The sequence below is a fragment of the Phocoena sinus genome, chromosome 15 (assembly GCF_008692025.1).
Source record: "Phocoena sinus isolate mPhoSin1 chromosome 15, mPhoSin1.pri, whole genome shotgun sequence".
Lineage (NCBI taxonomy): Eukaryota > Metazoa > Chordata > Mammalia > Artiodactyla > Phocoenidae > Phocoena > Phocoena sinus.
In genome coordinates, this window is record NC_045777.1 from 14,766,201 (window position 1) to 14,988,953 (window position 222,753).

General features: G+C 51.6%; 14 protein-coding genes across 25 annotated transcripts; 7 read left to right on the forward strand and 7 right to left on the reverse strand.

Annotated features, from left to right (window-relative positions):
* The first annotated feature begins 852 nt into the window (after positions 1 to 852).
* Positions 853 to 32,445, forward strand: NCOA5 (nuclear receptor coactivator 5). Of its 4 annotated transcripts, none has more exons than XM_032605553.1 (8): positions 853 to 1,007; positions 13,099 to 13,165; positions 21,750 to 22,076; positions 24,506 to 24,642; positions 26,172 to 26,298; positions 28,167 to 28,366; positions 29,718 to 30,038; positions 30,485 to 32,445. In XM_032605553.1, the coding sequence occupies exons 2-8, from the start codon at positions 13,128 to 13,130 to the stop codon at positions 31,072 to 31,074; spliced, it is 1,740 nt and encodes a 579-aa protein (XP_032461444.1). In that variant the 5' UTR covers positions 853 to 1,007; positions 13,099 to 13,127; the 3' UTR covers positions 31,075 to 32,445. The 4 variants fall into 4 exon arrangements, with proteins under 4 accessions (XP_032461444.1, XP_032461447.1, XP_032461448.1 ...); XM_032605556.1 differs by having other exon boundaries at positions 854 to 1,007; positions 29,718 to 30,061; XM_032605557.1 differs by lacking the exon at positions 13,099 to 13,165 and having other exon boundaries at positions 858 to 1,007; positions 29,718 to 30,061.
* A 1,281-nt stretch (positions 32,446 to 33,726) lies between these two features.
* SLC12A5 (solute carrier family 12 member 5) lies at positions 33,727 to 64,053 on the reverse strand. Its single transcript, XM_032606676.1, is given in 28 exon segments — positions 33,727 to 35,824; positions 36,035 to 36,168; positions 36,438 to 36,452; positions 36,796 to 36,995; positions 37,088 to 37,210; positions 38,130 to 38,237; positions 39,141 to 39,272; positions 39,893 to 40,062; positions 40,889 to 41,084; positions 43,488 to 43,656; positions 45,202 to 45,306; positions 45,656 to 45,775; positions 46,694 to 46,792; positions 47,112 to 47,230; positions 47,811 to 47,985; positions 49,863 to 49,920; positions 50,067 to 50,165; positions 50,475 to 50,645; positions 52,270 to 52,481; positions 53,287 to 53,528; positions 55,718 to 55,740; positions 55,743 to 55,806; positions 55,808 to 55,848; positions 56,350 to 56,404; positions 57,214 to 57,360; positions 57,736 to 57,867; positions 58,217 to 58,311; positions 63,987 to 64,053. Coding segments are annotated over 28 exon segments (3,348 nt in total). The 5' UTR covers positions 64,039 to 64,053; the 3' UTR covers positions 33,727 to 35,732.
* Positions 64,054 to 75,872: 11,819 nt separating this feature from the next.
* MMP9 (matrix metallopeptidase 9) lies at positions 75,873 to 83,533 on the reverse strand. The gene is made up of 13 exons (XM_032606457.1): positions 83,325 to 83,533; positions 82,586 to 82,818; positions 82,070 to 82,218; positions 81,645 to 81,773; positions 81,383 to 81,556; positions 81,005 to 81,178; positions 80,080 to 80,256; positions 79,803 to 79,958; positions 78,465 to 78,750; positions 78,205 to 78,344; positions 77,709 to 77,859; positions 77,514 to 77,617; positions 75,873 to 76,188 (listed from the first exon to the last, which is right to left on the reverse strand). Exons 1-13 carry the CDS (start codon positions 83,460 to 83,462, stop codon positions 76,070 to 76,072), a joined length of 2,130 nt encoding a protein of 709 aa, XP_032462348.1. The 5' UTR covers positions 83,463 to 83,533; the 3' UTR covers positions 75,873 to 76,069.
* A 24,723-nt stretch (positions 83,534 to 108,256) lies between these two features.
* Positions 108,257 to 127,992, forward strand: ZNF335 (zinc finger protein 335). 4 transcript variants are annotated; one of them, XM_032604364.1, is made up of 28 exons: positions 108,258 to 108,501; positions 109,172 to 109,422; positions 110,769 to 111,009; positions 111,936 to 112,013; positions 112,262 to 112,567; positions 112,655 to 112,786; positions 113,666 to 113,812; positions 115,111 to 115,363; positions 115,456 to 115,633; positions 116,285 to 116,397; positions 117,299 to 117,317; positions 117,449 to 117,565; positions 117,637 to 117,713; positions 117,796 to 117,956; positions 118,682 to 118,914; positions 119,821 to 119,914; positions 120,039 to 120,133; positions 122,762 to 123,021; positions 123,953 to 124,064; positions 124,163 to 124,537; positions 125,287 to 125,429; positions 125,510 to 125,673; positions 125,823 to 125,926; positions 126,020 to 126,097; positions 126,315 to 126,398; positions 126,487 to 126,552; positions 126,636 to 126,717; positions 126,810 to 127,992. In XM_032604364.1, the coding sequence occupies exons 2-28, from the start codon at positions 109,222 to 109,224 to the stop codon at positions 126,935 to 126,937; spliced, it is 4,041 nt and encodes a 1,346-aa protein (XP_032460255.1). In that variant the 5' UTR covers positions 108,258 to 108,501; positions 109,172 to 109,221; the 3' UTR covers positions 126,938 to 127,992. The 4 variants fall into 4 exon arrangements, with proteins under 4 accessions (XP_032460252.1, XP_032460255.1, XP_032460256.1 ...); XM_032604365.1 differs by having other exon boundaries at positions 112,658 to 112,786; XM_032604361.1 differs by having other exon boundaries at positions 108,257 to 108,501; positions 112,262 to 112,786.
* On the reverse strand, positions 127,986 to 140,900 carry PCIF1 (PDX1 C-terminal inhibiting factor 1). 4 transcript variants are annotated; one of them, XM_032604366.1, is made up of 17 exons: positions 140,017 to 140,898; positions 137,904 to 138,170; positions 136,503 to 136,645; positions 136,288 to 136,412; positions 134,183 to 134,320; positions 133,875 to 134,005; positions 133,606 to 133,760; positions 132,781 to 132,928; positions 132,603 to 132,686; positions 132,243 to 132,342; positions 131,023 to 131,185; positions 130,141 to 130,313; positions 129,911 to 129,997; positions 129,633 to 129,817; positions 128,874 to 128,967; positions 128,606 to 128,781; positions 127,986 to 128,527 (listed from the first exon to the last, which is right to left on the reverse strand). In XM_032604366.1, exons 3-17 carry the CDS (start codon positions 136,624 to 136,626, stop codon positions 128,296 to 128,298), a joined length of 2,115 nt encoding a protein of 704 aa, XP_032460257.1. In that variant the 5' UTR covers positions 136,627 to 136,645; positions 137,904 to 138,170; positions 140,017 to 140,898; the 3' UTR covers positions 127,986 to 128,295. The 4 variants fall into 4 exon arrangements, with proteins under 4 accessions (XP_032460257.1, XP_032460258.1, XP_032460259.1 ...); XM_032604367.1 differs by having other exon boundaries at positions 127,987 to 128,527; positions 138,003 to 138,170; positions 140,017 to 140,897; XM_032604368.1 differs by lacking the exon at positions 140,017 to 140,898 and adding an exon at positions 138,265 to 138,516 and having other exon boundaries at positions 127,987 to 128,527; positions 138,003 to 138,170.
* A 13,355-nt stretch (positions 140,901 to 154,255) lies between these two features.
* PLTP (phospholipid transfer protein) lies at positions 154,256 to 165,398 on the forward strand. 2 transcript variants are annotated; one of them, XM_032604371.1, is made up of 16 exons: positions 154,256 to 155,312; positions 155,953 to 156,063; positions 156,150 to 156,249; positions 156,924 to 157,052; positions 157,625 to 157,780; positions 158,845 to 158,908; positions 159,009 to 159,072; positions 159,958 to 160,049; positions 161,181 to 161,357; positions 161,439 to 161,498; positions 162,791 to 162,955; positions 163,052 to 163,119; positions 164,251 to 164,293; positions 164,408 to 164,471; positions 164,557 to 164,633; positions 165,067 to 165,398. In XM_032604371.1, the coding sequence occupies exons 2-16, from the start codon at positions 155,964 to 155,966 to the stop codon at positions 165,196 to 165,198; spliced, it is 1,491 nt and encodes a 496-aa protein (XP_032460262.1). In that variant the 5' UTR covers positions 154,256 to 155,312; positions 155,953 to 155,963; the 3' UTR covers positions 165,199 to 165,398. The 2 variants fall into 2 exon arrangements, with proteins under 2 accessions (XP_032460262.1, XP_032460264.1); XM_032604373.1 differs by lacking the exon at positions 154,256 to 155,312 and having other exon boundaries at positions 155,340 to 156,063.
* CTSA (cathepsin A) lies at positions 165,315 to 172,230 on the reverse strand. Its single transcript, XM_032604374.1, is given in 19 exon segments — positions 165,315 to 165,771; positions 166,027 to 166,131; positions 166,306 to 166,395; positions 167,098 to 167,173; positions 168,241 to 168,380; positions 168,468 to 168,497; positions 168,499 to 168,547; positions 168,629 to 168,644; positions 168,647 to 168,719; positions 169,293 to 169,377; positions 169,752 to 169,843; positions 170,186 to 170,203; positions 170,205 to 170,343; positions 170,575 to 170,660; positions 170,750 to 170,760; positions 170,763 to 170,799; positions 171,062 to 171,173; positions 171,713 to 171,894; positions 172,102 to 172,230. Coding segments are annotated over 19 exon segments (1,479 nt in total). The 5' UTR covers positions 172,156 to 172,230; the 3' UTR covers positions 165,315 to 165,687.
* Positions 172,231 to 172,506: 276 nt separating this feature from the next.
* NEURL2 (neuralized E3 ubiquitin protein ligase 2) lies at positions 172,507 to 174,324 on the forward strand. The gene is given in 3 exon segments (XM_032604378.1): positions 172,507 to 172,714; positions 172,717 to 173,277; positions 174,085 to 174,324. Coding segments are annotated over 3 exon segments (855 nt in total). The 5' UTR covers positions 172,507 to 172,536; the 3' UTR covers positions 174,201 to 174,324.
* A 107-nt stretch (positions 174,325 to 174,431) lies between these two features.
* Positions 174,432 to 176,782, forward strand: SPATA25 (spermatogenesis associated 25). Its single transcript, XM_032604379.1, has 2 exons — positions 174,432 to 175,326; positions 175,717 to 176,782. The coding sequence occupies exons 1-2, from the start codon at positions 175,272 to 175,274 to the stop codon at positions 176,226 to 176,228; spliced, it is 567 nt and encodes a 188-aa protein (XP_032460270.1). The 5' UTR covers positions 174,432 to 175,271; the 3' UTR covers positions 176,229 to 176,782.
* A 139-nt stretch (positions 176,783 to 176,921) lies between these two features.
* ZSWIM1 (zinc finger SWIM-type containing 1) lies at positions 176,922 to 195,255 on the reverse strand. Its single transcript, XM_032604375.1, has 2 exons — positions 194,904 to 195,255; positions 176,922 to 179,010 (listed from the first exon to the last, which is right to left on the reverse strand). Exon 2 carries the CDS (start codon positions 178,860 to 178,862, stop codon positions 177,492 to 177,494), a length of 1,371 nt encoding a protein of 456 aa, XP_032460266.1. The 5' UTR covers positions 178,863 to 179,010; positions 194,904 to 195,255; the 3' UTR covers positions 176,922 to 177,491.
* On the reverse strand, positions 178,873 to 195,077 carry ZSWIM3 (zinc finger SWIM-type containing 3). Its single transcript, XM_032604370.1, is given in 4 exon segments — positions 178,873 to 179,010; positions 179,938 to 181,785; positions 181,788 to 183,448; positions 194,904 to 195,077. Coding segments are annotated over 3 exon segments (2,076 nt in total). The 5' UTR covers positions 195,059 to 195,077; the 3' UTR covers positions 178,873 to 179,010; positions 179,938 to 181,525.
* A 172-nt stretch (positions 195,256 to 195,427) lies between the features above and the next one.
* ACOT8 (acyl-CoA thioesterase 8) lies at positions 195,428 to 208,956 on the forward strand. The gene is made up of 6 exons (XM_032604377.1): positions 195,428 to 195,680; positions 196,954 to 197,090; positions 202,614 to 202,839; positions 206,034 to 206,191; positions 206,721 to 206,915; positions 208,717 to 208,956. The coding sequence occupies exons 1-6, from the start codon at positions 195,562 to 195,564 to the stop codon at positions 208,827 to 208,829; spliced, it is 948 nt and encodes a 315-aa protein (XP_032460268.1). The 5' UTR covers positions 195,428 to 195,561; the 3' UTR covers positions 208,830 to 208,956.
* SNX21 (sorting nexin family member 21) lies at positions 208,953 to 214,576 on the reverse strand. The gene is made up of 3 exons (XM_032604376.1): positions 213,650 to 214,576; positions 213,031 to 213,209; positions 208,953 to 210,034 (listed from the first exon to the last, which is right to left on the reverse strand). Exons 1-3 carry the CDS (start codon positions 213,909 to 213,911, stop codon positions 209,360 to 209,362), a joined length of 1,116 nt encoding a protein of 371 aa, XP_032460267.1. The 5' UTR covers positions 213,912 to 214,576; the 3' UTR covers positions 208,953 to 209,359.
* A 3,220-nt stretch (positions 214,577 to 217,796) lies between these two features.
* On the forward strand, positions 217,797 to 220,809 carry TNNC2 (troponin C2, fast skeletal type). Of its 2 annotated transcripts, XM_032606808.1 has the most exons (6): positions 217,797 to 217,892; positions 219,521 to 219,572; positions 219,713 to 219,856; positions 219,949 to 220,063; positions 220,226 to 220,362; positions 220,634 to 220,809. In XM_032606808.1, the coding sequence occupies exons 1-6, from the start codon at positions 217,890 to 217,892 to the stop codon at positions 220,663 to 220,665; spliced, it is 483 nt and encodes a 160-aa protein (XP_032462699.1). In that variant the 5' UTR covers positions 217,797 to 217,889; the 3' UTR covers positions 220,666 to 220,809. The 2 variants fall into 2 exon arrangements, with proteins under 2 accessions (XP_032462699.1, XP_032462698.1); XM_032606807.1 differs by lacking the exon at positions 217,797 to 217,892 and having other exon boundaries at positions 219,448 to 219,572.
* Positions 220,810 to 222,753: the final 1,944 nt, after the last annotated feature.

The following is a 222,753-nucleotide window of genomic DNA, read 5'->3' on the forward strand; positions in this document are numbered from 1 at the left end:
TAAATCAGTGAAGGAGGGAGCATATGAGTTGGTGTCAAAGAAATCTGATTTCCCATAGTGTTCAAATTTCACAGCCACCGTTTTTATTTTGCATGAACTATTCACAAGGAGAAAAGCTAGACCCCATGGGGTCTGGGGCATTTCCTAATTAATAAAAAAGCCCTACCTGATTCACATAGCCATCGTGTGATTAATAGAGTGTATTTACAATTGTGTGAGCAAATTCTATTCCTTGTGACAAATATATTCTACAGATTAAATGAACAATACAACATTTTACATGCTTCATGGTCAACAACTACATTCTGGGAAATTTCTTTTTGACACTGAATGAATATTCCAGAAAGAAATAAATAATTCAAAAAGAACCTGTGACTATATCACCAGAATCCTTTTGCCTCTTGTTAGTGAAACTAATAGGACACACAGCCTCTTTAAATGTAAATTTAAATAAAACATTTTCTCTACCTCTCTGCTCTCTTTGTTCCTTGTGATCCGCAGATTACGGGAATATATATACTAGTCTCCAATACACACATCTATAGGTGTTGAGTTTTATGCAAGACGAAATCAAGGTATTCTAGGATTTAAATGATCTATTTCCACAGTTAGAGAGGAAAGAAAGTACTCTGAACATCAGAAGAAAGGCGAAGCCCTTTAGGGGGAGGGGACCAGGACTGGGACCCATCCTCAGCCGGGGACGCCGTTACTAGGCAACCCCTCGCGTTCTCAACCACCGCCCGAGCCACTTCCACGCCCTCATTGCTAAGGAGATCGACGCTCCAACTCAGCCCTGCCGCAAACCTGCGCGCTCTTGCGACATTGCCGCGCCTGCCGCTGCGTGCGCGCCCTCTGCCCCCACTCTCCGCCCCGGCCGCCATTGCCTCGTGCCCGCGCTGGTCGGTTGGTGGCGCCTTTGTCCTACGGCGGGCAGGTGGGCTGAGGCGGAGGCGGCAGCGGCGGGCCTAAGGCGAAGAAGCGGCCGGGAGCCCGCCGCGCTGGTAGCGGTGAGTGCCGGGAAGCGGTGGCCGTCCGCCGAGGCGTGGGGCTGACGGGCAGGCGGTTGAGGGGGGCCGGGGCCGGATGGGTAGGCTGAAGCGGGAGGGCCCGCTCGACGCGCGGCCGCGGCCTCGGCTCCTCTCCGGGTGCGCGCGGGGCTGCGCATGCCCGGTGCGGGGCGCGGCCTTCTTTGGCTCCCGTCGGGCACAGGCCCGGCCAGTCGGAGCGGCTGGAGGTGGGCTCCGGGCGGGCGGCGCCGCATTGCCGCCTCCAGTCTGTGCTCGACCCGCCGATAACAGCCCTCCGGGCTCTTCTGTAGGCTAAGGCTGCACACCCCGCTCCCCCTTCTCGAAACGTGAAGTCGCTCGCCTGCGGGTCCTCAGCGAGTCGGTGGCGCAGTCGGGATTCGAACCTGGGACGAGGTGGCCGGCCTTACCGGGCGTTCCGCTGGGCGCGTGGCGCCGGGCGGCGAACCGAATGCTCTGTCCCCCATCGCCGCCGCCCGCCTCGCGGCCCCTTGATAGCATCCTCGAGGCGACTCGTTGTTATGTGACACCCTCCCCCCACACACACGTTTTATAACGCGGACCCGGGTCCAGAAAACGGGGAAAGCAACCGGGCCCGCGGTTACCCTGGCAACTAGCGACCGAGCCAGCGTCCCAACCGGCTGGCTCTCTTTCTCTGGACCCCGGACACTTTCCGCACCCGGACGACCCGCCGGGGGCTTTTTTTAGAACGGCGTTTCCCCTGTTTCAGTCTCTCGCGTTGCACTTTAATGTCCGTGTACCCATTGTACTGCTGTTTATTTACCAAATGTTACTTTTTTCTTCTTTAAACTGACTCTTTTCTCCTTATTAAATATATTTGTTTAAGGTGGAAACGTAAATCACGAAGCGTATGATGGAAAGCCAGTTATTTTTCTAATGCTCATAAAGAAATAAATACTTATGTATTAAAATAAACAGTGCGTCCTGATTCCTCCTGAAATTATTCTGCGTTCCACGCTCTGGGAAACGCTGCGCTAGGAGTATGGGGTTAATTGTGCTCCTTCTGCGTTTACCTCTGTGCACAAAATTGTTCCCTGAGGCATAGCAGATTCCATGAAATGCCCGAGGGTCTTCGGGGATAATAATGTTGTAAGCTTTCTCGTTGTAAACTGTTCTCGTTATTGACTTAACGCGGGATAGTCCCAGAGAACTTCAGGGACTGCGCTCAAGGGCATCCGGTGTGCCTCCTCAGTTTTCTTGTAGCATCGTGGTGTGGTAGCTACCGGACAGTTCAAAAAAGATGTTTCTGCCAGCGCCGATGGATTTGGCTTTTGACAACTCTAGGTTTAATGTTTTCTGTATGAGTCAGTCTGGGTGTGAAAACTAACTTTGGTGTTGACTTTTCCAAAACAGTAAAGCCCAAGCTTTGCGCTGTGAATATTTGGAGATCACTTGGCTATATTCGACATCAGTTTTCTTCCTTCATTCTGATTTCTTTGCCTTCTTTTAGCTCATCTGTCACTCTCCAGATATTCTTTGAAACCTCTGACAGTCTTTTACCTAAAACATAGAAACAGTGATTTTCCTTGTAGGCTGTGCTGGAGAAGGCCCGGTGGAAGGAATTTTTCTAGGCGCAGGTTGTTCAATGGCACACGCCTCTGAACACCACACTTTGAAGGAGGCATTGGTGAATTAACTTATTCATTAGTTAACCGTCTGTTCCTATTTGCAGTATGTCCATAAGCTCTGTTTTTGTGTGTGAGAGAGTAGATTGACTCTAACTCACTGAGAGAAAAGTCAGCATAGGCCATTCAAGGGTTTTTTTCCCTCAAAGGCTGTGTGAAAAATCCATATTCCTTGGGATTACTTTGTATGAGCACAGTGTAGAATTTACGGAAGGCTAAGGTAATTTTCTTCACATTTCTAAGCAGCAGTCCTGTGTGGAGAAGAAATGAGAATGTTATTTTACTCCAGTCAGTTTCAGAACTTCAGCAAATGGAGCCTCATCTACCAGTGCTCCAAGGCTAAGAATAAACATTTTTTGGAAAGGCTTTAGAAGTGTGATGAGAAGGAGCACCTGATGGTTTGAAACTTCATTTTAAATAACCATTGCAAGCATTCATTCTCTATGGCCTGCAGATGGCAGTGCCTTTGTACAGCTTATTATTTTTGTTGCAATTGGTGGAGTTCAGTTGTGCTTTTAAGAGTGGAAAACCTTTGGAGGAAGTATATGTAATATTTTATTCTGTTCTGTTTACATTGTTTTCTTTGTGTTTTTTTTTTGTTGTTGTTGTTGTTTATTGCGGTACGCGGGCCCCTCACTGCTGCGGCCCCTCCCGTTTGCAGAGCACAGGCTCTGGACGCGCAGGTTCAGCGGCCATGGCTCACGGGCCCAGCCGCTCCGTGGCATGTGGGATCTTCCCAGCCCGGGGCACGAACCCGTGTCCCCTGCATCAGCAGGCAGACTCTCAACCACTGCGCCACCAGGGAAGCCCTGTTTCTTTGTTTTTTGACTCTCCGCACTAGGAATGAAACATATTCCTACACTCACTATTACTCTTGGTGGTAATGATAACATACAACTAGCAGTGCTTACGGTTCACAAAGCAGGTTACAAATACCAACTCATTTTCTCCTGCCAATCCTCTTGTGAGACAGGTAGACCTGTCTTATTGGTTATATCTTTTTTGCATATGAGGAAACAGTGGCTCAGAGAGGTTATATTTCTTGCCAAATAACATATTAGTAGAACATATTCAAGAAATTATTGAAGGTAAAAGATTTTGTGGTCAAGCAAAATTGGGAATTGTTGAGGTAAAGCATTGGTTCTTACTCCAGAACTTCTCAGAGGCTTTAATATACTAAACATGTACAATGTAAGATGGTCAAGAGAGGAAGGTATTGTGATGCCTTTCTCTTGCTCTCCTCCTACGAACATCCTATGGTAGTAGTGTTCCCCCAAACTGACCACTCTTTCTTCTATTCTCGGTTTGCTGTCTGTACCTTGCCGTTAACTAATGATTACCATATGTCTTTAAGACAAATACTTTTAAAGCTCTATCAGCCTTTTTGTGCCAAAAGATTTGTCCTATGAACAGCGTACACATTGTCCAGACTATTCAGTTACTTGAAGTAAACTATCAAGAAGTTAAAAGAGCAGTGACCAACAGAAAATTACCCTCTGTGTAATTCTCATTAATGAGAGGCATTAAGGAAAGGATCAGGGTAAGGCCACTGGCTGAAGCAGCAGCACATTAGGGAAATATGAACTGTACTGACAGCTAAATTATATAATACCAGCATGCCTGCTGCTTTTTTAAATGGTGGTTTTATTACCACCAGATACGAGTATTTATAGGGATGGTCATTTTCATTCTTTATCTTATCACTAAAAAATGAAGATAATAGGTCAACTGGACCAATTACTTTTATGTTAAGAAAATAATTCCCCTCAAAGAATCAGAACTTTTCCAGACCATAAGACTCGTTTCCCTTTATTTCGTGTTCAAAACATTATTGTTGACCTATGCAAAGACCAACAACTTTAGGCAAAGAGCAGGGGAACTTAAGTTGCATTAGTGAACAGTTATAAAGCAGAGTGTCTTATAACTTCAGTTCTAAAAAATATCTTGAGTGGTCCCCTGGTTTGGATCTGGAATGATTGAATTACTGAAGGTTAGGTTGATTCTGCAATTAGTGGGCAAGCTTTAAAGAACTTTGAATTGTAAGTACTTTGGCTTGAAGTTGCATACTTAATCATGCAGTTGGAGATTGAGATAGTAGTAACAAGTATTTAGGGTCAGAGATGATACAAGAAATTTATTTTTAATCTCTATTCAGAAATTACTTTTGATATCCAAAAGAAAAAATAGGAAAAACATGACTTTCGCTCAATTTTACAACTTAGAGTTATAAATATATAATTGAACTTTTTTGCAGCCTTTGGTAAACTTACAGTAGGACAGCATCAGAGTCACTAGAACAGCTTTTTGGAAATACAGATTCTTGGATGCAGCTCCCCACCCCAACTCCTAACTGACCTATCTTTGGAAGAGAAAGCTAGAGAATCTGCCTTTCAGAAGCCACTCGTGCAGTTTTTATGTACGTTAAACTTTTGAGAACCCCCGATTTAGGACTTTAGAAAATGAGCTTTCACTGAAAATGGAAGGTTGAAGCAGGTTCTAGTACTAATCTACTTGTATAAGATTACTAATGGGAATTGACAGCTCTGGTTTATGGTTGAGTTTCCGTTAATGCGTTTGTTTTAAGAGAGACATTAATTTTAACTATAAATGTTTTTTGGCTTCATAGTTTGAACTAGAGGTAAGAAGAATAGTTACAATGTCTGGAGTTTTCAATATTTTAATCCCTTCCATTCACATCAGTCAGATGCTTTCATCTTATGGAGAAGAAAGCAGACCTACCAAGATTGCATGGTCTGCTTAATAACTTTAGATTTGCTTCACTTTGCTTCTAATAGTGTGAATGTGAAATTATATGTATGTGTCCATTTTTCTCTTTGTTGCATTTAGGTATGAAAGCAAAATGTCTCAGAAGTTCTAGCCCCTGCCAGCAAAACTATACTGGCAGCTCTAGTTTGCAGAATTTAGAGAGAACTTTAATGGGTAGTTTGACCTTTTTTAGCCAAAGAAGTGGATAACATGCTGTTAAAAAGTGGCAAGCTTGGTGGTTAATATTTTTCCTCCCAGTTTATAACTACAGGATTGGAAAAAGAAGCTTAAATTTTCAGGATACTTTTTAAATGATCAGATGAAATTGAAGGGAAGTGATGGACTGTACACTCCTTGTGGGGGGAGGGGGCACTGACCTTATAATTGGATATTATTATTACCTTTAGCACTAGGGAAACTTGGGTTGATCCCATTTCCTTTGGAGGTTGCTATGTGATTATGCTTTCTATACTGTTTTCAGGGATTGTATTTTTACAGATTTTAGCCATTGTGACATGTTCTTTGTAACATGTTTATGAGCTATTTCCCCTTGAACACAGGAGTTTAGAAGGGTTTTTAAATGGAGAACCTAATTATATGTTATGCATAAACTACAGGGATAAATAGATAATAGAGTAGTACTGTAGTTCCCAAATACCTGCCAAGAATCACCTGAGAAACTTGTTAAAATGCAGATTCCTAGGCTTCATCCTCAGATTCTAAAAGTTTGAGAAGGGTATAGGAATCTGATTTTTAAACATCTTCTCAGATGGCGCTGATGTATCTTCATTAAAGAAACGTGATGTGGAGAGTGAAAAGAATATATATATAAACGAAGGGAGAGGGCGAGGAGTTGTTTAATGGGTATAAGAGTTAGTTTTGCAAGGTGAAAAAATTCTGGAGACCTGTTGCACAACTGTGTGAACATGCGTAACACTACTGAACCATACACTAAAAATGGTTAAGGTGATAAGTGTATATGATGTGTTTTTTATCACAATTAGATTTTTTTTTACGATATTAGAAAAAAATGAGGAAGAGCGGTTTGTTGGTTGTTTCTTCGTAATCAGTGGATTGTTGCTATTAAATACTGATTCCTCTGGCCATCAGTTCATTTTATATCCCTTTATTGAAGGTAAAATCATAATGTTTTAAATATTTTTCTCCCACATGGTCCCTTCAGTGTCAAACCAATGATCCTTGAAGGACATTATTATAATGGGCAGTATTTTGAATGTCTGAGGTTTAAATACATTCTTTTTTTGAATATACATAACAGTAAACCTTCCTTAATTTGGCTTCACCGAAACTCTGTTTATGGTAGTTCAGCGCATAGACTCCTAACAGGCCCTCTTGCCACCAATTTCTTCCTTTGCCATGGCAGAGTTTTTTGTTATCTAGTTTACTCTGGCTTGCATCTGTAATTTCTCTCTTTTCCTGCTCCTATCCTCCCATCCCCTACATTAAACTCCTACGGTATTTCTAACTTATGTCCTTCACACCACTCCTTTCCCTTTGCATGTGCTGTAGTGACTTCTCTCTTTCTGGTAAACTTCTGCTCATTCTTCAGGACTCATTTTAAATGTTACTTTTAGGCCTTCCCACCTCCTCCACCTCTCCCTTGCCCCCTATTCCTCCCAGTCTTCTCTCTGCCCTGCCACACACATACACATAGTTAGGCCTTCATTATCTCTGCCACAATTCCACTTTAAATTATATTGTGATTATATACATGTGCCTCTCTCCTTTATTAAGCAGTGAACTCCTTTAAGGCAGAGACTTTAGCCTTGTTGTTTCCCTATATCTTAAGACCTAGTATAGAGTGTGACATGTGGTATGTATAGAAGCATTTGATGTACTGTACTTTTTTTTTTTTTTTTTTTTTTTTTAATTTATTTATTCATTTATTTATTTTTGGCTGTGTTGGGTCTTCGTTTCTGTGCGAGGGCTTTCTCTAGTTGTGGCAAGCGGGGGCCACTCTTCATCGCGGTGCGCGGGCCTCTCACTGTCGCAGCCTCTCTTGCTGCAGAGCACAGGCTCCATACGCGCAGAGCTCAGTATTTGTAGCTCACGGGCCCAGCTGCTCCGTGGCACGTGGGATCTTCCCAGACCAGGGCTTGAACCCATGTCCCCTGCATTGGCAGGCAGACTCTCAACCACTGCGCCACCAGGGAAGCCCTGTACTGTACTTTTTAAGTTCATTAATTTAGTTCTCTAAGGATCTCTACTTGTACAGTTTACTGAAATTTTACCTGTTTTAAATACACCTGTATTTTGAATTTTTTGTAGGTACAACTTTTTTAGTAGTTTAGATTAGCTCAACCTTTGTCAATCCAAATTAGTGAGCTTTTTCTCTTAGCTGATAATCTTGAATCAATATAACTAATACAGGTAGAATATCCACTTTATCAGGTTCAGAGAAATTAAGTGACTTGACTAAATCCGCCCCCACCCCGCCAAAGTAGGACTAGAACTCAGATTTGCTGATCCGAGCCAAGTGTTCTTTTCTCAAAAGAAGTCAGAAGGGCCAAAAATTAAATGTTGACAGAGAATTTTTGTCTGAGAGGTTGAAGTGAACAGAATGTCAGTAGCAAAAGCCAGAAACATTGTGGTTTGAGGTGATAGAAATCGAAGTTGTAATTGAATAAGCAGGTCCTATCCTATTGAGTGTCTGGGGCACTTACACATTGCAGTGACCAGCATAGACTGTGCCTTTTCCAGATACCATCAGCATTTGATCAGGGAGTCCTCGCCAGTATTTAGAATGGAAATCAGGTCTTTCTACTCCCTGTTGGAGTCAGCATAACATGTTTAAGCACTTTAGTGTCAGACACACCTGGTTTTGAGTTCTAGCTCTGCCTTTTGATCATCTTGTGACCTCAGCTAAGTCACTTAATTTCTCTAAACTTCAAATTTCCTCATTCACAAAATAGAGATCATAGTAGTACTTAACTCCATGAGTTGTAGAAAGGATTGCATGAGATAATGCACATAATGTTCTTACGCAGGCTCTTTCCCCCATTCCTGTTCCCTGGAATAATATTCTAATACCATTAAGGGCATAATAATTATTTTAATTAGAAATTGAAGGAGATAATCAAATATGAGGGAACGTGTAGTTTTCAAAGTGAGCTTAAAGGATTTAGAAACAGCAAGCAGGGCATTCTCTTATCCCTGACTCTTTACAGTATAACTCATTATGATATCCCTGATGTTACAATATATCATCAAAGTCATCTTCATAAGTATAGTTTCAATGAGAAGTCCTGTCCTTTCCCTTCCCAGTTTTAGGAGTTACTGTGTGATATCCACTGTCTCATCAGTATGGTTTTCCAAGTACATCACCTTTGTCATCATGTATCTCCAATTTAATAATTCCTGATTGTTGGTTGGTTTTCAACTAGACCTTTTGGCAAGCTTTATTTCATTTGTAATCACTTATTGAAATTGTAGTGAATTCCCTGGCGGTCCAGTGCTATTAGGACTCTGTGCTTCCACTGCAGGGGGCCTGGGTTCAATCCCTAGTCAGGGAACTAAGATCCTGCAAGCCCTGTGGCGCAGCCAAAAAAAAAAAAAAAAGAAAAGAAATTGTATAGGCTTCTGGGTTATTTCAACCAGTCGTGGTACTGTCAAATGTTGTGGTTCAAAATGCACTTGTTTAAAGTAGTTCTCACTGTTTTCCATTGTGATAGTCTTTGAAGTATAAAAATTGGTTTTAAGGTGAAAAGAATTATTTTACAGTGATACAGTTAAAAAATAGAGCATGGGGCTTCCCTGTTGGCACAGTGGTTAAGAATCCGCCTGCCAGTGCATGGGACATGGGTTTGAGCCCTGGGCCGGGAAGATCCCACATGCAGCGGAGCAACTAAGCCCGTGCGCCACAACTACTGAGCCTGTTGTGCTCTAGAGCCCGCATGCCACAACTGCTGAGCCCACGTGCCACAACTACCAAAGCCCGTGCACCTAGAGCCCGTGCTCCGCAACAAGAGAAGCCACTGTAATGAGATGCCCGTGCGCCGCAACAACGCAGCCAAAAGTAAATAAATTAAAAAAAAAAATAGAGCCAAAGCAGTTTCTGATACTATGATTGAACCATGCATTTTTATTTATAACATATCTAAGAACCATTGTGTGAACCCTGTCTGGCATATTAGTCTAAAACAAAGTTGTAGATTAGGCATTGTGTCTTCCTTTGGGAGTTCTTTACCCCATTCTTTTGTGATTTAAAATAGCTCTGCCACTTCCTGTATAACATTATGTTTTCCAGATTTTTTTCCCATTTTTGCCTTTTATGTAAATCCCTTCAATTGATGCTGTTTTTCTTGTCTAAAAATTCTTACCTGAGTAGTACTTTTAACTGTTTTCACCCATTGGAAATTATAGATATTCAGGTGAAAGTTAAGCACCTTGTGGTGATGGTGATTTTGAATGGCATTCACATTGCTAATAAATTGACAAAGTATAGAACTACCAGCCAAACTGAGGTGGAAGAGACACTAAGAGACTGAGTTGGCCCGGATAAAGTAAAGCAGGAGGGAAAAGAAGTGCCATTTCTTCCCTTTTCTATGCAGAGGAGGCATTCCACCTCTCCTTGGAGGCTCTTAAGTTACCACTGCCCTCTTGTTAATTATATTCTCTCCAATTTTGTTTCCCACCTAATGTCCAGAAAGATTCCCAAATTGTCTTTCCATCTGTTCTCCCTTCTCCTTTACATTAATATTTCTGTTTCCTTGGTGTAGATTATGTATCTCAGTAAGGATTAAGAAATAAAATAATCTAATTCAACTAATTAATACAAAAGCCTCCTTTACCAGTCCTAGTATTTTCATTTTCAGAGAGAAACTTGTTCAAATGAACCTCCAATTGATGAGTTTTCAAATTGTTTGACAGAAAATTGGGATGGAGCAAGGTTTTTTTTTCTGATTCTTTAAATCTTTGCTGTACCATGATAAGCCCCCTGAAGTTACTTCCACTTTTGGTAGCTTCTGTAGTCTACCTGTATTTCTGAACTCCTAGGTTTTCCAAAAGTTCTATGTGCATATATGTTAGGATTTTTTCTGTATGGGAATTGGTGGTGATAATAGTTTTTCATAACTCTCACTGAAAACCCCTCCACCTCTACCCTAACCTGAGCAGTGAGTCCGCTTAGATGGCAATGAGACTATCAAAATTTTCCAGGTCTCATTTTCTCCATATCTTACTCAAGATGGAGGTTAAAGGAACTCTTAATAGGAATGAATAAACAAACACTTGACATACCACACTAAAAGTTTGCTAACTCCTAAAATTAAGAAAATAGTCTAAGAATTCTCTTTTTTGCAAAAGAAACGTAAGCCACACCATCCAAATATAATTCCTTTGTACTACTCCATGAAAATAGATACTAGGAGGCAAATTACAATCAGAATCATTTAAAGATATAATCTTGAATTTTTAAATCTTTCAAATGATTGCAAAAAAATTTCACCAACTTCAAAGGAAAATATTTACCTCCTTCATTCTAACTGGAACCAGTTTTGCTCCAAAGGTGTATGGTACACGACTACTTTGGTCTCCCCAGTCCTGTATATAATGGCCCTCACAGAATTGGATATAATTATACAATGTAGTAGTCCTTTTCATATGATGAGGGCAAAATTATATAGTATTTATAGACACCGATTAGAGTAGTACCATATGTTCCATACTGTCACCTAAACATTTGCCAGGTCAAGTCAATGTTTAGATGAGTTTTCTTCATTCACAAGGCCATTTAATAATACATGGAATCCTGCTGGGAAATATGGTACCTATTTATTTATTTTTAAATAGCTATTTATTTGGTTGCTCCGGGTCTTAGTTGTGGCAAGTGGGCTCCTTAGTTGCGGCAGGCGGGCTCCTTAGTTGCAGCTTGTGGGCTCCTTAGTTGTGGCATGTGAACTTTTAGTTGTGGCATGCATGTGGGATCTAGTTCCCTGACTAGAGATTGAACCCAGGCCTCTTGCTTCGGGAGTGCGGAGTCTTATCCACTGCGCCACTAGGGAAGTCCCTATGGTACCTGTTTAAAAGAATCTGCACACCACCAACACCACTCCCCATGTATTCCAGTGATACTTTGAAAACTACTTAAATAAAGACATTACATTTGTCTCTGAATCATAGTCACCGTGTATTAGAAAGCACTACAAAGTAAGTGAGCAGACTAGGTCAGTAGGCCCTTCTAAACCTGAAATGATACTCTTCACAATTATATATAAAAGGAACTAGATACTCCCTGTAAGACCTGTCATCATACAGCATGTAATTCAGGCCTCAGTGAACTTTAAGGGTTGTAACTTGTGACATGCAGTACCAAACCCATGGTCAGGTATTACTGGCCAAGTCCTTCAGAGAACATACTTTGTTACCTTCAGTTTAGTCAAAAGCCATTCTACTAAAGATAATGGACTTTGACTTAAAATGGAATTGAAGATCATTCTCATTTGAACAGGAACTCAAAAGTTGACAACATAGCAGGGTAAAGGCTATACAAGACCTCTTAAGTTTTGTTATTACTGTGGTCTTTCACATGATAAGATTCTGGTTAGAATTTTTCAAACACATAATTACTATTTTAAAGCACTCTATGTGAGTGCTTAATACCATTTAATGTCACTAGATACACTGTTAACTGCTTAATATGGAACAAGGAATAAAATTACACTGCAGCAGAAAGCAGTTTTATTTCTCCATTTACTGAAGTATGAAATCTTTAATGTACTTATTTATCTTTAAGGCATATAAAAATTGTCAGGTGTTATCTTTGGGCATGGATTGGTACTTTAGATACTTCATCAGTTCTTACTTACATAATGGTGTTTTTGTTATTCAGTTTTTGCAGAGCAGGTTTGTTTTGTTTTTAGCAGGGAGGCTTTAACTGCACAAATTGGCTTTCTGTAAGTTTGTATGTTTCCACTGTTCTTTATCTGGTTGTGTATGCTAGGCTTCTGTAACGAAAACTTACGATGAGTGTTTTATTACCTAACCTTACTATACCAAATGCCAGTTTTTATTCTTAGGTACTTGCCTATGAGGGTTATAGATGTTAACATGTCATATACTTTGTTTAGAAAGTAATAAATTTCTTTCCTACATCTCATCCTGGAAGATTCTATCCAGTGGAATGCAACACAAGGCAAACTAAAAGGAGGCCCTGCTTCATGGAATATTCGAAGTTTTAAGACAGTGGATTCCAGCCATTACTTCTTTATAGCATAAAATGGAACTATTTGCCTTTACTCTTTCTTTTTTTTTTTTTTTTTTAATTCTCTTTCTTCCTTTCTCCTCCCTCAAAAAAGAATCTTACAGCTGGTTCTCCAAGAGTTTAGAAGACATCCTTTTCCCCTTTCAGAGGGGGCAGTTGTTAGGTTTAGGCTTGGCATAGTGTTAAAGCATTGACATAATCAGTTTTACACAAATTATGTGTTAGCTAGAAAACTAAGGGACATTCCCTACAAAGCCATGACAATGTACTGCCGTAACTTAATAAAAATTGCCCAAGTGACTGTGCGTCTGCTGAATGGATTTTCTTACACCATCTGGTTGTCATTGTAGTTTTTTTGTTGTTGCTTTCATTTGAAATGTGCTGATGATCTTGTTTTTATTCCGTAGCATTGAACAGATGGGTTGATTATTCTTTTCAGATATTAATAAGGCAGCGGAAAGAAGAAATATGAATACGGCTCCATCAAGACCCAGCCCCACACGAAGGTAAAGTACCCTGAAGCAGTGAGTTACCTTGGGAGAGTTGGGCTCTGGGGAGTTAAGCCCAACTTCGTACATCAAGGGTCTTTTCTTCCCCCCAACAAATCAGAAACGCTCAAGCAAACAATAAGAACATGAACCTTGTGTGAAGGGCCTTGCTGCTTTTTTAAAACTTACATCAGGAGATGCAGAGGAAGCTTTGTGTTTTCCGTGACAAACCCAGCAAGTTCAGCTTGCAACATAAGTTGCAGGCGATTGGAAGAGGATAAACCTCTGTCTGTCCCCAGCTCACGTGTCAATGGGAGCCTCCACAGCAGGAGGAGTGCCCAAGGGGCGTTGGTGTGTGCTGCGCTGCACTGCAGCAGGCAGCAGAGATTGGACTCTTCGTTCCAAATGGCTGCTGGTCCAGATGTTAACCCAGGTTTACAGAAAGTGCTGCTTGAGAGATTGCTACTGTGCCTGTGCTGCAGATCCCCTGTGTGCTCGCATGCTTGGGTTACTATCAAGGGGAAATAAAAAGGGCAAAACACCCCACCTCTCAGAAGTCTCCCTTTTTCTTAGCTTTCCTGGAAATAAAAGGCATTTCCCCAGATGTTCTTCCACTATTTACAAAAGGGGTAGTCCTGATGTGTATCCTCAAGATGTGCATTAAATTGGTCCCTTCTCTTAAAGAAGAGCCTTATTAACGTTACCATTTATACCAAAGATGAGAATATTGTATTCAAACTGTCTGACTCCGTAAACAGCACACAAGTGGATGTAGTGTGTGCGGTTTTGTGTGGAATGTGGACATATATATCTCATATCTGGTGTCTCTTCATGGCCCAAGTGGATATTCAGTATGGGTTTTGACTTTTCCCCTAAGTAAAACACCAGTTTTCTACCTAAACTATATACCACGGTAAACTACATTTCATATGATAAACTGAACACTGCTGAGTACAATGAATCCTAGTCTGTACTGGTAGCTCCACAGGTCACCTAGGGATATACCCAACTAGCTGGGCATTTACACATAACATACAGTTGTCCTGCTTTGGAACAAAAGCACCTATAGTTTGTTACCTACTTATAGGAAGGAATGGCTGCTGTGTGTTTGGTGTATATGCCCCCACTTGGATGTGAGGATATTTTCTAAGCTACCAGGATTAAATTACGCGTGTCTGTTCTGCAGAGCTCAAACAGACCCTAGAGGCAAAGTAATGCTGCTGATTTCAGTTAGATTCTTTGAGCACTCTGCCTGCACAGAGGAGTTGAGTCTGACACCACAACTATAGCTACACCAGCTGTTAGGTGGATACCCTGGTCATCCATTGGTTTCACTGCAGAAATGAGCATGTACATTGGTATTCTGTTTGTTCTCTCTAACACCATAACGAACACCTGCAGCTTGCAGGTAAATACTGTATTGATTCATTTTGTGTGTATGTGTGAGTATGCTAAAGAACATAAACGAATCCTGTAGAACTTCAGCAAATCCATATAATGTCTGCTTCCGTTGTGCTGCATCTAACCATGCTGCAGATGTTGGGCAGTCCCTTCTGTGTTGCTCCTTGCCCCAGTAAACATGGAATACAGGTGGCTAAGAGTTTGCATCTGTTGGTCAGAAATATGGGGCTCCACTGGAAGTTGTGGTTGCTAAATGACTTGAAAGGAGATACGGTGTATATCTAATTTCTAAGGGGCTCTAATGTGTGTGTTTCTGAAGTAGGTAGCTTACCAGGAGTGTGGAATTGGTCACTAAAACACTCCATTGGTAAAATCCTCCTCCTTTCTGTTGTCCCCATGATGCTTATGATATCTAGATAATGTTGGTGTGTTTCCGCAGGCAAAAAAGGGGGAGTGCACATCGCAGAATACAGAGTAGTTCCCATTTGTGCTATGGGTTGAGAAGAATATTTTATGTCATTCCATTAACAGTATACCTAACCAGATGCTTTTAACATTTCCAGGTGATTGTAGGCATTCAACCTGCATTGGCAATGTAGGGGAAATAACCAACTCACCTGGTTGGAATCCAATATAGCCATTGCCAGGGCAATTTATATTTTAAATTGCATTAAATTTAAAAGATTAATTTCATCCCAACCTAAAATGCCACTCCATAATTTCATCTGTGATAGAAGAAATATTTTATGCTGTTTTTCTTCTTTTAATACCCCCCCCAAGGAAAAACATGCAAACAACATTGGAGGGGGCCTTTTAAAATGTTCTCCTTAACCAGATTTACAAATATAAATACACGTTACTTTTATGTACCTTTTAATATGTCATCTTCCTCAGAAATAAATTCTAAAATGAGGTTGTTTGGGATGTGGATAGGGCTGTGGCTTCCCACTTTATTTACAATCAATAGAAGGGACAGCTAGGCTAATTCAAATTCCATTAAGAATCAGTCTTCCTTGGTGATAGTCCCTACCTGGATTCCTCATCGTGTTGTTTGCCATGATTAAGTTTCATATAGTCATGCTTAGTAAGTTCGGGGAAGAGGGATGTTCACATTTAGTAAAATCTTTTCTGGGCCCCATCTAAAAATCTAAGCAGAGTTTTTTTACATTTAATAAAAATAAAAATTTTCAAACCTTAAAGCCAGATAAATTGAACATTGTGTTCAGAATAGAACGCTAACATTTTGATCATTGCCCTGATCACGAATTATCTCAAGATATACCAATAGGGTAGAAATAAAATACAGTAAGTAGGCAAAGTATGTGGTTAGTCTGGAAGGGGCTTATCATTTCTCTGAGGGTGAACAATGGATAGCACTGTCTTTTTGGGTGCATGCTTCCAATCAGAGCCTTGAGATAATTCCAAGCGAACCAGTATGTTGACAACAATCCAACTGCCTTCATTTGGCAACCCTAATCATTTTATGTGCCCCCAGGCATAGAGAAATGCATTATTCACAGGAAAAAACCCCACTACCTATAGCACACATTTCCCTTAAGTTGTAACTCTGTGTCTTCAGTGTTGCTACTTTTAATAAGAGAATTGTTTTTAAGCATGTTGGCAGGACCTTTGTAACATCTTGTTTTGCTGGACTTTAACCTTGAGTGTCAAAACACCTCAGTATCTTTGGGAGTTTTCACAGGATTATCACCTCTTCAAATGTCTCTGTAAGCCACGGTTCTGCTGGCTTTGCTCTCCGTTCAGTAATATGCCTCCCTAATGACTCCAGCTGTCAGAATGTGGTTCTGACAATATTGGCCCAGCCAAGCACAGAATTCTGCATCAGGGATCCCTGCTCTGGATCAGATTTCAGCCTGAATTCTCATCATTTAATCCTTGGACCACTTCATTGGACTCCATTGTATGCATTGAGTACATTGCATAGTTACCATGCAGCTTGTCTAGCATTGGTGCTAGGCATCAGCCCTTACCTTCCTCAGAGACTGGACCATGATTCTAGTCGTACCTCAGTTCTCAGTTTTCATCTTCAGCTCAACACTTCGGCAGTCCAGGTCTGGAATATATCCTTATGCAGACGTGGCCTCCAAGTGAGACTCTGCATTTCCTAAACCTTCCTACATGACCTGAAAAAAGGCAAATAGAATTAACTTGTCTACATCAAGAACTCTGCAGAGAATTTCCCTATGTATTTGTGAAGGATGTTAGGCCTGGTGCCTCTTTGGTGAAAATCATCAAGGATTGGTTCATCAAAAATAACCTAATCATCATCAACTATATTTCAGTTCTTTAAAGAAGAAAAGAAATAACCTAACTGTAGACAAGTTTCTTATGTAGCCCGAGGTGATTTCTGTGTATCCACAGTGTTAATTCCTTTGATAACTGCTTGCTCCTTGGGTATGAGACAGCCCTAGCTCTAGGTGGGCTTCACAATTAAAGATTGCAGGCTGTGATTACCTCTGCACTAACACTTAAAGAAGAGCCGTCAGTTCTCAGCAAGTGCCGCCTCTCTCTACCAACAGAAGAGTCGTATTTGTGTTTGAGAAAATCATCAGTGTGCTTCCTAGGGAGAAGCATGGGCACTTATAAAATTGGGATTTGTAATGTGTGATATCTCATTGCACCCCATTATCCTACCTGCACCTAATGGCAAAATTCTGTACAAGTCTGTTGTCTCTGTTTCTAACAGCATGGAGCGCATGGTGGGGGATCAAGATCACACAGCAGCCGGCCATTTAGAGAATGGTATTTGTGGACAGTATCTGTGACAGAACAGAAGTACGAAGAGCTGATGAAGGATTTTTTTTTCAGGAGCAAAAAAAAAAAGGCTGGCCTCCCAAGGAAAATATTAATGTGAACAGAAAGAAAAAAGAGATGCTGACAAAGAATAGGACAGAGGCCTTCCTCCCTAACCTTCTGTACAGCCAAGGCCAAAGGACACCATCCTGGGCTTGAGGTCTCAGTCTCTAGACAAAGAGAAGCTCAAAGTCCATCAGTTGTCCAAGATAATCATCTTATCAGTAAGCTGTCAAATGCCTAGTGCTCTGCATACCCCTGTCACCCCAGGAAGAGGAGCACTTCTGCCAGAAGCACCTCACTTGCCACGGTTCTTCCCTTCACCCATCCCTCCTTACCTCTCAGATGTTTCCAAATGGTGTGACTTTATTTCTCTCAAGGCAAAGAGTATTTGGCCTTTCCCCCGCTCCTGCTGAATAGCTGAGGAATTTGCAACGGAATTTTAGTGGGTTTTATCATTTGCCTTCAGTTTGTGGACTCTGGTTCTGAAATTTCTTTAACAACTATTCAGTTTCTTTTTAGCCTCTAGTGACCTAGTACCTGAGGGTACAATGCAGTGGTCTCCAGTTAAACACCTCTGGTACTGTGGGATGATACAGTGAACTGTATTCTCCAGAAACTTACTTCTAACCCATTTGTTATCTGAGGTCAAGCATCTCATTGAGCAGGCTTCACTTGCGGCACTCTGGATCCTGCACACTGTACCACCTTTTTGTTACCCGGTTCTTGCTTTGAGAAACATGTTGGGGCCAGAAGCAGGAGCCCTTTTGTTCTGGGGAGTTCTTTGTTGGGTTCTAAAGTGACCTTAAAGGGTTTTTTGTTTTTGCCTCCAGAAGAGCAGCAGTCTGCCATACTGCTCGTCTTTTGGAGAAAGGAAAAAAGCGTTGCCTTTTCATTTTAGAGAATTACTATCCTCTCTGTCCCTGCTTCTACCACTCCTTTGGTTCTTCCCCATGTGAATATTGTCTCTTCTACATTTTTACCCAGAAGGTAATTGAGGGGAAATTTGTAGTTTTGTTGCACACAGACTTTAGATTCATTGAGGGGAGGAGAGTGCTTGCCTTCCCAAACTGGAAGCATGAACCCAGATTTGGGGAATCTAGGGTGTTATGGTCAACCTCCAGGGAAAACTCTTGACAGGTGAGTAAGGTATTTCAGTGGATTCAAAAGAACGAGCACCAAATATGGCATTTATAATTATCCTGAGTCTGTGAGAAACATGCTCTGACGTGGTGTTCTTATCCCTGTCCCCACCCCTGTTTTCACCAGCCCACGGCTTTGTGTGTGGTCTGTGGTCTGTCAAGTTCATGATCCCTTTCAGCCTTGATTGCCAGGGAACACTTGAAATCTGATTCCACCTCTAATAACTGTTTCTAACTGCTCCCCAAGGCAGGTTTATCTGCTGATCATTAATCCAGAAATGCTTTACAGTTGTCCCTTTCCATTAGATCCTGGGTATTTGCCCGTATTATATACACTAGATCAGATGTTACACGTGTTAGGCGGATTTATGTGACATAATAAAAGTTGAAGTAAAAATCTTGGTTAGTCTGCACTTTATTTTAATAGGAAAAATGTTTAGCTGTCCTCATTTAAATTCTGTAGTCTCCCATATGTTTGCTCCCACAAATCAGGAGTACTTGTGAGCCTTAAAACATATGACAAGGACTTTTCATAGAAGCAGAATTGGCATTTAAATTGTTTTTGCTGTGACCATGTGGATGAAGTGAAATTCAGGTTTTCTTCCAAGCTGAGGGCATCATGATGAATGCCCATATGTGTAGTCATGGTAGATGACAAAACTATAAAGAAAACACGATGCCTGCTCTTGAGAGGCTTACGTTTTAGTTGAACAATTCAATTCATTAAACATTTACTGAACTCTTTTCTGTGTCCTATGGATACAAAGCATTTGGAAGAGCTTACTGTTTGGTAGGGAAGCCATGTAAACAAATAACTACAGAACAGTGTGATAAGTGCAGCAGTAGAAATATGTGTGCAGAGCAAGGCTCATTTAACATATTCATGGAGCGTCTGCTACATGCCAGACAATATAAACCTATGCGGTGGCTTTATCATGGAGAGTGAAACTGACAGTCCTTGTCCTCATGGACTTACAGTCTAGTAGGGCAAACAGACATTAAACAAATTGATATGTGACGTCAAATTGTGATAAATGACGTCAAATTGTGATAAATGAGTGAAAACAAAGTGCTATGAGAGAAAGTGGCCAGGATTTAGGGACAGAAGATAAACTTTTAAACTAACAGAATCAGGGAGTAAGGGATACTTAAGCCTGAGACCTGGAAAATGAGTATGTATTCGTTCCTGCTACTCAAGTAGAGGCATCAGGAAAAACCTTGACTAGTTATAGCTGAAAGGTCAGTATGGTAAGAAAGTGGTGAACTAGGGAGAAGGTGAGACTAGGTTGGAGAAGACAGGAGCCAAGGCCAGGGAGAATCTTACTAGCCTCAGTAGAGATTTTAGACTGAATTCGAAATACTGTGGGAAACCAGTGAAGGGTTTTATATGTGTAAAAGATCACTTTAGAGTAATCTGGAGAAAGATTGGGAAACAGGCAAGAGAAGAGGTGAGAAGACTACTTTAGAAGGCTCTTGCCGTGGTTTTGGGGAGAGATGGTTTGGGGTTGGCCTTCAGTGGTACTTTATAGAGGTAAAGAAATGGGCAGAATGGACATCAATTTCAGAGAAAGAGTTAACAGAATTTGGAAATGTGATTGGAAGAGTGGATGCGACTTTAAGGAAAGGATGACATCCAGTTTCCTGGCTTGAGCAACTGAGTAGGTAGATGAGATGGAAAAGAATGGAGGAGGAGCATATTTGTTGGAAAAGATCAAGAGTTCAGGGTAGGTTCTACGGAGGAGGTAATCCTTAAAGTGGGTCACACGAGAAGACGTAAAAAGGTAAACAGATCAAGCTGAGTAATAGAAATAGTGAGTGCTCAGAGAGTTTAGCAGGAGGGGTCAGCAGTTGCTAGAGATTAGAGATTCCTTGGAAGACATGGGACATGAACTTGCCTTTGAGGATTGGGTGACACCTGAGTTAGTGCAAGAAGAACATTTCATGTTGAAAAGCCGTATGAACAGAAATACTGAGATGCGTAGTGTGAGTTAAGTCATAAGAACAGCTTAAGTAAAACTAAGGAGGTTGGATCAGGAAATGGGGGAGAAATAATAAATGCAAAGGGGCCAGATCTGTTAGGGAAGGGTGCCCAGAAGCGTGATAGCCAAGCTGCAGTTGGTAACAGGTGGAAATTCAGATGATTAATCTGGTATTTGCTGAATGAATTGAAATCTGGAAGATTGGGTTTTGATTTTGTTTTTTGGAAACTCTTGGTGGTGCCAGCATAAAAATAAGAGTTTGGATTGAACTTAGAAATCCAATGAGAATGAACAAGAAAAACAAGCAGGATTCAAGTGACTTAATGGGGATAGAGAAGAAAAATCAGTTAACTTTCAAGAACTTAAACCATGGTAAATGGGAAGATGGTTTTAGGCAGAAAGGAAAAAGTCAGTCTGGGCCTGATTGGGTTGACTAAGAAATTGGGGATGAGTTCCCAGTTGGGTGGGATGTCTCATGAAGAATATTGAAGCAGATCAGGCCAAACATACCTGTGACTTCAAATACTGTTTTTTTTAAAACAAAAAAACACCTTGGCAAAAAAGGAATCAGGTTCTACATAAACCTCAGACTGAGAGAGACCACTTCTCAATAAGTATGTTAAGAAGGTAGAGAAACTGAGTGTTCCTGTACCTGACTGTATGTCTCATATTGTACTTCTTTCTTTTCCCCCCTTAATTTGATTAATCCTGCTAGATGTTTTAAGTGACGTTTTCTGTACTTTAAGGACGCCTTTGATCACCGTTACTTTGTATGAGATGGTGCCATTTGCTCATTTTTTCTTCATGAGTCTTGCCCCTTATTATGACACACGCACGCACGCACGAACGCATGCAACGTTCCGCCCCCTTTAAAGTCTCTTTCGAACAAGTCTGATGGGAGGAAGTAGGTTCTGGGGGGAGACACTTTCACTTTGAAAACCTGTTGAGATAGAGGTGATAGTTTGACATGTATACAGAATACTGAATTAGTCCCTGAAGCCTGATAAACACTATGATCCCAGTCAGAACTTTTGACTCTGGATCATACATTCTTCCCTCAATATCCTAATCTTTTGAGATTCTAGAACCTACTAGTCTTTATTTGCTGACCAGATGGTAACTATCCTTAAAATTTTAATCATGTTCTCACTGACTGCCGTATTTTAGAGAAGAATGCTTGGAGGGTGGGGGCTTCCTCCAATAAAGAGCTGAAAGGTTGGCTCCTTCAATTTCTTTGTCTTAGCATTTTCTTGCTACCTCCCACAGGGATCCATATGGCTTTGGAGACAGCCGGGATACAAGACGTGATCGATCCCCCATTCGAGGAAGTCCAAGAAGAGAGCCCAGGGATGGCAGAAATGGCCGGGATGCTCGAGATAGCAGAGACATGCGAGACCCCCGAGATTTGCGGGACCACAGAGAGAGCAGAGACATTCGGGATCACAGAGACAGCAGAAGTATGCGTGATGCTCGGGACATGAGGGATCCTAGAGACTTTCGTGACCTAAGAGACTCTAGGGATTTTCGAGATCACCGGGACCCCATGTACGACAGATACAGAGATATGAGAGACTCCCGAGATCCCATGTACAGGTACCTGTATAGCTGTTCTGCTTGGTTTTTTTGTAATAGTCTTTTTTATGTGTGTTCTGCTGAACTAATGGAAAGCTCTGTATAGCAGTGACTTTATCAGCCCTGTATTTCCAGTGTCTATCAAATGGTAGATGTGCTGCTTAATAAGTATGTGGTGAATGTGTGAATGATGATGAACTGTGCTTAGTGAATGAATCTCCCTGTGGCCTCTGAAAGGCAACATCATGCAAATGGAAAAAAAGATGGAGTACAAATTGTTTTGGCCGTGCAAAACCGCAGGGAAGATGCACAAATGGCCAATAAATACGTGAAAAGATGCTCGACATACTTAGTTATCAGAGAAATGCAAATTAAAGCCACGATGAGATACCACTTCATACCTACTAGGATGGCTATAATTATTTTTTTTTTTTTTTTTTTTTAAATTTATTTATTTATGCTGTGTTGGGTCTTTGTTTCTGTGTGAGGGCTTCCTCTAGTTGCGGCGAGCGGGAGCCACTCTTCATCACGCACCATCGCGGTGCGCGGGCCTCTTACTATCGCGGCCTCTCCTGCCACGGAGCACAGGCTCCAGACGCACAGGCTCAGTAGCTGTGGCTCACGGGCTCAGGTGCTCCGTGGCATGTGGGATCTTCCCAGACCAGGGCTCGAACCCGTGTTCCCTGCATTGGCAGGCAGATTCTCAACCACTGGGCCACCAGGGAAGCCGGCTATAATTATTTTTAAAAAAAGTGTTGGCGAGGTGTGGAGAAACTGGAATCCTCATACATTGCTGGTGGGAATGTAAAGTAGTATGGCCACTGTGAAAAAGTTTGACGGTTCCTCAAAAAGTTAAATATAGTAGAATTAATGATCCATCAGTTCCACTCCTGAATATATATCCAAAAGAATTGAAAAGAGGAACTCACACAGATGAATGTGAATGTACATAGCAACACTATTCACAGTAGCCAGAAGGTAGACACAATTCAAATGTCCATCAATAGATGGATAAAAAAATGTGATATATCCATAAAACAATATTATTCAGCCATAAAAAGAAAGGTAATTCTGGGGCTTCCCTGGTGGCACAGTGGTTGAGAGTCTGCCTGCCGATGCAGGGGACGCGGGTTCATGCCCCAGTCCGGGAAGATCCCACATGCCGCGGAGCGGCTGGGCCCGTGAGCCATGGCCGCTGGGCCTGCGTGTCCAGAGCCTGTGCTCCGCAACGGGAGAAGCCATAACAGTGAGAGGCCCGCATACCGCAAAAAAAAAAAAAAAAAAAAAAAAAAAGAAAGGTAATTCTGACACCTGCTACAACCTTGATGGTCCTTGAAAACATTATGCTACGTGAAATAAGCCAGACAGACACAAAAGACAAATACATGTTTTCACTTATATGAAGTATTTAGAAAAGGCAAATTCATAGAGACAAAGTAACAGCAAAGGGGGTTGAGTCTCTGTTCGGGGTGATGAAAAATTATTTATGTGGATTTTTTTGGTTTTTAACCACAGTTTTTCAAAAGCACAGGGAAGGAGGCTTGGGGTGGGGGCATGGAATGGTTCCTCAAAACTAATATCAATAATTACTACCAGGGCTTCCCTGGTGGTGCAGTGGTTAAGAATCCGCCTGCCGGGCTTCCCTGGTGGCGCAGTGGTTGAGAATCCGCCTGCCGATGCAGGAGACGCGGGTTCGTGCCCCGGTCGGGGAAGATCCCGCATGCCGTGGAGCGGCTGGGCCCGTGGGCCATGGCCGCTGAGCCTGTGCGTCCGGAGCCTGTGCTCCGCAGCGGGAGAGGCCACAGCGGTGAGAGGCCCGCGCACTGCAAAAAAAAAAAAAAAAAAAAGAATCCGCCTGCCAATGCACAGGACACGGGTTCGAGTCCTGATCTGGGAAGGTCCCACATGCCGCGGAGCAACTAAGCCCCGTGTGCCACAACTACTGAGCCTGTGCTCTAGAGCCCTTGAGCCACAACAACTGAAGCCCGTGTGCCTAGAGCCCATGCTCTGCAACAAGAGAAGCCACCGCAATGAGAAGCCTGCGCACTGCAACGAAGAGTAGCCCCTGCTCACCACAACTAGAGAAAGCCCATGTGCAGCAACGAAGACCCAACACAGCCAAAAATAAATAAATAAAATAAATAAATTTTAAAATAATAATAATAATTACTACCAGTTATTTTGTATTTACTTTAGGCCAGAGAGCTTACTTTATGCTGAGAGCTTTCTGTACATCCTCCCAGTCATTTTGGAAGGTAGGTTAACTCAGTCCCAGCCACAGAGCTGATAAGCAGTGAGTCCCAGATACTAATTTCGTTTGTCTGATCCCAAAGTCCTATGCCTTACTGTGCTTTACTTCCTCACAGACAACTGGGTCTTGAAGAATTCTCTGTATTTGATTTTTTCAGGATAAGACTTTTAACTTTGCGCACATTTCTGTAACTTTTCAGGAGAGAAGGCTCTTACGACCGATACCTGCGAATGGATGACTACTGCAGGAGGAAGGATGACTCTTACTTTGACCGTTACAGAGATAGCTTTGATGGACGAGGCCCTCCAGGCCCAGAAAGTCAGTCTCGTGCAAAAGGTAAAGTAGCAGAAACAGCACTTAGCACTGGTAGGACACTTTACAAAAGAAAGAGGAAGCTAATAACCAACTGGAAAGGGGCTAATGACTTGGCTAAGAAATTCACAAAAAGAGGAAATACAAATATCCTATTCATGTGTAGAGAACATTCAGCTTGAAAATCATTTTTAAAATGCGAAGTAGTCCCATCATCTGGTTTGGTCATCTAACAAGAAGAAATAAATACGAAATTCCAGCAATAAGAAAAAATATGAACAAAAGATGGGAGCAGAAGAGGTCATTTGCTTTTTTTTTTTGCTCATTGACCAAGTAACTAAAACTGTTTGCATTATCTATGTAGTATGTGGGGTTTTTTGTTTTATTTATAATTTTTACCTAACAGCATCTACTTTTTAGGTAAAGACAAACATGTTTTTTATTGATAAAAGCCTTGATTTTCTCAATATATTCAATACATCTTTAAAGATTTTTAGATTGTTTTACACCTGGTCAAGTTAAGAACCTCTTTCATTCTTTTCCTCTTTCTTTCTGTCTCTTTCTTTCTCCCGGTCGGTCTTTCTTTCTCTCTCTCTCTCTCTCTCTCTCTCTCTCTCTCTCTCTCTCTCTCTCTCTCTCTCGCTGCATTGGGTCTTCGTTGCTGCTCTCAGGCTTTCTTTAGTTGAGGCGAGCAGGGGTCACTCTTCGTTGCAGTGTGCAGACTTCTCACTTCGGTGGCTTCTCTTGATGCAGAGCACGGTCTCCAAGCCCGCGGACCCCAGCAGTTGTGGCATGTGGGCTAGTAGTTGTGGCTTGTGGGCCCTAGAGCACAGACTCAGTAGCTTTGGCGCACGGGCTTAGCTGCTCCACGGCATGTGGGATCCTCCTGAACCAGGGCCCGAACCCGCATCCCCTGCGTTGGCAGGCGGACTCTTAACCACTGTGCCACCAGGGAAGCCCAAGAACCTCATTTTTAATTTGTTACAAAACTTACACTTTACTGCCTGATTTTGTTTGTTTGGGGTGGGGGTTGTGTTTGTTTACTGCCTGATTTTTTTAAACAAATTACAATTACCTGTCAATAGGGGACTTAAATAGTTGTCCCCAAAATGAAAATTAGAATAATAATGAAATACCATCTTTTACCTACCAAGTTGGCAGGAGGTTTTTTTGGTTTGTTTTTTGTTTTGTTTTGTTTTTTAATGACAATACTCAATGTTCACTAAGATGTGGAGAAATAGCACTAGGTGCTCCACCCCTGTGAAAGGATAAATTAGTAACAGCCTTTCTAGAGGGCATTTTGGCAGCATGTATGAGATTAAAACAACCACGCCATTTAATCCAATCATTCCATGTCAATGGGTTTATAATAGTAAAAAACAATAATAAGGGTTATTTTTAGGAGGTAGTCTAGAGGATTAATTCAGAGAAGTGTGTGTGTGTGTGTTATGACCTTTGCCTACAAGTAGTTCAGGATTGAAAATAAGGCCTGTGACTTATTTTTATAGAAAGGCACGGTCCGTGTTTCAGTTTTCTCTGGTGTCATCCTGCAGAGCGTTTGAAACGTGAGGAACGGCGTAGAGAAGAGCTTTATCGTCAGTATTTTGAGGAAATCCAGAGACGCTTTGATGCTGAGAGGCCTGTTGATTGTTCTGTGATTGTGGTCAACAAGCAGACTAAGTAAGAACCCTTTGGATATTTTCCTGAGTGAGGAGAAGGATCAGAAGAGAAATTCAGGTTCCTTGGCAGCTGTACCCACTTAACTTGGGCTGTTGTGTACTCTGGCATTGTTATACTGTGTTAACCAGGGTTCTTTCACTTGTAGGTGACAGAAGACCCATTGCAAACTGGCTTAGACCCAAAGGGAAATTTTTAGTTTGCTTGACTGGGAAGTTCAGGCATGGCCACATACAGGGTCACACTGTCATAAAGACTTGTTCTCTCTGTTGCCTTCACTCTCAGACAAGCTTTCTACTCAAAAAGGCAGAACAGCACTGGCTCTAGACATGTATCTTCTTAGCTCAGCAAACCAGTGGAAAGAGAGCTGCTCTTTCCCATTGCTTCCACCTGAAGTCCTGGAATTGTTTCTCATTGGACTGCCCAGGATTACTTTCCCATCCCTGAACTATCACTCTGACCAGCAGTGCTGGGATGCCCTGATTGGCCAGGGCTAGGTCATGTGCCCACCCCTAGAGCTAAAAGTGGAATTAGCCGTGTGGAACCATATGGACTGAGTGGGAAAGGGGTGCCTTCCCAAGGAAAATCAAAGAGGGGAATATATGCTTGTTAGGCAAAGCAATAAATGTCCCCTTTGTGAGACAACACCGAATCCCCAGTACTTTGGAAGGCATACGTCTCTGCATTTGTCAGCCAAGAGCCAGGCTTTCTTTGTGAAGTGCCGTGGCCTTGCAGAGCTGTTAGGTGACCATGCTAGCCAAGCCAGAGTTATAGCAGTATTTTACTCTGCCTCTGTTCCACATTCTTTCCTTGAAGAAGCAGAGTAGAGGTGTAGAAGGGAGTATATATAGCAGCTTGCAAGTTTGAGAGTAGCTATGTTCCCTTTCCCCAAGTGGTTAGTAAATAACTTCATGTATTTTCTAGCAGTTTGGGGTTAAAGAGCTAATTTCAAGGCAGAGACTAGGGAAATAGGTGTTGAGACACCAAGCAGTAGGCAGCATTCACAGGCTCTGGGCTGCCTTGTTTAGAAACAGATGCTGCTTTAACTTGTAGATGGCATTTTTTTTGCCCCCCCCCCCTTTTGACTCATGATAATGTCATTTTCTGAGCACCTACTCCGAACTACTACATGCTAGGCACTTAAATACATTTTTTACTCTTCACAGTAATCCTGTTTCATGTGTATTCACTCATCAAATTTTTTCTATGTGTGACAGGTGCTAGGTCCTGGAGCTGTAATGCTAATAAGCACATACACATGGCCCCTTCCTCTTGTGGAGCTTATACCCTAGTTGGACAAATGACAGAAATAAATGTATTGGTGATGTGTCTTATAAGAAATATATCAAGGATCTGATTTAGATTGCAGAGAAAGTCAAGGAAGTGACGTTTGAGCTGAGCCATATTAATCCTGTCTGACTGGTAAAGAAGCTGAGGTTTGTAAGAGGTAAAGGGACTTGCTTAAAGCTTCAACTTTGCAAGTAAATGTTAGTGGTGGGATCCAAGCCTGTCTTTCTAGCATTTAGAACCCATGCTTTTCCCACTATGTTGTGTAGCCTCTACAAAGACAGACATGTGTTACAAGTCTTAGGCATCAGGATGGTGTTTAGGAATGAACATCAGAGTAGAGAATCAAGAGAAGGACCTGGGTACTAAATACTGTGCTATTGGCAACTTTATGTGTGACCATTCTGAGCCAATATAGAGAAGGAATTGGTCTAGATTCTTGGAGCCTGAAGAGGGCACTAGGGAGACACTGGTAGAGCTGGGATTTGAAGTCTTCATAGGAGCTCATACAGCTAGCTGAGGTGCCACAGTGGGAGTTGGGAGTTGGTCAGGGAGTACTCACTGGGTCCTGTTTGTTTCTACAGAGATTATGCTGAATCTGTGGGGCGGAAGGTTCGAGACCTAGGCATGGTAGTGGACTTGATCTTCCTCAACACAGAGGTGTCACTGTCACAAGCCTTGGAGGATGTTAGCAGGGGAGGGTCTCCCTTTGCTATTGTCATCACCCAGCAACACCAGATTCACCGCTCCTGTACAGTCAACATCATGTTTGGAACCCCACAAGGTATGGAGGCCCAAGCGGGTCAGAATTTCAGAAGTAGTCACTAGTCCATTAATTTTTTTATGCCTTACTCAGAAGCAGCAGGTTTTAGGTAAATGTATTTCAGCTCAAATGTAGTCGGGCCCTTTTATAAGTGCACGGCAGAGACTTGCATAGTCATTTAGTCGTCTGATACTCTTTCACTGGATACAGTTCTGGGCCTGCTGTATATGACATTATATTTAGCACTTAGGTATATACAGTGATGTGCTGGCAAATGTTTAACAACCAGTTCTGGGGTGGGGGGGCGGTGTGGTTTATAGCATTTGCTGATTTCCATGGTGTAAATACTCCCACTGTGTTCTATATCAAGCTACCAACATGAAGTCGCTTCAGGGCAAGTTGGGAAGAGATGCACACAGTCTGCTCTCAGCAGTGAGGGCCGGCTCCAGCGCAGCTCTGGCACATACTACACTGAATGCAGTAGAGTCCTTGCTTTCACCAGATTTTCTAATGAGGGACAAAGCATACAGCAGGCAATTAGGATACTCTGTAAGTGCTAGAGAAGTGGGTGGAGGGGCTGTGAGAACAGGGAGGAGACCCAGAGTAGGTTCCTTGAAGTCCTTCCCTGAAGTAGCTTTTAGTCCTTTGCTCCCAGATTGTTGAGACTCAGCCAGCTGATTCCCTGCTCATTGCTTGCTCTCACAGCACAAACCTTTCGCTTTTCCCACCACCCTGGGGCTTTCTATTTGCCCCACCAGTTTTACCCATAACAATAGAGTGTAGAAGCCTCTCCAGCGGGTCATTTGTCTTTCTGAGGAACAATCCCTCAAGATGTGTGAAGACATTTATATCAAGTGCTGAGAAGTCTCACAACCCTGTAAATCATTGTTGCCCAGGGGTGAGGAGAGGAGGTTATTTAGGGTCACAACTTGATCTTAATCCGTAACCTTTGAACTGATAAATTAAAAAAACAGCTCTATCCTTAGGAGTACAGTAGAGAGCCAGGCTTTACAGAAGGGCTTTTTGGACCCCCGTGGCCTGCCTCCTGTGGTTATTCTCCACATGGTCTTTTTGAATCTGTGAGAGACTGTCATGTTTCTTTGGTTTTTACTACACGTCTGTGATCTAAGAATTCCCCAAAGAACTAGCTCTGTACAAGGGTGTCTGTTGCCCAGCAAAGAAATCCATTCACCTATCTTCCCAGCCTTCATCCCCCTCCTCTCCCAACCTCTCCCCATCCCCATCCCAAGGCTTTTTGTCACTGTAATGGTTTTCTTGCTCATTTGAGGTTAGGAAGGGCTTGGTAGAGTCCAGTAGGTGGGCACTCAAATCTGTCATGGGAGAAAATAACTCAGGTCATTCCCTCCTGCAGAGCATCGCAACATGCCCCAGGCAGATGCCATGGTGCTGGTGGCCAGGAATTATGAGCGCTATAAGAACGAGTGCCGGGAGAAGGAACGCGAGGAGATTGCCAGACAGGCGGCCAAGATGGCCGATGAAGCCCTCCTCCAGGAAAGAGAGCGGGGAGGCCCTGAGGAGGGACTGCGTGGGGGGCACCCTCCAGCCATCCAGAGCCTCATCAACCTGCTGGCCGACAACAGGTACCTCACTGCTGAAGAGACTGACAAGATCATCAACTACCTTCGAGAGCGGAAGGAGCGGCTGATGAGGAGCAGCGCCGACTCTCTGCCTGGTGAGCTACGTGGCAGGGCCGAGGTGAAGTTCTGACTCTGCATTTCTCTAATCCCCAGGTGCTGTTGGGAGGGTGGCAGGCCCAGGGCTCTTGGGGTGGGCAAGGGAAATGAGCGCATCCCTTGGGCTCTCCTGTGGGCCAGCCATGCTGGTGTAATGATAACTTAAGACCTGGGCTCTGCTCTGTAGTTAACGTGGGTGGGCTAGCATGCTGGCTCCCTGGGAACCAAGGTGGACGCCCTTCTTTCTTTAAGTAGTTGTCTGGAGGAATGAAGCTCTTTTCTGGGAACGGCACGTACCATGATGTGGCCCCTTTGGGAAATTGATGTTATAGTCTGTGTACTGTGTGATTGATGTGATCAGTGATTGTTGTTCTTCCCTGGGCTGCTAAGCCTCCTGCCCATGGAGGGTACTTTGAACCAGATACCTCCTCCTTCTGTCTTGTAGGCCCGATTTCCCGTCAACCACTCGGGGCGACCTCGGGTGCCTCGCTGAAGACACAGCCAAGCTCCCAAACGCTCCAGAGCGGCCAAGTGCTCCCCTCTGCTACACCCACTCCAGCGGCACCCCCCACCTCCCAGCAAGAGCTCCAGGCCAAAATCCTCAGCCTCTTCACTAGTGGCACGGTTGCGGCCAATAGCAGCTCTGCATCCCCCTCAGTTGCTGCCGGAAACACCCAGAACCAGAATTTTTCCATAGCAGCGAACAGCCAGCCTCAGCAAAGATCACAGGCCTCTGGCAATCAGCCTCCAAACATTTTGGGACAGGCAGGATCTGCTCGGAACATGGGCCCCAGGCCTGGGGCTCCTTCCCAAGGGCTCTTTGGCCAGCCTTCCACTCGCCTGGCACCCGCCAGCAACTTGGCTAGCCAGAGGCCCGTGTCTTCCACAGGTATCAACTTTGACAATCCAAGTGTACAGAAGGCTCTGGACACTCTGATCCAGAGTGGCCCTGCTCTCTCCCACCTGGTTAGCCAGACCACAGCACAGGTGGGGCGGCCCCAAGCCCCCATGGGATCATACCAGAGGCATTACTGAGGCTAAATCTCAACTACCCCTGGTCCCCTCTTCCTCTGGCCTCCCACCTATTGCGTTCTAAATAGAGTTATTTGGAAGATGTTCTCTGCACCTATCCAGGTCCACATGGAATGTCATAAGTTTCTACCATCTGCTCTCTTCTGCCCAAGGCTATGTTGCTTACCCCTTCCAGAGTCCGAGTTTATACTGCACTGGAGGTGTATTTTGGTGGTGGTGGGGTGGGGGTTTGGGGGGTTTTGTTTTTGTTTTTTTGTGGGTTTTTTTGGTAGAAAGTGAATATCTCTGGGGTCACGGGCAGTGTAGATGTCTGGGCTCCATTTATATTTCAGTTGTCTCTCTGTCAGCTGGACGTGGGGCGGGAGAGGAAGAAGCAGCTGAGCCCCAGCTGGGTGAGCTTGGGATAGCATTTTCATGTTGAAAGCCACTGCCTTTGTTCATTCTGAACCTACCATGGGTGTCCAGCCTCACACAGGCCCACCAGAGGTCGAGCTTCTGCCTGCAGCTCCTGTGTAGGGTTCCAGAGCAGCAGGTTGGGCTTGGTGGGCACAGTGTCCTCTTACCCCATCCCACATAACATGGGGTCTGCTTGAGGACTCAGAAGCCGGCTGGCTACTCAGCTACTGGAGTTGTTGAGGAGTGGCCAAGCCGGCCGCTTTTCTGCCTGACCCAGGGTTGTTGGTTTTTGGTTTTCTCTTTTTTTTCTTTTTGGCTTTCATTTCAACGTAAGATCTCCCGTGGACTGCACAGCTCCAGTCACCAGCAGTTTAACACAAACTGTGAACCTGGGCCCCAGCCACTCTAACCCCCTAATATTTCTGTTAGCCTCTCCCTCACCAGTGTTTCATGGAATCAGCTCTGAGAAGGCAACTCTAGACTCTGGCAGTGAACACCCATTTTTTTTCAGTGATTGCTTTGAGCTTTTGGCTCAAAAATCAGGCTCTTATTCTGTTTTCTAAGCAGCAGGAGATAGGGACCATTTTGATGTCAGACTTTTGGTAGCTGGACATGTTCTTGATACAGGAGGCTGTTCATAACTTTTGAGCTAGAGTGAAGATACTAGAGGAGGGAGGACTTCTGGCTGCTGCTCTACATGGAAACAAAGGAAGCTGCCCTCTCCCTAGGGATGGTGCTCATTAGAGCCTTGTGGATCAGTCTCAAGGGGCCCCTGGCAGAAACGAGGGAGAGCAGTGACTTCACCTGAGTCCCTGCCAGTGGCTGAGTAAACAGTGGTTTCAAAAACTCAAGGTCCCCAGATGGCAGCATTTTATGTTCTGACCTGTTTGTGTTACATAGTGTTTTTTTCCTCTTTGGAACTTTTGTGTTGTTAATAAGATGAGATGATTACTTTTTAATTAAAACGAAAAAGTGAAAGCTGTGTTGTCTTTCTTGGGTATGCATATCCGCAGGGCCTCTTTGTGAGCGTTCCTTCCCAGAGTTTGAAGGTGAGGTTCCCTGACAGCACTGATGGGTTTCGGTCTGCCATGAGCCTGCAGTCAGGCCTCAGAACCTCTTTTAACCCTAGCTTCTCTCCTTATGCAGCTCACCTAGTACAGTTCAGAGCAAAAGCCTGCTGGTTAATTATAATGCTATGTAAACATCCTTGTTTGTGGCAGACTTGCATTGTGTCAGAGACTTATCCTCTTATTCTAGGAAAGGAAAACAGGACTTGTGAAGAGGCCTTTCCTGGCCAAAGGCGAGTGGAGAGTGGGGTGCTCTCCTGTTTTGATTTTGTCTCACTTGCCGCCCTCTGTCCAGCCCATTATGCAAGGAGTTGGCAGAAGCAGAGTCACAGGTAGGAGCTCTGGAGAGCATTTAATAGCCCCATCAGGAAATTTGGAGTGGGTATGGTGAAGTGACTGGCACAGGGCCTCCAGTGGGTTAGGGACCAACATGCTGACATTGCTGAGCCTGACCTGGAAGTGCTCACCATCTCATAGGAGATGTTGTGGGTGCAGTGCCTCTGCTGCCAGTGCCTTTGTCCCTCTAGGACAGGGCCCCAGAACTATCAGTACACTAGGCAACCCACCTGGAGTGGTGGTCAGTGTTTCTGATTAAGAGTCTAGGGTCCTCCTGGAGGGCCACCTTTTAACACGCCTCTTCCCACCTAATTCTTCCCCCTGGAGTGTCCAAACAGCACACCTCAGGCTGTGAAGGGTATAATAAAATCATTTTTATTGCATTTTGTGCAGGTGGGAGTCTAAAAAATTAATACATAAAAGCTATAAAGCATTAAATGGGAGCATTCAACAGTAAAGGAAAGAACCAACCCTCTCCTTTTCATATTGGCACAAAGAACACAAGATCAATACTGAGGCAGAATGCGGAATACTGAAACACATGGAAAGTTAAAGGCAGGCCTAATAATAGTAATAAATACTCTTGATTTGGTTTGCAACCTCTCCTATTTACAAGGGTTTTCAACTTCATTGCATTGCCCTGCACATAGATCGTCTAAAACAAAAGCAACACTAGTTATCACTACAAGGCTATTGAGATATTGCACTCAGAATAAAAGTCACTTGAATGGACATGAAACATCTAGCTACATGATTATAAAGATAATTTGATGAGTGACGTGTGATAACGTTCATAACAAATATTGCACATGTAGCACAGGAAACTTGGGGTTTTGTTGTGGGATGTCTGTTTTCATCAACCGAAACTGCTCTTGCCAACCAGACAGTCTAGGCCCAGATAGTGCAACTTTGGTTCCCTAACTGATGTTAATATACCCCCTTTCCCTTCTACCTAGCCCACCACTTCAGCCCAGGAGTGCTCAGCACCCCAGAAGGCTAGACCCAGCTGCGTCTGTCAGAGGGAGGTTCTTTGGAGGATGAGCGTGGGGAGTGCTGGTGTCTGATACCTCCGACTTCTGATTACTACCCGGAAGAATCTACCCAGCCCCCTGATCAAATTTCAGAGGGGCCGTGGCCTAACCGGCAGACATCCAAACCTACCTCCAGCCACACCTGGCCCAGTCTAGGTGGCACCAGCTCCAGCTCTGCCTTGGGCTCAAAGGAAAGGAGGTGGTGAGGTCAGGAGTACCCAGTAGCCTCAGCTCTGGGAGGTGGGCAGGATGTCTAACTAGATGCAAAGTTCAGGGCCCTGGGGCTGAAGGTACTGTACCCAATCCCAGAGGGCGCTGGAACGAGCATGCAGTGCCTGCCGCCCTTAGTAAGGTGCCCTGGGGGAAGGGAGCCCGGCCAATGCGGTTTCCCTAAGGGTAGAGGGCACCTCCAGCCAGGCTGGTGGAGCAGAAGCGCCAAGGACTGGTGTTGGAGAAGCCAAAGGCCTTGGGTCCTAGTTGGAGGAGGGCAGAGAGGCGCTAAGAACAAAGCACATAGCGACTCCTGCCCTCCCCCACGCCCAGGTGCCTGGGAGACGCAGCTAGAGGCAGCGAGGCCGGGCCCCGGGACGCGGAGAAGGCGGCTGGGTCCCCGAGGCCAGAGCTGCCAGATGGACACAGAGGAGGGAACATCAGGGACAGCGCTGGGGCCTCCCCGGTGAGTCCGGCCCCCAACCCAGAACCGCCCCCGCCTCCCTCATCTGTCCCAGGGAGGAAACTCCAGGGGAAGGGACGCCCTCCAGCTCCCCATTTCAGTCTTTGGCGAAGAGCCATGGGATGGGGGAGCAGGCGACAAGCCGATTGAGGAGAGCCGCCTGCTCCCCCAGCGAAGGCACCGGGGCGGGGCTTCCTCGGTGGGGCGAGGGCCTCTCTCGGTTTCTCTTCCTTGAGGAGCGCCCTCCCCTATCCTGGCCCCAGCTTGCATAAGAGCCGATGAGAAGAGGCTGCGCCCGTCTCTGCAGCCACAGTGGCAGCTCACTCCGCTGGGAGGCGAATCCAGGAAAAGCTGGACAACTTGTCTCACTTCGTCTCCGAGAAGAACTAGAGGGAAGGGTCGGAAGCCAAGGGCGCGAGGAAAGGGTGAGGAGACGTCGAGGGGGTGTCGAGGGACCACGACTCCCGCCTGGGCCTAAAGCACTTTTGCTCTCAAAACTCTCGGACGTCAAGGAAAACCCAGCCTCCCGAGGCCTCCGCCTTCCCTGGGCGCCCCCAGCGGGAGAGCTCGACAGTGGCGAGAAGAGAAGTCCGTTGCGCTTCTAGTCACAGAAATATGGGGACGTTAAAAATACACGCGATGTCTCCTGTACACTATGTATAGGCTCGGCCGGCCGGCGCCTGCGGCCGCGCGAAAACAAGTGACGTAGACGGCGGAGCGCAGCCTCCCCACCCCGCGCCCTCCGGGCCGCCGGGGGAGGGGTGCAGAGCGAGGACGGGGCGGGGCGCGGGAAGAGAGGGAAAGGGCCGCGCGGACTACCGGGGGTCCTCAAAGCCCCAGCTCCGCTCCTCTCTGCGCCTCCTCCGACCTTTATTGCAGCGTCTCCTCCGGGGGGGCGAGGCGGGCTTAGAAAAAGGGCAGCCGGGGCCGACAGAGCGACGCGCCAACGGGGCGCTCGGGGCTCTGGTCTCCGCGCGGGGCGGTCCTCTCCGAGTCAGCCCCGACCGACGTGGCCTCCGGGCTTCAGGAAGCGGGGAAGGGGGCCAGGGCGCGGGCACAGGGTCTGTATGTAAACGGTGACAGCGGCGGGGGGCGCGGCGAGGGCTCCGGGGCCGCGCGGGCCGGACGCGCTCGGGCCCGGGTGGCAGGTCCTGGCTCTCAGGAGTAGATGGTGATGACCTCGCGGCCGCCGCCGCGGACCAGCATCACCCGGTCCAGGTGCTCGGTGAGGACCTCGAGGAACTCCATGTCTGAGCGCCCGTCAAGGAGAAAGACCGTTCCCTTCCCTCCCGTTGGAATTAGGGTCGCACGTGTTGGGCGCCAGGGGAACGCTGGGTTCGCGTCCCTGTTCGCGGTGCTGATTCTGAAGCAGACCCGGCTCAACTCTTCCTTCCCAGGGCCAGGACCTAAGTCCCCTGACGTCCACCTCCCGCTTCCTCCCAATTTTAAGCCCAGGATACAATTTTCGTCACCGTTGCGGTTGCGGGGAGGCCCTGGCATGTTGAGCAAAACAAGCTTGGCGTCCCGGGATTTCTTGACGATGACCTCGTTCAGCCGCACAGCGGTGTGCATGCGCCGCACGTTGGACCGGTTCCTGAGGGAGGGACGGAGGGAGGCACGTAAGGCTGGGAGAGGGGAGAGCTGGATCCAGTCGCCCTTCCAGCACACCCCCCCCCCACCCCAGCACTGGGCTGCTGGGATCTAGTCCTTGCAAGCCAGGGACCACCAACCCTAGACTTCTCCAAGCTGGGCTATTCAGAGACCCCAGAGGTCAGGGGCACGAACTGAGGGTTCATGGTGGAGTGAGAAGAGGAGGGACCCTGGCCAACCTAGGTGAGAAGTTAAAAATTCTGAAGCACTTACAAGTTCTCCCACTCCCTTCGGGAAACATAAGAGAAGCAAAGAGAGGAAGAAAAAGAGAGGGGTCAGAAAAAGCAGGAGAAGCTGAGGACTGCTTGAGCCACCATCAACCACCCTGTGTGCAAACTGGTCCCGCTCTCCCAGCCCCCCAGGCTTCGCCTTTCCACTGCCTGTCCCTGGGAGTTCTGACCCTTAGCAATCAAGCCCAATCTGAGTCCTCAGATGGGGAAACCAAAACAAGGTCTGGGCAGGGTCTTCCGACTACCAGGCCAGGACCCCTTCTGCTCATTTGCTCTGCCATGGGGAGCAAGGACCCTGTAGGCTCACCCCAGACCCTAGCCCTTAGCCCCCAGGCCCGTACGGCTTCATGCTGAAGAAGTCCTTGATGCCCTCTGAGGAGACAGGATTGGGGCCCTTGTTCTTCTCTGCCACAGATTTGTCCTTGGTCCAGGTGAGATGCACTTTCTCTGGATCTGCCTCGCCCTCCCGTTCGGGCTCCTCCCCAGGGGACGGTGAGCTGCTGGGGCAGCTGGGAGCACTCTGGTCATGGATCAGCTGCACCTGAGGGATAAAAGAAGGGACAACATGTGACTCCTTTGGAGGCCAAAGTTCCTGCTCGCACTGGCTGGAGCCAAACCACCCCCGCTGCATACCTCCTCTTCCGGCTTCTCCTCACTGTCACCAGCTGTCTCTTCTGGGACGTTGAGGCGGAGCCGAGTGTTGGCTGGATTCTTTCTCCGGATTGAGCCCCGAGACTCATCTGTGATACTCTGGATCTAGGGAGTGACACATGTTGGTGCCAGCTCTGCTGGAAATCACTACCCATGGCCTGCAAAGAGCTACCCCCAGAGCTGATGTTCAGCCAGGATGTGCACTTTCGGGACCCCTACCAGTTGTTAAACTATTGCAATGCTTCCACATCAAATAGCTATTGCCGCCACTGACCTGGCCACTCCAACCCCTCTCCAGGACCCCTGGCCTCTCCACTATCCAGCAACCAAAGGGTTAACACCTGGTCCAGCTGGGCTCTACCTTAGCACTACGGTCCAGTGCCAGTTCTGACTGGTCAGAGCACATGCCATTTCTTACAATTTTACTGTCACCCACCTCCAAGATCTCTTCTGTCCCCAACCACCAGGGTACCATAGCTCATTTCCCCAAGGACCCCTACTCCCTGGGGTGGGGCTTTCATTCAAATGCCATAGGGCTAGTGGTCCCACATTACCCACACTGGGGAGATCTTACACCCATACCCCATGAGAGCTCATCATTGTTACCCCTGAGAACCCAGTTGGAGGTTTGCCCCCAACTGTCGTCATCAGCTGCATCCTGAAATACCCATCTGTTACCCACTCTCTAAGACTCTCTAAGGGTCTATCACATAATCCCTTGTCCTCCACACTGGCAGCCCACGCCCCTGAGGAATCATCATCCATACATATTTAACATCCACTATTCTCCCTTGGGCCCCAGAAGTCACATAGTGAGCGGAAGATCTGTCACGCATGCCAAAGCCCCTCTGCATCCTGGCTGGGAGGCTTGAGAGATGCAGCCACTGTGTGTACCCCTGCTGCTGGGGAACCCAGTGCCAGAAGGTGGCAGTGCCAATGGCCAGGATTGGGCCATCCCAAACCTGTGCACACCCAGAGCTGGCAGCAGCTTGAGACTCTCCGAGCCCAGCCAGCGCAACCTCACCTCCCTCTCCCGCTCATTCTTGGTTAAATGCATCTGCTTGAGGATCTGGGAACGCTGCTCCATCACCAACGTCTTCTCGTAGGTGTAAGCTGAGATGTCGCTTTCATGCTGTGGGCAGGCAGGGGTGGAGATGGGGTGGAGGAGGGGAAAGGGGGGGAAAGTATGAGCTTAGGCGCAAAGCCAAGGGGAGGGAGGCAGGCCCCCTTCTTTCTGCCAACCTAGGGTTTCCCTATCCAATGACCTAGTTTAATCAACAGTTGTGGGAGGCAAGGACAAAGCAGAGGGCGATGCTCTTTGAAGGCAATGCGGCTCAATCCCTCCTCAGCCAAGCACAGGACCTGGCGAATGAATGGGTGAATTAATGAATGAGTGGATTAATTAATTACCTGGGTGAATGGAGACGGGGGAGAAATATAAAAAGGAACACAGAGATGAATGAATTTTGTACATGGATGAATGGATGAGTGAGTGAATAAATACATTAATGGATATGTGGGTGGATTAATGAATACACAGAGAGATGGGTAAATGGATAAATAAGCTGAGAGGAATGGACAGACAAGAGGCTGTAGAATGTGAGTGTGAGGAGCATGGACTCTAGAGCCAGTCTGCTTGGGGTTGAATCCTGGCCCTAACACTTAGTGTGTGTTCGGGGCAAATTACTTAACCTTCCTGTGCCTCAACTGCCTAATCTGTAAAACGGAAATGCTGATAATTGTATCTATTTCATTGATTGCTGTGAGAAGTAACATACATAAAGTGCATAGGACAGTGCCTCGCATGTAGTAAGCATCATTAGACATGGCTGTTCTTACGAAGGAGAGAAGGGTGTATGGATGGATGGATGGGTGGGCTTTCGGGTGAATACGTGAGAGGCTAAAAAGTGGAGGCAGGGAAGGGATCCAGCATCACAAGCTGATGGGAGTTGGAGTTCCCCATTTGGTTCTGGGGCCAAAGGGAAAGAGTCCAGAAGGGATTCCAAAACGTCAGAGGTGGCTCCTGGGGACTCACCATCTCCACCACTTCGACCTCCGCGGTGATACGTAAATGGTACAGAAATGTGGTCAAATCCTTCTTCATCTGGATGCTATTGTCGTCCATCTGGGCCACAGTGAAGATTCGCATCTTGCACTTCCGCCAGACCTGGAGTGGTGAAAGGGACCCAGAAAGGTCCAGCCCAGGTGCAGTGCAGAGACCCAGGGCCAGAACGTAGACAGGACCCTGTCCCTCACCCTTCCCACGCACCTTCCCACACATACATGCAGCCCCCCCAATCCTCTATCTCAAAGGCCACTCCCTACAAAAACGCCTCTGCGGGGCTTCCCTGGTGGCGCGGTGGTTGAGAGTCCGCCTGCCGATGCAGGGGACACGGGTTCGTGCCCCGGTCCGGGAGGATCCTACATGCCGCGGAGCCTGTGAGCCATGGCCGCGGAGCCTGCGCGTCCGGAGCCTGTGCGCCACAACAGTGAGAGGCCCGCGTACCGCAAAAAAAAAGTTTTGAAAAACGCCTCTGCGTAGATGAGGGTCCCCTCATTAAAGCATCACTCGATTGAATTAAACATTGCTCTCCTTTATAATTCAAGGACATCTGCAAGGGGAGACACCTTCAGTTCCCAGCACCTCAGAATTAAGGAGGGGATTGGAGCCCTTTCCCAGGAGCTCACGTGGAGGCTGGCCCCTTCCGGAGCCCAGAAACCCCGCCCATGGATGTGGGCACGAGCACACAAACGCGCGGACGCGCACTCACGCACACGCATGCGCACCTTGTGGTGCCGCAGCAGGAAGGGCAGCAGCATGAGCATGCCGCCGTCGTGCACAATCCACCAGACGTCGATGCTGCCCTCCGAGAAGCGCTCCGGGTTACCAGGAAACATGGAAACGTTCTTGGTGACCAGCAGAGCCAGGTGACCGGCCGTGGTTTCCCGGACCAGCTCTGGAGGAGACCAAAGAGATGGCCAGACGGTAAAACAGTGACCCTGGTCCCCTTCTGGCACCCAGCACCCCACCCCCACCCCATCCCGCCTTGGCCTTGGGCTGAGGAGTCAGAAAAACCCCACCTACCTGGGCCTCATCGATTGTTTGAATTTGGGGAAGCCTCTCTGGGCCTCCGTTTCCCCACCGTTCGAGTGGTGATAACAACACCTGCCCTTTCTGATTAAGAACTCGACCACGCAGGGCTCACTTAATCCTCCCAACCACCTTCTAACTAGGATCTACCGGTAAAGCCGCCTCAGGGTTTACCAGCTGCGTGACCTTAATCTCTCCGTGCCTCAGTTTCACACCAATAAAATGGAGGCAGCAATGCCCAGCCCTCACAGGCCTGCTGAGAATGAGAGAAAGCCTCCACTTGTCTGGCACACAGAGCACAGTCTGTGTTAGTTATTGTATTACTTAGTACCCACTACTACCAAGGCATCTGATGCCCAGAGAGGGTGAGGCACTTGTGAACAGTCACACAGCGAGGAAGGGCCAGAGGGGAGATGTAGACCCGGGCCTCAGCGACTTCAAAGCTGTAGCTCTTCCCACTCCCTGCACTGTCTTACTGCCAGGGTTGTGAACCCTGCCGGAGCCAAGACTGTCTCCTCCACACCTGAGTCCCTGGGCTCCCCGCACAGTGCCTGGCACATGGGAGGCTTTGAACGCCATCACCTGCATATGCCGACTCCATACCTGTTACGCCTGGGAAATGATCCCCAGGCCCAAAGAAGGACCGCCCCCCACACCCAGGCCTCTACCACCCCGAGCCCACACAGCTTTACCAATGAAGTTCCTCCACGTCTGATGAGCCTCCTTCTGCCGCCAGTTTCGGGGCCAGCCAACGAGCACGGTGTTGTGCTGCAGCCCCCCGAGGCCCCCGGACTGAATCAGGTGGGACACGCCATCTCGCAGGTTGGAGGAGATCACTACCTGGCAGAAGCCCTTCACCTTCTCTGCCTCCATCAGGCGCCGGATGGACTGCGGGGAGGGGAGGGCTCAGAAAAGGACCAGCCTCAGGCCTCCCTAGCCCTGCCCAGCCCCTTGCAGCCTCCCTAGCCCCCATCTCTCCCCGCCATCAGCCCTCCATTCCTGAAGCTCAGCTCTGAGCATGTCGGCCTCTGGCACCCCGTCACCTGTGGCCCCCGTTCCCCGCTGCTCAGTCAGAGCTCTTCATGGTGGGACACCACGCTTCCCACCGCCCTGCCGTTGCTCACACAGTCCCCCTGCAAGCTCTCACCCACCACCCAGAGCCCCTCCCCGGCCGACCCCATTGTCCATGACACTCTGCCTGGCCCAACTCAACCATCACCTTCCTCAGACACCACCCGTCCACCCAAACCACGATGAAACTGGGCCCCTCTGCATAGCCAGACAATTTGGTTTTTAACAGCTTTTAAAAGTCAGCATGACAGTAAGCATTTAAAACGCACATTCAATCTGCACAATGAGGGAAGTGTTCTTATTACTCTCACTTTATAAGTAAGGAAATTGAGGCTCAGAGAAATTAAGACTTGCTTCAGGCCATACAGATAATGGATGTTACTGTAGAAGTTCAAGTCCGGGGGTCTGACGCCATCCTTCACACTCTTAACCAAGCCTCTGATGTCAAACAGAAAGGGCTCCTGGGCTTCCCTGGTGGCGCAGTAGTTAAGAATCCCCCTGCCAATGCAGGGGACACGGGTTCGAGCCCTGGTCCAGGAAGATCCCACATGCCGCGGAGCAACTAAGCCCGTGCGCCACAACTACTGAGCCTGCGCTCTAGAGCCCATGAGCCATAACTACTGAGCCCGCGTGCCACAACTACTGAAGCCCGCATGCCTAGAGCCCACGCTCCGCAACAAGAGAATCCACCGCAATGAGAAGCCCACGCACCGCAACGAAGAGTAGCCCCCGCTCGCCGCAACCAGAGAAAGCCCGCGCACAGCAACGAAGACCCAACGCAGCCAAAAATAAAAAAGAGAGAGAGAAAAAAAGAGAGGGCTCCTATTTCTATCTCTGCCCCCGCCTGTTTAATTCAGCATGCAGTGGCTGAGAATGCGCTGTGCACCGGGCCAGGCCCCAGGGGAGATGGAGAGGCACAAGACCAAACCCCAGCCCTCAAGCTGGTCACAGGCTGGTTGGGAAGACAGAACGTACACAGAAGGCTCTCAAGCCCACCTGAGGTTGACAGGTGCTACGCTAGAGTTAATAACTGCAGAGCAATGTTGGGCAAATCACCTCCCTCTGTGAGCCTCAGATTTCTCATCAATCAAATGGGCATCGTGACAGCTACCTCGTCCAGGAAGAGGGTGGATGACATAACATGATGTGAGTAGAGCTTAGTATATACAGCCTGAGAGATCCTAAACACTCAACACATTCTATTGCTCTGCAGTTATTCACTCTAACCTCAGACGGGTTTGAGAGCCTTCTGTGTGTGTTCTATCTTCCCCACCAGCCTGTGACCACCTTGAGGGCTGAGATTTGGTCATCTACCTCTGCACGTCCCCCGGGGCCTAGCCTGGTGCCTGGTACACAGCACATTTGCAGCCACGGCAAGTTGAATTAAACGGACCAGTGGAGGCCTCCAGCCCTGGGCCCTGACAGATCAGTGTGAACAGCCCAGTGAGGCAGAAACAGCAACTGTCGAAAGCCATTAGGTGTGTCCCTCCCCCTCTCATCTCACCTCCCTCAGGCCCCCTTTCCTCTCTCCACTTCTAGCCATGGCCCCGAAAGGAGAGAGACCTGAATCGCAGACAGAACCCACTTCCCCTGTCACCCACCAGACACCTGTTAATGACGCTTAACGCAGAGCCCAGCTGCCCCAGCCCACACTGGCTGTGTGCACTGCTCTGTGGACATGGACCAGGGGATCAGAACAAGAGCAGGTGACCCAGAGTCAGGGACCCGGGTTCAAATCCTGACTATGCTTCCAGCCACCTTTGTGACTTCCAGCAAGCTGCTTTCCGTCTCTGGGCCTCTGTTTCTCCCTGGGCCAAACAGGGGTATTCACCCTGCCGACTCCACTTGGTGTGGGGACCAAAAGAGTCCACCTATGTGAAAACACTTTAAAAGACTTATGCTTCGGCAGGTGGAGTAGGGGTCTAGCAGTTTTAATGTGAGTCTCTGTTTTCTGTCCTTAAACAAATGACCTGACTTCTCTAAGCCTCAGTTTCCTTATCCATAAAATGGGCACTTCCGGCTCTGATCGTCTTTGGTTCTGCGAGTTGGATTCTAAGGAACTCACTTGCTGAGCCCTTGGACTCCTCTTCTGAGGAAGAGGACAGAAAAGCCTGAGCCCCAGCTGATGGCAAAGGTGGTAGGAGGGAAAGTGGAAAAGAGCAAGGACTGTCTTCCTGAGTGCTGCATCCTTCCGCCCTCCCCACCAGGGCCTCTACTTACCTCCTCCGCCCGCTGGGCCTGGGGATGGTTGTCCAGAAAGGTGCCCTCAAGGACAGAGCCCACAATGGTCAGGCCCTTCCCTGCCTTGAGCTGGGAGGTCAGCGAGAGCAGCTGTGGATGTGCAACATTCTGGTCTTGGTCCACACGCACCAGCACCAGCAGCTGTGGCCTGAAGAGGGTGCGAGGTCACATGATCCATCCACCACCTACCCAACCGCCATAAACTCATACACCCGTACGCCATACGCTGGTGAGTTCACTAACCACACGACCTCCATACTCCTGTACACCTATACACCCACCACTCACCCATCCACCTACACATCCATCCATCCATTTCCTTGAGTATCAAGACATCCAACCATCTCCCACACATCTATCCATCTACCCACCCATCCATCTCTCCATCTACCTCAGTCACCCATGTTTCCATCCACCCCCCCTCCCATTTTATCCGTCAGTTACCCACTCATATCCATGTTAATTTACCTACACATCCTTCTACCGCCATCCATTCACACATTCACCTATTCACCCAACAACCCTCCCGTACATATACACGTTCAGCCATCTACCCATTGATTATCTGTTCATTTCCTTATTCATTTAGCCACTGCAGCCAGCCAGCCACCATCAATTTAATAGCATTCTCTAAATACCTACTCTGGGCTAGACCCTGTGCTAAGCATTTGAGGATTCACAGACAAATTATGCAAAGCCCCGGTCTCTGGAAGCCCAGTTTAGTAGACATCAGCAAGGACAAGCCAACGATGTCCTAGGCATAGTTCAGGGTTCCAGGCCTTACTCTTAGCAAAACGAACCTGAGGGAGAAGAAGGAGGGATTGGCCTTGCAGAGCAATCAGTTAGAAAGCACCCTGGGGGGCTTCCCTGGTGGCGCAGTGGTTGAGAATCTGCCTGCCGATGCAGGGGACACGGGTTCGAGCCCTGGTCTGGGAGGATCCCACATGCCGCAGAGCAACTGGGCCCGTGCGCCACAATTACTGAGCCTGCGCGTCTGGAGCCTGTGCTCCGCAGCAAGAGAGCCCGCGACAGTGAGAGGCCCGCGCACCGCGATGAAGAGTGGCCCCCACTCGCCGCAACTGGAGACAGCCCTCGCACAGAAACGAAGACCCAACACAGACAGAACTAAATAAGTATTTTTTTTTTTTAGAAAAGCACCCTGGGCTGAGAGGTAGGAGGTGAAGATTCTGGGTCCAGTTCTGCCTTCCATGACCCCTGAGACCTTCTCTAGGCCCTGACTGTCACGTGGATAAAATGAAGATTGTTATTCATCTAGAGATTTCTAAGAGGCCCTATAGCTCTCAAGGTGGATGATTCACCTCTCTCAGAGCAAATGCCACATGCTACTACGTTTACCTGTCTGTGCGCATGCCTTGTCCACAGAACTGTGAGCTCACTACATCCCCAGAGACGGGAAGGGGGCAGGGCATAGATCACGTGTTCATATATTTTTTCTAACGCATGATGGAATGAATGGATGGATGGATAGATGGTCGGGAGACTGGCCTGGCGGGTGGGGTTTCGGAGAACAAATGTCTGGAACTCAGCTCAGCCTCGGTGTTGTAGGTGGGAAGGGTTCAGACAAGGCTGAACACCACTCAGCAACCCCAAAACAAAGCAAGCGGGGTGGGTTGGGCCCTGCTCCCTGCCTCTCCCCCCGCTGAGCCCTCACGCTTGTGCCTCCACCACTGACCTCCAGTTCTTGGTGTGCGGGGGCCCTTCCTCTAGGCGTAACAGGGCGTAGCGAGCCGCACTGAGAGACAGGCCTCGGATGCCATCGCCCCACTCCTTCTCCGCCCTGGGGCCGGGAAGGGGGATCGCAAGAGGCAGAAAGCCAAGGAGAGTCAGGGAGAGCCGTCCACCCTGAAGTGGCCACCCCAGCACAGAGCCGTCGATCTCAGGCTCAGAAAGGAGGTCCCTCCTGCCACCTCCATTTCTCAAAGCTTCAGCCCCTCCCCTGCTCCTGTTCCGTCTCTCCCCATCCCATCCCATCACCCTTTGCCCTCCACTCTAGTGCCACCTTCTCCCACTCCCTGCCTCATCCCCCCGACCGCCCACCCCCGAGCACTCATCACCCCTCTCTCTCCCCTCCTCACCTCCTCCCATCCCTCAGTCTCGCCCAGCCCTCCCCGCTTCCCCGCGCTTACCCACGGTACTCGATGTACTTGTAGATGAGTCCGGCAATGAGCATGGCCACCAAGGCGTAATACCAGGAGCAGATGAACATGAGGGCCAGGCAGAGGCTCATGCCCAGGAACGAGAGTGTCCTGGACGGGGGGAGGGAGAGCCGGCCTCTGAGCCCTGGTGGGGCTGTCACTGGTGCCTGGGCTCAGACAGCAGGAGTTAGATGGGGTGGGGCATGGGCGAGACCTGGGAGGCTACAGCCAGGTCTAGGGGACATCACACCGTCATCTCCATGAGCACCACGGGGACGTGGGGCCTCTGGATGAACGATCAGCCACAGACAGGGCGCCTCCCCTCGCCGCACCCAACTCCTAAGTCACCACCCTGCCCTGTCCCAGTGCCTTAGACCCTGCCAGACCGCCCTGCCAGGGAGGTTCTGAGGCAGGAGTGTCTGGGGAAAGTTGGAGGCAAGATCTCCCAGGAGGAATGTGACCCCAGGGAAGAGGTGACTGGCACAGCAGTAGCACTGAGATGGGGGGCAGGCAGCCTGGGTTCTGGGCCAGGTGTGCCATACTCTTGCTGGGTGGCCTTAGGCCACCTTTCCCTATTGGAGCCTCCGTTTCCCTTTGGTAGAACAAGCGTGATCATTCCTGCCCTGTCTGCCCCACAGGCCTATTGTGAAGATAAAGAGCCATCAAGGAAAACGATCAGAAGTCCAGCCCCACATAAGGAGCATCTTCCGTGCGCCAAGCAGTGTAATGCTTACAAGGGCCTATGAGGTAGGTGCAGTTATTGTCCCATTTCACAGCTGAGGAAACTGAGGTTTCCTCGTCAAGACTGGAAGGTGTTGCGCTCTATTGACAGGAGAGGGACTCTGGCTGAGGCTGTTTATACAGTGTTATGTTACTACTTGTGATTATAAGGAGGCCTTCTCCAGGACTTTTCTCATGCTAGTTGTGAAAAGTGGAGTTTGGGATCCTTAGACCTGGAGGGGATGGGCTGGGGCGAGGGGGAGATGAGAGGACGGTCCTCTGGGGCAGGGAAGGGGAACGGGCACCCACCAGTGGTAATAGCGAAAGCGTGGCCGCCAGTTGGGCGTCCTCAGCAGCGTCTGTACCGCACAGGCCAGGTTCACGAACATGTAGCACATCAGAAAGAACCTAGAACACAGAAAGGTCCCAGGAGAGACAGAGATGCAAGGGGAGACAGAGTCAGAAGCACAGGGAGAGAAAGGAAAGGGAAAAAGAAACTGGGGAGCTGGCTGAGTCATGTTCTGGGGCTTAGGAAGAGGTTCAAAGGCCAAATCCCCTTACAACATGCCCTGGTGCATGTGGGGGTGAATCTCCGTATAACAAAGGACAGGTTTCTACGACAGTGGGGTTGTTAAAGTGTTTGGGTGGGCTGTCCAGGGTCACAGCTGAAGGATCCAGGTAGAGAGACCCCCAGAGATGATGGGGAGGGCAAGAGGCCAGCACGCACATAGAGAGGATGGGGGCGACCTCGTCCAGGGATGCAATGAGGATGCCAATCTCGCAGATGCAGGCGGTGAGAAGCAAGGCCCACGTTGGCTCTCCGTTGGCTTTGCCGTGGCCGAAAACCTGAGGACAGAGCAACCATCACAGGGGGCTGAGACCTTAAGGACTTCTTGTCTCTCTCTTCCAGTCTTGGAGACCAGTACGGCAGAGGCAGGGAGAGGATGCTGTATTTCTCATCCTTTAAATGTACCCAAGGGGATACCAGGTTTTTGCTGTATCTCGCCCACTCTGACATTGGTACCCCAGTGCAGTGCAGTTCAAATGATCCCTGAAGGGGAAAAGGAGGGGACACATGGAGGAGGAGCTGCAGGGGGCCAGCAAGGAGCCATGACTGAGTTCACCATAAATCTTTTTTTTTTTTAAGTACCACAGAGAGCACCCTCCTCTTACTTGCCCTTTGGCTGCCTCCCTGAGACCCCGCCCAATCACGAGGCCAAAGGAGGACCATTCATTTTTCCCCTAAGCGCGGACAATCCTGCCCAAAGAGATGGCCCTGATGTTGGGCCCAAAGGCACACCCGTTCTTCTTAGTGGCGGCACAGAGCAGCAGGGCCCTGCTCCCTGGGTAGCCGCCCTGGGCAGGGGCCTGGCTGGCTGGTGTAGGCGGTGGACTGCTGTCCCCACACCCTGCCCCTGCCGCTGACCTGCAGGAAGGGCACTATGCCATCGCGGGAGATGGCCTGCAGCAGGCGTGGAGCCCCCGTGAGGCTCTGCAGCCCAGCCCCGCAGGTGGAGAAGAAGGATCCGATGACAATAACCCAGGGGGACGGCCAGGCCAGGGTGCCCACCACCAGGTTGCCATTCACAGCTTCGCCAAACCTGGAATGAAGCAGCAAAGGGACAAGAGATGCTGGGTGAGCACCGCCACCCGGATTTCAAAGGTCTCCCGCACAAACTGCGGGACAAACTGTACGTCCACTACGAGGCTAGCCTGTGCGGGGGAGAAGGGACAGACAAAGCCCCTGATGACCTGGGCACTTTCTGTCTGTGTGACCTTGGGCGAGACATTCAACCTCTCTGTGCCTCAGTTTCTTCAGCTGTAAAGTGAGGATCGTTATAAACCTATCTCACACAATTGGTGGGAGGAATAAGGAGATAACATATGGAAAATACTTGGCACAGTGCCTGCTACGTGGTTCTAAGAGTGACACTTTTTCTTTATTGAGGTGTAGTTGACATTCAAGATTATTTAAGTTTCAGGTGTACGACATGGCGTTCACAATTTTTAAAAGTTGTACTCCACTTATAGTTATAAAATATTTGCTATTTCCGTGTGCTGAACAATATATCCTTGTAGCTTATTTATTTTGTACATAGTAGTTTCTACCTTTTAATCCCCTACCCTTATCTCGCCCCTCCCCCCAATAGTGATTCTAGTACGAGGTCAATTGTGTAATACTACGTCATCCTGGGCAGATATCTCAAACTATTAGAACCTCAGTGTCTCCATCTGAAAAATGGGGGTTCTGGCCTCATCGTGTAGTGATGGTATGTGGTGTGAGGATCAAGAAAAGCATTTTCTAACAATGACACTGTCTTCAAATGGAAGATGCTACCTCAGTAGGTAGAGAGAGCCCTGTCCCTTCAGTGTGCAAGCAAAGGTACACTCAGATGGGCCGTTGCTAAGGGACTTCAAGAAGCAGATGAAAGATTATCCTGAATGACCTGCCGAATCCCTTGCAATCTTGTGGGAGGTCTACGATGAAATGAAATGAGATAAATGGAGGTTAAGTTGCCCTAAAAGCTAATACGTGTAATATATGCAAATTGCCCATTTGGCCAGGTCACCTCCCTGCTTAAAATCCTTCAGGGTTTCCCCCATTTTTTATAAAGTAAAGCTCCAGTTTCCTGGCGCCAAAACCCAGACGTCCAGGACTGGCCCTAGCCTAGGTCTCCAGCCTCATGTCCCCACTTCCTGGAAGCCAGAATGGCGCCTTGGAAACTGACTTCTGTGACAGGACCTCCTGTTTTCACCCTGCTGGTCGTGTATGCACACACCCTCCAGAGGTGTGTGCTCCAGAAGCCCTGAATGCTTACAGCTACTGGTACCCCTACATGCGCGCGCACACACACACGGCTCTTGGTCCCCTCTACTTTGGCCATGCTGTTCCCACTGCCTGGAGTGCCCTTCCCCCTCCTACTTTCCTAGGTAGTCTCTACCACTCAGCACGTAAAGTGGGAAGGAGAGATGAGAAAGCGTGTACAAGGCACTCCCACAGCATCTCCTCTTCCCCGACCCTCTGGGACTGGATCGCAGCCTCCATAACCCCCAGGCTTTGCTTTATCGCCACCCCTACAAGTCTGTTGACAAGTATGGTGACCAGCTCCAAAGAGCTCCTTCAGAACAAACATCATTAGTTATTTATCTTTGTTATTTATCCCTGCCCCCAGAACCCTGGACAGTAGCTAACACATAGACATCCAGGAAGTAGTAAATGAATTAGTAGATTTTAAAGAAAAAGGAAAGGAAAGTATCGTTATCTTAAAGGAAATCAGACACCGCTCATGCTTCTTGAGTTGGAGTGACAAGAGAAAGGTGAATTATAAGAAAGTGAGTTGACAGGCAAGCCCTGTGGCCTCCCTCCAAGGCCCCTTGCCCACGTTTCAACTATCCTGCCAGGCCTGTTTCCCAGAACCTGGCCCTCCATGCCCCACCGCCCCCCCAGAACAGGATCCTCCCTGATCCCCTTACTTACTTGTCCCGAAGGACGACCCCCTCGATGCAGGCCCCAAACAGAACAACGGAGCTGATGTCTGCAGCGGAGCATGAAGGAGAATCCCCAGGGTGGCGCTGTCCTTCCTCCCCACCCCTCCTGAGCCAGCCAGGTGAGGCGGCAGCTTCAGAAGCCCTCCGTCTAGCCCTCCCCACCCACGGTGGTCCCAGCCCCAGTGAAGGATACAGACAGCGGAGGTGGTGGCGATGGCCAGGATGGTGCCAGTGGGAATTGACTTCTGGGCATCCCGCAGGTCCCCAGAGCGGTTAGAACCAGCCATGATCCCTGTGAACAGAGGAGCAGCTAGGACAGGAGCCACAGGAGACCAGACAGACTGAGAAGAAAGGACATCAGCCTCAGAGTCAGGAAGCCGGGGATCTAGTCCTGGTCCACTGACTCCTATGAGACCTTGGGCTTGTTACTTGGCTTCTCCGGGCCTTAATTCCCTCACCTGTCTGTCCAGTGGGAACTGAACTGTTGGCTCCTGCCTATGTAATGGGGCTGTTGGACTCAGAAATTGCCCACATCGTGACTGACTCTCTCCCTACCCATCCACTCCCAGCCAGAGTCCTCCCCTTCTGAGCTCCCCTTCACCTGTGACTGAGGGGAAGTAGATGCCAACCAGCAGGGTGAAGTAGGAGGTCATATCGCTGAAGACATAGGGATGGTCCATGTCGACAGGGGTACCATCTCCCAGGCCCACCGAGGGCATCCCACGCCTTTCCACAATCACCCCCTTGGTCAGGTAGGAGCTCCAGAGGTTCTCTGTGGGAGAGACAGGATGCTCAAGGAGAAGACCAGACGTCAGGGTGCCAGAGCTCTGGGGCCAGGAGGTGGGGTGGGCAGAAAGAAGGGTCAGGGTCAACCACCTCTCACTCCCCCTGGGCCTTATTTCTACCAACATTTCCGAAGCTCCCGCTTTGGGCCAGGTCATGTGCAGGGGCTTTGCACATGGATCAGATCTAGTCCTTGCCCTCAAATGGTCCAGTCTACAGGGGGACATAGACACACACATCTCAGGCTGATTCAGTGTGTCCCAAACTGATCTCACCACCTACTCACTCCAAATGGCTCCTTTCCTATATCCCTTATTTTGGTAAATGACACTACCATCAACTCAGAGAGCTTGACATTGCCCTCAACTGCACCCTTTCCCCATCTCCGTTTCAAAAATCTCCAACTCCTGTCCCTTACGCCTCCTAAATATTTCTCAAATACGCCCCTTCTCTCCTTCCAGGGTTCCTCCACTTCTGCACTAAATGTCAAATTTAGTGATAATTGTGACGAGAACAGGCAATTCTCGTGTGGAGGGCTGTCCTGTAGCACTGTAGGGTGCGTAAGAACATCCCTGGCCTCAGCCGCCAGATGCCAGTAATAACCCTTCAGTCGTGATAACCCAAAATGTCTCCGGACGTTGCCACACATCTCCTGGGGGGCCAAACAGCCCTGGTGGAGAGCCACCGTGCCATTCCCACTGCTGTCACTCCATCACTCCAGGTAATAAAACCACTCTCACCTGGACTCAGCGTTAGCCTCCTCCTGGACTCCCTGACTCGGTTCCCTCTCTGCTTTTAGCCCATCCACGTTAGCAGCCAGAGTGAACCTTCACAAGCAACACGCTGACCCGGTCCATCCCTTTACTCAGAACCCTTTGGTGGCTCCTCGTCGCCCTCAGAACACTGTCCAAACCCTTCAACGTGTTCCAGGGCTGACCACAGTCAGGCTCACGCCAGCCTCTCCAACATCATTTCTTGATTGCCCCTCCTTCCTTTGTACTTTATGCCCCAGTCACACCAAATTACCTGGGGTTGGAAGGACACAATATGCTCTTCTGTGTCTGCATACTTTTAGGCAAGCTGTTCTTCTGCCTGTTAATTCCCTTATTCCCTTTGTATAACTGAAAATCTCTTATTTGTCCTTCAAATCCCTTCTCAGATGAGTCCAGGAAGCCTTGTCTCACCACCTTATACACATGACCACTCCCTCCCTTGGGAGGTCTCTGTTCATTGAATGCACACCTACACATGTCCTAATTTATTTGCTATTACTTCTGTCTCTGCTATTAGACTCCTTGAGGCCAAGAACTGTGACTTATTTATGTTGTGTTCCTGGTGCCCAGTGCAGTGCTAGGCAGTTAGCAGGTACTTAGTGAATACTTGTTAAGCTGCTAACTTTCTTTCCCACTAGGTGGTAAGGTATGCGAAGGCTCCCTTTCATCTCTACCTCTCATCTCTACCTCTCTGTGATCCCAAGGATAGAACATGGCCCAGAGTAGGTGCTCAATTAAAACTGATCGCATTTAACTGAATCCCAAGGAGTCCCTTAATCCTATTTAAGCCACAATCCCTGCAGCATTCCCTGGACACCAGACCTCTTCCCTCCCTCAGACCTTTGATGAGGCCACTGGCAGCGCCAGGGATGCCCTGGATCTCCGTGACATTGTTTCGGGTGAAGTACTCATCACAGGTGGCGTTGAGGAATCGGGAGGAGCAGAAAAGGCCCCAGAGCCGTGTGGTCACTGTCTCATTTCCTTCCCAAGCCAGCTTGGCACAGACGTCAAAGCCATGGCGAGACAGTGTGCGGTTCCCCAGGAGGCAGATACTAGGGAGAGAAACAAGGGAGGAGGGTGGTGAGGGACGTAACTTTGCCCTGGTTTCACAGTAGAACCGCCATGGGAGCACGAAACACATAGACGCCAGGGCCCCATATCCAGAGATTCTGATTTAATTGGGATGGAGCCCAGGATCTGTGTTCTTTCAAAGCTCCCCACAAGTGATTCTTTTCTTTCCCCCAGGCCCTGGGAGTCCTAATCCCTGGACCGCCAGGGAATTCCCTCCCCCCAGGTGATTCTAATATGCAGCCACGGCAGAGAACCACTGCTTTCGGGCGATGCTATTTCAGCATCGTGGACAGCAGTCTCCGTGTTCCGTTCTTCTGGGCAGTGGGACGTAGGGGAATGTGCCCTAGGGAGAGAGGCAGAACCAACAGGGATCTGAGCCCCGAGACCCTCTCTTCCATGTCCTTTCCCATGATAGAGAAGGTGTTTAATACTAAGAGCTTGTCACATTCCAGAAGGTTGTCTCTACCCAAGAAAGGTTCCCTAACACAGACCGGTCTTCCCTTAAGAAATTGTTCCACTTGGCTCTTCCTAAGTCCACCTCACCAGCAAGCCATTGACCCTCACAAGGAAAACTGTGCACACCTCCAATACATGTTATCCCATCCTAAAGAGATTTCCCTTAAACCAGGAGAGGTTTTCCCTCCCAAGGGAGTTTATTGTAAATCCACAACCACCCTGATTCTGAGAGATGGGGGCAGGGGAGTTGGCAGAGACTAGTGTGAAGACCCTGAAACCAGTCCAGGGAGGAGGGGGAGGATGCCTGAGGCTCAGGGCAGTAGCACTTACGGGAAGTTGGGTGGGTCAAAGGCAGATTTGATGACCCCGGCATAGATGGCCAGGATGGAGAGGATGACACAACCCAGGAAGACCAGGGCAAACTTGTTGACATACTTGACGCCCACAAATACCACGGTGGCCATGCAGGTGAGCACGCAGGTGCCGTACACACGCATATTGTTCAGCATGGCTGCTGCCTCCCCACTGGCATCTTCTGCCTTGAAAATGGCCATAGCTGGGAAGAGGTAAGCCTGTGGGAAAGGGGTGCGGAGGTCAAGTAAGGAAGTAACCCACTAAGTAACCAACTAAGAATTTCTCCAAGGAAATAACCTGAGGTGCAGGCAGGGCTTTGGAGAAAAGATACGCATCACAACATATTTACAGTAGTACAAGACTGGAAATGACATCCAATGATAGGGGAATAGTTAAGGAAATCATGGTCTATCCTGCAAGGACTATTATACTGTCATTAAAAGATCGTACTGCAGGAATGTTGGGAGCAATTATTAAGTTCTATTCTTTTGTTATCAACTATAGTTCTTAATGATTATTTATTGTTTTTATTATTTCAATAAGAAAGGCAGATATAAATTAGACATTCATCCCTAGAGGATTGGGTAAATAAATCATGATATTTCTGAATAGACTATGTAGCTGTTAAAAAGGGCAACATAGATTTATATGAACTGACTCGAAAAGGCTATCCATGTTATATTAGGTAAAAACAATCAATTTTTGAAAAGAATGTGTCTTATCTCATTTTGGTAAATATATATGTGTACTTACATGTGACTATATACACACATATGTGTATATATGTCTGTCTGTGTGTAGATACATCAAAATGTTAACAGTCGTTTCCCCTGAATGGTAAAAATGTGAATAATCTTTATTCTTTTTGCACATCTGTATTTTCCATAATTTCTATACTAAATATTAATATATTTATATTCTTACAAAAGTTATTTTCACCTGTGATATTTGCAAAGAGGGTTTTGCATTATTAGAGAAATCTATAGAGTTATATTTTCTAAAGACAAAATACAATATCACAAAAAACTAGACGGATGTACCAAATGATAATGATGATTTGCCTTAGGAGATTGTTATTTCCTTTTTTACATTCTTTGATTTTTTTCCAATTTTATGCAATGGGTAGAATTGCTTTTATAATAGTTCTTTGATTTTGTAAAAGCCATAGAGGTCTATTATTATTCTCTCATAATTTGGCTTTTGGGGTCCTTTATTCCCCATCTACCCTCCCTGCCCCTGGACGCCTCCATTCCATCCCCAAACCAGAAGCTGCAACATCTGTTAGTTCTAGTTCTCTGAAGCCGAGTGGTTGGGTGGACAAGCACGGGCTTCAGGGTCAGGAAGACACAGGTTCGTATCCCTTCCATACATCCCTTAAGCTCTCTGAGCCTTGCTTTCCGCATCCATAAAATGGGGACATCTTCTAACTAATGCAAGGGTCGTGAGGATGAAATAAAATGATACATTGAAGGCCACGGGGCCTGGGTAGAGTAGGAGTTTGGGAAATAAATGTCAGCCCCACTTTCTTTTTTTTTTTTTTTTTTTTTTTGCGGTACGCGGGTCTCTCACCGCTGCGGCCTCTCCCATTGCGGAGCACAGGCTCCGGACGCGCAGGCTCAGCGGCCAGGGCTCACGGACCCAGCCGCTCCGCGGCATGTGGAATCTTCCCAGACCGGGGCACGAACCCGTGTCCCCTGCATCGGCAGGCGGACTCTCAACCACTGCGCCACCAGGGAAGCCCAGCCCCACTTTCTATATACCGAGGAACCCTCTTCAGCTCCCACCTCACCTCCTCCTGCAGGGGCAGGAATAACCGAGACCAAAGTCAGCAGCCTTCACTTCGAACACTGCCCAGGGACCTGACTTCTCATCAGTCACTGCTTCTAACAGATCTCTTTCTCAGCTCCCTCTTCTTCTGCTCTGCCATCCGCTAGCCATCAGCCCTCTACCACTAACATTCCCAGAGTGCTTAGCACTGTCCCTGGCACACAGCAGGCAGTTACTGTGTGACATGACTTATCATTTCTTATTTCATGATTTTACTCTTCCCAACCCACCTCTGCCACTCGTAGCTGAGTGACCTTGAGCAAGTCATTTCACCTGACTGAGCTTATCATTGTAAAATGGGCATAATAATACTTAAACCTCATGAGGATTCAAGCTAATGACTGTAAAGCACTTGGAACTCTGCTGAGAGCACAGTGGGTGCCTGATAAAGGACAGCTGTTCATGTTACGTAATTAGTGTATCCTGTCTCCCCAACTAGACTGTGAACTCTTTCCAGACAGAACCATGTCTGATTTTCCCTTGGCCTTACTTAGTGACCCAGCCTACAGGAGGTGTCCAGGGAGCATCAGTTAACTGACTGACAGCCTGGGGCCCACACCTCCTCCTTGGCCCCTCTCACCAGCAGGATTTCGATGGTGCCAGGATGTACATGGCCCCAGCAAACGTAGTGCCCAGGTAGAAGCAGAGGCCCACAGCGCCCCCAAACTCTAGGACCCAGAGACCTGGAAATCATGTAGTAGGAGCCGCCAGCTGCAGAAAAAACCCAGTATCAGCAAGAGGTTCGAGGGGCACTGGGCTGCCGTAGGGGATGAGGGAGGGATCTGAGACAGTGGTGGGAGGGAGGTTCCTCTGGGCCTCCCAAGCCTTACAAGCTGTAGCCCTAGGACTGAAGGGAGACCCAGCCAGACACTCTGAGTGGCTTCTATAGCACTAATTCCCATGTTGCTAATTACCCCTCTAAGGAGGTCATGGCTCAGAAAATAGGATGATGGAGAGGAGGGTCTCAGGCAAAGGGAGGAGATCTCGCATTGCCCCATTCAACACCATCAACACCTCCGTCCCCTCCCCTTCACACGGCTGCCCCCATCTATCCCACGGAAACGCCGTAACCCAGCCCCCGAATCTGCGGTATTGCTTCTCTGGGGTCCTGATGGCACCCAAAGCACAGGACACTGTCCCTCCTTCCAACTACCCAGGCCTCCCTCCCAACCATCCAGGCCCCTTCCCCTCCCAGAAGCCCCAGTCACATACCAGGCACAACACCATTGGTTGCAATTGCACTCATGGAAATGGCCGTGAGCATCGTCTGTGAGGAGAGAGATCGTCAGAGTGGCGAATAGGGTGGGGGCCAAACCTTCTACCCCATAAACACCCGCCAGAACCCACAAGTCCTCTTCCATCAAGCTTGTCCTCGGTCCTGTTCCAACTCCTACTCCTGCCAAGTCCTTCTTGTCCACAAAACCCCTTCTTCACCAAGCACATGAAAGAAACGCAAGCTATAGCATCAGAGAGCTCTGGAAACCCCAGCTTGGCCTCTGACCAGCTGTGTGACCGGAGACAAGTCACTTCAGTTCTCTAAGCCTCAGTTTCTTCATTTATTAAATAGGCAGGAGTACAAGCTTCAGCACTGGCTACTCACACGCAGAGGGGGGCTCAAGGGTCACGTGTGAGGAAACGTAAACGTCGTGAGAAGTAGGCATTTAGTGAACATGTGATTTTTTTAGAGAGGATGGGAATAATTCAGTTACAAAGCTGTTTGGGACCCGTAATCCCATTTTTTGTGAGTCAAGACCTTCTGAAATGTTAACTACTGTGAGACTGTAGGTGAGTTTTATTTATTAATGTACACCTATCTTTTCATCAATGAGTCTGCGGTACCTGGGTAATTACAGCCAAGCGCACACACACACAGCCAGGTGAAACCTGGTTAATAGCCATCAGGGACTAGCCTGTGAGATGCTGGAAGGACCAGGCAGACCTAATTTACTCTCAAGATTACACGCAGTGGTTCCTATAAAAGATCAGGTCTCATGCTTCCCCCTCCTCCCCCTCCCCCCGCCAGGTCCCCGCTCAGCCCAGCTGCCAGGCGTCAGGAGAGGGGAGCGTGTCACTCACACAGGAGCAGCAGATGAAGACCATGCAGAAGGACTCCATGATGCCCGCGATGCCCACCACCCAAGTGAGTCGCAAGAAGAGGATGACACCAAAGATGTTCTGCAGGCACGGTAGGTACACGCCCATGAAGGTGCCCATGCGGGGGGCCTGCCAGGGAGGCCAGCATCAGTTTCTGCAGCCCCCCAGTCAGTGCCAACACCCCAGGCCCACTCCTCCTACCCTGGCCCCTCCATCCCCCACTTTCCTCTTCTCCCCATCCCCGTCCCTTCATCCCTCTTCCCTCTGATTCTCATCTCGCTTCCCTCCTCCCTTCAGGCCTCTATCACCTACCCTTCAAGCCACCCCTCCCTCTCCCCTCCATGTCTATCCCTCACCTCCCATCCCTTCCCCTCCCTCAGCGTCCGCCTCCCATCCCTCTGTCTCCATCATGCATCCCTCCATCTGAATCCATCTTTCCTGCCCCACCCCCTCTCCCCTCCCACCCTCCCTCCTCCCTCAGCCCTTCCTCCCCGAGGCCCTCACCTGCACCGGCTTCTTCTTTCCACCCTCATTGTTTTCTGCCTCTTCGTGCTCCCTACTTCCCTGGGGCAGGTTGGTGTAGTTGGCCAGGCCACTGAGCAGGGAGGACACCATGGGGCTGGTGTCCATCTCCTCCTGTGGAGGGAGGCTCTCAGTGTTGGGAGGCTAAGCCCTGGTCGGGGGTGGGGGGGCTAGACGGTAGGAGGCCGAGAGAGATGCAGACCAGGGGCAAACCGTTGAGGCTAGGATGAGATGAGCAAGGAGGAGGAGAGCAAGGAGAACAGGGAGAGAGGGGGTTGGGGTGAGAAGGGGGATAGCAGGGGAAAAGGGGAGGAGAAGAAATGACAGGGAGGTTCAGGGAGGAAGGTGGACCTGAGGGAGAGATGGAGAGGAGGGGACTGTTCCCCAGGGAAGGAGGGAGGGGGTGGGCTGACGAAGGGGGAGGTGAACTGTGGGTGGAGGCCCAACTCCCCTGGCAACCCACCTCAAACAGGGCCATGTTCTTGCCATCATACTCCTTCCCCTTCTCTGTGTCGGTGCTGTTGATGAAGGGGCTGCTCTCCTTGGGGTTGCCATCACCTGAGAAGGCGGAGGAGTCAGGGGGCCTGGCACCGAGCTGGTTGTGGCCCACATACCTGGACGTCCAGCTGAGTGGCCAGCTTTAAACTCTCTGAACCTCGGTCTGCACATTGGAAAACTGGAGCTAATACTACCTCCCTTGCAGAATTTTAGTTGACAGCGCATACGAAGAGCCTAGTGCGCTCCCTGGCTCGTACAGGGTATTTAATGAACGTGGAAGTGCTCCCTTGCTCTTGGGGGTCCTACTTCATTCACCAGGGCACCCTAGACTCTCCAGCGTCCCCTCCTTGACCACAACTAGCCCATCCTGCTGTTTGGGGGTGGGGGAAGGCAGAGAACCCTGCAGCTGAGGCCCCAAGGAATACTCCACCTCTTGGAAGAGTGACCCCCCCCTTTGGCATCTCCTGTGTCCCTCATTCATCTTCAGTCAACAAAGTATTTACTGGATGTCTCCTGTGTGCCAGCGTGGGCATGGGCGTGGGGGAGTAAAACACAGAATAAGACACCATCCCAGCCCTTGGGGAAACCCAAAGGGCAGGGGAGATAAACAGCAGCCAGGAATTTCCAACCCAGAGGATAAGGTCCGCGGTAGAATATGAAAGAAGAGCTGTGGTAACACAGGAGAAGCGTTCAGCCCGGCCTGGGAGGTCACGGAAGGCTTCCCAGAGGAAGTGACGTGTCGGCTGAGAACTGAAGGATGAGTAAGAGCTAGACTGGGAGGGAGGCGGGAGGGTGTTCCAGGCAGATAGAACAGCAGAACAGCATGTTCGATGGCCCAGAGGTGAGAGTGAGAGGAGTGGGTCAGAGGAGCTGGAGGAAGCTTGAATCCGGCCGGAGTCTAAGGAAGGGGTACGGTGGGGTGGGGGGCAAGGATGGGGAATAGCATGTAAAAAAAAAAGAGGCTAGGAAGGTAACTGCGGGCCGGGTCCTTAAACGACTAGCCGGCCATGTTAAGGATTTTGGACTTCATCCAGAGGACAATGGGAAGTCATTGAAGAGTTTCAGGCAAAAAAACACCATGAACAGATTTGTGTTTTAGAGCAATTGCTCTGGTCTTTAGATGAAGAATACAGAAGCTAGTTAGGGACTTTCAGAAATCTGGGCAAGGACCAATGATACCCAGACCAGAAGCAGGGTGGAACCATGAATAGACTCCAGAATTATTGGCACACATTTCTATGCCAGATATTTGAGGATGTGGGAGGGAGGAATCTAGGATAAGGCCTGGGTTTCTAGCATGGGTAAATGGGTAGATATGGTGCTATTTAATAAACAGGGGAGGGCTTCCCTGGTGGCGCAGTGGTTGAGAGTCTGCCTGCCGATGCAGGGGACGCGGGTTCATGCCCCGGTCCGGGAAGATTCCATATGCCGCGGAGCGGCTGGGCCCGTGAGCCATGGCCGCTGAGCCTGCCATGGCCGCTGAGCCTGCGCCCGGAGCCTGTGCTCCGCAACGGGAGAGGCCACAGCAGTGAGAGGCCCGCGTACTGCAAAAACATAAATAAATAAAAATAAATAAACAGGGGAAAGAAGGCGATTGGGGGTGGGGAAGTTGCTGAATTTGATTGCTGGTGAGGCGCTATAGGACACCCAAGTGAATATGTCCAGAAGCACTTGGATGTACGGATCAGTCTGGGTCCCAGGAGAGAGGCCAGACAGGAGGAAGACATGGGGGTAGCCCATGAAAAGGCGTGTAGGAAGTGTGTGAAACCGTGTGCCTGGAGATCATCATCCAAGAAGAAAGCCTCTAGGGCATTAAGGAGAGGGTCCTTCCAAAGAGATGTAAGGGGCCCTCCACAGACACACTCCCTTGGCTTCAGCCATCACACTTTCTCAGTTTCAGGGCTGAACCCCAGCAGTAGACATCTCTTTGGACTCTGGAGAAACTCTCCAATGACCAAAACAGAAGTGAAGCTGAGGCCCTACATATTCTGAATGTCCTGTCCCCTCATCTCCTGGTCCCTCTCTCTCTCCCCATCTCCCCAAATCCTCCCCAGCCTCTCCTCCTGGAAACCTTCCTTCATCTCTCAGCCAGGGTCCATCCCCAGAGCATGACCTGCTATAACCAATCTCATCCCGACTCAAAATTGTGGAAGTGATGCCTCACATCCTCAAGGGAAACCCACCACCGTCTCCTGTCACCATCTCCACTTCACTCATCAAGCCAAGAACTTCTGCTCCCAACAGGGGCCTCCACCAGCTCACTCTTCTCCTCACATATGTGGGTTCCTGGGACTCGCAGACCGGTCCTCCCAGTGGGAGCCTGGCATGTAATAGGTGCTCAGGAAAAAGTCTGTGGAGGTGAATTCCCCCAGGCTCCCTTCCTGACCCCCAGTGTCTCAGAAGAGCTGTTTGGGGCCAGAGAAAAGGAGAAATAAAAGTGAGGTGGGTCCCTCCTCCTTTTAAAATGCTGGCAAGATGTTCCTATCACACTACGGTGGTAACTAGAGAGGTTGAAGGGGGATGAGGTAAGAAGAAATTTCTTGATGGTTAAGAAAACAGGCTGGAGCCAAGGAGATTTAGGTTCCAGTCCCAACTTCGGTGGCTGTGTCGACACGTTGGGCAAGTCACTTAAACTAAGCCTCAGTTTCCTACTTTGCAAAGGGATAATAATGGTATTTAACTCATAGGGCTGTTGTGGGGATTAAGTAAAATAATGCCTGTTGGGCGTGCCCGGCACCTAAGTGTAGCTACTGCTGTTACTGTTACAATTACGATTACTAATAGACGTGGTACCCCGTCCAGCCTGGGCTCCCTATCCCACACGCCTTCCCCGGCAGCAAGATTTAGGGGCCCTGTCTCCTGTGGGACTGGGTCCCTCTCTCCACAGCGTCCGCTCTTAGGGGCAGGACAACCAGACACGAGAGCCCCCCATTCCTTTCACACCCCCTCCCCTCCTCCTTCGTGGGGGCGCGGGGCGCGTGCAGGACGGGGATGGGGGGCGTCCCGGCCCGAGACCCGGCATCGAAGCACCTCCGCGCCGGTCTCCATGGCGACGGCGCGGGCAGAGAGCGCCGCGCGGAGCAGAGCCGGCCACGCGCCCGCAGCGGCTTATGTAACGCGACGCGCGGCGCGGAGCCGGACTCCCGGCCGGATCGCAGCCCCGAGATGAGGGCAGGGGAAGGGGCGGTTCGTAGGCTTGTCCTGGGTCCCGCCTTTCCACCCGCCGCCTGGGTGGGACGCCAGGCCCCCGGTCTCGTCTGCCAGGGCTGATTTCGTCCCCTCCCTGGAACACCGGTTGAAGGGGAGGGGTGAGCTTCATCAGTTCTCAGAGGAGCAGGACTACGAAGGGGGAACTCGCCCTGATTCCCCAGAGCCAGGAGTCAGGATGATGGGAGAGCGCCGTGCAGCGCGCGCGCGAGAGGCAGGGCCAGACTGAGGCTGAGCCCTCTCGGCCCCCACCCCCGCCGCCCCCTGGGAGCTCTCCGCCCGAATCGGCTTTCAATTAAGCGGCGGCGGCCAGAGCTCCCGGGGAGGAAACAGGCTAGCGGCGCGGGCTAAGGAGCCTCCCCTGGGGGCCTGGGGCCAGGCCTGGGGGAATCCCCAAGCCAGATTGGGGGAGTAGGGGAAGGCGTCAGACCCCAAGAGGAAAGGAGACCTGGGGGCCAGAGACAATAAATATCCTTGTGTCCCTTCGTCCAGAGGAGCCTTCTTACTCTGGTCATTCCCACCTCCCCGAGGTCAGGACCAAGGGTCCCCTCCTACATTTCCAAGAACCTAAGTTCAGAGATGCCAGTGGTTGTCGGCCTGGTGGTCTTCCCTCAAGCCCAGGAGGTCCTTAGAGCCGCCTGTCATCGTCTCCAGGCACCACTGGGAGGCCTTCTTTCTCTCTCTGGGACCCAACATGCCAGACCCAGGTCCTGGCCACTCTAGTTCCAGATCCTGGACACTGATATCTAGGGAGAAAGTCTCCCCACGAGCCTGCTACACTCAGAGTCTGGGAAACTTATGGGGAGGGGGTAGAACTGAGGGAGTTCCTAGTTAGACTACTGCTTCACACACAGAGGCCACTTTTCTAGGCCACGTGAGACCCCATGGAAATCCCATGGCGCCCAGTAAGACGCCATCCTCGGGGTAGAGAAAGCAGGGACTGGGGGATTGGACCCATACCCCGTGTCTGCGGGAGCAGAGGCCCCTCCTCAGAGTGGTGACATCTGAAGGGGATCCCAGGTGGACATGGCCCCCCTTCGTTCCCTAGGAACCGCGGCGGGATGCCGGGCTCTGCTGCGGACTCGACTTTGCCAAACCCCCTCCCTCCCGCGGCCTAAGCCCGCTGTGGAGGGGGGCGGCTGCGGACTGAGGTAACCTCAGGGTGACTGTGGAGATGGATGAGTTAGGCAGCCAGTAGTTCCTACCCGTACTCAGCCTCAGGGAGGAAGAAGGGGTGTCAGACAAAGGATCGGGGACCCTGGTGTCCACAGACTTCCCAAGCGACCCCTTGGCTCTGACTTGGACCCAGGATCCGGAGGACTTCAAGGCCAGGCTGCCAGTCCCTGGAAGACCCTGCTCTTTCAGCCTTGGGCCATCCCTGGGGGAGGTCTGCAGGAGTCTCGGCCCAGAGGGTCAAGCAATGCCCAGGGGAGCGTTTGAGGCGCTGAGCGCAGACAGCCAGAGCGGGAGGCGGGCTAGTGCGCAAGGGACGCAGCGCCGCTGGAGGGTGGGGGCTGGGGGCGGCTGACAGCCGTGCTGGGTGGCTGAGACCGCGGGGGGGCGGCGGGGGGCCCGAGAGCCCGAGGGGGTGGCTGGCCTCGCAGACCTCGGAGCAGGGAAAGCGCGGAGGAGAGTGGGGAGCCGCGAACGGACTCGCTCCAAGCCCCTCGGCTCCTAGCGAGTCTCCGCACCCACCGCAGCGCGTCCGCAGTGTCCGCGCCACGGCGCCAGGGATTCGGCCGCTGGGACCCCATTCCCGAGGCCTCACTGGGGAAGCTAGCAGAGCTGACAGGAAAGACTCTCCCCGGCCCCGCCCTCGAAACCACATTGCTATGCCAGGGTACCCAGAGGAAGGGGAGGGGGAGGAAGGAGGGTGATCTTGCTTCCCGTCCCAAAGCCACGGGAACGCGAGAGGGAGAAGGAGATTCCGCAAAGTAGGGCTGAAAATCCCCGGAGGGGGTACGCTTCGGTCTGAGGTCGGACCCCGGGCAGCTTTGGGGGAGGAGGCCCGGACCGCATCAAGTGACCCCTTAAGGAGACGCCGCAGCCGGACGGGGGCTGTCATATGGCTCCAATCCCCCCATAGGCACCTTCCCCCCATCTTTCAGCTGGAAGACTCAGAGCGAGTGACTGCCGCAGACTGCGCCCCCCGCAACCCCCGCGCTCTGCGCCAGGACGCCAGGGTCCCTCCTCGGGAAGAGGAGCCCTCCTCCCTCCCGTCGAGCTACACGTCAGCCCGTTCTAGCTCTTCCAACCCCTTCCCACCGCCTCCCCCGCTTAGCTACCCCACGTCTGCCCCCGGGCCGCGGGCAATGGCAGCCCCTTGGCCCCCAGCCCTGTCCCCGGGCGCGGCGCATTCCAGCACCTCGTACAGTGCCTGGCGCATTCCAATGGAGCTGGGCTCCAGGCCGCCTTGGGCGCCCACCGCCCCGGTCAATCCCCGCCTCTCCTCTGAAGGAGGCGGCCCCCGCTCTGCCTCTAACCCCAGAGCCGCTTCCTCTCCTCGCCGCCCCCGGACCGCTGCTTACCAGGGTTGGCTCCCCCATCGCCGTCCTCGCAGTCCGTCAGGTTGTTTAGCATGGTGGCGGCGCGGCGCCGGGCCCGGGGATGGCTGCGGCGCCTCACCCGCGCCCCTCTGCCTGCCTCCGCCGCTTTCTCGCTCGCTCTAGCTCTCTCTCGCTCTCCGCTCCACGGAGGAAGAAGCTGCAGTGCCCGCCCGCCCGGCGCACACACACTCGCACACGGACACACGCTCACACCCGCGCGCGCCCCCTCTCAGCGGCGGCGCTGCTCGCCTCATCCCGTATGCAGGAGGCATGAGCCACTGGCGGGGTTTTGCGGGGGGGAGCGCGGGAGGGAGAAAGAAGAGGGGACAAGGGGCGGGCAGTGCGCTCTTGGAGGCCCCCTCGCACGAAAACTGGGGGCTTGCGCGGGTGGGATGGAGAGGGTGCTGCGGGGGATGGGGACCTCGCCTCCCTTGAGCAGACGTAGCTCCGCCCGCCCCCCACTCTCCCGGCGCAGGCGGGGCCGGCACGTGGGCAGGTGCCATCCCGCGCCCTAAAAATAACGGCAGGGAACTAGGTCGCGGCCGCGGGGAGGCGGCCCCGCAGAGGCTGCCTGGTCGAGGGTCATCCGCCCCCTAGAGGGAAGATGAGGGGGGCTGAGGCGGCAGGGGTAGGGCGCCATGGAATATGGGTCCCTGGAGAGCCTGTCTGCAAAGCTGGGAAGGCCAGCCCTGAAGAACGGTGGAGAACCAGACCCTCTCCCATAATCACTGTTCAAGAGGTTGGAGCTAGGGATGTGTGGAGGCCAGAGCTTTTAACCGAAGCACTGTGCTGCCCCCGCGGGGTTCAGGGTCACTGGCTGAACTGTCTGGCTCATCCTGTCTTGAAATGGGAGGCATGAATCTGAGGAGTTGCAGTGAACACTTTACTGTGCTTAGACTGATGGAAGTCTTAGCATCTCACCTCCAAGGCAAATCACTGGAGCCCAAAGACAAGGACCCTCTGACTGTGGAATGACCCTGGGAAGGAGAGGTGGTGAGGAAGAGAGAAGGCAGCAGTGAGGTTTCAGGGAGCGCTGACTCCCCACTGGGGATGGTGCAGCCTTTAGGGAGGGCAGGCGGGTCGGAGGCTGGCCAGGAACAGAGTGGGGGAGGGGAGAATGAGGCCGCCTGTCCATTTGGGACCAGATTTTCTCCCGGGGCGAGAGTGTCTAATCCCCTAATCCAGGATTGCTTTCTGAGGATTCCAGAACTGACATGCTTTCTGTGTTCCTCCCCCTCCCCTGACACCAGTTCCATAGAAGCTTGATTGTCCTGGGACCCCTCAGCACCCTTAGAATCCAGGCTTGAGCCAGGGGTGGAGAGATCTCAGGAAGCGGCATCAGAGGTTTGGACCCTTTGAGTCCCTGGAAAAACCTAATTATCCAAGGAGGAGAGCAGATCAAGGGGAAATGATTTTCAGACTCACCCAAGCTTCCAACACTAGCCCTCTAAATTCCAGGAGAGTTCCAGGGCTGGAGAGGATCGTGTCAATCATCTTAGCTAATGCACAGCTTTCATTTTACAGGTGAAAAAGCTAAGGCCCAAAGGGTGGGGGAAAGATGACTGCCTGTGGACACTATGCCAGTGAATGGCAGAACTTGGTCTAGAATCCAGTTTCCTTTATTCCAGTTTTGGACTCTTTTCCTCAACATAACCTCTTTTTAAATGGGTCCTGCCTCCAATAGAAGGGACAAGAATGCAGTCATATCCAAACTGCTCAGTGGCCTCTGATCCTTGGCTACTAAGAAAGGAACAGGGAATTGGTCGAAGATGAGCTCTCTCCCTTTTCTTGTGCTCAGCCTTCAGACGTGCAGCTGGAGTGGCCTCTCAGCTTGCAATTGGAGGTGGGCCCAGAGACCTTCAAGGATCCTTAAAAAACGAAACAAAACAAAACTGTCCACTCGACCAGAGGCCCAGTTCTAGGATGGGAGTTTTCAGCACCATGGACAGGGCCCGCTGCTCGGATTCCGTTGTCACATTATTTGTCAGTGGCTTCGGATTCGGTCAACCACAGAGTCTTCAGCAGCTGACTGGAGGAGCCCTCTGAGGGATCCACCAGTAAGCTGTCCCTGCCACTGTGTTTTATGGACGCCAGAAGGACTCTTTAGGGTGGAGAGCTAGGTATTCAGACCAGGTGTGAGAACTGGTCCTCTTGGCTTTCCCAGAGAGAAAACCACACACACACAAAAGTGCAGTGAGTTTGGATTGGTGACAGAGGTTTAAAGGGTTGCAGGTGGGTAGGCCAGTATGCAAGAGTCTCTAAGCACTCCACTCCACGCACCACCACCACCACCACCACCACCACCACCATTATGTTTTCTACTACTCTGTAGAGACAGGTAATATAGTAAAATGTGTAGTATGTTTGTCTGAGAAGTGCTGTGAAATAAATACTGAGGTTTTTCAGAAATCCCGGGTCTGGGATGTTCCCCTGGGGGTATTTCTCTTCATCTGTGGTCCAGAGCCCTGGCTGCTCAGGGACTGAGCCCGCCCATGGAGAAAAGCTAGATCCCAAGGGAGTATAGGGGAAGGCAGGGGTGATCCTCTTCCCCTGGGCATCCCATCTGTCCACCCCCACCAGACCTCCTATCTCACAAGGCATCTGGGATTCAGGAGATGCTGGTGCTGTCTGTCCTCTGCCCTCAAACTCTGTGTTTCCTTGGGCAAAACTGAGGTCCTCTCAGGGCCTGTGTATCTCCACCTATAAAATGAAAGGGTTAGGCTGCATAACCCATGGGCCTTCTTCCCACCCTGAAAACTCTCAGTGCTCTCTCAATTTATCTCAGACTAAAGCCAGGGAGCTCTTCATGAGGAGACAAGACCAAGTGAAGAGACAGCCGCAAGGGGAGACCCCAGTCCTTTGATTCACACCCCCTCCACACACACCTCTCAAGAAGACTGATCTCTATTCTGGCTTCAGGCCAACCCTCTGCAGTGAGGCTTTCAGAAAACACATTGCAGGCACCTCCTGCACTGCCAGCCTGGCCTTGGCCAGTAAGATGACCCTCAGCTCTGAGCCCCAGGAACATGGCTGCCAGCTCAGCACCGCTTCCCCACCCAGAGCCCTTGGAAGATCTAGGGCCAGGGGAATCTTCTCATTTAAGTATCACGAGATGCAGAGCTGGGCAGGGTCTTATTTCTAAACTCCGAGTCTCTAAAATTCCTCTCCCCTCCCAACTTATGCGTCTCATAGAGAAAAAAGGTCAGGGAAGCTGCCTCCTAAATATCAGGATTGGGGAACTGGAAGGAACTTTGTAAGTTATTTTTTTAATCAGTCCTCATTTATGGGGAAATTGGAGTCTAGAAATGGAAAGGTACAAATTTTCTCCATAAGGTGAACTTGTGGCAGATTGGGGGCTAGAATCTGGCTTCTTGACCTGCAGCCCAGGGCCCCAGCCACTGAATCAGGACCAGGAACTGTCTGGAAGAAACTGGAGCCACCTGACTGGGTCCTCTTTCCATGAAAGGCAGGCACAGTGTTCCTCCTTATGGCTTAATCCCTATCCATCTTTGTCTCTATATCATTAGCCCCACGGCCTAACCCCCCCACCCCCAGCTCTGGCCTCATGGAACCAAGGCCCTGAACTCCTTTCTTCACTCTTCTCTCCCCCACCTGCAGGCCCCATCCTCCAGACCCCAGACCCTTGCAGTGAATTGACGAGTCCGGCACAGGGCACACCCCATACACACAGGGCTCGCAGCAGACACGTCAACCACCATCGTCTCCGTGGTAACCGGGGGCTTAATTAACAGGCTGCAGCCCTGTCACTATGGAAATGGCACCCCAACAGCCCCCCATTCCTCGACAGATTCAGCCCATCTTCCCTCTTTCTCAATCAGGACCCCTTTCTCACTGTACCCCCCCATCCCCACCCCACCTGGAGAGCTGGTGCCCGCAGATCGCTCTGGTTCATTGAGAAGAGGGGAGGGGAGATGAGGGGGATGAGAGAGAGAGAGAGAGAGAGAGAGAGAGAGAGAGAGAGAGCAGCCCATCACCATGGCAACTACAGCCCCGTTCATAACCAGTTTGTTGCCATGGAGATTTCCAGGCCTCACCTTGGGCTGAGGTACTGGGCCGTGAGGTTCTGAGTCCTGGCTTGAGGAGTGGGTGACTGGAGAACTCCTTGGATAGGCTGGAGATCTCCAAATCAGGTATTTTTACCAATAATTCAGTCTCATTCTTCCCAATTTACAGATAAAGAGACTGAAACATGAGGTTTGGGTATGGGGGAGGCAGAGAACATCACTCTTCTAGATCATCAAAGAATTTGAGCATTTTTATGGCTAGAAGGACCCTCAGGTATCTTCCTGTTCAACTTCTTTATACTACAGATGGGGAAACTGAGGCCCAGAGAGGGGAAGCAATGTGCCCAAGGCCACACCACAGAGGCTGTGCTAGCGAGTGGATAGGCTACGTCGTGGTCTTGCTCCAGCCCCCTAGCATAAGTTGGCTCCCTCTCACTCCATGGGGACACATCCCAACTCCTGTTAGTCTTAACCAGGCCCAGCGCTCTTCCCAGTGCCCTGTCTTCCTCTATGAGAAACTGAGGCATAGCAGGGAGTGGTGCAAAGGGATGGGGGAGTCGCTCAGAATTGTAACAGCTGGTCCCAGGTTCAATTCTGTCCAGCCAAGTCATCATCCATCTTCCCATGGTACAAATGAGGCAACTGAGGCATGTGGGCTGCTGCCCAGTGTTAATGGTAGATTCAAGGATCACCTTCTGACTTGCTTCTTTCCTCCCCTGTAAGTCGCATTCCCACCTATAGCTGATCTCCTGGCAGCAGGAAGCACCTCCAGGGGCAAACTCCACTCCCTGGGTCCAGAATGAAAGGTAACACTTGTATGTAAATGACCTACAAACCCTCCCCCAACCGTTCCCCCACCTCCCACATGCTGCCATCTCTCCCTAAGGGGCCTGGGTGATGACAACAGGTGGGGAGAGCATCCCCCTGGGGCCAGAGCACTGGCACAAAAACAGCTGTGGGAAAGATACCAGCAGATTTTATGTTCCCCTAGGGAGCCCTTGTCCACTTCCCCATGTAGCGACCTACCAAGGAGAGGTGCTGGAGGCTGTCTCAGGGCCTAAGAGGTTCAAAATCCCCAAATTACTCTCAAGATGGAACTTCAGTAAACTGCTGCACACAGGTACCCATCCCACAGATAGACACAGAAATACACACATCAACATGCCAATCAACACACTGGCATACAATGACACACGTAAGCACTGACTCACTGACTGCCCCACAGGTCAACAGAGCTAGCGTGGGATGCTTCTCCCTCAAGACATGCAAAGACACACACACACACACCGCCTCTGCCACAAGCCCACAGCGTTCCAGATTCACATCCAATTTGCACACACACCTGTACACCCAACACTGGGAGCCGTACTTTACTTCATTATGCAAGAGCTTGGAAATGGGAATGGAAAGACAGAACAGTCACCTTGGGATAAGAGAGCAAGCCATCTTATTCTCAAGCCAGGGGGTGGGGAATGACAGGAGAGAAGGCAAGGTAGGGGAAGCAGGAGTCTACAGCCACTCCCCCTCTTATCTGATGAGCAGGAAGCACCTACTGAGTGCCGGGCTGTGGGCTTGGTACTCGGAACACAAAGTTAAAAGGATGTGGTCCCTGCCCTTGAGATGTAGGAGACACACAAGTAAATAACTTCCATCCATTGGGACATGTGCTATAATAGTGCAGTGGTCAGGCAGAAGAGGAATGTCTGCCTCTGCCTGGAAGTGAGGGAACGTGAAAAAGATTTTCAGAAAAGGTTAAATGAGCTATAACTTACAGAGTGAGGAGGAGTTTCCCTGGCTAATGGAGGTGGGAGAAGAACACGGACAGGTATACCAGGAGCAGATGAGGGAAGGGTTTGAATGACAGACTAAAGGGTTTGCCATTTATCCTACAAGCGATGGGGGGGCGGGGGGGGGCGTTGCGTGGTGTGAACAGGATTGGAGGCAGGCAGACCAGTGAGGAGGCTGTGGTCATGGCCACGTGAGAGATGATGGAGGTTTGGACCAGGGTGATGATGACAGGAGGAGAGATGTGGCCAGATTCAGGATAAGTTTTGAAGGTGAAGTGGCCAAGACATGAGGACCAATCAGATCTGGTGGGAAGAGAAAAGGGGGCGTTGAGAATGGCTTCTAGAGCTCTGACTTTTACTCCTGTGGGGATAGCAATAATTATAATGGCTGATGTAAAATATGCTCGTGTATCTACGTCTATACCAACTGTGAAAATGAGAAAAGGGGCAGATTATGGGAAAGATGAAGAAAGGAAAGAGCCCCCCAATATCTGAATGACAAACGTCCAGGAGGCGGTTCACGGGACTGGAACCCTGCTGAAATATACGCCTCAGTTTGGTCATCTATCCAATGCAGAGGTTCGCCAAATAAACCCCTAAAGGGTTTTTGGTGCTTAGTTTTGCTGGGGTCAGGGTGAGCTCACCTGCGGCTCAGCAGCGACCCCTGGCGGCCCGGGGAGGCTCTTCCTCCTCCCCGCGCTGGGGCCAAGCGAGTTCTCCACGTTCCTTTCAGGCCTGAGGGGCCCAGAGTCAGGCAGGGGACCCCTGAAAAGTGGCCCCTGCGGAGAAGACTGTGTGTGCATCCAGGATGCTAATTCTTCACCGAATTAGAAGGATCCCTTCCCTCCTCTCTCTTCTGTACCCTGCATGTAACTTCCATTACAAGACCACTGCAGTGGGCCCTCCAGGAAGACGCCCCCAATACAGCCTGAGCTGGCTCCACCCACCGCTTGTGGAGCTGGAGTAGAAGGAGCTAAGCGAATCCCCCAGGGACGGGACTAGAGTGCCCACGGAATCCTGCCAGGATCTAGCTGACCGGGGTCCAAATTTCTCATTCTCCTGTCTTCTTCCCGGGATCCCCAGGCGCTGTCCGCGACGCCTCCTGGGTGACTGAGGATTGGAGACCTAGCGACCCGGACTCACGTCTCCTCCCTCCCTCAACTCCACTCTTATACTACTAGCCCAACCCCTTCGTCTCTGGTCCCGCCCTTTTCTGCCCCCAAAACGAGATAGTCCTGCCTCCACCCATTGGCTGTGGACGCACACGGCCCTCCCTTTCTCTGGTTCCACCTTCTTCCCCTCTGGTCCCGCCCCCTACCCGAGATGACCCCGCCCCTTTATTGCGCTGCGGCCCAGCACCCTGGACCCTACCTTCTTTATAAGATCCGCCCCTTCGCCTCTAGCCCCACCCTCTTCCCCGTGTCCCCTCCCACCTCAAATGTGGTCCCTCCCTTCATCATTTCCCCTCCAGCCTTCCCCCAGTTCCCTAGGTTCCACCTCCTCTCCCTTCTCTGGCCTTCGGCTGGGACCCTCTGCCTACCAGTCCTGGTCCCACCCTTCCCAACAGAAGGCCCGCCCACCGTGTCCCCACCCCTTCTCTCGCCACGCCCCACTCCGGCAGGCCCCGCCCCCTGCGGCCTCTACCTTTGGCGTCTTCCCCTGAGAGGAGACGGAGATCGGCTGCTGAATGCCGGTGGGACTCCGAGTCAGAGGTCCCGGCAGGCCCCGCGGGGGGCAGTGAAGTGACAGTGAACCTGCGGCTCATGGTGCGGAAAAGAGCCGGGCGGCCGCGGTACGGGCCCGGATCGCACAAGTGGCCGCAGCCGGGCTCCAGGAGACAGAAAGAGCGTATTCCCCCATCCCCGCCGGCCGCCCCCCGCCGGCCGTGGCGCCGCGCAGGGTCCTAGTGCCCTCTGTGCTGAACCACTGTATCCGGCCACTGCGCTTTGAGGCCCTGGGCTGTCAATTCCACTGGAAGCGCTTGAGGATCCAACCTGCTGCTGAGAGCCACCCCTGCACCTCCCCTGCACCAGGAGCCCGGGCCCTCCTCGGCTGGGGTCTCCTAAACACCTGGGTTTAATTCACTTATTCAGCACATCTTGATAGCGCGCCTGTGTTTGAGGCTTTGGTGCTAGGCACTGATACAGCATTGGATAAGATTGACTGGCTTCCTGCCCTCGTGTGGCTCAAATTCTAATGAGGGAGAGGAGAAAGATTACAAGTGAGCAAACGCATAGACAAGATAATTTGAGACTGTGGTATATGTTAAGAAGAAAAAGTAGGGCCAAGGGGTAATGACTAGGGGGAAGGACTACTTTAGGGGATGGTCTAAGAAGACCTCTCAGAAGTTGTGATATTTGACCTGAGCCCTCACTGATGAGAAGGAGCCAGCTAAGCAAAGATCTGGAAGAAGAGCTCTCTAGCAGAGAAAATAGCAAGTGCAAAGGCCCTGGGGTGAAAAGAAGCCTGGACTGTTCAGGGAGCAGCAAGAAGGCCAGTGTGTCTGGAGCAGAGTGAACGGACAGTAGAGTGATGGAGATGAGGGAGGAGAGGAGGGCGGATCGTATGGTCTCTTGAAGGCTTCAGGGAGGAGTCTGGATTCTTTTCTAATTTACAAGGGAAGTCATGGGAAGTTTTTGAGTAGGGGAATGATAGCTGCTGGGTGAAGACTCAACTAAGGGTAGGAGTGGAAGCTGGGAATCAATTAGGAGGCTCCTGCAACCCCCAGGTAAGTGGTGATGATTAGCCGGGCTAGGGTGGTGGCAGTTGTCCAATTCCAGATACATTTTGGAAGTAGAACCTACAGGACCTGCTGCTGGATTGGACATTGCATGTAAAGGAAAGAGGAGTCAAGGAGGACTCGTAGGCTCTCATGCACTGCTGGTGGGAGTATAGATGGGCAACACCACTTGGGAAAATTGTTCCGTCAGCTAAAGCTGAACTTATACATACCTGTCTACTCAGCAATTCCACTCCAAGATACATGCCCCAAAGAAATGGCCCGTGAGCCACAACTACTGAGCCCATGTGCCACTACTGCAGCCCGCGGGCCTAGAGCCCGTGCTCCGCAACAAGAGAAGCCACTGCAGTGAGAAGCCCGCGCACCACAGCAAGCTAGCCCCGCCCACCGCAACTAGAGAAAGCCCGCGCGCAGCAACGAAGACCCAAAACAGCCAAAAATAAATAAATAAAATAAATTTATTTTTTTAAAAAAAGCCAGACACAAATGAGTATATATTGTAAAATACTCTTTAAATAAAGTAAAAAATAGTCAAAATCTATCTTTAAGCTGTTAGAAGTAATGGTGGTAACTCTTGGGATGAAGGGGTGGTGATTAAAAAGGGGCATGAGGGGGCTTTTAGGGTGCTAAGAATGTTTTGTTTCTTGATCTGGTTGCTGGTTAGACAGTCGTGTTCAGTTTGTTGAAACGTACACTTATGACGGGTCAAGCTGTCTGAAGGTTTGTTACATTAGAGCAGTGGTTCTCAACTCGGGGCAGTTTTGCCCACCAGGGAACATTTGGCAATATTCAGAGACGTTTTTGGTGTCACAACTGGAGGAGGGTGGCACTGCATCTAGGTGGTAGAGGCCACCTGTGCCATCTAGTCCTACACCAAGACTGCCAGCCAGGAGCCACAGATTCACCATCGCCTCCCTGCACCCTGTCCCCACGTTAGGGCCCGTGACAGAGGGAGAGAGACTGACCCTGAATGGGTCTAGCATCTGTCCATGGATCCCACTACCTCCTGGAGGAAGACATCAAACACCCTACAATGTATGGACAGTCCCCCACAACTAACAGTAATTTGATCCAAATTGTCAATAGTGCCGAGGTTGAGATACCCTGTGCCAGAATAAGGAGTTTAACAGATCCCTAGATTTTAAGACTGATCAGGTTCTAAGCTCGATTGAGGGCGGATGACGTTGTCTTTTATTAAGGTGGTGACAACCGATGGAGGAGTATGCTTGGAAGGTGGCTCCCGAGAGCTCAGGTGGACCCGGTATATTGAGATATCTCTTCGGCACCTAAGGATCATGCAGAGGTGACAGTCGAACATCTGATACTGGAGCTCAGGGGAGAGTATAAGCCTGGGGATATAAATTTCGGCGTCCTTAGCAGAGAGATGCTGTGTAAAGCTGCAGGGCTAGACGAGATCACAGGGAATGCATGTACACGGCGAAGACGTCCAAGGATAGAGCACAAGGGCACACCATCATTTAAAGGTTGGCAAGAGGGAGATCCTAGTGAGAGGGGAGAAGAACCAGGAGGAAGGGGTGACCCAGAGAACAAGTGAAGAAACATTTCGGGAAGAAGGGCATTATCCACTGGGTCAAAAAAGCTGAGAGATGGTATGGAACGAGCCCAGAGAAGTACCCACTGTATCGGGCTACGGGAAGATCACAGGTGGCTTTGAAGAGAGTCATTTCAGTGGAGGAGTGCAGTGGGAGTCAGGCTGCAGATGACTGAGAAGAGAATAGGAGACAGTGAATAGAAACCGTACTTTGGGGACGTTTTCCTGTGGATGGGGGTGGGCAGTAGAGAAATGGAACAGAACTGAGAGACAGGGGTCTAGAGGGATTTTAAACAAGCCATATTAAGGAACATTTGTATGCCAGTGGGTGTGGGTCATTCCTGAGTGAAAAACGGGTGAGTTAAGAGAGAGGGGCCCCACCCACAGGAAGCTTAGGAAGAAGTTCCCTGAACCTCTCCTTACACTCCCACCCGGGGCCCCGGGTGTGGAAGATGATCAAAGCTGACCAAGCCCATCACCTCCACTCACCTGGCCCGACGCTTCAGTCAAGTCCCTCTGCCATCCTGGAGGGTCAAATCCATCCTCCTCAGCCTGCCACTTCGACCTTCTCTCATCTAGCCTACACCGCCGTTCCTATCTCAACCATTCCAGAATCCTCTCTGCTCAAACCACATACTAGAGTTCTGAGCCATTTCTAGTTCCCCCAAACGCCCCCTTGCCTTTTCTGTCCTCCCAGCATTTACCCCAAGAGCTCACATTCCAATCCCAAGGGAATTATCACCAGCTAGGAGACTGCAGGTCAGCTGTGTAATTCTGTGCCACAGTTACCCCATTTATAAAGCAGGGGGAGGGAGTGATAGCAATAGTAATAGTACCTCTAAGGTAAGAGTAGTACCTGTCTCATAGGGTTGTTTTAAGGATTGGCTGTGTTAACTCACATAAAGCACGTGCAACAGTGCCCGGCACATAGTGCTGTGCTAGGGGTAGTTCCCATCATCATGTATATAATCCATATTTTATTTATCCACTGCCTTGCTTCTGCGCACTTAGGTTGTTACCAGTTTCTCATTCTATGAACAATGCTGCAATTCACATCCTTCTAGGTGTTGTTTTGTGCACACCTGGGCGAGGGTTAGAGAGTAGGAACATTTTTAGGTTTAATCATTCTTGGTAAATTATCCTCGAAGAAGACAGTCTTCCTTGCACAAGAAGAAACTCTTGCTCACCCTTCCGGATGCAGTTCAAGTTCACATGTCATCTTGGCTGGGAAATGTTTCCTGACTTCAACCACAACACGCAGAATCACACACACAAACACACACGCGCGCGCGCGTGCGCCATTATTCTAGAAAAAGGGTCACACGCTGCACACTCTCCAAGTGTGACCCCACCCCTACCAGGCACAGAATCATCACCCTTGTAACTAAGCTGGACTCTCTGGGGTTGGAGCCCGGAGCCTGCATTTTAAGCAAGTTGCAAGGGCTCTCTCAGGCACCCGAAAATTTGAGGACCACTGAGAGGTCGTTGAGGATAGAAACATAGTCTAACTCATTTCTCTATCCCCAGTGCCCGGCATAGGGCCTGGCTCCATGTAAGGGCTCAGTAAATGTTTGATGAATGAATAATAGGTTGGCCATTTCCTCAGCTATAAAATAGGAGTAATTACATTATACCTTCCTAATAGGAAGGATTGAACGTTAATATTTATGAAGTGCCTAGAACATTGCCTGGCGCATAGTAAGCCCTCCGTTGGTTACACACATACATGCATGCGTGCATACAATACATACATTAATCTGCTCCTAAAGGTTAAAGAATCCAAGTTTATTAAAAACATTCCAACGAAAAAAGAAGGTGGGAAGAGAGGGCCCAGCCCACCTCCCCTTCTCCTTGTCCTTCAGAACAGACCCACCAGTTTGGATCCGGCAGACTGGCTCATTCCCTGTCGCGATGGCCCCTGTGGGGACTCCCACTGCAGTGCTGAAGCCGGCGGGGGGACCCTAGTCCTCGGGGCACTGCAGGAGGTCAAATGTCACGTAGCCCACGTTGTCCACCTGATTCACCTCATTCTGGGAACTCACGCGCCAGTAGAAGCGATCCTGGCAGAAGTATGCTTTCTCTGCAAGGGAAAGGCAGGACCAAGAGGGGTGATTCCAACCTTCCCACATACACATACAGAAACAGGAGTCAGATCTTTACAGTCATCCCTCCTGCCCTTTCGAGATCTTTCCAAGGTTTTCATAGGACACCTGTGTCCTCCCCCCGCCCCCCCCCACAGAGATTCTGGAGGGCACAGACCTCCTTGTCCAAAGCACTGACACAGAGCCTGGCACACAGTCGATACTCAGAGCAATTCATTCAACAAATCCCATTCATTCATCCAACAATATTTATCATGCCAAGCACTGTTAGAGGCACTGGGGATACAGCAGAGGAAAAATGCAGGCATGACCTCAGTTCTTTCGGTGCTTACACCCTAGTGGGGTAAGACTGACGATTAACAAGCAAATGCATAAATAAGTGAGATTGGTTTTGACAATGGAGAAAGTGATGGAGGAAATATTAAAAGCGAGCGAGCAGGTGAACAGATAATGAGGGTCAGAGAAGGTCTCTCCAAAGAGGTGGCCTCAGTGCTGAGACCTAAAGGATGAGAGGGAGGCAGCCCAGTGACGATCTGGGGAGAAAACCTTCCAGACAGAGGGAACAACCGGCACAGAAGCCCTAAGCTGGGAATGACCTTGATGTGTTCAGAGAACAGCCAGAGGCTGGTGTGAGTGGAGCAGAGCAAAGGGAGTGACAGGAGTAGTGGGAGGGGATGAGGAGGGGGGAGGGGGTCAGATCAGGTCATGTTAGTTTCTTTGACCTTGGAATGGGTCTAGAGTCACCCACAAAACCATTGCCCTCCACTCCTAGCCCCTCCCTACTCTCACAGAATATATTAAAGGTATTGGACAACCAGTATGGCTTGGACTAGGGTGTTTGCAGAGGAGCTTGTGGCGGCTGAGTCAACAGAACTTGTCAGCTGATTGGAGGTGAGCAGTGAGAGAGAGAAAGCAAGTGTAACTCCAGCTACCACTCCCATTTTACAGATGGGGAAACTGAGGCTCTGTGAGTAGCAGTGACTTGCCAAAAGACACACAGCTATGAACTGTCTTATTTATCACTGTATCCCCAGTGGCAGTATCCCTACTTGTAGGGGAAAGGGCTTTCAGCTGGGGAGACAGGAAATCTGGGTCGTAGTTCTGGTTGTACTCCTGTGTCCCTGAATGATCTGGTAAGATCCCTGCCTCTATAGGGAACTCACCTGTGCTGGGGCATTTGCCTCAATCTCTACGGGCTTTTTCTTTCTCTCTCAGAATTTGACCAAACACTAAGGCAGGGGACCCTACCGTGGGAGGTGTCTCAGGGAGGGATCCTCCCCCGACCCTCGTCCTCATCCCTCACCTTGGTACTGAAAGATGTCGTGCGTATTCATGGGCACCCCGGGGAACATCTGGTCCACTGGGGTGGCGCTCCGGGGATCCACCTTCTGTGTCTTCACGTCGAACCTGCAGGACGGCAGCGAGGAGACAGTTGCCGAGCCGGCGGGCAGTCGGATGGCGCCTGGGCTCCCCCTGCCGGCGGTCCCGGGACTCTCACCTCCAGAAGCTCTGCCGGCTGAACAGCAGCACCTTACCCCCGGCGCGCGGGAGGGCCCCGGTGACTTGGGCCACTTCCGGACCCAGGCCCAGCTTGTCCAGACGCCTTGGGCCTAGCACCGACGAGCCTGTGTACACCCACACTTGGCGCCCTGCAGGAGAGAAGGGTCACATCGGTCTGGGGGCGGGGCACATACTCTCCTTGAATATCAAGAGGGAGAACGCAGCGAGGCGTTTCCGCGCCCGGTGTGCCCGCGGTCTGTGTGCCCAAGGAGCAGTCTCTCGGTACGATTGTGCAAGGGTGCGGTGAGGAGGGCTGAAATTCAGCCCCTGCTAAATTTGCTAAATTGCATCCGCCAGAAGGGGGCGTCTTTTTCTAATGCACACAAGACGTTTTATGTATTGTCCTCGGTCTCTTGGTCCTTCTAGGTTGGTGTGTGTGTGTGGATTTTTTTGGGCGGGGGGCGGATAGGGAAGGAAGAAAGGAGGAAACTAACCAGAGAAGAAGAAAATCTTCTTCGTGAGCGGATCCTCAAAAGCGGAGTCCAGCTTGCGGGGCAGCGCAGGCCACGTGTTCTTGATAAAAAAGGGACCCTGCAACGGGCGTCCCCCGCTCTCAGAGAGTCGCCAGTACCTCCTGGACGAGAAAAGGGAATGGCTGGCACTGAACCTTGAACACAAGGTCAGAGGGCGGGGAGACACAGGCAGGTCCCGCCTCCAAGCCCCTTCCCGAAACCTCACAGCCCCTGCCCCTCACCCATCCTTGAAGAGATGCAGGCGATTCCCGATCTCCGCGATGGCGTCGAAGATGTTCACGTTGCAGGCATCGTCCGCTGGATCCAGGGACCTTGTAGGGATCGCAGAAGGGCCAGCAGTGGGAGGACCCGTGGGGCCAGCTGAAGGGGGGCCTGTGGAGCCAGCGGTGGGGCGTTCTGAGGGGGGGGCGGTGGGAGGCCCCGTGGCGCAGACCGTGGGAGGGGCGGTGGGCTGCGGTTCAGCTGTGGCAGTGGCTGGAGGCCGTGGTTCAGGTTTGGGGCGAGGACCTAAAAAGAGACACCGCATAAGACAGCCCCTGTTCCTACGGAGCGCTGTGCCCATGGACTGTCTGCTCCCCCAAAGCCTACCAGCCAGGCCCCTGGCGCTCACTCTCCCCACTCTAGATGCTGGAGCCTGCCTTCCCCCAACCCTGGGCAGGCCGTTTCCTTTCACATACTCACCCCCATCCCCAGGCTGCTGGGAGAGAAATGTTTTTTGAGCTCTCAACCTGAGTGCCAAACTTAGTGCTAGGAGCTTTATAAACTCACATTAGGGGCTTCCCTGGGGGCGCAGTGGTAAGAATTCGCCTGCCAGTGCAGGGGACACGGGTTCGAACCCTGGCCGGGGAAGATCCCACATGCCGTGGAGCAACTAAGCCCGTGTGACACAACTGCTGAGCCCACGTGCTACAACTACTGAGCCCGCATGCTACAACTACTGAAGCCCGCGCACCTAGAGCCGGTGCTCCACCACAAGAGAAGCCACCACAGTGAGAAGCCCGCGCACGGCAACAAAGACCCAACGCAGTCAAAAATAAATAAATTTATATTAAAAAAAATTCACGTTAGCTTGTTTGATCTTCAGAAAAAAAAAAAGAAAACCTATGAAGTAGATTCTTTAATATCCCCATTTTTTAATGAGGAAATATACTAATGATAATAAATGGTGATAATAATAAAAATGTCAAACAGTTATGTGGTGCTTACTATATGCCAGACATTATTCTAGCTCACTTAAGCCTCCTAACAGCCCCATGAGGCAGGTGTTAGCCCCACTTTACAGATGAGGAAGTTGAGGGGTGAAGTAACATAGCCAAAGTCATCTAGCCAGGAAGTGGCTGGACTGGCTTTTGAACCTATGTCTGTCTCACTCTAGAGTCTGGGCTCTTTATCACCATCTCCAAGCACTGACCTGGCAACAATTGTACCCATTGGCCAGGGTCTCCAGAAGATAGATGTTGGGGTCCTAACTTTCCCCTCCTCTGCATTCTCGGGGTACTCGCAGCTAGCAGAGCCCAGCCTTTCCCTCTCCTCCCTCCATCCCTGCCCCATACCCTCACCATACAGATGCTGGATGCCCTGCACATCGTCCTTATGCAGGGGGTGCTTCTCAGTGAAGCTGTACATGGGGTACATGAGCGCCTCTGGCACGGACGAGTGATCTAAGCCCAGCGCGTGGCCAAACTCGTGCGCCGCCACAAGGAACAGGCTGTATCCTGGACGAAAGAGGGAGCCTGAGACGTGAGCCCTGAGCCGAGCTCCCAGCCCCAGCCATCCCTCCCGGACACCACTGCCCTGGCTGAGGTCCCAGCCTGGGAATCTCAGAACCATGCCCACCTTGATCCGGGCAGAAGCCCCACTTCTTGTCTCTGTCGAAGTTGGAGGTGGTGGCGCACCAGAGCTGCCCATCACGGCGGCCCTCTCTGGTGCAGGCCGAGTACTCCTTGCCCAGGAAGATGAAGGGGAAGACGCACAGCTCCCCCGCCGAGTTGCCCTCGGTCACCGTCGCGTCAGCTGGAGAGACCCAGGGCCTCCGGTGAGCCAAATGGGTGGGTCCAATAAAGACCCAGGGGCGGGCCAATCTTGAAGCGAGAGACACTTGGAGGCCTATTTTAAAAGCTTGGGCGGGGTAGGGGTCTTCCCTGGTGGCGCAGTGGTTAAGAATCCGCCTGCCAATGCAGGGGGCACGGGTTCGAGCCCCGGTGTGGGAAGATCCCACATGCCGCGGAGCAACTAAGCCCGTGCGCCACAACTACGGAGGCTGCGCTCTAGAGCCGCGAGCCACAACTACTGAGCCGTGTACTGCAACTACTGAAGCCCCCCGGCACCTACAGCCGGTGCTCCGCAACAAGAGAAGCCACCGCAATGAGAAGCCCGCGCACCACAAGGAAGAGTAGCCACCGCTCGCCGCAAATAGAAAGACCCAACGTAGCCAAAAATAAAATAATTAAAAAAAAAAAAAAAAAGCTTAGGGGGCGTGGTGCCGCACACAGCCGCGACCAGGCTAGACTGGTGGGCGGGGCCTGAGGATCAGAGGCCCAGGGAGAGGCTGCAAGCAGGGCTAAAAGGCGACGCCTCCGCGAATGCGGCGGCAGCAATAGGAAGGCAGGGGGAGGAGCCGTGGTGATGGCGGCCAGAGTCACGGCTGTCCTGAGGACCGACGAGGAGTAGAAGGACAAACTGATGGGTGGAAGAGCCACGCTCGGGGACCAACGCGGAATTAGGGAGCGAGGCTGAATCAGGTAGGTGGGGCAGATGGTACCTCGGGTCGGGCAGAAGCCATAGAGCTTGTCCTGGTCATAGCTGGCGGTGGTGGCGCACCAGCGGTTGCCGTCCGAGCGACCGTCGGTGGTACAGGCGGAGTAGGAGCGTCCCTCGAAGGTGAAAGGGAAAACGCAGGGCTTGCCGTCCGCATTGCCGTCCTGGGTGTAGAGTCCTGGGAGGCCCACGCGATTACCCGAAGGCGCCACGAGTTTATTGACCCACAAGCCACCTGTGTCCTCCACCCCTCCTCGCCTCGTTTCACAACGGGGGAACGGACCCAGAGAACAGGACAGTGATTTGCAGGCCACACAGCACTAGCGGCAAGGCTGGGATAAAACCCCAGTGTTCTGGACCCTCGAGGAGGGTGGGTACTCACTCTCGCTGGGGCAGAAGCCGAACTGGCGGTCGGTGTCGTAGTCGGCCGTGGTGCTGCACCAGAGCATGTCGTCGGAGCGGCCGTCCGTGGTGCAGGCAGAGTATGAGCGGCCCTCGAAGGTGAAGGGGAAGTGGCAGGTGGCGCCCTTTGCGTTTCCGAAGTAGGTCGGAACCACTGCAGGAAAGGGAGACGGGGTCAGGGCGGCTGGTGATGCGCGTGAGAGGAGAAGGGAATGGGGACCGGGGCGGTTCGGGAATCTCACCGACGCCTTTGCCCAGAGACCACAACTCTTCATCGTCGAAGTGGGCGTCTCCCTGAATGCCTGGGCCAGGAGGAAAGGCGTGTGCCAGGAGCCCGTTCTTTCCATCGAAGGGATACCCATCTCCGTGCTCTGAAGAAGCAGGTGGAGAAGAGAGTTAGCCGCGTATGGTTGCGCAGGTTGTGCACTGCCCAAGGGCGCTGGACTGAGTGCGGGCTGAAATCCAGCCTAGGAGCTGCTGTCCAAGATTTGCGTCCCCGCGCTATGAGGTGTCGGTCAGCAGGGGGCGCCATAAGGGCGAGCGGCAGCCAGGGCTGCGGGCACAGGCAAGAGAAATCCGGGTCCAGGGCCCCCTCTACTCTCTCCGAGGTCCTCCCTCCTCTGTCCCCTCTCCGATTCTCCTGGCTTTCCCCTTCTCGCGTTCTCACCCCTAACACCAAACTGGATGACTATGTCGGCTTCACGGCCGTACACGGGAGTGAAGGTGAGCGGCGTCACCGCGCTCCAGAGCGCGAAGGCGCGGGCAAAGGCGTCGTCGATCACGTCGCGCGGCAAGTCTTCCGAGTAGTTTTGGATCCTGCAGGGAAAGGCAGGAGGCTAGAGGTCGGAAGTGAGAGGCGGGATCCGGAGCAGCAGCGACACCCCGTGCGTGTCTCAGCAACTTCAGATACACAGCGCTGTGTGCGCTCCACGCTTTCAGCTATAAGGCACTTTCAGACGCATTTTTCTCTTTGGACTCTCACAACGGCCCTGACAGGAGGACTTAGACTGCGAGGTCGTTTCCCATGGGGGAACGAAGGCTCAGAGGTGGAGCCGCTTGCCCTGGGCTCACTAAATCCCTGGTTTAGTGAAACCCAGGGATGAGCCTAAGACGGGACGTGTTCACCACCGGGCGGCCTCTCCCCACTACGCCCCGCTCGCCCCCGGGGGGCCCAGCCTCGCACCAGTAGGTGATGTTGTGATGGTGCCACTTGAGGTCGCCCTCAAAGGTCTGGAATCTGCCCAGGTCTGGGACGCCGCAGCGTGGGGCACGCATGGCATTCAGGGTGGTGCTGTCCAGCTCGCCCGTCTCCGGCAGGGCCAGGCGCCGCTGGAGACGCTGCAGAGGCTGACGCAGGGACTGATCATCCTTGCTTATCTCTGCCACATGAGTGTAGCCATAGCGGTACAGATATTCCTGTGGAAGGAGGGGCAGAGACATCCCAGAGCCCTGACTTCCTTTCTCTGATCTGCTGGGTGAGGACTCCATCCCTCCAGGCTCTCAGGGACTAGCAACAAGGCGTTGTATCCAGGACTGGGTACCCTGCATCCCAGTGCCTGTGCCCACCCAAGAATCTCCCCTCCCTGTAGACATCCTCAGCTCCTTTCCACCCCCGGATGCCCCTGGCCCATGCCTACCTCAGGGCCTCCTAGGGTTTACCCCTGTTCATCCCCAGCCCATCCCCACTCCAGAGCCCTCCAATACCCCTTCACCACTTCCCATTGCCCATCTAAGAAGCCCTCATTAACCCATTCCTGGCAATCACTGTCCAGAGCATCCCAGTGCCCGAGCCTGGACATCTCTGTTCTCCAGAGGTGCCCATCACCCCCCAACATGCCCCTAAGTATCTCCTCTGAGAGCCCATGTCCTTCCTGGGATTCCTAGCCAGCCCTTCCCAACTCTAGGCTGGAGTGTGTGCCTACCTCTGCCAGCTGCCTGTCGGTGAGACTGCTTCGTAGTTCTCCCGGGAAGACCACAAAGGTGGGCTGGTGTGGTCTGGGGGCAGCAGAGCAGCAGCCCAGCACCAGGAGCGCCAGGACCAAGGGCTGCCAGGGGTTCATGGTGAGGGTAGCAGTGTCTGGCTGCAGCTGCCCTTGTGGGGACTTTAAAGAGGCGCTGTCAAATGAATCAGTGACCCCGCCCCTCTTGAACAGGCCAGGGCGAGAGCTGACTCAGGGAATGGGGTGTGTGTGGGGGGGGCAGGGGTTGGGCAGTCCCAACATGAGAAGTCAAAGAAAGGGCTTACACCACCTCCCCCTCTCCCTCCTTCCCACGGTCCCCCTATTGCAGAGTCAGGCAGGACCCCAGACCCACAGGAAACCACAGACCCATAGGGGAAGGACTGGGTTTTGCAAACTGCAGGGCTTGTGAGAACTGTATGAGAGCGAGGGAGGGAGGCACGGCTCGAGCACTCCCTGAGCCCTCCATCTGAAGGCCCCAAGTGGTCAGCCTAAGAGAAAAGCACGGAAAATTCCCTGAGGCTTCTTTCTGAACCTAATGATCCCCCTTCCTGGTCAGACGCCCTCGTGGGCCCCTCCCTACACTCCCAGGCTCTGTCCTCTTCTCCTTCCTGGAAGCCTTCCTTGATTCAGCTTCCTCCTCTGCTCCATCTGAGAGCAGAAGGCATGGGCTCTGATGACAGGAATCGGGGGATTCCACGGGGACAACCCCCTGTCTTCAACAGGCTGGATAGTTCAGGATAGTAAAAGGGGGAGTTTGCGGCATCTGGAAGCCAGCAGACATGGCTTCATTCCTTCAGTGCCTTGGGCAAATGTCTTCACCACAGTGAGTTTGTTTCCTCAGCTGTAAAATAACCCTTCTGACCTTTACCCCTTTCCCGTGGCCAGCTGGGTCCAGCCATCCAGGGCCAGCAGCCCGCTAAGTGGTCTGCTATGTCCCAGGCCCTGGGATATTTACTGTAGCTAAAGGCAATGAGGTTGGGGTGGGAGAGGAGGGTCTGGAGAGGTGGGGCTGTGGTGGACCAGGGTGCATCCTATGGCAGGGGTCCTATAATTACGTGCAAATATCTGGACAGCCGGCTGCTGTCTGCACTCTCTGTCCACTGGGTGTGCGTTGATTTAGACTTGCCCACTTGGGGAAACTGTGTGAAATCATCTTCCGGTTTGTGTGGAAGAAAAGAAAAACCTGTCTCCCCCCACTCCCCACTGGTGTCAATTGAATAAATGTACGTGAACTCCAAAAAGTAAATAAATAAACAATAAAAATAAATTTAAAAGGGCCCTTTGTCCCTAAATTGATGTGAGAATAAAATGAGATCAAACACATAAAATACTTAGGACAGTGTAGGTTGCAAGTATTCAAGAGATGGCTGTGATCGCTTTTAATTATCTGAGCCAAGACCATGATTCTGACCTGGAATCAGGAGACGGGGTCTTGGACTCTAATCTGCTGTGTGAACTAGAGTAAATGCCTTCCCCTCTCTGGGCTTTGGACTCTTCAGCTGCAAAATCACAGGAGCGGGGTGCGGATGATCTCCAGGAGCCCTTTCACTTCTCCAGAACTGCTCAACCCAGCACAAGCTCCAGCCCCAATTATCACCCCTTATGCCAATAACAAGCATCTTCCTTCCCTCCCTTCTTTCCAACCAGCCAGTGTGAGGCAGGATCTATATTTGCCCTCTTCAAAGCATTATTTGGGAAGGACTACAGCAACAATCTGACAAACTGTATTTAAAGGGCTTACTATGTGCCAGGCATTTTATAATAAATCAGTCTATGAGACGGAGGCAGTTAACTTCCTTTATGGGAAAATTGAAGCCCTAGAGTTCACGAATTAACGAGCATCTGTCTTGGAGTCGCATAGTTCTGGTTTTCAGTCCCAGCTCTGCCATCTCCTGGCTGTGTGACCCTGGGCAAGTCAGTTCACCTCTGAACCATAATAATAATGCATTCTTTGAGATTTACTGTGTTAAGTACTGTGTTAAGTTCCCTATAAGCATCTCATTTCATCCCCACCACTCTGTGAGGTAGGTTTAAGTACCCCTCCCATTTTTAGAAGAGGAAACGGAGATTCAGAGTGGTTAAGGAGCTTGGCTATGATCACACAGTGAGTTAATACAACAGAATCAGGACTCAAGCCTAGGGCTATCTGGTTCTGAAGCTTTTCACCTTTAGTACTGTTTACAGGAAATGAGATGACTGGGGGCGGGGGCGAGACTTAAAACTGGGACCCTTCTCCACTAATCCTCTCTACCAACTTCAGATCAGAGAGGAGGCTCAGGTCTTTGGGGAATCAGAGGTTAGGACAGGGGACTCAGGAACTGTATTCCAGACTTGAGAGTATGGGATCATAGAGCAATATGATTTTAGAGATGGAAACAAAGAGACCCTCCAACCGAGGGGCTCTTCATCTGGTAGCAGACATGGGCTCTAGGAGAATCCATGAACCACCCCCAATTTGCCATCAATTGTACAAAATGCCATATCTTTGTACATATGTCACATCTCTCAAATTTAACAGTATTGATGTTTGGGGCCAGATAGTTTTTTTTTTGCTATCCTGTCATTGTGGGATGTTGGGTAGAATCCCCAGCCTCTACCCCACGCCGGTAGCACCTCCCCCTGCCAGTTATGACAACCAGAAATGTTGCCAAACATTACCAAATGTCCCCTGGGTGGGTGGAAGGGTCACTATCACCCACAGCTGAGAACCACTGATATATGTTGATTTTTCTATGTAAAGGGTCCAAAACTTTTATCATATACTCAAGCCATTGATAATGATCCTCAAATCCTTAAAGACCATTTACTCAAGAAATATTTGTTGCGTTTTTATGGGCCAGGCATTGTGCTATGAAATGGGAATATAGTAGTGGTCAAAATGGGCTTTGTCCCCAAGCTCATGGAGCTGAAAGTCCAGTAGGGGAGAAATTGAATAAGTAATTAGTAATGGAGAGACAAACATCACAAGAAGAAGGTGAACTTATCTACTCCAATTACCGCCACCATGCAGATGAGGAAACTGAGGCCCAGAGTGGAGAATTTACCTCTCTTAGGTCACAGAGCAAGCCAGAGACAGAGTGAGGGGGGCAGAAAAGAGTGGTAGCTAAGAGCCTGTGCTCTGGAAATCAGCTGAGAAGTTCAAGTCTCCAACCTGGCACCGACTTACTGTGTGATCTGAGTCATTGACATAACCTGTCAGTGCCCCAGTTTTCCCATCTGTAAAATGGGGCAATAATAGTGCCTACCTCATGGGGCTGTGAGAATCAAATGAGTTCACAGATATAGAGTGCCTGGCACATGGTAATAAGTGCTTGCTGGGGTTGGAGTCCAAACCCTAATTGTGATTGCCTCTGGGCTAGCTGGCTGTTTTTACCAACTGGGGAGCAGGGAGAGGGCATCCCGCCAGGAACCCCAGAGCTTGATTCCTGGAATCAATCCAACCCTCCTTTCCTCACCACCTCCCAACTTCCTCCTTTACCTCTGGGCTGCCCAACCCCCCATGAAGGGGAACTTGGGGGCGCTTGGCTTTCAACACAGCAATGGCAGGAAGTGGTTCTGTCACCACATCCCTTCCCCACTTCCCCCAGCCCCTCCTTCCAACACCACAAGAGAGTTTAGCCAAGGCACTGGGAGAGCAGGGTATACCCCCAGGTGCGCACCCCCTCACCCTGTCTAGAGTCAGAACTTGGACTCTAAGCCCCTCATCCAGGTGGAGGCCCCATCAGGATGGGGAGGGGGCTGATCCTGGAGCCCTGAGTCACCAGCTGGATGACACAGCTCTGCAGGCTGCTATTAGTAACTCCAGGCCCCCAGACAGAGGTCAACCTCACGGGATGAGGATTCTCTCCCCCTCTCTAGACTGGGGGAAGTCCAGCCTGTTTCTCCCATACTTGCCCAAGAGGGGAGGTGCAGCCAGGCCTGAGAGGCCCCGGCAGGATGTGAGGAAGACACTGGTGTCTGGGACAAAGCAGGATGGCAGCGTGTGCGTTGCAAGACACTGCCCGAGGGGAGAGTATCATCAAGCTCCCTCCCCCACCACCCACAAACACACCTACCATCCTAGCCCCAGGGTGTTGGCAATTACCATGCTGACTCGCAGAGGCCCTAATAATAATAATACCATCATGCCTGCCACTATCTGTGTTGAGCTCCTTCTATAGGAAGTCATAGAATTATAGACTTTGGAATCAGACCTCCTGGGTTCAAGTTCCAGCTCCTACTCCTTCTGGCTGTGTGACCTTAAGCAAGTTACTTTGCCTCTCTCTGCCTCCATTTCCTCATCTGTAAAATGGGAAAGGGAACAGTCCTTACTTCATAGTGCTGTGGAGGGATTCAGTGAGATTAGACACTGCAAGTTTTTAGCACACAGTAGGTGCGGGGGTGGGGATGGGGCAGATGTCAGCGATTATGACTCTCTTACTCTAGTGCTTTCACCCGTACAAAGTAGAACTCATGATCTCATTTAACTTTACAAATTAGGATTCATGAGCCCATTTTACGGGTGAGGAATCTGTGAGGCTCAGGGAGTTGCCCACAGTTAGCAAGGAGGAGGCCTGGGATTGTGCCTGTGCCCCCAGCCACCTCAGTCAGTGATCATTCTAATAGTGCCGGGGTCGGGGGGTGGTGGGGGGCACTTGACAGCTTATCCAGCGCTGTCATGTCCCTCATCACCTCTGATTTGTACCTAATGGCGGATCTTCTTAACATCCTATTTGAATTTGAGCTTTCAGAATCCCTTGGCATTCATGGGAGGCAGAGATTGGAAGCCTTTTTCAAGGTGACGGACCCGAGGCCCAGAGAAGTGCTTCAGGTTACTCACTGTCACACAGCTGATGAGTGACAGATCTCCTGCCTAGGCCTTCTGACACCACATCTCGTGCTAAGATCAGGTCACTGGATCTGGCAAGAAGGAAGTCGATGGGGGGGGGGGGGGCCGCCTCTGGGGTGGAGGATGCCCAGAAGTCAGGCTAGAGGGGGTTAAAGCCTAGGAACCAATAGAGAGAACAGGTGTGGGGTATTTGACGGGGCTCCATAGGAAAAAAAAATGGAGGGGGGTGAATAAAAGAGGGAAAAGGAACGATCAAGGTAGCTAGAAGAGGCAGAGGAACAGTCAAGCGGAGTTTCCTTTAAGGAAAGAGGCAATGATGCTGTGGAGGGAGAGGTGTGCGAATTGAGAGGGCAAGAGGATGCACCTTGGACCAGTTCCTCTGGCATCGGATTGCCCACTGACAGGTAAGGCTATGCTTGGGGTCCCAGCAAAGCAGGTGTAGCCCCCAAATACACATGTAAAATTTGTATGTTTGTATTTTTTTAATTAAGGCTTTATTTTTTTTACAGCAGTATGAAGTTCACAGGAAAACTGAAGGGGAAGCACAGAGATTTCCCATCTACCCCTACCCCGACCTGTGCATAGCCTCCCCCATTATCAACATCCCCACCAGACTGGTACCTTTGTTACAATCGATGAAACTTCACTGACCTATCACCATCACTCAAAGTCCATAGTTTCCGACTCACTCGTGGTGGTACCTATTCCATGGGTTTGGTCAAATGTGTAATGCCGTGCATCCATCATAATGCTGTCATACCGACTAGCTTCACTGCCCTGAAAATCCTCTGTGCTCCACTTATTCATCCCTTCCTGCCACAAAGATTGTTTTTGATATTTGAAAAAAAATATCCTTAAAGTAGCCAGCGTGGGAAAAGTCAGATCTTTGGTGAACTTCCTTATATAGTCATTTTTGGGTTTAGTGTCGTTTTACTTTAGGTGACATAAGGGGAGGGGAGTCATATTCTCAGTGCTTGCAGCCTCTAAAGGTCTAAATCTGGCGCTCTTCACAATGGCGGTGGGGGACGGGGGGAGGCCCTAGCCCTCAGGAAATCCCAGGTTAAACATTCAGTGGTCACCCCAGATACATGGAGAAAGAACCCTGGGGGACAGAGCAGGAGAGAAGAATCCACACAGCACACGGGGCAACTGGCAGCTTCTTTGCCCCTTTTACACACCCAAGTTGCACCCCTGCTCTTGGCCGGGCACACTTTCTCATGCATCTTCTAGTTCTGCGGTTCTCCGAGTGTGGTCCCAGGACCAGCAGCAGCAAGCACCTGGGAACTGGTTAGAAATGCAGACCCTTACCTGCCCACCCCCCTGGCCCAGAACTGTTGAATCAGCACCTCTGGGTGGGATCCAGCTACCTCTGTTTTTTTTGTTTGTTTGTTTGTTTTTTTGCAACCTCTGTTTTAACAAGTCTGCCAAGTGATTCCGTGGCTTCAAGTTTGAGACCTCTGCTTTAGAGAGAGAGTTTTTGACCCCATTTACAGATGAGGAAACTGAAGCTCAGAGAGATGAAGCCACTTGCCCAAGGTCACACAGCTAGTACCAAAATTAAGTGGGAATCTAGGCCTTTTGACTGTAAAGCTGATAATATAATCCTAACCCCAGTATCATAACAAGGATTGATGTTCAAATATTTAACAACTAGGCCCCCCCTCTCTGCCAGTCAGAAGTGATCCTACCCAAAGAACTCCAGGAGGCCCCTTGGGGAGTGGGGGGGGGGGTGTATGAGACCATTATTAACCCTTTCATTCCTGGATCTGCAGTCCTAGGGGTCTGGAGGAAGGGACTAGGGTTCTGGGGCACTTAAAAGTTTCGAAGCAGCATCTGTTACCAATGGGTAGGGAACTATTTCAATATTTTAACTACTGATGCTTACCAGCTGAACCTCAGCCCTGACTACAGTCCCCTTCCTAAGAGAGGCTCCTTCTTGTACCACCAGTGGAGGTCCTGGAGCTAAATTTAGCCCCAAAAGAGCACAGGTATAACAAATGTCTTATGAGAATACCTTTCAGCAGCGCTTCTCTAATTTTGCCGCACACTGGAGTCTCTTGGGATTTTCTTTTGAATAGCGATGCTTGGGTTTCACCCCCAGAGATTCTGACTTAATTGGTCTGGGGTATGGCCTGAGCATTGGGTTTTTGTTTTTTAAAGCCCCCATGATTCTCATATGCAGCTGGGGATGAGAGCAATGCTCTACAGAGCCCCTGAAACCTGTGAGAGACTCCAGATCAAGAGCTCTTAGTTTGCACCAGTATATCCTGAGGCTGGGGACTTAAAAAAAAAAAAAAAATATATATATATATATATATATATATATATATATATATATATATATATACAGGTTCTCAAGAGACTCTGATTCAGTAATCAGTGGGGCCCGGAATTGGATGTTAGCAAGCTCCCCTGGTTTCTAAATCGGTGACCCCCGCAGGCTGTGGTAACTGAGAGAGGCTCAGAGATTCCACCCTCCTCTTCCCCAACCCACCCCCAACATAGCTGAAGCAATTGAGAACATTTTGCCAGGAAGTATCCAGAACCAATTTCCGCAGTTCTTCCTTCCCCTGTGCTGCGGAGACATTGCTTCAAAGAACATACTCTGAAACACAGCCCAAGACACCCTCCCAGGAGAGCCGTTTTCTGGATGCGCCACTGCAGAGCCCCAGGCCTGCGGATTGCCTTCCCTTCCCATTAATCCTGGGACACCCTCATTTAGATGTGATCTGCATACATTTGCATATTGAGCTCCAGCGCCCCCCTCCTTACCCCGCCCCACACCCCTGTGGCATGTTAGAGGAAAATAAAATTAATGTATTCAAAAAGCCCGCTGAGATGCGTTCAAACCTCACGCAGCGCTGGGACTTTGATACACTTGAAGCCAAGGCGATGGGATAAAGGGAAGATGGCACAGACTCGGTGTGGATGCAGCAGGATGCCCGGCGGAGAGGATGCAAGTTAGAAGCCTCCTAAGGTCTGGAATCACAGCCTAGCACCTGACGACAGGCAATGCGGGATTTCTCCGGCGGGAAAAGACAGGGAGCACCAGTAGACAGGGTGAAGGAGCTCCCCCTTTCACAGGGGTGGGTGAGATTCCTTCCCAGCCTAGAAGGGGCCTGGCTTGGGGACCTCCGCAAAGGCCCTTCTATATCCAACCACAGGCTCCATGAAGAGACTTCCATGTGACAGCTGTTGCCGTGGAAGGGTCTGGAATCTGACAGTCCTGGATTTGAACTGGGGTAAATGACTTTCCCTCCCTGAGCCTCAGTTTCCTCATCTTTAGAATGGGAGTAATAAGCTCATTACATGGTGATGGGAGTCATGTCTCTATTTGGTTACCCGGTGATGGACTATCTTTCCTAGGCCCCTTCTGAGGCTGGTAAGGAATCTAGTGTGTGCAAGTGGCCAGCCCAGCAGCCCTGAGAATTCTCAAAGGCTATCCCTGCCCACAGCCGACCAGCTCCCTCTACCTCCAGCTCACTTTCCTAGTCTGACCTCACATTACTGCTGGGAGACTCCAGAAACCTTTTCTATACCTTCCTTTTTGCTTAAGTTAGCCTGAACCAGTGTTGGTTGCTTGCAGCCAAGGACCCCCATTGACACAAGGACCATTCTCTTCCTTCTCTTCAGTTTCCTGAGTGTCTTTTTTTTTTTTTTTTGCGGTACGCGGGCCTCTCACCGTTGTGGCCTCTCCCGTTGCGGAGAACAGGCTCCGGACGCACAGGCTCAGCGGCCAGGGCTCACGGGCCCAGCTGCTCCGCAGCATGTGGGATCCTCCCGGACCGGGTCACATCCCGTGTCCCCTGCAACGGCAGGCAAACCCCCAACCACTGCGCCACCAGGGAAGCCCTCCTGAGTGTCTTTGCTTGTAAGCACCACTAGCCTCATTTCCAAAAGCCTCTTCCAGTGCAACATGGCCCAAATCCACTTCTCTCCAGCCTTGCCCCTCCCTTGTGGCTCCCCCCTCCTGCTTCTATTCACAGCACTCTCTCCTCTCCAGGCCTCCCAATTTCCAAACCATCTGCATGTAAGCCTATAGCGCTGCCCTCCCACTCTCATGTCATCCAGAGAGTTGACAATCTAGATAATCGTCTTAGCTCCATCCCCTCTGTATCAGTCTGCTAGGGCTGCCATAACAAAGTACCACAGACTAGGGGGCTTAAACCACAGAAATTTATTTTCTCATAGTCCTGGAGGCTGGAAGTTCAAGGTCAGGAGTCGACAGGGTTGGTTTCTTCTGAGGCTTCTCTCCTTGGCTTGTAGATGGCCGTTTTCTCCCTGAGTCTTCACATGGTCTTCCCTCTGTGCATCTTTATGTCCTAATTTCTTCTTCTTATAAGGATACCAGTTATACTGGATTGGTATCCTCCCTAATGACCTTGTTTTAACGTAATCACCTCTTTAAAGACCCTCTCTCCAAACACAGTCACAGTCTGAGGTGCTGTGGGTTAGAACTTCAACATATGAATGGGGAGGACACAGTTCAGCCCATGACAGTCTCCATCCTCTGTATCCTCACTGCCACTGCTCCAGTTGCAGCCCTGCCACTTCTCACCTGGTAGTACAATAGCTCAGCCCCTCTTGTACCCAAGCACCGACACTCCAGATTCATCTCATTGATCAGCTGTCCCTGACCATGCTGAGAAATCTTCCATAGCTTCCTAACATCTCCAGGATAAAGGCTGAACTCCTTAGCCTGGCATCCAAGGCCCTTCAGAGCCAGGCTCCAAACTGCTCTTACAATCATCATTGCAATTAAGGCCAGGAAAAATGGCAATGTTGTCTAGCGCTTTGCTATTCAAAGTATAATTCATGGACCTACAGCATCAGCATCACCTGGGAGCTTGTCAGAAATGCAGAATCTCAGGCCGGCCAGGCCCCAAACCTACTGAATCAGAATCTGTGTCACCTGCACAGACCCCAGGCCATCTGTATTCACACTGAGCTTGATAGCTTACAGACACCAAAGGCATCCAGACAGGGACTCATAGGAGTGGGACCTGTGGTCACCTTGTTGGGTCAGAAACTTGACTTTGTCCAGACAAAACCATCCAACTCACAGGAGTCTGGGATGCACAGCAGATGACAATTCCGAACACACAAATGAACTTGACTCTGCGGGGCTATTAACAATGCCTAACTCACAAGTATAAACAAAGGAAAAGGTTGCCGGAGATTGCTCCCTGATGGGAAAGGCAAGTTTCTCATCTCTCGTTTCCATTTGGCAAACATTTATTGAGGCCCTGCTGAGTGCCAGGCTGGGCGGTGGTTGGGCAGATGGAATGAAAGGGGACTTGAGCTTTGTTCTGTAGGGGCTCACAAACCAGGAGGGAGACAGACCACAAAGACCTGCATTCAATAACCAGTGTACATGCCAAGGGCGTCCACCCACACACTCTATTCCCCTATTCCTCCAACCTCATGCTCTGGCCTCTGGGCCTTTGCACTCTCCATTCTTCCCCCCCCCCCCCCCCCCCCCCCCGCCCCTGCTCCATCTCAAACCCTTCCCACATTTCCCCTCTCTGCCCTCCCCCCCCTCCCCCCCCCACCCCGTGCTGGCTAAATCTTATTCATCCTTTAGATTTCAGCTGAGATGTCATTTCTTCCAGAAAAATGCTGCTGATCACCACCACCCCCAGGCTGGGAAGGGGGGCTCTTCCGTACTCCCATGATTCCCCTCAACTCACCACTTCCCTTATTGTGGCATTTTTCATAATTCAGAGTGAACTTCCTCTTTATTCATTTATCTCTCCCCACAGGTTGAGATCATTATGAGGGCAGGACCCATATCTGGTGTGTTCACTGTATTCGCAGATATTTCTTAAACATAGAAAAAATAATAGTAATGGCCAGCGTTTTTTTGAGCTCAGGCACTGTCCTAAATACTTCTGTGTATTAATTCATTTAATCTATGACTACACAGTTCAGTGGGTGCTGTTATTTTTCCCATTTTACAGATGAAGAAATAGAGACACAGAGAAGTTAAGTAACTTGCCTAGGTATCTCAGCTATTAAGTGGAAGAGTAGGAATTCAAAGCCCGGCAGTCTGGCTCCAGAGTGTGCATATTGGAAAAGAGGGTGATTAACTCTCTGGGAGAGAGGTCAGAGGTCAGGGAAGGCTTCAGCAGGAACAACACCCCAGCTGGGTTTTAAGGAGTGAGTAGGAGTTTGCCATGTGGAAAAGGAGCAGGGCTTTGCAGCTTCAACAACCTCCAATCTGGGCTCCACCTGTCAGTGCAGCAGCATTTTCCTGAAGGTCAAGTGGAAGGCAATTAACTCTCTAGATACTGTCCAAGGACGCTTAGACAGAGTGAGTGCCTTAGACAGCATCCAGTTTCAGCCTGAGTCACCCACGGGTGGGTGAGGCAAGTTACACAAACACTGGGGCTCCAGTCCTTCAGTCCCTGGGTGGGTGAGAAGTACATTCCCCAACCCTCTTGCCCTAGATTTGAGGCTCATTTCCCAAACCACATCCCCTTTCCTTGCAGGGATTGGAGCATCATCTCAGAGGGAAGTTCCCGGCAAGCACACCTTCGGGCAGGTGCAGGCCCAGAGCAGACCTGGAGAGCCAGGGAGTTTCCCCAAAACCCCATTCAGGCTGTCCTGAGTCTGACCTTACAAACTCTGGGAGCCTCCTCTGTCTCAGGAGTCCCCCAACTTTTAAAGCCCCTGAACCCTTTTAAGGAACTGGATCTCAAGGGAATCACAGCATATAAGATAGTTTAATAGGAAGTGCTGTGCGGCTCCCCATCTCTACTGACCCCGACCCTGAGAGGAGCCCTGAGCCCTGAGCCCTGATCTTAGCCCAGCCACCTCTTTTTACTGCTGAAAAAACTGAGGCCTGGAGGAGGGAAGAGATTTGCCAAGAATACAGAGCAAGTCAGGGCCAGCACCTGGATAGGAAGTCCCATCTCCTGAGCTGAACCAGCCTCTTCTCAATAAACAGCACCATCTCTCCTGTCCTTCCTGTCCTGGCCTCTTGAATGCAATCTGGAAGATTCTACCCCCCACCTTTATTCACCCCATTCATTCATTCAGCAAACCGTTACTAGGCACCCAGCTGGGCCCCTGACCTCAGGGGGTAGCAAACGGATGTGTAAGACACATTCACAGACATTTACAATCCCTTCTGACAAAGCCACATCAGAGATCGTTCATCCCTTAGTCTCAGGGCCTAGCACATAGTAGGTGCTCAATAAACACGTGTGGCGCACTTAGGAAGGAATGACATGGGGATGATGGGCTGGCAAGGTGGAAGGGCCACCCTAGACCTCAGAGCGCTTCCCTCTCCCTTCTCCCATCACTCAGCACCGTCGTGGGGATGGACAAGAGAACTCAGACCCAGGCTCTGCCTGAGCTTTGTGCGCTGGTTGGTCTACACCCTGGGCTGTCTGAACTGATAGCCATGGGGCCCAAGTGGCTGTTTTAATTAAAATTAAATAAAATTTGAAAATCCATTCCCAGGTTTCATTAGCCACATTTCTAGTGCACAAAAGCCACACGTGGCTGGTGGCGACCATGCTGAACAGCACACGTTACAGAGCATCAGTAATCATCACAGGAGTTCTTTGGACTGTGCTGCTGGTCTAGAGCAGGGACTCCAGGACCAGTACATTTTCCAAGGTACTTGGGAACTGATGTAAGGTTGTCAACTCTTCATTTTGTCAGAAAATGTTAAAAGCAGTAACAATAATTTTTAAAAAAAGAACATGGACACTAAGAGTGATATGAAATTCTTGATCGGGTTCTCAGTTTTAAAAACCCACATTAAGGGATATTCGTGGGACAACTGGAAAATTTTGAAGATAGATTGCATATTGGATAATTGTATGTGGTTATGTAGGAGATGACCCTTGTTCTTTGGAGATTAGGGGTGGAGTTTTAGGGGTGAAATAGGAGGATGTCTGCAACTACCTTGTGGTTCAGAAAAAAAGGTATTATATATGTGTGTGTGTGTGTGTGTGTGTGTGTGTATATATATATATATAGAGAGAGAGAGAGAGAGAGAGAGAGACAAAGGGAAAGCAAGTGCATCGATGTGTTAACAACTGAATGTCTAAATCTAGCTGAAGCTTAGAGGATTGTTCATTGTACTATTCCTGTAACTTTTCTGAAAGTTTGAGAATTTTTCTAAATAAAAGTTGAGAGAAAAAGAAGTCAAGATAATGGTTACCCCACTGCCAGGCAGAGCATGGTGGGTTGAATTGTTCCCCACCCCCCTCCGCACACCCCCGCAAAGATATATCCACCTGGAATCTGTAAATGTAACCTTATTTGGAAAAAGGGTCTTTGCAGATTAATTAAGTGAGGGATTTTGAGATGAGATCGTTCTGGATTAGAGCAGGCCCTAAATCCAATGACTACTGTTCTTGTAAGAGAAAGGCAGAAGGAAATTTGGGACCCAGAGACACAGGGAAGAAGCCCACGTGAAGATGGAGGCAGAGAGATTGGAGTGATGCTGCCACAAGCCAAGGAACTCCTGGAACCACCATAGGCTGGAAGAGGCAAGGAAGGATTCTCCCTTAGAGCCTTCAGAGCTAAGTGCATCCCTGCCAACACCTTGATTTCAGACTGAGAAACTGCAAAACTAACAGAATAAATTTCTGTTGTTTTAAGCCACTAGGTTTGTGGTTATTTGTTACAGCAGCCCTAGGGCACGAACACTGGTGTGTTCACTTAAAAGAAAATCCATCAAGCTGTACACTTAAGATCTGTGCGTGTTTCTCTACATAGAGACATGTACTTAAAAATAAAGAAATCAGAATGATTCTCTACTCTCGGCATTCATTTATTTTAAAATTTTTAAAGAGGAAGTTTCGTAAAGACATAATCTCAAAATAAAAGATGGGCCCATCAAATGACATTTAACTTTATGACACTTTTTTCCTTCGTTTTACTAAGCATCCGAAAAGATATCTCATGGTAGATGAGCACCAGCTGCAGATGGGCTGTTCCAGAATCACCTGGGGAGCTTTAAAAGATACAGAATCCCAGACAGAGAGGTCACCAGGACAGATAGAGAGTCCAGAAATAGAGCTGAAGACATGTGAGAATGTACTATCTGCTAAAGGTGGCATTTCACGTTAGTGGAGGAAGACAGATTATTCAATATGGTGTTGGTCCAACTGGCTAGCCACTCGGAAAAAAATGAAGCTGTATCTCTACATCCAATCACCAAAATAAATTCCAGATGGATGAAAAATTTAATTAAGAAAAAAAAAACACCCTAAAAGGACTACAAGAGAATGTGAGACTTTTTTTTCCCATAATCTTCAGGTAGGAATTGCCTTCAACAAACATTCACTGAATATTTATTCTCTAACTTTGTGCTTGGTGCTAAAGATGGGGACCAGTGGAGACCCTTGTTCTCTGGGAACTCACACTAATGAGGGTTGTCTAGAACAGTGGTTCCCAGGTTCTAAGATTTCACTAACCATTCATAATAATTTTAAAATTATTTGCTTTTTAATAATCTTTGAGTGGGGAAAGCATTTCTATGCAAGATACAAAATTGCAAAGCTATTATGAAAAGTATTAATAAATTTTGGGAATTCCCTGTAGGTCCAGTGGTTAGGACTCCATGATTCCACTACAGGGGGCACGGGTTCAACCCCTGGTTGGGGAACTAAGATCCCACAAGTAGTGCGGTGCAGCCAAGAAAAGGAAAAACAAACAAACAAAAAAGATTAATAAATTTTAATACAGAAAAATAAATGGCTAAACCCAAAATGGCCCTAAGGGGAGGGGAGGATGGAGCTAGATTGCTTAATGAATATGCGGTTTTCTTTTGAGGTGATAAAAAAATGTTTTGAAACTTGATAGAGGTGGTGGCTGCACAATATTATGAATGTACAAAACACTATTGAATCGTAAACTTTAAAATATTCGTTTTGCTGCTGAGCACCAGAGCCTACAAAATCCAGAAACCTGCCTGCTTTGCAAAGGCCAGTCTAACCCCCTCAGTATTACTAGGCTTAATGCATGTGTAGTAAAGGACATTCATGAGCTCCTTTACTGTATTCTTAATATTCATTGGAGGGGAGCCTCTCAGAAAAGATTAAGCTTAAATATGCCAGTACAGGCCTTTCATCGTTAGAAGTTATTTCCGTTCTGTAATTTCTTTCTTTAAGTGAAAAAGTTCTTTCCCTGAGAGCTTTTGTTGATAAATATTATGATCTGTAAAAAAAAAAAAAAAAAAAAAAAAATATTCGTTTTGTTGTGTGAGTTTTACTTCAATAAAGATAAATAAATACGAATACAATTTTTTTTAAAGCTAACTAAAAAAAACACACCCAAATGCTCCAATGGGAAAAAAAATTGCAACACAAAGGGGAGACAAAGAATTCATATACAAAGAGTGCTAACAAATCAGTAAGGGCATGGAGCAACAGACAACCTCATATATCATTGCTAAGAATGTAAATAGGTGCGAACTTTTGAGAATGTAATTTGGAAATATTTAAATGGAAATACCTTTTGACCCAGCAATTTCACTGCTAAGATTTTTTTTCTTACAAGTATACTTACATACACATTAATTGTACTATTCTTGCAACTCAAGCAAACATAGGTTCAAAGATGTTTATTGCCACACTGTTTATGATAGCAAACAATGAACCTAAGTGCCCACTAGTAGGGAACTGATTATATATGGTACATCGATAAAGTGGAATCCTACCCAGTCATTAAAAAGAATGAGAAATAGGGCTTCCCTGGTGGCACAGTAGTTAAGAATCCACCTGCCTATGCAGGGGACATGGGTTCGAGCCCTGGTCCGGGAAGATCCCACATGCCACGGAGCAACTAAGCCCATGAGCCACAACTACTGAGCCCGTGAGCCACAACTACTGAACCCCACGCGCCTAGAGTCCGTGCTCCGCAACAAGAGAAGCCACCACAACGAGAAGACCGTGCACCGCGACGAAGAGTAGCCCCCACTCGCTACAACTAGAGGAAGCCCGAGCGCAGCAATGAAGACCCAACGCAGCCAAAAATAAACAAATTTTTAAAAAATAAAGAATGAGAAATATCTCTATGTGCTTATGGAAACTATCCGAGACAAGAACTATTGTGTGTGTTGGGGTGGGGTTGGGGGGTAATGTCTGCAACAGTGAGCATTATATATCCAGTGTGTGTAGATTCTTAAAACATTTCTGGATGGTACACAAGGACCCGACAACAGTAGTTACCTCTAGGAAGTCACACTGAGATTGGTGGACAGGGAGAGAGATTTTTGCCTGAACTTCCCACCTTTTGTACTTCTCAAATTTTTTTTTACCATGAATATAGACTAGTTTTTGGATATATTACTTTTTTTCAAGCAGGTTTTTTTAAATTAATTTTATTTATTTTTGGTTGCATTGGGTCTTCGCTGCTGCGTGCAGGCTTTCTCTAGTTACAGCAAGCGGGGGCTACTCTTCGTTGTGGTGCGCGGGCTTCTCATTGCGGTGGCTTCTCTTGTTATGGAACACGGGCTCTAGGTGCGCAGGCTTCAGTAGTTGCGGCACGTGGGCTCAGTAGTTGCAGCGTGCTGGCCCTAGGGCGCGCGGGCTTCAGTAGTTGTGGCACGCGGGCTCAGTAGTTGTGGCACGCGGGTTCAGTAGTTGTGGCTTGCGGGCTCTAGGCACGCAGGCTCAGTAGTTGTGGCGCAAGGGGTCAGTAGTTGTGGCTTGCGGGCTCTAGGCCCACAGGCTCAGTGGTTGTGGCACATGGGCTTAGTTGCTCCGCGGCATGTGGGATCTTCCCAGACCAGAGATCGAACCTGTGTCCCCTGCACTGGCAGGCGGATTCCTAACCACTGCATCACCAGGGAAGCCCCTGGATATATTACTTTTTAAGGTTAATTTTAAAATTATGAAATAGTTGAGGCATAGGCAAAGTATAGATAATAATGAAACAAACTCAGGTTCCCAGCACCCAGATTAAGTAATTTAACATGACAGGTACAATTTGAAGACTCCTGCGCACTTTTCTATGATCCCGCTCCCCTCTTCCCTAGAGGTAACATCATTCTAAATTTGGTGATATCAGACATACATGTTTTTATTCCCATGTATATAAAAAATCTTTTATAACTTCCATATTTATCAATAAACAATATATTGTTTTGCATGTTTTTCCTTTATACAAATAGTGTTAATTTATGTAGTATGGCTCTTAGACCCAGGCAAATCTGGCCTTGGTCCTCAAGTTTTAGAGGGGTCTCCTTCTGGCCCTTCTCTGTCTGTGCCCCACTCCGTGGGGCAAGGCGTTCAAGGGAATGTGCACACCTGGGGCCTGTGAGCCTCTTCGAGACCACACTCAGGATACCCAGGACCCCAGGACTTCAAGCCCAAATGGCACCAAGCCTGCCTCCAGCTTCTGTGCAGGACTCTTTCCAGGGTCCAGCCTCCTGAGGTGGGCCATCAACCTAAGTGTGCACCCCTAGGCCAGAGGGCTGGCCAAGAACCGACTGCTGGGAAGGGGGGGAGGGGGGGAGTAAATGGGGCTGAACCTGGGCTAGTGTTCCCTCACACGAAAGTGGGCGTGGGATGCAGATGGGGGCTTGGCCTTGGTTGGTATTCTTGCCTTGGACCCTCCCCACATTAAATTCTGTGCCTTTGGATGCACAGAAATATTACATTTTTTGAGCATTATCTATATTAATAGCTATAGCTCCTTTATTGATTTTCACTCCCACACAATATTTCTTTAAAGTTTTAAAAGTTTCGGATCCCTGGCCCCTGACGCAGAAGATTCTGATGGAGGGGAGGGGCTCCATGGGCTAAAGCATCTGCCCCTCCTGGAAGCTCCGCGTGTTGCAGCTAGGCGGCCCGGTTTGGGAACCACGGGGAGGTAAGCCCCTCCTGTTAGGTCCATGGCTTTGCACAGGCTAACACTGTCACTTTTTGCTGCCCCTCCTTGCGGTCCCCAAGGTCAGCCTGGACTGGCCGCTGCACAGGCCACCAGCCCAGCTGCCTGGTTCCGGCCTGGGAGACGTGATAGAGGCAGCGGGCGCCCCCTGCTGGAGATAAACGCAAGCTGAACGGATGGGTTCCCCCATCCCTCCACCCCACTACGCCCCACCCCAACCCCGGCCGCGCCCCCATCACCTACCTTTCCCTCCAACCTCTAGCGCTCATTTAAGGCCAGCTCCGCTGGGATGCAAGTAACTGCCATGTCTTCTGCGTTCAAAAACGTTCACACATAAAATAGACATTCTAATAGCTCTCTTTCATGGAGCCTTTATTAGGGATAAAGGAGGGCCTTTGAGAATCTATGGGGCTCAAGTCCTGATCAATCTTCTGATTGCTGTGTGACCTCTGGCAAGTCATTGGACCTCTGAATAACTCTGAGGTTCCTCAAGAATAAAACAGGACAGTAATGTCACCTACCTCACAGGACGGTTTTGAGGATTCATGTGGTGCCTGGCATGCAGCAAGGACTCGTCACTATTAGATGCCAGACCCAGGGCTAATGATTTCTCACCGAGACAGAGAGATTACTTGTGCCAGCTGCTGCTCTGTTCTTTCTGTTGATTATATCATTTAACCATCACAACTTCATGTGGTGAGTGCACTTATATTCACCCCCACCTTACAGAGGAGGAAACTGAGGCACAGAGAGATCAAGCAACTTGCCCAAAGGCTCACAGCTTGTTGGTGGTGGAGTATTATTTGAACCCAGGCAATTGTACTCCAGAGCCCATATCTTATTGCTACATCCTCATGGCAATCTGGGGAGGCATGTACTATGCCCATTATACAGCTGGGGACACTGAGGCTCAGAGGGGTGAAGCGACTTGCCTCAGATCACACAACTAATTAGTACTGGAGCCCTGGCCTGGACTTGCCCCAGTTCTGTCTCTCTGCATTGTCTTGTGTAGTTCCATGACAACCCAGCAGGCATGGTGACCCTGTGTGACAAAAGAGGATGCTGAACTAAGACGGCTGAGTGACTTGCTCAAGGTCACAGAGTCAGTTAGTAGGGAGCTTTTTCTGTTGGGGGTGGGACCAAGGACATTCTATTCAGGGGCCCAGCACCTCTGCGGCACCCTGCTGCAGTCCCTGGACATCTCTTGTCTTTATAATCACAGCTCCTCTTCCCAGGCACCCAAGTTTAGCACTACTTGCTCCCAGGCCAGCCTCAGCACAGCTGTCAAAGTTGTGCTCTTAAGCTGTCAGCCTGAGCCTGGCCTCAGCATTGGCTCCTGGGGCTTCCTGTAGGGCTGCAAGCCCAGATTCCATCCCTCTGCCCTCTGGGAGGCAGCTGGTACCACGGAAGGAACAGGAGTTTGGTGCCAGGTAGTCCAGGGTTCTAATCCAGCCGTGCCCCTTCATTTCTGCAGGACCTTGGGTGAGTTTCATCACCTCCCTGCACTCCTATTTCATCACCTCTGAGATGGGGGTAATGATCAGTGCTTTGCAGGCTCCTGTGAGGATGAAATGCAATAAAGTGTGTACAGCATCTGGTACACAGTAGGTGCTCAATAAATGTTAGATTCCTTTGCTCCAGACCTATGTCCCCTGCTATTTATGTCCCTTCCTCACAGGCCCAGAAGTCCCAACCTTCCCTTCCAAGATGGTCCCTCAACCTGTGTAAGATGTCTCCGAGCCAGGCTTGGGCTGGTGTAGAAGCCACATCCTTTGTGTTTCCTGGGGCAGAGGGGACAGGCATACAGGCACTGGCTCACAGGCAGAATAACATTACCATATGCAACTCAGCCATTGTTCAGTGGCCCATCAGAGACTGATTGAGCACCTACTATGTGCCAGGAACTGTTCTTGGTAATGGGGCAACAGTGGTAAACAAAACAAGATCCCTGTTTGATGTATATCATTGAGAACTTACCTATTCAATGTTCAGCCCTGGGGCTAAGCACCATCCCTGATGCTACTAGGCCCACTTCCTGAGTACTCACACTGTTTCCCATTCATGGTTTCATTTATTCCTCACAGATTCCATCTGAAGTATTAATATCATCTCTAATTTATAGGTGAGGAAACAGACGTGGAGAGTTAAGTAACACAAAGAGGGGCTGGGGGCTGACTACAGACAGTCTGATCCCAGAGCTTGAGCTTCACTGCACTGCCATAGAGTCTCCCTCTTACCCTCAAAGTTTCTATTGTTCCCCTTTTACAGATGAGGGAACTGAGACTCAGAGGGAATGAAGGCTGTCCAAGGCCACACAACATATAAATGTAGGTGCTGGGATATTTGGAGCCAAGGTTTGGCCTGACTCTAGACCCCACGTCACCCCTACCAAGAGCTGACTCATTCTACAACCATTTTCTTCCCAGCAGAGAAACAAATCAGACTCAGGTCTGGCCTTGAGAGGCTCAATCTATTGAGGAAGCCAGTGGGTAACTGGCAGCCTCGCACTGTGGTATATGTTATGACAGTGACACATATAGTATACTAGGGGAACTCACACTACGGAGATAGTAACTACTGGGAAGGAGTCCTGGAAGGCTTCCTGGAGGAGGTGATGCTTAAGGTAGACGTGAAAAGGTGAAGAGCCTAGAAGAATCATATGGAGTTGTGGAGAGGGGGGTTGCCTGACAACACATACATGACATGGCCTCCTCCTAGGTATGGGACTATTGAGGCCAATTTTTCTGTTTAATCCCAAATCCATTCTCTGCCCTTCTCCTCCACTTCCTATGGCAAACCATGTTTCCTGGGCTCCCTTGCCAACTAACTTCTGGCTCCGTCCAGCCAGTGGGAAGCTTTGGTGAGAGATCAGAGAGTAAGAAGGGAAAAGCTGAGGTATTTCTCCCCACCTCTCTCAGTCTTGGGGAGGGCAGGGGGAGGGAGCTGTGGTTTCAGTAGCTACAGTGTCTCCTCTGGGTGGCCCCAGTTCCTGGTCTAGGTAGTACCATCTCCCCTCTTTATAGTGCTAGCCCTCCGGGAGGACATGCCTTTCCTGAGTTGCTAATCTCAGGTTTGCTTGCCTCAATTTCCCTTAGTCACTCTTTCAGCTCTTCCAACAACTTTGTTTCTAATTCTCTAAACTAGATTTCCTCTTTAGAATCATCTGGCCTTCCTCTTGTTTTCCTGGCCAGACCGCTGATACTGTCTCTGTTTCCTTGTCTATAAAATGGAGGTTCAGGACTTCCCTGGTGGTCCAGGGGCTAAGATTCCGTGCTCCCCATGCAGGGGGCCTGGGTTTGATCCCTGGTCTGGGAACTAGATCCCATACGCCGCAACTAAGAGCCCACATGCTGCAACTAAGACCTGGCACAGCCAAAAAACTAAATAAATAAATATTTTTTTTAAAAAAAGGAGATTCATCCAGTCATTCGACAAATAGGTATCTAGTAGGTTCCTTGTGACTGCAAAACTGTGCTAAGTGTTGGGAATAGCACAGGAAAGAAAACAGATTAAAAGACATGAAAATCCAGGCTTTGCCTACCCCTCACGTCTCTGTAATGATCAGATGAGATGTTTGCATAAATGTCACCGGCTGCCTGGGTCTCAGGAATTGCCAGCATTAGGCAAACGCTATTTGGACTAGAGCCTGTTTTCTGAATCTAAGTGTTCTGGTCCTAGGGCCTTTACCCACTTCCCCTTTCTCCCTCCAATCCTGACAGAGAAAGATTTAGGACGAATAAAACAAAGACTTAATTTACACCATGGGGAGTCAACTTAAGGCACTCATTATCCCGACTGGTGGTACAGTGTTAAGCTATAAATAGGTCTTTTAAGATCAGGTTTAGCTAAACCCATAGATGGCAGTGACACGGAAAGAGAAGGTAGAGACGCGCCCCAGAGCACCCACCTGCTGACTGCCTGCTCCGAGCTCTGCTGCCCTCCTGGGGCACCTAGCACAGTGGAGGGAGCACTGGACTGGGCCGGGAGTCAGGAAACGAGGGTTTCAATCCCAGCTCTACCGACCGTCAAGCGCATGACCTTGGACTAGTCATTTCACTGCTCCTGAGCCTCCGTTTCCTCATCTGTGACCCGGGACTATTGAGAGTGCCTAGGATCTCTGGTTGTTGTGATGGATACAGTTTAAAAACGCACATGAAGCACCTGGTACTTGGTAAGTGCTCAGTAAACATTTGCTAGTATGATTATTATTTGCTGCAGGAGATCTGGCCTAGAATCCCAGCCCTTTCCATTAGAACCAGAAAACTTGCTGTGTGCTTTTGAGCAAGTAATTTTCTCTCTCTGGGCTTCAGTTTCTTCATCTGTAAAACGGGAAAAAATAGTAACCAAACTGCCTGGCTCAGGAAAAGAGAGTTAAAGGATAAACTAAGAACCAGGTAGGGAATTTCCTGGTGGTCCAGTGGTTAGGACTCCATGCTTCCACTGCAGGGGGCATGGGTTCAATCCCTGGTCGGGGATCTAAGATCTTGCAAGCTATGTGGTGAGGCCAAAAAAACCCAAAAAAACAAACAAAAAACCCCAAATATATGTATATATATATATATAAACCAGGTAGTACTATTATTATAACTACACGAGAAACAGTACAGAAATAGTACAGCAATCAAAAAGTGCCAAGGGGGCTTCCCTGGTGGCACAGTGGTTGAGAGTCTGCCGGCCGATGCAGGGGACACGGGTTCGTGCCCCGGTCCCGGAAGATCCCACATGCCGCAGAGCAGCTGGGCCTGTGAGCCATGGCCTCTGAGCCTGCGCATCCAGAGCCTGTGCTCTGCAACGGGAGAGGCCACAACAGCGAGAGGCCCGCGTACCGCAAAAAAAAGAAAAAAAAGTGCGGAGGTTATGGGAGTTCCCTGGTGGTCCAGTAGATAGGACTCAGCACTTTCACTCCTGGGCCCCAGGTTGCATCCCCTGACTGGGGAACTGAGATCCCAAAAGCTGCTCGGTGCTGCAAAAAAAAAAAAAAGTGCAGAGGTTAGAGCCAGATTGCCTGATTTTCAATCCCAGCTCCACCCTTACTTAGATCCGGTTACTATCCTATGCCTGTTTCCTCATATTTAAAATGGAAATAACGATGGCAACTACCTCTTAGAGTAGCTGTGAGGATAAAATAATGTAGGTAGAGTGCTTAGTGCAGTCACAGGCACAGAATATCTTTTTTTTGAATTTTTGAATTTTACTTATTTTTTATACAGCAGGTTTTATTAGTTATCCATTTTATACATATTAGTGTATACATGTCAATCCCAATCTCCCAATTCATCCCACCACCACCCTCCCCGCCACTTTCCCCCCTTGGTGTCCATAGGTTTGTTCTCTACATCTGTGTCTCTATTTCTGGCACAGAATATCTTAAGTATTATGATTCCTAGGCATACTTCACATGGTACCTAAATTGCTTGAGGCTTTAGAATCAGAGAGACCTGCCTCCATATGCCAGCTCTATTCTTTAGGCTGTGTGACCTTGGACAAGTCACTTCCCCTCTCTGAGTTTCAGCTTCCTCCTCTCTACATTGGAACCCCTGATACTATAACAACCCCTGATTCCTTAAGCAACCCCTTTGCTTTCCCTGATGCAGCAAAGCACATGTGCAGTGCCTGGCATGTGGTACATGTGGTAGGTGCTCATGGAAAATGCCTTCCCTCTTCTTTTCCTCTTGGCTCCTCTCCTCAGCATTTTTCTCAATGCTCTACTTGAATGTCCTTCTGACCCAGAGCCCCTTCACTGCTTCTAGAAATCTCCCCATCAAAGCTGAGGCCAGAACTACACACGGCATGTTCTGGTGGGAAGAACCCTTGATTGGCAGTCAGAAAACCAGGTTGGCTTCCTTCTCTTTGTAATGGAAGAATTCTGATATATTGTTTCAAGGAGTCATGACCTCGGGCCATGAGCTTTCCCTCTCTGGTCTTGAGCTCCATGACGAGGCTATTACCTTCTGTATCACGATATTTTGCAATCTTGTGATTTGGTGGCAAAGGCCAAGGTTCAGATTAAGCTTTATTTGGGCTGGGGATGGGATTGGGTGGTGTGCAGCTACTCCTGAGTACCCTGACATCCTTGAGGGAGGTGACTTGTTTGGAGGCAGGCTACATCCTACTCCCATGGAATGGGGGGGTTGGAGGTGGCTCTGTAGGGCTGAGGAATCAAGTTTACGCTGGAAAACTGCCTGGTGGGTACAAAACCAACCTGCTGTCATGCCCTTGTTTACCCAGCTTTCCAGGGCTGCTCGGCGGCCTGGTCCTGCTGAATGGGGGTGAGGGGGAACGAAGGGGCATAGCCAATCCAGAGACCTCATGCTCTATTCCCCCTAAAAACCTGCTCCTAGGAAAGGAGCAGGGAAACCCCCTCATACTCAGGTACAACAAATCATAACAGCTCAAAGCACCCTATCTTTTAAAATAAGTTTTCTTTGCAGAATTTTTTTTTGATTCTCCCCGCCCTCCCCACCCCACCCCGCCCCCCGCCAAATTTGTATTTTTCAATTGACGAAAACAACTTATGCAACACAGAGACTTCAGGACAAACCGGGGCGCCAGGTTCCTGCGCAAAATGCCAAAAAGGCTTAAGCAGAGGGTGTTGCCAAAAGTGGCATTTCGGGCATCAGAAGGACGGTCATACCTTTCTGAAAGACTGCAGACCTTTAAATACATCTACACTGAGCAGAGAAAGGCTATGGAGAATGCCTTGACTTCCCAGCTCTATTATGTAACAAATACGTGTACAGAGCTCAGTAAGGGCCCTGCACTAACTCTTCTCCATTTCCCTAACTCCAGCCATCGGGGCTTGCATTCCAAGTCCTTTTACTTGATGTGACGTTGGACCAGCCACTTCCCATCTCGGGGTCTCAGTTTCCCCATCAGTAAAACAAGGACTATATGCTCCCCTCTTCCCAGGACACGTCAAACCTAATCGGGAAGGATTTGATTGGGTTCGACGAGAGCGTAAAATAATCGGTTGAAAGCCAGGCGAAAAGACCGATAACATTTACTCCTCTCCCACCAAGCCAAAACATCCCAGTTTCACGCTTTTCTGAGCTGTTCCGGGAAGGGCGTGGTCAGGCCACTGGGAGCCACGCCCCCGGACGTGAGGCCAGCCTTAGCCGCGCCCAACCCTGCGGCCCAGGGAAGGGACCCAGCAGTGACGTCACGTAGCCACTCCTATGTATTCCTCCGCCGGAGAGAAAGTAGCTCCCAACCCATAGAGGACTCCGTCACCCATACTAGGAGACATGTAAAATCCTATATTCTCTGAGAACTCTATTATGGTTTTGAGACCTCGGGGCCACCTTCCAGCACACTGGAAGCCTGTCTTTCTCCGGGCCGGCGTAGGAAGTAGTCCCGGCCTACGGAAGGTCGATGGGTCCCTCCGCAGCGGGGGAAAGAGGATGGCGACTTCGTCGATGCCGGAGTCGGAGAGGAACGCAGCTACGAAAGCGTCAGGTGAGCGTCGGGTGGAGTCAGGTCGCCCCACTGCACCCTGCCGTGAAGTGGGGCCACACTGCGGGGATACCCGGTGGAGAGGTCCCGGGCCGGCGGGGCTGTCCGAACAGGGCCCCGGGGTCCCAGGCCCTTTAGTCGCTCTCGCACTTGCCTGAGCGGAAACCCGGAGCCGCCACAAGATGGCGTCGGGCCTGGAGCGCAGGCAGCGCCGGGGACAGCCCCGAGTCTCCAGGCCCCGGGACCGTCGCTGTCAGCCCCCTCCGCAAGGGAACCAGGGGCGGGGGGAGCGAGCCGCTGACCTGGGGGGCTTGCGGGCTGTACCACCGACTCTGCACCCGGGGGGACTCGGGGGACCGAAGGGCTGAGCCACTGAGCCCGGCCGGGGCCCGTAGAGTGAACCACTCTGCGGGAATCATGGAGGGGAGGAGCAAAGGGTCAAGATTACCCGCCACTGACCACCCTCCGGGGATGGGGGAAGGACCCGAGACTGGGAGGCAAGGCTTCCTGGTCCTGTTTTCTCGAAGCTCCCCTCGCAATACACTAGAAAGCCCCGCCCCGTCGGCGACTCAGTGTTTGCATCTGCGCAATGGGCATGTGGGCGCAGCTGCGTGCGCCGCGGGGACCCGAGATGAAGCCCACCTGTTCCAGCCCCCGTCACCTCTTCTCGCAGAGTAAAGGCCCCGGACCCTGGGCCAACCTATCAGGCCGCCCCCCGAGCCGATGGAGGAGAACGAGGTGGAGAGCAGTAGCGACACGGCCCCTGGTCCTGGCCGGCCCGAGGAGCCCTCTGAGAGCGGCTTGGGTGTGGGCACCTCAGAAGCCGTGTCGGCCGACAGCAGCGACGCCGCGGCCGCTCCGGGGCCAGCCGAGGCCGACGACTCTGGCGTGGGGCAGAGTTCGGACCGCGGCACCAGCTCTCTGGTATGGACATTGCTTGCCGGCGTGGGTGGTGGCAGGGACCGCAGGCAGCAGTGCCTGGCGACCAAGGGGAAGAAGCCAGCAAGGCTTGCTTATAGCTAATATTTGATTATGGTTTACTGTGAGCCGGGCACCATGCCAGGCCCTTAGCGTGAATTTTCTCATTTAAGTCTCATACCTTGTAAGGCACATACCACTCTTTTCCAAATCTCACAGAGGAGCAAACTGAGACACAGCGCCAGGATTCAAATCTAGGCTGTGGGCTGACCCACTGCACTACCCACTGTTCTCACTCTTTGGGATGCAGGTGACCTGGTTCAAGTCTTGGCTGTACCACTGATTCACTGGGACACCTCTTTGAACCTCGGTCGTCAGTCTTTAAAACGGAGCAGAAATACCTACTCCTGAGGGTGCTCTTTTGTGAGCAACCACCAGACATTTTCTTGGAAACGCTTTGTAAAATAGTCTCCTGGCTCTGCCGCCTCCTGGCTCTGTGATCTTAGATAAGCTACCCAAACTTTTAGCTGTCAGTTTTCTCATCTATAGAATGGGAATAATAAACATACTTGCCTCAATAGGTTTTTCTCTTTTTTTTTTTTGAGAACTAAATGAATTAATATATGCAAGGTAATTAACACAGGGCTCAGCACATGGTAAGCAGCCAATAAGTGTCAGCCATTACCGTTGTCATGGTCTGCAAGACAGTGATCATTTTCAGGACATCACATTATAGAGGTGCACAACAGTAGCCCCCACTTTGGGGTCCAGGGGTTTTATTAATTCAGCAGAGGTGGACTTAGCATGTGCCCAGCTTGTGCTGGACCCAGGGGATACAGCAGGAGACGAGAGATGTGGTCCTGGCTCTTATGGAGTCTGACCTGGGAGACGTAACATTGCAGAGTGAACCATAATGTGATGGCGGGACACAGGCGACTATAGCACTGAGGATGGAGAGGTCCTAACTTGGCTTTGTGGGTCAGGGTCATCTTCCCAGGAGAGGTACCAGGTGAATGGCAGTGAGAAGGCTGAGTAGGAGTTAGCCACGGTGTGATGCTAGGAAGCGTTTCAGGCAGAGGGAACAGCTTATTTGAAAGCCTGACGAGAATAGCCTCACCTGGCTGTTGTGTGAGGTGTGGGAAACGTGGGGCCTTGTACCTGGCCAGAGCCAGGGACCCTGGCGCTTGTTCTTGGGGGAGCTCTGTGACTAGAGGGTTTCTCTCACTGGTCCTCAATGGGGGTGAGGGTGTGGGTGGCTCCACCTACCACATCCTTGGGCCAGGGTGGGGGCAGCCTGCCCTGCCCCATCCCTGGCTCCTAAACTCCCCCTTTGCCTGTTTCCTGTCCCCCAGGAGGAGGTATCTGAGAGCAGCTCCAGCACAGACCCCCTGCCCCATGGCTACCTCCCTGATTCATCTTCTGTTTCCCACGGGCCAGTGGCAGGGGTGACAGGTGGCCCCCCAGCCCTGGTGCACTCCAGCGCACTCCCAGACCCCAACATGCTGGTGTCCGACTGCACGGCTTCTTCCTCAGACCTGGGCTCAGCTATTGACAAGATCATCGAGTCCACCATCGGGCCCGACCTCATCCAGAGTGAGTCAGGTCACAGGGGGCAAGAGTTGCCCCATAAGATAAGGGTTTCCCTGCAGAAGCAGCTGTGCAGACTCAGGCAGATAAGCTTACCACTCTGAGTTTGTAACATGGAAACAGTAACCCCGTCTCATAAACGATGTGGGGATTTTTTTTTTTTTTTCCGGTACGCGGGCCTCTCACTGCTGTGGCCTCTCCCGTTGCGGAGCACAGGCTCCGGACGTGCAGGCTCAGCGGCCATGGCTCACGGGCCGAGCCGCTCCGCGGCATGTGGGATCCTCCCGGACCGGGGCACGAATCCGTGTCCCCTGCATCGGCAGGCGGACTCCCAACCACTGCACCACCAGGGAAGCCCCGATGTGGGGATTTAATGAGATAGTACAGTATAGTTCCTGGCATATGATAAGCACTCGATAAATGTAGAAACAGTGACACCTAACTTTGTACTGGAGTCTCTTCTAAATACTTAACCTGCAGTAGTTCATCAATCCTCTTGGTAACCCCAAAAGGTAGATGCTGTTATTCTCACAGTCTGGATGAGAAAGCCAAGGCACAGAGGACGTAAACTAATGTACCCGCTGTCATCAGCAAGTGTTGGGGCGTGAGCTCAGACAGTGACTCCAGAGCGGGTGCTCATGATTTACCAAACTACTTTCTATTAATAATGATCTGTGTAAGGGTTGTAGCACCTGGAAAAGCCCTGGGATGGCCTGAAAAGCCAGTCCTCCTTTAATGGTTAAAGGTGGGCAGCTGTGGACTGGCTGCTGGGCCAGCGTGTCACACACAGCAGACCTATCAACAGCCCTGCCCTGGGCGGGAAGTGGGCAATGGGGCAGCGGACTCACAGTCTCACGGGTGAGTCAGAATGAGTGTGGGCAGTGACAATTGTCATTATCAGCTGTGCATCCCCTCCTCACACCTCTGCCCAGGCTGCATCACCGTGACCAGTGCTGAGGGGAGTGGGTCCGAGACCACACGGTACCTGATCCTGCAGGGACCAGACGATGGTAAGACTCCAGGCGCCAGACCCAGGGAACCCTGCCGTGGGCGGGGGAGTAGGACAGGGAGGCTCTGCTGTAGACTCACTGTGTGATCTTGGCAGCTTCTCCACTGCCTTGGGCCTCTCAGTTCCTCCACTGTTACTCTGGTGAGGAGTGGGGTTCTTGGATCCCTGGGCCTGCCTGGGAGGGGCAGCTGTAGCTCGTGGCCAGCCTCCCCCTCCACTTCCTCCCCTCTGATTCCCTCACCTTCCCAGGGGCCCCCATGGCATCACCGATGTCCAGTTCCACCCTGGCCCACAGCCTGGCAGCCATCGAAGCTCTAGCCGATGGCCCCACGTCCACATCCACGTGCCTGGAGCCACCTGAGGAGGTACAGGGTGGACCCAGCTCCCCAGCGCAGCCCTGCCTGGGTTCTGGTGCCGAGGAGCCAGACCTGCAGAGCCTGGAGGCCATGATGGAGGTAGTGGTGGTGCAGCAGTTCAAGTGCAAGATGTGCCAGTACCGGAGCAGCGCCAAGGCCACACTGTTGCGCCACATGCGGGAGCGGCACTTCTGCCCAGGTGCGTTGACGGTGGCCTGCCTGGCCGCCTCCACAGGTGGGGCCGGGCTGCCAAGAGTCACATGCAGCAAGCTTGTTGTACCGCTAGCAGCCACCGCCACCGGAAAAAAGGGACGTCTGCGGAAGTGGGGTGCCTCCGCCAGGACCCAGGAGGAAGAGGGCCCAGAGGAGGAAGACGATGATGACATCATAGACGCCGGCGCCATCGATGACCTGGAAGGTAGGCTACCATGGCTCTCGGTCCTGTCACCCACACCCACATCTGCAAATACGGAGCTCCCCCTGGCCTGTAGGGAGGGCCAGGGAAGAGGAACTGGCGCACACGCAGCCACGAGTGCCTCCAGCATAAGATAGATAAGTTGGAGCTCTGGGACCAGGAGCTTTGTGTGCAGCTGTACGGGCCATGCGCTGAAAAATAGTACTGTGTCCAAGAGGGTCACATTCACATTTGTCTAGCAGAAACAGAATGGAAGCCACGTGTGTTTTTTGTTGTCATATTAAAAGTAAAATGAAAAAGGTGAATTTAAGTTGTCATATATTTTATTTACCCATTATGTCTAAAGTATTATCATTTCAATATGCAATGATTATAAAAAGTTATTAGTAAGCTTTACGTTCTTTTTCTCATACTAATTTTCGGAAATCTGTTGTGTGTTTTATACTTATGTCTCCAGTTAGTCTAGGCGTATTCCAAGTGCTCAGTAGCCACGTATGGCTAGTGAGGGAGTTACTGGCTCCCTCAATGGATAGCATAGTCGTACTTTGTAGACTGGAGTGACTAGGCAGCTGTTTTCTAACAATGGCCGTAAAGTGTATTGAGGAAGGAGTGCTTTTTTCTGATTCACATAAAGGTGCCATCTGAGCTAGTGGTAGGTGTTAGGAAAGGTACAGAGAAAGGACTGCAGGGGCCAGAGAGTGGCGCTCACAGTTAGCCAGGGGGACATCAGGAGGGCTTCCCGGAGGAGGCATCACTGGTGGGTTTGAAGGGAGGAACAGGCAGGGAGGGATAGGGAAGTGGGCCTCTTTCCAGGGAAGCTGGCAAGGGGTCAGGACTGAAAGGTCAAGGCTGATGCCCCCCCTTCTTTTGCTGTCCCCACAGAGGACAGCGACTATAACCCTGCTGAGGATGAGCCCCGGGGCCGGCAGCTACGGCCCCAGCGCCCCACTCCCAGTATACCAAGACCCCGCAGGAGACCTGGCCGGCCCCGTAAGCTGCCTCGCCTGGAGACCTCGGATCTCCTGGATGGTGAGACTTACTTGTGGGCGGGGCTGTGCGGTGGGGCCCAGGGGTGGCCTCGTTCCCCGCTTGCTTCCATGGAGCCCTTGCAGACATGCTTGCAGAGCAGCGTGTCTCAATCCCACCGGGGTGACCTGCAGGCCTCCTCGTAAAGGGGAAGCTTTCCCATACCAAGCTTGAGAGTTAGGATATGGCAGCTTTCTGAAACGGCTTTTCGGTGGTAAGCTGCCACAGCACAGAAGTTTGAGTACTGAACTAATAAGTTAAGTTTTAAGAATTATTACTAAAATGAGAATAAGTCTGAGGTCTGAGACTATGTTGGAGGAGCACGGACTTGGAGCATTACAAGCCGGAGACAGGAAAGACCCGCCGTGGGCATGAATGCCGGCTCTGCCACCTACCAGCTGTGTGACCTGGAGCATGTTACTTTGCCTCTTGAATCTCCCATTCTCTTATTATGAACGGAGGTGATAGCACCCGCCTCTTAGGATTGTTTTTTAAGGCTTAAATAGACAGGGAAAAAATACATCGTAGCTGTTTTTGTACATGCAGTTGTGGGTGTTGTATTTTTTAGTCTTATTTTTTCAAATAACTTTTTACTGAGGTATATGTGTTGAAAAGCACATGTATGCTAAGTGAATCAGCTTAGTGAATTCACAGCTCAGTGAATTTTCACAAGGTGAACACACCTGAATAACCTGGCACCCCATTAAGAAACAAAATGGCATATAATTTTGAATTTTTAAAACATTACATTGAAATGCTGTTAGTGTTTTTGAATAGGTAACGCATTCGGATGTTCAGATGTCAGAGGCTTTGCGAGTGTGTGCGGTGATGTCTCTTCTCTTTCTCCCGTCTGCCCTCCAACTACACAGCCTCCGTTGGGAAAACCAGTGTTTAAGTGTTGCTGTTGCTCCCCAGACTTTAGAACGTTCCCATGAGGTCACTAGAGCAACAATTATATCCATTTGATAGATGGGGAAAATGAGACTCAGAGAGGGGAGTGGCTTTGCCTGAGAACACACAGCAAGTCGATGACAGCTTAGCCTACCCGCAGGTCTCCTGGCCGCGAGGTCCCAGCTCTCCCAGTGCTGCTCCAGACTGTCCCATTTAAGTCGTGCTGTGCTAACAGCCCGTCAGCTGCAGGAGGAGCCATATGTCCATGCCGCCCTCTAACCACGGGCTGCCTGCGTCTGTCCCGTGACCTGACGGGCCTATCGGTGGTCTGTGACGGTGTGTGGGGGGGAAGATATTTTGGCTGGCCTCTGGCACAGCTGTCCACATCTGTCCTGGTGTGTCCATGGCAGGTGTGGAAGGAGAGCCTCTGGTCAGCTCCCAGACTGGACAGAGCCCTCTGGAGCCACAAGACCCCGAGGCACCCAGCTCCTCAGGCCCGGGACGCCTGGTGGCCCTGGGCAAGGCCAACCGGCCCCCTGTGGAACCTGGCATGAGCCAGTCAGATGTGGAGAACGCAGCACCGTCCTGCCAGGACGAGCCCGCCGCCCCGCCCCGCCGCCGTGGGCGACCCTCCAGGCGCTTCCTCGGCAAGAAATACCGCAAGTACGGCGGCGAGCAGAGATGAGGGCTGGGGGCAGGGGGAAGTGGCCAGACCCCTGGCCCAGCCAGACCTCTCCCCAACACCCTCCTGGCAGGTACTATTACAAGTCGCCCAAACCCCTCCTGCGGCCCTTCTTGTGCCGCATCTGCGGTTCCCGCTTCCTGTCCCACGAGGACCTGCGCTTCCACGTCAACTCCCACGAGGCTGGCAACCCCCAGCTCTTCAAGTGCCTGCAGTGCAGCTACCGCTCCCGCCGCTGGTCCTCGCTCAAGGTGTGGCCGAGGGAAGTGGAGGCGCGGGAGGGCAGGGGGAGAAGGGACGCTGGATGGGAGAAGGCCCCAGAGGGAGTGGAGATCACCTGCACCCGCGGTCACCCTCCTGCCCCGTGTCAGGGTGTGCGTCTGGGCCGAGGGCGCATTGTGGTAGGCCTTACCCTGCATGGTGGCGTCACGTTGTCTTAGACTTGCCTCACTACCACCACACCGAGCAGGTGGCAGTGCAACTGCTTTAATCGAATTCAGTGCGTTAGAAAGTCTCCCAGCTGGTGGCGGTAACGTGTCTCAAGAAAGGGGTTCCTTTTTATCATCTCACGTAGCCCAACAAGGTCATAGGTGTTGAGAGCCCCATTTTACTGGCGCAGGAAACTGCAGCTTGGCTTGGCCAAAGTGAGGCAGAGCTGCCCACGGGTGGAGGTCGGGGGTAGCTTGAGCACAGATGGCCAGAGCCCCTGTGCTTTGTGCACACGGTGCTTCCTCCCTCAGACCCCGACCTAGAAGTTGTTCTCTGGACCCCTGCGGTAGGGGTGGGGAGCAGGGGTTGTTCCAGCGTGCAGTGGGGAGGGGGCGCCTCTACGGCTGTAGGCACAGGGCAGGTAGGCAGGAAGGAAGGCTACACCCCAGCCCCCTGTCCTGCCTCTCTCCCAGGAGCACATGTTCAACCACGTGGGCAGTAAGCCCTACAAGTGTGATGAATGCAGCTACACCAGTGTTTACCGGAAGGATGTCATCCGGCACGCGGCCGTGCATAGCCGGGACCGGTCAGTGGGGGTGGGGAAGTGGAGGCCCAGGGTAACCACGGATTCCCCCTTACTGAGCCCCTGCTCGGGGCCAGCCCCCTTTGCAGCACAGTACAGATGGGGGAAAGGCAGGGCGATTCATCCCAGATCACTTGGCTCAGAACAGGGCAGTGTCAGGGTCTAGAGGTCCCTTATTTGGTCTCTTTCCTGCTTCGAGCTTTGTAAATTGGGGACAGTCACTACTGAGGTGATTAAAGGAAATCGTGTACCTAAAGGGTCTCAGAAAATGATCTGAAGGTCTTCCAGGCTCCACGTCCATACTCCATCTCTCACGGCACTGATAGGGCAGATGTAGGACAAGTGGGTGGAAAAGCAAAGATCCTGAAGGGCCTAGTGATTGTTCACTGAAGTATCACAGCGCGGCTTGCAGGATCTTAGTTCCCCGACCAGAAGTTGAACCGCGGGCCTCGGCAGTGGAAGCGCTGAGTGCTAACCACTGGACAGCCAGGGAAGTCCCGCTTTTAGGTGTTTCTTTAAAAAAAAATAAAAAGGGAGGGGGAGTTCTATGTCCACGTAAGATTAGGGACACCAGGTCGAAAACCTGGTTCAACAGCTCTTTTCCCTGCAGAGCTTCTCAGAGCCTTTAAAATGCAAATGCATTTTGTGACAGAGAGAGAGAGAGAGAGAGAGAGAGAGAGAGAGAGAATGCACTGTTCCTAAAGTTAGATGACTGCAAAACTTTATTTACAGCACACCTCTTGGCATTTTCCCCAGCGAACTCCCATTGGGGGAATACTGTTCTAAGAGAAAGGGGCTTGGGTTGGGGCTGAGGACAGGGCCGAGGATGGGTCTGGTCAGCGGGGGAGGGTCTGGGGTGGGCTTGGGGACAAGATGGTCTGACTCCTGTGCCTTTCTCCCCCAGGAAGAAGAGGCCAGACCCGGTGAGTCTGGGGCCTCAGGCCGGGAAGGGAGCCTGCTTGAGGGTGGCTGGGGGGTTGGTGGGGGAGGAGGCATGGTCTCACCCTCTCTCCTCCCCTTTTCTCTCCACCCGGCCTCTTCTGTCCCTTCCCAGACCCCGAAGCTGAGCTCCTTCCCCTGCCCTGTGTGTGGCCGTGTCTACCCCATGCAGAAGAGACTCACGCAGCACATGAAGACTCACAGCACCGAGAAGCCCCACATGTGTGACAAGGTGGGTGGGGCTGGGGGCAGGGGGCCTGCCTGGGGGCTCCCTGGTCTGACTCGCCTCTCCACCCCCAACAGTGTGGAAAGTCTTTTAAGAAGCGCTACACCTTCAAGATGCACCTGCTCACGCATATCCAGGCCGTCGCCAACCGCAGGTACATCCCCGAGGAGGCCCCTGGGGCTGCGGTGCCCCACCGCGCCCTGTCGCTGAGCTCTCCCCTCTCCGACCACCTCCAGGTTCAAGTGCGAGTTCTGCGAGTTCGTTTGTGAGGACAAGAAGGCGCTGCTGAACCACCAGCTTTCCCATGTCAGCGACAAGCCCTTCAAGTGCAGCTTTTGCCCCTACCGCACCTTCCGAGAGGACTTCCTGCTGTCCCACGTGGCTGTCAAGCACACAGGTCAGTCCAGCCACCCCCCAACACACCGTAGCCCCCTGTCAGAGGCTCAGCTCTGTCCTCTTCATCCCCCTCGGCAGCCCCAGCCCTTCTACTGCAGGGAATCCCCCCTGGGTCTGTCACTCTAACCTCAGCTGAGTTTCCAACGCAGCCAGCTCTTCTCTGTGTGGCCCAGGGCCAGTTGCTGGCGCTCTCTGAACCTTTCTTAGTTGTGAAAGGAGAGAATCAGAAGTACCAACCATGGGGTTGTTATAAACGTGAGTTCCATTTGTTCCCTGAGCCCTGTCTGTTCTGGGCACTGGGGCTTGAGAGAGGTCTTACATAGGCCCTGCCCTCGACAGAAGAAACTGCTAAAGCAGCATCACATCTTGGCCCACAGAAGATGGACAGCAAAAGTTGGTTCTTTCTCCTCCTCGGTTCCTAGCCCTCTGTCAGACACACTAGGGAAGAAGAGAGAAAGAGAGCTGGGGGGACACTTCGGGAGATGAGTCATAAAGAGAAGTATGCGGTCACCTGACCTTGAAAATAGGCAGTCGGAGGAAGGCTGTGAGCGCAGAGGGAGACCTGGCTCGTTTCTGCCCTGGCACACCAAATTGCACGGAGCATGGGTTTCCCTGAGCTTGGGGACACATCGCAGGGAGTGAATCAGCTGGAGACGTTCTTGGGGTCACAGAAGGCTTCCTAGAGGCGGTGGGCAAGCCCAAGCATCCCTACACATGTGCCTGCAGGGGCCAAGCCCTTTGCCTGTGAGTACTGCCACTTCAGCACGCGACACAAGAAGAACCTCCGCTTGCACGTGCGGTGCCGACATGCAAGCAGCTTTGAGGAGTGGGGGCGGCGCCACCCCGAGGAGCCCCCTTCCCGCCGTCGCCCCTTCTTCTCTCTGCAACAGATTGAGGAGCTGAAGCAGCAGCATAGCGCAGCCCCTGGACCTCCGCCCAGCTCCCCAGGACCTCCTGAGGTAATGAGCTCAGGCAGCAGACGGGGTTAGGAGCGTTGGCTGCAGTGCCGCTGTGATGCTGCCTCTCCCAGCCCTAGCATCCTCACTGGCACACTGAGTGCAGCGAGATGACCCCTGCCTCTCTGGATTGGGGTGAAGAGCAGCTGAGGTCACAGATACGTCACCCTAATCTCAGAGTAGGGGTGGCTTTCCAGTGCTAGTGATAGAGCGTGGAAACATCAGTATCTTGACTATGGTGATAGTTTATTATTCTCTTCATGTAAAAGAAGGTCAGCAACCCAGGGCTCATGTGGCAGCTCCTTGATCAGTCATCAGGAACCAAGCTCTCTCGATACTTTTTCCCAGCCGTCCTAGGCATGTGACTCCCATTTCTGTGATTGACTTATGGTCCCATATAGCTGCAGAAGCTCCAGCCTTCCTAGCCACATCCCAGGCAAGGAGCAGGAGGAAGGGATAGGGGAAGAGCAAAAATGATGCCCGCCATCTATCCGTCTTACCTTCCTCGTGAACTTTTACCAGAAGCTCCTGCTTAACTACAGGGCCACACTTCACCCAGCCGCAAGGGAGGCTGAGAAATATAGTCTTGCAGCTGAGTATGTTGCCTGCCCCCTCCCCTCCCCTCCCCAAAAGATGGACCACCACAATGTGCTGGTAGAACACAGAGGCTCTGGAGTCAGACAGTCTTGTGTTCAAGTCCCAGTTCTGCTACTTACTAGCTGTGGGATCCTTAACCTTAGTCAGTTCATCTGTTACATGGAGCTGGTAAATATCTTGAAAATATCTTGAAGAGGGTGAAGATGAAACAAGCCAGTAGCTGTAAAGTGTCTGGCACGTAGGAGGTGCTTGGCGAATGCACCTGAATCTGAGCTGCCCCCCGTCACACTTGGCCATATTCCCACCCCGCAGATCCCCCCAGAGGCAGCACCTCTCCAGTCACCCGAGACACCCCCGCTGCTCTGTTCTGACACCCTGGGCGGTGCCACCATCATCTACCAGCAAGGTGAGTTCTGAGGGATGGTGGGAGCAGGGGCAGGGCTCGTGCCGGTGGGGGCCGGAAGCTGGGGAAGAGGGCGTTGGGTGCCAGTTTTCCGGCCATTTCTAAGGCTCAGGTCCCACCCACCCAGGGGCTGAGGAGTCGACGGCCATGGCCACACAGACAGCCTTGGACCTGTTGCTGAACATGAGCACTCGGCGGGAGCTGGGCAGCGCCGCCCTGCAGGTGAGCTCCTCCCCGGCCCGGCTTTACCCGTGCTGCCAGGTCTGCGCTGGACGCTGGGAGCGGAGGCTAGTGATGGAGCAGACGTGCCCTGCCCTCAGGGAGCTCCCAGTCAGTGGGAGACAGATCCACTGAAACCCAGTGGGCAGACGCGGAGGAGGGGGACCGCTGTGCCAGGGGGGCCCCGGGAGGGCAGAGGCTCTCCCACTCCTCTGTCCGGAGTCACCAGCGGTCTCCGCCATGCTGAGCGGTCGGCACCGCCCGTGCCCATGAGTCTGAACTAGCTTCCCATCTAGCCTAGCACCCTCATTCCATGCCACCTCTCACATGCTCCATGTACCTTAAAGCCTAGCACATCTTCCCCCAGGTTCATCATCTTTACTTGTCCCTTCCCTTCCCCCGTGCCTCTCCAGGATTCTCTAAGGCGGAGAGAGGTTTGTTAGCACCTCCCATCTCCCAGCCTCTTGAAAAGATGGAGACTGTGTGTTTGAGATGATGAATTCCAACAGCTTGGAACAGTGACATGCTGCTGGGGGACAGAGCTCTGTGGAGGGGAGCCTGCTGTTGGACCTGGAATCTTCAGAGGGTTTAGTTTGTGGCATCTGGGGGTGTGTAGAAGTTTTACATTTTTAGATAGTTCAACGTATCAGGCTTTTATAGTTTTTGCCTGTGGTATCATCCTTAGGCCTCTTCACCTCAAGATTATATAAACATTCGTTTGTATTTTCTTCTTAGGGTTTCATTTTTTACACTTAAATTTTTACTCCACCTGGAATTCACTTTTGGTATGTGCAGAAAGATAGGGGACTAAGTTTATTTTTTTCCCAGAAGTTGTCCAGTGCAATAAATCGAATCCTCTCGTTTTCCCCAGTGGTTCAAAGTATCCCCTTTATCGTGCACTGGATTCCCCCAGGTACAGGAGTCTGCTTCTAGACAAGTTCTGTTCTATTGCTCTGTTTGCCGTTCTCATGCCAGTATCATCCATTTTGGTTGGTTTGTTTTTCTGATTACAAAAACATACGCTTGTGAAACCCAAAATGAGCGTTAAGAATTGTTCTCTTCAGAAGGTGAAAGTCCTTAAGGTTCCTCCCCTCCCCTCCGATTCCACTGTTAACAGGTTAATAAGCGTTTCTGCAGTTTTGTCCACGTGCTCACTAACACAGAGACCTCCTGATCCTTAAAAAATGAGATCACGCCGTCCACGCTCACAGGCAGCCTAGCTTTTCTTCCCTCCGCGGCGTGTGAGGCACGGCCTGGCCACACACACGCGTCCACTCCTTCCTGACGTCTCCACGTCATTCCGTCCTAGGGATATTCTGAAGCTTATTTCGTCAGTCCTTTACGCGTGGGTGGCTTCCTTGTCATTAACTCAAGGCAGTGCTTCAGTGCACATACATTTTCGGGTGCTCATGAACATGTTTTTCAGTTGGGGGAGAAAAAAGCCTCCTAGAAGTAAATAGAATCAGTGGGTCCCAAGGCGTGACGCCTCACAAAAGCTATGTCAGTTACATGACCACCACAAGAGTGTGCTTCCTCACAGCCTCGCCAGCGCTGGGCATCAGTCTTTATAAATCTCTTCCATGTGATGGAAGTATATGTCAGGGTCTTAGTTTATAATTTTGTGATCACAAAAGGGATCGAGTTTCTTTCTTTATGTTCATAGACCATTTTATTTCTTCTCTGATGTATGTTTGTGCCCTGTATCTATTTTTCCATTAAATTATTAGTCTCTTTTGTATAACTTTGCAAGGGCTGTTTGTATGTGTGGGAACTCCACTTTTTATCTCTTATGTGAATTATTAAATACCATCTCCCCCCATACCCCCAGCTTCTTTGTTTTCTGATCTCATTTTATGGTTTGTTTTTCTGTAGGTTTTAACATATTCTGTCATGATTAGGAAACTCTTCCCACCCCAAGGATTATAGGAATATCCATATTTTCTTTTAATATGTCTCGAGTTTTATTTGTTACATTTCAATCTTGAAAACATTTGAAGCAGGCTTTGGAGTAGGATGTGAGGTAGACTCTGACTGTTGCATTATTTTCTTAAATGGTCTGCTACTTGTTCCTCTACCTCAGGATTTCTTATCCTTGGCACTTTGGGCCAGATAATTCCTTGCTGAGGGGGCTGTCCTGCTCGTCCGGGATGTTTGGCAGCATCTCTTGCTTCTGCCCCCTAGGTGCCAACCAATTGTGGCAACCAAAAATGTCTCCAGGGCTTCCCTGGTGGCACAGTGGTTGAGAGTCTACCTGCCGATGCAGGGGACACGGGTTCGTGCCCCGGTCTGGGGGGATCCCACGTGCTGCGGAGTGGCTGGGCCTGCGCGTCCGGAGCCTGTGCTCCGCAACAGTGAGAGGCCCGCGTACCGCAAAAAAAAAAAAAAAAAAAAAAAAAAATGTCTCCAGACCTTGCCCAGTGCCCATGGGGGGTGGTAACGCTCTAGCCTGTTCTCGTTAAGTCTCCTTCCAGTTGCCAGGAACACACAGTTGGGCTCGTGTGAATACGTGGTGGTGGCACTGGGTCCCGCCAGACCGTGGGTGAGCTTTGAGGCCCTGAGATAGAAAAGGGCCTTGAACGCCAGCTCCTTTGCCACAGACCCCGCTCGTAATGCCCACTTGTGCCGTTGCAGGTGGCCGTGGTGAAGTCAGAGGACGTGGAAGCAGGGTTCGCATCCTGTGGTGGGAAGCCCTCCCCAGCAGGTGCCACTCCCCAAGTGGTAGCCCTCCACATGGCAGAGCCAGGGGGCAGCGTGGCCGCCGAGAGCCAGCTAGGCACCCCGGACCTACAGCAGATCACCCTGGCGCCTGGGCCATTTGGCGGGGCTGGCTACAGCGTCATCACGGCACCCACCATGGAGGAGGGCACATCGGCTCCTGGCACACCTTACAGGTGAGATCTGCTGCCTGCAAGACCTCCCCTCCAGCCGTTTATAGGTGTGCTGGGGGGAGTCAGATGAGGACCCCGCCCACGCAAGCCTAGGTGGCAGGAGGTAAAACTCCTAATACACGTAAAACAATTGGGCTGTAGGGGTGTCGTGTCCCTTCAGGAGGTCAAGAGCCGCTGAAGATGTGCCGGGCACGTGACATTCGTGGACTCACCTAAACCATTCCCACGAGATGCATGTTTCCCTCTCTTGACAAATGAGGAGGGAGGCGAAGTAACTCGCCTAAGGGCAGACAGGCTGTAGATCTGACCCTGGTCTCTGTGGCTCCAAAGCCCACGTCCTCGTACGGGACGGTCCCTGAGGTCGTTTTAGGAACGAGTTCAGGCTCCTTAGCGACATTGGAGGCCCTGCAGCTGCACCTGGCTTTCTCTACACTGAGCACGTTTGGGGCAGAAATGTTTATGTTTCGCATGTTCGCTGAACCCCTGGGCAGTCTGAGGAAGCCCTGAATTCAAGTACCGGATTGTTCAGCTGGGATGGGAGTCAGAATCCCTGGGCCGGCACCTGGGCAGCCCAGCCTCTCAGCATCTGCCCTTTACCCTTGGCCCGTGGGTCCTTGCAGCCCTGCCTCCCCACTCGCCCTCTCCTCCTGCCCCACCTGGTCAGACTTGGGCTTGACCCCTGGAGCCCTTCACCTCGCCACCCCGCAGCATGCCCATCGAGGGGCAGGGATGACCGCTTCTGAGAAGGACGATCTCTGGACACTTGGTCGCCATTTACGCAGAGGCAGCGGAGGTTCGGCTGGTAAAGGGAGGAGCCAGGGGTCAACCTGCAGTGGCAGTCACTCCTCAGTTGATGCCTTTCTTGGGGAAGGGGACTCCTGTGGCCCTCCATCCTCTCCTGGAACGCTGCCTTACCCCCCTCCTCTGCCCGCAGCGAGGAGCCCCCCGGGGAGGCAGCCCAGGCCGTGGTTGTGAGGGACACCTTGAAAGAAGCTGGCACCCACTTCATCATGGCCGCCGACGGGACCCAGCTGCACCACATCGAGGTGAGGCTGGGGGTAGCCACCTCTACTCTTCCCATTTCTTCCTCCCTCCCTCCCTCCCTCCCTCCCTCCGAGCCTCACGCTCCCCTGCCTGTCCACAGCTGACTGCAGATGGCTCCATCTCCTTCCCAAGTCCAGACGCCCTGGCCTCTGGAGCCAAGTGGCCCTTGCTGCAGTGTGGGGGGCTGCCCAGAGACGGCCCTGAGCCCCCGTCTCCAGCCAGGACCCGCCGAGTGGGGGACCCCCAGGGCTCTGCCTCCCCACCTCCTGCTGCCAGCAAAGCCCTGGGCCTGGTAGTGCCCCCCTCGCCACCATCTGCAGCCACTGCGTCGTCAAAGAAGTTTTCCTGCAAGATCTGCGCTGAGGCCTTCCCCGGCCGAGCTGAGATGGAAAGTCACAAACGGGCCCACGCTGGGCCTAGTGCCTTCAAGTGCCCCGACTGCCCCTTCAGCGCTCGCCAGTGGCCCGAGGTCCGGGTAGGTGCCCCCGTCCCTCTGCTGGCACCCCCCCAGGCCAGGTCCTCCGCTCCCTGCTGGGGTCAGAGATGACTCAGCAAGGCCCCAGCTCTCAGGGGGCTCAGTCTGGCGGGGAGGCACACCAGGTGGTGACTAACACCCAACAGTGTCCCCGGTGTGAACAAAGTGCGCACAGCCGAGCACAGATGGGGAACGAGTCACGTGGCCTTGGGGTGCTGGGGGGATGTCCCAGAGGTGATGGCTGAGCTGGGCCTGCAGGAGCAGAGGGGCGGGGGCGTGAGGCAGCTGGGGAGATTCGAGTCGTCCAGAACACTGAGGGCACAGTGTCCCAGGGAGGTGCGGGGGTCGGTGTGGAGCAGACCAGGTTCCGGGGACTCCGTCTGTTCACCCGAAAATCATCGGTTCTCAGATCCGAGCGCGTGCTGAATCCTCACAGTGGCTCAGTGAGGGGAGCGGGGCCCAGAACCCAGAGTGTCAGAGCTGGGGGCGACCTTCAGAGGCCCCTCTTTGAGCCTGTACGTTTCACAGGGGTGAACTGAGTGTCAACAGACACAGGGCTTTCCGAGCGGCCTCACGACGGAGCTCGTGGCTCTCCAACACCCAGCAGTGCCAGACCTTGGTCTGGCTTGTACTTCTCACCCAGCTCCTCCCACATCTACCGCGCCTGAGGTCAGGGTCCCTGGCTCCCCTGTCCGTGGGGAGCCATCTGTCCTCACCCAGCCGGTGCCCCGACTCCGCCCCATCTGCAGGCCCACATGGCGCAGCACTCAGGCCTGCGGCCCCACCAGTGCAGCCAGTGCAGCTTCGCTTCCAAGAACAAGAAGGATCTGCGGCGCCACCTGCTGACCCACACCAACGAGAAGCCCTTCGAGTGCCACCTCTGCGGGCAGCGGTGAGGCTGGGCGCAGGCGGGCAGGGGCTGCCGGGCACGCGTGGGGGGGCCACCCCTGAGCCGCCCTCCTTCGCCCTTAGCTTCAACCGGAACGGGCACCTCAAGTTCCACATCCAGCGGCTGCACAGTCCCGATGGGAGGAAAGCGGCAACCCCGACCACGCGGGCCCCGGCCCAGACCCCCAAGACCCCCACCCAGACCATCATCCTGAACAGTGACGACGAGACGCTGGCCACGCTGCACAGTGAGTGGCGCCTGGGGCCCCGGGGTGGACAAGGGACTTGAGCCGCTGCCCCAGAAGGCACCCTTGGGCCAGGGCGGGGCCAGGGCGGGGCCAGGGCGTCTCAGGTTCCCCTGGAGCCCCTGAAAGAGCGTCCACCCCTCTCTGCCCAGCTGCACTCCAGTCCAGTCACGGGGTCCTGGGCCCGGAGCGGCTACAGCAGGCACTGGGCCAGGAACACATCATTGTGGCCCAGGAACAGACAGTGACCAATCAGGTGAGAGCCTGGGCCGGGGGCCCTGCTGGCAGGTCATGGGCAGGGGTGAGGGCACACAGAAATCTGAAGCTAGAGCTGACCTGGCCCTGACAGGAGGAAGCCACCTACATCCAAGAGATCACTACAGCAGATGGCCAGATGGTCCAGCACCTGGTGACATCTGATAACCAGGTGAGCTGCTGCCGCCACCTCAGCCCTGAGTGCCTGCCCTCCTCCCCGCAACCTCCAGGCCCCATTCCCAGGAAGAGGTTGGGGGAACAGTACTTTCCAAACTCCTCCTCCAGCTGCCATTGCTGACAGGGTGTCCCTGACCCCCCTGCTCTGCTTTCCTCGCTGAGCTCCCAAGGAGCGGGGCCCCAGCACCTGCCTCTTCTCCCCCCTTGCTCAGGTACAGTACATCATCTCCCAGGACGGAGTCCAGCACCTGCTCCCCCAGGAATACGTCGTGGTCCCGGAGGGCCATCACATCCAGGTAGGCCAGGCCTGGGACGCGGGTGAGGAGTGAGGAGAGGGGTGTACACCCTCCTTTGAGAGTAACTGGATTGGCTTCCTCTCTCCAGGTACAGGAGGGCCAGATCACACACATCCAGTATGAACAAGGGGCGCCGTTCCTTCAGGAGTCCCAGGTAGGGCCCTTGGGGACCAGGTGGAGCCAGGGCCACGGACAGAGGTCCTGGTAAGGCTACATCTCATTGCCTCTCTCCTCCAGATCCAGTATGTGCCGGTGTCCCCAGGCCAGCAGCTTGTCACACAGGCCCAGCTCGAGGCTGCAGCACGCTCAGCTGTCACAGGTACGGGGCTGGACCCTGAGGGTCTTGGGGGCCTGGGGCCCAGGCCTAGTTCCTGGGCCTCAGGCTCACCATCCTTTCCCCTCCCCTGGCAGCGGTGGCCGATGCTGCCATGGCCCAAGCCCAAGGCCTATTCGGCACGGAGGAGGCAGTGCCTGAACACATCCAACAGCTGCAACATCAGGGCATCGAGTACGACGTCATCACCCTGACCGATGACTGAGCCCCAGAGGCCCAACAAAGACCATGGATATTGGGGCCAGCCCTGCTCTGGGTGGGGGGCCCACTGGGACTCCCTCGCTGCTCCACCTAGGATCTCCAGATACTGAGCAGCCAGCATCCTGTCACTCCTGGGGAGCCAGACCTGTGCTGCTGGGGTTAGGGGACAGCCGTGGGCCCCAGCCAGGACATGCTGCGGGCCCCAGCCTGCAGGCAGGCTTTGGGAGAGAAATTTATTTTTGTTTGGATGGACCCACTGGCCCCTCAGTCTCAATAAAGGGACCAGAGTCCAGCCTTGGCCAGCTCACTTTGTCCATGTGCTGCTACAGCCAGAACGAGGCAAGGATTTAGGAAGGAGGAGGAGCCCACCACAGCCCACAAGGGTGGAAAGGAGGTGGAAGCTGCCCAGCCCCGCAGTGCATCATCTTGGCCTGCCTCTGTAAGTACAGTGGCCCACTAGGGCAGACCCTCGGGGCAAAGGCCCGATACTGGGAGAGATGGCTAAGCTAGTGAAAGCCCCACTGAGCACCTTCAGACCCTGCCTCCTCCCCGGCCTCGGGGGAGCACTGGCTCCTTGCCTAGAGGTCCTCAGAGCACAGCCAGGTGCCTGCAGAGGCCACACGCCCCGACCAGGTACCTCTGACCTGCTCTTCCTCCTCCTGACCCTTGACTGGAAAACATAGCTGGCTGCCCACTCACTGGGCTGGCTCCAGGGCCAGCAGGCATCTAGGTTTCTGCCTCGACACAGCTACCTGCCCTCTGCTCCCCAGAGGGATCAGTGAAGCTGATACCAGCTGTGGGAGTTTGGGGCTTGCAGATTATTGATGCAGGGAGGGCTCTGGACCCTTCAGACCTCCTGGACGTAGGTGGAGGCCACCAGGGACCCAGGTGTGGGGACCACAGGATGAGAAGTTAGTAAGATACCGGAGCCCTCGGTTGGGTGTGCAGGCCCAGGGCTCATGAGAAGGTGAGCCTGGATGTAGCGGGCTGTGGTCCCAGAAGTTGCTCCAGGTTCCTCAGCCTTCTCTGCCCTCAAGACCCTCACACATTCTTGAGGGAGGGAGGTGGTTCTGTATTTCCTTTTACAAATGAAACGAGGTGGCAACACGATGGGGGCCCGGGAAGGAAGGGAAGGCATGGGGCCTATTTACAGGGGACTTGGAGTGAGTCTGAGGTGGGAGGTTGGGGGGATGCGGGCAGGGAGGGGAAGCCCTGGCAGAGCTGTAATCTTCCTATGTCATTGGCAGTCTGGGTCCTGCTGCCACCCCAGAAGGAGGGTCCTGGGACCCACTCAGCCCTAAGAGGCCTGAGCGCCAGCAGTCCAGACCAGCACCCTGGGGCTCCTCCTCCCCGCAGGATGTGTTAAGTGGAGTGAGGCTCCCGGCTGGGGCCCTGCTCGCGGCCTGAGTCCCTGTCCTTGGCCTCCGAGGAGGACGACGAGGAGCCGACAGAGCCATGGCTGCGGCCCAACTGCCGGTAGGCGGCGCTCAACTCCTGCAGCCGCTCGGGCGTTGGCCCCCACTTGGCAAATCCAGGGTCGTTCTGTAGGAAGAGCACGGCCGTGCTGTGGACGGCCTTGTAGTGCATTTCCTCCCTGCGGGCAGAGGCAGCGGCTCAGGGAGGGGCCCTGCCTGGCAGCCCAGCCCCCCTGCCCCACCCGCCCAGCACCCACTTCTTGCAGACATGCTGGGAGCCGCTGCGGTACTCGTGCTCGAAGGCGGGCAGGACCAGCTGGTGGCGCTTGAAGCAGCTCTGCTCCATGCGGGTGAGCGCTGGGGTCGGGGGTTCCCGCCACTCGGGGATGAACACGATGAAGGACAGGGGCTCTGGCGAGCTCTCGAGCAGTTTCTGTGGGAGGGGCCCACGGTGGCCATCAGGGCCTGGCCCTCCAGCAGCCGGCCATCTTGCTCGCCGCCCCCCACCCGTGGCGACACACCCACCTCAAAGTGAGAGACCATGGCGTCCATGAGCTCCTCACAGAAGGGAGGGTTGGCCTCGAAGGAACCACTCAGCGGGGAGAAGTCCAGGCAGGGCCTGGGGACAGAGGTGAGCATTTCAGGTCCCACCAGGACCCAGTCCCTCCACCAAAAACAGGCGCTGCCCCCATGTGTAGGCAGCCACGTTGGAGAGATGGCTCTGGGCAGGCCAGAGGCCAAGAGTCACCCTTAATTCTGGGACAAGGTGCGGCCATCTCTGTTGAATGGATGAGGACACAGAGGCTCAGGCTCGGTGGCCCAAGTTCACTGAACTGGTTAGTGGAGGAGCTGGAGCCCCAGTCCAGTTCTGATCCCAGTGCCACCACAGCACGAGCCACACCCAGGAATCCCCTGCTGCCGAGCTTGCCCTCTTGCCAGCCGGGCGGCAGCTGCCCCTCTCATCCATCCGCACCCCCAGGCCCCCGCCACACCTCTCACTCCTCTCAGTGCCCGGAACCGGGCGCTGCTGCTCCACACCTGGGCTAATTCTCTTGCGAGCCACAGGCTGGGTGAGGGCGTGGCACAGGCTCCCACACACTGAGCCACATGTCCAAGGTCACACAGCTGGGGGGTGGGGGCGGGGCAGGGATTCCACCCCAGACTGCCCAGCTCCAAAGCCCTCAAGCCTCGGGGAGCAGCAGCTGACCCAGGTGGGCTCTGGGCTCTGTGCTCTGGAGGATGGCTGCCTGGGCAAGCGGGAACCCACCGGGCCCGGACCCTCACCCGCGGGAGCCGAAGTAGCCGTCCGTGTCGGGGAAGGCGGAGCAGTACTGGCGAAAGTAGCAGTTGAGGGGTGAGGCGAAGCACTCGAAGCTGACGCCGAAAAGCCGGTGGAGGGCCTCGAAGACGTGCACGGGCAGCGACCCCTGCAGGCCTGTCCCCTCGTAGAGGCCCACGCCGAACATCATCTGCAGAGCAGCGGCGCTCAGCCTCTGGGGCGCAGCCCCCCCCCCCCCCCCGCTCCAGAGGAGCCCCCCACTCCAGCTGCCCCAGGCCCGTACCTGGTACCGGCGGAGAAGACACCAGACTCGGGGCAGGAACCTCTCAAAGGCAGAATCGTCGATGCAGCTGTAGCGGTAAAGGAGCCACTGTAGGACAGAAAGCAGGGGGCTTCAGCAGCAGCCCTTCCCTCCCTCGTCACTGCCTCCTGCAGAGGACTCCAGGTCCAGAAAGATCAGCCCTTCACATCCCCCTCCTGGGGCACCTGCCTCCCCCACCCCCCAGCTCTTACCAGCTTGCTGAAGTAGTTGCGGCTGACCTTGACCATCTCGCCCTTATACCGGATGCAGACCACGTTATTCTCCACGTGCATTTCCACGCTGGGCATGGGAGGTGCAGACACGGCCAGCCGTACTGGGTAGCAGTACACCAGGCGGGGCTCCACCTCGGGGGCCTCCACCTCCTCTGTGGGCAGGAGAAGAGTGAGGGGCCGCCAACTCTCACCCTGGACAGCCTCAGTGCCTACCGAGGGCCAGGCGCTTCACATGCGCATCCCAGTAACCAAGGGCGGTAAGTCTCACCCTGTGGAGGAGCAAACTGCAGCTCAGACAGTTCGGTAACGAAGGAAACAGCTAGGCAACTGGCAGGCGCGAGAACCAGTGGCCCACGTCAACACGCTCCGTACTGACTCGGGCCCCTGGGCCACCACGCCTTGGGGCCTGGTAGCCAAGCTGTGGGTTTGCTGCCAGGCAGAAGTATGAGACCTGCACTGCCTCCGTCATCATAGTCACAATACCTTATTTAGGAATCTTTTGGGGCCCAGCACTTTAGTTCCCACGGAATCCTCACACGCTCCTGTGGCCAGGAGTCACACCTCAGTGAGGCTTGCAGAGAACGGATGTGAAAGCAGGTCCACCTAACTACTTATCCCTGGCCTGTCTCGCTCTCCCTCCTCCGGCTCTCCCTTTCTCATCCCTTCTCCTGTTTCCTAGAGGAGTGCTAAAACCCCAGAGCCGAAGGCCACAGCAGATCTCGCCCCAAGCACTGCCGGGAGAAACAGGCTTCCCCAAACCAGTTGGTGGCCTTGAGGCTCAGCCTCACTTGTCCCTTTGTCAGGGCCCGGGATACTGAGTTGGTGGCGTCACAGCTGGCTCCTTGCCACCTGGCGCCTTACCTGGGATGTTGTTTTCCTTGAGAATGGCAAGGTGCTTCTCTCGGATCCGTTTGACGTACTCCAGAGAGATGTGGTAGATCTTACTGCAGATACCCTCCACGGAGTCCTTGGCTGCGGCCGAGACGTGGGGGCCACACTGCCTCCGTAGATGCTCCAGGCGATCCTGGAGGAGACACTCCTGATCAGGGCTCTGGTGGGCTGGCTGGGGAGGGCTGTTAGATTCCAACAGTCCTCGTTCTGAAACAGGCTGTTCTACTTACTAGCTGTGTCACTTGGACAAATCCCTCAGCATCTGTGAATCTTATTCCTCAGCTGCTAAGGGAACACAAAATACTTACCTAACAGGGCAGTTTGAACATTAAATGCGATCATTCCCATTAAGGGCTTGGCAAGCCCCCGACATACAGTAAGTGTCCGATAAATGCCAGCACTTATTGTTGGGGTTACACTGGGCCAAATCCCTTGATACTTGCTGGGGAAACAGACAAACCAGGCACAATCCCTGCTTATAAGGCATTTGCAGTCTACGGGGAGAAAGACTATTGTAAAACGGGCTCTGTGGTCACTGCAGATTTGCAATTTGAGCTTTTAGCAATTTGTAATTATGCTGAATTGCATGTGTCAAAGTGATGGGTGAAAGTGAGTCACTCTGGCTAGCGAGTACACCTACCTTTGTCACTCTCTACGTGTCAAGTACACAGTTACTATCGTGAAGTGCGAAACCTTGTCTCTTGTGAAAAATGGTCCTGAAAAGAAAGCCCATTGCTAGTGCTGGTGGAGAGTTAAAGAAGTGATGGGTTTGGGCCAGAAAACAGAATTGTTTTGGACACATTAAAAGTGGGCGATTGAATCTGGTGGTAGCTCTTAACTGAAATAGGGCCACACACACCCAAGAAAAGGCAGTTTGTCGATCTGTTTCCAAAAATCTAAAGGGAGGTGTTGAACATTCATTAAGTTGAAAAGGCAGCTACTCATGGTGTGTGGCCGAGCACAGGATTCTGTTAAGAACGCGAACGGAAATGTTCTTTGGGAGAAAGCCAGGAGCCTAGAGGAACATCTTCAGACGTGAGTTTGGGGACTGATGACTGTCAAAGGTCCACTGTACTACTGTACGGAAGGCTGCCGTGGGGCCCGCCCAGCCTCGGCAGGCAGAGTGGGTTTCTCGGAGACAGTGGCCACAGAGCCGTTCCACCACTGGCCTTCCGGCTGGGGCCACTCACCATATAGTCCTCCTTGGAGGCGGAGTGGTCCTTCCGCAGCCAGCTGAAGGTATCCTCCACGTTCCACTTGACCACCTTCCTACTGTCGGGAGATGCACTCCTGCCAGTTGAGGGTACATAAAAGGGCCGGCTGTTAAGCGTCTGCTCCACCCTCCCTCCTCCTCCCATCCTACTTCCACTGGCATTTGGGCATCAACACCCAGGCTGACATCATGACCCTTGTTCTGCCTTTGGGAGCTGGCCCCACTCCTGCCACCAAGTGCAAGGACAGGGCCCTGAGAGTGGGCCAAGTGGCCTGTGCCCTCCTCCCCCACTCTGCTCAGAGTCCCCTTGAGCCAGGGTCACGAGACAGAGCCAAACCTGGACTCGATGAGCCGCCTGGCAGCCTCTGCGTATTTGAAGAGCAGACGCTTGGCTTCCTCCCGGAACTTGATTCGGGATAACCTGGGTTAGAGAGTAGGCAGAGTTAGAGTCCTTCTATACCGGCCTGGGCACACAAACCAAGTTGCCGGGGTCGGCCCCAGCTGCGGGGCTGTACCTGATGGGAATGTCATTCATGATTTCGCGAAACATGGAAGGTGACACGACCGGTTCGCAGTTGCTCGGCAACAGAGGATCAGAACCTTTGTCCACGACCTTGCGCTCCAACATCCAGCGGTTGAAGGATTCCCGGGGGGGCTCGATGCCTGTGGGACGGGAGAGCTGATGAAGGTCTGGGTTGAGTCAGCGGGCTCCACGCCAGCCGGCACAGGAGGCATGGCATGGGCACTGGAGGTGCAGCAGTAAACAAGACAGCCCCTGTTCTGTCAGGAGCTTAGTCCTAGGCAACATTTCCCAGAGTATTCTGAGAATTGCTAGTTTTATAAAGGGTGTTACAAAGGGTAACAAAGAGGGGAGGGATGGATTCTATATTTCAGCCAAGTTAAGCAGGCTTACCTGCTACTTAATAAAAGCTACAGTTTATTACGCACTTATTCCTTGTAGTAACGCTGTGAGGTATAGGTGCGCGGGTTTTTATGCCCTTTTACAGATACGTGACAAGGCTTCAAACAGTGCCTGGCAAACAGTGAGCACTGGAAGTGTTAATGATTGGTTTTGTTGTTTGGGCATTACTGATCCCAGCCACCCTTTATGTAGGCACTGTTACTGTCACTATCTTACAGATGAGGAAACTCAAGGGCAGAGAAGTTAATCGATAAACCCGAGGTCACAGAGCCAGTGGTTAGTGGAGCCGGGACCCCTCCACAGCACACACTCAACCACTGGGCTCCACTGTGCCATTCCCCGAGCCCCACTGGCCAAGCCCTAGCTCTTGCTAACGGTGGATGGAAGCAACGGAGGCTGGGGCCCAGGAAGCAGTTACCCTCTCGCTGCTGGCACAGCTCCCGGTAGTGCTGCCGAAGCTTCAGGATGAGCTGGGAACGGAGCAGCTCCACCTCGGGATGCGGAGGCAGCACCTCTGATGGCCCCCGGTGCTTGATGACAGCGTTGGTCTGAATGTCGAGATCCCAGTACACCCTTGGGGCACAGACGGGAGCAATGAGGAAAGGGATGCCCTGCCTGCCACCCCACAGTCCCAGGCAGGCCGACCATCAGTGATCGGCACTCCCAAGCCAATCAGCAGGGACTCACTCAGTGGGTCGGAGGAGAGCTGCCTGCTGTTTATCTTCAGGGGATGTCCCCCAAATCTTCAGGGTTGGGGTTCCTGGGACGCTGGGGGAGCTGGGCACTGACGGGCCCGTGGGTGTCATGGGGATGTCAATCTGGAGCAAGAGTCAAAGGCGTCAGCTCAGGAGAGTTGGCCCACGCGTCGACGCCGTGTGCACCTGGTGAGCTGCGCCCCGGGCCCCCTCCTGACCAGTCTGCCGATGCTCAGCGCTCACAGGGGACCTGACTGGGCTGCCACGGCCCAGCCAGCTCCTGAGTCCACACACACTCACCTTGGGCTTCTTCACGCCATTGCCGCTGGGCTGCTCTTCCGAGAGCTGCCGCTTTCGGGGCTTGTTCTCAGCCGGGGGGGTTTCCACCAAGCTTGAGTCTTGGGGCAGAGGGGTCGCATTCAGCCCCAAAGGGTCCGACTGGTGGAGGGAGACCAGCAGAGTTGCAACCAGGGCCAGCGGCTTAGGAGTCCCAGTACTGCGGAGGCCTGACGCCTCCCGCACCCCCGCTCCCACTCCTTGGAGAAGAGCAGAGGGGCTGGGATGCGGGAGGGACGCTCGGCTCCACTCCTGCCTGCTCCTTGCGACTGTGCACCCCGGGGGAGTGCTTCCCCTTCCTAATTCCCTCACCTTCAGAACAGCCAAGCTGAGACTGACCTCGCCACTGAAAAGGTGATTAAAGGACCAGTTTAACATGACATCTGGGGCTTCCCTGGTGGCGCAGTGGTTGAGAGTCCGCCTGCCGATGCAGGGGACACGGGTTCATGCCCCGGCCCGGGAAGATCCCACATGCCACGTAGTGGCTGGACCCGTGAGCCATGGCCGCTGAGCTTGCGCGTCCGGAGCCTGTGCTCCGCAACGGGAGATGCCACAACAGTGAGAGGCCCGCGTAATGCAAAAAAAAAAAAACAAAAACAAAAAAAACATGACATCTGGCACGGAATCAGTGTCCAGTACACGTTAGCTGCTTTTCCTTAAGAACCAGAATGGGGGACTCCACTGGCAGTCCAGTGGTTAGGACTCCGAGCTTTCACTGCTGAGGGCGCAGGTTCAACACCTGGTGGGGGAACTAAAGATTCCGCAAGCCGCTCAGAGCGGCCAGAAAAAAAAGAACTAGAATGAAAATTAGGAATAAAGGGAAAACTCAAAGAGACTCTGGGAAGTCTTCTGGAGACACCGAGGGTATGTGTGTGACGGTGGGCAGGAGACACCGAGGGTAGGTGTGTGACGGTGGGCAGGAGACACCGAAGGTAGGTGTGTGACGGTGGGCAGGAGACACCGAGGGTATGTGTGTGACGGTGGGCAGGAGACACCGAGGGTATGTGTGTGACGGTGGGCAGGAGACACCGAGGGTAGGTGTGTGACGGTGGGCAGGAGACACCGAGGGCAGGTGTGTGACGGTGGGCAGGAGACACCGAGGGCAGGTGTGTGACGGTGGGCAGGAGACACCGAGGGTATGTGTGTGACGGTGGGCAGGAGACACCGAGGGCAGGTGTGTGACGGTGGGCAGGAGACACCGAGGGTATGTGTGTGACGGTGGGCAGGAGACACCGAGGGTATGTGTGTGACGGTGGGCAGGAGACACCGAGGGTAGGTGTGTGACGGTGGGCAGGAGACACCGAGGGTAGGTGTGTGACGGTGGGCAGGAGACACCGAGGGTAGGTGTGTGACGGTGGGCAGCAGGGCCTAAGCCTGAAGTCCCTCGGGTGCGAGTCCTGCTCTGCCTCTTACTGGCTTGAGGTCTTGGGCCAGTCACTTCCCCTCTCTGAGCCTGTGTCTTCATCTGCAACGTGGGGGTGGATCGTGCCAAGAAAGGCTGCCCCAGCTGACGGCAATCCAAAAGCCCACATTCCCACCAGACAGCCCGTGCCCCCACTTCCCCATCACGTGGACATTCCAGTTCCCAGACAGTGCTCCTCCCCGCACCCGACTTCACTCAGCCTACCTTCTCACCTTAAACGCTGGTTCACAGAGAAGCCTTCCCTGTCCCCTTCCCTTCCCCAGACCCGCTAAGAATCCCGGCTGTATCTGACACAATTCTTCACACAGGTGCTACATTTTGACCCTCCTGGCCCCTCCAGTAGACTGTGTCCCCGGAGCATGCAGAGGCAGGACCAGGTCTACCTTGTTAACAACCACATCACAGGCACAGTGCCCAACATGCAGGACGAGTTCAGCATCGTACACTACAATCATCTTTCTAGGTGTCAGACAGTCTCTCCTACTGAAGTATAGGTTCCATGAGGGCAGGATTGTGTCTGTCTTGCTTGGCATTGTGTCCCCAGGTCCTGACACAGGGCTAGGTACGTAATAGCTGCTCTGGGTACATTTGGGGAAGGCCCAGATGCCAGAAGCCGCCAAGACCCCTGCCCGAGGCCGGCACTCACAATCACATCGTGCTGGCCCAGCACGGGCATCTCCCACAGGGACTGGTTGGTGAATCGGTTGAAGTAGTAGGGACGGTTCTCCCTTCTGCTCCAGCACTTCTCCCAGCCAGCGTGCACCAGCTCCTCTGCAAGCAAGCACGGAGCCCAGCCAGGGTCAAGACTGCTCCCAGGCACCCTTCCTACCCCACCACCCAACCACTGCCCCTCGCCAGTACCTGGGAGGTCCTGCACCAGGCGGACGGGCTTTGGAGAACAGGGCTGGCTCTGATTGGAGGTGCCTGGGGAGTGACTCAACAAGGATGCTTCCTCCCGGGGGCTGCCGTGATTCTCATTGGCCATCTCAGCACCCACACCGGACCTGCCACACAGAGGACCGAAGGGTGTCAGGGCCAGCAGGGCACGGAGGTCAGTTCCACCCCCCGCACTGCACCCCAATTACAATCCACAAGGGCCCCGGTGACCACCTGCACATGTGGAGAAACCAATCCAGTCCCTTCCTGGACGGCCAGCCTTGTGCCACAGGAGCCCTCAGCTCTAAGTTGCAGTTCCCTCAACTGTAAATGGGTGCACTCCCGTTGCTCTTTTGGCCTGGAACACTCTTTCCCCGCTTCTCTGCCTGGCTTGCCACTAGGTCCACATCCTCCAGGGACCCTTCCTCGATCCTCCCTTCCCCAGGCTAGGTGATCAGAGTCCTAGGATTGTAGGATTGTAGCACTCAAATAGTCTGGTCCATTAACTTGGTTTGTCTCCCCATTAGACTGTCAGAACTCCCAGGCCTCAGTACTGGGTACAGTTCAGCTCTCTCCAGTGCTCAGCATGGTACCTGGACCCAGCAGGAGCTGTATTCATTCTGCCAATGTTTACAAAGCACCAACAGTGGCAGACAAGACAGAACAGAGTCTGCCCTTGAGAAGCTGTTACCATAAGAAGAAAGAGTAGCTGCTCCTCTTTCCTTTCCCTATCCAGTAAAACCTAACTGGAACACAGCACAGCCCAGGAAGGGGCATGGCACCTAATTAGATGCCTGTTCTACACTACAGAGCAGGAAGAACCAGCAGGACTGAGAAGGAATACCGAGTTTAGTCCTTCATAATCCCCAGGTGAAAATATACTTTAAACACCAGGAAGAAGGTCAGCTCCTTCTGATTTGTATTCCTAACTACCCCACCCAAAGCACACCCAGCACAAGCCTCGATGGCCAAAGTGGTTCCCAACCTGGCTGTCAGACTCCTAGGGGCCAACTGAGGTCAGCCTGGTGCTCCTAAAGTTGTTTTCAATGTCACAACACCCAAAAGAAGTCAAACATTTACCCACAAAAAGACCACAAAGGCACATTTAAACACTGGTTATCTTTGCTACTGAAATTTTATCAACTGACTGTTGTCACATTGATTATCTCACGACAATCAGAAGCTCTGACGGTTGTTGGCGACATCATAGCGATCACTGGCTTGTTGATTTTATTGTACACCCAGTCACAGACATCTTTGTTAATTTGGAAAGGGGAAAATGAACGGTTACTTCGTCTGTACAGTTTGGCAGATAAAAATGCAGGGAACAAGAGAACACACATACAACAAAAGGGGGCCAGGATAAAAAGGTTTGGAACCACTGACCAAGGGGAGATGCCTTGGTCCTCTGGGGAAGAGGAATTCCCGGTGCCTCGGGGCGGACCCACAGGTCTCAAGGCTGAACAAGGTCCCTCTTTCTCTCACCCTCTGGGGTCTGCAACGCTAGCATGAGAGGGCTTTCTTCTCCGGCCAGATGGACCCCCTGGTCCCACAGAGGCAGTGGGGAGGCCTGCAGGAAAGCGTGCAGTGCAGGCGTGTGGGCTGGTCAGCAGTGGAGTGGACGGGAGCCCAGGGGATTCCTTGCATCAGCAACTGCAGAGCAAAGGGAAGAAAAGAGAGTCACAGCCCTGTGAAACGCTGCAGAGCAGGGACGACAAGAGGGGCAATGACACAGGTTCACACTCACACACTTGCAGCCTGCACCGTCCCATGGGACCCTGAGTTGAAAAGGGCCCTGAGACTGGTTTAATGCTCTGCTGTCACGGTCTTCACATCTTCAATAAACTTTTAACAAGGGGCCTGTGTTCTCATTTGTACATTTGATGTCACAAATTATGTAGCTGGTCTGGCCAACCACAGTACCCCTAAGACGAAAGTGAACAACATACGTATCACAGGTTGGGAGTGGGCACGGTCCCAAGCCACCCACAGTGAGGGAAAAACACATTTCTTTGAATCAGGTCTTTAATTTTAAAAATAATAATAATCTATGCCAATGCATTATATAACACAGCGTGTTCACCTTCACTGAAATATTTTCCTCAAGAAATACTGTGTGATACTGATGCACCAGGTAGGTGAACTATGCAGAGGAGGGACAAGCAACACAGCTTAGTGAGGCCAAATGGGGGCTCCGCAGTGTTTCCAAAACCAGCTGTGCATCAGAACCACCAGGGAACTTGTTTAAAAAAACCCTCAGATTCCTGTCGCTCACTCCACATCGTAGAGATGGGGAGGGGAGATACACAAGAATCTGTATCTTTTAAACACAGCTCAAGAGTGGGACTGGGAGACTGGGTGACTAATCTCACTTTACACCACTTCAAATCTTTACCAACTTTTTTATGATTAAAAAGTTTTTTAGGGGCTTCCCTGGTGGCGCAGTGGTTGAGAGTCCGCCTGCCAATGCAGGCGACGCGGGTTCGTGCCCCGGTCTGGGAAGATCCCACATGCCGCAGAGCGGCTGGGCCCGTGAGCCATGGCCGCTGGGCCTGCGCGTCCGGAGCCTGTGCTCTGCAACGGGAGAGGCCACAACAATGACAGGCCTGCATACCGCAAAAAAAAAAAAAGTTTTTTAATTTCCCAGGTGATCTGGATGCAGCAGGTCGGTGCTGCATCAACCCTGGGTTTGCACAGACCCCGGTTCCAGAAGCTTCTGCCACTTTCCGAATTAGAACCAGAATCACTCAACCTCTACGGTCTCGATGCGTAGAGCTAAGCACACTGTACTAAGTGCAAGTTATCTCTGCAAGTAAGAGATAACTGCTATTACTAAGGAAAAGTTTTTATTTATCCTGTGGCTTCCCGGCCCCCACTCATACCGCAGCTCGACAAGGGCCAACAGCATAAGGATAAACAAGCGTATCTGCGGAACCAGAGGAACACACCAGAAGGAAGAGAGAGTCCGACTCCAGGATTGGAGGAAGACGGGGCGGGATCATTTCAGTAACGCACCAATCAGAATACTCCGGCCCAATAGGGAGCAAAGGGCTTCCAAAGTGCGCAGGCGCGGGGGGGCGCGCGATGGAGGGGAGGGCCCAACCCCCGCCGCGCGCGCACCTTCCCCCTACCCGCCAGCGGGGGCGGGCTGTTTGGCGCGCGCGCGCCAGCCCATCTCCCGGGCTCCGCCCCCCGCCCCGCCGCGCGCTCCCGCCCCCGGGCTGAGGCGACTCAGAGTCGGAGACCGACACAAAGGCGGTGGCGGCGGCAGCGGCGGAGGGGCTCTAAAGACTGGTCCGCCCGCGCTCCCCGGACCCAACTCCCTCATCCAGGTCACCGGCCCGGCCGCCCACCAGTGGGCCTAAGATGGCGGCGGCGGCAGAGACGGGGCAAGCGGTAGCCTCGAGCGGAAAGCGCCGGAGGGGCCACCGCCGCCTGGCTTCGGACCCCGGACCCTGGCGCGGCTCGCGGCGGGACTATGGCTTCCTGGGGCTCTTACCTGCCCGCAGCGGACTCGAGGGGACGCGGCTACACGTTCTGCTCGACCGCCCGTTTTGCCGCCTCCGCCTCGCCCTCCCCAACGCCGCTGCCGCCATCTTGTGTCCCGGGCCGGGACTCCGCGCTGCGCATGCGCTGGTACCGCCTCTGAGGGACCTCGCCGCTGCCGCGCCGCCATCTTGAGTGTGGCAGGACAGGCCGACTCTTTAGACCTCGCTTGCTGTGGGCCCCCTCCCCTTCCTGCCGTCCTTCCCTGCTGTTCCTGCGGGCCTAAGGAGCGGGAGGCAGCTTTGCGGGCCCTGGGGTGTGGACTGAGGCAGGAATGAACCCACGAGCACGCTCCCTGCCTCAGTTTTCCCCGCAAGCACACCCGCTGGGGCCCCAGGACCTGGGTGGGCGGTGCGCTGGCAGTCGGGCTGAGTGTGCGCACCAGGGGGCGCGGAGCGGGCTTGAAACCTGCGGGGGCTGGGCTCAGTCGCCCACCTGGGGGCGGAGTCCTGGTGACGTAATCTCTGGACGCACAGAGGACCTGGGTCTTGCCTGCGGCGCGGCTCCGCCACTTCCGGGCAGTCGCTTGTAGTCTTTGGACCGTTGTCCGAATGTTTTCCAGCCATTTCTTATATGCAGGCTGCATGCACATCGAACTTTCTCCCCTAATGAGGCTGCATAAGTTCTAAGAGCCCCTGAGTAGAAGAAACTCAAAATAGCCCTGAGAGACATATAATAAAGATGGCTTTTGGCAAAGTTGGGAAATTATAAACTAAATGCATCAGAGGGCTTTCCAACACTGATATCAGCGGTTGCTAGTTGCAGTGCAAAACTTGAGACCTCAGGCCGGCCACAAAAGTTAACCCAGCAGGAGAATGGCAGTCGCCAGGTCCCTGGCTGCCTGCAGGATTCTTTGGTAGAGGTGAGCAGGCGACTCGCTAGCTCCACCTCCCTCTGGCCTCCCCAGTAAGCCGACCTCCCAGTGACAGCTTAGGAAGACAGGCTTGCCACCTGCTGTTCGACTTGCTCTTCCCACGTAGATCCTGAGGCTGCAGATACCCCAGCTGGGCCTCCTCTCCTGTCCGTGGTGCCTGGTCCCAGCAGCTTGGTGGGGTTGGGGGAGTGCCAGCAAACCCGATGCAGTAGTGTGAACAGTAATTAAGAACTAGGGTTCCCATCAGTCTGACTGGGTTCAAACTCCTCCTCCACCCGAGATGTAGATGTGTGGCCTTGAAGGAGTTGCTTAACCTCTTTACGCTTTAGTTTCCTCTAATGGAGGATAAGGCTGCCTACCTCATCAAGGTTTGGTAAGAATTAACTGGGATGCTGCCTGTGGAAGTACACAGCACAGCAACTGACACTAACAGATGTTAGCTCTTATCACCTCACGGGGTTTGAGGCTTGCTCCATGTAGATCTGAGACCTCTGGAAATAAACCAGCTCCTTGTAGGCACAGCAGGTGCAGCGATCCTTCTTCCCTCACAGTGCATACAGCTCACCTGAGAGGCTTGACAGGCAATCAGATGCAGGGTCCCCACCTCAGGGGAACCACTTGTCCTGCTTTGCCTGGGACAGTCTTGATTTATGTCTGTTGTCCTGGCATAATTATTAAAATGGCTTCCTTTCTCAAAAGGGCCCTCATTTGGACAATAAATTATATGGTCACTCTAGACTTACAGAATGCCCAGTTTTACAAGCTCACTAGCTAGTTCTTATTAACACTGGAGTGTAAAAATCATATAGTGATGGTTACATGTTCGTGCCTTCATGTTTTCAAAGTATTTTTTCATTCCTTGTTCAGATTCTCTTATTATCAAAGCATCAAACTTCCCGAGTGCCTATCCTAATCCGTCCTCTCTGAACCCTGAGAGTAGAAAAGATTAGATCAAATCTACACATGAGGAAACTGAAGCTGGGGGAGGGGGCAGGGGTGAAATGATTGTCCAGGTTCACAGCCATGAAGTAAGAGAACTGGGATCTTAAGCTCAGGGTTCTTAACACCAAAACCTAAGGCTGATTCCTTAAAACCACACTGCTTCTCTCTCTTGTGGAGAAGGGAATCTGGACTCGGGGCAGGTGACTTGTCTGAGCTCACATAGTGGTCCTGGACATTTCCACTTCAACGTCTTGTAGGTTTCTCTACCTCAGAGCATTAAACACTGCTCTTCACTTACTTTGCGTCCCCAAACTTGTTCTTCCCGTTATATCCTCATTCCTTCTCTCTATCATTTCTACTACTTAGAGCAAGCTCTACTACGTAGAGCAAGCATTATTTTAAAAATCTTTTTCTTGTGAAGAATAGTACATATAGGGACTTCCCTGGTGGTCCAGTCGTTAAGACTCCACGCTTCTCTCAATGCAGGGGGCCCGGGGTTCAATCCCTGGTCAGGGAACTAGATCCCTCATGCCGCAACTAAGACCTGGTACAGCCAAATAAATAAATAAATATTTTTTAAAAACAGTACACATGCAGGAAGGCACACAAAACAGAAAGGTAGATGATTTGTCACAGAGTGAATGTGGTAAATGTCACTCAGGTCAAGATACTGCGAAGCACAGGGTAATCACTGTTCCCACTACTTTTGCGATAATCACTTCCATGCTTTTATAGTTTTACCACCTAAGCATGCATCCCTAAAGACTATCCCTTCATTTCACCTGTTCCTCAAACTTTATATAAATGGAATTATATGTGTTTCCCTTCTTTTGCTCAACGTTGCACTTGTAAGACCCATCTAAGTTGTTGCATGTAGCCATAGTTAATTTTCATTGCTGTATCCTGTCTTCCAATGTATATTTCTCTACTCCACTGTTGGGGGATATTGGAAGCCCCCACCCTGTACCTCTTTACTGAATTACTACTGGTTTGGAGATCAGTCCCCAAACCGGTCTTCTGATCCTCCAGCCCTGCTTCTCTCGTGGTCCATAATCCACCATGCAGTCACGGGGATCTCTTTAAGTCTGGTCATACTGCAAATCTGACCAAGTCACCCTGGCCTTAAAACCCTTGAATGTCTCCCCACTGACTGCACAATAAAGTCCCAAACCCTTACCTTGGCTTCCAAGACTATAGTTATGAAAGCTACTATGGCAGGGCGTTTGCTAGGGGCTGCACCAAGCACTTTACATACGTTCATGTTATTCACAGTCCGGACCTTCAAACCATCTCTCTTTCATTTGGTCCCAGTGATCCTTATAATTTCCCTAAATGTGCCGCATTCTCACTTGATCCTGGGCCTCCGCACATGCTGTTTGCTCTCACTTTTCCTCCCCCTTTGCCTAATTCAGCCTTCATCTTAACTGAGATGTTGCCTCCACTAGGCAGCCTTCCCTGAACTTGCCTGAACCCAGGCTAGGCTAGGTCAGGTCTCCTCTTCTGTATTCCCCTAACGGCCTGTGCTCAGTGTTTGTCCATTTTCTCCATCCACGAGGCTGTGGACTGCTTAAGGGCGGGGACGGACAGGGCTTGTCACCCCTGCAGTCCCCAGACCCAGCGCTCTGCCCAAGCCTCTGTAAATATTTGTTGACCACAGACAGACCACACTGGGTTGAAGTCTTAGTGACTTTTTCAGGTATCCCCATCTCTATTCCAGGCTCTGGTTTCTGTGGTGGGAACACCAAGGCAGCACCCTTTGGGACACCAAGAAAAACATGAGTTGCACAATGTGGCAGAGTCCCTGCCAGCAGCCTGGGGTCGTGTACTCCCAAGATGGGTTTGAGCAGGTCAACCAAACATCCTGGGGCTTTCGAGCAGTCCATCAACTTTTCTGTAGAAGCCTCACTAGACAGCAGATCTGGGTTGGGAGAGATGGTAAGCAGAGCTCCTCCAGACATAGCCAGTCCTGGACGTGAAACCGAGCAGGACCCTGTGGGGCTCCTGAGCATAGAAGCTTTTCAAACAGTTGCTAATTAGGAAAGAGAGGGGATACAGAGGCAAGGGAGGAGCAGTCAAGAAACAATAGTGATCAGGCTTCCCTGGTGGTGCCGTGGTTAAGAATCTGCCTGCCAATGCAGGGGACACAAGTTCAAGCCCTGGTCCGCGAAGATCCCACATGCCGCAGAGCAACTAAGCCCGTGTGCCACAACTACTGAAGCCCGCACGCCTAGAGCCTGTGCTCCACAACAAGAGAAGCCACTGCAATGAGAAACCCGCGCACCACAACGAAGAGTAGCCCCCACTCGCCGCAACTAGAGAAAGCCCGCGCACAGCAACAAAGACCCAACACAGCCAAAAATAAATAAATAAATAAATTTATAAAAACATAAAAGATTTTACATGTTTTTTTAAAAAAATTTTTTTAATTAAAAAAAAGAAAAAGAAAGAAATAATAGTGCAGCCTTGGGGCAGGGTCCTTGTTCCACCTCAAGGGATACACATAATATTTTTGAGGTCTTTACAAAACTAAACCCCCAACAAATGGAACATGTTAGCATTCTTCATTCCAGTTTAAAGGAACCAGAGAAGTTCACTAGGAGGAGACCACCTGAGGCCGGATTAAAGGAGCGCAGGCCCTGCACGCACCCTGACCCTTATCAGCAACCTCGCCTTTGAACTATTGCTATAAAAAACTCCTCACCAAATCCTCCCAGGTTGGGACACACGCGGGCCTCTCACTGTTGGGGCCTCTCCCACTGCGGAGCACAGGCTCCGGACGCACAGGCTCAGTGGCCATGGCTTATGGGCCCAGCCGCTCCGCGGCATGTGGGATCCTCCCGGACCGGGGCACGAACCCGCGTCCCCTGCATCGGCAGGCAGACTCTCAACCACTGTGCCACCAGGGAAGCCCGGGACACACAGTTTTGAGGGGCATGAGCCCACTGTTTCCCCCTTTGCCTGGCAAAGCAATAAAGCTATTCTTTTCTACTTCACCCCAAACTCTGTCTCCGAGATTCAACTGGGCACTGGTGCACAGAGGCCGAGTTTCTGGCATCAGCGGGAGCCTGTTATCAGGGCCTCTGAGGACCCTGGCCTCAAATCAGGACAAAGCCATCTCCATATTAAAACGGAAACATAAACATACAGGCTCGGGGTGCCACATACCTTCACCTCCCTGTTCTTTCCCACTACGGCAAGAAGCTGCTGAGCGAGAACCATACATTTTAAGCCCTGAGGTCCTGGCAGTTGGGGAAGGGAGGCTCCAACATGACCCTGTTCCAGGTTGCTTTCCTCCCCACCAAGGCCAAGCCTGAGCTGCCCCGAGACCCTGTTCTGCAGTTGAAGTATCACTAAGGCAGTTTCCAAGGCGAGTGGGCCTGGCCCTAGGAAAGCTTTGGAAGCAGGCTGCCACCCAAGCTGTGGTTTCCACAGGGAGTGGCTCTCTGGCCATTCTGGGACCAGATGAGAGAAGCCAGTTAAGCCAAGAATAGATGAGGGCAATGGGGCGCCTCCTCTGGTCTCCATGGCCCAGAGAGTGTCTGATGTGGCGTGAGGCCCCCTTCCATTTCTTCACTGCCCGATATGTGTTGAGGCCTGCCCCAGAACCTTGAGACAGGCTCTTCATCTTCAGGGAGCCCGCAGAGGAGTGGGGAGGCAGACCCATAAATACACCGTCTGCTACAGGGAGATAAAGGCTCTACTGGGACGACCAGGGGAGTAGGTGTGCAAAGGAGAAAGCTTCAGAAGAGATAACAGTGAGGTGAATTTTGCTGGAAGAATAGGATTTTCCAGGTGGGCAAGGAAGGGGGAAGGGTATGGCCAAGGCCTGGAGGTGTGGAAACGTGTGTTATGTTTGCAGAACTAGTCGGTCTGAGCACTGCCTGGGAGCCCACATCCAGTCCCTGTTCTGGGTTAGGGCCCAGCATGCCCAGGTGGTGTTTCAGTCATCTCAGGATGGGGTGGGGGGCAACAGTGGTGGTCTCCTCCACCCTCCCACCCACTCCCTCCAATGCCCATTTTTCTACTTCGGGCAGCCTGGTCAAGAGCCAGGATGTTTACACCCATACGAGCTGAGTCTGCAGGATTAAATCCCAGACTTCTCCAAAAAAGAAGCCAGGGTGTTAGCTGGCAACTTCCTGAAAGTCTGAGCTCAGAGGAAACAGTGACCTAGAGAAGGAGGAGGACACCAACGGATCCTGGGCCCCAGCTGAGGGGTTTCTAGAACACTTGGCTTCTAACCCAGAGATCTCAACCCTTCATTTGGGTATAATTTAAATACCATGAGATTTATTTGTTTCAAATAGCAATTCGGTGGTTTTTGGTAAATCTACACAGTTGTACAACCATCACAACTCAGAACATCTCCTGCTACAAGATCTCTTGTTCCTGTTTGCAGTCAACCCCTCTTTCCACGCCCCAGTCCCAGGTAACCACTAATCTGCTCTCTGCCTCCATAGATTTGACTTTTTCTGGACCTTTCATATCAATGGAATCATACAGGGACTTCCCTGGTGGTCCAGTGGTTGGGACTCTGCGCTTCCACTGCAGGCGGCCCGGGTTCCCTGGTCAGGGAACTAAGATCCCGCATCCCGCATAGCTGTGCGGCATGGCAAAAAAAAAAAAAAAATCATACAGACTGTAGCTTTTATGTCTTGGTTCTTTCACTTTGCAGAACATTTTTGAGATTCATCCAGGTTTTGGCATTTATCAGTAGCTCATTCTTTTTTGTTTCTGAACAGTATTTTTGAGATTCATCCAGGTTTTGGCATTTATCAGTAGCTCATTCTTTTTTGTTTCTGAACAGTATTCCCTTATACAGATAGACCATATTTTGTTTATCTGTTCACCAGCTGATGGACATTTGGATTGCTGCCACTTTTTGGCTATCATGAATTGTGCTTCTGTGAACATTCGTGTACAGGTGTTGTGTGAACATATGTTTTCCTTTCTGTTGAGTCAACACCTAGAAGTGGAACTGCTGTATATATAGTACGTTTACGTTTAACTTTCTTTTAAATTTTTTTTTTTTTTTGTGATATGCGGGACTCTCACTGTCGTGGCCTCTCCCGTTGCGGAGCACAGGCTCCGGACGCGCAGGCTCAGCGGCCATGGCTCATGGGCCCAGCCGCTCCGCGGCATGTGGGATCCTCCCGGACCGGGGCACGAACCCGCGTCCCCTGCATCGGCAGGCGGACTCTCAACCACTGCGCGACCAGGGAAGCCCATTTATGTTTAACTTTCTAAGAAACTGCCAGATGTTTTCCAAAGCAGCTGCACCATTTTATATCCCCAGCAGCAAAGTATGAGGGCCCTGATGTCTCCATGTCCTCGCCAATACTTACTATTGTCAGTCTTTTATATTATATCATGCTGAGGAACTATTTTTTTAAATTTATTATTACTATTATTTTTTCTTTTGGCCACGCCACGCGGCTTGCGGGATCTTAGTTCCCCGACCAGGGATCGAACCCGTGTCCCCTGCAGTGAAAGCGAGGAGTCCTAACCACTCTCCGCCAGGGAAGTCCCTGCTGAGGAACTTCTTGAAAACACCCACGGGGACTTCCCTGGTGGCGCTGTGGTTAAGAATCCACCTGCCAATGTAGGGGACACGGGTTCGAGCTCTGATCCGGGAAGATCCCACATGCCGTGGAGCAACTAAGCCCATGCGCCACAACCACCGAGCCCGTGTGCCACAACTACTGAAGCCCGGACGCCTAGAGCCCGTGCTCCACAACAAGAGAAGCCACCACAATGAGAAGCCCGCGCACTGCAACGAAGGGTAGCCCCCGCTAGCCACAACTAGAGAAAGCCCGCCCAGCAACGAAGACCCAACGCAGCCATAAATAAATAATTTAAAACAAAATCCACCTCTTTAATAAAAAACACCCATGGATGCCCTGGCTCCATCCCAGACCAGTTAAATCAGAATCTTGTGGGTTGCGGCCCAGGCATATGTATTCAAAACATAACAAAACGAAGCAGAAACCTCCCTACTTGAAAAGCTACTAATGTACAGATGGGTTGAGAACCAGTGATCTAATTTTCGGCCTGAAGTTCTGTCCGACTTCACCGAGAGGGAGCTCAAGCTGGCCAGCGGCCTCTCCCACACCAAGAAATATAGGGGCTTGGGGATGAGAAACAAGAAACCTCTCAAGAAGGCACGTGCAGTCCCAGAGCAGATGGGTTGTTGGAATGTGAGGTGAAGGGGCCCGGGAGCGGGTTGGGTCCAGGGGTCCTGATTTCTGCGCAGCCAGATGAGATCCTAATGGGTCACCTCCCACGACTTTAGGGATTGTTCAGGCCTCTCAAGAGATTAGGAAAGTATGACATTTCTGGCTGCAGACCAGCTCCAGATAACCCCGGGGAAATACAAGGAGGTTGGTGGTGCCAGCAGGAAGCACAGGGAGCTTAGAGGCTCAGGGGGGAATTAGGCCAGGGCCACAGAGTCGGTGATAAAATCTCCTCCTTTTGGAGGGTCTGCAGATGATAATAACCACCCACTTTCCAGGTACCAGACCCTGGGCACTAGGGATACAGCTACGAATAAGTGTCAGGCTCCTACCCCCATGGAGCTGACAGTCTCCTGGAAGAAACAGACAATAAAGAATTAAACAGAAGGACAGGTAATGATGTGGAGGGGGCCTCTCAGTGGGGGTGGCATTTGAGTAGAGATCTGAGTCAGTGAAGGAAGGTAGTCATGCAAAGGTCTGTGTGCAAAGATGTTTCTGGTAGAGGGAAGAGTCTGTGGAAAGCTTGAGACTGAGTGGATTTGGTGTGTTCCAAACAGTGGTAGAAGGTGGAGTTGGAGAGGAAGGTAGGCAAGAGCTAGATCACCTAGGGTTTTTTGGGGGGTCATGGCCAGAGTCCGAGTTTTATTTTGCATGCGATGGGGAGAGAATGGAGGAGGGGTTTGAGCAGGGTAGTAACACGCTACGGATTTCTACTTTTCTTTTTTAATTAATTAATTTATTATTTTTGGGCTGCACTGGTCTTCGTTGCTGCGCACGGCTTTCTCTAGTTGCAGCGAGCGGGGGCTACTCTTCACTGTGGTGCATGAGCTTCTCATTGCGGTGGCTTCTCTTGTTGCGGAGCACCGGCTCTAGGCACGCGGGCTTCAGTAGTTGTGGCACGCGGGCTCAGTAGTTGTGGCACGCGGGCTCAGTAGTTGTGGCTCACGGGCTCTAGAGCGCAGGCTCAGTAGTTGTGGTGCACGGGCTTAGTTGCTCTGCAGCATATGGGATCTTCCTGGACCAGGGCTTGAACCCGTGTCCCCTGCATTGGCAGGCAGACTCTTAACCACTAAGCCACCAGGGAAGCCCTGATTTCTACTTTTTAAAGATCACTTTGGTTGGTACAGGGAAACTAGACCTATAGGAGCAATAGTGAGGTGGGGAGATGAGGCGAGTTGTCCAGAGAAAAGAGGAAAACAGCTTGGACTGGTGTTGGTGCAAATGGAGAGATGTGTTTAGATGTGGGACACCTTTTGAAGTTAGAGACACCAGCATTTGCTGACAGGGGGTAGGAGGGGGAAAAAAGGAGGCAAGGATGACGCCTGTTTTTTTGTTGTTTTTTGTTTTGGCTGCGCCCTGACCAGGGATAGAACCCAGGCTCCTGGCAGTGGAAGTGTGGAATCCCAACCACTGGACCATTGAATTCCCAATGCCTACATTTCTGACTTGAGCATCTTGGTGAAGGATGGTGTCATGCCCTGAGATGGAGAACGCTGGGAGAGGAGCAGAATTAGGACGAGAGGTGGGGAGGCTAAAATAGAGATCTAGCTCGGTGGAAGAGCAGGGAGGCTGGGGGGTGGGGGGACTGCAATGTCCTCATGATTCAAAGCTGGGGAGTTGGCCATCCTTGCTACATCAAAGCCTGTGTATGTTGGGCCCCTGAGACTGTAGTATTAGAGCATCTCGGAAAAATTCAAGGTGCTGTAATGTTCAGGATGCTTCTTGCAACCTTTAGGAAGTCCCTGCAAAAACAGAGACAAGCTTAGGCCAAAGAGGTGGCCCATCCTTATGATCAAAAGGACAAGTCACCACATCTTTTTGTCCCCTCCCTTTAGGTACTTCGAAATTTTATTACTGGCTTATGAACTCCAAACATCTAGATAGCACTGCTGTGGATCCTCCAGCATGTCCTCAAATCACCGAGAGGGTGGGAAGCCCATGCCGAGTGACTAATGCGAGCCGGAGCACGAGGCTTAGAGGACCATGGAGAGAGAGGCCCCCATGACTCAGAGTCAGTTCACAGGCTGCAAGAAGCGTAGAAACTGAAAGGAAGGTGCAGCATGAAGAAAACAAAGAAGAAATCAGAGAGAATAAGTGAGCTGCGCGAGGTCAACATCAGAGCTGAGCTGGAAAGGTACTGGGGATGGGGTGCAAAGGACCCAGGAGCTGGGGAAGCAGCACGCCACAAGAAGCGTTAGAATTCTTGAGTTTCAAACTTGGAAGGGCCTTCGAGGCCCAAATGGCCAGCTCCTTCCCCCGAAAAAGGAGGAAATGGGAAAGAAAAGGAGAAACCAAAAGACCAGGTCTCCAAGTTTTAGAAGTCACAGAAAGGCAGTCAACAGCTCCACCCTGGCTGAACCCAGAATGCCCTGGTCCATTATTTCTCTCTGTCCATTTGGTAAATGTCTGGTTTCCACGGGGGCAGTTCTGTCCAGCTGCGTTCTGGAAACAGGTGGCTTGCAGAGACGTAATCAGGGTCTCCTGATCTGACATCTGCTCCCCCCACAATGCACCCCTCCCCTCATTCCAATTGGGCCCCCATCACACGTTCCCAGGCACACCCACGCTGAGCAGTGCGCGCACACAGGCTGCGGGGCTCGTGGGCTCAGGCAGAGTGAGAGGGAGGGGGATCATTTCCTGAGGGGTAGCTTGGGTGGGCCTTGGGGGTGGGGAAATGGTCAGAAGGAGAGATGGGCTGACGCAGCTTCTCCAAGCCATGCAAGTATCCAAAGAAAACACAGCTGGAGAAAGGGAGAGGGAGCGAGGAGCTGGGCTATCCGAGTGTTGACTTCTTGGGTAGAAATCCAACTTGGTAACCTGTGGTCAGTAGAGCCTGTGTTTATTTACTGGGACCAGTTACTTCCTCCTGCTGTACCTCAGTATCTCAATCTGCAAAACAGGGACAATACTAGCTACCTCAAGGGATGGCTGTGAGGATTAAATGGGATCATTCAAAAAGAAAGACGATAGGGCTTCCCTGGTGGCGCGGTGGTTGAGAGTCCGCCTGCCGACGCAGGGGACACAGGTGGGTTCGTGCCCTGGTCCGGGAAGATCCCACATGCCGCGGAGCGGCTGGGCCCGCGAGCCATGGCCGCTGGGCCTGCGCGTCCGGAGCCTGTGCTCCGCAACGGGAGAGGCCACAACAGTGAGAGGCCCGCGTACGGCAAAAAAAAAAAAAAAAAGACGATAGACTGAAGTGGTGAAGAGCGTGGGCTCTGGAGCCAGACTGACTTGAGCTAATTACTTCACCTCTCTGGACTTCAGTTTCCACATCTGTAAAGTGGGGATGATGACATACCTATTTTGCAGGATGTTTTGAGGTTTCGGTGAGTTCTTATTTGCAAAGCACTTTTTGTTTGTCAAACAACTGCTTGATACTAATAACCAGAGACATTTATTGGGCGCTTTGGTGTGCCAAGTACTAGATTCAGCACTTTATACTTTGTGACATTAAAATCTCACTGCCACCCGGGGAGGGAGGCAGGTATTAGATCATCCCATTACAGATGTGGAAACTGAGGCTCATAGAGAGACTTACTTTTTAATTTATTCTAGAACAGGGATAGGCAAACTATACTCTTCCTTATAGTATTGTTTATGGCTTCTTTCATGCTAGAGTAGTGGAGTGGAGCTGTGACAGAGATTAAAGGGCCTGCAAAGCCTAAAATATGCACTAGCTCGCCCTTTACAGGAAAAGCTTGCTGACCTCTGCTTTAGAAAATGGCAGAAGCAGGATTTGAACCAGGTCTGCCTGGATCCAAAGTACTTAACAGCTTTGCTATTCTGGTTTTTTGCACTATCACTGTGCTGGGTGCAAAATAAAGGCTAGAAAATCATTTCTTTCCTGTCACTTTGAGGGCTGAGAAGGCTTCTCTTATCTTCTCATATCCAGGAGTGAAAGCGGAAAGGGATTTGGGGATTCTGATTGCTCCATCTTTCAGGCCAAGCGGTGAGGACTCAGGGAAGGCTGCCAAAACTCCGCGTGGGGCTGCACGTCTGACAGCGTCACTCTGAAGTGTGAGGCCGGGGGCACAAATTGTGGGAGAGAGGGGAAATCCGTGTGACAGAGAGGGGCAGGCTGAGTAGGTAAGTCCCTGAAATCAAGATCAGAGACTGTACCTTCTCGTCTGCCAGCCCAGGTCAAGGCTATGTTTAGAGTCAGTCTGACTGAAACTCACAGAGGCAGGAGCTGGTAAAGAATCCCGGGGTGGTGTAGGTATCGCCCGTTCCCCGGAGATACTCAAGGGCTCCAAAACCAGTTCAGTTACACAGCAAATATATACCCAGTACCTGATCTGTACCAGGCACTGTTTTAGCACTGAAATAAGTGGTGAACAAGATCCCAGCTCTCACGGAGACAGACAATAAACCAATATTAAATAGGAATAAGATCTATAAAGAAAATTAACCAGGCTGATGTGATTGAGAGTTAACTCCTAGGTAGGCAGGGAAGGCCTCTCTGAAGAAGGGCCATTTAAGCCAAGACCAAAATGACAAGGAGCCAAGCCATGAGAAGATCAGAGGGAAAAGCATTCTAGGCAGAGGGAACAGCAACTACAAAGGACCTGAGCAAAGAATTTCACTTGCATGTTCAAGGAACCAAAAAGTCAGTGTGGGGGCTTCCCTGGTGGCGCACTGGTTGAGAGTCCGCCTGCCGATGCAGGGGACGCGGGTTCGTGCCCCGGTCCGGGAAGATCCCACATGCCGCAGAGCGGCTGGGCCTGTGAGCCATGGCCGCTGAGCCTGCGCGTCCGGAGCCTGTGCTCCGCAGCCGCAACAGTGAGAGGCCTGCGTACCGCAAAAAAAAAAAAAAAAAAAAAAAAAGTCAGTGTGGCTGGAGCAGAAGGAAAAAGCTGAGAGTGGTGGGAAAGGAGACAGGAAAAGGTCCTTTCATGTGTCTAGAAATCAGGGCATGGAGGCAGTTTATTTCAAGTGTGGTGGAAAGCCACTGAATGATGGCTAAATGATGCTAATAATTGTAGTGACTTTTTGAGCCCTTAATAAATGCCAGGTGCTTACTAAGCCCTTTACATGCATTAACTCATTTAATCCTCACAAGCCACCCTAAGAAGGAGGTACTTTGATTGTCCTCATTTTATAGATGAGGAAACAAAGGCCCATGGAGGTTAAACCACTGGCCCAGTGTCACACTGCTACATTTAAAGTTCACTGGGGCTGCTCTGGGGACAGTAAATTACAGGGGCCAAGACCCTGTAAGAGATAACAATGATACAAAGACAGCTTGCATTCCAGTTAAGAAAACGAGAGGAAAGAAAAACTAACATTCACCAGGTTTTCTGCTTCAGCCAGACTCCGGGAAGAGTGAGGGTTACTAGAGTTCAAAGGCGTATAGGCACTTCCTTTTCTGGATATCCTTAGCACTTTCTCTGTTCCCCTCCTACACCCTTTCTGCCTTGTTTGCTTGTGATCTGTGCCCCTAATCACGATAGCTAGCTAGCATTTATTGGTTAATGGCGTTAATGGTGTGCCGTTATCATGCCCGGCACATGCACTATGCCTGTTTAATTTATTCTTGCAATAATCTAATTGTATCCATTTGAGGATGTGGAAATTGAGGCTTACAGCTGCTAAAGTAAGGGGTCCAAGGTCATACATCTAAAAATTGACAGTCTAGGATTTGAACCCTTCGAACACAGTCAAAGCACTTAACTACTGGGCTGTAAACACTCACTTCTGACCTCCCACCCTGCCATGAACAGTCTCTGAGCTCCCCAGTGGTAGCCAAGGATTGTCTTTACCTCTAGTTTCCTGCTAAAGAGGGTTCATAATAATGCCAACCTCACAGGTTGTTAAGAAGATTAAACAGGGCTTCCCTGGTGGCGCAGTGGTTAAGAATCCACCTGCCAGTGCAGGGGACAGGGGTTCGAGCCCTGGCCCGGGAAGATCCCACGTGCCGCAGAGCAACTAAGCCCATGCACCACAACTACTGAGCCCACGTGCCACAACTACTGAAGCCCACGCACCTAGAGCCCGTGCTCTGCAACAAGAGAAGCCATGACAATGAGGACTCTGCGCACCACAACGAAGAGTAGCCCCCGCTCACCACGACTAGAGAAAGCCCGTGCCCAGCAACAAAGACCCAACGCAGTCAAAAATAAATACAAACAAAAAAATAAATAAATAAAAGAAGATAAAACAAGTTAATCTAGATCTCAGGTGACCAACCATCCCGGTTTCCCTGGGACTGAGGGGGCTCCCTGGAAGGGAGACTTTCTGTTTCAAAATCTGGGAAAGTTCTGGGCAAATTAGGAGGAATTGGTCATCATGCCTGGATTCGTGCTTTGTGCTAAATATATGTTCAACAGACATTAATCATCGTTTCTCCTTTCCATTTTCATGCATTTGATAACAAAAAGGTAGCAAGCACCCACTCTGTGCCCATCCTAGGAGCTGGGAACACCGACAGGCAGTGCACGTGCAGAGAACCTAGCTCCAAAGTCTCACCAAAAATCCACAGTCCCTGGGGAAATGCCAAACCTCTCTCCAGGTGATTCCCGCAGCTTGTGTGCTGTCTTCCTGGGCTGGCAGTATTTGGATGAACCCCAGTGGGAGAGGTCCCTGGGCCCTTAAGATCCGCAGGCAGTGACACAGAGACAGTGGGCGTGGGGTGGCCGTGGGGCTTCCCATAGTGAAACCTGGCAAAGAGAGGTACTGAGATGATTCTGGGTGGAAGGGAAGGAAAAAAACGTGCCTTGGGCATTGACTCTGTGGCTTGCCCTGGGCCTAAGAGGTAGTTCCTATTGTCACACACATTTTGCTGGATGAGGAAACTGAGGCTCAGGAACCCAAGTGAAATGACTTGTTCGAGATCACGCAGGAGGAGTTGGGTAACCGGCATTTGAACCAAGGTCCCAGCAAAGCAGGGATTACTGGGGTTGGGCGGGCTGACTTCTGCACTTCCCTCCCTCCTGCCGGGCTTGGGTCCCCCACTTGTCTTGACGACGGCCAGGCTTGTCACGGGGCTCCGTACAGCCCTCTCCACCCTCCCGGCTGCCAGCGTCCCGCCCCATTCCCTCCCAACCCCCGAGGGAGGAGGGGAGAGTGGGAGAGAGGAGGGGGGTCGGGGAGGCCCGTCTTTATAAAGGCGGCTGGAACAGCGCTGCCCGCCAGACCCCGCCGCCTGGATCCCCTGCTTTGCCCGCCGCCCCACGTGACCGCGCCGACCACCAGCTCCACCTTTGAGTGAGTTGGGGCGCGTCCCCATCCACCTCCAGACCCTCGCCCGGCCGCGTGGTCTACTGAGCCCGGGGTGGGGAAGAGAGCCCCTGAAGGAGGGCGCTGAAACGGGGGGCACCAGGCAGAAGCCCGACGACAGGTATTTAGGACCTGGAGGAGCCGGGAGACCCGGGAGCCGGAGGTCGGGCCGGCAGCTTTCTCCCTTGGCTCCTCCGGCTCGGGGCCTAGGAGACCGCAAGTTACCCCCGAGGAATGCGCGTGCAACCGTTCCCATGGTAACGTGCAAGCCGCGCCCGCCCGCCGCAGAGGAAGAGGGAGGTTGTTGGGAGAGGGAGGGAGGTTGTTGGGAGAGGGAGGGAGGTTGTTGGTCCCCGGGAGGTCCAAACTCGTCATGCGGTGGTTGCAAAAGCGAGCCGAGGAGGTCCCCTTCCTCTCCCCCGTGCCCCAAATCCTCTGGGAGCCAGAGCGCACGTCGCATGAGCCTCAGTTTCCGCGTCTGTCAAATGGAGGCAATGATATTGGTTCCAAGTTCCCCGAAGAGCTATCTCAAGCTTAACGATCCCGGCCAGTCCCCTCTTTTGGTTGGCCATCCGAGGAGTGGGTTTTAGAGGCCCGGATGACTCCCGCGATCCCACCCCACCCCCAGGCCCGCTCGCCATGGCCCTCTTCGGGGCCCTGTTTCTAGCGCTGCTGGCTGGCGCTCAGGCTGAGCTCCCCGGCTGCAAGATCCGCATCACCTCCAAGGCGCTCGAGCTAGGTAAGAGTGGGGGCGGGCCGGGGCGGCTGTGGGTGGAGTGGCACCGGCAGGGCGTGCAGGAGCTAAGGGTCTCACTGCTGCTTCAGTGAAGCAGGAGGGTTTGCGCTTTCTGGAGCAAGAGCTGGAGACCATCACCATTCCGGACCTGCGGGGCCGAGAGGGCCACTTTTACTACAATATTTCTGAGTAAGTGGGGGCCGAGGGGGCGGGGTCTTGGTAGGGGGCGGGGCTTAGGAAATACCTACGGAGTCTCGAAGACAGGATGCCTGAGCGTAATGTGGGCGTGGCCAAATCGAGGAGGCTGGACTTAAGACACTGAATGAGGCCCGAAAAGATAAAGGCCTAGACTGCCTACAGAGGCGGGACCAAGGAGGTGGGCGTGGCCTAAAAATGTAGTCTGGACCGAGAAAAGTGAAGCCTAACCTGTGGAACTGAGGCTGGCCAAAGAGCTCCAGAGAGGCGGAGTCAAGAAAATTGCCGGTGGATGAGAGTGGGATGTAGGCCACCCGGGTGGAGCTAATGGGAGAGGTCAGAGGAACCAGAGATAAAGTCCTGTGGTTTAGGATAGTGGGGACAGGGTCTAGCAATCCCAGGGTGGGGAAGGGAAGGAAGACTTCTAAAAGAGGGGGTGAAGCTCACATTTAACACCTGGGTCATGAGAAGTTAGTCTCTGACCCACCCAAGTCCAAGTTTTCGCCACCCAAGCACAGGTTGGGTACGTGAGGGGCAATGGAAGAATTCATTCTACCCACGCCAGCTTCCCCAGGCCTGGACTGGAAGAGGAGGGAATGAATTTGCTGTGGTTGGGTGGGGTCCCCTTTTCTTGGTCCTGAATCTGACCCTGAGGTCTCCTCCCACAGGGTGAAGGTCATGGAGCTGCAGCTGACATCCTCTGAGCTCCATTTCCAGCCAGAGCAGGAGCTCATGCTACAGATCAACAATGGCTCCTTGGGGCTGCGCTTCCGGAGACAGCTCCTCTACTGGTTCTTGTGAGGACCTGGCACCCTCAGGGCAGTGGAGGGCGGATCAGGAGGACTGGGGGTGCTGTGGAGCTGTGGGCAATCCTTTAGCCTTTTTTTTTTTTTTTTTTCCTGTCTGCGTTGGGTCTTCGTTGCTGCGCGCGGGCTTTCTCTAGTTGTGGCGAGCGGGGTTGACTCTGTTGCGGTGCGTGGGCTTCTCACTGCGGTGGCTTCTCTCGTTGTGGAGCACGGGCTCTAGAGCGCAGGCTCAGTAGTTGTGGCGCAAGGGCTTAGCTGCTCCGCAGCATGTGGGACCTTCCCAGACCAGGGATCAAACCCGTGTCCCCTGCATTGAGAGGCGGATTCTTGACCACTGCGCCACCAGGGAAGTCCCCCTTAGCCTTTCTGAGCCTCAGTTTCCTCATCTGTACAATAGGGACAATCTTACCCAATTCATAGAATGTCCGGTATACTGTGCAGAAGTAAATAAAGTCTTATTAAGAGCAGTCATGATGTAGGGGGGTGGGGAGGAGGGCAGTGAAGACTTGGTTAAGCTCTAAGCCAGAGTGAACATTAACCCCCCACCCCCACCCCCACCGCAGCTACGATGGGGGATATATCAACGCCTCTGCCGAGGGTGTGTCCATCCACACCGCTCTGCAGCTCTCCCGGGATCCCACTGGCCGGATCAAAGTGTCCAACGTCTCCTGCCAGGCCTCTGTCTCCAGAATGCATGCAGCCTTTGGGGGAACCTTCAAGTAAGCCCCGTCCCCAACCCCAGTGCACGCCATTTGAGACCCACAGCCCACCTGCTTAGTGCAATGCACAATGTGCAGGCTTGGGAGTCAGACTAACTGGGTCTAAATCTCAGCGCCACCACTTGCTGGCTGTGTGACCTTGGGCAAGTCGCTGAAGCTCTGTAAGATGGGGATGGTAATAGGACCTACTTTATGAGATGTGAGGACTGTTTATCTTAATCTATATAAAAATATTTAAAACAGTACCTGACATATAGTATGGGCTAGCCACTTAGATAAGAACCATTGAGAGGACCAGCGTACACAGTGGTGTAGTTGGGTGGGTGTGTACTCGGTTCTCAATAATAACCATTGAGAGGACAGTGGTGTACTTGGTTGGGTGTGTACTTGCTTCTCAATAATTGGTAGCTCTTACTACTAATAACAAAAATAATAACATAGTTCCAGGTTTGGGGCTGAGAAGGGGAATTTGTGCTGGTTCTGGAAGAGGGTGGGGGAGAGAAAATGGTGGATTTATTATCTGGTGTTGGTCAATTTGGTCAATTTTTTATTTATTCAACAAAGTGTATGCCAGGCCCTGAGGATTTAAAAAGGAGCACAGAGCCTGACTGGAGGGACAAAACATTTGTCATTGGGGCCTTGAGAGAGGGACCAAGAAAGTACTCTGGAGAAGGGAGGTTCAGAGGAGGGTAATCCAGGAGGACTGCCTGGAAGAGGAAGCATCTGCACCCAGACGGGGAAATACAGGACAGGAGCATTGAGGGTGTAAGGGAAGACATGAGTAAGCATATGGAGCTGAGGATGCTCAGAGGAGATTTGAGGAACTCTGGGTAGATTCATTTGGCTGGTGGGGGACAGGGTGGGAGAGGAGGTCTTGAGAATCAGCCTGGAGAAGGGGATTTGAGCCCAAGTCATGGAAAACCTCCACTAAAGAGGTGGTCATTTAAGTCAAAGTAGGGGTATTTCCCCCACCCCTCACCATCTCTGGATGCTGTGATTTCTCCCAGACCTGGGTTGGGGGTGGGGCAGGGTCTGGATTCACCTGGCCTCTCCTCTCCTCACAGGAAGGTGTATGAATTCCTCTCCATGTTCATCACCTCAGGGATGCGCTTCCTCCTCAACCAGCAGGTGTGGGCAGTGGCGAGTAGGGGGCAGGTGGTGTTGGGGGACAGCGGGGGTGGACGTGCCCTCTCTTTCAAAGACCCTGACTCTGGCCCCCACCTCCCAGATCTGCCCCGTGCTCTACCATGCAGGGACCGTGCTTCTCAACTCCCTGCTGGACACCGTGCCTGGTGAGTTGGTGCGGGTGGGACCGAGAGCTCTGGGCCCGGCCTTGGATCTGGAGTGGGGCTGGGGAGGAGGCTGGGTGCACAGCTATCAGGTAGCACCTGAGTAGGCCCCTTCCAAGCCCTGTGATGGAACAGCCCTGGGTTCAAATGTGGCCTCTGCCTTCCTGCGTGACCCAAGGTAAGTACTCACTTCTCTCACTTGGTTTCCTTGCCTGGCTGAGGACCACTCCCCTGGGTTGCTGAGGGTTGACTGAGGGCATGGCTGTCAAGATCCTTAATATGTGCTTGCTGTTGGGGCCTCACTTGTGTTCATCACCGGGCACTTAATAGGAGCTCAATTAACATGAATTCTCTTTTCCTAAGCTATGAGATCATCACGCCACATACAAGGGGCACAGGACAGGAAGGAGAAGGCAGGGGAAACCAATGAGAGAAGGGAATCCCTTGCCATCTTGTTTAGTGACTTGATGAAACCTATGTACTGATGATAGTAGTAGTAGTAATACCAACAACAATAATAGGGACTTCCCTGGCGGTTGAGTGGTTAGGACTCGGCGCTTTCACTGCTGTGGCCCTGGGTTTAATCCCTGGTCGGGGAACTAAGATCCCGAAAGCCGCCCAGTGTGGCCGCCCCCCGGCAAAAAAAAAAAAAACCGAAGAAATAAAACCACCACAAAATTCCCACAGTAATAACAGCTAACATTGTTGAGCACTTCCTGCACACCAGGCACTAAATGCTTTCCACGTAAAACTAATTTGATCCTCATAACAACCCTATGAGGGGAGTATTAGGATCACCATTCTATGAACGAGCAACTGAGGCCCAGAGAGCTTAAGCACCCTGCCCAGCATCATACAGCTTTGCGGGACTCAAGCCCCTCCCCGCAGTGCGCAGCGCTGTGGACGAGCTCGTTGGCATTGACTACTCCCTCGTGAAGGATCCCGTGGCCTCCGCCAGCAGTCTGGACATGGAATTCCGGGTGAGCTGTCTGGCTGGTGTGTGTAACCAGACCCCCTCCTTCTCCCCTACATTGCTGGTTTTAGTTCCCTAAAGCACAGCTCTGATGCGGCCCCTCCACTGCCGGGGATGCGGTGGCTTCCCACTGGCTACAGAATCAGGTTCAACTCCTGAGTCTGGCACTCAGCCTTGTTCATCTTGTCTGGCCCCAACTTTCTCACTTCATCCTGTTCCTCTGCAGCTACTAGTTCCAAAAAATGCCCTTCGCTTCCTACCTCAGGGCCTTTGCTCATGCTGTCTTCCCCCATCTTCCCTGAAGGAATTGAACATTCAGCTCTAACGCACACAATCTCATTTCATCCTCTCACAACCCTGTAAATCAGGTAGTGACGTTATACTCATTTTAGGGATGTGGAGACTTGCTCAGGGAGGCGATGGCACCTGTCCAAGGCCACTCAACTAGTATATGGCCATTCCCATTGCCCCTCCCAGTGGAGTGTAGTAGAGTTTCAGAGCACAGACTCTGGAGCCTAAAATGCCTGAAGGTCAGCTCCCGGCTCTGCCACTTACTAGCTGTGTGATCTTAAGCCAGTGGCTTAACCTTTCTATGCCTGTTTCCTAATATGTAAATGGAAATAATACAGTAAGAAAAGATAATCTCGGGACTTCCCTGGCGGTCCAGTGGTTAGGACTCCACACTTCCACTGCAGGGGGCACAGGTTCGATCCCTGCTCAGGGAATTAAGATCCCACAGGCCGCGTGGCAAGGCCAAACAATTAAGAAAAAAAAAAAGAGAAGATAATCTCATGGGATGTTATGTGGATTAAAGGAGTCGGTCTAGGTAAGGGGCACAGAAGAATTACTGTGTATGTGTAGGCAGCAGCTGCCATCATTACTACCATCTAGTCTCAAGGCCCACTCAAGTGCTACCTCCTCCTTGAACCCTTTGCTGAGCCTCCCTTCTCCAGTCTGATGGGATTGCTCCCTTGAAGCACTCCTGCTACCCTCCTTTCCATGCTTTTTAAGAAAAGTACCTGTTGAGTCCCCCAAGGACAGCAACCGGGTCCAACCCCCCACCATCCCCACAGGGCCTGGAGACATCTGGGTGCTGGGCTAGTCTGCCTTGGCCCTGACCCTGATCCTCCAACCCCAGGGGGCCTTCTTTCCCCTGGCCGAGGGCAACTGGAGCCTGCGCAATCGGGCGGTGGAGCCCCAGCTGCCCGAGGAAGAGCGGATGGTATACGTGGCCTTCTCTGAGTTCTTCTTCGACTCTGCCATGGAGAGCTACTTCCAGGCAGGAGCCCTGAAGCTGTCGCTGGTGGGGGCCAAGGTATGCCAGGGTCTGTCTGTGGGATGGGCAAGAGGGGGCCTGTGATGGAACTTCTGCCTTATCCCCAGTTCCCCGGTCCAGGTGCCCCATGATCTGGACATGCTGCTGAGAGCCACCTACTTTGGGAACATCATCCTGCTGGTGAGTCAGCGGGAGGTAGGAACCTGGCCGGGGGGTGGGCACGCCATCCGCACACCGTGCTGGGACCAGTGAGGCAAGTAGAGCCCCCAGTGGCAGCTGTGGAGTAGACAAGGCCTGGCCTCCTGCCTGTGGCCACATCTGCTCACTTGGCCAAGCCTGTTTCCAGGTCTGTGAAGGGGGCTTGCTGCCCCCGCTCCGTCTCCTTCACGAAGCCATGATGAGGGTGGGCTGAGAACCCAAGCTCGGCCAGTGTAGGGGATTTCACAGCGACTGATGTATTATCCTTTATGCTTATCTTCCCTTGTTTAATGGGGAGTTAAAATTTGTAAAGAAATAGTTCAGTGATCATTAAAGGACCTGTCCTTGGTTGTACCTTGTAAATGATGGAGCTGAGATTTGAACTCAGATAGGAATCTGTGTGATACCAAGTCACCCTGCCTCTCTCCTCTATACTATGCAACCTCCCAGGGTTGTCATGAAGATTAAATGAATTAATACATTTGGAGCAATTACAACAACAGAGGAAGTGCTCAGTCAACACCAGCTGCTCTGAATGCTATCCTTGTCATCATCATGATCGTGGCCAAGTGTTGTCAAGAGCATGGACTCTATTGCCAGACTGCCTGGGTCTGAGTCCCAGTTCTGCAACTAAATAACAACTTGGACAAGTTGCTTAACCTCTCTGTGCCTCAATTTCCCCATCTCAAAAATGGGTGTAATTTAATACCTGCTTCACACAGTTATTGTGAGGTTTAAATGAGCTAATACATGTGAAGTGTTTGGTGAAGAGTAAGCACTTGGTCACTACACTGCCTGCAGAAGAAATAGCTCAGCAGTTTCAAGAAAAGAGATATGGCACGGAGCTTGAGATTTTTTTTTTGGCCACGCTGTGCGGCTTGCGGGATCCTAGTTCCCCGACCAGGGATTGAACCTGGGGTCACAGCAGTGAAAGCACCGAGTCCTAACCACTGGACTACCAGGGAATTCCCTGGGATATTTAACGCAAAGAGACTGTCCCGGAGGAGTCTGGATTGGAGATGGGTCCTGAATACTGAGAACTCAGGAAAGCAGAAAGAGAAGGAAGGAGGCATTCCTAGAATGAAACATTCCCTTGTCGGAGCAAAGGCAGAGGCTGGACACAGTTCTGGAGGGTTCCAGAAGCCAGACCAGTCTTCCCATTTGTGTCTCTGGGCTCCCAGACGGTACAGCCACCCCCTCCTCCCCAGGGACTCAACAGGGAGGAGGACTTGACCCGTCTGGAACTTGACCTGTCCTCCCTGCTCTGTCCCCAGAGCCCGGCAGTGATCGACTCTCCGCTGAAGCTGGAGCTGCAGGTCACGGCGCCACCACGCTGTACCATCAAGCCCTCGGGCACCACCATCTCTGTCACTGCCAGTGTCACAATCGCCCTGGTCCCACCCGACCAGCCCGAGGTTAAGCTGTCCAGCATGACCATGGTACGGACACCAGCGTCGGGGCTGTGAGGGATCGGGGAGGAGGACTGCGGACACCCTTTGGGGCCGTAACACCGCCCTCCCTACCTTCCTACACAGGATGCCCGTCTCAGTGCCAAGATGGCACTCCAGGGGAAGGTGCTGCGCACACAGCTGGACCTGCGCAGGTGGGCGAGCCTGTAACCTCTCTGAGCCTCAGTGTCTTCAGGGTAATCACACCTGCCCAAAGCTACTGGGGAGCTAAAATGCAGTCATACCTATAAGCCACTGGAGAGCTGGGGTCTTGTTAACGCATAAAAAGTGTTTCATTTTAGTGTCGTTTCTCTGCATTCTCACCACCCAGAGCAGGTATTATGAGAGATGACCAAGCTGGCCCAGCAAGGTTAAATGACACACCTACAGTCACACAGCAAAGTGCATGAAAACATGGATTTTGCACATCTTAGCTTTGTGATCTTAAAGCAAGTCACTTTATCTTTCTGAGCTTCATTTTCTTCATGCATTTAATATAGAAAATAGTAGCACCTACTTTCCAAGGACGTGCCGTCTAATGTGGCAGACACTAGCCACATGTGGCTATTTACATTTAATTACAATTAAATAGTCCCTCAGTTGTTCATTTCTATAACCACATGTAGCTAATGGTTACTGTGTGGGCAGTGCAAATACAGAACGTTTTACAGAAAGTTCTATTGGACAGCGTTGTTCTGGGGAGTTAAATGAGATAACGCAGGGTAGAGGTTAAGAGTCTAGATTATGGAGACAGGTTCTGCAGTTTGCCAGCTATGTGACCTTATGCAAATTACTTAATCTCTCTGGGCCTCATTTGCCTCCTCTATAAAGTGCAAATTGTAATAGTGCCTGTTTCTTAGGGTTGTTATGAGGTGGCATTTTAAGATAGTTTAATAATATTTAACTTTTTAACATGCACAGTATCTGGCAGGGAGTAAGCACTGAAAGTTTTGCTAAATAAACGTAAACAACACATGTAAAGCCATCAGCATAAGTCTAGCTTATAGGAGGTACTCCACAAATAAAAGGTAGCAGACTTGAAATTAAACAAACAAAAAAACTGGAAAAAAAAGTAGCAGACTTGGAGAAAAGGCGACTCAAAGAGGGAGAAATGACTCACCCAAGGATACACACCTGGAAATTGGTAGAACCCCCTGGAAAGGTTTGTAGGTGTAACATGTAAGACTGAAACTCAGGGGCTTTGGGTGGGTAGAGGCCTGAGTGGCCTGGAGAAGGTGGAGCTTCCAAGGGCTCGTGCCCACTGGACCCTTCTTTTTTCCCCACAGGTTCCGAATCTACTCAAACCAGTCTGCATTAGAGTCGCTGGCAGTGAGCTGGGAATTGAGGGGGTGGGGGGGCGGGCCAGGGCTGGGATTGAGGTGGGCAGCGAAGGCGAGCCCACCCTCTACAGGCTGCCCCAACTTCCTCCCTCCTCCCTCCCAGCTGATCCCACTGCAGGCCCCTCTGAAGACCATGTTGCAGATTGGGGTGATGCCCATGCTTAATGGTAGGGCTGGGGGAAGTGAGGAGGGAGGGGGAAAGGACAGGGGAGCCAGGTGGGCCCAGATTGAGCTGGCTGTTCCCATCCACAGAGCGGACCTGGCGTGGGGTGCAGATCCCACTCCCCGAGGGTATTGATTTTGTGCGCGAGGTGGTGACAAACCACGCGGTGAGTAGGGGTGCGATGGGGAAGGAGGGCAGAGCCTTCCCCTCCCTCTACAGCTCTCGTGTGCCCTCCGTGACCTGATCCTAGCTTCTCCCTTATCAACTGCCTCTTCTTATTTTAATCTTACATCAGATTTGTCCAGCCCTTTGCACTGGCTGTGTCCTCACCTTGGAACACTCTTCCCTGATTCTACCCTCAGTGCCTACTAATCTTTCAGGTCTTAGCTAAGAGCTCATCTCCTCCAGGAAGCCCTCCTTGACCTCCACAGGTTGTGCTCCTGCAGCCTCTGTTTCAGCACCCTTCATAGGGAGTTATAAGAACCGCTCTGCTGCTCCACCTCTCCCACTAGATTGAGGCCAGGGACTCTTGTCTCCGTCTCTAAACCCTGCTCTCGGTAATGGAATGAAGAGACTCCCTTCTCTGCCTCCCTGCACAGGGTTTCCTCACCATCGGGGCTGACCTCCACTTTGCCAAAGGGCTGCGAGAGGTGATTGAGAAGAACCGGCCTGCCAACACCGGGGACCCCCGAGCACCCAGTGCCCCGCCACCCTCCATGGCAGCTGTCTGAGTCCTCAACCCCGACCCTGGCAGCTGCATTCAGGACTCCACTGTCTCTCATCCCCTCCCTCACCCCATCACAGCCTCTAGTGTCCTCTAACCCCCAGTGCCACAGAGAAGATGGGGTTTTAAGCTGTACCCAATTTAATTCCATAATCACAGTCAATCCATCAATTACAGTCCGTCCACCCCCCCCGTGGGCTGTCCTGAGCTCTGTTGTGTTCCTGGGATGCGATCAGTGCATTGAGGGCATTCTTTAAGCAGGGAGGGGACCAGGCCTTACCCCAGTGAGTTAAAAAGTGCAAACTCCCCCCAGACTGTATATGTGAGGCGCTGGGGCCAGGTCTGGGATGCACAGGGCTGCGGAGGCGGGGTGGGGTCAGTTTCTGGAGGCAGGGATCTGCCCCACAGGGGCATTTTGTATAAAGGAGGACCTCCCTTCTGGTAGGAGAGGCTGGGAAGGGCTGGATCAGGCAGTGGGGGGCTGCTCCCATGGTCATCAGTATGGCTGCTTATTCAGGAAGCGGGAGAACATGGTGAGGGCAGCCTGGGGCTTGTCAGTGGGGACCATGTGTCCGGCACCCTGAAGGGCAAAGCTTCGTGAGATTCCTTCCCTGTACAACCCCTGCCCTTGGGTGCTTCCTTCATCCTACTGGACCCCTCTAGCTAGTGACCTTCCTGCTCCCCCAATCCATCTGTTTTTCCCATCTTCCCCCGAAAACTTGCCCTTCCATGGGCCAGTTGGTAACCCAGCATAAAAGGAGGTCAGAAGGAAAGGACAGGTGGGTCCTGCCCCATCCCCCCAGCCACCCTAGTCCTCACCAGGCCCAGGCCCTACCTTGATGGTAAGAAAGGCGATGTGGGAGAACTCCTTCACGAAGCCAGCGATCTGCTCTCCACTGTCCCCGTAGTCCACCAACCAGGGCCGGCGCTGTACCTCCATCTGCCCCACCAGGAAAGACTTAGCAGCCTGCAGCTGCCCCGTCATCTCTGCTCACAGCCACCAGCAAGACCTCAGGGGCCGGGAACTCCTCCAGGTTTGCCCCCTCTGTCTGCCAGAGCCACGCTGCACTACCCCTGTACCGGCCCAACCCCAGGGCTGGGACCCCGGGCTCACCTTCTGGTTGAGGGAATCCACAAACCACTCATCTCCCATGAAATTGCAGGCCATGTCCACATCTCCGTTGTACAGCAGGATCCGGTATTTCTGAAGCAGGGCAGGGGAAAAATGGGGGGTTTGGAATAAGCCCAAACCCCAGCCCTTCCCCAGTTCAAGCCCTTCCCCTCAGGGAATTCAAGAGGCCCAGCTAAACAGCATAAACCAGGAAACGCTTGTGTTTTCTGACCACTTCCTACCTGCCCAGTGCTCTGCTAAATGCTTTCCCTATGAAGGTAGTAGATACCATCAATAACCCCATTTTATGGATGGGGAAATCAAGTCTCAAGATATATGAGAAACTTGCCCAGAGTCACCTGGCTAGTAGGCTAGTAAAGGGACTTGTACTCAGGCAGTCTGACCCCAGAGCCCATGCTCGAACCACTGTGCTGTACAGAACCTGGTCCTACCCCAGCTCTGCCAGTATCTCCTAGGTGACCTTGGACAAGGCCCTCTCCCACCTCAGACCCCAGTCTGCCTCTCTGTAACACGATCTGACTAGCTCTTCTCACCCTAAGGGCTCCTTGGCTGATGCGGACCTCTCTGCCCCCTCCAGCAGAGCGGCATAAGGTGGGGACAGAGCCAGGTTCAAATCCTGACCCTGCTGACCACAGGACCTAGGGCAAGTGACTTCACTTCTTGGAGTTTCAGCTTCCCCTGTCCCGAGTGGTGCCCTGAAGGAGCCCCCGCCTCGCCACACTGCTCCAGGGTCCTGAGGCTGCTGGTGGACCCAGCTGTGCTGGCCCCACTCACCTGTGCGGCCAGCAGCTTCAGGTACTGGGAACACATGGTTTGGTAGAGACGGCGGTACTGGATATTCACCAGGAAGCTGCAGGAGCACATGGGCAGGAGGACCAGGTCCAGGTTGGGAGAGAAAAAGGGACAATAGATCAGACGCCCTCCCCTATCCCCTCCTATTCCCAAGCTCCAGCCTAAGAGGCAGATAGCTGGGATTCAGTCCCTCCTTGGGCATGTAACCTCTCTAGGACTTATCTAGATGGGGGGGAGGGGCTGGAATTCAGAGGTCCCCAACTCTCCTCCATCTAGAAATGTACAGGGACACTTTGTTACATGGCTGGGCTGCACTGGCATGAGTGCATAAGGGCTCGTGCTGACCAATCAGAATGGAACTGAGTGGCCCCTGCTGTGCCAGGCATCACCCTCTTACTTGTAGGGGTCATGGGAGATGTGGGCAGCTAGGGTGGTACTGGAGTCAGGGAGGAGCTGGGGATTGGAATGTCTTTTTACTAAATACCATTTAAGTAATTGATACTTTAAAAACCAATGTGGCTGCTTAAGAATGAAGTGGCTGGGACTTCCCCTGGTGGTCCAGTGGTAAAGAATCCGCCTTCCAATGCAGGGGACATGGGTTGGATCCCTGGTCGGGGAACTAAGATCCCACATGCCTTGGGGCAACTAAGCCGGTTCCACAACTACTGAGCTCGCACGCCTCGAGGCAGCCTGCATGCCACAAACTATAGAGCCCATGCGCCGCCAACTAGAGAGAAGCCCGTGCGCTGCAACTATAGAGAAGCCCATGCACTGCAACGAAGACCTGACACAGCCAAGAATTAAAAAAAAAAAAAAAAAAAAAAAAGAATGAAGTGGCTGGGGGAATTCCCTGGAGGTCCAGTGGTTAGAACTCCTGCGTTTTCACTGCCAAGGGCTCGGGTTCAATCCCTGGTTGGGAACTCAAAAAAACAAAAAACAAAAAAAAGAATGAGGTGGCTGAATATCAATCAACTTCGGGGGGGTCAGAGACCTTGAACATCCTATTGTACAATTCAGGTCACACCCCAAACACCCTCTGTGTCCCCACTGAGAAACCCTAGCCAAAGGATCCCTGGGAACAACAGCCCGCCACCCCCCAGGCCACAAGCGGTCACAGAAACCCACTTGCACATGTCCCAGCGGGGCAGCTGCTTGGGGATGTGGAGGGCCTTCCGCACGAGAGGGTTGTTGAGGTAGGTGGAGGCGGCTGTGGTGTTGGTGCAGGGGGGGTCCAGACGCACCTCTCCCGCAGAACGCAGCAGTGCCTGGGGGGGCACAGAGGGTCAGGATCTTTGCTTCCCTGCCCTGTCCCTCCCCACACTGCTGGGAGGTAAGCGTGGGCCCTTGCACACCTGATGCCACATCTGCTTGGATGGCAGGCGACGTGAAGATGTTGCCCAGATCCTGGACCACGACAGTGTCCTTCTCGTACCTGCAAGTGAGGTCGGGGGATGAGTGCTTGAGCCTCCAGATGGGACTGGGGTTGGCCCAAGGGGCACACGGCAGGGCCCACCTTAGATGGCTGGGCACCCCCCAGCACATGGAGCGTAGAGGTTGTAGACGTTGAGGCCGGAGCTGCCCACGATGTGGGACACTTCCTGAAGCTGCAATGATACCCCCAAAAGCCACCATGCTTTACAGAATCCTGGCCTCCCCATGACCTCCCACAACAGCGCCCTAAGATTTTATTGCTTTCCTGCTTCCGCTTGGTCACTACCCTTTCCCCCCTTTCTTCACAGGCAGGGAAACTGAGGCTCAGTGGAAGGAATCTGCTAGTCCCGGGTCAAATCCTAAGGCTTCTACTTCCTAGCACTGTGACTTCAGGCAAGTGACTTCGACACGCTTGGCCTCAGTTTCCTTATCTGGAAAATGTGCCTAATACCATCTCCCTTGAAGGAGACTCTTGAAGATGGAACAATCCACACTGCCATAGCTGAGCACAGTCCTGGCATATCGAAGACGATGGATGAGTGAGAGAGCCCTTTCCCTCACAGGAAGTCACAGGAAGTGGTTGTGGGAACACATCCATACTCATGTGTCCCAGAGGACATCGAATTGCTGAAGGGTGCAGGATAGGAAACAACAGGGGGATGAGGGGGAGGAGTCCCAAAGGGGATGTGGTCCCCTTCTCAGGATGGGGGCTCTCAGGGTGACGGAGGGCAGGGGCAGAACCTCACATTGGTCACGCATTGTGGGTCTTTGTTGTAGTAGAAGTTACACTTGTTTTGAGAGCAGCAGTGGGTCTGGAGGGAAGACCAGAGCCTGTAGGAGATGAGTGAGATTTGCTGAGGCCCATGGTGGGCAGAGAAGGCGAACACCCCATATTCTCAACCTCCCATCACGGCCTGGACCCAAGGGATCTAATCCCCAGGGAACAATGACATTTATCACAGGGCGTGGTATGTAGCTCCCAAAACCTGGCTGCCCTGGGCCACGCTGCAGCCCTCCTTCGGTCCCTTTACACTCTGATGTCTATGCTTTGGCCTTTTCAGCACCAAACCTTTCTAGCAAAACCCAGCCCCAACCTTCTGCTCATCAAACAGGGTAGGACCCAGGATATCATGTGCCTGGCGGACAGACCTGAGGTCCCATGACCTGCTGCGCCCCAGAGATTGCGCAACGGTCCCCTCCCATACCTGTTTCCCAGAAGGCCATGGTAGTAGGCGAAATAGACCAGGGAGTTGTCATCTTTCTCATAGCAAGGAGAGTCCATGCCCACAGCCAGCCCCTGTGAAACACCCAGGGCGTTAGCTCATCTGGACGGTGAGGAAGAAGAGCCTCCCTTGACCCGCACCCAGACCTTCAGCAGTCTGGAAACTGAAACCCAGGCTGGCTTCTGGGAGTGGGTGGAGGCGGGGGAGGCCACTCAACGTAAAGAATGGAGCTGGCAGCTTGAGGAGTAGGTTCCCTGTTGCGGAATGCACACAGGCCGGGGATGAGGCCAGCTAGTGGCAGGAATGTTATGAAGGAAGACCGGGTTGGAATGGAGGCGCTGACCTGTTTGACCTTTGCTAACCACAAGGCTATGACCCCCAAGACGCCTCCCTTCCCTCCTGCAGCCTCCCTGCACCTGAAGGTTCATGCTGGGACTCCTGCATGACCAACACTGCCAGGGTGGGGATGTAGATGCCGGCATAGCTCTCTCCCGTCAGGAAAAGCTCGTTGTCCTTGTATTCGGGAAGAGGGCGGAAGAAATCTTTAAGGGCTTCAAAATTGCTCTGGGCCACCTGGGATGGCAGGATGGAGGGAATCGGGAAGTGTTGGTGTTTGAGCTAGAAGAATCTCAGGGATAATGACACCAACGCATCCTGTTTTGTGCAACAGGATGTGACTTGTCCCAAACCACACCACCTAGCACGCAACAGAGCCACAGATGGACTCCAAGGGCATGCCCTTTCTCTCCCCGCATCATGCCACCCAGCAAGGCTGGGGCCACGTGGGCAGGCAGCGGACTCACCTTCGGTGTCATTGGTTGAATAAGACTTGTCATCGGAGTAGGAAAAGCCCACCCCAGCTGGGGACTCGAGGTATAACACATTGGCAATCTACAGGGGAAGTGGAAACGGGCTAAGGAGGGCTCCCCACCCCATCCAGTGCCAGGACACCCCCACAGGACCCACAGAGGCGGCGATACCAGGTTCCAGAATAGGGGTTGTACTCCAGAGTGGCACCATCTGGCTGGATCTGCGGAGGAAAGAGATGGCTAAGTCCCGAGAGCCAGCTGGGGGGAGGGAAAGGGCCACCGTGCTGAGTACTGTACAATCGGGCAAATCCCTGAAAGGTACTAATAGTCAAGCCAATGGTACAGATGAAGAAACTGAGGCTCAGGAAACGGACACATCTTCAGAAGATCACAAAGTCCTTTTCTCCTTCCCCGCTTCTTTCCTTTGGGAACTGTCCCCTCCCTGCCCCTTACCAGGGGGTTACTGAGCTGCTTTCCACTCACCAGGAAGGGGCCGTGCTCGGTGAGGAGGCCATCTAGGGAGCTACAGCCCGGACCTCCATTGAGCCACAGCACCACAGGGCTGCTCTTGGGATCCTTCTGGGACTCCACAAACCTGGGAGGGAGTCAGGCTAGGATGGATGCAGGTGGGGGGGAGGGCTCCTTCCACCCTCCCTGCTCCCAGGCTCCTTCAGGGGTCTTAATAACACCCCCCCACCCCACCCCCACGCCCAGGCTTCCCTGGTGGCGCAGTGGTTGAGAATCCGTCGGCCAATGCAGGGAACAAGGGTTCGATCCCCGGTCCGGGAAGATCCCACATGCCGCGGAGCAACTAAGCCCGTGAGCCACAAGCACAGAGCCTGCGCCCTAGAGCCCGCGAGCCACAACTACTGAAGCCCGCGCGCCTTGAGCCTGTGCTCCACAACAAAAGAAGCCACTGCAATGAGAAACCCGCGCACCGCAACGAAGAGTAGCCCCCACTCGCCACAACTAGAGAAAGCCAGCGCGCAGCAACGAAGATCCAACACAGCCAAAATAAGTAAATAAATAAAACAAATTTATATTAAAAAAAAAAGAACCCCCCTCCCTATCATCTCCCCCGGTGGGCATCGCAGTGTCCCTCCCAACCCCGCCCTGGAAGGCAGGGCTGCAGACCAGTAGTGGAGGTGCTTAGAGCCGGAGCCTCTGAGGTAGCCAGAGTACTGGCGGAAAGACGGCTGCTTGGCCAGCCCTGGCAGGTACTGGATCTCGTCCTGGTCGGGGGCTGCCTCGCTTCGGGGCGCCCAGGAGAGCAGCAGCAGCAGGAGGAATGGCGGCGACAGCGCGGCTCGTACCATCTGCGGCAGGAAGCGGGTGCCGGCTGTTTACTCGCTCGCTCGCTGCTCAGCCGCCCCTGGGGAAGAGCTGGCGGCTCATCAGCGAGGGAAGCCCAGGCCCAGTCCCAGCTCCCACCCGCTGAGCTTCCTCCGCCGCGCCGCGCCGCGCCGCGCTGCGCCCCGCCCCGGGGGCTCCTGGATCCCTTCCAGCCTCCGGATTCCCCTCACCTCTACTCCCTCGCGTCCTTGCTCTCCCGGAGGTGGCCCGCGATGGGAAGTCATGTGTACTCCGAGTCACGTGTGCTCCAGCGTCATGTGACAGTCATCCTCCTTGTTATCCCGCCCCCACGTCCCCGAGCACCCGGAAGACGGAGGGGGCGGTGGCGGCGGCGGTCAAACCAGGTGAAGGTCCGTGGGCCTCGCAGGTCGTATCCCGGGCGCCGGCGGTCAGATGACCCAGGTGTGGATGGCCAGGATCCCCCAGCCTCCCGGGGACTCCGTTCTAAGCGGGATGGCTGAGCCAGCGGCGCTAGGACCCCTGGGCAGAGCCTCGGGGAAGGGAGTCAGGGGGGAAGTACTTTACATGGTGCCCCCGCGGTCACCATCTGAGCCCGCTGCCCAAAATAGCCCCCGGCGCCCGCTGGCCTGCCTCATGGCTGGGAGATGGCTGCTGCCTCCGACCCCGTGGAATTGGGTGCGCCCTGGGGCCCCGCGCGCCCCGAGCCCCCTCCCACCCGCTTCCACTCGGTACACGGTGCCAACATCCGCGTGGACCCCTCCGGGACGCGGGCCACACGCGTGGAGAGCTTCGCCCACGGCGTGTGCTTCAGTCGCGAGCCGCTGGCCCCGGCCAGGTGTTCCTGGTGGAGATCGAGGAGAAAGAGCTGGGCTGGTGCGGGCACCTTCGCCTCGGCCTGACTGCGCTGGACCCCGCCAGTCTGGCCGCCGTGCCCGAGTTTTCGCTGCCCGACCTGGTCAGCCTCGGCCACACCTGGGTCTTCGCCATCACGCGGCATCACAACCGCGTGCCCCGGGAGGGCCGCCCGGAGGCGGAGGCGCTGGCCCCCAGCTGCCCCCCAGCCCTCCTGGTGGAACCGCATCTGTGCATTGAGCAGTTTCGCATTCCCCGCGACCGCCTGGTGGGCCGCAGCCGTCCCGGGCTGTACAGCCACCTCTTGGACCAGCTCTATGAGCTGAACATGCTGCCTCCGACTGCGCGTCGGAGCCGCCTGGGCGTTCTCTTCTGCCCGCGCCCCGACGGCACGGCTGACATGCATATCGTCATCAACGGCGAGGACATGGGCCCCAGCGCCCGGGGGCTGCCAGCCGCCCAGCCCCTCTATGCGGTGGTGGACGTCTTCGCCTCCACCAAGAGCGTGCGCCTGGTCCAGGTCGAGTATGGCTGTAGGTATCCCACACCCTGGGCAGCGACCCCTCCTGGCCTAGTGTTGGGACAGGAACCTGCTAGGACTCCTGAAACAGGTAGCAAGGCCTTGGTTTGTCCAGCATTATTTTAGAAGCTGGGGAATCTGACTTCAGATTCTGCCTCTACTTGTGACCTTGGACAAGTCACTTTCCCTGGCTCTGGGCCTCAATTTACCCACCTTGGCTGTGATTGGTTAGGATGCCCTCTAACTCCCTTTCTGGCTTTGCCAATATTTTCTGCATTAACCTAGGGCATGAATTCTACACCGATTTTAGATTTTGGTCCTCTTTGAGAATTATGTGCTCTTTTATTAGACAAATGCTCATCGATTTGGGCATACCAGTTTAAAGGCATCACTTTTAAACCCCATGTGAGAGCTTCTTAATCCTGAGGTCTGGTTCATGATAGCCCTGTTAAGCCTTTATTTATCCATCTGATGACATTTTACGAATACAGTGAACGAGAACCCCCTCTGTGTCGGGCCTGTGCAGGAGGCTGGGGGTTGCACAGGTCAATCAGATGCCACCCCTGACCCCAGAAGCTGCTAAGCGAGGGGGAAGGGAGCAGGATGGGTGCTATAATGGAAATAGGGCTGCAGAACTGGGACAGTGGTGTGAAAGAGGTGCTTATCTCAGTTCTGTGAATAGCCCCATGCCAGGCTGGGCCTGGAGAGTGAAGGGACTTGCCCAAGTTAACGACAAAGAGGGGACCAAGACCTAGATCTAGGTCTCAGCCTCGGCCCAACCCTCCCGTTCCTTTTGCCTTTGACAACCTTCTTTCCACAGTGCCGTCCCTGCAGACCCTGTGCCGCCTCGTGATCCAGAGGAGTGTGGTGCACCGGTTGGCCATTGATGGGCTCCACCTGCCCAAAGGACTTAAGGATTTCTGCAAGTATGAGTGAAGGCCTGCAGCCACCCTGGAGCAGGGCCACGTGAATGCATCCTGGCCCCAGAGGTGTGGCTGCCCTGAAGCTGGCCACACTGATACCAGCCAGGATGGAAATAAACACAGTCGTTGCTAATGCTGATCCTTGGAGGGTCTCCTTGCCCTGAAGCCTGTGAGGGGCACTTCTTTTAGAATCACTGGGAGTCAGCAGGGTAGATGAGAGAATGAGAGAGCATTTTGACATCACCTAGACCGGTGGTTCCTAGCCTGGCTACTCATTATCTGGGATACTTGGATTGCTGGTGCCCCAGACGCCATCTCTGGAGATTCTCATTTGATTTGTCAAAGGATGAGGGCTAGACATTGTTTTTGTAAAAGCTCCCCTAGAGATTCTAAGGTACAGCCAGGCTTGAGAAGCATTTCCCTAGAACAGAGGTCTCAAGTTTGGCACATGTTATAACCACTTGAGGAACTTTGAAAAAATACTGCTAACTGGGATTATGATTTAATTGACCCTGGGATAAGTCTGGGCATCAGGATTTCTAAAAGCTTCCAAGAGCATCTAATGTGCAGCTCGGGATGAGAACCAGTGCCCTAGACCAAGTACTTCATTTCACAGATGGGAACCTGAAGCCCAGAGATGGGAATGTATTTGTCCAAGGTCACACAGCAAATGAATGAATGCAGAGTATTCCTTCTCTCACCCTACAGGGCACAAAGCATCAGACTCCTTTAATTGTATCGCTGATCACTTGCTTCCATACAAATGATCTTATTTGACCCTCATAACTTCTGGTGAGGTAGTGGGTAGTCATCCCCATCTTACAGCTGAGGATGTCAAGGAACAAAACTGTCCAGGTGACTTGCCCAAGGTAAAGGCAAGAACCTAGAATGCCCAGTTCCTGGTCCAGTGCTCTTTTAACCCCATCCATTGTCATGTACACATTCTAGAATGAACAGGTCAATGCCCTGAGCTGGGTTCCAGGTGTAAAAGGGAGGGACTATGAGGTGACATTCTAGAAGGGCGGAGAGGGTAGGACAGAAGGCAGATGACTGTTCCCTCACAAACAGGGGCTTCAGAGCAGCCATGTCCTATTTCATGTCTCCACAAACTCATCCAGGTCTTCCACCTTCCGGCCAAGGTGAGAGGGGGCTCCTGGAACTGGAGGGTGTACTACAACTTCCCCTGAGAACCTGCTTCCTGGCTCTGGGGGGAGGTGGAGGTTCTGCTGGGCATTTTTGGGCTGGACCTGGAGTCACTTCTCTTGGAAGAAAGCTATTCCAGAAGTTCCTGCCAATAGCTACCCACTTGCTCATTCATTCATTCAGCAAACATTCTCCATTACCTGTCTGCATTAGGACTGACTGGGGCTGTGGCTATGAGTAAAACCTAATTCCCAACCACGGGACAGCCCTCTTGGGCTGGTCTTAATTGCCCCTGATCCCAGAGCTCTGCTCCTATGCCCTGCCCCTCAGGGCCTCCTCCGCAAAGAGACCAAGAATAACATTCCATCCCTTTCCTGTCTCTGCAGGTGGGGCTGCTTCTCTGGGCTCATCCCTTGGCCTCTATAGTCCTGTAGAGCCAGTGGTGGTGGCCTCTGGTGGACAAGGCCCACTGAGCCAGAAAGCTGAGCAGGCGACACCAGTGCCTGAAGTGCCAGAAGCCAGGGGCTGCCCTGGGGAGGCTAGCTGGGAGCCACTGCGGCGGAAGGAGTACAGCCAGTACTGCCACAAATTCCCCCACGCGAGGCAGCCGGAGCGCCTGGGCTGGGAGGATGGCTGCTCCAGAAGCAGAGCTCCCTACCTGGGCGGCCCCAGCAGGCCTGGGCCCCTGCTGCCATGTGGGCTGCCCTCTGAGACAGGAGGGAAAGAGGCCGGCTCCCAGCCCGACATCTGCATCCTTACCTTGGCCATGATGATCGCTGGCATCCCCACCGTGCCTGTCCCAGGCCTACGGGAAGAGGACCTGATCCGGGCAGCTCAAGCTTTCATGATGGCCCATCTGGAGCCAGCGGGGGCTGTGGCGGGGGCACGGTGGCCCTAGTGAGATCCCGGAGGGGCCAGCCTCCCGGTTCCTTCTTGCAGTGGGATGAAATAGCACCAGACACATGGTGGCTTCTCCGTATGGTTTTTGGGCAGGCAGGGTTGGCGGGTGTCTATGGCAGGGATGCGGATAGGGTGGTGGTTTGAGCCATTCTGACAAACACCAGCCCGTCAGGGTCCAGACCCCAGGAAGTTTCCAGAAACTGTTAAGCCATGCCATAGGTCTTGTCAGATTGGTTACAATGAAAATTACCAAGGTAGGAGGCCCTGCTTGGAGAGTGGAGGCTTCTTCTGTTTTGGTACTTGATCAAAAGTTCTTGTACAAAGCCCTAGGCAAGGTGACTTTTCCTCTTGCCTTTTGTTTCTCACCCTGCTGAGGACAGGTGATAGGACCATAGGCAAGGAAGGAAAATTATCTCTTACTTGAGCACCCACTGGGCATCAGGCCCATTACATGCCCACTTAACCTTTAATCTTACCAGTGCTCTGGGGATCTCCATTTCTACAGATGAACAAATTGAGGCTTAGAGAGGTGACGTGACTTAAGTCACATAGCTAGTAAAAGGCTGCACCAGCCCTCAAAAATCAGACAGGGAAGATACCAGGATTTGCATGTGATGTCAGACTCCAAAGTCTATTCTTTCCATAGTATTTCCTAAACTGCTTTCTACAAGACAAAAAACTAGACAAATGCTAAAACAGACCACATTCAACTTTAATGACCTCAGGATGGGGCAGGGTGAGGGGCGGTGAGGCTGGGAGCCCGGCTGAGCCTCTGCCTCTGGGGGCTTTTCCTCTGTGGGTGAGGTGTCATCTCATGACTGGGGAAGCTGTTACCAAGTCCCAACCCTTGATCTCCACTCAGTGTCTTATCCCTTATCTTAGAGCAGGGGTTACCTGTTTTTATAAAGCCCTTGAGCTAAAAACAGATTTTACCTTTTGAAAAGGTTGTTACAAAAGAAAAGAAAAAACAAAACCCACACAACAAAAACAAAGAACCAGGAATATACAACAGAGGCTCTACGTGGCCAGCAAGTCTAGAATATTTACTAGCGGGCCCTTTATGGGAAAGGTTTGCCGCCTCCTGTCCTAGGGAACTAGACACATTGTAGGTAGCAGGCTGCAGTGGAAGAGAAAACCTTTGTCCTTCTTCCCTGGAAGGAGGGCCCGTGGAAGTACGACTGTGTGAATGTGTGTGTGGGTGTGTGTAGGGGGGATGTGAGCAGACACCTTGCGGATGAGCACCTCTAGGCGTCGGGCGTAATCAGAGTTGGACCTGCTCATAAGGGCCGATCCAGCTGTCGGCCAGCTCGCGCAGGGTGCTGTACCGCCGTTCGAACTCCTCCTGACTGCAGTGCTGCAGGAGCTGACCCACCTCCTCCGTGAGGAGCGCCACGGCCAAGTGCTTATCCAGGGTCTCACTCCACCTGCTGCCCACAACGTCACCGAGGCTGGAAGCACAGCCTGCCGTCCACTCAGCTGGCAGCATGTCTGGCTGGAGCACCTGGCGGCGGGCACTGAGCATGGTGAGGATGTGACGGCAGGGCAGACGGAAGGCCTGGTTAAAGTAGCAGCTGCAGCTGGCCGGGGTCTGGGGCTGCACCCTATGGGTGTCCTCCAGGATCTGTATGTTCACCTTTTCGGAACCAGAGCCGATGAGGTGCGTGGATTTCTGGACCACGGCAAGCTCGCCCAGGCAGAGCTGGGCGGCCGGCCCCGTGCAGATGGCATTAAGGGAGTATTGGATGCAGGCTTCTACCAACTGTTCCACTTTGGGGCTTTCGGGGCTGCCCTCCGAAGGGGGATGATTGTTCGGGGGACTCAGGCCCAGGCTGAAACTCGCCTTGCCTCCTGAGTTCTGCTGCAGGTATCGGAACAGGGCAGTCATGCCTTTTTCCACAGATGGGGTGGTGCCGAAGAACTGGCTGAGGACGTGGGCGGTGACCTCCAGGCCCTGGAAGTAGTGGCTGCTCTCGGCTCGGCTTCTCCAGCGGTGGGCCAACCAGATGCGGTCGTTGAGCAGCCAGTGTGAGTGGAGCTCCGGCAGCTGGGCCGGCGGGATACAGGTGCTCAGGAGTGTATACAATTTCCTCAGGTTTCCAGCTGTGGCCGAGCACATCGTGCTCTGCAGGGAGGTCAGGAGGACCCTCTCCACGGGCTGTTCGAGGGACAGTTGATAGAACTTGCCCTGGAAGAACTTACAGATGTGGAAGGCTGAGAGCAGGACCTCAGCCGTGGGGAACTCCATAGCGAGGGTGGGCAGCAGGAGGAAGTGGGGATCCACCAGGATGGTACAGACTCTCTCCCATGCTGGGTTAAACTTCTTGAATACCTGGAGCATCTGGGCCAAGCCTTCAGCATCCTCCTTGGCAGGAATGGCGAAGTAGACTGCCCGGGCAAGATGACCCTCCAGCTGCACCCGAGGTCCATCCACCAGGAAGGTATATAACACCTTGCCCCTTGGGTTATAGGTCCGGTGGATAAATAAGATTTCAGGAAAATGGGCGAAGACCCCCTGCATAAAGCAGCTTTGATAGTTGAGGGCATCTAACTGGGAGGTCTTGCCAAGCTGACAGAGCAGCAGAGGTGGGCTTGGGTCCTCAATCAGGAGCTCATTCAGCATTGTCAGGGCCATGGGGGAGATGGGAGACGTCTAGATGCCAAGGTCAAAATATCTGCTCTGTGAGGCTGCTGTATGGAAGGCTCTCACTCTCTCTCAAGCTCCAACTGAGTTGAGGCTTGAGGCCGGACTGTAGTTCCCAGATCTTGTTCCAAAGATGGGCCTATGGAGAGGAACAGAGGTTTAAGGAGACAGTAGGGGCTTGACTCTTCAATTATGCATCCAGACTTTTATTGCTGATACTATGGATCAGCGCTGTTCTGGGGGATATGCAATAAACATGTAAACAAACAAGGACATATCAGGTAATGAAGTTTACAGAGACCACAAAACAGGGTAATAGTAAGCTGGAGGAGGGAAGGATACTTTAACCAAAGTAACCAGTGAAGTCCTCTCTGGGGGGTGGTGGGAGGATGACTTGGAGCTGAGAGCTAATTGATAAGAAGCCAGCACGGAAAGATTTGGTTCCATGAGATTTAAATGAGTGTGAAGGCCGGAGCTGCCTTTTTTTTTTTTTCCCCTTGAAGAGCATTTTAAATATTTGTATTGCACTTTATATTTACAAATTACTTCTTGGCCTCCATTCTTTCATTGGTCCTGGTATATACAAGAGAACTGCAATTGCCCCAAACTTGCTGGGTGATCTTAGGCAAGTCAGTGACCTCTCTGAGCTTCAATCCCTTCAACCATAAGACAGGATTAACAAATGTTCATAGTCTCTTCTCCCTCTACGTAAATCCCTCTATTAACTTCAATACTATGTTCACGTTTCCTCTATTTAGCCCCCAAACCGGGTTACTGTCTCCATTTTACAGATGAGAAACTGAGGCTCAAAGAGGTTAAGTGACGTGCCCACCATTACTCTATAAGTAGCTGGAAGTTGAGTCTTTGGCTCGGGATTCTGGCTGCTTTCCACGGTATCTGAGGTTCACAAACCAGAGACAGAGAGAGGATGTGGATGTCTGACATTCCCATTCGGAGTCTGGCCGGAGCCAGAAGAGAAGTCAACCTCCCACCCCTTTGGGAGCTGTGTCATGGTGACTGCGGTCACCAGCTGCCTCACACCTCCACCCCTTCAGAAATTACTCACCCACAGCTTGGCTCCGTCGCCATTTCTCCCTATTTGACCCTGACTCTGACTCTGACTGACCTCTGGGCTCACCAACCGCGGCGCCAGCTTCGCCGTGGCTCTGGCCAATGGCCTGAGGAATTTGCTTCCGGTCTTTGGCGCTCCGACCAACCGTAGCCCGACGACTCGCGGGCGGGTGCCGTTACCAGAGATACGAGGGGCCCGGCTGGCGGCAGCCAATGAAAGCCTGAAGACACTAGCATCCTGGCGAGTCTGAGCACTGAGGCTGAAACTTTGGAGCCTCACGTGTGGGAAGAGCACAGGAAGTGTGCGTTACTATGGAAACTCCCTCCGAAGACAAAAAAAGAAAAAATAAATAGCAGTGTTTCACGGATTTTTTTCTTTTCTGGTCAAATTACAAAACCCCAGGAGGTTAGGAAGGGGTGCCTATGTAATGAATGGTACAGGGTCTTCTACCTTATGGGGAAACTGAGGGCCAGGTCTCAAATTCCACCTCTCCAACAGGGGTCAAGGGGCCCAACTCTTGGAATTAAAGAGACCCAGATCTTGAGAGAGCTGAACTCCGGTGTTGCCCAGCCCAACCCCCTCCAGTATTTTGCAGGCGAGCTCCAGCACAGCGCTGTGACTGTTAAGGTCATCTTTTGACCTCGGTTCCCCTGAAGATGGCTCTTGGAAAGCTGGGTGGCTACCAGGCTTTAGGTGATTAAGACTGCAAACTACCAACAACAAAAGTCTGTGTTGGTGCTTAAAACTGCATTGAATCTAGAGGGTAAATTGGAATTAGAACAGGCCAACACACTAATTTTTACAGATGAGGAAACTGGGGTCAAAGAAATCAGGGACTTGCCCACAGTCTCCCAGCAAGTTGAGGGCGGTCAAGTCTCAGACCCAGGTTTCTTCCCTCCCAATCTATTTGGCTTCTTCCTGCTAGAATATGAGGCAGCCTGAAATCAATGTTGAAGGCTCGGTTGCAGGAAGAGGGTGAAGTAAGGGGCCGACTGCTACTCATTGAATCTGAGGCGTCAGGCTCCATTTGGTTCCACGACCCCCAACCGATTCCTTCCCTGTTCAGGCAGAACGCATTTCTCCTGCTTCTTTGATTTTATTTAAAAAGCAAAAACAAAACAAAAACTTGAATATGAATAAAATAGGTACAAATAACAAATTCTTCGTAAAGAGCAGCAACAGCGAAGGATCACCCTCCTTCCTTTCGTCCCTGAAACCAGGCTCTTCTATCAGGTCCGTTTTATCTCACCCTAGCCTGGGGCAGGGTTTCATCTCTATGTAGGGAATAAGATCTAAATTCAGGGGTTGAGGGAGAACGAGGGACGACCCTTCGGCGTGGAGATAACTTTGGCCTTGAACAATGAATGAGGCTCCCGAGGAAAATCAAAGGTAGGGCAGAAAAGGGGTAGATTCAAAGGACTGTCACACAGTGGGGTTCTTCTTCTTCCTGTTGGAACAATTTTCCTCACCCTACCTAGGAAGACATTGGTTAAAACGCTGACGCCTAGCATGTCCTGCCTGCTTTGAGCTCTCAGACTTCCAGGGAGAGTGGTCTGCGGCCCTTTGTGCCAGTGCAGGTGCTTCAATCGTGAATTGTGGCTCCAGGAGGAGCGAGTCCCTCCCCTTCCTCCTGCTTTCCCCAGAGGAAAGGGAGGCGGCCCACATCCTTGAAGTCCCCCAGCTGCTGACTGGGCTCAGGAGGCTGGCAGGCCGCTGCCCAGATGTCCACAATCTTGCGCAAGGTGGAACAGCGCTCCTCCAGCTCTGGTCCCTCACTCTGCATCAGCAGGTTCGCGAGCTCCCTGCTTAGGTCCTGAATCATGTCGTTCCGTCCTTCTCCCCTGGCTGGCCTGCGTTCGGTATCAGGACAGGGTCCCGGAGCTCCCCGCTGGGCCCGAGGAGGTGCTGGTACCTCTTCTGCCACCGGCGGCACACCATGGCTTCGCCCACGGGCCTCTGGCTGGTGTGCAGCAGGGCCAAAATGTGCCGGCATGGCAGGTGGTACTGCTGTTGAAAGAAGCAGCTGCAGCTGCAGCCGTCCTTGCTCGCCTGGTGGGAGTCCTCTAGCAGCTGCACGTCCACGGAGCAGCCAGCCACGTCCACCAGGTGCGTGGAGTTCTGCACCACCGCCCACTCATTGTGGCACAGCTTGTAGGCCAGATCGGAGCCACTCTGGAGTAAGGAGTCTAGCATGCCGCCTTGGGAGGGCTGCCCCTGGGGCTGCTGCTGCGGCGCCCGCACCTGCTGCAGCTCTGGCTGTGCCTCTTGCGTGGGCAGCCTGATGAAGCTCCCTCCGCAGATTCCAGAAGCCTTCTTGGACTTTGGTGCCTTGCTTGCTGACCGGGCTCTCTTTAACCTGGGGGGAGCAGTGGGAAAGTTCTTCAAGCCTTTGGTGTTAAAGAAGTCTATGTAATCCACAAAGCGGAGGATGCAGTCCAGCAGGGACTGCTGTTCCCGGAAGAGGCTCGACACCTTGCTGGTGACGACGTCCAGGCTGTCCATGTAGGTGTTACAGGCGTGCAGGCCCTTCCTGACGTGCATGTACCACAGCAGTTCACACGAGAACCAGTGGGCCTGAAGGAAGCTGAAGAGCTGCTCGTTGAGCAGGGCTTGGGACATCTGGCAGAGATTTTGCAGGCTGGCCTCAGAAGTGACAAACACGGCCTCCCGCAGGGCTTCTTTCATGAGCCTTTTAAAGGATGGATCTGCTGAACTACGATGCAACTTCTTCTCCAAGAGTCGGGTCGTGTGATAGATGGAGAGGAGGATGCGGGCAGCAGGGAAGATCTCCTGCAGGATGGCTCGATGAGGGAAGGACGGGTCCACGAAGACCACCTTGACCTTGGGCCAATCTGAGTTGAACTCTGTAAAGATACTCAGCATCTTGGCCACGGAGGTGGCTGTCTCAGCCTTGAGCACCGCAAAGTGTACCACTCGCCCCTCTCGTTCCTTGCTCTCCACCAAGAAAGCGTAGAGGATGTGGCCCTGGGCATTCTCCACCCGGTGCAGCAAGAGATTCTCAGGGAAGCGGATGAAGAGGTCGCTCATCTTGCTGCTCTGGAAGCTGAGCCTGTCCAGGTCTTGGCTGCTGCCCACACTGAAGGAGGCCATGGAACCCACATCTACCTTAAGAAAGTTCTTCATCACTTTGGCTATCTTGGCCAGGTCAGAAGGAGTGATGCCCTCCTGCTCTGGCTTTGAGGGTGTTTGGACCTCATCTAAGCAAAATGATGGCTCAAACAGGGACTTCTCAGCTGTGCCAAGGTCTTTGTTGATCGTGGGCTGTGCAGGCTGGAGTTTCTTCTGAGATTTGCCACTGGCGTCTCCTCTAGGACCCGCGGTTTTGGAGTCAACGTGTATATGCTGTGTGTTGAGTTCACTGATAAACAGTCTATCCAGTTTCTCATTGTACCGCAGGAGCAAGTATGCTGGGCACATAGCTGCCGCTACTGTTCTCTTCCTGTTTGACTGGGTCCGAATACAGACAAATTTCACCTGCACATATCTAGGGAAGGCAGAGGTGAAAATGAAAAAGGTGCTGACCACCCCCTTTCTCTTACAAGTCAACGCCCTGCAGGGACTTATAGCGGCTGATACATTTCCGGGAGACCACAGTGCAATACAGGAAGTAGGAAAGGTTTACGTTTTCTCTCCAGTCCCAAAGAATTCAGGTCTTTCTTCAAGACCCCATCCAACTAAAACACCCTTCCTGTTCATCTACAGAAGTTCTAAGCCCCAACTCCTTTTATTTACTCTCATTTTCCCATCTGTAGTTGTCAACAATTCGATCTGAGGCAAAGATACAAGGGAAAATAGGTAAGAGGCAGCAGCAGAGCTGGTTACTCACTGTTTAAAGTGGCTCCTTCATTCCTGCCTTTAGGGAGCCATTGCCTCCTCTGCCTTCTCCTCTAGGCAGCAAAAATAAAAGAGGCCTCGGGGGTTAGGGTGTATCTGGGATCTGGGGTCACCGTTGACTTAAAAAAAATGTCCACATCCTAAGAGAGTGAGAACCCCTGGGCTAGATGATCTTTAGGATCCTGCTAGCTTTGCCATTCTAGGCTGAAAGTGCTGATTCAAAGGAGAACAGTAATTAAATTGAATATCTGCTCTTTTCCCCTTCCTATCCTCATTCAACCCATGCTTCAAGGCCCAAATCAGGCCCCACCTTCTCCAGGAAACCTTTATGGACGCCCTCAAGCCACAGTAATTGCTCCTTACTTCAGATTCATAGCATTTATTTAAAGGAAAAGGCTTAGCAGATTTTCTGGGTAGCGGTAGTGGTTAAACAGTGGCTATGCTGGAAGCTGACGCTCTGGATTTGAATCCAGGCTCTACCACTCAGAAGCTGTTTGACCTTGGGCAAGTTACTTCATCTCTCTGTGTGCAGAGTAACTGCACAACTCCTCATCATAAAATGAAACTAACTAGGGTTGTTATGAAAATTAAATAAGCCACAGACGTAAGATTTAGCCCAGAGCCTGGTTCAGCCTTTCATTTATTCTAAATAAAAGTCATCTACTGTTACTACAGCTCCTAAGCCTTGTGACCTTTTCTTGGGCATTTATGCAGTGTCTTTCCAATTGGATGGGGTTGTTTTCAAGTGGCAAGAGCAAGTCAGTCCTCAGTGTATTCCAAGCACCTAACACCACTGCTGCTCCTTCAGCAGATGCTTGTCAAAGATGTGATGGATGAATGACTCAGGGACCACAGGTGGGCGGGACGGGTCACATCCCTGCCTCCCAGAGAGTGTCCTAACCCAAAGATCGGGGAAGGGGGGGAAAAAATCTCAGGCCCTGGCATGACATGACACAGCCTGGGCATCTCACCAACCCCCTTCCAAACACTCTGGCCCAGCTGGTCCTGTTTGCTCATCCTGTGCGGCAAGCTTAGAAAAATAGGAAGTCACGCCTGAAATAACAGGGCGGAGGGGCCTGAGGCTGAAAATGCCTGCACTTGTGGTGTGCGCAGTGCCAGGGCGGCAACACCGTCCCCAGCTCAGGGAGCAGCCCAGCAGCACAGCAAGGCCAGCGAGGGGTGACCGCGGTGTAGCCTCTGCCTAACTCTTCCACCTGTTTTCCACTGTCCCAACTGTCTTGTTTTATTGTACCCTAGAAAGACAAACTGTCTACTACTTCCCATGTTCACTACACTGTGTCTCACCTCTATGCCTTTGCTCGGGTTGTCTTTCTGTCTGGAATGCCCTACCCATCTGTCTTCATCTCAGAGCTAACTCATCCTTCAGGACTACGTGCAACTACCATCTTTCCTAGGATGCCTCCCCCAAGCCCTCAGATTGGGCCCTACCCTTCTGCTGGCTCAACATCTTAGCATAGATCTTAGCTCATCACTTTATATTGACTTTACGTGTTCATAGTATATGCTTGTTAACCTATCTTTTTTTTCCAAAAAAAAGATACTGGTGAGTGCCAACCATAAAGCTCTTTCCACCTTTCCTGGTTCTATTAATGATTGCACCTCCCAGGGTGGAGACATTGGCATTCTTTTTAATTCCTCCTTCTCCATGTCTATATCCAGTGTGGTAAGTCTTTTAAATTCTTTCTTCCCACTATTACATATATTAAGAATTATTATATGCCAGGCTACATGTAAGCCCCTTACATGCATCCTTTTACACTAAGAAAAGGGTTCTATCATCCACATTTTACAGATGAGGCAACAGGCTTAAAGAGCTTCTCAAGGATGAGAATCTGGGATTTAATCCTCCAGCTAAAACTGGACGACCTGGGATGTGAACTAAGCCTGCCTGGCTACAGTCTATGTAGTTAACCATTATGTTGCCTGTCTTCTTTCAAAATACTTCTCCCTCTCTGAATTCTCATTTTTACCCTCCTCAACTTGACCCTCAATGCTTTGATTGTTCAGGTTCAATAACTTCCTTAAAGATCTCTAAACATACTGTCCTTGTTTGGTGCGTGACGTGCACCATGCACGTCAAACTTAAAGGGTACTAGGTTAAAGCCTCTGTTATTTTTTCCTGCTTCCCTTAATCTTTTTTAATTTTAATTTTTAAATTTTTTGGCTGCACCATGAGGCTTGCAGGATCTTAGTTCCCTGACCAGGGATTGAAACCGGGCCCTCAGCACTGAAAGTGCCAAGTCCTAACCACCGGACCGCCAGGGAATTCCCCTGCTTCCCTTAATCTCTGGTATTGAGTATAATTTACACACAGTGAAATACACAAATCTTTTGTAAGAATTCTTTGAGCACTGTGGTAATCTTAATCCGTATTTATTTCTATCTCCCAGGTGAAAGCATAGACTCTCTTCAAGACAGGGATGGGGTTTTACACTTTTCTGAATCTCCCTTAGTGCTTACATCCAAGTGCGCTCAGCCAGGATCTGGAAGAAGGGAGTCAGCCAGTCTTGCTTCCTTTCAGTGTTCTCTGTACATGTTTATTTCCTCTACCTGGACTGTGCCCCCAGTGTACTCCCAGTGCCTGGCACTGCACCTGGCACAGAATAGGTGCTCTGAACACACACCCTGAATGAACGTTAAATGAGTGATTGCATGACACAGAAAATTCTCCTTTTAACGTGAGTAGCACATTAGGAAGACCACTGGGAGAGTTCCGTCAGGTGACTTGGCTTCTATCCCAGCACTATAACTAACTATAACTTTGGACAAGTCCTTTGCTTAATTTCAAACATTTACTAAGTCCTACTATGTACCAAACACTATACTAGTTGCTCAGAAGGCTACAGAGACAAATTAGATAGTCTCTACTCTCAAAGTCTAGTGAGCAGAGAGATTATTACACAGATGGCCAGTAAAGCCAAAACTAAGTGAATGGTTAAATAGAGGTACAAGCAATATACCTATAATTGAATAAAGAGTGATTTACCCTGACTATAGGGATTGGAACAGATCTAAAGCTTTTGATTAATTTCACATAAGATTTGTGTCCTTGTTGCATGTAAATCGCACCTTGAGCAATGAACAGAATTTTTACAGGTGGAGTCAAGCCATTTTAGACAACATAACCTGAGTTACGAACAAGATTCTGGAGCCAGAAGATCTGAGTTTAAATTCCAGCTTTACCACTTAGCTATGTGAACTTGGACAAGTCACTTCACTTCCTCTCAGCCTCCAATTCTTATCTATAAATATAGAAATAACAAGAGTACTGATCTACAAATAATCAGTACCTGATCCAAGAATAATCAGTACCACTAAAAGTGAATTCATTTAAAAGGCTGTGGCAGACAGAGAAAGATAACTACTATATGATATCACTTATATGTGGAATCTAAAAAATACAACAAACTAGTGAATATAACAGAAAAGAAGTAGACTCACAGACAAAGGGAACAGACTAGTGGTTAACAGTGGGGAGAGGGAAGCGGGGAGGGAAAATATAGGGGGTAGGGGATTAAGTGGTACAAGGATATATTGTACAACATGGGGAATATAGCCAATATTTTACAATAAGTATAAAAGGAGTAAAACCTTTGAAAATTGTAAATCACTATATTGTACACCTGTAACTTATATAATATTGTACATCAACTATTCTTCAATTAAAAACAAAAAAAGGCTGTAGCAGGATTGGTTGGTGGCCAACCCAACATCCCTTAGCCCCCTCCTTCCTTCCTTCCTAACTGAAGGCCAATTATATTCAGGTTGCCATTCCTCTCCCACATAGCTAAGTGCTTTGGGGCTACTCTAAGCGAATTAAGGTAATCTCCTTAGGAATGGCCATGGATACTGGCCCAATTCTGCACAAAGAAACATGATAGGAAATGTGCAGGAAACCCAGGCAGGCTTTTGCCTCTGGATGTGACTCCTACATTTGTGCCATGTGGCGAGCCATCCTGAGGGCAACGCTGAGACCTGAGGATGGCAGAGTGGAAAGATGGGAAAAGCCTGGGCCGCTGAAACAATCACCTTCTCTGGGCTAAGAAATAATGCATTTTGAGTCAGGGTTTTCGGTTAATTACAGCCAAAAAAAACCTCGCCAGAAACCACATTTCACAGGAAATTAGTGGGAGAAAAAGACTTGAGCAATCTTTAAAAAAATGAGATGAAAATTATGAAAATATTATATTTAATGAAATTTAAGTTATAATGGCAGCTATCTGCCAATTCTTAGAATAATCAAAGAACCACTTAAAGCATCAACTTTTTTTTTTCTTGGTATATCTCCCCCAAACACTCCGATACTTTATTTCCTGTCTTACTTTTGCAATATGTAAGGGTCAATTTTACCAAAATATTCCTGGGCTTTATCACGTTTGCCAAGGGCCTAATTTAAGTTTTTGCTATGCAAATCCTTTGCTTTTCACGTCTGTACATATCATTGTCCTGCTGATTTCCCTTTCCATTTGTCAACTGGCATAAGGCTGCAGGTGATATTACTTTCAGGGACTTCACCAAGTCCTACAGCTCTAGGAAGATGTGCAATTTCAGTTTGCAATCAGTTTTATTTGCATTTTATAATCCTTATGTTTACCACATCTATTCATTTGCCAAAAACTCACTACCATAGATGTTGATGGAACCGGTAGGATAAGCAGGAAGGAATGACTAAGTAGTGACTAATTTTTAAAGTGGCTAGTTTGTTAGCAAGATTTGTGCTTTCCTACAGAGCCTTGTGATTAGTGATACATGGAAAAATGAAAACTCAGATAACAATGACTTAGTTCAAAGAGTGTGATGAGGATTAAACAAAACAATGTCTGTAAAGCTCTCAGCAGAGTGTCTGGAACATGTTCCAAAAAAGTATTCAAAAAAGGTAGTTATTAAACTGAACAGCAATGGAGAGAGACATTGGAATACTTCACGGTTTGAAGACTAGCAATCCCCCAAAGACATAACAAAAAGAAAAACACAACAGCCATATGTAAAAATATGGGAAGGGAAACTGGGCATAAAATCACAGAATCTCCCAGTCGATTGGGACTTTGGGTCATTTAGTAGTACCTCCCACAACACATTTTTCTGACTCTTAAAAATACCCGGGCTTGAACTTCCCTGGTGGTACAGCTTAAAAATACCGGGGCTTGAACTTCCCTGGTGGTGCAGCGGTTAAGAATTTGCCTGCCAGGGACTTCCCTGGTAGCGCAGTGGTTAAGAATCCGCCTGCCAATGCAGGGGACACGGGTTCAATCGCTGGTCCGGGAAGATCCCACATGCCACGGAGCAACTAAGCCCGTGCGCTACAACTACTGAGGCTGCACTCTACAGCCCGCGAGCCACAACTACTGAAGCCCATGCGCCTAGAGCCCGTGCTCCGCAACAAGAGAAGCCACGGCAACGCGAAGCCCATGCACCGCAAGGAAGAGCAGCCCCCGCTCACCGCAACTAGAGAAAGCCCGCAGGCAGCAACGAAGACCCAACGCAGCCAAAAATGATAAATAAAATAAAATAAAATTTATTTTTTAAAAAAGAATCTGCCTGCCAATGCAGGGGAAACGGGTTCGAACCCTGCTCCGGGAAGATCTCACATGCTGCAGAGCAACTAAGCCTGTGCACCAAAACTACTGAGTCCGTGAGCCACAACTACTGAAACCCACGTGCCTAGAGCCCATGCTCCACAACAAGAGAAGCCGACGCAATGAGAAGTCCGTACACCGCAACGAAGAATAGCCCCCGCTCGCCACAACTAGAGAAAGCCCACGCGCAGCCATGAAGACCCAACGCAGCCAAATTAATTAATTAATTAAATTTAAAAAAAAAATACTGGGGCTTCCCTGGTGATCCAGTGGGTAAGACTGCACGCCCCATGCAGGGGGCCCGGGTTCCATCCCTGGTCGGGAAACTAGATCCCGCATGCCGCACATAAGAAGCCCACGTGCTACAACGAAGATCCTGCATGCCGCAACTAAGACGCGGGGCAGCCTAAATAAATAAATATTTATTTATTTAAGAAAAAAAAACCTACTACTTTCCATCATGTACTACAGTTATGACTTTGGCAAATATTTACTGAGTGCTATGCTTCAGCAACTGCATGTATTTTATTTAATCTTCACCACATCCTTCTCATTTTACAGAGGATGAAACTGTGTCATGGAGATTAAAAGTCTTGCCCAAGGTCAGAGTTAAAGCCTGTCTTTTTTTTTGGTTCTTTTATATATATATATATATATATTTTTTTTTTTTTAATTTTTGGCTGTGTTGGGTCTTTGTTGCTGTGCATGGGCTTTCTCTAGCTGCCGTGAGCAGGGGCTACTCTTCATTGAGGTCTAACCACTGGACCGCCAGGAATTCCCTTTTACTACTATTTTAAAGAAATCATTATTTCTGTGATTAGAGTTTAATATTTGTCTCCCTGACTGGAGAGGAAGCTCCATGAGGGCAGGGACTCAATTTATCTTTTCAACACTGTGTCTCAGGCACTAGCATGGAGAAAGTTTTCAGTTAACAATTGGTAAAATCAATGAATTAAAGGGCTCATACAATGTAATAAGTGATGTGGAGTAATCTCCAAAACACGCTGACAAGTGAGAAAAGCAAAGGTGCAGAATGATGTGTATAAATAGTATGCAGCAACCTGTGTTAAAAAAAAAAAAAAGGGGCTCCCCTGGTGGCGCAGTGGTTAAGAGTCCGCCTGCCGATGCAGGGGACACGGGTTCGTGCCCCAGTCCGGGAAGATCCCACATGCCGCGGAGCGGCTGGGCCCATGAGCCATGGCCGCTGAGCCTGCGCGTCCGGAGCCTGTGCTCCGCAACAGGAAAGGCCACAACAGTGAGAGGCCTGCGTACCGCAAAAAAAAAGGATACATATGTACACACAAGATATGTTTGTTCAGCTCATGCAGCTCAATATTAAAAAAGCAAACAACCCAATCAAAAAATGGACAGAAGACCTAAATAGACATTTCTCCAAAGAAGACATACAGATAGCCAGGAAGCACATGAAAAGCTGCTCAGCATCACTAATTATTAGAGAAATGCAAATCAAAACTACAATGAGGTATCACCTCACACCAGTTAGAATGGGCATCATCAGAAAATCTACAAACAACAAATGCTGGAGAAGGTGTGGAGAAGAGGGAACCCTCTTGCACTGTTGGTGGGAATATAAATTGATACAGCCACTATGGAGAACAGTATGGAGGTTCCTTAAAAAACTAAAAATAGAATTACCATATGACCCAGCAATCCCACTACTAGGCATACTATGCTGAGAAAACCATAATTCAAAAAGACACAGGCACCCCAATGTTCATTGCAGCACTATTTACAATAGCCAGGTCATGGAAGCAACCTAAATGCCCATCGAAAGACGAATGGATAAAGAAGATGTGGTACACATATACAATGGAATATTACTCAGCCATAAAAAAGAACGAAATTGGGTCATTTGTAGAGACGTGGAGGGATCTAGAGACCGTCATACAGAGTGAAGTAAGTCAGAAAAAGAAAAACAAATATCGTATATTAACGCATATATGTGGAACCTAGAAAAATGGTACAGATGAACCGGTTTGCAGGCAGAAATTGAGACACAGATGTAGAGAACAAATGTATGGACACCAAGGGGGAAAAGTGGCAGGGGGTGGTGGTGGTGGTGGGATGAATTGGGAGATTGGGATTGACATATATACACTAATATGTATAAAATGGATAACAAATAAGAACCTACTGTATAAAATAATAAATAAAATTAAATTTTAAAAAAGAGATATGTTTGTTCAGGCTCACGGGTATCTCAGGAAGATAATAGCGGTTGTCTCTGGATAACACAGTGGAAGGGACACTGACTTTTAGACCCTTTGATGTAATGTGAAATTTTTAAAAAATTAAATGACTATATTGACCACTCAAAAACAAATTCATTTATTAAATTGTTCAGCCTGCAAAAACAAAACCAATCCGAACCTCTAATCTGTTAGCTGAATCCCTTCCATTCTCTTTCACACCGCTCCAGCATAAATCTTCCTTCCAGCCAAGCAGGTCTCCTCACTGCCTTCCAAGTACAGCAATGTTAATATCTGCACTAGCTCACACACCATTTCTCCATCCAGGATGTTAACCTTCCTGTGATAGGCAGAATGGTCCCCCAAAAGACGTCCACTTTCCTAATCTCTAAAACCTGTGAATATGTTAGGTTACATGGCAAAGGGGAATTAAGATTGCAGATGGAATCAAGGTTGCTAATTAGCTGATTTTTTAAAGGTAAATGATCCTAGATTATCTGCACAGGGTCCTAAAAAAATGGAAGAGGGAGGCAGAAGGGGAGCCAGAGAGGGAGATGGGACGAAGCAGGGTCAGAGTGATGTGATGTGAGGACTCCACCAATCACTGTTGGCTTTGAAGATGGAGGCAGGGGACCATGAGTCAAGGAGTGTGGGCAGCTTCTAGAAGCTGGAAAAGACTCGGAAACAGATTCTCCTCTAGGGACTACAGAAAGAAATGCAGCTCTGCTGACACCTTGGTTTTAGCCCAGTCAGATCTGTGCCTGACTTCTAACCTACAGAACAGTAAGATACTAAATTTGTGTTGTTAAAACCACTATGTTTGTGATAATTTGTTAGAGCAGCAAATACACCTCCTGACACCTCCCCATCTATGGAGCCCAGCTCAAGCCTCCCTTTCTCACTTGCTTCCCTAGCCCACTGTGATTTTTCTCTGAGTCCCTGCAGCACCAGTTCCGCTGAACTACACATTTAACACTTGATGACTCATTCATTCAACAGTTACTTAAGGCCTGCTATAGGACAAGTCCTGTGCTAGACCCTGGAGACCATCCACCTGAAGGGTGTTTACGCGTGATTATGAGGTGTTTGGACTAGATTCTATGCAAGCAGCATGGTGTTAATCAGTGAGAATGCAAAAAATAGTAAACCAGTGTCCCCCCCTGGAAGAGCTCAGCAAACCAGGGACACCTCCGTACACTGTGTTCCTTAACGATGTGCAAATAACTGTAACAGGCGCTGTCAGAACATAGAGTAGGAGCATCTAACCTAATCTTCAGGGAGTTAAGAAAGGCTTCCTGGAAATTATGCTAATAACTGAAGGAAAAGTAACAATTAGCTAAGACAGAGTTTTCCACAAGTAGCCCAAAATGACCTCAGATTATACAAGAATATTTAATAGTTATTTAGAAATATATACTATCTTTTTGCCACTATACTGTTACTTCTTATATATTATTGCTTAGATTGGTTCTAAAGCTTCTTTGAATATTAGAAGAATTGCAAGAAAAATGTTAAGTAAATTGTAGTTCAGGATATATAGTACAGAGAGGATAGTATAAAAACAACTAATGTTTGAGGAAAAGGGAGCTAAGATAAGTGGATGGGCAAGGTCATTCTAACCAGCAGACGTGGTAAGTGCAAGGACCAGGAAGCTGTGGGCTTGGGACAGGAGCTGAATGTGGAGTAAGACCCGGTGTAGATGGAGCACATGGTGCAAGATGGGGAGGTCAGAAGGGTCAGATGGTCTGGCCAGTCAGCTTAGTAACAGTCCTGGACTTAATCATGAGGGCGACGGGAGGCTACTGCCCTTTATCCGGACTGCAAGCAGTTTGAAAGCAGGGCATTTTTTGGTATTCTTTGGCTGCTTAGAACGATGCTACCGGCAGAGATCAAAGTCCAAGCACCTCACAATGGTACTTACAGACCTTGTCCATAAACTGCAACTGACACAGCCTCCTGTCAAGCATGGCATCCCACACTATTTCTCCAACATGCCACCTTCTTTGACGGATCTGTGCCCTCGCTCCACAGCTTCTTCTGGTCAAACCCCTCCGTGATACTTGATATTAACCATTGAACTTCTACACTAGCCCTGTGCCTTCATTCACAACCCAGCAGAAACCATTACTTCCAGTGCGAAGCCTTTCCCAGGCATCTGTCACTTCTTCTGCACATCTCTTTTAAAGCATTTATCACATACTAGTTGGTTTACCTAAGTCCAACTCTATGCCACCTCAAGCTCTTTAAGGGCAGGTTTAGTTACTTATTCATCTTTATGTTAGCTGTACCCAGCACAGCACTGGACTTCAGAGTAGGGGAAAAAAACACAGCCTGCCTGCTTAGAGAGTGAGCTTTGGCCAAACGCCTCAACCCAGGGGTCTCAAACTCAGATACACTTTGACTCACTGAGCTGGCCTATAGAGTGTGTGATTACATTTGAATTGATTTTTTAAAAAAGTGGACACATTCGCATAAAGCCTGGATTGCTGACTCCACTTGTCCCAAATCTGGGAACACTGGATCTTCATTTTCACTTGGCAGCCATCAGCTGGAGTTAATTGGCCTGCTCGCCATTTTGCCCAGTTCACACTTCTGTTCTCCCTAGCACAAACACCTGGTGTTGGTTATTTCATCATTCCTTTTTGTATAGTTAAAGTTAAATTTTCTTACACTGGGATGTTTCACCTGAGTCCTTAAGGCAATTGAGTTTTCAACCCTTAGCTTAGCCTCCAAGCTTCTTTTCTCATCTGCCAAATGGAAGAAATAACATTTGCCTATAATTTTCAAGACAGTCCTGTGGGGTAAAGCATACAGAATAGAGAACGCTGCCTGGGACATGGGAAGTGTTTGAAAAAAGGTGGTAAATCTCAGGAGCTCAAGAACCATTTACAGAACGAACAAATGAATGAACAAACTACCCAATAAATGACCAGTGTTACTGCTTTGTAAAGAGAAGACTGATGAAGAAAATTCTGGCCAAGGCGTTTTATCTATTTGTGAAGGCCATACTTTGTGTCTGGGATATGGTAGGTGCTCAAAAAATGGGACAAACTGCAGCTATTATGGATTCCATAAAAGCTGTGAATGAAGGCGTGAGTGAGAGAAGGTGAAGCTGGTGGTCAAAAAGCGATGCCTATGGAGCTTTTGCGCTTTTCACCAGGCACACGGCAGGTGCTCAATAAGTGCCTGTGGAATCCTTAAAGAGACAGGGGCCCAGCTGCACTCCCTCCTCCTCCAGGCCGCCCTCCTGGGGACCATCCGGCCTCCTCCCCACCCTCCTGCCCCGCCTCCCCCTTACAGGATGTCCTCGCGGATGGAGGTGCCATGGTTGAGGTTGTGGAAGCGGACGGAGACGCAGTCCCTGAGAATGAAGGAGCACCTGTTCTCCTTTTTGTAGGCGCTGAAGCACTCCTTGAAGTCCTCGTAGGTCTTGAAGCAGCTGCCTAGCTCCATGGCCGCCCCCTCTGCCCACACCAGGGGGCTGCACCAAGATAAACACCAGGGGTCAGAGGTCACCTCTGAGGGTCTACCGGCTGGCGTGGGCCCAGGACACCTTAAGGGTGGGCCCCTATTGGGTGGCCTGTTAACGGAGCTCAGGAGAAGCCCTCGGCCTGAGAGGGTTACCGTAGGTTGGGGGGCGTCTTTGCTCTCTGACAGAGGGGAAATGACACTCAGCCCTTATTAGCCAGTCCCGGGGCTCCGCCCCCTCACTGTCACATCCAATCACACACGGGTTCCCCGGACTGGCACTCACTTTCTCCAATCGCTAGAGAGCAGGTGGGCATACTCACCCGAAGACTGACAGGATGACCGACCAATCATAACCTGCATCCCACTTTCTCAGGGCTTGAGGGGGACTTCCGGTTACTTAGTTTCTGCTGGAGGCTGCGCGTTCTGTCCAGGTCTCCGCGTGTTCCCCCGAGCGCAGGGTCCCGGGCCGGCAGTAAGTGGGCTACATGTCGTCCCCGCAGGCCCTAGAGGACGAACAGGGCGGCGGCGATCCACCCAGGGACCTCCGCAGCGTCCTGGTCACCAGCGTGCTCAACCTCGAGCTGCTGGACGAAGATCTCTTCAGGTAGCCGGCCGCATCGGGCCCGCACCCACGCATTGGGTCAGAGGCTCCTGATCTTGCCTGCTGCCACCCCATTGCCCCTGCTTGTACCTCCCTGGACGAGGATGGGCTCTGCGCGAGATGCCTGTGCTGCGATTGGGAGGGAACTTGTGCCTGACAAAGCTGCCCCAGCTTCCTCCTCGGCGCGGGGGTCTGTGCATTCCCACCCCTGGGAGGTCCTGGCAATCTAGGCAAAAAGTGGTGACCCAAAGTATCCTTCTCAGCAGCCTCCCCTGAGGAATCATGTCCCAGGGAGAGCCAGTCCAGAAAGGGCAGTGATTTGTCCAAGGGCACAAACTTATCTGCAGCTCCTGCATATTCACTATAATTTCCTCTTACATTCCCCATCCCCACCACCACTAGGGGGGTCTAGTAGCTCTTTATTCATTCTGAGGCCTGAGCCTGTTTCCTTCCTGATGCTGCTTAAATTCTTGACTGTAACTGGGGATTTAATAGTTTGGGCTTCCAAGGCTCCTCCTGGCTTATTGGAAGCTATCTTAGGTATTAACTTAGCCCCACTTAAACCAATTACAAATAACTCCCTGGAGGGCTATTTGCAATGCATTATATGAAAAAAGCTGGGCTGGGCAGTGGGAAGCTGGAGACCTAAATTCTTAATCCTCCACTGGGCTCATGCAATGGGCAAGACTTTTCACCTCTGGGGCCTGTTTCCTCATCTGTGCACTGAAGCGGTTAGACTTGAAGTCTGAGGGCCCTTCAAGCTCTAAATCTAGTTCTTTTAAGAACTGGGCTGTCAAGTTGAGGGGTGTAAGTGGCAGACCTTAATGCAGTCCCCCCCACAGTTTGTGGGGTTCATCTTGGTCTACTCAAGGGCTTGAGAGGCTTATGCCTTACCCTGGTATGGGCAATGGAAGAAACACTGGACTTGGGCTCAGAAGACCTGGGTACTGCTCAGGATGACAATGGTTGAGCTGTGTGTGTGTGTGTGACCTTGCTCAAGTCAGTTTCCCTCTCTGATCCCTGTTCTCATAGTATAAAATATGGGGATTGGTTCATTATCCTTGACTGAAATCCACAGAAGTTTGGGGCATCCTTAAGGCCTTGAAGTTGTAGGTAGAGTGGTGTTAGGATATTTGCCTGGGGAAAGGCTTTCACCAGATTCTCAAAGCATCCCAAACCCCAATCAGGTTAAGAGATCCTGCACTAGAGGCTCATTGAAGATTGTGGGATATGGCCCAGCACCCAAGTCTTTCCTGTTTTTCCCCTCTCCCCACAGAGGAAGGCATTACTGGGTACCCTCAAACCAGCGGCTGTTTGGGGGTCAGATCGTGGGCCAGGCTTTGGTGGCTGCAGCCAAGTCTGTGACTGAAGATGTCCATGTTCATTCCCTGCACTGTTACTTTGTTCGGAAAGGTAAACCAACCCCTCCCTAACCCACCCCCAACACTGGTGGCCCAGCAGCCACTTCTTTCTGGCCTTGGGGAGCAGACTGAGGAGAAAGAGGGAGAGAGGTAGAGGGGGGAGGGGAGGGAAGGGAGGGGGGAGGGAGAGGGTTAATTGATCTCCCTTAGGGAAGCCTAAAGAGGAAGAAGGCCTGGGGCCAGGAAGAGCCTTAGACCCCATACCTGCTGAGATACTGGGTACTTGTTTTCTGGCCCACAGTGGCACAAGACTTTGGAGCTTAACTGTTCCCAGTGGGTCTTTTGTTCTTTATTCTTCATACACCTTCTGGTGCCAGTCCTGTGCTGGATCCTCAGAGGGGTGCTGAAACCTCTGCTGGGAGTTTGAGGCAGGCAGCTTAACTTGGAGAAGAGACCAGCCTGGGAAACAAGAGACCTCGGATCTAGTCGGAGCTTTGCCATTGATTCACCAGGCGACCTTGAGTGAGATATAACCACCCTCCCCGACCCCTCCTTCATCCCACCTGGAAAATGCAGAAGGGGCGGGGCCAAGCAAGATCCCTGTAGCTGCTTACAGCTCTGGGATCAAATGAAAGAGAGAGTAATCTTTTAAAACCCATGCTCCCTTTTGAGAAACATAAAAATCTCACTCCTAGGCAGATGCTCCCAATTTTAAGAGTCTCTGTCTTCTGCATGGTCCCATCAGCTGAGAATAATTTATGAAACTTTATATGTGATCTGTATTAAAAAAGACAGTGGGTTTCCGCCTTCATTTTACAAGTATAAAATAGTTAATAGTAAATACACCTTTTCGTACTACGTTCCCATGCCCCTCACTCCCCATCCTTTTACTTCCTTTACTTCCGTGACAGTCATTGCTATAAAGCATTTGAATACTGACCTTGGGGTGAGCCCCGTTCTCAACTTTGATGCTAGCTGGGTGCAGATGCGCCCTTTGTTCCCTCAATTTGGTTGTAAACTCCAAAAGTGCTGGCCTTTTGATATTGTAATCCTTCTAGCCCAGTGAGACAGTTTTGTTTCGTTTTTTGGGGGGGGTGGGGGCATTACCTGATCTCTCTGAATCAGTTTCATCATCTGGTTTCTGAAAAGAATTCTTAGTCTTTGCAGGTAGAGTATCTAGTGCAGGGCCTGGCATGATGTGGGTTTTCCATAAATGGTAATTATCATTACTTTTTGATGATGAACTTATGGGAATAATTAAAATTTGCATGTTACAGTGCGCAGCTATGTACATTATCTTGTTTAATTCTTTTAAGTAAACAGCATTCCTGCCACTATTCTATGTATAAGGAACTTTGGACCCAAAGAGGTTATGTAAGAAGCTCCCATAGGGCTTCCCTGGTGGCACAGTGGTTGAGAGTCCGCCTGCTGATGCAGGGGACGCGGGTTCGTGCCCTGGTCCGGGAGGACTCCATATGCCGCGGAACGGCCGGGCCCGTGAGCCATGGCCGCTGAGCCTGTGCGCCCGGAGCCTGTGCTCCGGGAGTGCCAACACTAATAATCACCAATTATTTGTGTCCCTATCTGCTTCTTGAAAGGCTGCAAGACAGCTTAAAATAATTGGCAGCTATTATAGAGCTATTAAAATAAAAGTCACAATTCCCTGGCGGTCCAATGGTTAGGACTCCATGCTTTCACTGCTGAGGGCCTTGGGTTCGATCCCTGGTCGGGGAACTAAGATCCCGCAAGCCATGTGGTGCGGCCAAAAATAAATCAGTTAATTAATTTTTTTTTTTTTTTTTTTTGCGGTACGCGGGCCTCTCACTGTTGTGGCCTCTCCCGTTGCGGAGCACAGGCTCCAGACGCGCAGGCTCAGCGGCCATGGCTCACGGGCCCAACCGCTCCGCGGCATGTGGGATCTTCCCGGACCAGGGCACGAACCCGTGTTCCCTGCATCAGGCAGGCGGACTCTCAACCACTGCGCCACCAGGGAACCCCAGTTAATTAATTTTTAAAATAAAATAAAAGTCAAGGCAGATTAGGAGTATGGGATTAACAGATACAAACTACTATACATAAAATAGATAAGCAACAAGGATTTACTGTGTACCACAGAGAATTCTATTCAGTATATTGTAATAACCTATAATGGAATATAGTCTGCAAAAAAATTAAGTATGGGAAAAAATAAAACATTTGGGGCAAAAAAATTATTTTAAGAAGGATATTAAGTTTTAAATTTTTTAATTTTTTGGTCGGGCCGCACAGCTTGTGGGATCTTAGTTCCCAGACCAGGGATTGAACTCGTGCCCTCAGCAGTGAAAACGTGGAGTCCTAACCACCGGACCGGCAGGGAGTTCCCTGGGACAAAATTTTCAAAAGTAATAATAAATAAAAGTCAAGGGCCAGGAGGCTAGTAGTAACGGGATTTGGGGGAAATAATTGTGTCAAAATACTAGGCTAAGGCATGTCATTGCAGTTTTATACAAAAGTTAGTTCCGAGATTCCTGGCAGCAAGGCAAAAAGGGAAGCTCTCTTATTAGTTTGTGATGTGACCCTCTACCAGGTACATCAAGATTTATAAACAATGATGGTGCTCCAATGATATATAGATATATTTAAAAATTTTTTTTATTGGAGTATAGTTGCTTTACAATGTTGCTAATAATATTTTTAATTAAAAGATACTGGGAGGTGGAGGTGTTGGTCCTTGGCCATTTATCATATCGATTCTCTTTCTAAAAGCCCAGTATAGAATGTTAGTCAGTTTGGGTTTTTTGTTTGTTTGTTTTTTGATTAAAAAAAGTATTTCTCAGGGTTTCCCTGGTGGCACAGTGGTTGAGAATCCGCCTGCCAATGCAGGGGACATGGGTTCGAGCCCTGGTCCGGGGAGATCGCACATGCCGCGGAGCAACTAAGTCCGTGTGCCACAACTACTGAGCCAGAACTCTAGAGCCCGCGAGCCACAACTACTGAAGCCTGCGCGCCTAGAGCCTGTGCTCGACAAGAGAAGCCACCGCAATGAGAAGCCTGTGCACCACAATGAAGAGTGGCCCCTGCTTGCCGCAACTAGGGAAAGCCCATGCGCAGCAACGAAGACCCAACTCAGCCAAAAATAAAATTAAGAAAAAATGTATTTCTCTAGATAGGTAGAAGAATGTAATACAGGTGTTTTCTGACTTGGTATAGGTTTCAAGCACGGAGAATCTTGAGCAGGAGTCAAAAAACATTATTCTGTAAAGGCAGAGTAAATATTTTAGGTTTTGTGGGCAAAAGCAATAGCAGATAGTATGTAAACAAATGGGCTTGGTCATTTTCCAAAAAATGTTATTTACTACGGCATCAGTTTTCCTATCTATACAGTGGTGATAAGACCCACTTTGCATAGTTAATGTGAGACCAACGTGAGAAAAGATACCTTAGCAACAATAAAAAAATTCATAAACAGAAACCTCCATTGAGTAGAGTTGGGAGACCAGAGGGGGGAGCACTCATGCCCTGAAAAAGACTCCTTTCTGGCAAGGACTCAACCAATGAAAAGCCATGGGCTCTTTGTTTACTAGGGCCCTCCCAATTGCACTCTACTATAGCCCTCCCTTTTCCCCTCTATAAAAGCATTCTCCTCTTGCTGGACGGGGACTTGCATGTGGCTCACTGTGGTTGCAGACCCTGAATTGCATTTCTCTGCTGATCCTGAAGAAACCCATCTTTGCTGGAGAAGTATCTGGCTGTCTGTTTCAGGTCCACATAACTAATGCACTCACTCCATAACTGTTATCTCGCTTCCTTCAATATACTGCAGAGCCTACCAGCTCTGTTCCAATACAAATTTTAAAAAACAGGTCTGGAACTCATTCACACTGAAAGGGAAATCACTAGTAACTGAAAATACTGAATTTTAGCTGCAGCCCAAGGATTGGATGACAGCTTTTTTTTTTTTTTTTATTTCGTTGATAGGGAAGGGAGGCCTCCTTCCCAGCCCCTGAAATCAGACTGCTTATGTAACTGTCTCGTTTCTGGACTCTTGGGAAGCCCTTCTCAAAGGCCTTTGGCCTTGAGGAGCCCCCATTCTGATTAAAAATGCCCCTTTGGCGTTGCTGGCTAACAGACCTGAGCAAACCCGCTGGGCTTCAGGGCTTCATAGGAGTGTTTATTGCTGTTGAATGAGCCCCCAGTGCCTGGCAGGCTCCCCATTTGGATGGGGTGGAGGAAGCAGTGCTTCTCTAGACCTGCTTCTTTCATCTCAAAGTTGAAAATCATCCCCAAGACATCTTACCACCTACATGTCAGGGTTCTCCAAGGTCAGTCTGACTCAGACTAAAGGACTTCAGGGACACCAGGAAAACTCTCTCTAAAAACCCTCCCTGACCTGTTCATTGAGGGTTAATAGTCCTCACGCTGGGGCCAGTGTCTCCCATCCTGTCTTGTGAGCACAGATAGCGAAGGAGAAGGGTCAGGTTGACTTCCATTTGCATTAGGGATGAAGGGACTGACAGCAGGCTTTTCCTGGGAGAATGAATATCAGACAGTGGCCAAGCCATATATAAAAAGAGAACTCTGAGCCACAGCTGGTAGCAACTAGCACAGGAAGCCAACCTACTATCTACAAGTCAGGCTTGGAGGAAGTCAGACCACCATTTCTAGCAGCCAGTCCAGGAAGCCAAACCATAGTCCCTGTAATGATCAGCCCCTAATGGCCAGGACTTGATGAATAACTGAGAGCTTCCCTAATTTTTGCCCCTGCTTCCAACTTAGGACTAACTGGGGAAAGCCAAACATCACCAATTACATAGGCTGCCTATCACCATGCCAGCAGCCTCCAAGCAGGGCATACCTGAAACCTTTTTTTTCCCTATAAAGCTTTCCCGCTCCTCCGTGTGCCTTTGAGTCTCTGCCAAGCGGAAGTGATTATGGCTGACTCCCTTGATGCACTAAACTCTGAATAAATAACCTTTGCTTGTTCTCAAAAAAAAGAAAGAAAGAAAGAAAAGAAAAACAAAAATAAAACAGGCAGCAGGCCAGATTTGCTGACCCCTGATCTAGAAGAATGGTACCGGGTTCATGACAAGATCCCAGTCACAGAAGGAACCAGACAAAAGCTGACAGTATTTTATTGAACAAACACAGAGCACTTACTACGTGCCAGATATTATTCTGAATACTTTACGACTCTGAACTACTTTAATCCTCATTAAAATCCTGAGAGGTATGAATACTGTGATGGTCCCCATTTCACAGATGCGTTAACTGCTCTAAGAGGTTAAGTGACTTTCCCAAAGTCACACAGCTGGTGCGAGTCAGAGCCGGACTTTGAATGCAGGGAATCTGGTAGTGTCCCTTCTGTCCTGTGCTATTGATGGAGTGGATCTCCACCTGCACGGGGAGCATCCTAGTGACAGGGTCTAGGGTTCTCTCCCCAGTACCTGGGCTTCATCAGGCCTCAGTCAGTAGCTACCAAGCAGAAAAGGAATGGAGAACAAGCAACAGAGGGGCCTGTCCAGCCATGGTGATGGTGAGAGGGCCTACGGGGCTCAGTTGGGCTCACCGTGTGCTGTGTGCCCTTTGCCTGCTGCAGGGGACCCGAAGGTGCCGGTGCTGTACCAGGTGGAACGGACGCGAACAGGGGTGAGCTTCTCCGTGCGCTCCGTGAAGGCTGTGCAACACGGCAGGCCCATCTTCATCTGCCAGGCCTCCTTCCAGAAGGCCCAGCCCAGCCCTGTGCAGCACCAGTTCTCCATGCCTACCGTGCCCCCACCGGAAGAGCTGCTTGGCCACGAGGCCCTCATTAACCAGTATTTAAGGTGAGAGACCTCAAGGTCCCAGGACAGTGTTCAAACTGCAGTCGCCACCTGTTAGCAGGCCATGGAGTCCTTTAGTTGATCTCGGCCAGCATTTTAAAAAGCTGGACTAGGGAATTCCCTGGCGGTCCAGTGGTTAGGGCTCTGTGCTTCTACTGCAGCGGGCACGGGTTCGATCCCTGGTTGGGGAACTAAGATCCCACGAGCCATGAGGCACAGCTGGGGTGGGGCGGGGCACGGGGAATCTGGACTAGGAAAGAAGATATTAGACTGTATTGCCTGTAGTAAGGGTAGGCATCCTTTTGTGAAACATTAGTTTCAGTTGTGTGTGAGAGCATGTGTGCCCATGGGTGGGTGTTGGATCATGGTGTGGGGCTGTGGTCCCCCTTCTCTTCCAGGGTCACCCATGACCCAGCAGCCGAGGAGTTAATGCCTGCCAGGGGTGAGGGTCCTGCTGCAGAGCTGTGGCCCTGCTGCCTTTGCCTTAGTGCATGTTAAGTATTTTGAATGTCACCTGGTAAAATAGGTTTCTTACTTGAATCACAGCTAATAAAGTTGGAAAAATGCTGGGGCAGTGGAAAGAGCTCTGGGTCCTGACACAGGACAAGTCCATGTGCCCAACTTGCACAGTGAGGCCAAACCAACCGAAACATCGGAGTTTGGAGCAGAGAAAGGTTTATTCCAAGGCCATGCAAGGAGATGGGTGGCTTATGCTCTAAGAAACCCCGAGCTCCCTGAAGGGCTCTAGAGCACAGGCTCAGTAGTTGTGGCACACAGGCCTAGTTGCTCTGCAGCATGTGGGATCTTCCCAGACCAGGGATCAAACCCGTGTCCCCTGCACTGGCAGATGGATTCTTAACCACTGTGCCACCAGGGAAGTTCCTCCTGAGGGGTTTTGGCAAAGCATTTGCGTTACGCGGGCCTCTCACTGTTGTGGCCTCTCCCGTTGCGGAGCACAGGCTCCGGACGCGCAGGCTCAGCGGCCATGGCTCACGGGCCCAGCCGCTCCGCGGCATGTGGGATCCTCCCAGACCGGGGCACGAACCCGTGTCCCCTGCATCGGCAGGCGGACTCTCAACCGCTGCGCCACCAGGGAAGCCCTTGGCAAAGCATTTTTTTTTTTTTTTTTTTTTTTATGCGTTACGCGGGCCTCTCACTGCTGTGGCCTCTCCCGCCGCGGAGGACAGGCTCCGGACGCGCAGGCCCAGCGGCCATGGCCCACGGGCCCAGCCGCTCCGCGGCACGTGGGATCCCCCCAGACCGGGGCACGAACCCGCGTCCCCCGCATCGGCAGGCGGACTCCCAACCACTGCGCCACCAGGGAAGCCCCGGCAAAGCATTTTTAAAAGCCAGGTAAAGGAGGAGGGTCGCAGGGTATGTGATCAGCTCATGCACGATTCTCTGATTGGCTGACGGTGAGGTAAGAGGGCAGTTAACATTGTTAGTCCTTAAGCTCCAGGAGGCCTGGGGCTATGCGCTCGCGGTCATCAAGTAGTTAACATCTTTCATTTGGCTGGGGGGGGTGTGGTTAGCATCTGTAAAACAACTCAGGAAATGTGCATCATATACTGTTATCTAGGTACTTCAGAGAGCAAAGCAGAGGATATGGGGGAAGGCCCTGTCCCAGGAAGGCCCCATAGGGTCCTGCTCCGTTACAGTTCCCCTCCTCAATCTTGAGGAGAACAGGTTTTGAACAATAAAAGGAATAAAGGTTCAGATAAGGAGGTTAATCATAAACTTGACAGAGGTATCCACAGGGTCCTGCTCGGTTATAGATTGGGGCCAGGGCTCCACTTCCCACCTGCTGTGTTGCTTTGCTCGACTCGCCAGCCTCTCAGAGCCCTGCTTCTTCATCTAAAAAATGGGAATGGCTGCTTTTGCCCTGCAGACTTCGCAGCTCTATCGTAAGGAGAGCCCCGCTGCCTTGTGCAGCAGTCAGGGCTGTCAGCCCGGTGTGATGGAACAGACGTGCATCTGCACCTGGGAAAAGCCTGGGTTCAAATCTAGACTCTGCCCCCGCCAGCTGTGTGAGTTTGGCAAGTTGCTTTTCCACTCTGTGCCTGTGTCCTCAGTTGTAAAATGGTGCCAATCAGAATTTCTACCTTATAAGGCTGCTGTGAGGATTACACAAGATAACAAGGCCCTCAGCGAGTGCTCAGTAAATTGTAGTTACATCACTCTTGACAGAGAGGAATAAGCACAGAGCCCGGTATGCGGTCAGAGCTCCAAAATGTTGGAGAAATGAAAGGAGGACATTGTTCTTAAAGGTCCCTGAATCTAGAGCTGTGTGTCCCATAAGGAAGCCGCTAACCACAGGTGGCTGTATTAAGTTAATTAACATTAAATAGAAATAATTCAGCTCTGGTCCACGGTCACACTGGCCACATTTCAAGCCCTCAACAGCTACATGTGGCTCGTGGCTACCACAGCGGACAGGGCAGCCACAGACCATACCATCATCACAGAAGGTTCTGTCAGACAGGGCTCGAAAGGATAGGGATCGAAACGGAAATACCGGGGAAGAGCCTAGGGGCACAAGGGGTGTCCTTACTGTGGCAAAGGGGCTTCCCTGGAAATGGGCTCCTCTCCCTGGAACACAGCGTCCCCAGTTGCTCAGGGTTAGGTAAGTCAGTCCAAGTAGGGCAGCCTATTTCCTGAGTGTTAGAATAGAGAAGTGGTTAAGAGTGTGAACCGAGGAGCCAGACTGGCTGGGTCCGAATCCCGCGCCCCTCCACTTCCTGAGCAGGCTACCTGCACCCTCTGTGCTTGCTTCACTTATCAGATGGCAGTGAGAACAGCATGGATCTCACAGAGGTGTTGACGGGTGAGTTCATGTGTGTGAAATGCCTGGAACAGGGCCTGTCACAGGGTACACCGCATGACTAGATGATGTGTTGGCTTCATATGCCTTATCTTGTCTCCTCCACAGTATTTACTATGAGGTAGGTGACTGTCATTATCCACATTTTGCAGATGGGAAAAAGGCTGAGCGATGACTAACTTGCACCAGGCCAGAGGACTCATAAGTGGCAAAGAAAGGATGCAAGTCTATCCTATCTTGCCTGCCAGAGGGGAGGGGAGCTTTGGGGATAAGTCAGGAGTCCCTGTGGAGGAATGAGAGGGGTCAGAAGAGGTGGCTCAGAGGACAGGCTCCCCATCTTCCTGGGTCTCCCCATCCCTCTCCCCTTTACTTTCAGGGACCCTAACCTCCAAGAGAAGTACCGAGTGGGGCTGAACCGAACCGCTGCCCGGGAGGTGCCCATTGAGATCAAGCTGGTAAACCTACCCACTCTGAGCCAGCTGCAGAGCATGGAGCCCAAACAGATGTTCTGGGTGCGAGCCCGGGGCTACATTGGTAAGAGGACCCCGTGGCCTGAAAGGAAACGCTCTCCGGGGGCCTAGACCTGTACCTCATTTGCCCTTTGTGGCCTTGGGCATGTTACTTCCCCACTCTGGGCCTGTTTACGTATCTGCATGATGGGGAGGTTGGCTTAGCCCTTTGCATGGGGAGAACGGGCAGGTGACGGTTGGTAATCCTAATGTTGGTCCTTTCTGGGGAAGGCAAGGCACCTCGCCAAGATTCTTCCCCAGGTCCCCTGCTAAGCATCAGATGCCTTTGTGCAAACTGGAAGAAGACACTTCGGGGGTCCACGGTGGGAGACTTGGGGACTGAAGATTGGATTTCAATCCTCACCTGCACCTGCCCCCCTCCCATCCCTGTGTCCCTTATCGCCCATCACACACACACACCTTGGGCCAGGTGCCCTTGGGCAGTGAACAGTCTGCACACCTATGCACGGCAGCCCCTTTCTCCCTACCTCCCTGCAGGTCCTGAGCTGTAAAGCCCAGGAGCCCAGGGCTGATGGGGCCGGAATCTGTTGCAGGGGAGGGCGACATGAAGATGCACTGCTGCGTGGCAGCCTATATCTCGGACTATGCCTTCCTGGGCACAGCACTGCTGCCCCACCAGTGGCGGCACGAGGTGCACTTCATGGTCTCCTTGGATCACTCCATGTGGTTCCACGCCCCTTTCCGAGCTGACCACTGGATGCTCTATGAGTGTGAGAGCCCCTGGGCTGGTGAGTGTGGGACCATGGGGGATGAGGGTGCTGACCCTGGGAGGGCAGGGAGCCTGCTTTCTTGGGTGATGCTGTCCCCCACCCACTTTCTATGGAGCACCACACAGATCACTCACTTCCTCTTCTGCTTCCCTAGGCTGTGGTATCCTTGTCTTCAAAATGACAGGGTGAGGCCTGAGGATGGGACACCTGCTCAGCTCTTAATTTCTGTAACATGCTGGGAATGATTCAGTTTATCTCAGAGACTCAGTTCTAGTCCCAGAACCACTTCAGATTACCTGTGTGATCTTGGGCAAGTCCCATCTCCTCTCTGAGCCTGTTTCCCCATCTCAACAAATAGGGTTGCATTAAAACAGAGGTATCCAAAGCTGGTGGCCCATCAGACCACCCCTTGGGGGAGCTTTTTCAGAACGTTCTCAGATTCCATCCCTAAGATTCTGACTCTGCAGATCTTGGATGAGGTCCAGGAAACTATTTTTAAGAAGCTCCCAGGACTTCCCTGGCGGTCCAGTGGTTAAGACTCCATGCTTTCACTGCAAGGGGCCCAGGTTTGATCCCTGGTCGGGGAACTAAGATCCCACATGCGGCACGGCGCAGTCAAAAAATTAAAAAAAGAAAAAAGCTCCCTATGTGATTCTGACAATTAACCTGGTTGAGGGTCAGGGCACTCAGCATTCTCTAAGGGCCCCACTGCTTGGATACTCCTTATAGTGTTGAGAGAAACCCAGACTCGTTCATCAGTGCCTAGTCTCAGAGCCCTGGGTTCCTTTCCAAGGAAGTGCATTTCAAAGAAAAGCCTTGCTTCGTGAACCACGGACAAAACTTGAGGGACTTCTTATACTCAGGGAAGGGGGGCTCTCGAGCACCGACAGCATCACAGTAAAGGAGCCACAACTTGAAGTTAGGACTCTTGGGTTCATGTTTGGCCTGAGCCTTAAGGCCAAGTTCCTGAGCCTCTCTGGATTTGACTGGCATCATCTGGAACATGGGACAAGGCCTAAGTGAGCTGTTATGCATATAAGAGAAACCAGCAGTTCCCTTCCTAAATAATCAGACTAAGGCCCTGGGCTAGCAAGGGAGAATCTCCACGTGGGGAGGGGGGTGGCCAGGCCTCACGGCTCCAAGTCCTGTCCTCCGAGCCCCTTTGTCCCTGTGGGGATGGAGGTGGGTTTTTTTTGTTGTTGGTTTGTTTGTTTGAATGAATTACCAGCCTGGAGGGCCTGGTTTGATTTATTATAAAGGGAACTGATGGGGACTTCCCTGGTGGCGTAGTGGTGGGAGTCCGCCTGCCGATGCAGGGGACACGGGTTCACGCCCCAGTCCGGGAAGATCCCACATGCCGCGGAGCGGCTGGGCCCGTGAGCCATGGCTGCTGAGCCTGCGCGTCCAGAGCCTGTGCTCTGCAACGGGAGAGGCCACAATGGTGAGAGGCCCGTGTACCGCAAAAAAAAAAAAGGGGGGGGGAAGTGATGGGTTTCCTCACACAGGTGGCCAGAAGTGGGGCAGATCTGGTTAGCTGAGCTACTGAACCAGACTGTTCTCAGAACGTATCCCCTTGGGATTTTTTTGAGGAAGCCAGCAGATATGTGAAAGTGCTTTTAAACCATCAAGTGGGATTCCCATGGGAGGAGTTACCCCTGATGACCAACCATAATAGGCTCCTAAAAGGGTGCTTGGAGATTGGGAGTGACCACGACACTGAGCGTACCCTGGCATGGGGTGGCCCAACCTGAGTTGTACGTTTTTCAAGGAGGGCATTTGGCTGGGTGGAAGGAAACAGTTCTCTCCCTTATCTTCGCAGGTGGCTCCCGGGGCCTAGTTCATGGGCGGCTGTGGCGTCGGGACGGGGTTCTGGCTATGTCCTGTGCCCAGGAGGGCGTGATCCGAGTGAAGCCCCGGGACTCAAAGCTGTAGCCAGAGGTACCAGCTTGGTCTGGGGCTTCAAGGATCTCCCTTCTCCCCCGACTCCTGAGGCAGGAGTTACCATCCAGGGTTGGGCCTTTGGTCCTGAACATGGAATAAAGAGACTTCTACCAGTGGAGCTGCTGGCTTTTAATCCCCCTTGGCCGGAAATGCAGCCCTCCCTCCAGCCATCAACCCCAGGACTCCTGGGCCAGAGTTCCTGGCCCTTAGCCAGGCTGGCTCGGAGGCCCAAGGAAAAGGGACCGTTGACCCTGACCTGGGGCACAGCCCCCAGAATTCATAAGCTTGAGAGGCTGCACCAGACTTTCTCCCTGCACCATCCTAGCCAAAGCTTGTCCTGAGCCCAGCTCAACAGAAGAAGCACATTTCTTCAGTCTGCTACAAATCCTTTGTGGAACTTCTAGGGGTTCCCAGCACCCCTGGTCACCTCCCAACTGCTGTCCATGTCCTCATCTGCCCCTACCCCACTTCCCATCCTGGGGCAGTGCCTCTCCCCACAGTGGCCTTAAGTCTAGGTGTGGTTAGTCCAGCACCTCCTTGATGAGTAGTTCTTTGAGACTGGGGGGTGGCGTGGGCGTCAGGCCTGCCTCTTGCAGGGCCTGGAGCCGGGCCTCTGATTGGTGTTTGTCCAGGCCCAGGTGCCAGGAGAGCCGCACGTGGGCCTCCAGAAAGGGTGCCAGAAAAGGGTGAGGGCTCTTGTCCCCCAGCAGCTGTAGGGCCTTCTCACAGCATGCCCGGGCCTCCCCAGGGTCCTCCAGCTCCTGGTGGCACACAGCCAGCCCTGCCAGGGTCAGCAGAGGGCGGTCTGGGCCTGAGGGGACACCCAGCTGGGCCTGCAGCTGCCAGGCGTTGGCCCAGAGCGCCAGGGCCTCGCGGTAGAGGCCAGTGCAGGTGAGGCTCTGCGCCCGCCGCAGCTCCGGCAGCACAAAGAAGTCTTGCAGGTCCGGGGCCTGGCGCAGCTCAGGGACTGCCTGGAGGTGGCCCAAAAACTGCTCGAAGGCCCGGCTGCGGCGGGCGATGGTCTCTGTGGTAAAGTTCCGGCGCAGGCGCTTGCGGGGGAAGGAGATGGCAGCCATGGGGCCCCGGAACTGCCGCTGCAGGTTTCGGTGCAACCGCTCAAAGTCCGAGTATCGGCGGGAGATCTGGGCTGGCTGGCGACCCGGTGGCCCCGGGCCCATCACGGCGAGGGTGTAGAGCTGCGGGGGAGGGTGGGGGTCAGGGCAGGTGCAAGGTGTCCCCGGGACCCTTCCCTCTCACTTCCAGCTCTCTTCTCCCACCTCTTCCCTTCACCCCCGAGGCTGCTGGGAAGCCCAGTCTCATCTTACCTGAGGCTCATCTGAAATGACCCAGGCCCAAGGCAGCATGGGGAGAAAAAGACAGAGATGAGCTTCAGCACCTGGTCCAGCCGCCCCCTCTGCCCCTCCTAGGGAGTACTCCCTTCGCATAGGGCAGTGAGCTCTTCTTACAGCCCCTCTGGAAAATCAGCCGAGGGTCGAAACCCAGGCCCATCTCTTGGGCCTCTAGAGCCAACCTTTAGGATCAGCCTGGAGCTTCATTCCACTCTGGATACATAGCCCCACATCCCTGGCCAGGTTATTCCAATCCAGACCCAGAACACAGGTCTTCAGACAGCCCCAGTAGCGACCAGTGTGAAAAGTGCGCTGGGACCCAAGTTCTAACCTCAGGTCAGGTGCTCCCTCACTATGTGATGTCAGGCAGGGCAGTCCCCTTCTTGGGTCCGCTTCCGACTCTAGTGACTGGAGCGCTGGCCCAGCTCACTGTTTACTTAAGTGTGGGACGTGTGCAAACGTTGGTACCTGGGTGGTTTAGGGGGTAGGTACTGGAGTGTATAACACTGAATCAGAGGCAGGAGGCGATGCCCCCACTAATGCTCTGTGAACCTTTCTGACTGCACATTGAGAAGCTCTCAGTTTGGTTTAAAAAAGCCCTTTTCATCTCCATTTTTAGAAAAGAGCCAGAAAGAGACTCTCAGGTCAGGGCCTTCTTCAGGCAGCAGCACCCAGGCAGGGCTTAATGACACTCTCACTGCTTTTATTTCTACGGTTATCTTCTCTTTATGGCAAGTGAGCCTTTCCATATACAGTTGTGCTATAAAGTTGTCTTTTAAACTTATTTTTCAAAAATAGGTTTATTTGAAGAGAAACGTGAAGCACAGAATGGTACAAGTAGCATTCAGATAGGACAAGGACTGTGAGGGTGCTGGAGGTTTGGGAAACACTGAACAAGATAACCACTAAGCTTCCCCCCAGGTCCGAGAACCCAAATATAGATTAATCTGTAACCATGCTGAGCTAACAGGTCTAAAGGGGGGATTAGCAAGCGTTCGATGTTGAAAGCATACTAACACCAAACCGAGATTCTTCTCTCGAATTTGTTCTGTGTAACTGCCAATATCCTAGCCACCCCTGGTCAGTTCGGTTTGCCTGCTCTATCCTTCCCTTGAAGATTCAGTGTACATGAATATTCAGGATTGAAAAGTTTAACAGTAAAGAAACTTATTTTACTCTTGTTCAATTCTGCATTCCCCAAACATTGCATATTGACTGTAAAAACTTTTTTTTTTTTTAAGAACAGTTATTGATATTCCAGGGAGGGAACCAATTTTCTGCTGAACACATTTCAGGAAGCACTGGCCTACAGTGACCCCTTATGCTCATCTAGCTTTTATTTTCATTTGTAATTTCTGGACAAAAACCCATTTTACATCCATTATCTGATCCTTATACTGTCCTGCTGAGATAGGTAATGAGAGTCACTCCATTAACTGAGCGCCTACCCTGCACCACGTGCTGTGCCTAGCTCTTCACATCTACTATTTTATTATCACAACAGCACTGCCCAGAAGCCATCCTTACCTCCGTTTGACAGCTCAGGAAGCAGGCCCCAAGAGGGGGCAAAGGGCTCAAAGACCTCCCTTAAGCTGGTAAAGGGCCCAGCTGGGACTCAAACCCAGGCCGACCTAATTCCAAAGCCTGTGCTCTTAACCCCCAGGAGATGTTAAAGCAGGATTTAGGGTCCCCATCAAACAAAGAGAAGATTCGTTTCCCCAGACCTGGGCCAGGCCAAACTTGGCTCTATCTTGTCACTCTCTTCCCAGAGTTGCCCGCGTACTTCCTTGTCTCCCAGCTGCTACTGATCCTTGGCGCCCCCTTCCTGTGCATGACCCCCAGCCAGGACTTTCGCCACTTAAGATCTGATCATCGGAGTCAATCCCTGCTCAAATGGGAGCAGTCGCCCCATGGGCGTGGCCCTTTTTTCACTAAGAGCTGCAGAGAGGGGTGGAGAAGCCCAGATGTGGGACAGGGCTCCAGGCCCCCTTCCTGCTGAGTCAGAAATGGAGGAGGGTGGTGAAGAGGAGGGAAGTGGGAGGCAGGGAGTTGCTGCTGCCATGACCAGCCAGGTCAGGCTGGGTTTCAGGACCGGGACCACCGAATTCGCCATGTGTGTCTCCTTTCCACAGCCAGGAAATCAGGGCCTCCCCACCGCACTGATCTTCACCCCAACCCTACCCATCCCATAAATCCAGTCCTTAGGACAAACATTCTGTACAGGTGTGGGTGCTGGAGAACTGACTTTCCTGGGTTGTAAAGAGGCTACAACAGGCCCTAGAGGCCAGACATTTTCAACCCAAAGGTAAGTAATAATAATAGAACTACCATTTTATCGAGCACTTCACGATGCCAGGTGCAATGCTAAGGGCTTTCTATGCACTGTCTCATTTGATTTCTGTGACAATCCTGGGCATTATCCCCTCGTTCAGATGAGGAAACAGGGTCGTCAAAGTTTCACAATTCACCCAAAGTCAAACGACTGGTAGTAACTGGGATCCAAAACCCATTTTTCTAACCACTAACCAATGCAACTTGGATCTCAAGTCTGACTCAGATAATATTCTTCCTTGTGTATCTTGCATCTTGCGACGATTTGCAAAAACCAGGGAGCAGGGGACACGCACACTAGTTCTTAGTCTCAGAACCAGGACTGGACAAAAAAAAGTTTTAAGTCATTTGCCTGAGGATTTGCTCAAGTTACATCCCCTTTCTGGCTTCAGTTTCCCCATCTGTAAAATGGGGCAGCCACTTATACACAGCCAGATCCCCCAGGAAGCTGGCGTTTTCTCTTAGCCAGACTTCTAGACTCACAGCCCAGGGATTCCTGGACCCTCACTCACCACGTACTTGGAGGGCGGGTCCTTGACCACGTTGGCGCTGGTCACCTCAAAGAGCAGCCGCTGGGGTACGAGGGTGTTCCGGGACTTCTTCCAGAAATCTTGCAACTGCCGTGTCAGGAGCTGACTGCCCCGCTGCCCATCAGGTGGAGGACTCCGTTCTGTATGAGCACAGGATGGGCCTGGGGCCAGGTTCCACATAAATTACATGCCCTGACCTCATTCATCCTCCCAACAAATGACAAAGGATTTATCCCCATTTGACATAAATGGAAACGGAGGGCCAGAGAGGGGGCCTGGTGCCAAACACCTGCCCGGCAGACAGTAGATGTTAAATAAATATCTCCACCCCCAAAACATTGCTAGCACATTACTACCATTTGTATCCCAGACCCTGTACATATCATGCCCTAAACAACCCGGGATGGGAGTGATTTCCCCTATTTGACACAAAGGAACTTGGCTGAGAGAGGTGTTGTGACTCTGTCAAGGTCACACAGCCAAGAGGTGGCTGGGGCACTTAAAGAAGTGTCTGCGTTTCGGCTGGATCAGCTCGGGAACGCGGCTGGGGTGGAGGCCTAATCGAGCCCCAGGGTTCCCGCCTCCATCCTCCCGCACTCGCCTGCGTCTTCTCCCGCCGCCCGGTCCCCATCGGGCAGCGGGTCGTGGTCAGCCTCCTCATCGTCCTCGTCGTCCTGGTCCTCGTCGTCCTCGGCACTGGTGAAGCTCAGGGTGCCGCTGAGGCGGGACGACAGGCCCTCGGCGTCGTCGTCCTCCAGTTCCGAGCTCTCCGGGAACTGCTCGGCCTCGGGGCCGGCCGCTGCCTCCCCGGGGCCGTCGCCGGTCAGGGCGTGCCGCAGCCGGTGCAGGAGCCGCGAGGCCATGGCACCCCGGGGGGAGCTCGCGACGCTGGGTCCCGGGCTGGGGACGGAGGCGGACCCCAGCCCCGCGCGGGGAGGGGGCGGGGCGGGGCCGGGATTGGGGGAGGGAGGGGCGCCGCGGAGGCCCCGCCCTTGCCTGTGGAGGGTCCCGAGACTCTGCCGGCGCCTCTTTCACCCCCTGGCGTGGGTCTGCCTCCTGCGCCCCGAGGTGCACTCTGGGGCGCCCCGCTCCCCGGGGTTCTCATGCGGCCCGCGGTGCCTGGACGAGGGCAACCGGGGTCCGCCGGGTTCCGCCGGGTTCCGCCGGGCCCAGGCCGCTCCGGCCCCTTCCTGCCGCCGCCCCGCCTCCGGCCCCGCCTGCTCCCTGAGCCGCCCGGGAGTCCCGGGCCCTTTGCTCCATGAAGGATTTGGGAATCCTGGGTAGGCCTGGGCAAGCCCGCGGCCCCCTAGGGGATCGTCCCCAATCCGTAGGGGCCTACACCCTCCTTGAATCCTCCCAACCCTCCGGAGACCCAGGCTGGCCCCCATCTATCCCCTAATTTATACCCAGCACTCTAACTTGCCAAAGTCATTACGCGGCAGTAGGAAGCCCATCTCTCCTGTGAGGAAACCGAGGCCAAGAGAAGCCGAGTGATCTGGGATGAAATCTGACCTCTGACCTCGAGTAGCCTAGGTTTTCTCATATGTAAAACAGGAACAATTAATACGAATTTAAGTACGAATTTTGCACAGAGGAGGGACTAAGAGGATAATAAGTTACACAATGATTATTGTTTCTACAGTGTTCACAAGCTTTTACAATCTCATTTGAGCCTGCCTCACACATAGGACATAGGCAAACGGGGAAAACTGAGACCCAGAGAGGCTGAGTTACTTTCCCCAAGTCATACAGCTTGCCAGAGTTTTCTGAGTGTAGGGCCCTGCAGCCCAGGTCTCCTGAGTTCCACATCCTGTTCTTTTCTCACGCTACAGGCCTGGTAATCTCAGCAACTCCCCTAGTGAGCTGTGTTTCTATTTTTTATCCAGAGGGCAGCAGTAGGTCAAAAATTTATTGTCCCTTCCCATCAAAAGACCTAGCTATCAGTCCCTAGCAGGGCAGATATCGCTCGTTATACAATCAAACAAGTAAAATCTCTCTGATGGTAGCTCCTCCCCTTTTTAAATGGCACAGGAGAGAGGGGTATGGGAATAGCTTTGAATGGAACACATACTGCCTGCCCTCCCTCTGTACAGAAGGGGCAGGGCTCTCATTTCTTGAAGTTCCACTGTAACCTCCATCCTGTTCTAGGCACTTTACAAGGGGTCACATCTCACCCTCACAACATCCTGGGGAGGAGGCTCTTAGTGGACAAGAATGGTCCATTTTCAAGATGAAGAAACTGAGGCGAATAGACTTTCCCAAAATCCACAGCTAGGAAATAGGGGATCTGGGATTTAAGGCCAAGTCTGTGTCATCTCAAAGCTTTAATGACTCTTCATTCAGCTTCCCAGCAGGGTGTTGGGGCAACAAAGACACACCTCATTTGTTCATTCATTCAGTACTCACCCATTCACCAAACACTGGCTGAATCTTAACCTGTACTTTGGCAAATGCCTCACAAGTCTGGGTACAAAGCAGGTGTTCACAAAGCCACGGGTTGTCAAGAGCCATGAGGGTCTGGAGGAGGGTTGCTCCGAAATCTGGTCTAGCACCTCCATTTTACAGATGGGTAGTCTGAAGCTCAGTGAAGGAAAGTTACCCTGGGCCATACACACAGGGCCAGAACTAGGAGATCTTTTGAGGTCTTGTATTCTCCACTACTCTTAGGCTCCGTGTGGATCTCTCCCCACAGCCTCCCTGAGAGGTGGTCATCAAACTCCTGTTTGCATACATTCAGTAACAGGAGGCTCATTACCTTATGAGGCTGCCCAGTCCCATTATTATTCAACCACCACTGTTAGAAAGGTCCTCCTTATATTGAACCAGATGTCATTCTGTTCACTTATTCTTCCAAAGATCATATTATTTTTTGAACACTTGCTAAGTGCCAAGTGCTGGGTGCTGGGGAATGCACCGGCAGGCAGGTAACAGTCTCTGGTCCGTGGAACTTAGAACAGGTCGTGATCCCATGGCATGTTCAGTGCTATGACTGAGGAAAATACTGGAGACCACCTTGGACTCCTTTGGCCTGGGTACAGGGGAGGAAGGATCCTGGAGGAAGTATCGTTAAAGCCGAGAAAGAGGATAGGGAAGTAGGCAGGTGAACAAAGGGAAGATGGGAGTTTCTGGCAGAAAAAACCCAGAATGTGCAAGGGCCCGGGAACTTTAAAGGGTGGTGTTCAGAGCTTTATTTTAGTCTGAACAGAGGAGAGTGGCATGCAAGGTGGGAGAGGAAAGGGGATGAGAATGGAAGGGTGAGTGGGACCTTGCTTGGCCACACTGAGTTTGGACCTTATCTATTTCCCTGAATAAATGAAAGAACAAATTAATGAACAAAGGATTGCTGCAAGTTCCACACTCTCTGTTCCAAAGGGATTAAGTGGTTCCAATGTTTGTGTCCAAATTGGCATCCCCTGGGGAGCATGGCCCCTTGGCCCTGTGCCTGGCTGGGGGAGGCCTTATTTAGCCTGGCCTGGCTCCACTGAGATTTCCTTGGGAATATCTATGCACAGGGCAAGAGGGCAGCCCAGCTGCCACTGTCCATCTGACTTCCTTGGTGTCCAGCCCCCTTTCACTAGCCCCAGACCCTGTGTTTAGTCATCTCCGTGCTCTTTTTGTTGACTTAGCTACCGTCTATAAATGTTGTCTATCCCCGTGTGGGATTGTGGGTTGTCAACACCCCGTGTGGACCCTGTACATTCTCAGGGTGGGCTCGCCTCAGACTTGACTTGATCTGCCCACTCCTTCCCTCTCCAGATGGCCAGCTGAGCTCCTCCAGACTTCCTCCTCAAGCTCTAGCAAGGGGCCAGCTGCCCCTTCACCTACTTAGAGAAACTTCCCCTGGTCCCCCTTGCCCCCAAAAAAGTGAATCCCCCAAACCCTTTCCCTGGAGAAGGTAAGCTTGAGAGAAGAATCTTCTTTCAATGTTTCTTTCTCCTCCAAGTGCACACCCTGTTTCCTGGACCCCTCTATACATTCCTCCTTCTAGACGGGTCCCCTGAGGACAGTCTGCCCCAACTTCCCCTCAGTCAGTATGAATAAGAATCTCCAACATGACTATAGACCTTTATGATTTACAAAGCTCCCGGTGAAAAGGGAATAATCATAGTTGCTACCTCACAGGATGAGTACTGGATGAGATCATGTGGTTAAAATGCTTAGCACAGTGTGTGGCAAGTCACAGAGGTTCAATAACTGTGGCAGTCACTTTCCCCTCCTCCTATCCCCCGCCACTTGCCAAGCACTGACCCTGTGTAGTTGGCACAATCTTGGTGACATACCTGGGCTCCCGTTTACCATGGTTTCTCTGTGAGGGAGGTTATGACTCTCCCCATCTCACAGATAAGGAAACTGAAGCTCAGAGTGGCATCGCCACCTGCCCAAGCGTGCACAGCTTGTAGAGACAGGAATTGGATCCTGGGCTTTGGACGTCAAGGCTTGTGCTCTTGCATTCCGCCATGCTGCCTCACTTTTCTCTATCCTAATCATCCTCACCCATCTCGGAGCAAGTATGCCTCTTGAGGGGGCGCTCACTAAGGCGGTGGAGCGGGGCAGGTTCTCCTCACAAGAATCTAGGACGTCAAGGCCTGCCACCTGCTCGGAGGCTTAAATTTCTCTGCAAGGGCCCTTGGCTAAATTAGGTAATGGGCTAGGACTCTGGGAGGGGGGTGCTCGCTGACCCCAGGATCTGATTGGCCAGGGCATTCGGTCCTGGGGAGCAGGGAAGTGGGAGGAGAGGATGCCCCTACAAATCCTAGGGGCTACAGAGGGCCAGGGCATCTTTGGGTGGTGGAGTGCAGAGGAGGTGACTTGCAGCAGAGGAGTCCTGGTGACACGCAACCATGGTAAGGATGAGAAGGGACTTCATCCTTTTACTTGCAGGAGCACTTCTGGGCATCTTTCAGGCCAGATCTGGGTGCTCTGTGGGGCAGTAACTTGGATGTTTGAAGCTGGAATATGAAAGCTCCTGGAACCCTGGTGTCTGGGAGGAAGGTTGGGAAGAAGGCCTCGGACTTGTCTTGAAAGGGGAGAGTTGTGACGTTCCAGGGGTTGAGCCTCCAGGCTTGCCGGTTCCCTGAGACCTTCTGAGGCTTCTAGCCATGTCGGTCAGAGAACTGTGAGTGGGTCTTAGCTTGTCACCCTGATGGTGGAGATGGGGACCCTCGTGGTGGAGAGGGAGTCACCCAGCAAGTCAGTGAGCAGTGGGGGTGGGCTGGAAGCCTTGCCAAACCCTCTTCCTGCCAGTGAGAGAAGGAAACCTCCTCTGGAAGATGGGAAGCCTGCAGGGCCTCAGACCAGTTCAGGGGCAGGACCCCAAGAGCTCCAAGGGGATGAGAAAGGGCTGAAGATGACAGAGCAGAGTTAGAGAGATGTCAGCCTCCCAGAGAGGGGTTATGATTTGAAGCTGTCCTTTTCCTCTGAGATCGCCCTCCCCACTTCACTTCAAGGAGTAACTAGACCCTGGAGGACAGCTGCTGTGGCCCGTTCCTGACTAAAAATAACCTGCCCTTTTGGCACAGGCAAGGAGGAGGGGAGGGGGGCGGGGCGGAGGAGGGAGACAAGGAGGACAGCCAGCAGCCAGCCAGCTGAAGGGCTCCTTGGACGCCTCAGCGCTTCTTCGTTGCCGGCCTCAGTCTCAAGTCCCCTAGCTAGCTGGCTGGGCTTGGACGTGATGGAAACTCCTTAGAGCCATCTTACCATCACCTGCACAAGGCCCACATCATGCTCCGCCCAGCAGGAGTGGCATTTACTCCAATGACTGAATCGTCGCAAGGAAGCTTACAATCTCTGTCTCTGCAAGTTCTTGGAGGGAGGGATGATGTGTCTGACTTCTTGGGGGTCAGTGCCTGGTCTATGGCCTGACACTTGGTCGGTGCTCAGTAACTTTGCCTTGCATTATCATTTATTTGACAACAAACATTTATCGAGCACCTGTTAAAGTACCAGGCATTGCGAGGAGGCAGGGAAAACTGGAAAACCATGTTGGAATCGTTCTGGTACTTTACAAAGCCTTCTCACACCCCTGATTTCAGCTCACCCCTGAAAAACTGCTAAGAAGAGATGAGGGGATGAGGGTACATTTAGTGACTTGCCCAAGATTACTGGGGGGTTCCTGAATTGACCTCTGATTGACAAGCAAGAAGGGCATAATCCCTAGTTCTTTCTTTCTTTTGGCTGAGCTGCGCAGCTTGTGGGATCTTAGTTCCCCAAGCAGGGACTGAACCCAGGCCTTCGGCAGTGAAAGCACAGAGTCCTAACCACTGGACCGCCAGGGAATTCCCCTCCCTAGTTCTTCAAAAGCGGGGTTGGGTGCTGTGGGAGCACGCGGTGGGGGGGGGGGGCAAGTTTGGAGCTGTTTCTCCGGAGGACTAAGGGGCACTTACAGAAACGGGGGTGCAGAAGAATGGGGTTAAGTCAGGAATGCGCTCCAGGGCTTCCCCTTCTGCTCTTTGATGGACTGTGTTTCCTGCAGACGGACCAGCAGGCTGAGGCCCGGTCCTACCTCAGCGAGGAGATGATCGCTGGTGAGTGGGGGTGGGCGGGCTGTCCATTGGGTGGCTGTGTGCTGGGCAATGTTTGGTGTCTAGGCAGGCAGGGAGGGTGGACGTGAGGCTGACGGTCCAGCCAGGCTCACCTTAGCCCTAGGCTCTCCTTGCCCTGGCAGAGTTCAAGGCCGCCTTCGACATGTTTGATGCTGATGGTGGCGGGGACATCAGCGTCAAGGAGTTGGGCACGGTGATGAGGATGCTGGGCCAGACACCCACCAAAGAGGAGCTGGACGCCATCATCGAGGAGGTGGATGAGGACGGTGAGCGGGTGGCCCTCCGAGGGATGGGATGGTGGTGGTGGAGAGGAGCTGGCAGCCAGGGCTCGGGCTCCCTCACCATCTGCTTCCCTCAGGCAGCGGCACCATCGACTTCGAGGAGTTCTTGGTCATGATGGTGCGCCAGATGAAAGAGGACGCCAAGGGGAAGAGTGAGGAGGAGCTGGCTGAGTGTTTCCGCATCTTTGACAGGTGCATTGGGGGCCTGGGAGCCGAGCGAGGCGCAGAGCCGTCTGAGTCTGGCCAGCAGGGCACGAAGGTTCTCGGGGTGGGGATGTAGGAGGGGGCGTCCGGCGTGGCCCGGGCAGGTCGCCCCTGCCCGTCCTGAGCTCCGCCCTGGCCCTCCGCCTGAAGGAACGCAGACGGCTACATCGATGCTGAGGAACTGGCTGAGATTTTCCGGGCCTCAGGGGAGCACGTGACGGACGAGGAGCTCGAATCCCTGATGAAGGACGGGGACAAGAACAACGACGGCCGCATTGACTTCGACGGTGAGGGTCTGGGGAGCGCGAGGAGCGGAAGACCGAACCAGGCTGGAGAGTCTGAGCGTGGCGCCCACGCGGGAGTCCCTAGCCTTGAAGGCGGGGCGGGGCGGGGCCAAGCTCCTCCCCACCCCCTGCGGGCGGGTAGGGGGGACCTCCGGGAGGTTTTGTGCAATTTATCTACAAATGACAAGGCACCCCCTCTGCGAGGCCGGAGCCTGGCCAGACCTGCCTCGCCCCTAGGGGACCCCTGACCGCCTCTCCGTCTCCTTCCCCGCAGAGTTCCTGAAGATGATGGAGGGCGTGCAGTAAGAAGTCGGCCCTCCCCTCCGCGGAGACCGCGCGTCCTTAGGGCGTGGGGACGTCGTCGCCGCCCGGTCCCACTCCCGGCCCCGGGAGGGAGGCGCGGCCCCTTCTGGGAATGTGTCTAGAAGGAATAAAAGGAAACATTGCAAAGCGCGTGGCCTGAGTGAGGGGAGGACCGGGATGGATCGGGTGTCGGGAGCCGCCTGGTTGGGCCGCTGTCCAAGGCGCCACCCCGGTTGGAGCCACCCGAGCGTCCTCGGGTCCGAACGCAGCGGGACGCGGAAGGCCGCCGGGTCGCGGGAGCCCGAGGTGGCGCTCGATGCCCTCGGAAGTTTAGCGACGGTCTATCTGCAGCTGGCGCTAGGCGTGGCAACTTGGCCGAGGGGCTGAGTGGCTCCTGGCGCTTCCAGGGTCCCCATTGCTTCTAGAATCAAATCCTAATTCCTTCCCCTCCTTCCCACTGTTACCCCTTCCCTCCTCGAGAGGTTCCAGTCTCACTGGGCAAACGATCCTTCTTGCTGTGGAAGTGGGGTGCACTTTTAAGCCCTCCAACCTTTGCACATGCTGTTCTCTCTCCATGGAATGCCCTTCTTCCTCTTAAAGTCTTGGCAAATCCTTCAACACAGCTCAAATGCCATCTCCAAGATACCAAGACGCAGCTCAGATACCATCTTGTCCTCCCTTGATCCCTGCCCTGACTGGCTGCACTCTGGCGCCCACACCTCTTTTGTAAACAACTCAATTGCAGCCGGCGTTGGGTCAAAGCTAATTAAGGGCAGTGGTAGTTTGGCTTTCCTCACGCTCAGTTTGAATCCTCACTGCCGGTGACAAACCACTCTCTGCTTCCTTTCCTAATCTGTAAAACGGGGACAGTGATAGTACTTACCTCACAGGGTTGTGAGAATAAATTAATGTGTGCAAAGTGCTTAGAACAGAGCCTGGCACGAAGTCAGCATATAATAAATGCTATTAGTAATATCATTATCATCTTGAAACATTGAACTCTTATTCATTGTTGTAGCCCTCCCTCTCCAACTCCCTGCTCTCTTCTCCCCTTTCTGGCTCGTTCATGTTTCCTGGATTATTTCCAGCTAGGAGCAGTGCTCGCGTTTAGTAATCATCCCTATGGATGCCTACTGTGTGCTGTGCAGGTGTTGTCTCATTTATCCACACAGCCCCAGGGACAGATGCCCTTATTTCCATTTTACGGTTGAGGAAACTCAGGCAGAGTGGGGTGAATTACCCAGACAAGTAGGTAACAACCTAGATGATACGGCTGTGTGGTGGAAACAGGAGCAAGATCACCTACCTGTTGACAATTCTACCGGGGCGTCCTGAGTGTTTCAAACTGGCCCTGCCTTAAACTAGTAAATCTTCCTCCTCCATCTCGTTCTCCTGTGTTGCCCACCTCAGGGTTGAGACCCAAGTCACAAATTCTGAAGCTCATTTTCCACCTCTAATTTACTTACTATGCCCTGCTACTTTGTCTCCTTACCTCTACATCCCTCCTCTCCAAGCCCACTCAGCATCATAACTCAGGCCATTATCATTGCCATTCACTCTCTAGACAGATGGCAGCCAGCAGGATCTTTTCAAAACCAAATCTGACCACGTCACTGCCCTGCTCAAGACTTCATTAACTGCTGGTTACCTCCCTCGCAGCCCAATCTCCTTCTCCAGAGAGAGCCCTCCTTGACCCTCCTCATCTTCATTAGGTGCCCCACCTCTGAGCTTTCATAGCAACATGTGAGCCTAGCACCCAGCTCCCGCCCCACCCAACCCCGTGCCGCACAGCTTGCGGGATCTCAGTTCCCCGACCAGGAATTGAACCCGGGCCGTGGGCAGTGAAAGCCGAGAATCCTAACCACTAGATTGCCAGGGAACTCCCACACCCAGCTTTTATTGAGTGCTTACTATGTGCCAAACACTGTTCTACAGTTCTTCATCTATCCTATGAGGTAGCTACTAATATTTCCATTTTACAGAGAGGTTAAATATAAGTGCCCAAGTGTATACGAGTAACATAGGGGTGGATCATGAATTCTAACACAGTTCTTCTACCTTAACCACCACTTATTCTACACCATTGACGTG

Excerpts from the sequence above, each read along its gene's own strand:
- ACOT8 (XM_032604377.1), top strand. The coding sequence starts at position 195,562 with ATGTCGTCCCCGCAGGCCCTAGAGGACGAACAGGGCGGCGGCGATCCA. Across the intron at positions 195,681-196,953 it reads CTGGACGAAGATCTCTTCAG|AGGAAGGCATTACTGGGTAC; the intron begins GTAGCCGGCCGC and ends CTCTCCCCACAG. Across the intron at positions 206,916-208,716 it reads GTGTGAGAGCCCCTGGGCTG|GTGGCTCCCGGGGCCTAGTT; the intron begins GTGAGTGTGGGA and ends TTATCTTCGCAG.
- ZNF335 (XM_032604361.1), top strand. The coding sequence starts at position 109,222 with ATGGAGGAGAACGAGGTGGAGAGCAGTAGCGACACGGCCCCTGGTCCT. Across the intron at positions 111,010-111,935 it reads CGGGCCCGACCTCATCCAGA|GCTGCATCACCGTGACCAGT; the intron begins GTGAGTCAGGTC and ends ACCTCTGCCCAG. Across the intron at positions 115,364-115,455 it reads CTCGGCAAGAAATACCGCAA|GTACTATTACAAGTCGCCCA; the intron begins GTACGGCGGCGA and ends CCCTCCTGGCAG.
- TNNC2 (XM_032606807.1), top strand. The coding sequence starts at position 219,452 with ATGGGGTTAAGTCAGGAATGCGCTCCAGGGCTTCCCCTTCTGCTCTTT. Across the intron at positions 219,573-219,712 it reads CAGCGAGGAGATGATCGCTG|AGTTCAAGGCCGCCTTCGAC; the intron begins GTGAGTGGGGGT and ends TTGCCCTGGCAG. Across the intron at positions 220,064-220,225 it reads TGTTTCCGCATCTTTGACAG|GAACGCAGACGGCTACATCG; the intron begins GTGCATTGGGGG and ends CTCCGCCTGAAG.
- PLTP (XM_032604371.1), top strand. The coding sequence starts at position 155,964 with ATGGCCCTCTTCGGGGCCCTGTTTCTAGCGCTGCTGGCTGGCGCTCAG. Across the intron at positions 156,064-156,149 it reads CTCCAAGGCGCTCGAGCTAG|TGAAGCAGGAGGGTTTGCGC; the intron begins GTAAGAGTGGGG and ends CTGCTGCTTCAG. Across the intron at positions 157,781-158,844 it reads GCCTTTGGGGGAACCTTCAA|GAAGGTGTATGAATTCCTCT; the intron begins GTAAGCCCCGTC and ends CTCTCCTCACAG.
- SPATA25 (XM_032604379.1), top strand. The coding sequence starts at position 175,272 with ATGTCCTATTTCATGTCTCCACAAACTCATCCAGGTCTTCCACCTTCC. Across the intron at positions 175,327-175,716 it reads TCTTCCACCTTCCGGCCAAG|GTGGGGCTGCTTCTCTGGGC; the intron begins GTGAGAGGGGGC and ends CTGTCTCTGCAG.
- PCIF1 (XM_032604366.1), bottom strand. The coding sequence starts at position 136,626 with ATGGCCAATGAGAATCACGGCAGCCCCCGGGAGGAAGCATCCTTGTTG. Across the intron at positions 131,186-132,242 it reads CCTCCAAGGAGGACTATATG|GATCGCCTGGAGCATCTACG; the intron begins GTGAGTGGCCCC and ends TGTCTCCTCCAG. Across the intron at positions 128,782-128,873 it reads CCATGGTCTCTCACTTTGAG|AAACTGCTCGAGAGCTCGCC; the intron begins GTGGGTGTGTCG and ends CCCCTCCCACAG.
- SNX21 (XM_032604376.1), bottom strand. The coding sequence starts at position 213,911 with ATGGCCTCGCGGCTCCTGCACCGGCTGCGGCACGCCCTGACCGGCGAC. Across the intron at positions 213,210-213,649 it reads GGCGGCGGGAGAAGACGCAG|GCCCATCCTGTGCTCATACA; the intron begins GCGAGTGCGGGA and ends ACCTGGCCCCAG. Across the intron at positions 210,035-213,030 it reads ACCCGCCCTCCAAGTACGTG|CTCTACACCCTCGCCGTGAT; the intron begins GTGAGTGAGGGT and ends CCTCCCCCGCAG.
- ZSWIM1 (XM_032604375.1), bottom strand. The coding sequence starts at position 178,862 with ATGGCCCTGACAATGCTGAATGAGCTCCTGATTGAGGACCCAAGCCCA.
- NCOA5 (XM_032605553.1), top strand. The coding sequence starts at position 13,128 with ATGAATACGGCTCCATCAAGACCCAGCCCCACACGAAG. Across the intron at positions 22,077-24,505 it reads TCCCGAGATCCCATGTACAG|GAGAGAAGGCTCTTACGACC; the intron begins GTACCTGTATAG and ends GTAACTTTTCAG. Across the intron at positions 30,039-30,484 it reads CAGCGCCGACTCTCTGCCTG|GCCCGATTTCCCGTCAACCA; the intron begins GTGAGCTACGTG and ends TCTGTCTTGTAG.
- MMP9 (XM_032606457.1), bottom strand. The coding sequence starts at position 83,462 with ATGAACCCCTGGCAGCCCTTGGTCCTGGCGCTCCTGGTGCTGGGCTGC. Across the intron at positions 82,819-83,324 it reads CCGACAGGCAGCTGGCAGAG|GAATATCTGTACCGCTATGG; the intron begins GTAGGCACACAC and ends CTCCTTCCACAG. Across the intron at positions 78,345-78,464 it reads CTGCATCTCTTCAAGGATGG|GAGGTACTGGCGACTCTCTG; the intron begins GTGAGGGGCAGG and ends TTTCTCGTCCAG.